The sequence below is a fragment of the Ambystoma mexicanum genome, chromosome 6p, assembly GCF_040938575.1.
Source record: "Ambystoma mexicanum isolate Mex_15411 chromosome 6p, UKY_AmexF1_1, whole genome shotgun sequence".
Lineage (NCBI taxonomy): Eukaryota > Metazoa > Chordata > Amphibia > Caudata > Ambystomatidae > Ambystoma > Ambystoma mexicanum.
Window position 1 is genome coordinate 1,137,549,692 of NC_090935.1, and position 288,358 is coordinate 1,137,838,049.

General features: G+C 46.6%; 1 long non-coding RNA gene across 1 annotated transcript; it reads left to right on the plus strand.

Annotated features, from left to right (window-relative positions):
- Positions 1–18,471: 18,471 nt before the first annotated feature.
- Positions 18,472–193,859, plus strand: LOC138510236 (uncharacterized). The gene is made up of 2 exons (XR_011280348.1): positions 18,472–18,581; positions 192,444–193,859. It is a non-coding gene; the product is annotated as an uncharacterized lncRNA (long non-coding RNA).
- Positions 193,860–288,358: the final 94,499 nt, after the last annotated feature.

The following is a 288,358-nucleotide window of genomic DNA, read 5'->3' on the forward strand; positions in this document are numbered from 1 at the left end:
CCGACCAGTCAAATAAATGGTACTCAGACATGAGTGCCACAGCAAAACAAGCCACGAATGAGAGCTGCTATGTCTGCTCACTCATACCGCATGCATCAGGGACACCCAAACTATTGGTGCCAAAAGAGGTACCCTTGTCAGAGGCTCAATGTTTAATTCATCTTGTGTTGTGTAGGATTCGGAGCACCTTTCAGACACACACAGTTACAATAGAGATGCTGCAGAAAGAGAGAACATGCACAAGCAGATGCCAAGGAGTAATTTGCATCAAAGAACCATTCTTCGTCATAAAAGAAACAAGATTTGCAGAAAACAAATGGCATGACGAAACAATCGAGTGCAAAGCTGAAGCACTCAGAGGACTCACTGAAGAGAACTTTCAATGGATAAAAGGAAACGTGTGCCCCCGTCTGGTCCCGGCACATTGCCAAACTCACTTGGGTCATTGCTCTAGAAAAGCCAATCAAGACGCAAAAAGGAATACCACATGAACTATGCTTTCACGGGGAAAGAAAAGTGCCCATGGGTGCCAACAAGACGATCATAATCCCAGACATGAAGAAAGGCACAGCAGCCCTCATGGATATGTATTGGATCTGTGGTAAACAAGCATACCTGCACATCCCGGCGTCATGGAAGGGCACTTGTGCCCTAGCCACCCTGCATTTGGCTCTGATGGTAATTCCGGAAAGCCATATACAAGGAGGAAAAGGAGAATCGGCTGGCATATCGGCAGCAGGAGAATCGGCTGGCATACCGGCAGCAGGGCAATCGGCTGACAAATCAACAGCGCCCCAACCAGTGGTAACAGAGCCCCCGGCATATGAACTGTTATCGGAAAATGACTTAAAAGACAGACTCTCTCGCAAGAGGAGATCATCCAATTACATCTCTTCTGAATCGTCTGCTCTTCTTGCTGAGATCCCGGTGAAATACAAGCTCTTTAACTCCGCAGAGACATTCTTTGCTTCGCTCCTAACGCCAGGGCTCCAGGCTCGTATTAACGCCAAGTGGTTACAAATAGTCCGCTGGGAGCTAATCCAACTCGCCAATGACACTGAAGAAGGGTTCAATGTCATAAAAGTGGAACTTCGTGCTTTGTGCCTAATGACAATGCAGAACCGGTATGTCCTAGATCTCCTCACAGCGATGGACGGCGGTGTTTGCCGAAAAATCGGGAGCACATGTTTCACATTTGTGCCCTCTGAAGATGCAGATAATGGAACCCTTTCCCATGTGATCTCAGCAGTGCATAGCCCGGGAGAAAGAATGTCGAAAGAAGGAGGAGTGGAACCAAGCACTTGGTTTGACAACATGTTTAGCTGGATACCGTCCTGGTTCAACACCATGATAAATATATTTGCTCCTGTCATCGTCTTCATAATGCCATTTTTCTGTGTGTGCCAGCTAGGTATCCGATGTTGTGCAAAATCTATGCCTAATTCAGCTATGATAATGATAACGATGGGCCGACAGGCAACGGTAACAACTATGATAGATGCACAAATGCAAACTGGGGAACCAAACCCACCAAAATATCGCATGGCAGCGGGGTACCGCCAGAATGGGGACAGGGTTGACAACTTATATCACACCATCATAAAAGAACATAGGGAGCTAAAATGGTACAATGGTACAATGAAGTATGGGTGGACCTGGATGGAGATGGAGGGATATCCATGACATGCACCCCTGACGAATATTCAAGAAAAGGGAACACTCTGAAAAGCATATGTAGGGCATGGATGCCCATAAAAGGTACACCAGCATGGGATGAAGCGATAGAAGAAGCTGAGTATTATTGAAGAGAGAACAAAAAGAACTAATAGTTTGTTACTTTAGATGTAACAAAAGGGGGGAATGTGTGGGAGTGAGGGGCCAGTAGGCCCCCCGTCCTTCCTTTTCCTTAGGACAAACTTGGACCATGTGCCTGCAATGGTGGGCTAGTGCCCCCGTCGTCCTTATGTAATACCAGCATCGGCTGGCATTTGCGTAGATGGGGCTGTTGTGCAGGATACGTGGCATCTATTTTGTGCCCCCTTTGACTCCATCTTAGTAACTATGCCTCACTGCGATAATACGAAAAGGCTTCTCTCCCCTTTGCAGCATCACACACACCGCGCACATGGCCCCCACCTTTTCTCTCACTGTGAAAACTCTGCAGCTCCATTCTCACACTCAAGCCGGAGGTAATTGGAACAAAGAACAAATGTAACATCTCACTCTTCCTCTGAGATCACTGCCCCGTGTGTGAACCAGCTTGACCCAGGCCCTGTAGCTCATCCATCTCTACAAATCTGTTCATGCCCTCTCACCCTCGCTACTGGAAAATTACTGCTAGTGTAACCCTGTGTCCCTGAAAGGTATTCTCTTGATGTACCAGATATGCAACCTCGCCATGGTGCCTACCTAGTGGGCCCCCAGCTAACATTAGACCTCTGTTGCAGTATGTTGTCTTTTACTACTAACAAACACCAACCTGCCTTAGATTCTTTACGAGTCTAGACCCTTGCTTCATTCAATGTTATCATATTGGTCAAAACCCTTAACCTGATGCCCCATATAAGCCTCAATAATTAATGATGTACATACATGAATGAAGTTTATAGGGTTACAATGATTTGTTCAAAAGAGTTGCAATGATCATTATTTAGTGCATGCTTCACTAAGATGTATTATGTTAGCTTAGTTAGTGGCCACCCCGCTTCTGGACTCTGACAGCCGGACCACGTGATGTCCACCCTCCCACCAAAGGGGCAACCAATCCGGATGAGACAGTGACTCCATGGACATACAGCCCTATAATGCCTACCCAATCCTGCATCGATTTAGTACCCTATGTTAATTACGTCATCTATGACGATTTTTCTCTTTATAATATCATGTAATTGAGATGTTTGCCAGAGCGCTCTCGGGCAACAGAGTTCTTTGGATTCCAAATCTATATAAAAGTTTGAACTCTCACAACCTGTTCTCTTGGCCTCATTCCCCGTCTGGTGTGTGTCTAGTTTATTCTTATTGCACGTAAAAGACGGGGAGGGCTCATACATTGCTGATACTCAAACTGGTAATGACATTCACACAACTCTTACTAAAGTTCCATTAATACAAAATGACAAAATCGATATAACCACTGATGTCCGATCTGACACTGATTCTCTAGTGCCACCATCCCTGCTTGAACCAATATTAACAATCTTAAAACAAAAAAAAAATCACAAAACTTCAAGAACCGAAAACCCCTCGAAAAATGTGAAATCATCCACGGCTGTGAATTGGTCAGGGTTTCGACAATTCATTCATTCTTTAGCTTTGCCAAATAAACATACCCAGACAATAAAAACAGCTTTTGCCAATAAATACGCACATTTGGCTTGTCTGAAAAAAGATAAGCAGAAAAATCAGAGCAGATAAGCAGTCCCAAAGGCCAGTCTAGCTTACTTACAGTATTAACTTTAACTGCATTCTGACTTCTCTGAAAATCATCTCTGTGACACCTAATAACTCCTCTCAAGATCCCCTGCTCTCTTCCAAGAACAACTTTCTTTTTTTTTTTAAACCTTTATTTTTTACTGACAGGTCAGAGAAGCATGCATGGTGGGACACACCCACGGTACAAAACATAGGTACATATAGGGCCTCATTACGAGTTTGGAGGCAGCCATGGTGCCAATAGCACCATGGCTGCCTCCAAAATCGTGTCCGGGTCCGTGGTCTGTGAATGAGGAATTACCGGGTCATTCCAATATTGGAGGACCCGGTAATTCCTCATTCACAATACCATTCCCCATTCCCTTTTGAGCCCCCATAGGGCTCAATGGGAATGGGGATGGAGCTAATAACGGGCACGTTAATAACGGGCCCGTTATTAGCTCCTTAGTCCCCTCGCGGGACCTGGAAAGGACGTCTGGTTTTACCAGACGTCTGTTCCGGGTCCCGCGAGGGAACCTCGTACTCGGGCGGAATGGGTTTACCGGCATCGGCACCATTACCGCAAGGGTCGTGATGAGGCCCATAGTGTCATAAAGAACAAGAACACACTGGAAGAACCATCAAACATGCTGGATCAAGATGCAAAATACTAGTTACACTGGGTAGCTGGAATATGTACTGGATATAAAAAAACGAAAAACAAAACATAGTTACATTCCCCATTTAAAACACTTTCATGTCACAGAGGTAAGTGCGGAAGCTAGTCCACGAGCCGTGTGCTCTCGCTCTAGAAGGGAGCGCGGATACATACATGGTTTCGCATTCTTGAGACCAGGTCAATGCATTTATCCATTCCCTCCTGTCTGGGGGCAGATTGTCCTTCCAGTGTAGTAGAATGGTCCTTTGTGACTACCATGCATGTACTATTGGCAAATGTTTGCTGGTCACAATTGAAACCTTCTTAGTGTGAGTGCATATTTGGGTCCATTGTTCATCTGAGATATCTAGGCCAAGTTCTCTGGACCAGCCCGATCTTGCTTTGGTTGTCAGGCTCGGGCCAATTTCTATTCCATCTTGTAGAGTGCAGACATGATGTGTCTGCAGTTTACAGAATTAGCGATGTAAGCAACGCATGGGGTTTCCGGAGGTTTATTTGGATACGTTGCCCATCTCGAAGATATGGTTGCCCGTAGTCTGTAAAATTGCAGCTGTTCCCCACTAGTATCCCGTGTCCGGGTTTCCGTGTGTCAGGGATGATGAATTTGCCCCCAGGGAAGAGATCAGTGAGGCATCGATAAACCAGGCTCTCCCATTTTATCTGTACTGCTTTATCCCAGTCGGCTTAAACTCTGGAAATTTCCAAAGCGGCAGCCATCGATAGTAAGGGTTAGTGATACTCGTGAGGGACAATCTCATCCTCCATGCTTGGTGCATGCAGATAACGGGGTCTGAATGGACAGTTGCCTCTACAGTGCCAGTTCAGTATCAGGGTTTTAAGGTCGGAATCGGCCAAGGCAAGGGCCTCTATTTTCGTAAGTGGAGTGGAGGGGGGAGTGGGGATATGGGGTACCAATAGGTTGCGTATTGGCCTTGCAAATCTATCCAATACAGTTTTAGATTTGGCGGTGCAATCCCACCGTCCTCACATGCATGTCATGTCCAGCCATTTTTTGCAGACAGCTCAAGCATGCCAGAGGAATTGGCCAACTGTCCATTTAGTTGGGAAAGGAAACCCCACTCCAAGAACAACTTTCTGATGGTAGAAGAAAGGTGATCCGAAATTGCAAAGTCAGTTGCTCTATTTGCGGCTCTGCCTCAGACTAGGCAAAATAATCCCATTGGACATGCTTCGAATGCCAACAAACCTATACAAAAACATGCTGTTGCAAATAACTGCCGGGCCCGCCACATTCAACAAATCCTATGAAATGGTCATAGCCTTTACCAAAAACTAGCCATGTCCCAACTCCTAAATTAAAGAACATCACTTGTATCTTTGATAGCTATCATCACCTAACTTTGCAATGCAGAGGCAGACCTTTTGCCAGCTATAATTTAAATAGAACCAGTATCTTGAATATCCTCTGCAATATTCCATCACTTGAAGACCTCTGCTGCTTTCACATAGCACAAGTCAAGTTCTTATATGAGAGTGACTTATCAGTAGTCATATTATGGATGCAGTTACTGCATCATTCTTAACAGCATATGGCTGACTCGAGAGGCTATTTTCTGTCTAGATTTTGGGACTGGGATAACATAGAGGCCCAGGCAGCAAAATGAGATTGGAACGCTAAAACAGCAGTTTATTCCCCTCATACAAAGGAACACGTCAAGGGTGCCCCCTTGCCACCTCTTTGCTTTATTCATGCACTGTAGGCTTTCTTAGAAGCAATAAGACAAGAAGACAATATAACTGGTATACATTGTGGTGGTATTCAGATTAAGGTAGACGCTTATGCAGATGATGTACTATTGCTTCTGAATATATCAGATACATGTTTACAAGATTTATTTAACATTATTGTACAATTCTCTCTTGCATCAGGGTACAAACTCAATACAGATAAGTCAGAAATCTTACCAATCAATTTGTTTTGTACTAAACATCACACTCAATGCTCTGGTATGAAATGGTGCCCCACAGTTATCAAATACTTAGGCATTCATATATCATCTTCCACCAAGGATATTATTAAGCATAATACTGCATCCATCCTCGCCAGAGTAGAGGAGCTTACCAATTCATGGTCTCCTCTTTATTTAACATGGTAAGGTAGGCTTGAATCTGTCAAAATGATGATCTCCCAATTGTACTTTATTTTCTATATATGCTCCCAATCCACTTCCCCCTTCTTTCTTTAAGTCACCAGATTCCTGTATTCTCAGATTCCTTTGTGGGAAAGAGAAAAGAAGAATTTCCCTATGTAAACTTAAAAAGACGCAAACTGATGGTGGAGTGGGCCTCCCAGATTTTAAAATGTATCATATGGCATTTGTGTTACGACAAGCACAACTGTGGTTTGTTCCTATTAACACAAATGTGCCTAACTGACTTCTTCTGGAGAGAGCAATGGTGTTCCCACATACACTGGCAGATTGCCCCAACATCAAAAGAAAAAACAAACTCAGTACTAATATCAGCATTAATCTATCTGTCCAATATCTTGGATCTTACTTATTTCCATCCATCACAAAAACATCCAAGTTTATTTCACAATATATTTGGATAAGCTCATTAATAAAAGTCAACAAAGGAATTATCTATTGGAAACCATGGCTCTCTTTAGGTATTAAGTGTGTTAAACAACTGTTCACTCAAGGTGCTCCACTCACCTTCAATGAGATTGTTACTAAATTCCATGTGCTGATGTCATTTATGCAACAATATTTGAGTTTGATTGATGCAATCATGGAAAATTATGATTTATTAATATGCACAGCTATCGTATCTCATGTTGAAAGAGTACAACATATGTCAAACTCAAGTTTTACGGCTTTCATGTTTTACAAGATTCTGTCATTGGTGTCTATTAATGAAGATGGTTGGAAATGTCTAGCAGCATGGAAGCAAAATTGCCCCTCAATGGATGCTCAAGTATCATGGTCCTCGGTGTGGAAAGACATCTCCAAGGCTATCACGTCAGCAAGCCTATTTCAAACCTTGTACTTCTTCCATCATAGAGCCTTCATTACCCCAATAATTCTGTTCAAGGGCGAAATCTCACAAAGTGATGACTAATAGAGTTGCCTTCACACTTGCGGCTCCTCTAAACACATTATTTCTGAATGTGCAGATGTTAAGGTATTTTGAAAAAATGTCTTGAAAACTCTCAAGCGTATTTTTAACCGTCAGCAAGAATTCTGCCTTAGCTTTCTGTTTCTTGGTAGCTCATTTATACAGTCAGTAATAGCTAAAAACAAATGCCATTTGTTTGACCTCTTAATTGTCTTAGCAATTGAAGCTATTACTTTTCATTGGAAAGATCTTAAGCGCCTACATTCTAAAATTTGGTGGAACTCTGTGTGTAATATTCATGGAATGGAAAAAATGTATGCAACAGCCCCATTTTTGAAACGCGGGTATGAATTGAAATGGCAGCTATTCTTAGAATTCTTAGAGAGTACAACTTCTAATTGATATATTTGACAATATTATGTTGATTCTGCTCATCTCAATATATACCCTACCCCCCCTCCCTTCCTTTTGTTCATGTGTGTACTTTTTGTCACCTGTCTGTTTAAAGCTCTGGTTATCCATGCATCGGATCGGCTGTACGAGACTGGGGGCAATTGTATCCTCACTCACCCTGCTTACAACAAGGTTTTATAAATGCCTTTCTCAATACCAACATTTGGAGGATAAGGATATATAACACAATTGCTCAAAGGAAAAAGAGGCAAACAGAACCATAAAATATTGAAACTCTATTTTAGAGTACCCTTAGATACTCTCCTGATGAGCCTTCTAAAACCATAGAGGTGAAACACGTGTTGAGAGTCAAAAATAGGAGTCCTTTTTGGAAATTATGAGTGTAAAAAATTAAAACTATGGAATAAACAACTATTGCAAACAAATAAAGTGTGTAAAACAATTATTTGGATCTCACCTTAGAGGCACCCTATTGAAAACCTGGCATAACTTAACAGGATAAGAAATTGGAAATAATCAAACAGTTGACGCAAAAAGGAGAATACCACCAACAAGAAAGCATCCTTTACTATTTACAGTCAAAATATACCTGTGCAGACAACTGAAACCACAATAAGGAGTTAGACTCGCCAATAGGTAGTTTTGTGACTGTACCCGTTGCAAAAAATCAGCTCTGTTTATGTGTTATATCACAAATATTAGTTTATATTAAACTGCATTTCTGTGCATCAGTTTACTTATGGTCTTTATTACCATATAAGGCTCTGATATTGTGTAACTCTTTGTTAGATAAGTTATTTGCTCTATTACTTGCATTTCTACTTTTGCTCCGTTATATGAATTGGAAGCCTTGTATGCCTTTTGACTTCAATACTATATTTTAAACCAAATAAAATGAACACAAACTTACATGTGTTTTTTGGAAATAACAAATATAGAGTTAGGATGTTTTTATATTTGTTACAAGGATTAAGTTGAAAATCACTGAAACTTGCATATGTGGAGCGCTTTTTGGGGGTTTATAAAACCTGCTATTTTAGGGTTAGGGTACAGTACTTTGATGATGGATAAGAAGGGATCATTAATCCTGTGCCATTTTAGATCTTCAAACATATAATTCCACTCTACTCTGTCTAAAGCTTTTTCAGCATCAAGAACTATAGCCACACTAGGGTACTTAGATTTTTTAATTGTGTCAAGAATTTCAATAAAAAGTGTGACATTGGCTGATGATAGTCTTACCTTAACATAACCCACCTGCTTGCTTTTAAGTAGATTGGGGAGAATAGGAAGCCGTCTATTAGCTAAAATCTTGGCATACATTTTGTAATCCGTATTAACTAGGGAAATGGTCTGTAATTTTGTGTCAGTTCTGGGTCTTTATTAGGCTTAGGGAATACGTTTAACATAGCTTCTGAAAAGTTGCCTATTGCTTTTTCATTTGCGATGAATAGGGTGAATAGTTCATTAAGTTTAGGAACTAAGAGATTGTTGAAGCAAAGAAATCAATGGGAAAGCCATCTATGCCACAAGCTTTACCTTTTTTGAGGTCTTTAATAGCTTTAAATATTTCATCAGGGGTGATAGGAGCATTTAACGTTCAGAGATCTATTTTCAAATATCAGTTATGGTGTACATGCCGCAGAAAGTCTTGATCATGGGTGTTGTTAGGTGAAGCTTCTCAAGTATATAATGTTTGTTAAAAACTTGAGAATGCTTGCATGATTTCTTTGTCTGTCTTTGATGGCTAAAATCTTGGCTTTTTCCTTTTTAAATTTAAGATAAGACGCTAGAAACTTGCTAGATTTATTAGAGAATTGATATATGTTTTATTTATATTTGAGAAGATTGGCACCAGATTACTGTGTGGCCATATTATTAAATTGAATTCTAAGTTTAGTATTTTTTTGAAAGATAGACAGAGTTTGTATGTATATATTCAGATTCTAGAGATTTAATTGTTTTAAGAATGTCATCCGCTTCTTGTTCAGGTTTTTTATTTTTAGTAGCAGTGTAAGCGATTATATGACCTCTGAGTACGGTTTTAAAGCAATCACAGTTATTAACAATGGAGGTGTCTACACTCAGATGTTCTGAGAAAAATGTGATATATTGTTGCTGGATGAATTTGTGTGTATTGTTCATCTTTCCAGAGAGCGGGGTTGAATCTCCATCTACTAGATTTATTTACATTTCATGGATCAGAGAGTTGAATGTGAACAGGAGCATGATCCGACAAGGTGATACATTCTATTTGGCATCTAACAAACGATTGGTCATGGAATTAGAAATAAAACCATAATCAATTCTTGAGGAGTTGTAAGGATTGGAGTAAAAAGTGTATTCCAAATCAGAGGGGTGGGTCATATGCCAAGTATCAGTTAAACCTAATTCAGAAACAAAGTTGCCAAATTGTGTGTGGAATTTAGTTTTCTTGAACCGTACATCGGATTTCCTATCAAGATAGGGGTCGATGACCTTGTTACAATCACCACAAACAATGAGGTTTGGAATTGAGGATATCATTTCTTAACTGAATTCAGAATGAGGAGACGGCATTGTTTGGGCCATAAACATTTAAAATAGAGTATTCCATGCAGTCAATAAGTAATTTGACAAGTAACCATCTTCCCACATCATTCGATTCAGTAGCAATTTCTTTACATTGAAAATGTTTATTAATAAGGGTGATGACGCAATTCTTTTTCCCATTCGCTGTACTAGAAAACACTTGACCTACCCATAAGCGTTTCAATTTAGCAGCTTCCGCTTGTGACAGGTGAGATTCTTGTATACATGCAATGGATGGTTTAGCTCGATTGAAATGTGAAAGAACGTTCCATGAGGTTACAATTGGGTGGATTTACACAAAAGTATGACCCTCCAGACAGAATATTTGATTCAGGAGCATGTAGCATCTTATAGTGGATAACAAAGCTAAGTGATAACCATTCAGAGACTAATGCTAAGTTGATCTGCAATCGCATTAATAGACTAGAGGGAGAGATACATAGGGGAAGGGGGTAAACAAACAAAAACAACATGAATTTCAATAACTTCCATGTAGAGGGGGGCGTGGCCAGGAACGCCAGCGATGCGGCTGCTTCCTTAATGGCCTCCGCCTGGAGCCCACAGCTTTCTGCAATAATTCGGTGATCGCTGATCGGATCACAATCACGGGTGCTTTAAATGCGTCCAGAAGACCCAGGGCTCCCGCTGTAGCCCTGCAAGGCCCCGTACACCCCTGCAATCAGCCCCGGGCTGCTGCGCTTCCCGCCCGCACTGAGAAGCCGACGCCTCCAAGATGGCGACCAGGGCCGGACCCACAAAGAGACGGGAAGCAGGAGGAAGAACATCTCCCCCCAGCCCCGGACCCTGAAGACAGCACCCTGCCTCCAGCGATCCCAAAGTAGATCCCATCCCCTTCGTTCCCTATAACGCTGAGGAGGGAGCACTCTGAGTAGCGCATGGTCCCCCCTCCGCTCCCCTCCCTCCCCCTCCGATCCTGGGAATCAATGCCGGTGAGGGAGGAGTGGGCTCTGAGCCCGCGGTGATGGTAGAGCGGGAGCTCCTGAGCCTGCACCCCTCCCGGCCCGTGAGGTAGACGGCGAAGCTCCCGCATCCAGAGACCTGACCCCTGGGACGGTGGGGGCTGCAGCTGGGGTCCCCGAACCCCCGAAGGTGAGAGCGCTGCAGCGGGGCCCTGGGGGTGCCAAATCCTCCGCTTTCATCTGGAGCGTGGATTCTGCTCAGCTCTTCGAGCCCTGCTCTGCTGAGCACCTCACCCCTTCTCCTCTGCTCCAACTTCCAGGGGCGCCCCGGCCCATTCTCCCCCTAAGCCAAACACATCAGCGATGGCACCCCCCAGGGATCCCCCTTCTCTCCCCAATTCTTCCAGCCCCCCTCCCCGCCATCTGGTGGATTCCTGGGGCGCCCCTGCCCATTGCTCCCCGCTGCCCCTGGATAGCTCTGGAATCATCATCTCCCGAGGGGCTTCACCGGAGGGCTGGCCCGCTCTCCTTCATCCTGCTGGAATCTTTCTGCCTGGCTCTCGCCAGTTCACCGCCAACGATCAGCTTAGGAGCTTCTATTAGTGTGAAGGTTCTCTACGGTCTATAGGCCCGGGCAACCCCGGCTCCACTTGCCCAGGAAGCTATCATTCACTCCCATTCAGAATGTCGAAGCTGCCTAAAGCCAGCAAATCCTCAGACATTTCCGTCATGTTACTAGCAGCAGATAAGTCAAAGAAGCCGGACCCCACCCCGAAGCTGACCCCACAGAAGTCCCTGGGGGCCCAGGGATCCCTAGCCACGAAAGAAGACATCCAGGCCTTCATGCAAGATATTAAAGCGGAGTTCTGATCATGCATGACGGAGCTGTCCACTCGACTGGATCAAACAGACCAAAGACTTAAGGAGGCGGAGCAGAGGTTGGGGGGGTGGAGGATCTAACCCAGAGCCACGACGCTGCACTATCGGAGCTGAGACGCGACCTCCAGGTCTTGCAGAACAGAAATGAGGTGCTCGAGTTTAAACAGGAGGACCTAGAAAATAGGGCCCGAAGAAATAATCTGCGTATTCGAGGGGTCCCAGTGTCGATCCAAGATAAAGAACTGCCAGAGTACGTAGGCAACTTCTTCCAAGCGCTCCTCCCACATATGGATAAAACCCAGCTCATTCTGGACCGAACGCACAGATTGTGCCCTAGAAGAGGAGTTGATACTGACGCCCCTCCAGATGTAATCACCAGAGTCCATTTTTATGCGACTAAAGAGGCCATCTCAGCGATAAGCCGCACTAAGGACAAGCTCTCGTTCATGAGCACCCAGCTTCAGATATATCAAGACCTCTCGCCGATGACCCTGCAGAAAAGAAGAGCCCTGAAGCCCTTAACCTTGTTCCTGCAGAACCAGCAGATACGTTATCGCTGGTTGTTCCCGTCTACCCTGCAATTCACATTCCAGGGAGTCCAGCGCAAAATAAGTCATCTCGAGGATGCAGAATTGATCCTGCGCACGAACTCCCCAGAGTCCCCAGCGGCCCAGAATCCCCTGCATCCTCCGAGAGATTCAGAGCAACTGCCTCAGAGACAGCAACAGCAACCCTGGTCCAGAGCACAGAGACGCCGGAAAGTAAAATGACCTCACCAATTATGACATCGCCGACCCTACAGCTACTAGAAATTCTCAATGAAGCCGCGGGCCCCGAGTGGCCCATGCTCCACTCCAAGGACTATAACATCAACCCACCCTTGGAGACTAACCCTGCTAACACTGTTAGTTCTGGCCCTAGCCCTGTTGGCTGGGGGTACGGTTATGGCCCCGTTGGCCTTGGGTGGGGTGGTGCTGGATATCCCGGCCTCCCACCTCACCGAAAAGTTACCCTCCCGTTGGAGGATGCATAAAATGCAACCACAGGAATTCCATGCTAATCTGAAGTCTCCAGATGATGGCTAAGCACGACCGCTCCCCCTACCTGGACCAGCCCCCTCTCACCAGAGGGCCGCGGGAAGCCCCGCCGCCGCACCAGAAACTGAAATTCCTAACAATGAATGTCAGAGGCCTCAACGCCCCACAGAAAAGGAAAGCGATCTTGAGGCTCCTGCAGAATCACAGGGCTTCCGTTGTCTTCCTCCAGGAGACCCATCTGCTTCCGACTGACTTCAAGAGGTTGCGCAACCAGCAATTCCCGCTGCAATTCCTCGCTTCAAATGGAACAAAGAAGGGCGGCTCGGCGGTTCTCTTTGCCAGGGGCCTCAGACCACAAATCCTAGATTCTAAGCTCTGACCAGAGGGCCGCTTTGTGGCAATCAAATGTCGAATCTTTGGCCAACTTTATACTCTGATCTCGGTGTATGCTCCTAATGAGGGGCAGGAGGAATTCTACTCAGGCTTAGAAGCCTCCCTCCTGCCTTTTGCAGAGGGCTACACCATTGTCGGGGGAGATTTTAACGGAGTCCCTGACTCATCGACAGACAAGTCACATCCCCGACTCGTAGAGACTTTGGCATTGCAACGGCGATCCTCAAACTATTCAGAACTCTGGAGGTGGTAGACGCCTGGAGAGTCCTCCATCCTGAGGAACGGGACTACTCATTTTATTCCGGCGTACATAGAACGTACTCACGCATCGACCTCCTCCTAACCTCTCCCCAGCTTTTAGCATTCACGGACAAAGTCTCCATAGGGCAGAGAATCCTCTCAGATCATGCCCCAATAGCCCTAACGCTCAGAGCCCACGATCCTGACACGGCTCCGCAACGCAGATGGACTCTTTACGACCCAATATTAGGTGATATGTCAACTAGAGACGTAGTGGCCAAAACTATAAAGGAATTCTTCGAAATGAACAGAAACGAAGATACCTCTCCAGCGAACACGTGGGATGCAATGAAGGCAGTGATGAGAGGGGTATTGATCTCCCGAGGAGCAGCCTACCATAAACGTAAGCTTCAACTCCGCCGTGACCTGGAGAGCGAGGTACAAAAAGCAGAGGCGGCATGTAAGGCTAAAAATTGGTCCCCTTGAGTCTATCGAGTCCTGCAGGCAGCCCAAAAGAAGCTGGAGGCTCACTATGCAGAGGACACCGCCCAGCTCCTGGCGCCAAAACAAAGCAAAGCTACTATGCTAGGGGGAATAAAGCTAACAGATTCTTGGTGGAGAAGCTGGCGAGGGTCAAGCGTAGGAACACAATCATAGGGCTCCGGGACCCTCAGAACTCGATACAGTTCACTGAACGGGATAAATTACGGATTGCAGAGTCCCACATTGCGGAGACACTGTCCGCGACACCGAGATCCAAGGAAGAATAGCGGGCCTACCTGCAGGGAGCATCCATTCCTCACGTCTCCACAGCAAGAAGAGAGGAGCTGGAAGCCCCGATCACCAGCGAGGAGGTCGACGAGGCTATTAAAAGCCTGAAAGCAAGGGCCCCGGGCCCATATGGGTTCTCACCGTGATTCTTTAAACTTTTCCGGCCCCAGCTATTGGCCCCCATGACGACTCTCTTTAATTCTTTCACAGCCTCGGGATCGGTTACAGCATCAATGCAAGAATCAATCACGATACTGGCTCTCAAGCCAGGAAAAGACCCTAGAGACATCACGGCTTATAGACCTATCTCGCTACTAAACCTAGATGCAAACATCTACTCGAAGGTCCTGGCGAACCGCCTGGCGAAGGTCCTCCCAGAGATCATTGATCCAGATCAGACAGACTTTGTGATGAATAGGGTGACCACAGATAACACCCGTAGGGTCCTTAACCTCGCCGAAATAGCCAAGCGAGACTCGGGAAAACTGGCCGTGCTGGCCCTGGACGCAACCAAGGCCTTTGATAAAGTGGACTGGGGGTTTCTCCGTTTCACCTTGGAATCCTTCGGACTTGGACCTCTCTTCTCAAAACTCGTCCTAGCGAATTACCAAGCTCCGAAGACCCGTCTCCGCGTGAATGGCCTGTTCTCCGGCTCGATCCCTCTAACATGCGGCACGAGGCAGGGGTGCCCCCTTTCCCCCCTGCTCTTTGCCCTGGTGATGGAGCCCCTGGCTCAGAGGATCCGCCGTGATTCTAGAATTAAAGGCCTCCAAGTAGGACTGACCCAACATAAAATCGCGCTCTACGCGGACGATGTAATGTTGACAATTGCGGATACTTCCCAGTCGTTGCGAGTCGCCTTGGCAGAAGTCCACAGGTTTGGCAGGGTCTCGGGGTTTGCTATAAACTTTACGAAATCGGCAGCCTTGGGAATAGGCTTGGCACGGGAGGACAGGGAATCCTTTGGAGCCCATTGCTCCATTCCATTGAGCGAGAAATCAATCCCCTACCTGGGTGTTCAGATCCCGGCCTGTCCCGAGGACACCTACCGGATAAACTTCCCGGCCCTGTTTAAGACCTTGTAGGATGATCTAGAACGCTGGCGCTCTCAGGAGATCTCGTTAATTGGTCGCATCGCGGCCTGTAAGATGAATCTCCTACCAAGGTTCCTCTATACCTGCTCTGCCCTTCCCACTATCATCCCCCGCCCCCCGCTGCTACGGCTACAGAGGAAGATCTTTAGCTTCATTTGGAGGGGGAAGAAATCACACATCCCGCGGAGAACCATGATGTGCGCTCCAGCCCAGGGAGGCCTTGGGGTCCCTGACCTACAAAGGTATCAGATTGCAGCCCAGATAGCTCATACTCGAGCTTGGACCATCTCGTCAGAGCGGCCCAACTGGACGGAGGCAGAACAATCTCGATTGCCCTTTCCCCTCCGTTTCTTGCTACACCTCCCTGCCCCATTGCGACGGACATGGCCATCTCTCCTGTCATCAACCAAACAAACGCTAAAGGCTTGGGATTGGGCGCGCAAATCTAGAGGTATCCCAAGAGACCTGAGCCCGCTCTCCCCAGTCTTCCATAACCCGGCTTTTTCGCCTGGGTCCTCTCCCTCGAACTTTAAAAACTGGATCACTGGAGGCCTTAGTACCCTAATTCAGCTATTCGAAAACTCTCAGCCGCTGACGTTTACCCAATGTAAGAGCACCTTTGGCTTGGCCGAGTCTGACAGATTCTCCTACATCCAAGTCAGACACTGGTGTTCGCAACCACAGACTAGCACGGCGGCCACTCGAGATTTGGATGCCCTCGAACTAACAGCCGTTGATCCCCCGAGCCGAGGGTCAATTTCCACGCTATGCAAACTAATGCAGCCGAATCTGCTCTCGACCAAAGCCACCTACATGTCGCAATGGGAAACAGAACTAGGACAGCCGATCCAAGACCAATCATGGTCCGACATCTGGGCACGTACCCAATCGTCTTCTTTCTGCGTGACCAACCGAGAATGCGCACATAAGCTACTGCTCAGGTGGTACTACCCTCCCCTGCGACTACACCGCTTTAATCAGTCTTTGAGCCCCCTATGCTGGCGCAGTTGTGGCATGGAGGGCTCCTATTTGCATATGTGGTGGTCATGCCCGGTGGTGGCGAACATTTGGACCCAGTGTATTGCCACCATTGCAGACATCACTCAGATTATCTTGCCGCTAGAGCCTGAACCAATCCTACTAGGGACCCCAATCCCAGACATATACCCGAGGTCGGGCAGGCGAGCAACCCTCATAACGCAACTGCTACTGGCAGCAAAGATCACGGTTGCCCGAACCTGGAAGTCCCTGGAGGGCCCCCTATTGATCCTATGGTGGCTTAAGCTTTGGGACACATTCATTGCGGAAAAAATAATGGCTGCAAATAAAGGACTCCTTCACCGCTTCACAAACATTTGGTCGCCAGTGATAGAGTATGACCAGCGTTTCCCAGCCCTAACATACAAACCTCGCCTAGTGTCGAACGCCCAGAGGGCTATGGACAGAGACCTGGCACAATCATTGAAGGGACAGGACCCGGAGGAGGGACGGAGTGAGGGGGAAGGGCTCGGAGACTGAGGGGAAGATTTAGAAGACTGGAAATATAGTGAGCTAGATATGATTGTAAAGTAATGTTTTCCTGTTCGTTGCCTGAAAAATAAACAAGTTTAAAAAAAAAAAACTTCCATGTAGAGCAGAAAGCCTTAAAAGGAGTAGTGGCTAACGAGAAACAGTCACTCCAATCCATGTTGGGGTTGGAACAATGAAGAGTAGTGGTGGAGAGCCAGAGCCAGAATGGCTCACTCACTCAGGGCCCCCTCCCGGCGAGATAGTTACATGTTATCATTGGCTTCATACTTCACACTTGTGTTTAAGTAGGTGACTTGGATATATCCATTTCCTTTTTTCTGTGGCTTTGGATGAGGTTTTGCAGGTCAATTGGATTTTGGAAAGTGAACATATGGTCATTAAGAGTAACCTTAAGAAGTGCTGGGTAAATCATTCCATATCTTGCATTTAATTGTCTTAGAGCAGGTCTAAAAGTCAGTAATTGTCTCCTTCTTGCAGCAGTGGCATGGGATATATCTTGAGATATAAGATTTTGGAGCCTTCCCACATGAGCTGCCTCCTTTGCTTTGCTTTGTCCAAGATGAGTAGAACATTAGTGTAATCCAGTAAGGCAAAGATTAGAGTTCTGGGAGCATTACACACTGAATCTGTGGGTCGTACCCTGTGAGCTCTCTGAATATTGAACTGTATGGACATCGGAAGCTCCAGTAGGGTAGGAAGCATATAGTATAGGAATTAAATGGGGCTATCCATTTCAATGTTTTCTGGAAGGCCCACAATCCATAAATGATTCCTCCTGTTCCTGTTTTCAAGATTTTCTGTTTGTTTTGGTAGAAACAGTATTTTCGAGTAAGGCCACTCTACCTGTTACGTCCTTAGCGTCGCTCACTCTTCTCTCTAGTTCATTTATTCTCGGTTCAATAGTGGACCATTTATCATCTATCATTTGCAATTTTGCAGTTGCGGCCTCCATCAAGGGCTCTTATCTCAGACAATATAGTTTGCATGACCGGGTCCTGCATGTCACCTTTATGGGTGGGAGAGTCACCTTTCTGCCTTTTAGGGGCATAGCTGGCCGAAATTAAGGGCACTTCCTTGGGCTGCACTTTTTTTGATGCCATACTGGGTTAAAATGGTGGCAGTAAATCCACACAATGATTTTGGCCAAAAGCTCAGTTAATAACTAAGAGATTCCATAAATGATGTGCCTTTTTATAGGAATATACACTTAATATATGCCAGCAGCCATATAGCAAATTATAATAAGCCAAACCTGCTTGTATTATCCATTTCCATTTAATAAAAAAGGCAACTGTGTGCCAAAAGTATGTAAAATGCACCTTTTTCTTGTTAAATATGCTAGATTCCTAGTAGCGTGACTTTGTTGTGGAAGCAATGTGCTTCTGTGCCGTAAGCAGTGCAAACTCTGTTGCGTCAGCTGACCAGCTGACAGGAAACGTTGGTCTCTTCAGTAGGCGACCCTGCTGCTGCAGGCCATGTCGCTGGTTACTTTCACTTTCTCACAGCTCCACTCACGAGATGGACGTTGCTTCTATGAGCCGGCGCCACCATTAATAAGAAGGTAGGAATTCAGGAACGCTATTTATAAGGCATATATGCGTTCTTTAGGAAGCTTTCATATTGAAACGTTTATTCGTCGGAGAGGGATCCCAGAGCTAAGCGGCCATTCAAGTCGGCACTTGGCCTCGCCCCCAGTTTTGTGTTCATTTAAATGGATATGTGTACCAATTTTACATACAAATGATGACACTAGAAAACGAACTGACCGTGCTGCATTTTAACTCAAATATGACAATGAGGCCCAGAAAAGGAAACAATACATTTCAAACAAGTAGTTGTGGAAATTCTTTGAGACAGCGTACACTGAGCAACATCATCACTCATTTTTTAGAAGGTAGAGCACTGAGATTAAATGGGTTGCCCAGTATTGCACACTTTAGTTAAGTTCTGAATCTGGGATTTGAGCTCTGTCTGCTATTTAGGCACTTGATCGCATTGTTTTGCAACCCGTGTTGCAAAACAGGACACAATTATTTGGGTTTCCCATCTCCTGGATCAAAGAAAAACATTTTTGGGGAACAGATTTTCCAATGTGGGCCTCCACTATCTGGAGTGATCTTCTTGGTATCTTCTGGCTATGAATCAGCCTTGCATAGAGGACCACACAAAACACCTCCTTCCAGACCCTTGCTATTTGTGTCTTTACAAAGGCAACCCTGTGCATAGTTCTACGTAAACACTATCATTCATTCAAGTCAGTTACTTTGTGTGGTCTATAATCTGTTAGCATTAACGCAGGGCTTTGCAGTCATGTGATTATGTCCTGTAGCCCAATAATATTAATCATTTAATGATATACAGTGACCATTTATTTAGCACATACCATACGTGTATTTGTCTGTCTGTGCTATGCATATCAAGTTCTGTAAGCTTAACTAACTGATGACTAACCTTATCTAAGCCAACCAGAATTCTCAGTTTTCAGTAAATAAGTACTGGTATTGACTGTATCCCAAACATTCTGACTTTAGAAGCATTTCCCTGCATTGAAGAATCTGCTATGCAATTACCAGCATGGTTTCACCCGCTCTGAGAATCTTTTTTTAACTGTACCTTCACCGTGAGACAATGTCCAATTTAGCACAGCAAAGTGAAAGCTAAAACATTTAAAACTGGTTTCACTTTTTAATTTACTCACAGATTTTGTCAGTTTACTTAGCTCACTATTAAACTGTACTTGACTTCACCAGCACAACTCAAAAGTATATTTTGTTATTATCACTATGTGCTAATAACCTCATAGAACCTGGGATGGGTCATTAGTGTTTGAGATAAGGACCATTCCCCAACACATGGGGCCTCATTCCGAGTACGGCGCTAACCAATGGCGCTATTAACGCCTTGGTTGACGCCGTACCCGGACCGGCAGCGCCTTGGTGGTTGGCGGAATTACCGCCCCATTCCAAGGTTGGCGGGGCGGTAATTCCCCAATCCCCATTTACCCTTCCCCATTCCCATTCTTGCCCCATAGGGCATAATGGGAGTGGGGAAGGCGTCAATTACGCCACCGTAAATTACGGTGGCGTAATTAACATCAAGGTCCCTTAGCGCCATGGTATTTAACGCCTGCTAAAAGCAGGTGTTAAAAGCACCATGGCGCTAAGGGAACTCGGAGTATGGCGGTAAGGGATTACCGCCACCGCTCTCGTTAGCGGTGGCCGCTATCCCTTACCGCCATACTCGGAATGAGGCCCATGATCTTTTGCTTTGCCTCATGATATAAGCTGGAGGCTCGGGGACATCATTGACCAATTAATTGGGCTAGGACAATTTTCCTAAAAGGAATACCTCCTTAACAAAAAAATGTCAATCACTCTAGAAGACCGCTGGGTACGTGTTGTGTCTGGGAGTGAACTCCCCACAAGAATGTTACCTACACTAAAGTAGACCTTATTGTGGAAGACTTCATTAAGTCCTTCATCTTTTTACAGTTGTATGGCAGGGCAAAAGTTACCATTTGACTAGAGGAACTAGGAAGTAGGTAAGCACACTGGCATACCTTTTTTTTTCCTGGGAGAAGTATCCAATATAAGAAGATTCAATTCAACACTACAGCTAAGTCAATGCCTAGTCTGGGATACTGAATGGAAACCCTTATTGATATATCTTTATGTCCAGTTCATGAGTTCTGGATGACTACCCCTATATAACACCCCTCTCTTAGAATCCCCCTGACCCCACTGAGCCAAGAAGTAGTTCTGTTTTGCAAGTTTAAAAGTTTTATTTGAGAAATAAGACAAAATATAGATACCACGCTTTTATAATAAATTAATAATCGATATCGCCCTTATAAATATAATGTTAATCAACAATGGGTAATCTGACACTAGCACACTTCTTTATAATCAATGAGGAGTTAGTATAGGATGGATCAAGTAGCAAAAATACTTTTATGATTTCAAGGGAAAAGCAATGAGGAATAAAAGGCAGTACAGAAATACTTGAGATGATTTTAGCAAAAGATAATATAATCACTTTTTCTCTGGCAATTCACCCCCCTCCCCTATGCAATGTAAGACATGGAAGTAGATGGAAAGAGGAGCACACAGTTCTCAGGAATGCAATCAAATACAATACGAAATTCAGTTCCCCCCCAGCAAGCTTAGAGAAAACCGGTATGAGTTTTTAAAACACAGGCCCAAGTGCTTTGAATGTGGTGGCAATGAAGTGAGAAATATGCTGAAAATGCTTTTAATTCCCTTTAGGAGGTTCAGGGTAAGTGAGAGATACTTGGGATGAGTTCAGGCTCACTTTAGCAATGATTCAGAGATGGTGATTAAGAGGCAAACAAATTTTTAGCAAGTAAAGAAATGACTGCTGATGGTTACACGTGGCTGGATTTTTAACCAAATCGCAAATTGCGGTAAAATTCGCGAGTGTGTGAATCGTGATTGCGGAAAAAGCATAAGGAGTAGGAACTCGGCTCTAGGCTTGTTGGAAATCTGAGATTCTAAGCTTTCAGAGGTAAGTTAAACCAAGTTCGTAGCCCAAACTGTTCCAGAGATATGAACGATTTTGTAAAGGTCGTTTTTCGGATTTAAAGTAAACTCAAAATGACAGGAGACAGCTTGCAGCTGCAGAATTGACAAGTGACAGTGGTGCAGCTTTACAAAATGACAAGTGACAACTTCTAGGAGGCAGTTCTGGTTAGGTTAAAATAGTTTGGACTAGATTATTTGAAACTAAGAGCTTATTTCTGTCACAATCTGACCTAAGTACTCACAATATATTTTGGAAGGACTGGACCTCGTCACGGATCTGGTCAGGTTTTGGACTGGACTCCGGTTCTGGTCTCGGCACTTCACAGTGATCTGGGTCAGCTCTCTGGTTCTGCTCACAGCGGTCTGGGTCATTCTGGATCTCTGGTCTGGTCTGTCCGGATACAGTGGTCTCTGCACGGCTCCTGGATCTCTGCACTGGCCCTGGCAAAAGTTCTTGGCAAGGGATTCAAGCAGCTCGCCCGGCTGTGAGTAGCTTGCAATGATTTGAGGCCTGCTGCAGAGAACTCAGCTTGTGGTTTTAGGCCTCTGATTTAGGTTCTAAAGTATAAGTTCTATGTTCTGGAGTATGTAGCTGGAGTCAGTCTGGAACTGGTATCTTCTGGATGTTGTGTGGTCCGGCAAAACGCTCCGCAGCAACTGGATTTGAATGTCTCTACCTGTCCCAGCAGTCTCTTTTTATGTGTTTTGAAAATGGGTGTGTGCCTGGGCCTAACTAAGCCTGCCCCTCTCTACTTGTCATTGGCCCAATTCTCCCCTCTCCCATGATTCGGGGAAGGAAATGTGAGTCAGAGTGATGCTGTAGGTTTTATGGGTCAGAGGATCCTCCCCTGGTCAGTTTACCCACAAATCTATATTTGCTTCAAATACATCCTTCCCAGATATACAATTTGTTGAAATTACATGTGCACATTATATATTCCTTATGGTCCATGCTTGTCCGCCTCTGATCTTCCTGGGGGCTTGCATTCAAAAATGACAACATTTTGCGCTTTTTAACTGGTTTTGCAATATCGGACATTTACCCAAATTTACACACATGTCGCAAGGAGTATGGACATGAATTGATGAAGTGTCAGATTTTTAACATGCAGACATTTGGAGTGAGACCCTATTTTCCGCTAGCAACCCCCAGAATACACCACAGGGTCCTAACGCATCTCAAAATGTTCACAGAAAAATCACAGAAATAATGATATTACTTATATGATTCTGACAAGTCCGCACTATGAGTTATCTACCTTTTTGAAATTATGCTCTGACCCAGATGGGTGTGGTTTAGGTTCCAAAGCACATGGGGGAAGCTTCTACCTGTCCCCGCCTCCAGCTCGGGTGGCTCCCAGAGGCACTTCTCCTCCCACTTCTCCCAAGAGGAAGCCACTTTTACGACGCCCCAATATAACATTTGCCTGTGTCCAGGACAGGCCTTTGTTCACCTCCCTGCAGTCCCCAGCTGCTCCACCCATAATCTAATCAGAGAGGTGACAACTCCTTTTGGCAAGGGGAAGAGTGGCTGAGCAGGTTTTAACTCCTGTGGGGGTAGATGTCAGGCAGAATTCAGTTTCATTAAGCCAGGTTCCAGCTAAAATGTCACTTTTTGTTCCCCAGTTTAAGTCAATACAATTTTTACATATGCAGCTAGAATGCTGATTCTAAGGTCAAAACTATGACATCTTAACAGTTACAAACTATGTGACACTCAAAAGTAGGTCACTCAGTTAATTTAAACATTTCGATTTTGGTGGTTTTAATCCAGTTTCAGTTAGGCTGCTGACATGCATAGCTCAGCCAGTTTTGTTATGAACATTGTTTTGGGCTCTTCATCTTCCCAGATTTTGTAGGCACACATACTTCATTCTGCCAGATGTCCGCTGGAGTTCAGTGAGATTTTTGGATGTGTTGCAATGTTTGAAAATAGGCATTTTGAGCTGGCATTCAGAGAAACCAAAGGTAATTTGAAAGCGTTTTTGAGCTAACAGGCGCTGCTGTTTTACCTTTTGCACCCATTCCACTCATGGCACCCTGGCCCATCATGCTCGCACTGGTGGGTGGCAAGTTAGCCAGCCATTTTGGTGTACGCACAAACTGCGTGGTTCTCCTGGATTCTGGCGCACATGTGGCCTTTTTGGCCATCTTGGATTTTCTAAGCCCACAGCACCAAATGTTGCAGCATGATAGCTCAAACGTGGGTCAGGACACCCAACAAGGCCCCCCCACGTGACTGTACTTTGAATTTGAGTCGATGGGGAGTCGGGTGCACAGAAGGTTTTGACCCACGCACTGGTATGTCCGCATAATCTTCTTCCAATTCTGCAAATGGCACAGTTCAGCATCTTTTCCTCCATCCGGTACTGATCGATCGGTTCTCCTCGCCGGTCCTGATGGGAATATTGGCCAATTGGGCCTTGGGTCTCTGCTCCCGGTCTCCGGATCATCCTCCTTGGCCAGTCTCCAGGTTTTCTTTCTCCTAGGACGACAAAGGAAAAGTGGCAATACCTATTCATGGACATTTCTCCCCCACCATTGATACAGTGGGGTGGCATATATATTTTAGAACTCAACAGATATGAACATGCACATTTTTTTTAAATTAAGCGACAGGAACACATAAACTTGAGAAACACAGAATTTGATAGGCTATATGTAGGATATTTTAGGGTTGGAATTGAATTACTCTGGAGCGGTACCCTCTGGGATTCCAGTGGATTCCTCCAGTTGTTGCAGAGTGTGCCTGGGATGGCAACACTTCAACTGGTTTATGTGGACCCACTTGTCTTCCCCCTCTGCCAAACCGCCTTTGGGGATGCCGATCTTATTGGCCCACAGGCGAGATCTTGTCTATAATCTCAAAGGGTCCCTTCCATGTAGGCAAAAATTTGCGCTGTCTTGCCTGGTTTCTTTGGAAGTTTTATAAATAGACCCGGTCCCCCACCTGATATTCCTTCCTGGAAGTTTTCAGGTCATAGTGGGTCTTCATACTCTTGGCTGATCTTTCTAGATTCCGCTGAGCATAGGCAAAAGCATGTTGAAGGTGTTTCCTTAAATTCTCCACATACTCATGAGTTGTGGAGGCATTTATCAACGTTTGCTCTTGGGTTCTGTAGAGCAAATGCTGAGGAAGCACCATCTTGCGTCCAGTCATCAACTCAAATGGTGACATTTTGGTTGCAGATGAAGGGGTAGATCTGATGGCCATTAGGACCAGAGGTAACCGGATATCCCAACTTGGCCCAGAATCTGCCACAAACTTCTTTAATATGCTCACAATGGTTCGGTTGTATCTCTCCACTGCTCCAGAAGAAGCTGGCCTGTAAGCAATGTGTAGCTTCCTTTTAACCCCCAGTATCTCCCACATCTGTGTCATTACTTCACTGGTGAAGTGGCTACCTCTGTCTGACTCAATCCTTTGAGGTAGACCAAAATGGGAAAAGATGTGGTTAATCATCAGGGCAGCTGCAGTTTCTGCCTTGCAATTTAGGGCTGGGAGACATTCCACCCACTTGGTAAACAAGCATGTAACAGTCAACATGTACTTGTTTCCTCTAGATAAGCAAATCACAGGGCCTACAAAGTCGATTTGCAAATCTGACCATGGCAGTGTCATCCCCCTCTTTTGGAGAGGCGCACAGTGTGTGAGGGATGATGGCTGAAATTGTGCACACACAAGACACCCCTTCAAGTATTGGTCGAGGTCCTGCCCCATGTGTGGCCAGTATGCAACCTCTCTTAAGATTTCCAGTGTTGTGTGAAACCCCCTATGACCGGCGGTGGCCGCATCATGGGCGTGACTTAACATCAGGCTTCGGAATGAGGTAGGAACCACCCACTGATCGTGGCCAGCTTTGGATTTCCTTACCAGCAAACTGTCTTGGATTCGGAACATTTTTGGACATTTCATCCACACTCTTAGGTCCTCTTTCCCAATGTAATCGGTATCCGTCAGGGGAAAGTTCTCAGGGTCCTCAAGGTGTTGGTAAAACTTACCAATAATTGCATCCCCCTTCTGAGCTGTAATCAAATCAGCATCAGGGGTCTCCTTGCTCCATTGGGCAGTTGAAAGATCAAAAGATCATTGTGAGCATTTGTCTGGGACCTAGTGATAGCAGTGACCTGGATTTCCCCCAACAGGGACTCTATTTCTATTAGATCCCCTTGGATGGCCCTGGTTTTGGCCAGCTGATCAGCTAAGTCATTTCCAGTTTTGTCTGGTCCCTCTACTTTGGAATGACCCTTGATCTTCTTCCAGTAGATGGTCATCCCATTCGAGGTGACCAGATCATCAATGTTTTGGATTAACTTCCCATGTTTCAGGGGTTTGTTATTAGCGCATAACATGCCTCTGGTTTTCCAGTTGACCAGGTGCTCCACGAACCCGTTCCGTACATAATCCAAATCTGTGATTATGACCAGTTCGTGGAGTTGATGCTGGACAGCAGTGAGGATGGCCTGATGCACAGCCATCAATTCTGCCACCTGACTACTTCGGGGACCAATTTTGTATCCAGCGGAGGGTTCTGGGAACTCCTTCACCCATGCATTCCCTACGCCAGCCACCAGTTCTTTCTCCCTGTTGTTGTCAACATGGTACGAGCATCCATCCACATAGACAGTGGGCATTCCCTCACACTTGTCTTCTTCAAAGACTTTGTGTGGGGAATTCAGGTATGCCTCCATGTTGTCCTTGATTTTTAGACTTTCGTCCTCGAGACAGCTTTCTCCGGCACAATCATGCAAGTCAGCCAGACCTTGCGCGAGGGGACTCTTCTTGTTTTGGCCATATCTGACCTCCACAGGAAAGCCTTGCATTGACAGAATCCAGGAAGTAATTCGGGAATTACTCACATTTCCGGCCCGGATTCTGTCACTTTGGAGATATTGCAGAGGCTGTTGTGGAGTCTCCACTATGATGTGTTCCCCCTGGATAAACGGGCGGTAATTCTTCAATGCCCACACCGTTGCCAGGAGTGCCTTCTCACAATCGTTGAATTTTTCCTCCACAGAGGATAAAGTTTTGCTCGATAGGAGATTACTTTATTGACCTTGTCATGCTTTTGGTATAATACTGCTGTCAAGCACGTATTAGAGAACCCCGTCTCCAGGAAGAACTCCTTGTTTCTGACAGGGTAAGCTAGGCAAGGCGCTTGTGAGAGGCTTCTTTTGAGTTGTCTTACCGCCTCGGATTGTTCTGGACCCCATTCCCATTTGACCCCCCCTTCAAGAGATGAATCAGGGGTCTAGTGATCTCTGCGTAGCCTTCAATGAACTTTCTGCTGTAATTAGTCAGTCCCAGGAGGCTCCTTAGTTCCCGCAGAGTTGTGGGGTCTTTCAGCTTTTGAAGTGCTTCCACTTTCTTTTCTTGGGGACAGAAGCCCTGAGGAGTAATCTCATGCCCCAAGAAATTAACACAGGTTCTACACCACTGTGCTTTCTGAAAGGACAGTTTTGCTCCGGCTGCCCTCAACTGTGTCAGAACATAACAGATCTCCGCTATGTGTTTCTCCACAGATGAACATTTGATGAGGACATCATCTACATAAGCCAGGTTATCCCTCGCACCCAGGTCGGGCATGGCCTTATGTAGGAAAATGTTGAATTAATTGCCGGAGTTGAGGTATCCGAAGGGAGTCCGGGTCCATGTGTACTGCTGGCCCCCAAAGGTAAAAGCCAGTTTGTATTGGTCCTCCCTACTGACAGGCACGGTCCAGTATCCATTGGTCAGGTCTATTGCTGTGAATACCTGTGACCCCTGAATCTGGGCCAGCCCTTGGTCAATGTAGGGCAGAGGCCATCGGGAAGTATGGACCCGTTTGTTGAGCTCCCTAAGGTCGGCGCAGAGTCTCCACTGGCCGTTTGGCTTCAATATTCCCAGCACCGGATTATTGAAGGTGCTGTGTACTGGATGTATTATTCCCGGGGACTCAAGGTTCTTAATTATTTCAGTAAGGGACTTCATGGAGACGAGAGGCAAACGATATTGCTTCACAAACACTGGAGTCATTACAGGGTCCCTGGGAATTGTTGTTGTGTGGATGTCGGTGCAGCCACAGTCATATGAGTCTACCGCAAAGAGATCTTGGAAATCCAAGAAAACTTGTTTCAACTGTGCTTTTGTTCCAGAGTCACACAGGCATCAGCTAGGTTGACTCTCTCTTCCACCATCTGCCTGAAGCCTGGAAAGACTTCTGGTTTGGCTATCTCAGCGGCCTCCTCCAGCTGGGTGGAGAAGTCCCTGGTCAGAGTGCTGATTTGGACTGGAGGCCTCAGGTGGGAAAGGCAACCCTCATGGACCTGGAAAATCATCTCATCCCTCCTGAAGTCACAAGTCACATCTTCCTTACCATAGGGGCAGGAAGTGTACACCAGGAAGTTCCCCCCATGCCGGGTAAAAATCCTGTCTGGTGTTATATTGTCATCACTGTCACTGTCAAAACAGTCCTTGGGGATTGGTCCTAACAGTTCATTTCCTAAATCGATGGAAAAATGTTGGTCATCAACCGCCATTCCAATAATGGTGCCTGCGGCTAGAGTAATACTCTTTAAGTCGCTGTTATCCACCTCTATTAGAATGGTGTCATGTTCTATGTTGACTAATGGAGTTGGGTTTACCCCCAACCCTTGCTGTTGGAGAGAAGCGTTTAGATGTATGTAAGCATCAGGGTTTTTCAAATGTTGTCCTCTTTTAACTTTCACTTCCAGGGAGAATTGTCGCGTCCTTTCTGGGATGGTGACTTCCTCTTTAATCTGAATTTCATCTGCATAAGATAGCAATTGAGCTGACCTAAATGCTTTTTCTGGATCATCAAAGCCCATGGGATTATCCGCTAATCGGGACCAAGTTTTGAAGTTTATTAGGTCCAAACTAATGGCAAAGCGATTGAGAATGTCACTGCCTAAGTAAAAGGCGGCAGTGACGTCTCGCACGACCCAACAATTATGGACTATGCTCTTGTTGCCAATGGAGATTTTGAGCATATACCTGCTTGGCAGGAGCTGTTTGGAATTAGGTGCTTCCAGGTCCATTTCCCATTTGTCTATCAGTTTGAATGTGGGAATGGCTGGATCTTTTGGGAGTTGGCGGAACATGGCTTCGCTGACGAAGCTCTTACCGTTGTTCACGCACACTCGAGCGAGAACAGAGTCCTTCCCATCATTTAACTGAACAGGGATGAACAACTGCTCTCCAATTTGCTGAATATCAGCCAGGCTCTGAGCTGATTTCACATCTTTCTGGACTATAGGAGTGGGAGTTTCTGATTGTGGATTAGTAAAGAATTTCAGGGTGTTTCCTTCCAGTGTGGAATACCACCTTAAACTGGAAGGAAGGTTGATTTTCATAAATAGAGAGGGCCCCCAATCACCAGTCTGTTGTCCTACTGCTATTACTGTCACGTCTGGAGTTTGGTTGTTCTGGAAGTGAAATTCTACTTGGCAGATTTTTGTTCAACCATGTGGCAGGTGCCGTTTAAACTAACATGGTTGACACTCTGTTTTAATTTTATTGGTCGGCTAGTCTGGGTCCAGAGGACCTTGTTTACACAATCTATTAGGGGTGACAACCTTCTCAGGAGGTCATTCCCTAGTAAACAAGGGGTGCCCTCTGGAGTCACTACTATGACCGGGTGTTTCACCTTGTGTCGCCCAATTTTAATGTCCAAGTCTGCAGTCCCCTCAACGGGAATCTCCTTCCCGTCAAAGTTCTGCAGTTGTCCAGGAAGGTGAGAGGAATACGGTAATTCTCCCCCCTTCCTGCATTTAGTTCCTCAAAGGCCCTTTTGGACAGAAGGGTAGGTTGGGATCCAGTGTCCACCAGTGCCGAAATTGTACCCTGCCCCTGTACTTGTACCGGGGCATAGTATCTTCCCTCCTTCTCCTCAAGGGGGCACAGATAATGCACATTTTTGGACAACTGGTGGGCTAATTTTCTGGTTTTGGACATTGCTAGCGAAGAGATTTGGGCAGAATTCTGTGGAGAGCCTTGGGAATCTGAAAGAAAAAGTTGGCAACTGGAGATCAGAGCCATTGTGGGTTCCCCTGGTTCCGGTTCTGGGCTGCCCCCCCTTTTTGGAGGCAGTCATCAGGATGGGTTTGAACCAGGGGATTTCGGTATTGTGGGTTCTGGGATGAGATGATGGGCGGCGGTAGCTCAGTCTCCATATCTCCCCAGTCTGAATTGGCATCCCTTGGGACCCATTTTTCCTTGGGAGGAGTTCCCCCATCTCTAAAGGAGAAGATCCTTTCCCCAGGATCCTCTGAGGATCCCTCTCCCTCAAATTGAAAGACCCGTACCTCCTCCACAAAGTGGGTCTGTTTGAGTCCTTTGTTTCTCCTACCCCCCTCTGCTCCTTGGGAGGCAGGCTTTCAGGGGTAGGAGATTTTGTTTTCGGTTCCTGGTTTTCCAGGGGCTGTTTACAAGTTGGGAAGGAAGCTTCCTCCAAGGCTTTACACCCCCCTTCCCCTTGTGCCTCCTCCCTGGGAACCGGTGTGTTATCGGGGTGCTGCCCCCGTCATTGTTCTGGAGCACCAGGTCCAGAGTTTGGGGCATTCTGCGGTGGCATGCTCATCTGAGGGTTCTGTTGAGCCCTCAGTATGTGACCCAGATCTCGTGCCATATTTTGGACCTGGCGCTCAAGTTGTGAAACCCGCTCAGGCTGATACGGGGTTCTATTTTCTCCCCTGGGCTGATCCCGGGAAGGGTAGCTATCCCTTCTCTGGTAGTACCCCTGGTTGGGAAGATTTTGGTACCCCTCCACCCTTGGCCTCCCCTCTCCCGGATTAGGTTGTCTGGGCTCAGGGAATTGGGGAAAGAAGGATGGATGATTTTGGGGCTGGAAATTGGGTGGATACCTGGGGAAAAAGTTCTGCCCAGGATTTAGAGAATTTCTGCCCTCCTGTGGGAAGTTCGGAGGGAAGTTCCCTGGGTTAGGTGCTTGGCTGGATCCCCCCCCCTTGGGCTGGAGGAGTCCACACATAACCCAGGATTGGTCGGTTTCCCTTGTAGCGGGGACTTACATAGTCAGGGGAGCGGGGGACCCCATTTGTGGGACTACCTCCTCGACTCCCTGTCTGTGACTGGCCCGAGGGCCTTCTGGGCTGTGAATTATTTGGTGCAGGCAGGTTTTTAGGCCCCCCATCTCCAAATTTAAAATGGGGGCAACCTTTACCTCTGCCACCTTGGCAGCAGCCGGGGTGCTGTTGGTTTTGGGGTTTTTCGGCGCGTTATTTTTATTTTCGATAGGCTTCTGCACCTCATAGATCCGGGTAGCCTGTTCAATGACCCAGTCTAAAGATCTTTTCTCATGAAAATCTCTCACGAGCTGGGTCATTATGTATTTGGGTAAGGCATGGAAAAACGTATTGATAAATTCTCTGCTATCCGTGCGCACCCTTCTGGTGGTCTGCGCAAAAGCACGTTTTAATTCTTGCACAAACTCTTGTGGGGCCTGGTCCTCCCCACATTGCAAATTGTAGGCTGCCTTGCGAGCCTCTTGAGGATTTCTGTGAACAGAAAAATGTTTCAAGATGGCCGCCTTATAGGTGGACCATCTTAAATGATTTTGGTCCTCCAGCCCCGCAAAGAAACTGGAGTATTCTGGGGAGAATGTCCATTTGACGTACTGGATGCAGCTACTGCTGTCCTTCAAATGGAAAGTCTCCATCATTTGCTCATAGAGCTCCAAACGGAATACTTGGCGTTCTTATGATAAGGCGTGATGACACTCCTTATTGCCTTAATTTGCTTCAATGGGTCCTTAAGCAAGGCCCTTTTTGCCTTATTGGCCTTTTTGGTTCGGGTAACCCTGGTCCATTCAACCTCTGACTCAGAGGCACTGCTCCCAGAGGTTCCTGTCTGATCTTCCAGGTTTTCCCGGATTCTGCGAGCCTGGGAATGGCTGGCAGAATGTGGGGACCTGGTCTCCTGTGTCCTGCGCCGTTCAGAGGAGTCTTCAGATTCCTCCTTGCTGCCAGGATTTGATGGGTACCCCCCCACTGACCTAACTGGGCAGACGTTTTCAGGATGCCCTTAATGGGCCTACTCTCCTGGGGTTCCCCACTAAATTGCACTGTGCTTGGGTGCCCATACACGGATGCCCGCCCATCCATTCCTGGGAGGTACTGGCCTATGAGCCCCATACTTCTAGCTGGATAGTAATCTGCCATCCCCGTGGCCCTGGGCCCTGGGCTCATGTGCGCGAGGGGACATGGGGGTGGCAGAGTCCAGGGACTGGGAGAGATGAAGGCCTCTTGTACTAGGGCTCCTGAGGTTATGCTCAGGAGTTTCTCTTTCCCAGCGAACCTCATCTCTATCCGCCCCTGCTTCCTGTTGCAATGCAAAGGGGAGTGTTCTATGTGGCTGACCCTCTGCTGGATTGTGGTGCAGTAACTCTACTACCTCTACCTTTTGAGAGGAGGAGCTTCGTGATAAAACCATCACCTCCACGCGGAGCGTAGCGGAGTGTTTGGGAGTGTTCTATGTGGCTGACCCTCTGCTCGATTGTGGTGCAGTAACTCTACTACCTCTACCTTTTGAGAGGAGGAGCTTCGTGATAAAACCATCACCTCCACGCGGAGCGTAGCGGAGTGTTTGGGAGTGTTCTATGTGGCTGACCCTCTGCTGGATTGTGGTGCAGTAACTCTACTACCTCTACCTTTTGAGAGGAGGAGCTTCGTGATAAAACCATCACCTCCACGCGGAGCGTAGCGGAGTGTTTGGGAGTGTTCTATGTGGCTGACCCTCTGCTGGATTGTGGTGCAGTAACTCTACTACCTCTACCTTTTGAGAGGAGGAGCTTCGTGATAAAACCATCACCTCCACGCGGAGCGTAGCGGAGTGTTTGGGAGTGTTCGGGAGTGTTCGGGAGAGTTCAGTGTATTCCGTACTCTTGAACTTTTGCAGTAATGGACTCGAAACACACACCCGGCATTAACCTCCGGACCCCCGTTTCCAGAGCACGGTTACGGAGGCTTCATTCCGCCCCCGCTCAATCAGACTGCCATACACTCAGTCGCGAAATATTATCTGCAGCAACGGATCAACGCGACGATGCGACGGATTCCGGAGACTCCATCGTTCAAACGGTACGTGAATATGCTGAAGGCGGGGATGGGGCAGCTCCTAGTTTAGAGGTCTTGATTAACACTAACATTCAAAATGTGTACGAATGTGTTAGCGATCTGTCTTCACCACGGAAAGTTGGCTCCTCGAAGGGGTATGATGACATTCAGCTTGGATCTTGCAGAGGATGTCATTTGTCCGTCTTGCACTCCCCTAAAGCGATTAATAAAGCACCCCTAATTTCCCCCCCCTTTCTCACTGTACCCTCGTCCGTGTCCCCTGTAAGGGCTGTTGCTTGCGAGCCGGCTGGTCCTACGCTTGCTCCGCCCACTGCTACGGCTCTAGTGCTATCGCTATTGTCGGCTAGCTGTCGTGCGCAGTCCTGGGGAGGACTCGGTGATCCCGGCAAGTGCCGATGCGCGTGTGCATCAGAAGAGCCACGAACCAGCATGACGATGTCGTCTGTTGGGAAAGTTGAAGGAGCGGGTGCGGACAGCCTACCGCAACACCCTGGTGAGGCCATGAACTCCCTGAACGACAAGCTAGATGACACCCACTATGAGCATTTATGGAACGTAAATACTGCAATCACTGCGCAAACGACTTTGTGCACACATCTCGCCCCTTCTGTCATCCTCGATCGGGCGATTGCCAGTAATGACATTAATTACCTATACAAGCTGCTGTCTAAGCCACTCACAGCTCCCCCTCCCTCACTCAGAGTGCTAGCCTGGAGAGTCATCCAGAAAAGCAACGAAGAAAAGAAAATCTTTAATCTAGAGATAAGCAAAAAGGCTAACCAATCTCTGCGAGATAATAGCCCAAGTCAAGTGAACCCGAATCAAGCTAGTGGTGTCTCTGATCCTTGCTCTGAAAATGCTGGCTTAACGAGCTTATCGAGGATCTTTCGAACTGAAAATCCCACATACAATAGCTGGAATCCTGAGCGCGATCCTCTTATAGTGGAACCAGATCATCTGTCCAAGGAGTCTGTGCTTATAGAGCATAACCCCCAAGGCGAAAAACGGCAAGAAAGGCGAAATTCGCTATTCCTGGCTGACAAGCTACTCAAAGACCTCAAAACTCTAAATGCAAAAATGACTCCTTCACCATCCATGAGGACTGAAAAACAAATAAATGGACACACCGAAAAAACAAAAAACTCTGTATGTCAGATAGACAGTGGCATTGTAAGTTGTGATAACCTAGAAGAGATAAGAGCAGTCCCTCGAAGCTTGCAACAAAATACTTATCGCCCTAATAAAAGGCAAAGAGTAATGTCAAGCGTAGCACCTATCCCGTGCTCACAGAAGCGATCAAAAGCAGGTGATTACACACAAAGGAAACAATGCTCCACACAAAGTAGAGTCATTCAGCACAAAACACAAGGAAACCTGAAACCGATCTTAACACCATCTGACTCAAGTGACTCAAGCGATGATTCCTCTTCCGACTCAGAGTATAAAAGCCCAATAAAAGGCCCTTATAAACGGAGATTCCCAACTCATAACAAAAATAGACTAAAGAGCCCAAATGAAAGAAGTGACCTACAAACTGAATGTTTTGATCTAGTCGAACAAGTGATAAATCAGCTGAGACCTAACATCATCTCTGCACTAACAATTACAGTTGCTCCACTAATAAAACTCTACGAGCATCTGAGTGAAAGTCTGAAAGATCAAATCTCGCTCCTGGGATCAGTAAACGCAAAATTAATAAATATGGATTTGGAGCAGAAACTAATGAAAAATCAAATAGTAAATAACACCAGTAACAACGAGGCCTTTGTTGAGCAAATAAAAGAGCAACTAAAAAATAGTGCTGATGATAAACGCCTCTTAGCGGAACTAGCAAGAGAGGCAATATTGATTCTAAAAAATCAACAAATGACAAACGAAGAAAATTGTGAGCTACGAGTCGTGGATGGACTCACTCCGTGTAACGTAAAAACAAGAAAGATCATTCAGCGCTCTCAAAACCATAAAACACAAATGAATCCAAGAGCGGAAATATCTCACGAAACTGATTCAATTCTAGTAGCAACAGTAAATACTGAACCATCACGTGTCGAAGCTGCAAACAGCTTGGATAATATTCTTGTAAACTCTATAGTGACGATATCAGAACTGAACGTTATTGATCTTGAAGCGATCGAGGAGCCGATGGACACGATTGTGTCTGGTGCAGTCGCAAGTCTCGAGCTTCAAATGGGAACGACAGCACCTGACGATAACAGCCATCAGCAAGAAATACAAAAACACACTGAGAAAAACGAAACATTTGCCATTTTCGACAAAACTAGAAGAGAAAGTTCACTCAAAGAAGGCACAATCAAAACAACTACTGTAAAACAGATCAATAAATCAAAAAACATGCCAAATAAAAGGAAAGCAAACAACAAAAACGTGAACAATTTTCTAAGAAATATTAAATCCTTGAATGTGACAATCCAAACTGATTCAAATAAATTACCATCAATGGATAAGATCCCTGAGCAGAGAATTCCGCTAACTCAATTAAGAGGAGCGGAGAAGAACGAAGAAAAACAAGTCTTGGCAATCGAATGTGACGATGAGGAGGACAAACGAATGATAGAAGAACTTGCCAATTTATCAACATATGAATCAACTGATGATGACCTGATACTTAATCAAGAAAGCGCAACTGATGAGAATCTGTTGACAGGGTCGCCTATTAGTAATGAAGATCAAAGCAATCTTCCAGAAAAAACAAAATCATCAAGAATATGTACAATTGAAGAGTCACCAGAAAAGAGGGAAAAATGTGCAATTCAATCTCAGACTTCCGATGACATAACACATATAACAAAAAGGCGTATGACCTTAGACGAAAGATCGGCCATAGGAAACTTACATTTCAATGAGAAATCGGCCGATGTCAAGAACAAACAACAAAATATAAAAACATTTACGCGAGAATCATGCCCTGAAAAAGAAGTGAATATCAAATCGATACTATTAACGAAGGAACGGGATCAAACCCGTCATGAAGAGGCACAAGACTCCTGGAGACATGACAAAAGAGTATCGTTCAAGAAACAAGAACTGCTGACGAAAAAAAAGCAGAATATAATGTCTAATTTTTGCATACTCTTGGAGAGAAAGCTCTCATCGAATGATGGCCTGATTTTGAACAGATATAACGTGCTTCAACTCTTGAACCATCTTCCTCGACTTCGTGCTGTAACAACTAACGACATTAAAACTGTCGAATTTATTCACGAAGACACTACTGACCGTGTGCTATTGCACATTTATTCTCGTGCAATTAGAGATATAATTGTTGAACACTCATTGGCCCTTGATGACCTGGGCTTTGCGATATCAGAGCCGTGGAGGGAGCAATCTTATTCCGAAGACACAATCATTAAACCAGAAACCAATAAAAAATCTGTAGAACTGAAGGACCAAAGATTTACCAAATCTTCTCAAACCTTGGAAAAATACTTAAATGCAAGGAAATTTGAAGAAAAATCAGATGTGTCCAGAGAGGACGGGGACCCCAGTCAATTCAAAAAACAAATTAAAATCACATTTGATTGTCTTGAGAATGAAAATTACTCACAAAGTTCGAATGTCAACAATACTGAACATAAAGTAGATGAAACCTGCTGGAATTGGATAGCCAAGTCCTTAAATTCCAAGGAGTACCAATAACGCCAGCAAGAAATTATATCCTCATCCTTACAGGTTGGCGTATGGAATACAAGAGGTTTCACGCACCTGTTTAACAATAGTTTAGGGTGCCTCAACCCTCTACATATCATCTGCCTGCAAGAAACATGGCTTCTGAATGAACCAGTTGTGGGAGGTTACGAAATCGCCTGGAATCCAGCAATTAGACAGCCAAAAGGAAGACCAATGGCAGGGCTCTTAACACTTGTAAAACAGAACCTAGGTCTCCGAATATTGACGAGCCTAAATGTGACCCCTTATATTCAACATGTGAACGTTACCACAAATTGGAATCTTACGACTAAGGAATCATTGCATATAATAAACCTATATTGGCAACATGAAGCCTCTGATGAATGGGAGTATCTTGATGCAATAGGGGACCTGGTAGACTCTATTTTGTCAAAGGAAGACAATGCTAGAATCATACTGTGCGGTGACCTCAACATGGAACTTCTCAAAATACCGAAATCAATAAGTCAAACAGCTATGCCATGGATGCGACCTAAACAAAAAAAAGCCAGTTTAATCCAAGCATGGGAAGAAGAGATGGAAGTAAGAAGCATGATAATGCTAAATGGCTGCACGAAAGATGATACACCTCCTAAGGCGACATGGAGAAATGCCAATTCGGAATCAATCCTCGATTACTTCTATGCCTCAGAAAATTTAATCGCTGATACCGAATCACTAAAGGTGATTAATATGCAAAACAGTGATCATGACCTGGTAAGAGTTACACTCCGATGCACTAAAAAGAACGCACAAGAAATATGGCGTCAAGACGTCACCAGTACTCCAGGCAGAAATCGACTAAAAATAAAAGAACATCAGATTACCTCTATGACAAGAACATTAACAAGGGATCCCACAACAGACCTGGATCAAATTGAATATCTAACCTTACTTCAGGCCTTTAGTGAAACCCCTGGTAACGGTAGATTAAATAATTTTAAGAGGCTACATGTTTATGATCAAGAAGTAGTGGCAAAGAAACGTGAATTGAGGCAAAAAATTAGAAGCCTGCAAAAATACTGTGATGTGAAATATCTCGACGATAAAAAGGAGTTGCATAAAAATTATAAAAATTGGCTACGAACACATAAGAATACGATGCTACAGAATGATGCCGAAGAAATGCTCCGAATACTGGGTAGCAAAAATGGACGGATGTTCTGGGATGTGATAAACAACTTGGCCACACCCCAACAAGCTATTCAGATTAATATGGTGAATGAAGCGACATGGTTTGAACATTTTACTAACCTATTCACCAAGAATACGGATAGCCGCTACGTAGATCCAAAGCAATCGGAAGCATGGGAGATTACAATTGAGAAAGAAGATATTCTCGATAACATTAAACGGCTAAGTTCATCTAGGGCCCCTGGCCCTGATGGCCTCACAAATTATTCTCTGAAACTACATCCTGATGCATGGGCTGAGTTCTGTTTCGTTTTATTTAAAAACATCATCGAAGAAAAAAGAATTCCCACATCGTGGAAAAGAGCTATTATTGTTCCCATTTTCAAGAAGGGATCGCGAACAGATCCGAAAAATTACAGGCCGATAGCCCTCATGGATGTTGTTGGAAAGATCTTTGCAACCCAACTACTAGTAAAATTGACCCAGTGGATAAAGGCTGTAGGTCTAGCCGACCCTCGCCAAACTGGCTTCTCTAAAGGAGTTGGCTGTGGGTTGAATATTATGATCATCAATCTGATGAAAATGGAGGCGATCAGAACAAAATCAAAAGTTTATATGGCCTTTGTGGACCTAGCACATGCCTTTGACGGAATTGATCGAGAGTTATTATGGTCCAAACTTAGCAAATGGGGTTGCCCCTGGAGTCTGCTCGCGGCAATTAAACAACTATACACTGACACTACCATTACAGTTAGGCTCGACGCACAAGGATCACTAACTGATCAAATTAAAACATCGCAAGGTGTAAAGCAGGGCTGCCCCCTTGGTGCAACCTTGTTTAATGCCTTTATCTCGGATATTGGAAATGCGTTCGAAACAACCAGATCCTTTGCACCAAAATTGAATAGAATAAAAATTGATTACATTTTATATGCTGATGACATTGTGCTCATGGACCTTACTCCGATTGGGCTACAGAGGAAACTACGAGCTCTTAAAGAGTATACTGATGCAAATGGTCTTGAGATAAATCCATCTAAATCCGAGGTACTTATATTGCAAAATCTAGTTGGAGCAACTAACAAAAGAAAATTCAACTGGAAATTGGAGAATAAACCGATAACACTTGTAAAGGAAATCCAATATCTCGGTGTAACCATAAATTCCAGTATACAAGATGCAAGCATGATTAAGAAAATTCGGCGGAAATGTAATTCATTAACAGCACAAGGAGTCGTACTTAACAAAAAGTACGGGAAATTCACCTTGAAACCGGTCATCGCATTTTATAACTTGAAGGTCATTCCGGCCTTGATCTTTGGTGTAGAAGCCATGTTTGGTTGTCCAGCTGAGACTTGGTCTTGGTGTGAGAACTTCTTCTGGGGAAAGGTACTATCATTGCCGAGGGGGACCCCAACAGCTTGTATTCGCTACGAACTTGGATTAACCTCAATCAATGCAAAGATAATGTGGAACATGTTGTCAATCTACAGGAAGGTTTTGGGAGCAGATGATCTACCACAATATAGAATCCTCCGAAGTGATGATGGTTCATCTAAAGTATCTGTTCTCCAAATGTGGAAACAATCTGGCAAGAACATCCTTACCAAGCTACAAACTGACCAAGATACACTTCTACAGAACCCAGTTGCCGTTAAAAAAAAACTGTGGGAGCAAGATTGGTGTGAAAATCAAGACAAAAGAGCAACACACAGATGCATGAAGGAAAATGCAACGGAAGAAAGGGCTTATAACACCTTGCCAAAATACCTACAATTATTTCCTTGCCATAAAAGAAGATCCTATTATCTTAAATTTCGGATGAACTTGTACAAAACTAAATCAATTCTAAAGATACAAAGCGAAAATAAAGACGCTGTTGAGGATTGCAGATTTTGTAAAAAAAAGAAAGAAACGCTCAAACACTTAGTCCTCTTTTGTGAAGATCTAAGAGGTCTAAGAACGGCCTTCTTAGGTCCTGAAATCCACAAGAGGCCGACCTTAGATGGTGAAGATTGGTGGAATGTGTTCTCAGTAGGCATAGACTTCAAACTTGTTATTCCTTTAACACTATTTCTAGAGAAATTGGAACTGCAAATGCTACAGTCACCTGTTACGTAGCACATATAGATATTAGAACAACTAGAAAGAAAACAGCCGATTTACCGCTCATTCTGTGTTATGGTTTTAACGTCGTTATGTTTCTCTTCTGTTTAGTTTTGTACTTTCTTTTGTCTTTTCTTCCTTTTCTCTCCTTTTACGCATTTTCTTTTTCTTTTTTTCTTTTACAATTTTGAAATCTAAGCGGAAGGTCTGAGTTTGAAATATATTTTAAAAAGTTCTTAGTTTTTAAAAGTTCATAATGAACTAAATAAAAAATAAAAAAAAAAAAAATATGCAAGAGCCTGCGCTTTCAGTTCCTCAGTTAAGGCCTTACTCGACTCTATCAGTCTCTCCTGCATCGCTACCTGTTGCTGGAGCCTATCATTGTACTGACAGAGAGACTCATTTTCTCTCTGTGCCTCCTGATTGGTCCTGGAGTACTGGGCCAGTCTCTGCTGCAGGAGGGTTACCTCCTGAGCTGTGTCCCTATTGGCCTGCTCCTTTCTTGCCAGAGCATCCTCCACCCTCCTGGTGTGCTCTAACAAGTTCTGGTGTTCTTTTTGGAGGTCACCCAGTCCCTGGAGGGCCAGGGGATTTTCTTCCATTTTCCTTTTTAAGTGGCAGACTTCCTGGCCTAAGGTGTCCCTTTCCTGACTAAGAGCCTGCATCTGTGCCGCCAGGTCGTCCCTTTGCCTTTGGAAGGCACCAGCTTTCTGGTGCTCCTGATCAAACTCTGCCTGGGTATCCAGGTCTTTCAGAATCAATTTATTGCTTTCCTCTTTCTCTCTGTCTAATCGAATTTGCAGGGTGGCTACCTGTTCTGTGCATGCCCTGTTGAAGTCCAGTTGTTGCTCCAGCTTTTTCTGGCTCTGCAGAAGGGAGTCCAAACCTTCTTGGTACTCCTTCTGCAAGGCCAGAAATCTGGTATCCTGGTCAGCCTTCTCCTGTTGCAGTCTATCCATGTCCTCTTTTATTTTAATGATATACTGCCTACTATCATTTTCTGACTCCTGGCTCCTCTGCAGCCTCTGCTCAGAAGAGACCAGTTCAGATTGGGCCTTTTCTAACGCCAGCGGTTGCCTATTTGCCAGATCTTGGCCTTCAGCACATTTGTCCTGCATGGCTCCCATATATAGATACAAATATGCTGCTATCCTGGCAATCTTATTATGTTCATCTTTGGCTTTAGGGGCCATATATAGTTCACTCAGGGCCACATGTAGGGGACCCTGATCTCCCCATATATCTGACCCTGTTTCAGTGACCTGTTGCGCGATTGCCTGCAACCAGACCGTTTGGTCCTGATGAGTCCACTCACCTCTCACAAATAGCTTATGTAAGAAGTGCTCTCTGGCTATTTTGATGTCTACCAGTGTCGTCATTCTGGAATTTGAGTTCCTTCCTGACTTACAGAAGTTTGTATTTTATTTTTGCAAAACAGACCGTTTCCTTAGAGCGTTCCTTTGAGGAGTGCTTTACAGCGTAACACAGCATGGTGATCCGACTGGATATGTGTATCTGGTCAGCTGGCACACTGTATTAATCTGCACAAATGGTAAATCTAACCCAGAATATCCCGGCTCGAGCCCCCACTTTGTAAGAAGATTCAATTCAACACTACAGCTAAGTCAATGCCTAGTCTGGGATACTGAATGGAAACCCTTATTGATATATCTTTATGTCCAGTTCATGAGTTCTGGATGACTACCCCTATATAACACCCCTCTCTTAGAATCCCCCTGACCCCACTGAGCCAAGAAGTAGTTCTGTTTTGCAAGTTTAAAAGTTTTATTTGAGAAATAAGACAAAATATAGATACCACGCTTTTATAATAAATTAATAATCGATATCGTCCTTATAAATATAATGTTAATCAACAATGGGTAATCTGACACTAGCACACTTCTTTATAATCAATGAGGAGTTAGTATAGGATGGATCAAGTAGCAAAAATACTTTTATGATTTCAAGGGAAAAGCAATGAGGAATAAAAGGCAGTACAGAAATACTTGAGATGATTTTAGCAAAAGATAATATAATCACTTTTTCTCTGGCAATTCACCCCCCTCCCCTATGCAATGTAAGACATGGAAGTGGATGGAAAGAGGAGCACACAGTTCTCAGGAATGCAATCAAATACAATACGAAATTTAGTTCCCCCCCAGCAAGCTTAGAGAAAACCGGTATGAGTTTTTAAAACACAGGCCCAAGTGCTTTGAATGTGGTGGCAATGAAGTGAGAAATATGCTGAAAATGCTTTTAATTCCCTTTAGGAGGTTCAGGGTGAGTGAGAGATACTTGGGATGAGTTCAGGCTCACTTTAGCAATGATTCAAAGATGGTGATTAAGAGGCAAACGAATTTTTAGCAAGGAAAGAAATGACTGCTGATGGTTACACGTGGCTGGATTTTTAACCAAATCGCAAATCGCGGTAAAATTCGCGAGTGCGTGAATCGTGATTGCGGAAAAAGTATAAGGAGTAGGAACTCGGTTCTAGGCTTGTTGGAAAGCTGAGATTCTAAGCTTTCAGAGGAAAGTTAAAGTTCGTAGCCCAAACGGTTTCAGAGATATGAACGATTTTGTAAAGCTTGTTTTTCGGATTTAAAGTAAACTCAAAATGACAGGAGACAGCTTGCAGCTGCAGAATTGACAAGTGACAGTGGTGCAGCTTTATAAAATGACAAGTGACAACTTCTAGGAGGCAGTTCTGGTTAGGTTAAAATAGTTTGGACTAGATTATTTTAAACTAAGAGCTTATTTCTGTCACAATCTGACCTAAGTACTCATAATATATTTTGGAAGGACTGGACCTCGTCACGGATCTGGTCAGGTTTTGGACTGGACTCCGGTTCTGGTCTCGGCACTTCACAGTGATCTGGGTCAGCTCTCTGGTTCTGCTCACAGCGGTCTGGGTCATTCTGGATCTCTGGTCTGGTCTGTCCGGATACAGCGGTCTCTGCACGGCTCCTCGATCTCTGCACTGGCCCTGGCAAAAGTTCTTGGCAAGGGATTCAAGCAGCTGTGAGTAGCTTGCAATGATTTGAGGCCTGCTGCAGAGAACTCAGCTTGTGGTTTTAGGCCTCTGATTTAGGTTCTAAAGTATAAGTTCTAGGTTCTGGAGTATGTAGCTGGAGTCAGTCTGGAACTGGTATCTTCTGGATGTTGTGTGGTCCGGCAAAACGCTCCGCAGCAACTGGATTTGAATGTCTCTACCTGTCCCAGCAGTCTCTTTTTATGTGTTTTGAAAATGGGTGTGTGCCTGGGCCTAACTAAGCCTGCCTCTCTCTACTTGTCATTGGCCCAATTCTCCCCTCTTCCATGATTGGGGGAAGGAAATGTGAGTCAGAGTGATGCTGTAGGTTTTATGGGTCAGAGGATCCTCCCCTGGTCAGTTTGCCCACAAATCCATATTTGATTCAAATACATCCTTCCCAGATATACAATTTGTTGAAATTACATGTGCACATTATATATTCCTTATGGTCCATGCTTGTCCGCCTCTGATCTTCCTGGGGGCTTGCATTCAAAAATGACAACATTTTGCGCTTTTTAACTGGTTTTGCAATATCGGACATTTACCCAAATTTACACACATGTGCGCAAGGAATATGGACATGAATTGATGAAGTGTCAGATTTTTAACATGCAGACATTTGGAGTGAGACCCTATTTTCCGCTAGCAACCCCCAGAATACACCACAGGGTCCTAACTCATCTCAAAATGTTCACAGAAAAATCACAAAAATAATGATATTACTTATATAATTCTGACAAGTCTGCACTATGAGTTATCTACCTTTTTGAAATTATGCTCTGACCCAGATGGGTGTGGTTTAGGTTCCAAAGCACATGGGGGAAGCTTCTGCCTGTCCCCGCCTCCAGCTCCGGTGGCTCCCAGAGGCACTTCTCCTCCCACTTCTCCCAAGAGGAAGCCACTTTTACGACGCCCCAATATAACATTTGCCTGAGTCCAGGACAGGCCTTTGTTCACCTCCCTGCAGTCCCCAGCTGCTCCACCCATAATCTAATCAGAGAGGTGACAACTCCTTTTGGCAAGGGGAAGAGTGGCTGAGCAGGTTTTAACTCCTGTGGGGGTAGATGTCAGGCAGAATTCAGTTTCATTAAGCCAGGTTTCAGCTAAAATGTCACTTTTTGTTCCCCAGTTTAAGTCAATACAATTTTTACATATGCAGCTAGAATGCTGATTCTAAGGTCAAAACTATGACATCTTAACAGTTACAAACTATGTGACACTCAAAAGTAGGTCACTCAGTTAATTTAAACATTTCGATTTTGGTGGTTTTAATCCAGTTTCAGTTAGGCTGCTGACATGCATAGCTCAGCCAGTTTTGTTATGAACATTGTTTTGGGCTCTTCATCTTCCCAGATTTTGTAGGCACACATACTTCATTCTGCCAGATGTCCGCTGGAGTTCAGTGAGATTTTTGGATGTGTTGCAATGTTTGAAAATAGGCATTTTGAGCTGGCATTCAGAGAAACCAAAGGTAATTTGAAAGCGTTTTTGAGCTAACAGGCGCTGCTGTTTTACCTTTTGCACCCATTCCACTCATGGCACCCTGGCCCATCATGCTCGCACTGGTGGGTGGCAAGTTAGCCAGCCATTTTGGTGTACGCACAAACTGCGTGGTTCTCCTGGATTCTGGCGCACATGTGGCCTTTTTGGCCATCTTGGATTTTCTAAGCCCACAGCACCAAATGTTGCAGCATGATAGCTCAAACGTGGGTCAGGACACCCAACACCATCCACCAGTCTCCAGCCCGGCACTGCCATTTGTTGGGTACTGCTCCTGCTGGGGCTGGGTCCATAACTCCACCAGTACCTGTGCCTATTTGCAAGCTTTTGGGAGGCATGAAGAGTGCTCCAGCTTAGAGAAGAATGTAGGAAGTTGTTATTTATTTATTTGTCTATGTATATAGCGCCTTAGGGCCATGGGCAAACGGGTGCCAATAGACAAACATATCGAACAACAAATAACATGAAACATATAAAAAACAAAAGAATAATAATAGCATTCACCAAAAAATGTGGGCATACTACACATGATAAAAAAGACGTGAGCTCCTGGCAAGGGTGGAAAGAAAACAGACTAATACAGTTAGTATCAGATGGGGTATAATTTAAAATTGTGGGTAGTAAGAAGCACATAAGTTTAGAGCTCACAAAGGTAAGTAAGTGATGGGAGAAAGTTCACATCTTAATAGGGTTTCAGGCCAGGGTGCTAGAATGTGTTGGGAAACAGACTGGCTAGATCGAATTTGGGGCCTCTTTCTGGAGTAAATCTGAATGTTTACATGCATTCCCCTTGCTAATTGTATATGTTTCACGATCCGAACTGGTTCTTCAGTGGTCCTGATTATGCAGGGTTTGTATTATTTTGTTTGAGCGAGCACACTTAACAATTAAAACACTTGCACACAGCATATAAATACGTGCAGTCTATAAGGAGCCACTGTCCCTGACAGCGAGAGCCAGGCAGATAATGTCCTCTACTGAGCCTGGGCATTCAGGCGCGAGTGCACTATCTAGGCAGAGCATTCCTTGAAAAGAAGGTCAAGTCTACCGTAAACAAGGCCAGTAAGTGATGTTTATGTGCAACGGGATCTTTCATTATTGTTAGAACACTATAGCAGTTGGCCTGGCTGGCATACCCGTAATGACATTGTTAAGACATATTGCCGGAGCTTTCTGTTAGGTCGGAGTACTTCAAAAAAAGAACGGAACGATTTCCTTGTACTACTTGAGTTTATTTAGAACAACTAACGAGCAAGTGACTGGACACTTTATGCCTCGCTGGGGTCACAGGTGAATAAATACATAGCAACTAATAAAGACCAAACACCATAGCATATGAACAGCTGAAATAAAACATATTCAGTCACCCCTTCCACGATCTTCTTCCAATATTGGCAGGATTCTCTGAATTGCAGATGGAATAGAACTATGAAATACCAATGTTTGATATGGCCGTACAAACGTTTTCAGAAAATTAGTTTCTTTGTGATGGGCTCGAACTAAAGCACTGCAAAACAGTACAGCGCACGATTCCCCTGAACAATTACAGCCGTTTGAGCATTTGTTTTGTTATTTTTCAACAATCTACAGCCCAACACATGTCTGCACGAAGACACATGCAGCAGAACTTGTCCTCTCACAAGAACACTGAAGACAGAGACACAATTCAGATTGCACTGCTGCCAGTGTCCATTCGTGTACACCATACGGCTGTCTTCAAGCTCATATGACCAAACACCCACAGATCCATCTTTTCTTACATTCTCGGAGGATATATCCGCACTCTGGCGCACACATGGAGGGGCCGCCATTCACTCAGTCGGTATGCTGTGAGTCTTGAGTTACTCCAGCAAAGGAAACAGGCACGTGTACCGTCTTCTCCAGGCAGCAGTATTGATTCTATCGAGTGCAATGATCGCTCAGAGCTTTCTCCCTCCAGTGAGTTGCAACAACCAATAGGCTTCCTGTCATTGCGTTCCAAGAAGCCTGTCTCTTCTCTGTGTATATCAATGGGCATGGGAGCAGACCTATAATAGTTAAACTTGTCATTTCTAACAGAGGCCTCACCAGCTGGTAAATGCAAGCTAGACACATTGCATTACATTCATTTTAGTGCAATGTGCAGCATGCAGTTTCTGCAAACCAAAATCGACCCACACATTTCCCAGAAAATCAGCCCACAATTGTTCTCATGCTGCTGTCATTCGGTCCAGGGCCGAATGCCCGATGGGCTCGTCCAACTCTGACAGTAGGGAGCTATGGTATCATTGGCAAGAGTATGCCATGGGTAAAAAATCGAGTGAAATGGCAAAAGGTGTTTTCACACAAGGAGGAAAACACAACCAGGAAAAGGATCACACACAGGGTGGAAGAAGGAATATAGTTTCAAAGGAAAGGGAGCCTTCGAATGACACCTTGGGCCTCATTCTGAGATCAGCAGTAACAAGTCCAAGCGGTGTGGGAAGTCAGGCGGCAGATTCGGTAACTCCCCATTCCTGTGGAGTTCGAGTGGGAAGATGCAAGCACTGCCACTTTTGCTAAAGGTGCCAGTGCTTCCATGAAAAGTCTGCTTGCAGGGACTGTTGCGCCTGGCAGGTCTGACCCTGCCAAGCGCAACAGCCCCTGCAGGCAGACTCGTAGTGCAGTGGTCCAGAAACAAGGGTGCTGGTAAAATTACCGGAACCCTTGTTTTTGGACCGCCACACTTGGAATGAGGCCCTATGGCTTCCAATGTCCCCCAGACATGGGAGGGAGGGTAGAGCCTGTGCTGCCTCTGCTTTGTTAGGGCAGCTTCTGCTGAGAAGACGTTTGCACTTCCCCACACTTAATGTCCTGTAAAACCTGGCCAGTCCCCTGAAAAGTAACATGATTCACAAGAAAATCGGGGGGAAATATGGAGGCTCGCCTACAGCGTGCTTGACAGAGGGCCGAACAATGCTGCAGCATACTTAGAAGGGTGTGGCGTCAGGGACCTTGGGGCTGCTGGCACGCACTGCAACTTCAGGGTTTGAGGGAAAACTAAATAGTGGACTAGAAAACATGGAAATTATGAAAACTCTGACGCAACCAGAAGTTCATCAATAATTGTCATGATTTGTGTTTTAATTTTCCTGGGGGGTGGGGGAGGGCCAGGAAACTTAAAACAAAAATCATGGAAATTATGAATATTCGCTTTGCGGCGGGGTATTCAGAAATGCCATGATTTTCGTTTTAAATTTCCTTAGCTGCCCAAATGAAATTTTATTATGTAAGTAAGGAGGAATTATATGGAGCGGCAGCACTAGCAGGGCATGGCCAACATCGAGAGATGAGAATCAGCTGCTGCCTCTTGGAGTCCGCACATCAGCACAGAAGGCATGCCTATGGAATATTTGGTCCCCGCCCTCTGTCATTTCCCTTCAAATGCTTGGGTGGGATCAGCAGCTCCTAACCCCACCCCAAACAATGATAGGCAAGGATAGAGGGCAGGGTCTATGGCTCCTCAGTGATTCAAGACCTCGCCCAGTGTTGATGGCGTCAACATGGTGTGAGGCCTTGAATCGCCCTGCTAAGATGTGATTTTGCACATCTTCTGCCCAGGGTCACCCAGCCATCTGATTCGTGCATATGGGTGTGGGGGTGGCTTTGGGGATGGGGTTGGCTGTTCAGAATAGCGCCCTTCCAACCCCACATGCACAAACACTCAGTCAGTCAAGCCTGGCTGGCTCTACCAATCTGTCTTGCAGACTGGCAGTGGCAGAGGCAGCGCCTGATTGTAATGGCATACGGGGGAGAGACAGCAGGGAAGAGAAGGAGGAGCTCTGCTCAAAATGCCCTCATTAATGAGCCACCACTATTCCTGTGCCTCCAGTGTTTCACCTTTGTGCTGCGTCTGGCTTCCCTGCAGACTTCTACCACCCTTCCCTATGCCTCTTGGATCCTGGCCATGCCACCCGCTGACCTGCCCTCCACCTTCAGAAGTGATATCATCCTGCCTGGGACAAAGCCCCAGGCAAGGTCCCAGCAAAGTCTATGCTGTCTGCAACTGTTCACAGCTGATAGTTGCTTTACTCTGTCTTTACTGTGATGTTCTTTTTACTTGTTTTTTCTATTGTGTCCCTACATCTGACAAACTTCATCCTCTCTCCACACCTTGCTCAAGTATCAATTGGAGCTTCTGGACTAGAAGTCAATCTCTGGCGAGTGGTTATTTACTTTACTAGGATTTATATCTCTGTTTCGGTTGTACCGTTCTCTTTTTCCATGCCTCCCCACTATTCCTTCCTCTATCCTAGGAAGGATTTACCGCCCTCATCTCATAATTTTGTTAACCTCATCAATCCTCCTACTACCAACCTGTCATGGACACTTAACATGTCAATTTGGAACTCCCGATCCCTTAATAACAAAGACCATACTGTATTTGATTTCTTTCTTTGACTTAATTTACATGTTCTCTGCATTACCGAAACCTGGTTATCCCCATCTAACAGAATTATTCCTACTGTATTGTCTTCTTTTCAAACATTTTTCTCTCACACCACTTGCCCATCTGGTCTGGTGGTTGTGTTGGCATTATTTCCTCTATGCTCCCTGCCCCTACTTCTCTTCCGGTAAATCCCCCTACTTTCTCATCTTTCAAATACCACTTTTTCTCCTTGTTTTGTCCCGCTCCTCTTGTCTCCATTATTATCTATCATCCCCAGGCCCCATTTCACCATGGTGTGATGACCTTGACCTTCTCTGCTCCACTTTTGTGCCTTCCCCTGTCCCGATCTGTCTCATAGGTGACTTTAATCTTCAGCTTGACTCCACTCACTGCTCTCTCCCCTTCCTTTTGATTCTTGATTCCTGCTCACTGTTACAATTTACCTGTCTGCCTTCTCCCAAATCTGGTTCTCCTCTGGATCTAATCTTTTTTATGATTCCAATCCCTGCTTTGGTTTCGGCTCTTCCTCTCTACTCCCCAGATAATTCACTTCTTTCTTTTTCCTTTTCTTTTCCTCCTTTCTCTTCCCCTCTCTCTCGCTTTGTTCTATCTTTTTCCATCGTGATCTTCAATCTTTTCGATATCTCCTCCTTCTCCTCTGCTACCACGTTTATTCTATACTCTGTCTCTACTTTTTCTGCTCTCTCGCCTGACTCTGCTTCTCTTCTTCTCTGTACGACTTTAACAGACTGGGCCTCATTACAAATGTGGCGGAAAGGCAACAATGGTGCCGTAGTGCTACCGGTGCCATTGTTACCTCTCTGCCACATTATGAGTTCTGCTTGCCGGTGCCGGACTGCATGTATGGTCTGACCAGGCGTGCAGACAGGCACCTGCGAGCAGAATTTGTGATTGCACCAGCACCGTTATGAACGTTGCCGGTGGAACCATGCTCCCGACCCCCATTCTGCCATATGGGGCAGAATGAGGATCGGGGGACCGGCCATACCGGCACCCGTGAATGGGCAATTTCCGGCCCATTCATCTCTGAATGGGCCGGTAATGGTTCATTCACGGGTGCCGGGGCCGGTAGCGAGTTTGGCGGTAGCTACCGCCAAACCCTTAATTAGGCCCACTGGCTTGATATTCTCTATCCTTCATTTCTTTTCTCGCCATCTCATAAGCCCTTTCAACCCTGGATGTCAATTAGCCTCTGTTCCATGAGCCACACTCTGTGTCAGGCTGAACGACGCTGGCATAAATCCGGGTAGTGACCAACTTAACTCGTCTCTCTGTTCTTCACTCTAGCTGTGACTGTATGCTTCTTTCTGCCAAGCAACACTATTTTAATTCTTTCATCCCCCCTCTTGCCTCACACCCTGTTGCTTTTTCAATATCTAAATCGTATTCTGTCTCATGCTTCACATGAAGCTGCTTCTTCATCCCTACTCACTGCTTCTTACTTTGATAATTGCTTCTATTTAAAAATCCCTCTTCTTCATGCATTTATTTTTCTACTTCAGCCCCTCCTTCACCTTCTCACATTGTTGCATGCCCCATAACAATGTCTCCATCTCTTCACTCTCTGATTTGGATGTTCCTTCTGCTCTGGCTAAAGCTCACCCCACGGCCTCTCCTGACGATCCTATTACTTCTTCTATAATTGTGTATTCTGCCCTTCTTGCTTATCTTACTGCTCTCTTTAATTGCTCTCTTTCCTCTGCCACTGTTCCATTTTCTTTCAAACACACATCCATTCCCCCTACCTTAAAAAAGCTTCACTTGATCCTTCCTTGTCCTCTTCATTATCATCATATCTCTCTTTTACCTTTTCTCCCCTAAACTTCTTGAGTAGATTGTGTATTCCCAAATCTCTTCTTTTGTTATTTTACACTCACTTCTTCCACCTTTTCAATCTGGATTTTGGGCCTGTCACTCTGCTGGAATTTCTCTTCTGATGGTCACCAATTTCCCCCTCAATTCACGCTATTCTAGACTCTCCTCTCTCCTGGCTCTGTTAGACTTGTTGGCTCCTTTCGACACAGTCGACCATTCTATTTCTCTCTCATCTCTTGCCGGACTTGGTTTTCAAGGATCGGTTATTAACTGGTTTCTATCTTACCTTTCTGGTCACACCTTCTCAGTTTCTTGTGCTGGGCACTCTTCATCTGGCCTGCCTCTAACTCACAGTTTCCCCCAATGCTCTGTCGTTGGCCCCCTCCTCTTTTTCCTCTACACTTCTCTTGGGTTGCTTATTTCTTCCTTTGGATTTTCCTATCATCTACATGCTGACGATTCTCAGATGTTTCTGTCTTTCATCTCCTTTACTAATTCTATGAATCTTTCTTTATCTGCCTGCCTTCTCGCTATACAAGCATGGATGTCTTCTCGCTCTTGACCCCTCAACCTCACTAAAACTGAGGCTCCTTTCTTTTCTGCCTATACTATTACTCCTCCACTTTAACCTCTCTATTTCATTTCCTCCATCTTCTTTGTCCATTTCCCCCACTTCACGTAATCCAGGCATTGTCTTTGATTCCTCATTTTCGTTCTTGACTAATTTTGCACGTTCATGCTGCTAACAACTGTATAACATCCTGAATGCCCATCGTTTCCCTCATCCCCACTTGTTCTGCTTCCAAGATTCTCATTTCCTCCCTTGTCACGCCTTTTCTTCTGTTCCTCTCTTGTTTTTGGTTTCCCGCTGCTCATCTTGCCCCCCTTTCCTCTGTCTGTCACTATTCTATTTGAATTCTATGCTCGCTGTCTCCTAGTGACTCTATTTCTTGTACTCTATAATCCCTTCAATGGCTATCCTTTGCATCTCGTCTGCTCTTTAATTTCCTCTGTATCTGCCTCTATGGCCTTGCTCCTCCTTATCTTTCCATGTTTTTCTCTTTCCTTTCCCCTACACACTCTTTCCATTCTAAATCCATTTTTCTTTTACATGCTCTTTTTCTTTGCTTGCCCCCAAGCCGCTGAATGTTCTTCCACTCTTCCTCCACTCTATTTCATAATTTTCTCTCTTCAAAGCTCATCTCGAAGCTTGTCTTCGTGCTAATTGACTTTGTGGTTTGATTTTCTAATTGAATTGCTCATACTATGTATAGTTGATTGTCTTTTGTAAAGCGCTTAACTATCAAGTAATCAAGAAATAAAATACAAATAAAAATACAAAACATGAGACATTTTTTAATGCAGGTAGGTAGTAAGATCAGCTGTGTTAGGGATAAAGTGCTTAAGTGGAGGACGAGGAAGTGATTGACAGAGGCAGGTTAGAGGCCAGGGAAAATGTTACCTAGAAAGCGAATGAGAGGTAAGTTAAGAGGGTAACCTGGAAGCAAGGAGGTAGGCTTTTAGTTTGGTTTTGAACAAATCAGTGTGGATTGTTTATTGGACGTCGATAGGAAGAGAATTCCATGCAAGTGGAAAAAGAAGATAGAAAGAGCAGAAGTGAGAGGAAACACAGGGAGGGTGAGGTGCCACAGGTGTAGTCGAGGGGGTAGAGCAGAGATTACAAGAAGGCTTGTAAAGTTGGATAGGGGAGGATATATATGGTGGTACCTTACCATGGATAGATTATGAACCAGGAGAAGAACATTATATCTGGCTCTGTTTTGTATCATCAGTCATCCAGTCTGGTGATGGTACGAGGAAGTAGTTGGGAAGTGAGGGAGTTCAAAGAGAATCCTGGGAGCCAAGTTAATGATCTTGTTGAGAGGACAGAAAGTATAGATGGGGAGACCAAAGTAGTCCAGTTTAGAGAAGACAACCGATGTTTGAGGGTGTTGAAAGGAAGGAGTTGCCTGATTTTCCTCATATTTGGAGGTTGAAGTGAGACACTGTTGCAGTTTTTGGAGATGAAAGTAGAGAAGGTGTGAGAAGGGTCATAGATGATGCCAGGGTTACTAGCAGAAGAAGAGTGGGAGAAAGTGTCAGGTGGGAAATGTATAGGCAAAGGGAGTATTTGGCAGGGAAGAAGAGCACCTCTGTTTTGATAGCATTTACCATCAGAGAGTGTGAAGCCAGATGAGGGTACAGGAAAAGAAAAGAAGATGTGGGTGTTCTCTGAAAATAGTTGGTATGGGAACCCAAAGGAGGAGATGAGTGCTCCAAGAGCAGGGGTGTAGAGTGTAAAGAGGAGAGGACCCATGACAGAGCCTTGTGGAACACCAAAAGTTAGATCAGTGAATTGGGAGGTGTTGTTTCTCCCGGAGACAGAGAATTGGTCAGGTTCCAGATAGGATTTATTCCAGGCAACAGCTTCTTGGGATCGTGAATCCCAAGAAGAAAGAGAGTTTCAAGGAGATCAGAGAGATGAAAGTGTCTAAGGCAGCAGACAGGTAAAGGTGAATTAGGATAGAGGATATGTTGGCATGCTTAGCAGAGGCGATGAAGTTGGAGACATTTATGAGCAGTTGCTGTTGAGTGACAGGAGCAGAAACCTGCTTGTAGTAAGTCTCGAATTTTGTGGATGTCTAAGAAATTTGAAGATGGTTGAACACAACTCGTTTGTGCACTTTAGTGTAGTGCAGAAGGAGAGATCCACGGCAAAGGTTAGTCAGTAGGTTGGGGTCAGCTCCTTGCTCCTTTAGCAGAGGGATGACCGTGGCCATTTTGAAAATAGAGGGAAACCAAAGCTTGAAGAGTACAGCAAGGTCAGAGGGCTTTAAAGGGCAGTAGCCATGACTAGCTGAGGAGCAAAAGGGTCTAATGGGGCACAAGAGGGGTTAGCCTTCATCAGCAGAGATAGGACGTCTTCAGTATTAGTGTGACTAAAGTTGGACACAGAGGCAGATGATGATGGTTGAGTGGGCTGAGTGTGGAAAGTAGGAGGAGGGAGTGTGGGGTGGGTTAGCAAGGGGGCTCTAATTTTGGAAATGTTTGCAGCAAATTATTCAGCTTTGTACTCTTGTGCAGATGAGATTGTTTAGCATTTCAGTACTGGACTGCTCTGGTGGGTGGGACCAAACCGATAAGCAAATGACTACTCTCCTCTGTGAAAGGTACCCTGAGTGAAGCATGATTGAGACTCTCCTATGTGGGGCATAGCCCTTAGATCAGGCTAGTAAGGATTTTGCTTGTTTTCGGTTGACAGTTTCTCAAATGTTATGTTTTTAAGTTTTCAAAGGAGACCAGCACCAGAGTGGTTACCAGAAATGTAGATTGGGTGTTATTCAAAAGGGAACGCTATCCCAATGCCATAATAACAGACAATGGTGTTCAGTTTATATTGTGGGAAATAGGATGATCTCAAGTCTAATAGGATTGTTCATAAATGCAGAGCTGTGTATCACCCACAGACCAATCAGATGGTTATATTATGCAACCGAGTGCTGAATGAATGCATACAGGGCTTTACACAGAAGGCAAACATGGAAATAGGCAGATGTTGCGAATGCTATTGAGCATCGGTTTACCCCACTCTCATCCACTGGATATGGCTATTTGACTTATATTTGACTTATTAAGAAGCAGTAGGCTCAATATTGTATTGTGCCCGGCCTGGTAACAACGACTGGTATATTTGAAATTGACTACGGCAAAGTGAAGGAAAAAATTTGATAGGGCTAGGAGAGGAATAAAAGGTAATTTGGTATCCCGGAACAATGTAAGGCACTGACTATGCCAGCATGGATATGGTATTAAGATTGCAGAAAAATTCCATGATGCCATTAAAACAGTGGATGGCAGAGTGTCGAATGGAGTTGAGTATTTCACTGGCAGAAGGGGAGTCTTCCAAGGAGGCTGATTGGCGGGTGTCCCAGAATGTCCCCTACTAATGATGTTCCTAATGGTGTACAGAGAGCACTCTGTCCGAAGTCCCAAGCTACTGTTACTCAAAATGTGACCAGTGCCTCGTGCAAGAAAAGGTTCAACTTGTTAAGAAGCAAAAATATGTAGAAAATTAAATGTAAGTAGCCTCCACCATCACGATGGCGTCACCATTGTTGGTTTTGTTTCACAAAATGTACATAGTCCTTTTGACAATATCTGTTATGTTTTTTGGTCTATGGGGTTTGGATGTGAAGAGAGAGGTGTGTGGGATGCACCCTAGATCAGCAATAGTTTATTATGTCATTAGTTCTTCATACTTTGGAATTTTCTGATTGAAATGGTCACATGGCTTTGTACGGCGCTTGTTCAGAAGATACTTGCATAAATACCTTCTAAAGTTGTTTGGTGTTGGACATCCTTGAAGTATTATAACAATGTGCACATGGATATATATTGTTTAAGTAATCCAATTGGTACTCAGCGAGGAAGGGCAAAGGTTTGGCCGTCAATGGAAACCTTTATAATTGCCTTCAAATATCGACCTCTGTGCCTCTTGTTAAAGGCATGGTCTAGTAAAATTTTTTATTGTCCCTACGGGTCGGCCATGTTTTTTTAAGCCTAAGTGGCTCGATTTTAGAAAACTTTCCTATGGACCTTACCCGAGTTTTCGTCCATTAAACGCACGCGAAAACAAGCACCAGGGAGCCGCCATTTTCTGATGATCCTATCTTTTCCCCGATCGCCCTGGCTGACCTGCTTTTGCGGCACTAAATCAATTCCCCCGCCCCTGAGCCTGACATTATCAAAACATTCATATTCCCCGCCTCTCCCCGTGACGTTACTGTGCTGCGTACGCAAACGCGCCCAGTCGTCTTCTGCGCGACTCCACACAGAACCCGGAAACCAACACAGATCAACTCACAACACAGCGCGCCACAATTCGGAGTATGAAACTGTACTTTAAAATGAAACAGCAACACGGTACATTTGGTAAAGTACATTTATTTGACATCAAGGGGGTAATTCATAGAATTCAGCGCACAAGTGGCGCACGCGGCTGGCGCACAGTGTGTGCGTGCGAATCCCTGCGCCAGCCGCGTGCGCTAAAATCCATTTCCGCGCACAGCGTATTCATGGATTCCAGCCACCAAAACCAGCCGTGGCGCACAGTGGCGCAGCGACCCTGCAGCAGCGCCAGTTACGCCCCCAAGAACGCCTCTCGCGCAGGGAAAAGCCATCAATATACCCAATCCAGCGCAAAGGGCTGCGCTAACCCTGTACCAGCACGGCAAGCGGGCTACGTGTATCACTGGGGTGCGCGGGAAATGCCACATGCGATTTCAGCAGGGTACGTGTATTTCAGGGGTGCGCGGGAATTTCCACACGCGATTGGGCCCGTGCGAGCAGGGTACGCGTATCTCAGGGGTGCGCGGGAAGTGCCACACGCGATTTCAGCAGGGTACGTGTATTTCAGGGGTGCGCGGGAATTCCCACAAGCGATTGGGGGTACGCGTATCTCAGGGGTGCGCGGGAAGCGCCACACGCGATTTCAGCAGGGTACGTGTATTTCAGGGGTGCGCGGGAATTTCCACACGCGATTGGGGGTACGCGTATCTCAGGGGTGCGCGGGAAGTGCCACACGCGATTTCAGCAGGGTACGTGTATTTCAGGGGTGCGCGGGAAATTCCACACGCGATTTCATCATGGTACGTGTATTTTGGAGTGCGGGGGAAGTTTCACACGCGACATCAGCAGGGCACGTGTATTTCAGGGGTGCGCAGGAAGTTCCACACGCGATCTCATCAGGGTACGTGTATTTCGTGGTGCGGGGGAAGTTTCACACGCGACATCAGCAGGGTACGTGTATTCCAGGGGTGCGCGGGAAGTTCCACACGCGATTCCATCAGGGTACGTGTATTCCAGGGGTGCGTGGGAAGTTCCACACGCGATTCCATCAGAGTACGTGTATTACAGGGGTGCGCGGGGAGCACCACACGTGAATTGCACGTGTGGGTCCTCCCAGGTGTTCCCTCTACACCCTCCACGGCCCCTGCAGGTGGCTCACACCACAGGGGCCTACCCTGCACATGTCCTGCAGGCACACCATCCACCATGGCCATGACCCCCAGCCAACCCACATGTCAACTTGCACTACTGCCCACCAACGCATGTCCCCCTGCACCCCCAGTCACCAGGGGCACCCTCCACCAGGCCGCCACCTATGTCTCCCAGCACCCCCACCCTCCAGCCACCAGGGGCAGCCTCCACCAGGCCCCCACCCATGTCTCCCACCACCCCCACCCCCCAGCACTGTGGGGCACCCACCACCAGGCCCCCACCCATGTCTCCCACCACCCCCACCCCCCAGCAGTGCGGGGGCAGCCTCCACCAGGCCCCCACCCATGTCTCCCACCACCCCCGCCCCCCAGCAGTGCAGGGGCAGCCTCCACCAGGCCCCCACCCATGTCTCCCACCACCCCCACCCCCCAGCACTGTGGGGCACCCACAACCAGGCCCCCACCCATGTCTCCCAGCACCCCACCCCCCAGCAGTGCAGGGGCAGCCTCCACCAGGCCCCCACCCATGTCTCCCACCACACCCACCCCCCAGCAGTGCAGGGGCAGCCTCCACCAGGCCCCCACCCATGTCTCCCACCAACCCCACCCCCCAGCAGTGCAGGGGCACCCACCACCAGCCCCCCACCCATGTCTCCCACCACCCCCACCCCCAGCAGTGCAGGGGAACCCACCACCAGGCCCCCACCCATGTCTCCCACCACCCCCACCGCCCCAGCAGTGCAGGGGCAGCCTCCACCAGGCCCCCACCCATGTCTCCCAGCACCCCCACCCCACAGCCACCAAGGGCAGCCTCCAACAGGCCCCCACCCAAGTCTCCCACCACCCCCACCCCCCCAGTCACCAGGGGCAGCCTCCACCAGGCCCCCACCCATGTCTCCCAGCACCCCCACCCCCCAACAACCAGGGGCAGCCTCCACCAGGCCCCCACCCATGTCTCCCACCACCCCCACCCCCCAGCCACCAGGGGCACCCTCCACCAGGCCCCCACCCATGTCTCCCACCACCCCCACCTCCCAGCCACCAGGGGAAGCCTCCACCAGGCCCCCACCCATGTCTCCCACCACCCCCACCCCCCAGCACTGTGGGGCACCCTCCACCAGGCCCCCACCCATGTCTCCCAGCACCCCCACCCCCCAGCAGTGCAGGGGCACCCACCACCAGGCCCCCACCCATGTCCAACTCATGTTCCCCAGCACTCCCACCCCCCAGCACTGTGGGGCAATTGCCAGCAGGCTCCCACCCATGTCCAACTCATGTTCCCCACCACCCCCACCCTCCAGCACTGTGGGGCACCTGCCAGCAGGCCCCCACCCATGTCCAACTCATGTTCCCCACCACCCCCACCCCCCAGCACTGTGGGGCACCTGCCAGCAGGCCCCCACCAATGTCCAACTCATGTTCCCCACCACCCCCACCCCCCAGCACTGTGGGGCACCCACCACCAGGCCCCCACCCATGTCTCCCATCACCCCCAACCCCCAGCAGTGCAGGGGCAGCCTCCACCAGGCCCCCACCCATGTCTCCCAGCACCCCCAACCCCAGCCACCAGGGGCAGCCTCCACCAGGCCCCCACCCATGTCTCCCAGCACCCCGACCCCCCAGCAGTGCAGGGGCAGCCTCCACCAGGCCCCCACCCATGTCTCCCAGCACCCCCACCCCCCAGCAGTGCAGGGGCAGCCTCCACCAGGCCCCCACCCATGTCTCCCAGCACCCCCACCCCCCAGCCACCAGGGGCAGCCTCCACCAGGCCCCCACCCATGTCTCCCACCACCCCCACCCCCCAGCAGTGCAGGGGCACCCACCACCAGGCCCCCACCCATGTCCAACTCATGTTCCCCACCACCCCCACCCCCTAGCACTGTGGGGCACCCACCACCAGGCCCCCACCCATGTCTCCCACCACCCCCACCCCCCAGCCACCAGGGGCAGCCTCCACCAGGCCCCCACCCATGTCTCCCACCACCCCCACCCCCCAGTCACAAGGGGCAGCCTCCACCAGGCCCCCACCCATGTCTCCCAGCACCCCCACCCCCCAGCAGTGCAGGGGCAGCCTCCACCAGGCCCCCACCCATGTCTCCCACCACCCCCACCCCCCAGCAGTGCAGGGGCACCCACCACCAGGCCCCCACCCATGTCTCCCACCACCCCCACCCCCCCAGCAGTGCAGGGGCAGCCTCCACCAGGCCCCCACCCATGTCTCCCAGCACCCCCAACCCCCAGCAGTGCAGGGGCAGCCTCCACCAGGCCCCCACCCATGTCTCCCAGCACCCCCACCCCCCAGCAGTGCAGGGGCAGCCTCCACCAGGCTCCCACCCATGTCTCCCAGCACCCCCACCCCCCAGCCACCAGGGGCAGCCTCCACCAGGCCCCCACCCATGCCTCCCAGCACCCCCACCCCCCAGCACTGTGGGGCACCCTCCACCAGGCCCCCACCCATGTCTCCCAGCACCCCCACCCCCCAGCAGTGCAGGGGCACCCACCACCAGGCCCCCACCCATGTCCAACTCATGTTCCCCAGCACCCCCACCCCCCAGCACTGTGGGGCACCTGCCAGCAGGCCCCCACCCATGTCCAACTCATGTTCCCCACCACCCCCACCCCCCAGCACTGTGGGGCACCCACCACCAGGCCCCCACCCATGTCTCCCACCACCCCCACCCCCCAGCCACCAGGGGCAGCCTCCACCAGGCCCCCACCCATGTCTCCCACCACCCCCACCCCCCCAGTCACCAGGGGCAGCCGCCACCAGGCCCCCACCCATGTCTCCCAGCACCCCCACCCCCCAGCAGTGCAGGGGCACCCACCACCAGGCCCCCATCCATGTCTCCCACCACCCCCACCCCCCCAGCAGTGCAAGGGCAGCCTCCACCAGGCCCCCACCCATGTCTCCCAGCCCCCCCACCCTCCAGCCACCAGGGGCAGCCTCCACCAGGCCCCACCCATGTCTCTCAGCACCCCCACCCCCCAGCAGTGCAGGGGCAGCCTCCACCAGGCCCCCAGCCATGTCTCCCAGCACCCCCACCCCCCAGCAGTGCAGAGGCAGCCTCCACCAGGCCCCCACCCATGTCTTGAACCACCCCCACCCCCCCAGTCACCAGGGGCAGCCTCCACCAGGCCCCCACCCATGTCTCCCGGCACCCCCACCCCTCAGCAGTGCAGGGGCAGCCTCCACCAGGCCCCCACCCATGTCTCCCAGCACCCCCACCCCCCCAGCCACCAGGGGCAGCCTCCACTAGACCCCCACCCATGTCTCCCACAACCCCCACCCCCCAGCAGTGCAGGGGCAGCCTCCACCAGGCCCCCACCCATGTCTCCCACCACCCCCACCCCCCAGCCACCAGGGGCAGCCTCCACCAGGCCCCCACCCATGTCTCCCAGCACCCCCACCCCCCAGCAGTGCAAGGGCAGCCTCCACCAGGCCCCCACCCATGTCTCCCAGCACCCCCACCCGCCAGCCACAAGGGGCAGCCTCCACCAGGCCCCCACCCGTGTCTCCCAGCACCCCCACCCCCCAGCCACCAGGGGCAGCCTCCATCAGGCCCCCACCCATGTCTCCCACCACCCCCACCCCCCCAGTCAACAGGGGCAGCCTCCACCAGGCCCCCACCCATGTCTCCCACCACCCCCACCCCCTCAGCAGTGCAGGGGCAGCCTCCACCAGGCCCCCACCTATGTCTCCCAGCACCCTCACCCCCCAGCCACCAGGGGCAGCCTCCACCAGGCCCCTACCCATGTCTCCCAGCACCCCCACCCCCCAGCAGTGCAGGGGTAGCCTCCACCAGGCCCCCACCCATGTCTCCCACCACCCCCACCCCCCAGCCACCAGGGGCAGCCTCCACCAGGCCCCCACCCATGTCTCCCAGCCCCCCCACCCCCCAGCAGTGCAGGGGCAGCCTCCACCAGGCCCCCACCCATGTCTCCCAGCACCCCCACCCCCCAGCACTGTGGGGCACCCTCCACCAGGCCCCCACCCATGTCTCCCAGCACCCCCACCCCCCAGCAGTGCAGGGGCACCCACCACCAGGCCCCCACCCATGTCCAACTCATGTTCCCCAGCACCCCCACCCCCCAGCACTGTGGGGCACCTGCCAGCAGGCCCCCACCCATGTCCATCTCATGTTCCCCACCACCCCCACCCCCCAGCACTGTGGGGCACCTGCCAGCAGGCCCCCACCCATGTCCAACTCATGTTCCCCACCACCCCCACCCCCCAGCACTGTGGGGCACCTGCCAGCAGGCCTCCACCCATGTCCAACTCATGTTCCCCACCACCCCCACCCCCCAGCACTGTGGGGCACCTGCCAGCAGGCCCCCACCCATGTGCAACTCATGTTCCCCAGCCAACATGTCATCACAATCTAGATCCCTGGTCCCTATGGTCAGCCTCCAAATGCAAAACACCCACTCGAGTATTGCATCCACCCACTCATAATTTGCAATTAAATCACAGAACACCAATTGCATGTTCCGAAACAAACACATTTCCCTCATATACACCCAATGGGTGTCAGTGAATCTCAAAACACATATCATGAAATGCATGAAACCAATGAGATACCACACATTGAAGTTCACCCAAAAAAATATGTATTAAAGGAAACATAAATAGAATAAAAAATGAAGAAACAGAAATGTGAATGTACAAAAATTAAAAGAAGCATGTCCGTGAAAAAAAGCTAAACCAAAAATAAAATTCCAAAGTAATGTTGTCCAAAGTCAATGTCCACAAAACAAAATCCAATGGGAAATAAAAAAGAAAGCCATTGCTCCATGGTTAAAAAGTGAAAAAAAAATACAATCCAACAGTGAACTATGTACATGGGAACAAGCCAGGGTCCATTATCCCAACAAAAGAAAGGAAACCTATCTAACTACACTAACTAATAAAATAAACTATATACAAAAATGTGGCCAATGTCCGAAAGGTCCAAATGAAATCAAAACAAAAATGAAACCTAACACTACCTACATAACTATGTACAAGGGCAGCGGGCTAGTTTCACGGCTCACTTGTGGATGTCCCGGGCCAGGGCATCATCGAACTCCTCCTCAATGTCCCGGAGGCGGTCCTCCTCCATGGCCCCGAGGGTCCGCAGGGCCGTCGATGTCTCCACCTCCAAACCCCTGCGGATTGCCTCGAGGCACTCGGCCCGCCTCAGGGCCCTCCGCATGGAGTTCTCCGCCCGGACCATTGTGAGCCATGCCTCTTCCGCCCGCTGCCGCTCCGCATCTATGGCGTGGCCCAACCGCTGCCACACGGAAGACACTCTCTGTCCTGGGTCCTCCTGCCTTCCGGCCGATGCCTGACCCTCCAATGTTGAAGGCCCCGAGCCTTCATGGCTCCCACCAGGTTGCTGCTGCTGCTGTGCCTCTGCCCGTGCACTGCCTCCTGCTGCCTGCACATCCTCCGCTGGCTGGGGTGCAGTCGTAGATGTGGCCACCCCTGCTGGACGTCCGACTCCCGACTGTGGCATGGATGCCTCCTCCACCAGCCTGGCCGCACCGTCAGAGGCACCTCCACAGGGCACCCAGTTGACTGATGGGTCGGAAGATGGCACAGAGGATGACTGGCACGTAGGGGGTCCAGTTGAGGAGGGGGTCGTAGCAAGCCCCATCAGACGGAGGAATCCGGCCTGGGTGACCTGTCCCAGCAGGCTGACGTGGTCAACGAGCCATTCGAGATAACGTGCAGTCTCTTCATGAAAAGACTGCAGGTCACCTCGCATGGCCCGTTGACGCAACGCCACACCAGCCAGGACAGGCTCAACCCTGACCTGGATAGCCACGGCCGCAGGCAGAGGAAGGCCAGTTGACGTGAGCTCATCCCCTGCCTGAAAACGGGTCTGGACGTAGGCATCCCTGCTGGTGCAAGATGATGCAGGGACAGGATCAGGGACAGGATTGCACACAGGCACCTCCGCGGCGGCCTGTGCTGCCTCCTGTCCCTGGTCCTGCACTGCACCACTAGCACCAGTGGGATCCCCACCTCCAGACCCCGTCTCTGGTGCTTGCACGGCCTCCTCCTCCACCAAACCCCCCACCAACCTGGATGACTCCGTGCCATCTTCCCCTGTTGGGCCCTGTGGGGTCCCAGCTGCCCCTTCTGCTGCCGAGGAGTCCAACTCCAACCTCCGCCTCTTGGACCTCCCCCCGGCAGCTGCGGCCTGGGACGCGGCACCGGACTCCTCGCTCCCCGACGAGATCACAACATGGGAGGGGAGCCGGGCCTTGCGTCTCCGGCTGGCAGTGGGATCCCCGCCGCTGTGCTCCACAGCACCTTCTCCGCCCTCTTCATCAGTTGACGCTGCAGACAGGGAGAAACAAAACACAGGCATCAGGGCACTGTACAATGGACACATACACACATGACAGTTGTACATGAGTGGCATTGGCAAACCTCAGACATGTCATCACAATCCCCAACACACATGTCATTACAACTCGCACACATGAGCCATACCACAGCCATATCGCAACTGCCACCACCATCCATACACATACAACAGCATGAGCAGCCAAAGGTGAGCCAGACATCACATGCAACACAGGAAGTGCACCACACATGTACACACACCACCACACTTGCATGCATGTGTACACCTCTGCAAAGTGTCGCATTGTTCGGACGGGCATCCATGTCACATCTGCCAATCAGGCTTCCACATACCGCTGTCACATGCATCCATGTTGCATCACTGTTGCACCCTTGTCAAATACACACACATGCACATGTACACAGTGCTGATACATGCAGCCAAAAACAACATACATGCGTGACATCACGGACATGTCTACTTACATACACATTCATCCAAACATGTGTGCCCACACAACTGCATTTGGCATGCAAGCCTACACACACAAGCACCATCCATGTCTCACACATTCCAGCCCTCGCATGTGTCAGCCCCACGGCCCTGTACACCCCCACCCATACTCGACCCCATACAAACAGATGTACAACCTGCACACTACTGAATAATCACCACACGCACTGCTCACAATCAGGATGCATGTACACTCACCGCTCGACTCCAGACGGGTCTGCCTCTCAAGGACCTGGACGTGGAGCGCTGGGGATATTCGTTCCAGGACCCTCATCTGTTCTTCCGACAAGTGGCCCCGGCGCCCCTTGGCATCCGCTGCCTTCAAGAGGCGCCAGGCCTTGTTCAGGATCCAGGACCTGAAGTCCTCCCAGCGCTTATTGACATGTTTTAAGTCGCGGACTGCCACCCCCTCCGCGTTGATGGCAGTCACAATGTCAGTCCAGATCTGAGTCCGTCCTTCCTTGTCGGCGCGGGAACTTCCGAAGAGGGCATCATACTGCCCCAGGACTTGCTCCACCAGGACACCAACTTCGGTGGCACTGAAGCTGGTGCCCCTCTGCCTCTCTGGCCGGGGGGGTTGTCAGTGGTCTCAGATGGTGTTTGCCCCGACATGACAACCCCAGAGGCAGGAGTGGGTGGGCAACTGGGTCCTGGGGCTGGGCTGTGGAGCGATGGAATCCCAGTCGGGAGTCTTCGGTTCCAGCAGGGGTGGTCACAGCAACAGCACCCCTGGCTGATGTGCAGGCAGCAAATGGCAGGGCACGTGGGCAGCAGGCAGTCAGGCAGCAGCAGATGGCAGGTGGGAGCGTGCTCGGGGCTCTGGGGGGCAGTAGTTCGGCCTTCTGGGCAGGAGCGTGGTCTTCCGTGTGCTTACGCGTGGCCAGCTTGATACGGAGTGATTTGGCACGTGAAAAATCTGCACGTCAGCGTGTAATTCGAGGAAAGGCCCTTAGCGCGTAAGCGCGTCTGCACGCATACGCATTTTCATTGGACAGAAGGCCCCTCAAGCGCAAGCGCCCCTGGGACATGACGCGTACAGACGTGCATGGGCATTTCAGCGTGCGTGAAAAACTGCACGTCCGCGTGTAATACGAGGAAAGGGCCCATGCGCGTAAGCGCGTTTGGAAAACTGCACGTCCGCGTGCAATACGAGGAAAGGGCCCATGCACGTAAGCGCGCGTGAGAAACTGCACGTCCACGTGTAATACAAGGAAAGGGCCCATGCGCGTAAGAGCGCGTGAAAAACTGCACGTCCGCGTGTAATACGAGGAAAGGGCCCATGCGCGTAAGTGACGAGACGCGCGCGTGCGTTTCCCTCAGCACGGGTTAAAGGTGAGCGGGCCCAGCAGTTCGCTGTACGTGCCTTTCGTGGAGACCGACGTGTGTTTCTGCTTCCTGTTGTTTCGTGCGCCATCACAACTTCACAGCTATCAAGGACGTATCTCATCTTTTGGCGGGGGTATTGGCTACGCGTGTTTTTCTGCATCGCGCTAGTCAGACATTGAGTCGCACACGCTCTTTTTCCCACTGCGGGTGCCCCTGTGTATCGCACCCATTTTTGATGTCATAGTAGCCTGCGTGTCCCACGCGTACGCGTTATTCGTGTTACTGGGTGCCGGGTTGCGTGCACGGTTTTACTGCAGTTTTGGGGTGCCTGAGCGTTGCGTGACCCGTCACCACATCACCGGGGTCACATACAGCCTTGCAGGTGCAGGGGGGCTGTTAACATCTTGCTTCCCACCCCCTTCACCCCAATTGCCCAGGTCAATTGTGGTGTACACCTCCCATTGGCACCACTCCATCTGTGCCAGCACTACTACATCTGTGCCATGGTTGGGAGGCCACCAAAGGTGAGGGGTGCCTCAGCTGGGCGTACTCCTCGTGGCGGGCGTGGTCAAGGACGTGGCCGTGGTGACCAGGGAGTAGGGGGACTCCAGGGTGTCCAGGGCAGCCACAGAGGGGGAAGAGGCAGGGGTGCGCCACTTGAGCACAATGTTGTGCCATGTGTCGGTGCAGCCATGCCACCACCCCCTGTGGTTCCGGGGAATGCAGCTCCTGCATCTGACACTGGCACCCATATGACCCGGCAGTCCGTTCCATCGACTGCCACGGGCCCAACGGTAGTGGTAGCTGCAGGTGCAGCTGTGGACACCGCCACCCAGGCTCAGGGTCTGCCAGCGCAGGCTGCGTTGGCACTTGAAGAGCCCTTGGTAGATCTCCAACAGGCCAGGGGGGAAACCATAGGGGCAGACCGGGCTGCTCAGACCAAGACACGTGTCCATGGGGCAGTCATGTCATCTGCTGCCCCGAACAGCCGGGTGTTGGCAAGTGCAGGGGCAGATGCACCCAACAGCACCCCGGTTGTGAGTTTGCCAACCAGGACCGTTGCGGTCAATGACCCTGCCACAGCTGATGTTGCTGCGCAGGGTCCATTAGTGGGCACCCAGCTGCCACTGACACAAGTCAGGCCTTTGGTCATCCCTCCACCTGCCACTCCCTTGGCTCAATCCACCGAACCCACTGGCCATACTGGTCAGGGCGGCATTAGCCAGCCAGGGTCTGCGCCACAGTCCAAGAGGAGGAAGGTTGCACCTGCAGCACAGGCTGGGACCCCACACACAGCCACGACCTCCTGCACGTCGAGGAAGAAGCCTTTCTGTAAGCAGGAACTGGACTTCCTCGTGGACTACGTGCGGGGCCACAGCCGTGACATGCTAGTGGGTGCCAATAGTCAGACTACGGCTGCCCAACGTGACACCCACTGGAAGCATGTTGCGTAACATGTCAGTTGATTCGGCCATGAGGTGCGCATGGCGCAGGAGTGCAAAAAGCGTTGGAATGACATCAAGCGCAGCACTAAGGCCAAGCGTGCCTCAAATTACAACTTGACTCTGGTGACTGGCGGTGGGCCTGCACCAGAGGAGGAAGAACTCACTCCGCATGAGGCTCTCGTTGCAGAGTTCATACCACCTGAATTGGTCGAAGGAGTGGGAGAGATGCTGGACTTTGATGCCCAGTCCAGTGAGTGTTGATGCGTGTTTGTTGAGGACGTGTGTGTTTCACTTGTGGGATGTGTTGTGCATGATTGCTGCTACATGTGACGTGTATATGATTCTGATGTGTAAGTAATGCAATGTTACCGTCATGCATGTCTCCTCTGTCTGCATGTGGGACTCCATGTGGGCATGCTCCCTTGCCCCTCCTCCGCCACTCTGCACTCCAGTTCCACCTTTGCACTGGTCTGCTCCAATCTTGCCAATGTGTAGTTTCTTGTTCATGTGTCCTGTGTAGATGCTAACTTCCAGCGTAGAAACTGCCAGACATATGCCGTGTGGTACAGCCTTAGTACTCGATGCAGGGTATCTCACTTGTACTGTGCATGGGTCAGATGTCCCGCAGGGACATGAGTGCCCATTCATGCTCCATGTGCATTGCACGCATGCCCCTATGTGTCCTTGACTGGATGATCACTGTAATATGAGTCCTTGGTTACATACATTGCCTGCCATCTCATCGGCCTCCCCATGTCAACTGTGGCTCACTCCTGCGTTGCACACATGTTTAGGCCCTGACAATCTGTGTGGCTCACAGGCCTCAGCCTGTTCAATGGCCAATGACTCTGTCCAACTCTTGTGTCTTCTTCACACGTGGGCGGCCTCCGGAGTTTTCATCATGTGTCCTGCCCACTGTCCCAGCATCATTTGCAGTGTTGTAATTTGAATCACATTAAGCTGTTGATGCCAGTCAACACTGCCTGTCAATACACAGGTGTATGGTCAGCCTTTTGATACCATCCTAGGCATCCCTGCTTTGGTACTGGGGTGGAGGGGTGCTTGGCTTCTAGACATGGTACACATTGAATGCACAATGCACGTGATGTCTGAATGTGACATTGCACTGCCTTCACATTTCCTGGCACACACCATGTAGTGCTTGTACATGTAGGTAGTGAGTGGCGTACACATTTTCTGCACTGCATAGACCCACTTCCATGGAAACTGCCACCTTTCAACAGGTCTGATCACAGAAGCTATTCAAAGTAGACCCAGCATGCATGCCAGGTCATATGTTGTGTGTCACATGTCTGCCGGATGCCTTTGCTGTCGGTGTGTGTGTGTGTCGTGTGCTTCTGACATGTGTATTGACCTTTTTCTCTCTATTTTTCAGGTGATGACGCAATGGAGGCGGAGGATGGTGTTGTCATGCCAGACACAGGGCCTCATTACGACCCAGGCGGTAAGTTACCGCCTGGGTCGTACCCTTACCACCATGACGTAAACTACATTTACGCCATGGTGGTTGGCGGATTTACCGCCCCATTCCAAGGTGAGTGGGGCGGTAAATCCCCATTTCCCATTTTACCCTTCCCCATTCCCATTTTTGCCCCATAGGGCATAATGGGAATGGGGAAAGGCGCTAATTACGCCACCGTAAATAACGGTGGCGTAATTAGCACCAAGGTCCCTTTGCGGCATGGGTTTTAACACCTGCAAAAAGCAGGCGTTAAAATCACCATCCCGCAAAGGGACCTTGGAATCAGGCGTTAAGGGTCGGCGCCGTTTACGGTGCCGTAAACCCCTTAACGCCTGGGTCCTAATGAGGGCCACAGGGTTGGTAACACCACATCACCCCGGCACTAGTGGGGGTTGTGGGGTGGTAGGCCACGAAAACTCCCAAGTGCTGCAGTCCATCTTGTCTCTGGCTGCCTATGAGTCCAGCCTTGATGACGACTCTGACGTCCATGTTGAGTTGGATGAGCATCAAGTCCATGTGTCAGGGGTGAGTGATTCTGATGTGGACACTCCTCTGTATGCGACACCTGCACTGAGGGATCAGACAGTCTTGGTTCCTCCGCCCGTGGTGGATCGGGACGCAGGGTCACCCTCCACACCAGTCACTGATGTGCCTGGGACATCACGTCGACGGGGGCATGTAGTCGTGCAGCCGCAGGTGGTGCCAACACAGCGAGGACCCCCGGTCCTTGGGTCCCGCAGGGGTCAAGCCCGGCAACGCGGTCGCCACGCGCAACCGCTGTATACTGAGTGGGAGCAAGACATGACTGCCAATTCCAAACGGCAGGGGGCAGCAATGGAGAACATCGCTGAGAGCATGGAGCGTGTGGCCCGATCTGTGCTCCCCCCGGCTAGGCAGGTGCTTCTCCAGCAGCAGGCGGCACGGTCCACGGCCCGCTCGCTCAGACTGGGCATGGCGGCCTCAGACAGGGCACGCCAGGCTGAAATGTCGTCTCTGTGTCAAGCAATTGCTGCTCACGCAGAGGCGCACATGGATGCCCTGAGGGAGGAGTATGCTTCCCTCAGATCCACTCTGGGTGTCCTTATGATGTCCCAGAGGCAGCAGGCAGAGGAGAGGTTTGCACAGCTTGAGCGTACCATCTCGGCTGAGCTACAGGCTTGCCGGGAGGTGCAGCGGTTGTCCAGCCAGGCCTTGCAGGAGGAACTCTGTGTTACACGTGCTACCTTGCAAGAGGAAGCACGTGTATCACGTGAGGTTCTGCATGCAGACCTACGTCACATCGCCACACAGAACCAGGCTCACCCGTCCGGCAGACTTGCTGCCGACGAGGGGCAAGCTGTGGCTAGGCGTGGCCAGGCTTCTGCGCCACGTCCTCCTTTCCAGGATGAGCCAGACTCGGACGACCATCTATCTCCCACATAGGTCGTGCTGTGCAGGCGTTGAGCCCATGGAGGATTTTTTTTTTGGCTCAGCATCATCGCATGTGGATGTTGAGCAGCACCGTGTAACTCCCCCCTCCTGGGTGCCTCCCCTCCCCCCGGGTCGGTTTGGCCATTTTTGATTTTTCTTTTAGTTTAGTTAGTTAAGTTTCTGTTTGATAGTTAGTTTAAATAGGTAATGTAGGTTTTCCATAGTTAGTGTAATTAGTTAATAGTTGAGTTAGTTTAAAATTGCTAGTCTATTGTGCTTTCATGTGACGGTGCGGTGCTTTGTGGCTTTTGAAGGCATCCACTGTCTGTTCCAGCTGGGCCCTTCATGGTTGTCTTGTGTATGTGTTTGCTGCTTGGGGTCCTTGACTCACATATGCCACTCCTGCCTCCCTTATCCATGGGCTCGCAAGGATGGTTCAGTGTTACAGCATACTACACAAGGGCTTTGGACTGTCATATCTGTGGCATGTCTGGTGCTGTGTGACTTGTGTTGACACCCCTAGTGGGGATGATTTAGGTGTCATTGTCCACTGTTCAGCTTTTGCTAGATGGGGTGTGTCATGATTAATGTGGACATTGATTGCTATGCATTGTGTAGTATGTTTCATATCTTTCCTGTACACGTGCTTGTTGCAATTCATGCTGTAGATAGTGTTCCACACTTTGGAGGTGAAAGACGGACTGATGGTGTGATTCGTGATGTGACTCTCTGACATGGTCAAGTAATGAGATGCCTGATGAGACACACACAGATGACTTTGAAGCATTAATCATGTGTTTCATGCCCTTTCTGCAGGGGGATGAGCCTCCAGAGCACCTTTGCCAGCAGACATGGCCCATTGGACGACGGAATTCTGGACCCGTTTGTTGGTGCCCACATGCACATGTGTGCACAAGCAGAGGCACAGTGATTGCAGACCCACATCCTAGAACTGCTGACATGTTCCAAGGAACTCCAGGCAAGGTGAGCATCACAGGGGGGCCACGACACAGCAAAGCTTGCACCAGGCGAGTTGCACATGCATGCTTAGTCACAGCACTGAGGGTGAGCTTAGACGAATATTGGTGTTGAAGCACACAATGCAGCTCAGATGTGTTTGTGGACTGATGGCTGTTGATAGTAGGGTTGTCCGGGACACATGCAGGGGCAGTGGCACATACCCTCCGGTACACCAAGGTCCATTGAGGCACTTGTATCAACCATGTAGCCTTCCGAGACATGGAAAAGGGCAGCTCACAGGGACATACAGCAAGGGACATACTCGGGTGCAGTGCATGTCTTTTCCACGTACTTCATGATAAATGCACTGCCAACTTTGTTTCAGTCATGGTGGTACGCAACTTGCTCTGTAGTCATGGCTTGCTATATGGGTCTGTCTGCTTACCCAGGGAACATTGCATGTTGTGTGAATTGTGACACATTGGTGTTCCATTTGCCACGCACCCACCAGCGGCTGACTTACTGCATTGACTGTGTATGACCCGTCACAGGGGTGATGTTATATATGGGTACGAAGCATCGAGCACAGATTGTCTGTTTGTAGAGTAGTTTGTTGCTATGGGGCATGTTTGGTGTTGTGTTTTTGTGTAATTGGCACGTACAGGTTGTTGACTGTGGCTCTCTTTGCAGCATTGCAGTGCTCCTGTAACCGGACCTGAGAGTGCGCAGGCAGGAGGCCAGCACTCAAAACCAGAGCTAAGTGTCTTGTTGTTTTTCTTACGAACTGCTCTGCATAGGCTTGCTGGGGAGTGTACTGATGCATGGATGTATGTGTGGTTCAATTTGGTATGTTTTTTCTCCCTAATCACCCGTGATCCTATGCAATTTTGAAACCTGTACCCTCTACCCGGTGTTCCTGCTTCCCGTGCCTATCCAAGCAACGTTCCCTGACCCTCTTTCCCCACTGGGGTTGCGGATGCCTGTGTAAGCCCCGAACTTGCAGGCGCCAAAACCCTAGAGGGGGTGGTTGGTTCGTACCACTCCTGAGCCTGGACTACAGAAGGCCATGACAATGATGTCCAAGTTTTTTTGGATTGTGTATGTGTTCATGCAGGTTGTACATTTTCGTGCATTCCCTAGTTTCATGTGTCATTCCTCCTCCCCTCTCCTGCCACTCATTCCAGTCATCCAGTGTGTCAACACCTGTCCCGACTGCATATCCCTGAACCTCCTTCCCCACCAGGGTCTCAGGGGCTTGTGTGAGTTTGACCTTGCAGGCACCCGGGACATAGTGGGGGTGGTTGTTTCGTGACACTCCCGTGCCTGTACAGGGGACCTGTGACAGTACACATCCATTGATGGTGCATCATCCTATGTCATGTACCACACATGTCTCACATCCTGTCGTGACATTGTTTTGCTGTGCTACCTTGGTTGTTGCATCATTGTGGTAGTACTTGGCCTTTGTGAGGTACTGCTACGTCAAGTCATCTACTGGAGGGTGTTCGGGTTCGTTTTTATGCCTTGGATTTTGTGATTTTGGAAATGAGTGTGGATTCTGAGGGTTCAGGCATCTTTTTACACACAAGGTGGGAGATGGTGACGAAGGGTAAAGGTGATCCTGTGGCCAGGTGGAATTGAGGTTTGGAGGCTCCATGACCCAGGTGCAGTTGTTCAGTGGGTCATGGTCATTTGTGAGGGAGGGGGGGGGGTTGTTGTTGATAGTTGCCTTGCCCTGCAGTGTGATGGGAACTCTGACATAGTAATGGTGGTATCCTATGTACATGTTGTGTTCTGCTGATCAATGCCAGTTCATGTGTTGTGTTTTCCTTTCAGGTGCGAGGGGATAGTTGTGGTTTGACATGCTGGGGTGTACACATGGTGGATGTTCACATGTGATGTGTAGGGAACACTGATGGTCACTTGAGTGCACATGCATATGTGGAGTGCATGTCCTTGCAGAACCACACACGTGCACTCTGATGCACTACATGTACTCCCACCCTTGCATGTCCACGTGTACACTGTTTGCCTTCTGGTGCCCACTGTGTCCCGGCAGCTCATGTTCTGTGACCGATTATGGATCCAGTACATGCCTAATTTGATGTTTGACGTGGTCTGTCACCTAGATGTGATGCTCAGGGTGTGCATCACACACAATGGCTGTTCACTGTGCTGTGCGCTGAGCAGTGTGATGCAGGAGTAGGACACTGCACACATGTGCTGCAGTGTTGATTTTGCAATGCATAATGTGCATGTAGACAGGCATTCATTGTGATGTTACGTCTACGACTGTTGTAATGCATTTGGAAATGACTTATTTTGGGTGGGAGATTTTGTTGGTCTGTCATTTCATCTGATTCTGGGTCAGGCAGCAGTGTCCGATGCCACTGTACATTTAGGACATGGCAATGTGTACCTTATCGTTATTGCGTTGGTATATGGGTATTGCTTGCCATGTCATGTTGGTGTTTGGGAGGGTTTGAGTGACATGACAGTGATGGCCATGGCCTGTTTTGCAGGTGTGTGTGATGCACACCTTGCATGTCCGGGTCATCCGCTTCTCAGAGCAACTAGCTGGGGGTAGATTTCTCTCCGCAGCAGGGCCCTCCCCCTGGAACAGACTTACGGCCTGACTTGAACTTGAGGGGAACCATCTCCAGTTCTGGAAGCACCTCAAGACCTTCCTCTTTGCTTCTGCTTACTCTCTGCCTCTCCCTTGCAGAATTCTTCACTGGAACTGCACAGGAGCTGCAACTGGGCCACTCTCACCGACCTCGGTCCCTGGCCCAGCCACTCTCCACTTGCACTGCCTCCCTGGCAACCCCTGCACTGCAGTACTGTCTCTCTATCCCTACAGCCCTCCCTTCCCAGCACTTGTCTGCACTTACCTTTGTAGTTGCCACCAGGCGACCTATGTATTATTTTTTTGGGCTACTTCCCCTGTACTGGACTCCCCCCCACCCTTCCCCTTGCACTTTTCCCATTCCCCCTACCCCTGCACTTGCACAATCTCAATGACACCTGGCCTAGTAGTACCGTTCTCTGTGTTCCCTTGTTCCCCCCTCCCTGCCTCATTGCGCCTTGGAATACTTGTGTATGGCCCATATCATGTCATATGTCATATGTGTGCCTTTTGGTCACACAGGATAGCTTGTGTTTAAGTAGCTAGGGATGCAGACGATGTGGCACTTCCATGGCAACTATCTCAGGGTGGTAGGGTTGTGACAGTTGACTGTCTCTTTGTCATCATCGATTGTCACCTGGTATGTGCCAGGCCTGTGTGCACTCCGTAGGGGTGGGAGTTTAGGTGAAAAATGTGGCCACAAGCTGGGTCCGGGCTTCCTCGCCACGTGCCCTGCCCCCTCCCATGGGCAGCGCCTGTGCCTGTGGTTGGGGATGTGGGGGCACCACCATGTCCACCGGGACGCCCTGCCGTGTTGCAACATTGTGCAGGACACATGCTGCCACAATGATCCTGCAGACTACTGGTGATGCATAGAGTAGTTGCCCACCAGAGCGGTCAAGGGAGCGGAAACGTGACTTGAGCACTCCGAATGTGCGCTCCACTATGCCCCTGGTTGCAATATGGGCGGCGTTGTATCTTACCTGGGGTGGTGTGGTGGGGTTCCGGATTGGCGTCATCATGTGGTTGCTCAGAGGGTAGGCACTGTCCCCTGGGGAGGTGATAATAGTTGAGATTATTAGGGTTTGGATATTTGTCTGTGTGTGACTTGCATGCATGTGCAAGGGCATTTGTACTGACCTATGAGCCATGTGTCGCCATGCTTCCCAGCTTCCAGGGCCCGGCTCAGGGCGGACATTCTGTATATGAAACTGTCATGGGTGGAGCCAGGGGAGTTTGCATAGACAGAGGTGATGATTCCCTTTGCATCGCATACCACCTGTACATTGATGGAATGCCAGTGCTTGCGGTTTCGGTAGATGTGCTCAATGGCCCTAGGTGGACGTAGGGCCACATGGGTGCAATCTATGGCACAGAGCACTTTGGGGAAGTGTGCCACCCTGAAAAAATCCAGGACAACGGCCTGCCTTTCTGCGGGTGTTCTGGGCATGTATATGTGCCTGCGGACTGAGGGGCGCGCTGTCATGATTGCCAGTACTTGGTGTAGGCAGCATGACTGCGTGGCCTGTGAGACCCCCCCCCACTATGGCAGTGGTCCGCTGAAATGACCCAGTGGCCAAAAAATGCAGGACATTGAGCAGCTTCTCCAAGGGGCTCAATGCTTGGGAGCAAAGGGTGGGGGATGTGAGGTCATCTTCCCACTCCCTGACCAGGTCTAGGATGATATGGGGTGGAAACCTATACCTGCCGTAGACCTGGTCGTCAGGCATCCCAAAAAGGCTTGTCCGTGGTGCGAAAATGCGTGCCCTGGCTATTCTCCTCCTCTTGCGGTGTCCCACGATCAGTGCAGCGACAAATGGGGCATTCATAGTAGCTGTATATACGCGTTTGTTGTTTGCGCGCACTTTTATGCTGTGCGCGGGGACGCCTCCGCCTGCCTTCGTGTGGGCGGACGCGTTGACGCCTGTGCACGTCTTTTGCCGTGCGCGGGTTTCCCGTATTCGGATACGTGTTAAGACTGTAGGTCTGAGTGTCATCGCGTGTGATCGGAGGGGAGTGAGCGTACACGCGATTGGCCTGCGTACGTGTGTTTCGGGGTGCGTGGGAAGTTCCACACGCGATTAGCCTGGGTACGTGTGTTCCGGGGTGCCGGGAACTTTCACACGTGATTGGTGGAAATCCACGTGTGTTCTGTCATCACGTGCAATGAGGGAAACACCTGCGCGCGTCACGTCACAGACGCGCTCACGCGCTAAGGGCCTTTGGTCTAATGAAATCACATATGCGTGCTGCCGTGCATACGCGCTAAGGGCCTTTCCTCGTATTACACGTGGACGTGCAGTTTTCCACACGCGCTTACGCGCATGGGCCCTTTCCTCGTATTACACGCGGACGTGCAGTTTTTCACGCGCGCTGAAATGCCCATGCACGTCTGTACGCGTCACAACACAGGGGCGCTTGCGCTTGAGGGGCCTTCTGTCCAATGAAAATGCGTATGCGTGCAGACGCGCTAAGGGCCTTTCCTCGAATTACACGCTGACGTGCAGATTTTTCACGTGCCAAATCACTCCGTATCAAGCTGGCCACGCGTAAGCACACGGAAGACCACGCTCCTGCCCAGAAGGCCGAACTACTGCCCCCCAGAGCCCCGAGCACGCTCCCACCTGCCATCTGCTGCTGCCTGACTGCCTGCTGCCCACGTGCCCTGCCATTTGCTGCCTGCACATCAGCCAGGGGTGCTATTGCTGTGACCACCCCTGCTGGAACCGAAGACTCCCGACTGGGATTCCATCGCTCCACAGCCCAGCCCCAGGACCCAGTTGCCCACCCACTCCTGCTTTTGGGGTTGTCATGTCGGGGCAAACACCATCTGGGACCACTGACAACCCCCGGCCAGAGAGGCAGAGGGGCACCAGCTTCAGTGCCACCGAAGTTGGTGCACTGGTGGAGCAAGTCCTGGGGCAGTATGATGCCCTCTTCGGAAGTTCCCGCGCCGACAAGGAAGGACGGACTCGGATCTGGACTGACATCGTGACTGCCATCAACGCGGAGGGGGTGGCAGTCCGCGACTTACAACATGTCAAGAAGCGCTGGGAGGACTTCAGGTCCAGGACCCTGAACAAGGCCCGGCGTCTCTTGAAGGCAGCGGATGCCAAGGGGCGCCAGGGCCACTTGTCGGAAGAACAGATGAGGGTCCTGGAACGCATATCCCCAGCGCTCCACGTCCAGGTCCTTGAGAGGCAGACCCGTCTGGAGTCGAGCGGTGAGTGTACATGCATCCTGATTGTGAGCAGTGCGTGTGGTGATTATTCAGTAGTGTGCAGGTTGCACATCTGTTTGTATGGGGTCGAGTATGGGTGGGGGTGTACAGAGCCGTGGGGCTGACACATGCGAGGGCTTGAATGTGTGAGACATGGATGGTGCTTGTGTGTGTAGGCTTGCATGCCAAATGCAGTTGTGTGGGCACACATGTTTGGATGAATGTGTATGTAAGTAGACATGTCCGTGATGTCACGCATGTATGTGTTTTTGGCTGCATGTATCAGCACTGTGTACATGTGCATGTGTGTGTATTTGACAAGGGTGCAACAGTGATGCAACATGGATGCATGTGACAGCGGTATGTGGAAGCCTGATTGGCAGATGTGACATGGATGCCCGTCTGAACACTGCAACACTTGGCAGAGGTGTACACATGCATGCAAGTGTGGTGGTGTGTGTACATGTGTGGTGCACTTCCTGTGTTGCATGTGATGTCTGGCTCACCTTTGGCTGCTCGTGCTGTTGTATGTGTATGGATGGTGGTGGCAGTTGCGATATGGCTGTGGTATGGCTCATGTGTGCGAGTTGTAATGACATGTGTGTTGGGGATTGTGATGACATGTCTGAGGTTTGCCAATGCCACTCATGTACAACTGTCATGTGTGTATGTGTCCATTGTACAGTGCCCTGATGCCTGTGTTTTGTTTCTCCCTGTCTGCAGCGTCAACTGATGAAGAGGGCGGAGAAGGTGCTGTGGAGCACAGCGGCGAGGATCCCACCGCCAGCCGGAGACACAAGGCCCGGCTCCCCTCCCATGTTGTGATCTCGTTGGGGAGTGAGGAGTCCGGTGCCGCGTCCCAGGCCGCAGCTGCCGGGGGGAGGTCCAAGAGGCGGAGGTTGGAGTTGGACTCCTCGGCAGCAGAAGGGGCAGCTGGGACCTCACAGGGCCCAACAGGGGAAGATGGCATGGAGTCATCCAGGTTGGTGGGGGGTTTGGTGGAGAAGGAGGCCGTGCAAGCAACAGAGACGGGGTCTGGAGGTGGGGTTTCCACTGGTGCTAGTGGTGCAGTGCAGGACCAGGGACAGGAGGCAGCACAGGCCGCCGCGGAGGTGCCTGTGTGCAATCCTGTCCCTGATCCTGTCCCTGCATCATCTTGCACCAGCAGGGATGCCTACGTCCAGACCCGTTTTCAGGCAGGGGATGAGCTCACGTCAACTGGCCTTCCTCTGCCTGCGGACGTGGCTATCCAGGTCCGGGTTGAGCCTGTCCTGGCTGGTGTGGCGTTGCGTCAACGGGCTATGCGAGGTGACCTGCAGTCTTTTCATGAAGAGACTGCACGTAATCTCGAATGACTCGTTGACCACGTCAGCCTGCTGGGACATAACCCAGGCCGGATTCCTCCGTCTGATGGGGCTTGCTACGACCCCCTCCTCAACTGGACCCCCTACGCGCCAGCCGTCCTCTGTGCCATCTTCCCACCCATCAGTCACCTGGGTGCCCTGTGGAGCTGCCTCTGACGGTGCGGCCAGGCTGGTGGAGGAGGCATCCCTGCCACAGTCGGGAGTCGGACGTCCAGCAGGGGTGGCCACATCTACGACTGCACCCCAGCCAGCGGAGGATGTGCAGGCAGCAGGAGGCAGTGCACGGGCAGAGGCACAGCAGCAGCAGCAACGTGGTGGGAGCCATGAAGGCTCGGGGCTTTCAACATCAGAGGGGCAGGCATCGGCCGGAGGGCAGGAGGACCCAGGACAGAGAGTGTCTTCCGTGTGGCAGCGGTTGGGCCACGCCATAGATGCGGAGCGGCAGCGGGCGGAAGAGGCACGGCTCACAATGGTCAGGGCGGAGAACTCCATGCGGAGGGCCCTGAGGCGGGCCGAGTGCCTCGAGGCAATCCGCAGGGGTTTGGAGGTGGAGACGTCGACGGCCCTGCGGACCCTCGGGGCCATGGAGGAGGACCGCCTCCGGGACATTGAGGAGGAGTTCGATGATGCCCTGGCCCGGGACATCCACAAGTGAGCCGTGAAACTAGCCCGCTGCCCTTGTACATAGTTATGTAGGTAGTGTTAGGTTTCATTTTTGTTTTGATTTTATTTGGACCTTTCGGACATTGGCCACATTTTTGTATATAGTTTATTTTATTAGTTAGTGTAGTTAGATTGGTTTCCTTTCTTTTGTTGGGATAATGGACCCTGGCTTGTTCCCATGTACATAGTTCACTGTTGGATTGTATTTTTTTTTCACTTTTTAACCATGGAGCAATGGCTTTCTTTTTTATTTCCCATTGGATTTTGTTTTGTGGACACTGACTTTGGACAACATTACTTTTGGTTTAGCTTTTTTTCACGGACATGCTTCTTTTAATTTTTGTACATTCACATTTCTGTTTCTTCATTTTTTATTCTATTTATGTTTCCTTTAATACATATTTTTTTTGGTGAACTTCAATGTGTGGTATCTTATTGGTTTCATGCATTTCATGATATGTGTTTTGAGATTCACTGACACCCATTGGGTGTATGTGAGGGAAATGTGTTTGTTTCGGAACTTGCAATTGGTGTTCTGTGATGTAATTGCAAATTATGAGTGGGTGGATGCAATACTCGGGTGGGTGTTTTGCATTTGGAGGCTGACCATAGGGACCAGGGATCTAGATTGTGATGACATGTTGGCTGGGGAACATGAGTTGCACATGGGTAGGGGCCTGCTGGCAGGTGCCCCTCAGTGCTGGGGGGTGGGGGTGGTGGGGAACATGAGTTGGACATGGGTGGGGGCCTGCTGTCAGGTGCCCCTGCACTGCTGGGGGGGTGGGGGTGGTGGGAGACATGGGTGGGGGCCTGGTGGTGGGTGTCCCTGGTGGCTGGGGGGTGGGGGTGCTGGGAGACATGGGTGGGGGTCTGGTGGAGGCTGCCCCTGGTGACTGGGGGAGTGGGGGTGGTGGGAGACATTGGTGGGGGCCTGGTAGAGGCTGCCCCTGCACTGCTGGGGGGTGGGGGTGCTGTGAGACATGGGTGGGGGCCTGGTGGTGGGTGCCCCTGCACTGCTGGGGGGTGGGGGTGGTGGGAGACATGGGTGGGGGCCTGGTGGAGGCTGCCCCTGCACCGCTGGGGGGTGGGGGTGCTGGGAGACATGGGTGGGGGCCTGGTGGTGGGTGCCCCTGCACTGCTGGGGGGTGGGGGTGGTGTGAGACATGGGTGGGGGCCTGGTGGAGGGTGCCCCACAGTGCTGGGGGGTGGGGGTGCTGGGAGACATGGGTGGGGGCCTGGTGGAGGCTGCCCCTGGTGACTGGGGGGATGGGGGTGGTGGGAGACATGGGTGGGGGCCTGGTGGAGGCTGCCCCTGGTGGCTGGGGGGTGTGGGTGCTGGGAGACATGGGTGGGGGCCTGGTGGAGGCTGCCCCTGGTGGCTGGGGGGTGGGGGTGCTGGGAGACATGGGTGGGGGCCTGGTGGAGGCTGCCCCTGGTGACTGGGGGAGTGGGGGTGGTGGGAGACATGGGTGGGGGCCTGGTGGTGGGTGCCCCTGGGGGGTGGGGGTGGTGGGAGACATGGGTGGGGGCCTGGTGGAGGGTGCCCCACAGTGCTGGGGGGTGGGGGTGGTGGGAGACATGGGTGGGGGCCTGGTGGAGGCTGCCCCTGGTGACTGGGGGGGTGGGGGTGGTGGGGAACATGAGTTGGACATGGGTGGGGGCCTGCTGTCAGGTGCCCCTGCACTGCTGGGGGGGTGGGGGTGGTGGGAGACATGGGTGGGGGCCTGGTGGAGGCTGCCCCTGGTGGCTGGGGGGTGTGGGTGCTGGGAGACATGGGTGGGGGCCTGGTGAGGCTGCCCCTGGTGGCTGGGGGGTGGGGGTGCTGGGAGACATGGGTTGGGGCCTGGTGGAGGCTGCCCCTGGTGACTGGGGGGGTGGGGGTGGTGGGGGACATGGGTGGGGGCCTGGTGGTGGGTGCCCCTGGGGGGTGGGGGTCCTGGGAGACATGGGTGGGGGCCTGGTGGTGGGTGCCCCTTCAGCGCTGGGGGGTGGGGGTGGTGGGGAACATGAGTTGGACATGGGTGGGGGCCTGCTGGCAGGTGCCCCACAGTGCTGGGGGGTGGGGGTGGTGGGGAACATGAGTTGGACATGGGTGGGGGCCTGCTGGCAGGTACCCCACAGTGCTGGGGGGTGGGGGTGGTGGGGAACATGAGATGGACATGGGTGGGGGCCTGCTGGCAGGTGCCCCACAGTGCTGGGGGGTGGGGGTGGTGGGAGACATGAGTTGGACATGGGTGGGGGCCTGTTGGAGGCTGTCCCTGCACTGCTGGGGGGTGGGGGTGCTGGGAGACATGGGTGGGGGCCTGGTGGTGGGTGCCCCACAGTGCTGGGAGGGTGGGGGTGGTGGGAGACATGGGTGGGGGCCTGGTGGAGGCTGCCCCTGGTGGCTGGGGGGTGGGGGTGCTGGGAGACATGGGTGGGGGCCTGGTGGAGGCTGCCGCTGGTGACTGGGGGGGTGGGGGTGATGGGAGACATGGGTGGGGGCCTAGTGGAGGCTGCCCCTGGTGGCTGGGGGGTGCGGGTGGTGGGAGACATGGGTGGGGGCCTGATGGAGGCTGCCCCTGCACTGCTAGGGGTTGGGGGTGGTGGGAGACATGGGTGGGGGCCTGCTGGCAGGTGCCCCACAGTGCTGGGGGGTGGGGGTGGTGGGAGACATGAGTTGGACATGGGTGGGGGCCTCTTGGAGGCTGCCCCTGCACTGCTGGGGGGTGGGGGTGCTGGGAGACATGGGTGGGGGCCTGGTGGTGGGTGCCCCTGGTGGCTGGGGGGTGGGGGTGCTGGGAGACATGGGTGGGGGCCTGGTGGTGGGTGCCCCTGCACTGCTGGGGGGTGGGGGTGCTGGGAGACATGGGTGGGGGCCTGGTGGAGGGTGCCCCTGGTGACTGGGGGTGCAGGGGGACATGCGTTGGTGGGCAGTAGTGCAAGTTGACATGTGGGTTGGCTGGGGGTCATGGCCATGGTGGATGGTGTGCCTGCAGGACATGTGCAGGGTAGGCCCCTGTGGTGTGAGCCACCTGCAGGGGCCATGGAGGGTGTAGAGGGAACACCTGGGAGGACCCACACGTGCAATTCATGTGTGGTGCTCCCCGCGCACCCCTGTAATACACATACCCTGATGGAATCGTGTGTGGAACTTCCCGCGCACCCCTGGAATACACGTACCCTGCTGATGTCGCGTGTGAAACTTCCCCCGCACCACGGAATACACGTACCCTGATGAGATCGCGTGTGGAACTTTCCGCGCACCCCTGAAATACACGTGCCCTGCTGATGTCGCGTGTGAAACTTCTCCCGCACCCCAAAATACACGTACCATGATGAAATTGCGTGTGGAATTTCCCGCGCACCCCTGAAATACACGTACCCTGCTGAAATCGCGTGTGGCACTTCCCGCGCACCCCTGAGATACGCATACCCCCAATCGCGTGTGGAAATTCCCGCGCACCCCTGAAATACACGTACCCTGCTGAAATCACGTGTGGCACTTCCCGCGCACCCCTGAGATACGCGTACCCTGCTCGCACGGGCCCAATCGCGTGTGGAAATTCCCGCGCACCCCTGAAATACACGTACCCTGCTGAAATTGCGTGTGTAACTTCCTGCGCACCCCCGAAATACACGTACCCCGCTCAATCGCGTGTGTAACTTCCCGCGCGCCCCCGAAATACACGTACCTCGCTCAATCGCGTGTGTAACTTCCCGCGCACCCCCGAAATACACGTACCCCGCTCAATCGCATGTGTAACTTTCCGCGCGCCCCCGAAATACACGTACCCCGCTCGCACAGGCCCAATTGCTGTATGTTGCCACTTTTGTGATGTGCTGGGACTCTACCGCCTGCCTTCGTGTGGCGGACGTGTTTCAGCTTGTGCGTGTCTTTGGCTGTGCGTGGCTTTGCCCTATTCGATTCCATGAATACGTGTGGTTCGAGTGCGTGTGGGCGTTCCGTCTGCTTCCCTGCAGTACATCCCCAGTTACGCCCTTATTTTCGCGCGTTGTTCCCCATTCCGCGCGTTACGCCCCGTGTCCCGCCCACTTTCTGGTGTATGCGCCGAGGTTGTGCGCTTTCACTGTGCGCGTCGCGCACGCCTTTCGGGATGTTGCAGTGACTTGTGCGCCATGCACGGGTTTGGCGCACATCCCGAGGTGTACACGCGCAGGGACTTCCATGAATCGCACGCGTGCGCCTGTTTTTTTCCACTTGCGCCTGCTTGCGCCTGCTTGCGCCTGCTTGCGCGAAGATTTTCGGCGCACGTTTGTTCCATTATTCGGCCCCCAAATGTTTAGAGAATATTCAGCAATTGCCATATGAACTCCGGAAGCCATTTATTTTCTTTTATCTGTATTCGCAATAACTGTTCCGTTTCATCTTGAGTCACGCGCTGTTCCTTTATGGTACACAGGGTGTTCATTTTCGTAAAAAGAATCACTTTGGAAGCACGGTGAACCGCAAGGCTGTTCCATCAACTAGGCACTAGTCCAGCCTAAAGGTTGTTATGTTGCTTCTAGCCACTAGTACAGCGTAAGGGCATGTGGGCCCTTGGCGATCGTCCCATAATATGTTGATCGTGCTCCAGTTGTTGACACGAAGCTGCAGGTGTCTGCTGAAGAATCCATCCGCCGGTGTCTCAAACAGATGGCAGTGGCAGAATGGGATCAAATACCTGTTATGAAAACAAAAAAATGATAATTAGTCTCGCTAGCCGAACTTCATTAATATTACTCATTTTATTTATTACGGCCGATCAGAAACTATTTGCTTGCAAGGATAGTTCAATGGAGTATGTTCGTCTGTAAAATCAATGCTAAAAGTAACGAGATAAATCGAGACCAACACACAATGATAAACGACAGTTAGTCTACATGCGTGAGGAATGAGATGATATATGATATGGCATTTGTAACGCGCCTATACTCAAGTGTTTCTAGGCGTGACGAGGCAGGTGGGGAACAAGGGCAGACAGACAACGATCCTACTAGGCCAGGTGTCTTTCTGATCGCGCATGGGGAAGGGCTGTACATGGTTAGTTGAATACAAATTAAATAATAGGGCCAGCTGGTGGCAAGTGCAAGGTAAATGCCGGGAGAAGGGGCTGAAGGATACAGAGACAGTCCCGTAGTGCAGGTAGGCAGTGCAGGGAAAAGTGGCTGGGCCAAGGACCGAGATCGGTGAGACCAGTGGACCTGCATGCCCATGTGCCCACTACGAACAGTTTTACTTGCTTTTCCTAGCTCTTCATTCATTCATTTATTCATGCATCCATTCATTAAATCTTCATTCCGGTATAAAAGCGTGTAAAGATTTACTTACATTATATTTGAAATTTCCATTGTGTCTCTTCGTAATGCAGTCTGTAAAACGGACCGTGCTCTTGACAACGATTTTTCGTATACTGACCTAAAATGAAACTCGGTCTAGTTTCTGAATTTTCTGCCTTATCGTCTCTTACGTTATTGCGCATTCCCTTCAAATGTAGTTCTTTCCGGCATGGTCCCTGACTCAAGGTCAAAAAACAATAGACCCTTATACTTCCAGTGCGACTTGTGGGCCTCATCTGGGCGCTGTCCTTCGCATTCTTTATTTGCAACATCACGCAGTATAGGCATCTGTGAGAACTTGAAGTTTAGAATCCGTCTATGTAGTGCGCCTCAATGTGCAAGTGCGAACTGGCTTCTCTCCCAAATGCCACGGCCCGCTTGGCTGGCGCGTTCTAAGTGCCCCAATTTTGTCCCTGTTGTCTGCGAGCTTTGCAGCCCAAATTGAGACATTTAATTTTTGGCAGAAGGTCAGGGAAAGTATAAAGTACCACAGGAGTTGAGTTAAAAGTGAGATTTATTGTTTGTTTGTTTGTTTTATTATTTGCAATACGCAAGCCTCCCCTCCGTTAACAGTGCACAGCATTTACATTTACATGAGATGAGACATGAGAAAAATATATACATACACATATGTGAGGTGAATAGAGAGAATTCAAAGATGACACCCAGCTTGTTCGCCACCCATGATGGTGAAGGTAGGGGTTAGGTTTACAGGTACACTACAATAACATTTATTTACAAAAAGACAATCGTATTGCAATTATTTAAACCGGGATTTGTACTTCACAATCAGCTGTGCTTCGGGTGGGCATGGCACAGTCGCAATGTTCGGTGGCAATGGATCACTGCTCTGCACAGAAAGGTCCAAAATTCCATATCTGTGCTTCTCTAACAAAGCAACAATAAGGCCTTTCACAAAGTCGAACTGCATTTCATCATAGACTGGTTTGATCACCCATTACTTACTTCGTTTTGAAAACACCTTAGTGTAACGAGGCATCCTTACTTTACCCCTAGTCCTAGATTGTTCATGTCCGACATTGCTTTTATGGGCCAAGACCGCTAGTAGAGTGCGATGTTTCATGCCCCGAAAGCTCAAATGCAAGCGCTTTGGCCTGTACTTTAGGCACATATTGTGGAACACCTCCAAATCTCCTGTTTGGCAGAATTCTGTCAGTCCTCTCAAATCTCTTGATAGAGTTTAGTCGAAAACAATCTTCTCAATGACTTTGTGTGTCGGTGAAGATGGAATCAACCACTTCTTCTTCCGTGCCTCCTCTGGGGACAAAGGGCCATGTTCACATTGGTGGAAATGTTCATTTGCTGTCCAGCAGTGAACGTTGGTAGAGTGGTGCATCAGTGACCGCCATTTTTCAATTAGTATTTCCACTGACCCCTCACAAGTTTTTGAGCTCCACCAAAGATGGTTGGTGATAGAATGTGACCACTGCAAAATACTTTCAAAACCTTTTTTTTTCCCTGCAGCCGAGATTTTCTTATTGATTGATTTAGCAAGATGCCATACGTCAAATTGATGTTTAATATGTGGGAACTGCTCTCTCATTGTCTTGGCAATTGAAACGTGTCTATCCGTGGCTATGAGGTCGATGTGCATTCCCCTCGATTGTAGATATTCCACTGATTTTATAAAACCTAGTTTCTCCATGGCCACTGAGGATGTACATTGTGTTACCTGCACGACCACCAAACTTTCTTACTATCCATGTCCTGAAAGTGGTAGGTGCAGTACTTGGCAGAAAATCCAGGGCTGTCACTCTGTCCATCGCCGGCTAGCCTGAATCGTTTGCCTTCGAATGTACTTGCTAGAGACAATTGTTCAATTTTCCAAGCATCACTAATGGCTGGAAACAGAAAATCACGTTGGTATATGTAGTACAGCGCTTTAGAAATTAAATGGAGTCCCACAAACTGAAAGAAAGCCTCTAACTTTCTAAAACTGGAGCCACTAAAAAGTGATGCAGCTGCACACAGTAGATTGCCTGCTGGCAGTTTCCCCAGCATCGGTTGTGCAGACCATGAGAACCTATGATTTAATCTACAGGCGGCATTTATTTTGACGTTACTGCCTTTTATTTGACGAGTCACATTAATCAATGGCTTCCCACATACATTCCCTCTAATGGAATGCACACATTTCAGCATACTTATCATTTCCATCAAACAACTGTCGAATACAATGTATTTGCTCTCTTTCATTAGACTGTCATCCTGCGTCAATGTTGTTTCGGCCTTTGACGTTGTGGAGATTTCAACACATTGGAAAGTAATATCACTGATATCAAGTTCTGATGCGTCTATGGACGCTGCGGCTGGTTCATTCTCTGTCATTTCAACATCCATTACTTCAACATTGATGGGAGAACACAACAATGTCGACAGGTTTTTTGGTGGCAAATTTTGGCGGGTGTAGATTGTGTAAATTGATCTGCAACTACTTCAGAGCTATCTTCAATACATTCAATAACATCTTCTTGTGGTGGTGTGGTCGCACTGTAGCTATGGTCCAATGCAACTTTGCTGTAGTCTCCAAACACAGTTAATTCATGTTCTGGCCATTGGACATGAGCATCTCGAGCCTGAACACGCCTCGCCTCAATTAATAGTTCCTCCATAGTGTACACGGTCTGGCAAGCCACATCTCTCATTCGCTTCACTGTCTGTGTGTGTATAGTTCTGACACCCACGGGTAACTGGAGGAGAGATTGGAAAAGGGATGTTCAGTTTAAACACAAGATGGAGTGTAGTAGAATTGACTGGAAAAAAACATAAAATAGTCCCCAGCACAAAATATTTTTTAAAGTTATGAACTGTTTGTAACTAACCTTTTTTTGTTTTTTTTCTTTGCAACTTTTTTGACTCGACCTTCAACATCTGCACGCTGTAGCTCCGATTCGTTTCTGCATGTCCTACCTTCCTCTTGCACTGCAACGACTATATTTTCTGTATCCGCATAGACAGCACGGAATGAGACTCCATCGTCTCCCTGAAACATCATACTTTCATTACTATGGGCCTCATTACGACCCAGGCGGATTTCGCGGTGCTAAATGCACCGCGAAGCATGGCGGAAAGCCGCCGATAGCGCCATGGGGGTTGGCGGATTCACCGCCCCATTCCGACCTTGGCGGAGCGGTGAATCCCCATTCCCCATTTTACCCTTCCCCATTCCCATTTTTGCCCCATAGGGTATAATGGGAGTGGGGAAGGAGTTAATTACGCCACCGTAAAATACGGTGGCGTAATTAACAACGAGGTCCCGTAGCGCCATGGTTTTCTCCGCCTGGTAAAACCAGCCGGAAAAGGCCGCCATGGCGCTACGGGAACTCGTAGTATGGCGGAGAGGTACGCCATGCACTACGCTGGCGTAAAACCCTCTCCGCCAGGGTCCTAATGAGGCCCTATGTATCAAAATATTGTTAGCATAAAACACACGTGAGGACAAACACACAGGTACATCTCAATAGCCAAACACGATTTTAACATTGTGTGCAACAATCAAACGACAAGTATTCGACCAGTGATTATCTATTTCGATGGAACTGTCAGTATCCATACCTCTGGCTCTGCATGGACTGCCATGAATGGTTGTATTGGAGAGGAGGCATCCGCATCTCCCTGAAACACAGTACTTGCATTAGTATGTTTTTCAATATTGGAAACACAACACACACTTGGGGTCGACGGCACAGGTACATATAAAGAGATAACCACAAATGATGCATTGTCCAAAAGAATCAAGGAAAATCCAAATATGATCACATTTCATCGACTTATTTCAACGATTCCTTTACATCTGCATCATCTAAATGAGATGTTGTGATTGTGGTGGAAGCTCAGTCGTCTCCCTGAAACACAGTACTTGGATTAGTATGGTTTTCAATATTGGAAACATAACACACACTTGGGGTCGAACGCACAGGTACATATAAAGAGATAACCGCAAATGATGCATTGTCCAAAAGAATCAAGAAAATCTAAATATGATCACATTTCATCGACTTTTTTCAACAAGTTATTTACATCTGCATCATCTAAATGAGATGTTGTGATTGTGGTGGAAGCTCCGTCGTCTCCCTGAAACACAGTACTTGGATTAGTATGGTTTTCAATATTGGAAACATAACACACACTTGGGGTCGAACGCACAGGTACATATAAAGAGATAACCGCAAATGATGCATTGTCCAAAAGAATCAAGGAAAATCTAAATATGATCACATTTCATCGACTTTTTTCAACAAATTATTTACATCTGCATCATCTAAATTGGATGTTGTGATTGTAGTGGAAGCTTCGTCGTCTCCCTGAAACACAGCACTTGCGTTAATAGGGAAAAAAGTATAGCAAATGGAATCACGTTATATGATCACGCATGATGGAGCTGTCATTATCCATACCTCGTGCTGCTGAAGAATATCTATGGATGTTGCAAATGTAGTGCGCACTTCCGAAAGCTGTTGCGCCGATTCGTATACTTGAATGTCAGGCTCTGCATCAAGTGCAGGGGTTGACGCTCCATCAACTGCCTGAAACATAGTACTTGCATTAGTGAGGATTACAATTGTGAAAACATAACACACACCTGGGGTCGACAGCACAGGTACATATCAACGGCTAACCACGAATGAAACATTGTGTAGAACAATCAAACGACAAGAATTCCAGTTCTGATGATGACGCTCGATGGAGCTGTCAGTATCCATACCTCCTGCTGTTGAAGAACATCTAGAAATGTTGTAGATGTGGCGGATGCTTCAGCATCTCCCTGAAAGACAGTACTTGCATTAGTATGGATAACACTAATTATAACTGAAAACAAACACCAGTGGATGATAACTAAGGTGTATATCAATTGGAAAGCAGTAACCAAACATTCGGTAAAATAATTACACAATAGAATAAAACTATTACTTGACATGCATAAAACAAGTATGTAGCGGTTTAGCCTAGTAAGATTACCTGATACGCGCTAGAAGTGGTTGATAACTGCGACCACGTCAAGGATGTAGAATGTTCTTGCTTCAGATTCAAGGGATAGTCAAGAAGTTGTAAAGGTCAATTAATGATTGATAATGAAATGCCAATATTAAAAATAGCCATGTAAGGCGACGGAATACTTGAAAAATGCTCAATACAGCACAGTTCCCTGTCCCCATATATATATACATTGCGTTTGTGGGTTATGAAATCGAAAAAGAATATATTGATAAATGTCATTATTCAAAAAACTATACACTCATATCAATATCGAAATTATTACAAGGGATAGAACACCTACAATATCAATTAATCCATTCGGCAACCTACACACTACCGCAAGGCCTAAAGCTAAATCCGGACACTTGACTCACCGGTGGCGGAATGTGGACGAATAGAGTGGGAATAGCGTTTTCGCGCAATATCCGTGTCGTTCGCCGTTTATTCTTCTTTGTTACCCAAGATGTTGTGTACATGTCCAAGGAAAAGTGCCGGCTGCAGATGCGGTATCGATCACCCCTCTTGTCCTGTAAGACTTGTTGGACTCTACTTTCCAGCGCATCCAGTGGATATCCGCAATGTCTGACCCATTCTCTTATTCAATCAACAGTTTTCGGGAATACATGCATTGTAGTGCCTTCAGATTTAGCATGGGTCTTCGAAGGGCAACCGCTCATCGAACAGGCAGGCATTGTTGATAAATCTGAAAAGTAAATATCGACATTATTATACAATCTTCAAGAATAAAGATTTGATACAAAAGTAAATGAATTATACAATGATCAATGCAAGGTTTGTTTTGGTCGCAGGAACTATACCAGTTCATTATGTGCGGCTTAGTATTTGCATAAGTTGCAGAAATGTATAAATGATGTGACTAAAAACTGAACATGTGACTCATCCCTTGGATGTTCTGCATTGCACGAGAAGGAAACATGCTTACATTATAGACTGGACCCCCGAAGGGTGCAATTCGATGACAATAGACATAGATGAAAATAAATAGATCTATTGATAGCATAGCAATGGAAACTCAAGTCAATAGCAATGAGACCAATGAACCTAGCACTATTGTGTACTCAACTCGTAAATAGATAGAAATTTAAAAATCTGCGAAATATGACTAGGATACATGGCCTTACCTTGACCAACAAACAGTTGGATTCAGCAAGCAGAGCAGTATGTTGCAGGAGAATAGGTGGGTGGCCACGGGTAGCACACTGATGGGTTTTCTCTAAGCGGTCACAGAAGTTCACGGATAGCACGACGACAAGCAGATTAGCGTAGATCTCAGTGGTTGCCAGGTAACACATTCAGGAGTTGACTTGCAAAGCACAAAGATGTTCTCATGAGACATATCAAGTGGTTTATAAAGTATTAGAAACAGGGGTGTGTTTGTGAATGAATGACGTATGTATGTCGTGGTCTTAGGGGGGCGGCCTGCTTCAAGGGGAGGCCTGGCTGGAGACATGGGGTCTGAGGAGGCCATGTGACCGATGGCCCCTGGGCGTGGGACACCTTTTGAAGTGCACATGTAGTTTGGCACCTTGGCCGTTTGCGCCCCTGACAGCACCCCATTCCAGCGGGCATCCACCGGCGCGAACCGCCTTTGATACAGGGGGGTGGGATGGATGGGCCTGGGGCGTGCAGATAAGGCACAGGAAGACTGCTGAATGGAGACACACTTATGTGGATTGCAGGGGGGCGGCCTGCCTCAGGGGAGGCCTGCCTGGAGACACAGGGTCTGAGGAGTCCATGTGAACAATGGCCCCTTGGCGTGGGACACCTTTTGAAGTGTACATGTAGTTTGGCACCTTGGCCTTTCGCGCCCCTGACAGCCCCCCATGCCAGCGCGCATTCACCGGCGTGAACCGCCTTTGATACAGTGGGGTGGGATGGATGGGCCTGGGGCGTGCAGATAAGGCACAGGAAGACTGCTGAATGGAGACAAACTTCTGTGGATTGCAGGGGGGCGGCCTGCCTCAGGGGAGGCCTGCCTGGAGACACGGGGTCTGAGGAGACCATGTGAACAATGGCCCCTTGGCGTGGGACACCTTTTGAAGTGTACATGTAGTTTGGCACCTTGGCCTTTCGCGCCCCTGACAGCCCCCCATGCCAGCGCGCATCCACCGGCGTGAACCGCCTTTGATACAGGGGGGTGGGATGGATGGGCCTGGGGCGTGCAGATAAGGCACAGGAAGACTGCTGAATGGAGACACACTTATGTGGATTGCAGGGGGCGGCCTGCCTCAGGGGAGGCCTGCCTGGAGACACGGGGTCTGAGGAGACCATGTGAACAATGGCCCCTTGGCGTGGGACACCTTTTGAAGTGTCCATGTAGTTTGGCACCTTGGCCTTTCGCGCCCCTGACAGCCCCCCATGCCAGCGCGCATCCACCGGCGCGAACCGCCTTTATATCAATATATAGTATATCGCCTTCAGATCAATGATAGTATATCATTGCTTATCAATAACAAATGCCACATACCGGAGATTCTTGTGAGCACAGACCCACACTTCAACCGGTGTATTATAGTGGTCAAGACCCTAAGGCCTGTATAATCCAATGGTAATTGTTAGTATAGATATATGTGTGACTTTTATAGAGACATAACCTACTGAAAGACTTTGAACAAGTGTTATTTAGTGCATGCATTATCGAGAATATGTTATGTTAGCTTAGATAGATAGTGACCACCCTGCTTCATAGCGACCACACCTTCACCCATTCGGAGCACAGATGTCTGACGTCCATCCTTGGATGGAGACACACTTGATTCATTTAAAAAATTGAAACAAACGTTGTTAAAATATATGTGGTGTTTTATTTTTTATCTTATTTTCATGACACAAAAATACAAGACTTTAAAGATTATACAGGTCAGGTTGCAGCACAGCGAGAGAAAATCCCCTGTACTGACCGCTGTCACTCGGGAACGTTTCTCTAATGGCACGAACGGCACAGGCGGGTATCACTCTTCGAACGCGGTGTCCAAGCCTCCCGTGGAGCCACCATGTAAAGGAACGATAGGCCACCAGCCTGTACCACCTGTGAAAAGGAATGAAACAAACTGTTTTTAAATGACCAAGATAAGTTTAATAAACGTTTGTTGTCAATCACAATTCTTGTAACTAATGGCATTCTGGCCGGACAAATGCTATCTAGACAATGCACACTATTCAACGACTTACATGCGTTACAATGATATGTAGATGTAATTTTGGATACAGTAGAAGATCATGAAATAGGAGTGGCATGACAAGCAGAGTATACTTACTCGTTACTCGGATTACGAGGACGAACAGTTGCGCAAAGTTCGTGCATAAGCACCATCATTATTCTCAACACAGCCCGTGTGAGGCAGGCTGCCCTGAAGTCTGGCAGCTCGGTGATGCATTGCGGTCGTGGCCCGCCTTCCGAAATGTAGGCCAGGCATCCCGAGTTTTCTCGGCAGCAGCAGTTCTCGTCCTCAGTTGGCATTAGCTCACACCGATTGCATGTGCACCAGGTGGAGACGCCGTCCATTCGACTAGGCCCAGGCTCTTCATTTGTTGATTCGTCCTGCCAACTGCCGCCCGAATCCCCATCGTTTTCGCATGCTTCCCTTTCCAGTAGTTCCTCCTCGGTATACTCGAACTCGTACATGTAGGGCATTATTGTAGCCATTGTGTGTTAAACTAAAATAATTTATAGCGGTGGTACTGGTATCTGTTCACACGGGCTACAAGCAGCCAAGGTAGCTGACCAGAGCACTGAAACGAGTCACAGAATACTCAAAGTAACACAGAGAGAGGAATGGAATCGAAAATCTGCTGCTGTGTGTTGTGAAACGGTCTGTTTATACTTATTGAGGAAAGAGGCGTCTTGCCATTTCCATGGCGACACGTCATTAGCTGAGCGCAGCGAATGTTGACACGAGACGTGCTTTGGCGTTGGGAAATGGGCGGTACGAGTCTGCTGATGACAGGCTCAGGGGCGGGGGAATTGATTTAGTGCCGCAAAAGCAGGTCAGCCAGGGCGATCGGGGAAAAGATAGGATTATCAGAAAATGGCGGCTCCCTGGTGCTTGTTTTTGCGTGCGTTTAATGGACGAAAACTCGGGTAAAGTCCATAGGAAAGTTTTCTAAAATCGAGCCACTTAGGCTTAAAAAAACATGGCCGACCCGTAGGGACAATAAAAAAATTTACTAGACCATGCCTTTAAGGGCGGCGCATTAGTGCCATTTGAAGGGGGTCAGTTTTAATGGTAGAGCCGAGATGGAGGAGGGCTGTGAAGTACAGGGGGTTGTTATTTTCAGTGTGCATTCACTGCAACCCAGAGCAGAGAAGCATTACAGCGCATATCACTCCTCACTGATGCTAGCTACAGTGGGGGGGCAGGGAGTATGATGGCAAGTCCTGCCATTTATGGGTGTCTGGCCAAATGGTCGAAATACCTGGCAATGATATGAGTGTGTGGGCAGATGATGGCAATAGTTGGCAATGGATGGCAACATGATGTGGGTATCGGAAAATATGAGAATCCCTGGCAGGCAAAGTATGGTAATTCATGGGCATATTATGTCAATTGCTGAAAATGGTGTGAGTACCTGATTATATGATGCCAATAGTACCTGTGAATATGAGGGCAATACTTGATAACATGCAAACCTTTTCACTACACAATAGCGTTATATAGTGAGGACCTATGTCTGCTTCCTGCAGTGCTTCTGGTGCCTCCCCCTTAGTGCTGGGCATCTATGAACATACACAGCAGCACACCTTCCACTAACTTGTTCACATGCCTTCACATATTTCAGGCAAGTTCTCCACTTCGGAGTGACAATGAGCTCTTACTCCAATGGACGCAGGGCCTGATTTTGATTGCGTCCTATCCCTGCCTGGGTAGGAATGCGGTGGCAGTGGGCCAGTGGGAGCAATGCATCTGCCCCTGAGGATTCTGTAACAACAATTTCATGCCTGCCATCGCAGCCCTCCAGGTGCAGTGGTGGGAAGAGAAAAAGTTATTTCTGTGGCAGGTGCAAGAGGCAATGGTTCCTCTGTACTAGACTTTTGCTTAAAACTGATTATTGAAATGGTACTGGGTTGTCCCCACCCTGCCTCACTAATAGGTGCCCAGGGCCATCTGCTGGAATAAGGGGGCGTTCTCTGTTGAGGGTAGGGACAGCCGCAGCCAAGCACCATTTCAATAATATGTTTTAAGCAGGATCCTAGAGCAGATGAACCATTTCTTCTGTACCATGGCTGTTTACAAGCAAATAGCCCGTGATCTGGGGTGTCAAGGGCAGACTTGCATTAGTGACAGGAAAAGTATGCATCCTATTTATTTATTTTTTATGTGTAAAGCACCTAAGTCCGAGGGCATTAGGGCGTTGTTGCGAAGCCAGTTACATACGCCCCCAACACACCCACACACAAAACATAAACAGCCATAACAGGTACCTTTGCGCGCTCTCCCCAATACGAATACCTGCACCCTTCAAACAGTGCGTGGGGTCCCCCGCAAGCAGCCCTGCATCTCGCGAACCCTCTGTGGGGTACCCCGTAACTGTTGCCAGCACCCTGACAACATGCGTATGAGAAAAAGTAACTCAGTCTGAACTCGGAAAATCTGCCTGCGAACCCCCATAAACCGTTCCTGCATCCTGCTACACTGCATACACGCATCACTAAGTTAGATCGGAACCCTGGTTGCATACACACACTCCTAAATACGACATGCAAACTCACCTACGTACTGCGAATCCCAAGCGCAAGTGTACTTGCGTCTGCCTTCGGGTGGCGTAAAGATCAAGGGATTTGCGTGGCCATTCCTATGCCGAGAGGCTGCGCAAGTGTTTCCATGAATACGTGTTGTTTGGTACAAATGTGGGCATGCAGGGGACTGCCTGTGCACTTTCCCTCGTAATGCCCACTTTTACGCATGTTCTTCCCCATTTTCTAAGTTCCGCTCCCTTCCCAGCCCTCTACAAAAGCCACACCCATGCCCTGCGTGGTGTCTCACGCAAGGTGCTCGAGGGCTTGCCCAGACATTCTGGGCCTGCGCAAACTCCATGCAAGTCCCAAGAAAGTCCTGCCCATGAATCACCGAATGAGGATTTGCACACAGTTTGGTGCGCAAGTCCCCTATTTCTCATGCAAATACCTCCATGCATCACCTTAGTCTTTATACTATTAGGCGAAAAGCAATGTTTATAATGCCTTTCGGAATTACCAGTAAGAGTCTTCAGGGGTTTTATTGGGGTCAATAAAAACATATATTCCTTGAAGAACAGTGAGTTGAAAAAATAGCGCAGCTGGGCTTTTCATTTCACACTTCACAGAGAGTTTTCCAATGGGGTTTGCCATTATAAAACACTTCTGTGAATTAGGCCCAGATCTTTCTCTAATACTGTATGATGGGGGCAGGAGGCACCAGAGCATGGTTTCATGATGCATCCGGACATACCTTAGCTAAAGTAAACATTGCGCACGTCGTTCTGCGCATCACCTTCACTCTCCTTCAAAAAGAAGGATGAGTAGAAATGTGACGCACTGAACGGCTGCGCAGATTTGACACCACTCAGGCCTACATTTCATCAAACCCACAGCGGGCAAGTGGGAAGCTTTTCATGTGGCTTTGCAGGAATCGTTTTCAGAAGCTCCAATGCTGGCTCAGTGATGAGGCTTCTTGTCTCGTGCTTTCTCACATCACTCAATCACAGGCCTCGGAGTCAAGAAGGGAGGAGGAGGTGATCGTTTTAAGACAACCTGGGACATATATTGCTGGAGTGAATATCTGGCCCACAGACAATGGACATCTGGATATAAGCAGTTTCTGCACCTACCTGTAAATCAGGTAAAAAGGTAGATGTGTGACGTCAGACCACACACCTGAGAGTGAGCCTGCATCCATATCAGCAAGCACTGCAAGGGTTGCACCAGCCGTGCTGTCACGCTACTTCTTCCTACCGTGTAAATCGAACAGTAAAACAAGCATTGACAACGCCAATAGTTTTGGTGTTTAATGATGTTCTTTGCATCATGCATTTATAGGCGCCAGCCTGCAAGGAGGAGAGTGCAAAGTTTTAAAAGAGGAATGCGAAAAGGGGCACAGGTGTGCTGGGGAATGAGAAGGAAGGCGAATAGTGCAAGGGAGGAATGAATACGAGCGGTGACTGAAGTGTACCAAAAAGGTAGAGGTGAACTGTGACTCTGGCAGGGGACACAGTAGGAAGCAAGAGAGCAACGTGCAGCACATTTTTCCAGAGTTGCAGTTATGCTGGTGGACATCCAATTGAGTTGAAACAGATTTGAGATTAGCTGCAACTGATATCCGTGATACAATGGAGACGTGTGATTTAACTTCACAAAGAATAGTTCTAGAATGGTGAAAATGGTTACAAAAAGTAGTGGAGCTGTTAACAGTAAAAAATGAAAGCAGTGGAACACCGCTCCCGACCGTTCCCCCTCACTTAGAACACTGATAAAAGAGGATTCCATCGATGATGAGCAAGGGGATATATGAGTGAGAAAGGTTGAGAGGATAAGAAATAAAACAAGTGGGAGAATGGGGTAGAGGAATAGTGGGGGTAGGGTGGGGGCAGAGAGAGAGTGGGGCAAAGGGGAACGGAGAGTGATGGTAGGGTGGGTGGAGGTAGAGCGAGTAGTGGTAAGGTGGGTGGGCATAGAGAGAGTGGTGGTTGGGTGGGTTGGAGTAGAGAGTTTCGTGGTTGGGTGGGTGGGGGTCGGGAGAGTGGTGGTAGAATGGATGGGGTAGAGAGAATGGTGGTAGGCTCAGGTAGAGAGAGTGGTGGTAGTGTGGGTGGGGGTAGAGGGCGTGGTGGTGGGGTGGGTGGGGGTATTGAGAGTGGTGGTAGGGTGGTGGTAGGGTGGGTGGGTGGTGGTAGAGAGAGTGGTGGTTGGGTGGATAGGATTTTGGGTTAGAGAGAGTGGTGGTAGGGTGGGTGGGTGGGTGTGGGGAGAGTGGTGGTTGAGTGGGTGGGATGTACAGAGAGTGGGGATGGGGTGAGTGGGGGTAGAGAGAGTGGTGGTAGGGTGGGTGGGTATTTTAGAGAGAGTGGTGGTTTGCTAGATAGAGTAGTGGTAGGGTGGGTTAGAGAGAGTGGTGATATTGGTAGAGAGAGTGGTGGTAAGGTGGGGGAGGGTAGAGGAGTGGTGGTGGGGTGGGGTGGGTGAAATAGAGAGAGTGGTAGAGAGAGTGTTTGTAGAGAGAGTGGCAGTAGGTTGGGTAGGTGTAGAGAGAGTGTTGGTAGGGTGGGGTAGGGAGAGTGGTGGTAGGGTGGGTGGGAATAGAGAGAGTGGTGGTAGGATGGGTGGGAATAGAGAGAGTGGTGGTAGGATAGGTAGGGGTAGAGAGAGTGGTGGTAGGGTTGGCGGGTTGGTGCAGGTAGAGAGAGTGGTGGTAGGGTGGGTGGGGATAGATAGAGTGGGGGTAGGGTGGGTGGGTGTGTGGGTGTAAAGACTGTTTGGGGCATTGGAAAGAAAGGACTGTGAGAACCCCCTGTGGCAACCAGCACTGAGAGAACACGGGCTTCAAAATAGGATCTCGCTGTATGCCTGCCAGCCAGAGAGACATCCTCCTCACCCCTCCCCGGCAAGACTAAAGCAAACCCAAAGATGCTCTGCGGCACAGGGGGCGTTGGTGCGCACGTAATGCCGGCTGCCTGGCGTTGATAGAAACAGGGGAAATGGCCCAGGAATATGCACAAGAAGCAGCTCAGTTAAGACAGCACAGTCACGACAAAACGAGCACATCTCAGACTTCCATAAACCTAATGTGCACGTTGTGATGCTCGGCAGCAGAGCTAGGCTGCAAATGGCTGCAGCTTTGGCTCAAAACCACATCACTCCGCCTTAAACATAGTGCACAGGAGTTTAAGGCAAAATAGTATTTGGGGCATAGAAATAATAAGAAAATAAACGGCATATTGTAAAGTGCAGTAATTTTGCTCCCACTTCGGAGCTACACAGCTTCCACAACAACAGCAGCAGGTCGCCAGACGTCAGCGAGAGAGTAAAGCGCGAAGGGCGAAATGGTGCTTAGGCGATATCTCGCCAAGCGTTGCCAAGTTGCCATGGCAAAGCCATACACTGCTCCCTAACTCCCCTCTCTCCCTTTTTTACATTTCTATTACAATGTTTTAGCGATTGGGTAGCTTACGCCACCAAAGACCCAAAACCAACAAATACATTAGAGGCATAATCCAACTTTGCTCCATATTTCTGCTACTCTGTTGAGGTGAGCGAACATTTGTTTTAACAACACTTCTCCTAGGGCTCTGCTGTTCCCATTACAGATCCAGGTTTAACATTGGGCTGTTATGTATGCTGAATTCTTATCAGACAAGTGTTTCTGGTCCGAACCTCATTCCTTTTTGGTGTGTACACTACATACACAGGGTGCATGAATGATTAACATGGTGGTTTGATTTTAATTTCTGCCTATGCCCTTGCCAATTTACCTCATTTGTTTGACTTCGAAAAGTAGACCTACAGCTTTCTTGTTCCAATTCAATCCCATTTTTGGATCCTTCATCTAAGGGCTGGGTTTGGAAGAACTAAATGTCAAACCAGGCTGATGTGCATAGTGTATACAAGCCCACCAACTAAAGGGGTCCACGGGAGAAGAGAATATTTGCAAAAACATGGCAAAGTGGTTCATTTTACAACCCGTTTCTTTTCCACGTAAGGATTTGAATGTCAGATCTTTCCAATCGCAGTTCACGCTCGAGGCGCTGTGATCTCCAGTGGCAGTGGGAATCCGAATGACTGCTGTTGATTTCTAGATATCATGCTTACGGATGTAGATATTCAGTGCTGGCATTGGGCCTGATCTTCCGGGATCTGGAATCCGACAAGAAATGTCTCCCCAGATCTCAGATCGGGCTCCCCAATCCTGTGGAATCCATGTGAACTCCTGCATGCACTCAAAATTGATTTTACGTTGCCTCTGTGCCTGGGCTGGGATTTGAATCGACACTAGGCTGAGAAGCAAAACGCTTCCCCCCAAGACCACTGGAGGGTCTCAGCAGCATTGCTCTGAAATCGCATGTCATTGTTGGACTGTAATGTAATGTAGGGAATGTTGATGTGCCTTTTTTGGGGTATTAAAAGGTGTGCACATTTTGTACTTTGCTGACATTATACGAAATGTGGCTATTTTCCAAGTGTTCACGATTCCTCTTCTGAAGGGCTGACAGGCAAATGTTTATGGGCGGTGACTACAATAATACCCTCTGCCCTGTGCTCGACCCCCTCCTGTCTCCTTAGCCCCATGCTAGATAGGATCCCCCAGTTAAAAAAAAGAAAAAAGTCAATTTCCACCACTGTAGATATCAGAATCTATCAAATATGTTTGTAGTCCCCTTTCTCTGCTATGCATTTTGATTGGTATTTCAGCTTAGTGGCCATGTAGGTGTTTTTATTCTGCCTTACAAGAGTTTATTTTTGTAATATGCCACCCTGATTGGTATTCTATGTGATTTCCACGACTAGTCAAGGTTTAATGCTTGAATGCTGTTTTTTCGTTTGATTGCTTTCACCAAATGAGCTGTCTGGATATCTTATTGCATAGTTGCATAGAATTAGGTTTATGTCATGCAGGGCGTTTAAGATGATGACTTGAATGATTTTGGCAGCCATTGTCAATGCAGTTGAGACATCATTTTGATTCAAGTAAAACACTGTTGATGCATGTCTTAATTTTATGTAACATCTAATAACAGCTATATGTCAATATGACTACATTATAACAAACATTAACAGGAGAACCATTTATTTATACAGAAACAGGCATAATGCAGATGTATTTTATTTACAATCGTTGATGTGTTGCTATGTGCCTTTTCATCAAATGTCTGTCTGAACCTGTGGTTCCTCTCGTGCTGAGCAGGATTACTGTGACAACAACACATCATCAGTAGGGTAAAACTAACTGGTTTCAGGCGGTCTAATCACAGCTCACATTCCCTATTAGTGGGTGAACAATCGAACGCTTGGTGAATTCTGCTTCACAATGATAGGAAGAGCTGAGATTCTGATTTAGAGGCATTCAATCATAATCACACAGATGGTAGCTTTTCCCCAAATGTGGAAACCTGCATGCCTTTTCAGTCATAAGACTTTTATTGAAGACTTATCACATTGTGCTTGCATTAGTTATGTTTATCTGATATTGAATTGCTGGAAGTGTATGTTATTTTCCATATCTTGTTTGGTGTGAAAGATTGACAGACCTACACATGTGTTTGTGTTTGAGGTTGCCAGCAGTTAAGTTAAAATGGCTAATCATTTGCCCATAGTTTACCTCGTACCTAAAAAGAACCTCAGTTTACGGCTGTTCTTAGAAGTCGGCATAACGGCCTGCATCATAAATGTTTGTTTATGGTGACAAAGCTCTCAGGCGAGAGTCAAACACATCTAGGGTACAGTTCCTTATATAATATATCATGAAAATAGAGGAAATAGGATTTTGGTTAATCTTTGGTTCAATATTTTGGATTAGGCGTGTACAGTCTCTCTAGCACTTCTGGGTGTGCTTACTTGGTCAGTAAAGACAGCCTTGCTTAGTCATGCCTAGGGTGGATGGATGAGGCAGCCAGTGCATCACTCACTTAGGATTTATCAATTCTCCTTGTCTATGTTTATCATCTCTTATGCAAACGGGAGGGAGTAAAAGAAAGGAGCTCCAATCCGGATGAAGGATTTAGGTGGATAAGAGTAGGATAGTGCAGTAAATTATAGAAGTGAAGCAGAGTGCAATGGATTGGAAACTGGAAGTGGGGTGTATGCACATGGTGAAGGAGTAACAGATAGCTCATTATTGGAGCAGGAGGGTGAGAAGGAGCTGAGCAATGAAAAGGGAGGAAGAGAAAAAGGGAACAATCTCAGGATCTAAGAGGGAGGAGGAGAGAGTGTGAGAATGAAGGTATTTTTAGAAGCAATGATACAAAAAATATTCTTCAGAGACAATGTCACAGTGACCAGTAGCTAATCACAGATACACATTTGTAATGTTTTAATTGTAAAAAACGTTTATTTCATTTTAAAGGCCATGAACAAAAACGAATTAGCTGTAATCGTTACTGTTTAATGTAACGAGGGCCATTAGCAACAATACATTTCCATGAAGAAATTATTCAAGTTTAGAGAATGGTTCATAATTCCAGTTGTTTGCAGATATGCTTTATTTTCAGAATGTTGCATAGGTTCACAATCAAGTTTCTACAGCTAACACATATATTTTAAGAAGGTGAAGTGTCAGATTAATTAGGTGGTCACTCACAACTCAGGGAGTTCATTTCCCCCCAAGCAAGGTGGCGCGGACCTAAGGCGCTTATACAGATTCAACTTTAGTGAGGCCTCCAACCTATTTCACACCACCCCAGCAAATACCCTCTGTACCACCAATGAGCTAGTAACCAGGCTATTCTATAGTAAGAATATATATCTGTTTAAGTTTTTGCAAAGACTCATCGGCAAGCACAAACAAATTAACCACCATCTCTGTGGCAGTACGCAATATCACAAATTCTAATTTCTTGCACCAATTGACTAACATAGGTTTAAAGGACTATCAGTTGCTATAAGACACAGGAAAAAGTTTGAAGTTTGCAGTCACAATTTACATCAGATTTCTTGTAAATTAACCAATAGGAAAAATACAAAACACACAGTGATTGCTTAGTTTGGCACAATACTCCTTTCTCCCAGCAACCCCCACCGTCCAGACACCAATTAGATATGACCCCTCTGATCTGAAGGCAAGGTACAGGAGTGGGAACACAACGGAAAATCGTTTTGGCCTATTTATTTAGGTAAAATGCAATGTTTTGGAATTCTGATTTCGGATGCTAGAGAATAAATGGGGAATTTCGTTTTGCACCTCTCCTACAGTGAAAACGCAAGGATTTAGGATTCTGGTTTGGACTGAAAGGGAACATTTGCTTTGCACACTTTATTTTCAAAGGGAATGCAAGGTGCTCGGATTTTCGTTTGGAGGGACACTAGCACATTTGATTGAACAGCAGTATTACCCAATTACATTACACACTAGAGTCATTCACAGTGCACTGGGATTATCCTTTGTCCATTTTGAATTTTGACAAAACATCACCTGTGATAAATGACACTATGGGAATTAATTAAATTATATTTTTAGTTAATTGTGCTAAGGGTATACACGCCTTCACCCCCACCCCCATCCCACTAATGGAGAACACACACCAATGCAAAGATAAGGGTTAAACAGACAGATTCCAACACAATTCAATGTAACTGGACAGGGTGTTTTTTTTATAGAGGATTCATTGAGCTAACTTTTTAGTTCAATATGGACAGGGTCTACCCAGTTTTGTCCTCCCGCCTTCCCCCACTAAGGGAAAGGTATTAAGGCAGGTAGCTCCCCACACAATTGATAGCTTTGGGATATATCTACTTACATGGGATAACTCTATTCTTAGCTCAAGAGGCCCGCCAGATCCTAGGAGCCTCTTTCAGGTAGGCAGCTCACACCTCAAGCCTCTATCCACCAACCAGGTCTCTCCAGCCACAGGCCGCTCTCAGATAGGGCTCCCAGATTTCGAAGCAAAGTCCATGAGTCTCCTTTTTCTCCCTCCTTCTAGGTAGGTCTTGGTTTATCTTTTTTACCCTGGCAAGGTGGTGCCCCGATGGATTAGGCAGCTCTGCTGATCTCTCTCTCCCTAGTTGTTTTCTTGCAATTCCCCTTTTTGATTGGAACTTGACAGGATATAGTGCTGATGACACTCCATGATTATCAAAACTCTCACGCTACGGATTGACCAGCTCTCTCCCTTTCACTGCCCCCAATACACCCACTGCCTGCTAATAGGACAAAGAGTTAGAGGGTGTGAATGATGGAGACCGAGCAAGGAGAAAGATTCATCATCCAAAAATGACAAGTGGGTTTAACTTCTTCAGTGTCGTTAAAATCGAACAACATGGTAGCTACCCTTATTCTTCAGATAATTGCCAGCACATAAATATTTTTGAATTATATATTTTATGGTGAGTCAGAAAATTCTAATCATATCTCAGCAGACCCTTCTTGGAAGGAGTTACCGATTTTATCGATTTACATCTGAGCCGAAATAGTCACATATCTTCCCCTTCCTGATTCAAACCTTACTTCCATAACCTATCCTCCAACCAACTTTCTATTCCCTCAGAATTATGGGAAGGCCAGAATCCTAATTGTGTTCATAACTGAAGTTGTATCCATTACATGGTACCGACAGGCTTTTAGCCCCTTGAATATGAGACCGGGATGAGCTCGCTGGGATGTACAATGCACTTTTTATTCAAGAAATGTATTACATTTTAGTCAATAGCAAGGCATCCCATGTGTCCCTCGGTTTCACATCAGCCCCCACCAATTCTTAGGTTGCATTTCTCCATCGTCACCTGACCCGAACATCTGCTTATCAGTAATCTGTTTGATGCACAATGTTTGATCATCCATTAGTGGTTTTGAAGCCATTTTCTGAGGTTCAGTTAGCCCTGAAAATGTCTTTTCTCTTGACCACTAATGCAAAGTTAATGGTGAGGCCTAACCTTAAAGGTCATTTCTACTAGCTGAGTTATCTGCTCCTCCTGCCGTGACACACCTGGCGCCGGCTCCAACTCCCTGAGCCTCCACACTGGGCCCTTTTTACCAGCCCCCACGCCTCACGTTGCCCTGGAGCCCCTTCTTCACAGTGCGGGCCCGTGCGAGTTTGCAGCCAATTGCAGAGCCTGAATCGGGACCTCGAGACCTCCTCTCGCCCCCTGGAGCCTTCTCTTCACCGGCCGGAGCCTGGGTGAGTTGGTTTCGGTCGGAGGCAGTGTCCGGGTGATCCCTCCTGAGACCCCCTCTCTCCACGCTGCCCCCGGAGGCCCTACTGCTTCACACGGGGTCCAGGTGAAGCAGCAGCCACCTCTCTGCTACTCGCTGCCCCCGGAGCCCCTCCTGCAGCACACGGGGTTCGGGTGAAGCAGCAGCCGCCTCTCCACTTCTCTCTGCCCCCGTAGCCCCTCCTGCAACACATGGGGTCCGGCTGAAGCGGCAGCTGCCTTTCCACTCCTTGCTGCCCCCGGAGCCCCTCCTGCAGCACACGGGGTCCGGGTGAAGCAGCAGCCAACTCTCTGCTACTTGCTGCCCCCAGAGCCCCTCCTGCAGCGCACATGGTCCGGGTGAAGCGGCAGCCACCTCTCCGCTCCTCGCTGCCCCCGGAGCCCCTCCTGCTGCACACGGGGTCCGGGTGAAGCGGCAGCCACCTCTCCTCTCCTCGCTGCCCCCGGAGCCCCTCCGGCATCACACCTAGTGCAGGTGAAGCGGCAGCCACATCTTCACTCCTCGCTGCCCCCGGTGCCCCTCCTGCATCACACGGGGCCCGCATGAAGCGGCAGCCACCTCTCAGCTCCTCGCTGCCCCCGGAGCCCCTCCTGCTTCACACAGAGTCCGACTGAAGCGGCAGCCGTCTCTCCACTTCACACTGCCCCCGGAGTCCCTCCTGCTTCACACGGGGTCCGGGCGAGCGGCAGCCGCCTTTCCACTCCACACTGCCCCGGAGCCCCGGAGCCATCACGCGGGGTCCGGGTGACACGGCTACCGCCTCTCTACCCCACGCTGCCCCCGGAGCCCCTCCTGCTTCACACGGGGTCTGGGTGATTCCGCAGCAGCCTCTTTACTCCACGCTGTCCCTGAGCCCCTCCCGCAACACACAGGGTCCGGGTGAAATGGCAGCCGCCTCTCTCCACTCTACGCTGTCCTCTGAGTCCCTTCTGCCGCACACGGGGTCCGGGTGTATCCGCAGCCCCCTCTTCACTCCTCGCTGACATTGGGACCTCCGGAGACCGACATCTGCCTCTCACCCTTCTTGTATCCAGACTGAAACGAAGAGGCTATGTGTGCCCCTGCTTCGGTATTGGCCCCCTCCTTCAACATACGGGGTCCTGCTTGGGCTACCTTATCAACTTGTGAACCTGCAGCCTCTGTGGGTCTACACCTACTTCGGTCCGGCCCGCCGGAAGCGTGTTTGTTCAACAATGCGCTTGGTCTCCTCCAACCATATCTGCTAGTATGTACTCCCTCTGTCTCCAGAGGTTCCTGCAAGTCATCTCTCAACTCTGGTCCCGTGATCACCTGGCAGCTGTCCATAATTACCACCTCATTTTCCTGCCCCAAGCACCTGGTCTTCTCCCCTCCTCTCCATCCTCGACTCCTCTCCCTCCTTCCCTCACCCTCTACTCATTACACTGGGTCAACTCTTGACCTTATCTTCAATTCCTCCTATCCCTCCTCCCCTGTCTCTTCTCTTCCTGTTTATCTCTCAGACCATGCTTTACTCTCATTCTCACTATCTCCTCTCTCGCACTCCACTACTGCTAATCCCTCCCTCCAATCTACTCGCGTCGTGACCTTCGTAATTTCGACACTACCCTCTTTTCTGACACTTGTTCAGCTTCTCTTCCATCTCCACATTACTTTGCTCTACTCTCTGCGGACGATGCTCTCTCTTCTCTTTCCTCTTCTATCTCCACTGCCCTAGATCAACTTTACCCTCTTTCTCTCTTTCGTCCTACTCGGAAGCCTTCTCAACTCTGGCTTACCTCCCATCTCTGTTCTATGCGGCGCCTTCTCTGGCGGTTAGAGAGACTCTGGCTCAAAACTCCCTCACTTTCTAATCAAACTTCTTACTTTTCTTACCACGCACTTTACAACTCTTGTCTTGCAGCAGCTAAATCCTCCTACTACTCTAACCTTCTCCAGTCTCAAGCCTCCCACCCTCGTCAGATTTTTCAAACTCTCTCCCGTCTTCTCTCTCCTCCAACTCCTGATCCCTCGACCAACTCCACACTCTCTCCTTCTGACTTTGCCAATTTTTTATCCTCCAAAATCCTCACACTCTGGCAAAAAATGAACTCCCTCTCTGACTCCCCCTCTCCTCCTCCCCCTCTCCTCCCTCTTCTACTATGTCCACCTGCTCACCAGTTTCCCCTTCTGAAGTCTCCTCCCTTCTATCCAAAGCCCACCCCACGTCCGCCCCCTCTGACCCTCTCCCCTCCGTTCTCATCCCCAAGATCTACCCTCTTCTTATCCCTTACGTTACCACCTTCTTCAACTCCTGCCTCTCCTCATCAACCTTTCCCTCTAAGTTCAAACACGCAACGATTATTCCTATTCTAAAAAAAACCTCCGCCGATCCACTTCTCACTGCTAATTACAGACCATCTCTCTTCTACCTTTCCTTTCTAAGCTTCTTGAGCGCATTGCCTACTCTCAACTCTCATCCTTTGTTACTTCTTCCTCTCTCCTTCCTCCCTTCCAATCTGGCTTCCGTCCCAAATATTCCACTGAAACTGCTCTCACCTCTATCCTTAACTCACTCCTCTCTGCTCGTCATGCTAAGCAAACCTATATCCTTAGTCTACTTGATCTCTCTGCAGCTTTTGACACTGTCGACCATCCACTCCTACTCCATACTCTTTCCTACTTCGGATTTAAAGGCCTGTTCTAAAATGGCTATCCTCCTACCTCTCCTCCCGTTCCTTTGCTGTTTCGTGGGGAGGCCAGTCCTCTCCTTAATTTCCTCTTATCTACGGTGTTCCTCAAGGCTCTGTAGTTGGTCCTTTCCTTTTCTCTCTTTACACCTCTCTCATTGCCCCTGTCATCTCCTCGTTTGGCATTTCCCATCACTTCTATGCTGATGATACTCAACTCTTTCTTTCTTTCTCCTCCTTCACACCTGACCTCCACCTTAAACTCTCCTCCTGCCTCACTGCTATCAAGAACTGGATGTCCTCCCACTTTCTCTCTCTTAACACCGATAAAACCGAAGTCCTTTTCTTCCCCTCTAATTCTCTTCCCCCTCCCTCCCCTCCTCCTTTCATTCACTTTCCTCCCTCTAATCTCCCGATCTCCCCGCAGGCTCGTAATCTAGGTGTTCTTTTTGATTCCTCTCTCACCTTCTCACAACACATTTCACTCACCTCCCGCACCTACCGATACCACTTCTACAATATACGCAAAATCCGTTCCTCCCTCACATTCCACCCCACCAAACTCCTAATTTCCTCTCTCATCTTCTCCCGCCTCTTCTACTGCTCTTCTCTAATCTTTGGACTTCCTGCGTCTCAGCTTGCCCCTCTTAAATCCATATACCACTCTGCTGTTTGTACCCTCTGCCTCCTTACCTCCCGTGACTCCATCTCTTCCTCACTCTCTTACCTTGGCTGGCTACCTTTCCACTCACAGCTTAAATTCTCACTTTCAAATCCCTCTATGGTCTTGCTCCTCCTTATCTCTTCTCCCTTCTCTCCTTCTACTCCCCATCCCGCCCCCTTCGCTCCGCTGACCATTTCCTCCTCACTGTTCCTCCTTCCCCCTGCGCTTCCTCCCTTTTCCGCTCATTCCAACTCCTTGCACCTCTGCACTGGAACTCACTCCCTCTTACAACCCGCTCTACTACGACCTTCGTCTCATTTCACACTTTCCTTAAATCCCTCCTCCTCCATTCTCCCCCTTGAAAACTTCCCCTCTCACCTGATTCCTCTCTCCCCTTTCCTACTCCTCTCTCTTCCTCTTCCATTTTCCCTCACCCTGTCCAACTCCCACTCCTCCCCCACCTCTTCCCTCTCTACGCCCCTCAGTTAATTGCTCTTTGCACTGTTTTGTTGAATGTTTCAAGATGTAAATTTTGCTCCCATTGTTAAGTGTTGTTGGTTTTTTGTATTCTGTTGTTCCATTGTACAGCGCCTTGGTGTAAAGCGCTCTATAAATCAATCAATCAATCAATCAATCAATCAATCTGCAAATCCCACAATTTTGATCTAATTCTCTGTATATTCTTTGTATTCATAACTCAAAACCAGACCTTCTCCCGGAGGACCTCATCCAAAGGTCTTGAGTTGAAATTTTCAAAGGCTCAGACCTTTCAGTTCAGTGGAGAAAATCCCAGCTGCATCCATACTTCAGAATATACAGCTTTAAATCGACAAGATGTGCTTACATGTAACATTTTAGCATTCTATCTGGGCATGTGTTTGAAAATACAATCTTTCTTTTCTACTATATTAAACCAAAGGTAGATTCATTATTAATCTTATGCACATAGATAGTCAGCAGTTAACATAGGAAACCAGTGTTCACTTTGCCAAAACCGAAAAAGCCCTTTCTCTTTATAGGCTGTCATTTTTTATGATGAAAATTAAGTCTCTTTATTCCTGATAAACGCAATCTGTCACTCAACGTTATTTCTTAAATGTCAGGCATCATTCCTCCTTGGTATTTCTCACATTCCTATCCTCTCAAAGTATATTTTCACATGTGTAATGCTGCAGTTTTGAATCTGTCAAATTGTACATTTCCCAGTTTACACAAAGTCAGCATCTGCTGCACAACAGGTTATTACCCATTCATTGGGCATATCCATCAGTTTAAGCTTTCAGGTAGATTTTCCTTCACTTGCGCACCTGCCTGTTTTAGTGGAGTTGGCTAGGCCCATTTCTTTCCATTTCACTAGGCCTTACGTCGAAATCACTGTTTTGTACTGGCTTTTATATTTCAATGGAGCTCCACATTAGCCAGCTTCACTCTCACAACAGGGGCCTACCATGGCTTCTCCATCTCTTTCACTCTTGGGCTATCTTCTAACCCCACAGAAGTAAAAACTAAGTTAAAACATGCCATCAGGAGAGAACGAATAAAAGGAAGTCATGATACAGCCATCTTTTGGTCATATTAAAGCCAGACAATTAGTTGGGTGGCAGACGAAGAGCATCACTACATATATACAGGGGAAACAATTGGGTCTCACTGTTGTGATACCAGCATTCAAGTAGATAAATAAAGCACGCTTTGCCAGCGTTTGTTTAGTATAAGGTGGCTTCAGAACTTCAGCTGAGCATATATGCTCCATTAAGTATTCTTCAAAGTTAGTATGAAGTGCATGTGGGAGGGGATTCTAGTTTGTAGGTTCTAACCTGTCATTTCAGCCACTTAGCATTTCATTTTCAACTTCATTTTTGATGAACATTTGTTATTTAAGAACAATGTAAAATCCTCCAAGTTTATCTGAAGCGCGGACAGAATCTCTTATAGTCACTGTTTTTAATAAGGAAAAGAGAGCAGATCCCACAAACCTTTCGATGTATAGCCCAATTTGTCATTTCCAACACTATTTTTTCATCCTTACTCTTAAAGGTCCTGACAGAGTGGGCAACAAGGTGCAACATATTACCTATTTTTCACACAGGCTTTAGACAAGCAATGTCAATGTTACATAAGCCTTTACTCTTTAAGACCTGTCAATCCACCTCTATACCTGGTATTGTTAGCTTCTGCATCTTTTGACTAAAGCCTACAAACAAACATTCTCCCTGTGATACTGCATGACTCTTGGGTAAAACTAGAAATGTGCAAAGAATACTTTGGTGGTCTCAAAAGATTCCTGTGGCAACCATCTTTATGTTTTCCTAAAGGAACCCCTTTCTGCCTGGGTTGACTTCTTTCGATACCTCATTAAAGCTCAAGATATTTTACCTATATTTGAAGATGAAACAGTCATCAGCTAATATGCTTTCATTCTTGTGAGAAGCAGTAACATTGGAAATCAGTTGGGATTTAAATATTACTGTCTCAGAACGAAAGGTTTCTGAATGATATTGATGTCAATGTAGATTGGTCGCTGCCGAGGAACGTAATTATGAAAAAGTAAAGTGCCAAGCATTTTTCCACCATCGGCACACAATATCCTAAGCACATGGGAATTTAAATGTTGGCTTCCCAGTATTCTAAAGTTATCCGCTATTTATAGAAATGCAATGAGATACTTGTCATTCCCAAGACAGAGACAAAAGATGAATGTTTTGTGTTTCCGCTTCAACCGCTTATCCATTTGGGAGGTCACGGTTTGTACGCAAGAAATTGTCAGAGCAAATTGAATCTGTAGACTTTATAATCATTCGTTGGGAAGAAAAACATTCACTCATGTAATAGTTGATTGGGATAAGACAGCGGAGTTGCGATCGAAGATACTGCCTATATGTGTGCAAGCAGATCATGTTTTAAAAACAAAACATTTTGGCAAATAATCATGAACGGAAATCCAACGTGCTAATTGTAACAGTTTTATAACTGTACATTTGAATTATTTCAAAAGGGGGCTATTAGAATTGATTTAGAAGTGAAAAGTTAAGTCTTACAGTTACGATTGACGAATGTTCTTAATACTGGATGTTTTTAAATACGTACGTTATTATGTCATTGTATGTTATCATTTCTACATCATGTGAAGGTTTGATGTAAATTAAGAAACATTTAAATAAGTTAAAGAAGATAAATATTGAGGAAAGTCAATAGTTGATCAACCCTGGAAGGATGATATGCCAATCTTCACTGGGACTCGCCCTGTGGTCTGGCTGGGTGAACGCTGATCTCGGGCGAGTGTTAAACTAGCTCACCTCTCTTGCTGTCTGCTTCACTAGTGGCTAATCAGTACTGCGCCTTCAAGCATCCAAAATGGCAGAACTAATGAAAAGAGGACTGTGCACTCTCCTCAGCACATCCACCAGCTCTGATCTATTTGGGCAGCGCCAGTCCAATCCTTTTATTTCATTGCTTCTTAGGACTTAGCTCGCAAATCTAGGACTACTACAAATACCAGAATGCAAAGAAGGCACACATCACAAATAGACAAGCACTTCAAAATGCATGTATGATATCCAATCAATATAAATTAAGAATGAGTGCTCTGTTTTGCCAAAGGGGCTAGTCACACAATTCTGACTAATCACAAATCCCAGCCATGTACATAATGAATTATTTATGTAGCACTTTCGCCAAAGTGCTTTACAGTGAACATATATACATACAATATCACACAACCGAAGGTGGTTCTCATTTATCGACCACGGAAATATGAAAGGCTAAGTTGGCATTTCCGGGATTCGAACCTGCAACCCACATATCACACACAGATCACAGCAAGCACTCAAGACGCTGAGCTATCTCAGTATTTGAGACTGGGTGTTGAAAGCACAGATAGTCCGGAATTATTCAATCACAAGCGGCCCATATTTAAACATGGAGATGTTTCACATTGCTGTGTGCACCCCAGGCGCATGCTGCCCCATGAAAACCCTCAACGCGTCATGCGTCTCGACCCCACCGTGCCCCACCTCCATGCAGACATTTTGCCCTTCATGGTTCCCTTCTCTGACTGACATCCTGAAGTCGCAAACCTTCGATAATCTATTGCTTTTTCCTTAAATGCCTCACCAGCAACCAGTCTGTAGAGATACGGTCCCTATAGGGTGTGCAGTGGCAGGTTTTCAGACATGTTCGAGTCTTATTCCAGCGTACCTCCAGCCCACTGCCCAGAAGTGACAAAAGTAGCTTTTTACCAGCTACCCCGAGGTTCCCCAGCAAGCAGGAATATGATATCTCCAGCTATTTAACCACCTGGGTCCGTACCCAGCATGAGAGTCATGAGGGACATGTCAACCAAGGGAGACAGCCAAGAGAGGAATGCTTGCAAGAGAGAGAGAGAGATTATAGAGAGAGAGATTATAATTGACATGTCTAATCTCGGGCGATACGTGATGTGGCCTTTGCTGTCATGGGATAACCTGCCTCTAGACAAGCCACATCTCACACCTTTACTTCTTTTTTCCCTCATCATTACTATGCCTAAAGAACTGCGCTCCTCCAGCCCCTCCATCTGTAAGGGCTTGATGGAAAGTGCACTGCCCAGGTGTGAAGCATAGCCATACTCACCTCTTGCATTAGCTACTGTCCCACAGTGCCGGCACGGAGCTCCATACCGAAGATGCACCCTGGTGCTTAGGGATCCAGTGTGCTGTGTGTAAGCTTGCACACATTCACAACACCTTTGCCTCCAGAGCATTGGTGGTGTAGAGGAATGGGTGGGGATTTTGAAAAAGTGATCCGCCTTCTGAGCTTGTTAGATACCCTAAACCGGTGTCCTATCTTTTTTTTAAAACATGTTTTAAATGTGATGTTTTGTGACCAAAAGTCGGCCATTTTTAAAACACACTGATTGATTCAAATATGTTTCGGTGTTGTTAATCAGATGGGCAGAGTTGTACCAAATAATGGAAGAGAGCATGGGTCTGAATTAGTGAAAGGGATCCGCTTCGAGAGCTGGGTTCGAACCTCTCAGTCAGTGGTCTTCCTTTTTTATTTTACATACATTTTGGTGTGGGTGAAGTAAAAAGGTCTTACTCTAATGATTTTCAAGAATCCACTTTTGACCCGGGGATACTGTCATTCTACTACTGGGTTGAAACTTCTCTGTGAGTGTTCAACTGTTATTGGCGGATGTGATATATATGCGCAGGGTTGAGTGGTCTTCAAGTGATGTCTTTCTCACCTGCGGTTGCAGTGCTGACTGGGGGGCCCCACTGATATGAAATCATGTATTACCCCATAGTTAATTACAGAGGTTGTGAGACCCCAGCCTCTAGCCTCTTGCAAGTCTGCATTAGCATCTGACAGATGGGCTATTTCTGTTACCCGATGCAAAATAGAGGTGGCCCTGATTATTGGGCCCCCATGCCTTGATTGCTGTGATCAAGCCGGAGCTCAATTAAACTATTACACTTCACACTTAAGCATGCCTTGTGTTCCCCACCAGGACTTTAAGCTACCCTTTTCAGGAGTACTTACTTTCTTTGTGCCTTAAACTCATGAGCTGCGTAACTGGAGCCCACTCCAATTTTTTAGAACTGCACAATCATTAAAACAATGAAAGGCAAAGTGAAGAGTATTTGGGCAGTGTGTCCACCATTGGCGATATCCACCAATTCCTTGTAACACTCAGAATATCCTTGAAATGATCTGATATCTATGAGCACATTGGGGAAAGCACGCCCAAAGAAGAAGGTCCGTAGGAATCAAGTTGGGTAAAGACTGGATGGTGTTCCAGAGATTGTATATGAGACATCCTGTGTCTTGCATGTTTCTGAACAATAACTGTGCCACTCACTTTGCTTGCTTTACTGAACTCTGAACGCTTTTAAACACGTATCCATTGATTCCCTTCTGCCAAGACATGATGTAAAGGAGTATCACAGTGAAAAGCTCTGCTGTCTTTAATTCAGTGTTGAAGTCACAAATGGAGTGATATGCAGTCCTCTTAAAGCGCTCTCTTGGAAACGTTCACTGTGACAGAAGGTGTCCTTGGCAGTGGCTTGGTGAACAGATGATGATGTTATGCAGTACTAGGCAACAGTTCACTTTTCTTTATGCGCTTAGGATATTCTCCGCAAAAGAGAACAATAACGTAATGCACCGTATTAGAGGTGCCTTATGGAGAATAGGCTATTGAATAATGGCAAATGGCACAGAGAAGAGGACGATGTATGCAAAATAATGGCGTGAGATGAGCAAGGATGTCACAGACAGCCACATCACTGATAAAACATCCATCACGCCAAAGTCTTTCAAGTAGGATGGTTTTTGGATGTGACATTCTGGGAGGCTTTCCTTTTGACTTGGACATGTATAGGTCTGCATTTATTTATTTATTTATTTATTTATTTATTTATTTATGTATTTAATGTAAAGCGCACCTAACCCAGGGGTATCTGGGGTTTATTCTCATCACAGGTATTGTCAAACAAAAGTTAATGAATAAAACATTATGGTGAGTCTTCAATAATGCCCGAGACATTTGTTTTAAGTGGTCACTAAACCACTCACCCCCTAGCCTCCCCCCACCCCCCACATACTGAAAATAACCTCCTCTGGAAGGCTACTTTTGGTGAGATACAAAGAGTGGTATATACAAATGTCCCTCTCAAGTAGAGTTTCTGCTTCTCTCTCTCCTGGCTAACTACCATCAGTGTTGGGGTAGAGGGCCCATGTTTAGTCGCTGGGCACAATTGATGCACACGTATCCAGTGCAAAAGGCTCCCCCACTACCTGATGCTGTTCCTAAAACAGATACTAAATCATTTGAATTCATTCTGTGGGGTCTTTGGGAGACCATGTAACTGTGTTCACAGTGTGGTGCCGCAATGCTAGGATGTTGACATACTGCACGCCTGCTGTGAGTAAACCAACAGCAGCACTGCCACCTATGGCTCTGCCACATACAGCACTGGATGGCTGTATGTATGGATGACAGGTCTCGCGACGATAGCTCAGGGGCAACGCGCTCGCCTTGGAAGCAAGACGATGCAGAGCGACACAGGTTCGATCCCCGGGTCCGCGCGCGCTATAAATAACCAATAATAATTATGACATCCATTGTCGGAAGGCTACTTTGCAACAGCGCATTAGTATACCTGTCTAGTGCAGGTACTAAATAAAAAAATGCACGATGGCCTCGTTGGTTGACTGCACTGTCATATTCTAATAAAAGTGTGTTGTGTTGTGTTCTGGATGCGCACTTGCAGCTGCTATTTAGTAGTGGACGGTTCTGACTGATGCTGTCACTGTTGCTATCATATTCTGGCTTCTTCGGACCATGCTGCTGCAAGTGGTCCACCAGGCTGCTGAGAGCTGTACACTATGCTACAGGGCAAATATACTCTGCCGTCTGTTGCAAATTGCCCATGTGAAAGTTATAGAGCGCTCTCATACTGAATACTAATGTAGCTCTGGGCTTTTTCAGACAAGCCCTGCTATTCTGCCTACCAGGTGGCCCTCCATGTTTGACAATGGCAGGAATCGCTCCTTGTTTACTTAAACACCCGTCAATCAGACACAATGTTCATCCTTGTTTCCTTGGATGGACAGACACTGATCCGCCCACTTGCTTTACACATGATGTTGAGTGACAGTGTACTCCTGCTTTGAAAAGACAGCGCTTAGGCAGCAGCGGTGCAGTCTTTGTGTTCATGGTGGTTTTGCAGGGAGGGCAGCGGTGGTGGGGGCACTGCAGAGCAACAGGATTCTGGGAAAGAGGCATCCATGCACTGTGTTTCTCTATGTGCTGAGAATGATTCAGGGGTATGTAACTCTGACCTGGGTGGAACTGACCAGTCTTTTGGATAGTCAAACCTAATGTGAAGTCAAGCGACAGTACCTTTTCTTTTATTGACAGATCGGACTCTAAGCTTTCACGGTTAAAGAGAGAGACTGCGCTTTACTGTTTTTTTAAAAAAGAAATGTATATAAAAAATGACATTAAATTGCCACTACAGTACTATCAGAGGCAGAGTTTGAATTTAAGGGCTTTTTAGTCCTGGGAATGCAGTGTGGCAGTCATGTCGTGGAGAGGCGTAGAGGTTTGGAGGTGTGGCAAAGCCCTCTGCCTGACTCTTGGGAACATCCAGTGGCATGACCAATTCATCCTCGATGGTGGATGTTGAGCCTGCGGTTGGCACCGGCGGATCGCCTGGTCCCTTCCACCAAGTCCCCCACCTCGGGGCAGCAGACAGCAGTGTGGGAGCCTATGGGGGAATGGTCCAGTGTGACAGACCACTTTGACCCCTGTGGAACATGAACAGTATGAAGCCAGTGGTCTTCCAGCCCCTTATCGGCCAGAGAAAAGCGTTAGGTGTGTGACTCAGGCAGAGGTACATATTGACACGATCCCTTCAAGTGGTCAGCGTGATGCAATCAAAGGAGCTGATCAATGAAGACATTATAACTCTTTTGCTGCTTTCCACGTTCCTCCATTCGAACATCAGAAGCACCATGTATTTTTTTGCCGCACTCCCTTGTAGATGTCCACTACATTCCAGAATGGCCAATGAGCCTTGAGCTTGTCCATGCAACACATTCTCATCCCACGCTTGTTTGCTTGCTCTGCAGGGCTTGGATGCTCAGCTTGCTCCTAACAGGGGCTTTGATCATGGGATTCAGCCTGCGATCCCAGCAACCTGATTGGTCGCTTCCCCCTCCCTGCGTGCTCATTTCTATTGTAACCACATTATTGTGCCCTATTTCTGGATGCCGTGTTTTACCTCACTCCGTTTACTCACTGCTAGGTTTCGCGCTACATGAAACCCATCTCATACATACATACATTACAACTTACACCTTGCAATCACGTAAGGTCCCAATGCCAGCTGGAGATGTTTCTCCAGAAACAAATAGTGCCCGCGATGGAAGGCCACAGAAAGCAAAGAAACATCCTGGCCAATCACTTCCTGAAAAAGAATTGTGGCACACTGAAAAAGCAAGCAGCTGCTGATATTGCACACATCATTATTATAATGAATGCTGTCGAGAGTGACATGAATTGCATGCGATCACTAGGGGGGAGGATTGAACCCACAGCAGAAGAGCTGTCGCACCTTTGGTCAATGATGGATGCATATGAGCTGCTTTCAGGCCAAGGCAAGCACTGTGCACATTGTATTGTTGGAATAGGATGCGTGCACAGCAGGTAAGATAACCCCTGCGAAATGGAAAGAAAACGACCGGCAGATGCCCCCGGGTTGGGTGTGCTTTATAAATGTCTAAATAAATAAGCAAACACAGCTGTGTAGGACACAAGTCGGGCCTACCTTGGGAGGAATTGTCAATGTCTTCGTGCAACTGCCATTTCAGTTAAGAAAAAAAAGGGTGCTGCGTCGCTCTCGAGTACAGACTGCAGAACCCTTGATTAAGGTGACTATTTTTTATAGCTATTCTTTTTTTGCCAGGTTGCCTGTCTTGGGGTGCACATATGCCTCGCTAGTAAGAACTGAGGTAGTAAAGATGGGTGAGGAGTAATACATCTATCTTAACGATCCTTAGTTTTCCAGTGCAATCGTTTTTAATTTCTGCAGCCATCACGATGAGCAGCACATCATCCACTCATAGCATCGGGACCCCTCATTGGTCCCATCTTGTGAACATCTAGTGCAGTCTTCACCAAACAACGGTGGGGTGCTACTAACAAATAGGTTAAAGACAGCAGAGCTTGGGCAGACCAGTGCCTCACGCCTTCGCCGACAGAGAAGTGTGCAGTAAACACACAATGGCTGTGTTGTTAGTGTGTAGTAATTCAAGAGCATGTACAACTACCATCCACGGGACGGGGCCAGCCAATCAGGAGACTTAGAATGCAGGCTATATGTGCTAGGATAAGCCCGAGTTCTATCCCTTTGTCCTGTGATATTCCCCTGATCGTCCATCTATCCCCAGCCATTGCCCTAGCTGGGCCATGCATTCCCTGTCCCTGCTACCCTCCCTGCTCTTTTACCACTTGCCTTGACCCACTCCCACCCCACTCAGTCTCCCCTTGCCCCCTAACACACAAAACTGACCTCTGGTGTAATTGTCTACTTTCTAGCTGTGCCCCCTCGTGAGAGAAAGAGAACGTTTTCGTTTTCCTTCTTCTATGCTGGCCATTTGGTTCTATAGGGTTTTCTAAGGAAATTGGGCACGTATGATCTGCATGTCCTTTGACAAAAAATAATTTGAGCCCCCGAAAAGGTCCCTGCGCCGCTCATAGTGATAATGCACTAAGGCACAGGCTGTCCCACCCGGTAACTGCCTGTGACACCTTCACTTGGGTTGTTATTGTTACCTCAGGAAGGCAGGCCCCTCCCGGGTGGGATGGCCCTCCTGGAATGCCACTATGGCCTCGTTATGTTTTTGTTAAACCCTGGAAAGGTTGGAAACCTTGGAAACCTACCTTGAAATGGACTGAACTTGCACTCACTCTCAGCTGCCATGTTCAGTTACAGAGGCCTTGGCTCACATCAACCAATCGGAATGAATGACTCCAGAGAGGCTGTGCTATAATTGCCTGCTTACAGTATTTTCAGGCCTTAGTGCTACATTGCTCGAGAGGAGCCAGGGGTGCGGATAGGCAGAAACCCCCACAAGCACGCGGATTCCAGTGAAGGGTGGCCAGTCATGACTTCCCATACCTTTCTCGGCCTTCTGCTAATTAACAGATATACTGTAGTGCAACTAAGGGCAAGGCCGCCATGTTGTGAGTACAGGGGGAAACGAGCCAGTATACGCTTTGTAAGTCCGTACAGACGTTAGAGCATGAGAACAAGTATTTCACTATTGCAGTTTCTGACTAATCTGGGCGCAGGTCAGTTAGGTGTTGCTTCAGCAAATGCCGTCAGTGGCCGGCAAGACGCAGTGTATCACTTTAGCGTGTGTCACCGATACGCCCAAAGGCGTCGTCTACCAGTGCCGACCTTTTAATTTAGCCATGGTGGGGTATCGGTAACCAAACCTGAAGTGAAAACACAGGATTACACGCTCACACCCTCTCTTCCAGTCTCACTTCAGTTAGGGGCTTAAAAGGGAAAACAAAACTCAAACTCTCTCCTTTTCCCCCCGATAATCTGCTGTCAAGGGGCCGTCCGTCACTCTCTGCCTCAATGAAAACCTCACCAACCTTTTCCTTTCAGTGTTGACCTGGAAAGCAATACAGATCAGATGCACTGCTTCATGTTCACCTTCGCGCTGGACTCAGCATGCCCGAGCTGGCGGGTCAGTCATGTTAGGAGCGAGGTGGTAGGGGGGCGGGGAGGTTGTGTGCAGAGGTGGGGGGGGGTGGGTCACACGTGTGTGTACAGTTTCACCAACCGTATTACAAAATCCGTGGGTACCCCATTAATGTGAGATGATAAAGCCTCTCCTAAACAGGACATTATTCCATGTGGGCAAACAACCGTTCATATGGACTAGTTCCAACCAGTGGTCCTATGGGATTATCGTTATACGCACCCCAATTGTATTTTGTGGGCACACAGCCGCTAACATGTGTGCGCTTTACTTTCAGTGGGACACACACTCGACGGGGGCGGGGGGGGGTCCTCTAAAGGGGTTGTGGAGAAATGGTGCTAGGCGTGGCCTAAAGGAGAGGCAGGAGACTTGTCTGTAGATGTGGGTGTAATCTGGTTTATACTGGGGCTTGCTGCCGTGGGTTTTGCCATCACAGGGTCTGTACACAATAAATAGTGCTTTTACACGTGCATAAGGAAAACCCATACACCAGTATGGGTTCACAAGCACACAAACATAAAGATCTGCACACATAAATATATGTGCGCGGACAATTTTATAGACATTCACCAGACATATTGAACAACACACATAATTTAGCGTTTAAAAAAAAATGCTTTGTAGTAGGTTTCTCCCGCTATTAAAGGGATAGTGTGCTCAACAATTGTATTGTCATAAAAGATGGGCAATAATCAAAAACATATATTAAACAACTTTTTAAAGAAAGTTTCTATGTACATTTTTTAGCAAATAAGGCTCAAACACAACAATTTAAAGCACTAGGATTTTGTGAAATGGATGAGCCTCCTATGCTTGAATTAATCTCTGCCCTCGCGGCACTAATGAAGCAAAAGCCACCTGCTGGTAGATTTTATTACAACGGCCTTTGCTTCATTAGTGCCAGAGAACAGAGAGTGCAGGCAGGAAGGCTGCTGCCGGTAAGTGCTTTTATAAATACAATGTTGTTGAATTTATGATTGCTGCGGTTAGATAACCACAGAAATCATAAATACAACACTGTTGTATTTATGTTTGTTTGCAGTTGCTTTCGCCTTGAGTCTCCGGGCTCAAAACCCATGAAATTCAGTTAAAAAACTTTTTTAAAGGGACTTTATGGTTACAAGTAAAACCGAAAAACTCTTCAAATTCACCAGTAATGGTACGCTAAGCAACCATAACTAAGAATTTCAAGGGTTTTCGGTTTTACTTGTAACCATAATGTCCCTTTAACTTTGTTTCACTGAATTTCATGGGTTTTTGTTAGTGCAATTTAACCATAACGTCCCTTTTCAGTGATGTATGTATAGACATCCATATATATGTATTTGTATATTATAGTGCGGCGGTCGCCACAATATAGTTAAGTTGAGTATCAAGTCTGCAGGAAACCCAATAATTGAACTGCTAATAACCTTTGGCTCAAGTGATTAATTTGGCTGATATTTTGCAAACCAAAGGTCTGTCAGTTCCCCTCCCCCTAAACCCCCACAGCTCCATCCCTCCCCCAGAGGAAATTGTGAGAAAGATTTATTAAGAAATGTAAAGTTTCTGTGGAAAAAACACTGGATGGAATTGTACAAGGTACAAAACAACTTGGGCACAAACCATTAACCCGATTTCTGGGAGGGGTCCAATAGTTAAAATATTTGTAGGGGAAGTGCGTGCCCACTTCTTCCAAAATAACAGCTATATTTGTCTCCCACAATGCATCACAGAGGAATTTACAGTACAATCCAAGTCCACATTTAATCCCCCCATTATTGGTGGGAGTCTTGCGGCTTTCCAAGATCTGGTGGTAGCAGATCTGAAGAAGCTATGACATACAAAGACTCCAAAGTTACATATTTGAACCACCAAAAAAGAGCCGAATTGCAACATCTTTTGTAAGTTGTCAAGGGAGGATAGCTCAGGGGCAACACGCTCACCTTGGAAGCAAGAGAACGCGAAGCAACACAGGTTCCATCCCTGGGTCCATGCTTAGAAACCTCTGGGTACTAAGCACAATATAAATAACCAATTATAAATCACTATTATAAGTAGTAATCAGACGTTCAGATAAGGGTTGCAATCTGGTCCTTCTGAATCACATTGATTATCTAGCTGAAGCCAACAGGCAATGGCGGACCCCTTTCCAGCCATCACTGGTGATCTTTCTGATTTACTTCAGAAATTGGCAGATACAGGTATTTTAGATCGAGACACTGCCACATTTCTGTTGCCTTCAGCACTGGTAACTCCCACGATCCATTTATTTTTACTGAAGATGCATAAGTCTATGACTAAGCCTCCTGCTAGGTAAATTGTTACTTTGTGTGGTTCTTTGTTGAAGAATGTGGCCAACTTGGTCTAGATGCATATACAGTATTTTTGGACACCAGCTCTCGCAACTATTTGTGTCATACATCCATGATTTTGGAAATTATTTCTTTTTGTTTGACACATAATTATTTTTTGTTGAATGATTCCTTCTACTACCAGGTGAGGGACATTGGTATCGGAGCAACTTTTGCCCCCTGCTATGTGAACCTCACCATGGGTTGGTGGGAGCAGAATGTTGGGTGTCACCTCAGAATGATTGTTTTACAACTAAGGTGGTCTGCTGGTTACGTTTTATCGAAGACTTGTTCATCATTTGGAAGGGGACAGAGTGTGAATTGCTTGATTTTGTGAAGGTATTAAATTGTAACAACTTGAATTTGAGCTTCACAGAGACACACTCTAAGACAGAAGAAGTCTATCTGGATGTCTGTGTAAGAATAACCAAAGAAGTTATTAATACATCAGTACGTAGCCTCAAGTAACCATCCTTCCACATGCTTTAACAGCATTCCCTATGGCAAGTTTAATCGCCTAAGACGCAACTGCTCTGATCTTATTAAATTTGAGGAAGAGTGCTCCATTGCTGCCTCAATTTTTATTTCAAGAGGCTAGTCAAAAAAAGTGATTAAATGGGTATTTAATAAAGCTAGGTATCTGAATCGCCATACTTTCTTAAATAATCCAAGAAGAACAGATAATTCTGAGGATAATCAGGTCATCAGACACATCTTAACATATTCTCCTGATTCACGTTATGTGCAGGACATTAGTTTCAGACATTGGCATGTCCTCAAAATTGATAAGGATTTGTCTAAATTATTAACAACACGTCCCAGTATTAGGTATAGGAGATCCCTTTCTTTAAAAGATAAACTTGTGTCAAGTTATCTTTCCTCAGTAGCGGCAATGAAACTAAATTGGTTATCCAGAAGCCGTGAGGGTTTTTTTAAATGTCAAAAATTTAAGGTGTGCCAATATGCAGCCCCACAATTGAAATGTGTACATCCTGTGATACACACCACTTATACAATTTGTTTTAACATCACATATGATACTGAATTCGTAGCATATGTTTTGAGTTGTCTGTGTAAAAAGTGGTATGTGGGCAGAACAACTTGCAGGTTAAAAATCAGGATCTTGTAACACATGCGTGCCATCACGCATGCTGACTTTTCTTACCCCATAGCTGAGCATTGTCATGAGCAACATGGTGTTAGATGGCTTTTCTTTTTTCTGAGTGAATCATGTGCCTAAAAACCCGAGAGGAGGGGGCAGAGTGATGAAATTGCATTAAGAAGAAACTAAACTGATTAGTGATTTTTAAATTAAAGCCCCACGAGAACACAACATTGATGAGGAACTCTTTACTTTTATTGGTGTCTGTGTTCCAATGGCTATTTGACTGTGACTGTGATATGATATGATATGGCATTTATAACGTGCCTATACACAAGTGTTTCAAGGCGCGACAAGGCGAGGGAGGGGGACAGAGGGAGGACAGAGACAACGATCCTACTAGGCGAAGTGTCATTCAGATCGCACAAGTGCAGGGGAAAGGGGAAAAGGAAAAGTGCAGAGTGGGTGGGGTTGGGGACAGTGCAGTACATGGGAAACATTGAATAAATAAACAATATGCGAAGTAGGGCCAGCTGGTGGCAAGTGAAAGGGTAAGTGCATACATCAGGTGTCAAATGCTGGTGGGGGTCTGTAGGGATACAGAAAACAGTCCCCAAGTGCGGGGGTTGCCAGGGAGGCACTGCAGGTGTGCAACTGGTGGGTGAGGGGACCTGGGCCCGAGATCAGCGGGTGGCCAGGTAACCAGTACAGTTCAACCAGGAATTCAGCAGGGGAGAGGAGGAGAGAAAGCAGAAGCAAAGAGGAAGGTTTTGAGGTGCTTCCGGAACCAGAGATGGTTCTCCTCAAGTTTCAGGGAGGCAGAGAGGCTGTTCCACAGTGAAGCCCTAGCTGAGGAAAGAGATCTACCACCAACTCGTTGCTTCGAGAAGCAACTGACCCAGAGGGAGTTGGAGGTGGATGAGTGAAGAGTTTGAGAAGGAAGATATTTAGGAAGAGAGAGTTGAAGGTATGAGGCCCCAGGCCCCAGAAGGCATTGTGGACAATGCAGAGGGTTAACTTAATCCTTGCAGCCACTGGGAGCCAGTGAAGAGATTTCAGTCCTGGAAAGATACGATCCCTGGGCTTGAGGCCAAGGATAAGTCTCGCAGTCCTGTTCTGAGTGAGTTGTAGAGGGCGGAGAGTAGAAGCAGGCAGATTTAGAAAGAGGCTGTTGCAGTTGTCCAGCCTAGAGAGAACCAGAGCCCTGGAACCAACAAGCTCCTCAACTACCCCTCAGCAAGTAGGCAGTAACCCCATACAACACACACACTAGCAGGATTCAACCACATCACTGTGAAGAGGAAGAGCGCTCCAATTCGAGTACCACATATCCCAACACTGAAACCCACAGAAATCCTAATGAGCCAAATGATAGATCAGATTCTGTGATAAGACCTGTCAAACCCCTGCCACACCCTACAATTAACAGGAAATATGCGATAAGGATTCTGAGGGTGTCCCACTCAAGAAGACCAAGAGATCAAAGCATACCACACCCAAACATGCTAAAACCACCCCCAAGACAACCAAATTCCTGTAACACATGCCCTTCTCAGCTCAGCAATACCACTTTCAAGACGCAACCACGAGAACCAAGAAACATTCATACGGACTTTGCATGACCACATTTTATTTTCAGCAAACGCATCTCTAAATATAACAAAGAGATCCACCCAGCAGATCGGGCACAAAGGAAGGTCATTCATGCATCCCCAGGACCGAGACGTAACTCCCTCAATCCTGTAAGAAAATTAATACAGCGTTCAACACCCATCCACTGTACAGTAAGCAAGGAGGAGACAACATGGGCAGCGCGAGTGAACTACCCATAACATTTCAACATTTATCATTTCGGTGCCTCTGGCCCCACCACCCTGGATCCACAGTTTGCTAGGCCTTTGGCCCAGCAGAAGTTAGCGAAATCCGTCCCGGAACATCTAAACACACAATGCAGTCCCACTTACTCAAGGCAGTAGAGAGGTTCAGTCGAACAGAGGTAAATGTAAATAAAGATTTAATAAGGTCCCGAGTACAGTAGCCAACATCAACCTGGAGGTCACAACCTGTGGTAGAAAAACATTATACAAGCAAGACAAGAACATGACAATTTAAACAACCTGACACACACACATACACACACACACACACACACACACACACACTCACACACCAAATGGACATCTGGAGCCACACATAAAGAACTTTTTTTAAAAACAAAGTTATTGGTCCTCATTACGAGAATAGAGGTAGCCATGGAGCTATTAGCTCTATGGCTGCCTCCGTTCCGGGCTCAATTACCTGGTTCCTGCAATGGGGACTTACCGGGTTACTCCGACATAGGAGGTCCCAGTAATTCCTGCTTCCAGGAACCCATCCCCATTCCCATTTGAGCCCCCATAGGGCTCAATGGGAATGGGGAGGGAGGTAATAACGGGCAGATTACATCTGGCATGTTATTGCCTCCCTCTGCCCCTCGCGGGACCCCGGAAAGCACTCCTGATTTTACCAGACGTGAGATCCGGGTCCCGTGATGGGAAGCTCGTAATTGGCACTCCCAGGATGAAGGGGGCCGGTCCCGTACCGGCCCCCTTCATTCCGGGAGCACCACCCTTATGATGAGGCCCATCGTCTTTTTGAGTATAGGGGTTACATTTTTACTGAATTGCTTGTAATTGAATGTATTAGTATGAACAATGTCATTTTGTCCATGTTTATTTGCACTTTGCACTATACTGCATAATAATTCATTTTTCATTAAGCACATAGCTCTTTAGTGGTATATATAATGACCAGCCATGAAACAATTCTCTAGATGTTTATGAAACAGTTTAGGGACCTCATACTTTAAAGGACAATCAGTGTATTATCTAATTTCTGCTATTACTTGAATGGGAGAACCCCCTTTTTCTGCATAATAATTTGTGTAATACTGTGAGGCACTATGCACTTTATTTTATGCACTGTTGCACGATTGCAGATTTGCACAGATTGAGGCACTGTGCACTTTAATCTATGCATTATTGTACTTTTTTTTAATTTACGAGTTTTAATCACCGAAGTGATTTTTACAAGTTAGTCATACGATCAAACCGTACTTTTGCAGATTTGCACAGACTTTCTTCATTATTGTTTTATAACTAGGTATCATACATATTTATGGCTCATGGGTTTTTACCGCAATAGTAGTTAGAACAATGTGTATTGATTTTATAGTGTTATGCTTACACTTTGTAATAATGCTCTTAGTCTGTGATTATGCGTTGTGCACTTTATCTCATGTGTTTAAGCATTTGTGCTGATTAGTAGTGACTCCATTATGTATTTAGACTTGCTTTGCACACTTTATTTTATATTGGTGAGCTTTTGTGCAAGTTCAGGCTCATAACACAGTGAGAAGGTGTTTTCCTAATATCGATAAATATGTAAATACGTTTTCTGTTATCTCAATATATTGTGCAATTCAAGTAACCCTCTCTCGGAAACAAGTGTCGAATAATTCTGGCCATTTTCTATTGACTGTGCTTCGTACGGTTTTGACATTTCTGCCCTCTCACCTTCACCCAGCTGTGGTTGCTGCTATAGTCACCAGCTGGCTGGACTACTGCAATGCCCTTTTTCTAGCCCAACCGAGTGGGTTGATTCATGGCTTCCAGTTGCAGCAGAACCTGGCGGCTCAGGTGGTACTGCCACTCGCTATTGCTCACATATTAGCCCAGTTTTGAGGGCTCTACATTGGCTTACAGTGGACAAACGGGTCATCTTTAAATCCTTGTGCCTGGTTCATCGGGCCTACTACAAGGTGGGTGCCAACTTTCTTCAGGAGAAATGTGGGACCTATGTTCCGGCCAGGCCGCTTCGATCAGATAACGGCTGTTTGGTGGTAGTCCCCAAGTTATGATGGAGCAGAGTGGGGGGACAGGCCTTTTTGGTAGTAGCTAGCAAGCTCTGGAATAGCCTTCCTGTTAGCCTGAGAGGTGTTAAAAATCATCTGCACATCCGTCGCCAATTTAAGACCTTGTTATTAAAGGTTCTGGCTGTTTAATGCTTATTGTGTATAAATCCTCACGTCAAGATGCCTCTCGGTGGACGTTCGCGTTAGAGATGCTCCTAACAACATAATACTATACAAAGATATTTTCTCTCAATGCATATTCTTGAAGCCTCGAGTATATGAAATGTGAAGGATAGGCACATTCAATGCTTTACTAGGTGTAGAAATACTAGGCAAAGACGGCCGCCAGATTCTATTAGCCATAGAGTGGTAAGTGAAGGTTGTGTTGGGCATTTATATATGCACTCAAAGTTTATTCAGTGTGAATAAGCGCCCAGCATGGCGTGAAATGTGTTAAATGTTTTTCTCTCCTTTCTTGTTGCAAGGACTTTTAAAAAGGTTTTTAAAAAAAGCTTCGATTTTCTTATTTGAAATTTTGGAGTACGTTGCTGTGCATTATTTTTGGTTTTTCATATATGTAAGTATGTGTATATTATAGAGTTGCCACACTATAGTTAAGTTAAGTATCAAGTTCCATAGGAAACCCGAAAATGTCATTGCTAATAACTTTTGACTCGCATAACGGATTTGGCTGATATTTTCCAAACAAGGGTTTGTCACGCCCCCCTCAACCATCTGCCCCCTTCCGTCCAACTGAAAATTGTGGGAAAGTTTTGGTGCAAAACTTTCAGCACAGCGCACAGCAAAAAAAAGCTTGGGCATGAAGCGTTGGGGGGGATTCCGTCCAGCAGTTGTTAAAATATTTGATGGGTAAGTGGGTGCCACTTCCTCCCAAAATTATAGCGATATATCTGTCCCACAATGCATCACCGATGCTTTTTAGAAATGAAAACGCTGCCATTAATTTTTTGTTTGATGCAAGAGATAACCAGGGGTATTTCCGAAATATCTGGGATTAGCTAAAAACAAAAAGTGGAAAAGATGTCATTTAGAGGAGGAAAATGGATGAAATGGCATCAGGCCAGAGGTGGAGATGGCAGAAAGAGGACAGCATGTGAAATTGGTGGTACATGGTAGGGTTACCAAGATCAGAGCTGGAACGTTTTATCATAACCAGGGTTATTTTCGAATAACCGGGGTTATAGTAGAAAACGGGATCGGGAATGAATGTACGTCACATGAATAACCAGGGTTATTTTAAAAATAACCAAGGTTATTTTATGAATAATCAGGGTTATTTGTAGTACATTGTTATTTTCGGGGTTATGCTAACTGCGGTTATGGGAAAACGTTTTTTTTAAAAGAGTGTTAGAAAAGTGTGATTAATACAAAATAAAAAGTAGAGTGTTACAGCTACAGTGAGGTTGGGGGTAATGGGTGTGGCCGAAGACTATTGCTACTGGGTTACTTTGAGGAACCGAATGGTGCAATATGGAAAGTGGACACGCTGAAGGCCATGGCTAATGGGCCCCAGCGAAACCTATTGGGGCAACATGTCAAGGGACCACGGCGAAAGACCATGGCTAGTGTGCCCAAAAGAAACCTAGTGGTGTGGCCACAGCCGACGGCCAGTGCCACTGGTCATGGCCAATGGCCATGTCTAGTGGGCCTACTTAGGAATCCTATTGGAGCAATTTGTAGAGTGGACATGGCCAAAGACCATGGCTTGTGGGACTGGAACAAAGCTATAGGGGCAACATGTAAAGGGACCCCAGCCAAAGGCTGTGGCAAATGGTCATGAGCGAAGGCTACGGCTAGGGAGCAGGAAAGAATGATAGCGTTTTAAAAGATGCAGTGGGCATGGCCGATGGCTATGCTCACAGGCCAGGGCCATGTCCAAAGGCTGTAGCTAGTCAGCCCGAAGGTCACCTAGTGGGCCCAAAAGAAACATATTGGGGGGACATGCATAGTGGACATGGCCAAAGGCCATGGCTTGTGGCCTGTAAAAAACGATGGTATAATAAATCCTTTGAAATTCACTGAAAAACCTTAGTGAAGGTGCAGTGTGTTCCCATTGCAAAGACATTGAGTGCCTACATATTACAAAAGAAGGGATTCACGATGACATACAAAATGGCAATTTGGGGACTGGTCATGACATCGCACATCCTCTTAATTTCATGGTTTATGTTGCATAAATCTGCACAACTTAACTGCATTTTAACTAAGTTTTTTCAGTGAAAATATTTATAAATGTGAGCTACATAGTAATTCAGGCAATGAGAACTTTCGCCATTTGAGTTCGTGAGGAATTGTGCTAATACTCCATGAGGCGGCTCACTGTTCAAAGGAGAAGCTGAGGCCCACTGCTTCTTGAGCTCTCCAACGGGTGGCCTGGGAGCAAGTTGGACATGGTGGGAAGAGTGAAAGCTGATAGCTTAATTTTGAATGGTGAGGGCAAGTGCAATATTTTCAGGGGAAATACTGCCTGTAAAGCAGAACATACAATCCCATAGAAAGAGATGGATGTGGAGGAAGGGTAAGAGAGCTAAGCTCATGAAAGAGATGGATGTGGAGGAAGGGTAAGAGAGCTAAGCTCATGAAAGAGATGGATGTGGAGGAAGGGTAAGAGAGCTAAGCTCATGGATATATATTTAAGCTGCACAAAAGCAAATCCTAACTAAACTTGCTTTATTAATCAACATTTATGTGTTCACAATGAAATAACACATGATTTCAGACTTCTCTAAGGATATGCACTTCTAATATTTTTCAGAGTAAGCCAGCTATATTTAGCAGCTGCACAATCTTATAGTTAAGGGGGGGCTCCTTAAACATGTAAAAAGCGTGTTCAGAAATTGACTCCATGCCTCTCGGTGTATTAATGCACCCTAGACAATGGATCAAAAGTATGTTATATTAAAAGTTTTATGAAAGTACATTTTCCTTGAAAACACTCAAGGCTTTTTCAGATGTACGGAAATGCAGTAATCCCAATTAAGCACATTCTTGATGCGTGAAGCCCATACTGCCTTAAGGCATTCTCTATAATGAGCCAACAAGGTTATGCAATTGCCTCTGATCCTCAATAGAAAGGCATAACGAGTTCAAATTTCTGTACAAAGCCAAACTGGAAATTATAACCGTGTCATTCCAACTACTTGGAGTTTTCGTGTGAGAGGGGAGTGACATGGCCTCATTCAGTAGGTTTTGACAACTGTAATGGTAGAACACGTTCAGGGATTACTAGATTATCTGGGCGTCATTACAACCTTGCCAGTATCCTGGCGGTAAACCCGCCAGGATACCGGAAAAGGCTGTTACTGTTCTCGGCACTGGGTCCAGTGGCATTGCTGCCGGATTCCGAGTGCCGGAGGCACTGAGTAAATACCTATTCATGGAGTCCCAATGCCGGTGCCAGTAATGAGGGCTTTGTTTGCCGGTAGGGTGCTTGCCTTACTTACCTCCATCTTTTATCTAGGTAAGCTAAGGTGCCCCACCAGCAAACCCATATTTGGGCGGTCCGGTAAATTGGCCATATCCACGAATACAGGCACTTTTTTACCGTCCCGCCGACTTGGAATGAGGCCCTCTGTCCGGGCATTCCACCGAACACATTTGTTCCCACGACATAGTGTGCCTGATAGGGGAATGTCTGTGCTGGCCCTCAATCGCATATTTCTTTAAGATTTTGGCAACATCAATGACCCACAATGAGGATGAATAATTGCTGTGTGAGCCTTGTGAGCACAAAGGAAAGGACACTAGGAAGCAAAGGTGAAAGTGCGCGTCACAAGAAAAGCAGCATAGATGTCCATTGTACACAAGGGCCTAGGATGTTTCTTCATCACTACCTTCCATATGCGACTCCAGATAACCACAGTGTTCTTCAGGGCTCTCACCATGTAGTTCGCATGGAATGGCCTTTAGAGCAGGTATACAGCACTCCACCAATCAAGAACTGCAACATCAAGGAATGGGCCTGTAGGGTCCTGAAAGAACGGATTTGCTAAATGCCGCACATGTGATATGACGCAGAGAGATCATGCTGCACCAGGAGAAGGAAAAGGGTGATGGTGATGATGGTCATGTGCCCATGTGACAGCAGGAATGCCTAATTACACAGATAACATTGTGACAATGTAAAAGTCATCTGAAATTTTTCTGTATAAATATCTTTTTTTAATAACAAAATATGTGTTTTGTTACATTTAGGAGTTCCCTCCCTAAATCTTTCAATCCCATGAAAAGGTTCCTGTCACAAACCTCCCCTTTTTTAACCTGAGCAATTTCAATGGAACACTCTCTAGCATATTCTAGCACATCCTTAATACCAAAAACCCCTAAGAGGCATTCCCTAGACCTTGTTACCTCTTCTTTAACCTCAACCAATCATTGCTACCCCATTCTCAAACCTTGGCTAGGCAGGAAAAAGCCACTGCTGATGGAGCGGTTCAGGCATGTGGTTGAAGTCTTCAGAGGCAGAGAAGGAAGGGGCGGCATAGACACGCGAGAGAGGGGTGGCTCCTGCCACTCCTGTCATGGCGGTCTGTGACAGTCCATGCTCGGCATTTACATGGATCACTCTGTGAAAAGAGTTAGAGGTTGCAGACACCACACCTCTATAGGACCTTTTTGTGGGCCATGCAGGGATCCTTCGAGGGCTGCTGCTGGGCATTGAACGCCTTAGCTATGGCTACAGCTCCCCCATTCCCGGTCACTGGAACCTTCACCCATGCTCCTGGAGGCTTCTCTTGTCCCTCAGCGGCCTCCTCCAGCACTGTCTCCCTCAAGGTATTGATTCACTGCAGGCCCTTCTGTATCTTCTCCAATGCCTTGGTGACGGTAGTAATGGCAACCACAAGGTCCCGTCCATTTTGAGCAAGCTTTTCCAGGCCAGCGATGACCCCGGCCAGGAGAAAAGTCAATGATTGGACACTGTGTGTCCTGAAATGTGGGCCTGGGAGGGAATCGGGTCCTGCTCTTTCCAAGGTGTCTCCAGCCCCTCTGGCTGTGAAATTTGTCCCTTCTTGCGATTCCAGGCAGCCGACTGTGGTGTGATGTTCTCGTCCACCTTTGAAAATTGCCACATCACATTTCCTGGCTTCACACTCTGTAGTGCGTATTGGTCCATGGTTTTAAGGATGGTTCAAGTCTCTAATAAGAGTGGGTTCTCGATGCTGCAGGTTGGGGCTTGGGTGTTGGGAGGCCAGTTCCTCATGCACAGGTGGAATTGTATCAAATTCAGCCCCATCACCACTCGACTAAGCATTGCTCTATTGTGCTGCGTCACACACCACACCACCCGTAAGAGGGAGAAGGGTGTCAGTATGCCTCCATTAGTATGTGCTTTGTTCGTATGTGGTGCTGAGGGCCTCCTGAAATGTTCAGCGACCTTCCTGCAGGTGCTCCTATTCCGATCATGCCAACATTTCTCCATTTCATCATAGCTGCAATCCTGCAGACAGTCCATGGCCCCAGTCAGATGGCCTGCAACTGTCTTCTCCTGTTGTGCTGTCGGGTCTTGGTCTCCAAAGATGAAAGAGAATTCAATGTCCCTCACAAGCCTTTCATTAGAGATAATCTGACATTCTTTTGGGACATAATCTGGAGGGATTCCTAACATGTGGCAGAAAGGTAGTGCAGAAGCCAAGCCAGGGGGCAGCATATCTTGAGAGTGTAGGTGGGAGAGGCAGCCCAGGGCAATCTGGGACCGCGTAAGGCTTGACAAAATGATGACTGCTCAGAGGATTTGTCCCATTTAAATACGGTGTGGGAGGCTCAAGAGAGACCAATAATTGTGATAATTTATACAGGCAGCGCATTTGAATTGTGTCTTCTCATTTGATTGCATGTGTTGTTATTGCCCAACTGACAGCTACCAACTTTCTCACCAGCTGAAGGCTGAGTGGGCCCTGGCTTTATGATGCCTGCTTATGCCAGCGCCATGCCTTGAACTTGCTGGCTTTTCTTTTCAGCATACACACTAGGTAGATAATTTAAAGCTGCTCTGGTAATTCTTTGGTGCTATGCACGTGAGAATGAAATATTCTATTAGCCTGAACATTCCAGTGATTCAATACCAGATATAGATGACGTGGTATGGTAATCCCCTGTAATTCAGGTTAATCTCTCTGTGCCATGATTTGTTTCATTTGTGTGCAGATAAACGTGTTAAATCTTCAAAATGGTCTATGTTAGTTCTGTTTTGAAATCTCTGCCGTGGACTCCCCGGCATGCAAAAGCATTTTCAACATAATTGAACATTCTTATGTTTTAATATCTTTGCAACGGGCAACCTGTTTTAAGGAGCATGTGGATGCTCTTCTTGTATTGTTTAGCTTTATTTTAAGACATACCATTTTCGTGAAAGCTTTTTAAGACATAGCATCATTTTAAATTATGCATAAAATGAAGAAAAAAACACTGTTTAATTTAAACTTAGAATACAACTCTCATAGCAATCATACATGCCTGATCTATTCTTGAGCTACACAACATTGGGTTTCTCAAGTATCTTTTTTTCTGTCTACTATATAAGAATGGATTACTAATGGTGTACTGTGACAAGGAAGAGCAAGGTGTGGTTATTGGGAGACTCTAATGAGAAAGACTAAAGTTATGTAATTGTAATTGTTTATTTATACAGAGCTTATACGCAGATGGAGTGCTTCAAAGTGCTTCAAGGCGGGAAGTGAACAAGGGAATACAGTAATCATTCTTAGGCCTTGAAGTTTCCGAATTATCTAAACAGAAAAACTAGCATACCAGGCCTGACGATATTTCTACTAGTGCAAGTGCATGAAGTGTTACAGTTTTGACCAGCTAGGGAGGGGGGACAGAAAAAGGTGTGGAGGTCGGGACAGGACAGATGAACTTACTAGTCCTAGTACATTTAGTTAATGTATGCATACAGACAGAGGTGCGAGGAAGAGGGGGTGGGGGAAAACAAATGCATCCAGTCCGACAGGGCCCTGGGTTAAGTGCAGAGAGGTTGCCTTGATCATAGAGCGTAAGCAGAAAGTACAGTAGTGCTGAGCATAGCGCAGTGGCCAAGAGGCAAGTGCAAAGACTGGAAGGGGGGCGTGGGACCTGTAAGGCTCTGGAGGTAAACCAGGCAACCAGTCAACAAAAACTGAGCAGTGCTATAGCGGAGAAAGAGGAAGGAGGGTGGGGTAAAAAAAGAACGGAGGTTAGCAGGGTAGTGGTAGAGAGAAGGAGGAAGAGAAGAGGAAGGTCTTGAGGAGTTTCTGGAACTTAAGGTGCTCAGCCTCAAGACGGAGAGAAGTTGGGAGGCTGTTTCAGAGGGGGGCACCTGCAGAGGATAAAGATCTACCCTCAAATCTCTGTTTGTGGATGCGGCTCACCCACAGAGAGTTGGAGGACGATGAATGGAGGACTCTAGAGAGGGAGTATTTAGGAAGAGAGCGGTGTAGATAGTGCAGGCCCGGCCCCAGAAAGCCTTTTGTACTATGCAGAGGGTCTTGAACTTGATCCTTGCAGCCACAGGGAGCCAGTGGAAGGATTTCAGTGCCAGAGAGATTCAGTCCCTGGCCTTGAGGCCAAGGATACATCTTGTGGTTCTGTTCTGGGTGAGTTGCAGAGAACGGAGAGTAGAAGCAGGAAAGTTGAGAAAGAGGCTGTTGCAATTGTCCAGCCTAGAGAGAACCAGAGCTCTCGAGCTGGGGAGTCTCTGGGGGAAAGTGAGAAAAGGTTGAATACCTCTGAGGAGGTGCATTTGGTAGTGGGACATTTTGGAGATGTCTGAGATGTGTGAAGAGAAGGAGAGAGTGGAGTCGTAGATGACTCCAATATATTTTGCGTCATTGGTAGGTGAGGGCGCAGGGTCAAGGGAGGACGGCCAGTGTGAAAGTGGGAAAGCGGGAGCAGGGGTCCCAATGAGGACAATCTCTGTCTTACTGGCATTCAGGCAGAGATCATTAGCAACACACCAGGACTGAATTGCGGGACAAAGAACTGTGAGGTGGGTAGTTAGGAACTTTGACAAGGAAGAGTGAGTTGCTGTACTTGGGGACTGTCACAAGGAATAGTTGTTAGAGGAGGTTTCCTGAAGTCCATTTGAGGTAAGACTTCATAAAATGATCCCAATGGTATACAGGCCCCCAACTCTTAGTATCAGTCTGTACTACTCATGCAACCTTGGTCGAGTGGCAGACCAGTCAGGCTTATCATAAGAGGAAGATGTGAGCTGTAGGTAAGTACACTGAACCCAGTCAGTACAGTAGTTCAAAGAAACACACAAATACATTTATATTAAAATATATACTTATTATTTACACAAAGAATGTCTTAAAATACTTATATCACTTAACCAACACACATAGGATTAATTATAAACATTTTTCAAAGGCCACTTGTAACGCTCACGTGGTGTCCATGGGGGTGTTGGGGCACGGTTGGAGCCCTCCCTTGATCTGGTTCCTCAGAATCACCTTCTCCCTCCGAGAGTGGTTGGACCTGCGGCTCAGGAGATGGATGTTGCCCCTGTGTGAAGAGGAGAGGCAATGAGAATGAAGTGGGGTCCCCAAGACTTCCCCCAGCCCTTTCATGCCACAATATGGTGGGCAAGCACTTTCCCATAGACTCTCACCTGTAGTTTTGTAATGTTGAGCTATCCGTCCTGCCTTTCCTAGCAGGGGCACGTAGAATGGGCCGAGTTAACTTCACTGGCCCGTGGGAAGGTTGATCCAAACCAGCTGCGACCAATCCAAGTATGAGGTAAGTCTTTAGTATGATTATAGTTCGGTCGGAATGACTGTATTCCGTCTAGTGGTAATTCTTGCAATGTCTCATGTATATATGCGGCCGTGTGAGCGCATATACGTTTTAACCTGTTTGTTCTTTTCTCTCTTAGGTGCAGGCCGATGATGAAGAATGGTGTCCGGGCCTTCGATGAAGATTTGTGGTTGCAGGAGGGTGTCTCTGGCTCCGATCGTAGTGGAATGTTGGCTCGGAAGAAGACTCGACTCAGGCCGTAATGGAATGGAGGTAAGAAGAAGAGTCCGGCACAGGCCACAACGAGTTGCAGGTAAGAGGCGCACTCAACGATGCAGCAGCTGGAGCGCTAGCGATGTAGAGGCTGGCAACAGGTAAGGTGTGCGCTCAGCGATGTAGCGGCTGGTGACAGGTAAGATGCGTGCTCAGCGATGTAGCGGCTGGCGACAGGTGACATGCGTGCTCAGCGATGTAGTGGCTGGCGACAGGTAAGAGGCTCACTCAGCGATGTGGAGGCTGGTAGCAGGTAAAATGCGCGCTCAGTGATGTGGAGGCTGGTAACAGATGGAGCGACTGGCAGCAGGTAAAACGCATTTGCAGCGATGGAGTAGCTGGAGAGAAGACGCTTGCGGAGTTGAGGCGGAAGTCTGCTGGTAAGAAGCGCTCCCAGGATATCTCGAAGATGAGGCTGTAATCCAGCGAGGCACGGTAGGTACAGCGGAGAGAGTTACACTGCTTGGAAGCAGAATAACGCGAAGCGAGGACACATGGATGGGCCTTCCAGATCTGTTCTTTGGGCCACGCCTGGCCCAGTTGCACACGCCCTAGGCCTAGAGTGTGCAGAGCACACTTTAACATGAGCCTGGTGCCAGAGGCACCAGGACTGGGTCCAATGGGACCCTGGAGATGAGGAAGGACTAGCCCCATGACCAGTGGCCATGACAGCACTCCCCCGCAAGGCCCCTCTCATGGGCGACTTCCTCCCTTGCCCAGGCTTGGTGGGGTTATTGCGATTAAATCACCTGATTAGTCGAGGCGCATGGATAAACTCCACAGGTTTCCAGGTGCGATCTTGGGGCCCATAACCCTTCCAGTTGACCAAGTAGTACAGCTTTAATCGCACTACCTTGGAGTCCAAAATGCCCTTAACCTCATATTCAGGTTCTCCGTCAATGATTTCGGGTTCCGGTGGTTGTGTAATTCTTGTCTCATGCTTCACTGGTTTTAAAAGAGAAACATGAAATACGGGATGGATTCGCAAATTGTCTGGTAGTTCTAGCTTTACAGCGGCGGGGTTGATGATAGCCTTGATGGGATAGGGCCCAAGATATCTGGAGCAGAAGACCCGAGGTCCTTTTAGCTGGATGTTTCTGGCCGCTAAACACACTTTATCTCTGATTTGGTAGCGTGGAGCTTCCTTTCTATACCAGTCAGCAAACTTCTTTTGTTGTTCTTCGGCTTTAGTTAAGTTCTTGGTTGCTTCCTTGAGGGTTTGAGTAATAGTTTTATGTAGAGAGGTAATTGCAGGCATTTCCAGTTCATCAAGTGGGTCAAAGGAAGATGTCCGAGGGTGCCGACCGTTCATGATGAAGAATGGGGTTTGTCCCGTGCTAGTGTGGATAGAGTTATTGTAAGAAAACTCTGTTAGCCACAAAACATCTTTCAGGATCCCTCTGTCTGTTGCAGCATACACCTCAGATACTGCTCCAGTGTCTGGTTAGTCCTTTCATTTTGACCATCGGTCTGGGGATGGTGACGGGTAGAAATGTAGAGAACAATCTGCGCTATTTTGCATCAATTCCTCCAAAAGGCTAAGACAAATTGCATTCTGCGATCAGAGATCAATGCAGAGGGGAAGCCATGCAACTTGACTATTTGCTCCAGGAACACGGTGGCCAGGATTCCAGCCGTAGGGAGTCCTTTTAGTGGAATAAAGTGTGCCATTTTAGAGAATAAGTACACCACTACTAAGATGGTGTTGAAGCCATCACAAGGAGGTAAGTCTGTAATGAAGTCCATGGACAAAGTATGCCAAGGCACCGGTGGTACACTTAGAGGATGTAATAATCCTGCAGGATTGGTCTTTTGAGATTTTTGTTGTGCGCACACCCCACAAGTTGCAATGAATTGGGCCAAATCCTTTCTCCAGGTGGGCCACCAATAGCTTTTCCTGATCTTGGCCCGTGTCTTGGTAATCCTGGGGCTTCCTTCTACTAGTGAGTCGTGGTAGTTAGCGATGATCTTGTTTTGTATCTCTCTGTCCTTGATGTATAGCCTTCCCTGAAAATAGGGTAAGTTGTTCATGACAGAATACTGATCTCCCTTACTCAACCATTCTTTTTGGGCGTTTGGATCCATTTGTGAATGGAGGTCAGTCTTTAATTCTTCCCAACAGGCGGTTACTGCAATCTGGCTCTGAATTCGTTCTTCCGGGAATAATGGGTACAGGTTCTGATGGGATGAATGCGTCCTGGTTATCACCCAATTACGACAGGGCGTCAGCTTTTCCGTTCCGTACACCTGGCCGGTAGGTGATTACGAAATCATACTCCACGAAGAAGAGAGCCCAACGGAGCTGACGAGATGATTGGGCCTTGGCTGTCTTTAAATATTGCAAGTTGTGATGGTCTGTGATAATGGTGACAGTATGGCTAGCCCCTAGGAGGTAATGCCTCCAGTTTTTAAAGGCTCCTTTGATTGCCAATAGTTCTTTGTCAGTTACAGCATAATTCTTCTAAGGTGCTGTGAACTTGTGGGACCAGAATGCTATAGGATGCAACTGTCAAGTGTCAGGGTCTCTCTGTGATAAGACTGATCTCATGGCCACATTGGAGGCGTCGGTCTCAACCACATAAGGTAGATCGGGTTGAGGGTGTCGGAGGATAGGGGCTGAAGTGAAGACTGATTTCAATTCTTGAAATGCTTTTTCAGCATCGGCGGTCCAAGAGAACTTTTTATTCTTTTTTGGCAAAGAGGTGATAGGATGGACGATTTGCGAGAATCCTGGAATAAACCGCCAATAGAAATTGGCAAACCAGAGTACACTCTGCACTCCTTTGATTGATGTTGTAGATGGACAATGAAGGATTGCTTCCACTTTATGAGTTTCCATGTGTACTCCCTGAGGAGTAAGCATGAAGCACAAGAGCTCGACTTCTGCAATGTGGAAAAACCATTTTTCCATTTTGGCGAATAATTGGTTCTTACTGAGCTTTTCCAACACTGCTCTCACATGGCCCACATGTTCTTCCTTGTATGCCGAATAAATGAGGATATCATCGATATAAACAAGGACACAGACGTCTAGCAGTTCGTGGAGTACGTCGTACATAAAGAATTGGAATGCAGCTGGTGCATTGCATAGCCAAAAGGGCATAACCTGATACTCGAAGAGCCCGTATTTGGTTCGGAATGCTGTCTTCCATTTGTCACCTTTTTTCACTCTGACCAAATGGTAAGTCCCTCGCAGATCCAACTTCGTATAGATTTGGCCATTCTTCAGCTGGTCGAGTAGTTCGGGAATGAGTGGCAGAGCATACCTATTTTTGACGGTAATCTGGTTTAACGCCTTATAATCTATGCAGGTCCTGAGGTCCCCTTCTTTCTGCGGTACGAAGAAGAGAGCTGAGGAGGCCGGGAACTTGGATGGATGGATGAATCCATTAGCTGGATACTGATCGAGATATGTTCATAGGTGCTGATTTTCCTGCTCTGTCAGAGCGTAGATTCTGCTGCAGGGGACCTGTGCTCCCGGGACCAGATCGATTTGGCAATCGTATGTTCTGTGTGGTGGTGGGGTATTGGCTTGTTCCTTTTGGAACACATCTGAAAAGTCTTGATATTTGGAGGGCAATGAGCCCGACACTCCCAAGATGGGTTTCCCCTGGTGTTGTGATCTCCTCACATCCTTAAAATAGCAACTCTTGGCGCATTCACGAGGGAAGGTCAGCCTTCTGGTGCGCCAGTCGATCCTTGGGTTATGGGTTTCCAGCCATGGCATTCCTAGAATCATTTGGAACTCGGGGCCACAATGAGGTCAAACGAAATGCTTTCCTGGTGACCATCTTGGCATGACAGCAGTACTGTCATGCACCCCGATCCAGCCTCGCCCACACTCACCTCGTGGTGGTGGTGCGCGGGTAGCCCGGCCCGACGTCGGCAGGGATTGCAGCTACCTTCAGGGGTCACCTCGCCTGGCCGTGGGCCGCTGTTGTCCTCGGCGGTTCGGCGCCGTAATGTCCCTCCGGCATTACAGCATTTGTGGTGCTGGTATGGAAGGGGGCGGCCATGGCGCTTGTGGTCCCGTTGGACCTCCCTTCCTCACGGTCGCTCATGTGACCACGCACGTAGTATTTAAAAACTGCGTTCACGCGTTGGTCACGTGATGCGAGCCCGAACCCATCACATGCCTTAAGCCCAGCAATCATGGGCAAGCCCAGATAGGTCACATGACCAGGAAGTACGCCATAAAAGAAACTCACAGTTACATTCAAACGCTTCTCAGCTGTTCTAACGGCGCATGGCCATTTTTTGTACTTTGCCTGCTTTTCTTGAATTCTGGAACTCTGAAACCTGCTTTTTGACCTTGGCGTGCCTTGGACTACCCTTATTGGATTTGGTAACCTAGAATTGTTTACTTACACGGCTATTACCCTCTGGACTTTCGACTGCTTTTGCTTTGCCCTCTTTGGATTTGGTGAATTCGGAACTGCTTGCCTGGATTATTACAAACTTCAGGATCAACTCTACAGATTGTGTTTTTTTGTTTTTGCATCTGCACCCGAGAATCACAAACCAAGAAGTGTACTCTTCAGTTGGGCCCAGGTACTCCCATCTCTTTACACTCCCAGGGGGGAACATCTAGGTGTAGAGCAAACATCGGTCTTCCTACTGGTAGGTGTCTTGTCTTTCCTAACATACATTGTCAGTAGTCAATGCACTTTACTTGTCTAATCCAGTGCTTTTCTTGCAGCTACCCAGGATCTGGTGTTCCCTGTTCCTGCCACCTGTGGTCTCAATAACCGGTCAGCGAGTTATTTTGTATCTCTCTGACTGGTGCTTGGGAACTGAGGTATACCAAACTTCGTGGACCTCAGATCTTGACAAGTACCTTATCGGTATGTTGAGTTACAGGCCCCGAAGACAGCTGAGAGCCATCCACGGCTGTGACATTTTCCGAGTGTGTATTTTGCTGAAGTGGAAGGCCTATCCGTGCAGCCAATCCCTGATCGATATAATTAGACACAGCACCACTATCAATGTAGGCGTCTAGAGCATGCACTTTCGATGGTTGTTGGGGGTGCGTGATTATTACTGGAATAACCAGGTGTGAGGTTGTTACAACTCTCTTGACTCCGCTCGACAAGTGGACCTCTACACCTGCTGGGCGTCCGAGTTTTCCAACTCCTGTTCCTTGTTTTGACTATCATTGTCCATAGCACCTTCCACCTTCTTGGTGGGTTTTGTAGGGCAATCCAGTAGGAAATGTCCAGCATTTCTGCAATATAAACAAAGCCGCTGTTCTCTTCTTTTGTCTCTTTCGGCCTTGGAAATGGGCGCTTGTAGTACCCCTCTTTGCATAGGTTCAGGGGTTTCATGGCCCTTGGTCTGAGTGTCCCTAGGCCTCACATACATTGATCTTCCTTCAGCTCTTGTGCGGTCCATTTCTCAGTCTTGTAACCGGTGGTCTAACTGCACAGTTAGGTTAATATACTCTGCACAGCATTCGGGGGGGTTAACTACTTGAGCTAGTACGTCCTTTAACTCACCACGAAGCCCCCGGTAAAACAGCATGGTCCTCTTATCCTCTGCCCAGTTGGTCTGTGCTACGAGGCGGTTGAAGGTGGAAATGTAAGTCAATAAGTAATGATTTCCTTGTCTCAAGAGACAGTAGTTCGTTGTCCAATGCTTGCACTTGAGTGTGTCTGGCGAACAGTTTTTCTAGCTCCCGTTGAAATTCTGCAGTTCCGAAGTATTGGATCATCCTGAGCCACTAGCGGTACAGACCAATCATCTGCGCAGCATCCCAAATATGAAAGCACAAATGCCACCCTAGCACTATCATTTGGGAAGGCTCCAGGTCATCACAAAAAGTGGAGGCGGCACTGATTCATGAACACCGCATATTTGTTTGGGTTGGCAAAAAAAGTGTTCGGGTAAAGCAAGTGGAACAGCCCATGGGAGTACCACCTGTACCGGTGGTGAGGACTGAGGCGCCATTATTGGTGTAATTTCAGGCAACGGGACTTGTCCTGCATGTGCCTGAAGCATTTGTCTTGCCAAGTCATCTGTTCAATCTCGGGCTACAATAAGTTCTCTCCTAGGGAATTAGTCTCTTGTCTGGAGGCATGCACCGCGGCCCGTAGCTCTCCCAAGAGCTGGGCTAACCGGTTGGTTTCAGAAGTTTCCATAACGCCCAGGTGGAAGTTTGGGATGGCTTCGCGTTCTCTAAGGCTCACCTGGTTTCCGCAGGGGCATTAGGGCACGGTTGGAGCCCTCCCTTGATCTGGTTCCTCAGAATCACCTTCCCCCTTCGAGAGTGGTTGGACCTGCGGCTAAGGAGATGGATGTTGCCTCTGTGTGAAGAGGAGAGGCTATGAGAACAGAGTGGGGACCCAGAGACTTCCCCCAGCCCTTTCGTACCAGAATATGGTGGGCAAGCACTTTCCCATAGACGCTCACCTGTAGTTTTGTAATGTTGAGCTACCTGTCCTGCCTTTCCTAGCAGGGGCGCGTAGAATGGGCTGAGTTAACTTCACTGGCCCGTGGGAAGGTTGATCCAGACCAGCTGCGACCAATCCAAGTATGAGGTAAGTCTTTAGTATGATTATAGTTCGGTCGGAAATACTGTATTCTGTCTAGTGCTAAAACATTTTGGCGCTGTGAGCAGGGTCTTTGTGCTGATATGAATGCCAAAGGATCCTGCTAATAAATTGAAATGAAAGTTTTGGACTCGGAACGGCAAAGAAAAAAAAACAGATTTTTTTTCTCTCTCTCTCTTTTCTTTTTTATTTCTGAAGGGAAAAGACAGAAAACCTTGTTGTATAGGTGCATGTTTGTTGTGATATTGATGTTATGGAAATGAAACATCCATTCAAATACAATGACTTCCCTGTTTAGGAACAAAAAGTGGCTCCGCTGGCGGAGTTTGTCCAGAGGTAACTATCTTGGGGTGGTCAAAGAGCCTGTATTATAAAATTGCACAAACTTGGGCATTAGGTGCAGGATTGAGTGAGACCGGGGATACTAGTATAGGAGGTAAGTACAGACAAATTGATTAAATGTTTACAACAAGTTCCAATAGAAAATGGGAAGGAGTGTTCAGATCTCGGGAGAAGAGGCTGGATTTTGTTGCATGCTTTTCGAAAGAAGCATCAAATTAACATAGAATTACAAAATAATGTTCAAAGATTGGAAAAGGAACCGGCTGCTGAAAAGCAAATTGCGTTAATGCAGCAACTTCAAATGAAATTATATCATGATAAAGCAGATAGATATCAAGCTGTGGCTGAACGGGCTGCGGAAAGAGTTGCTTGCTATAAATATCGGAAGAGAAGAGGAAGGGTTAATTCTCATAAGGTCGCAAATGTGATTGCCTCTGCAGGTTTAGATTGGGATCCTGATCAATGGCATGGTGACGTTTTTGACAGTACTACCACTAGCAGTGATTCTGAACCAGACCCTATAACAAAGTCTGAACCGGCATGTAAAGAAGTAACAGTTAATCCCGTAATACGCAGACAATTTTGTCGTCACCCATTGAATCTTGAGGCGGAGTAGGAGACATGACTGCTCTTGAAGATTCTTCGTAACAAGAAGTTGTGGCAATAGTCAACAGGTTAAAACAGAGAGCGGGCACATCTTTGCTGGCTTGGATGGTCAGAATGTTTGATGGAGGGGTTGCGGGTCTTCTAGTTGATACAACAGATTCTGCTAGATTTTTGCCCTTGTCGAATGATGTTCAAATACAGGAGACCCTGCGTGCAGGTCCTCCAATTGATGGTAACGGTGATGATGGGCAATTGTCTCCATTGCAACTAGCTGCGCAAGGGTGTAACCGCAAATATCCTATCATGTCAGATTGTCCAACTTACGACAAGAAATGCTACACATTGAGGGAAGCTATTCAGAGAATTAGGGAACTTGCTATGAAGGAGGCTATTCACCTAGAAACCCCGGAGCATATAGGGTTGGTGAATTTATCTGTTTCTGCTAGAAACACGTTAGTTCGGATAGCCCCCCGCATATAATAAACATCATAATGACCTTATTAGTAGGTATGACGGGGAAAGTTACTGATGAAGTGGTCGATGCGACTAGACAGCTCGCTGATTCGGGTGAATGGGAAAAGCCAAAAGAGCGATCCCGGGAGAGGGAGGGGCGAAATGAAAAACGCACTCCTGGCAGGAGTTTTGACAGTTGAGATTCCTATGTATCTAGGAAAGATATGTTCCTGGATGTGCTGAAAGATGGTGTACCATGAGAAGATACTGATGGGTTTCAAACACGTGATATGTATTTATTGTATAAGAAATGAGGTTTGGATGGGAAAGAGCGCCACAAACAAGTAAAACGGCAAGATGTCTGTAAAACAAGAAAGGAGGTGGATCCTTTTGGATCATCCCCCGGGGGGGTGATGATTAGTCCTCTACTAAATCGATACCCTCCCAACCAACTTATGCTGATTTGAGGGAAATGATTAGTGCCATGGTAGCGAGGGAATCTAAAGGTTCACACTCTAAAGATGAATAGGATAGGGTTTAAACTCTGGTAGCAACATCTGTTAAGGTCGACAGACGACCTCATGTTACAGTGAAATTGTTTTGGCATTCGGGTAATACACAGGAGGTTCGAGCCATAATTGATACCGGGGCGGAGGCCTCTTTAATACATGGGAACCGTTCCAGATTTAAAGGAAAACATTTTATGATTACAGGATTGGGGGGTAAGGAAACCTCAGCAGTGAAAACAGAAATTGACATGAAAATAGGGAATTAAAAAGAGACACTTATCAGGTGTTAATTGCTCCCTTGGCTGAATACATTATTGGATTCGATATTCTAGAAGGATTAACCCTTGGGTTAGGAGGTAAAATCTACCAATTTGGTGTACGTGCATTCACTTGCACACCTGTAGTGGTTGGTCAGTTGAAGATGCCCCCTGTGCAGGTTCTGATAGCAACTAAAAGAGTATCCATGAAACAATATCGGATTCCCGGTGGACAGAAAGAAATTTCAGAAACAATCAAAGGATATGTTGAGGCAGGCTATTACGTTCTGTTACCACGGCTTGGAACAATCCCATCTGGCCTGTCAAAAAACCAGACGGTAGTGTAAGAGGATTCAATTCAACACTACATCTAAGTCAATGCCTAGTCTGGGATACTGAATGGAAACCCTTTTTGATATATCTTTATGTCCAGTTCATGAGTTCTGGATGACTACCCCTATATAACACCCCTCTCTTGGAATCCCCCTGACCCCACTGAGCCAAGAAGTAGTTCTGTTTTGCAAGTTAAAAGGTTTATTTGAGAATTTAAACAATATATATATATCACACTTTATAATAAATTAATAATTGAATATCACACCTAATCTGAGCAGTAATCAATAATGGATAGTCTGGCACTAGCACACTTCTTTATAATCAATGATGAGTGGTTATAGGATGGATAAGATAGCAACAATACTTTTATGGTTTCAAATGGATGCAAGGTGGAATGAAAATGCAGTACAGAAAAAAAACTTGATAGGGTTTCAGCAAAAGACAATGTAATCACTTTCTTGGACAATTCACCCCCCCTTTTATGCAATGTAAGGAGATGAAGATGACACAGTTCTTAGGAATGCAATCAAATAGAATTCAGTTCAATTCCCCCCCAGCAGCTTATACAACAGATAGGAGTTTTGAAACACAGGCAAAATGCTTTGGATATGGTGACAATGCAGTGAGAAATATGCTGAAAATGCTTTTAATTCCCTTCAGGAGGTTCAGGGTGAGTGGTATCTAGTTAATATGAGTTCAGGCTCACTCTAGCAATGATTCAGGGATGGTTCTTAAGAGGCAAACGAAATTTAGCAGTTCAGGCAAAAGCAGCTATCTTTTTACAAGTAAAGAAATCGGGCCAAATCGCAAATCGCAGCAAAATTCGCGAATGCGTGAATCGTGATTGCGGAGAAAGTATAAGGAGTAGGAAGTCGGTTCTAGGCTTGTTGGAAAGGTAGGATTCTAAGCTTTCAGAGCCCAAACGGTTACGAAGTTATGAACGATTTTGTGAAGGTTGTTTTTTTAGACTTGAAATTTTAAAAGTTCAAAGCGACAGGTTACAACTTGCAGCTAGAAAATGACAGGTGACAGCTTTGCAAATGACAGGTGACAGTTAGGAGGCAGTTCTGGTTAGATTAAAATAGATTGAATTATATTATTTTAACTAAGAGATTGGTTCTGCACAGTTCTGCTAGGTACTCACAATATATTTTGAAATAGGCCTCCCCACGGATCTGGTCAGGTTTTGGACTGGACTCCAGTTCTGGTCTCGGCACTTCACAGTGATCTGGGTCAGCTCTCTGGTTCTGCTAACAGCGGTCTGGGTCACTCTGGATCTCTGGTTCTGGATACTGCTCTGCTTTCTCTGGGTACAGCACTGCTTCTGGATCTTTCTGCACAGCTTTCTCTGGACCCAGCGCTGATCTGCACGGCTCCTGGATGCTGCTACCGCTGTTAGGTTTGCTGGATGCTGAGGCCTACTGAGAAGAGTTCTCAGTTTGTGGGTTTAGGCCCTTGCTTTGAGTTCTGAATCAAGTTCTTTGGAGTTTTAAAGTCTAAGTGTTGAATCTGGTATCTTCTGGATGTTGTATGGTCCGGCAGAGCGCGTTGCAGCAACTGGATTTGACTGTCCTCTCTAGCTTCCAGTGGCTCTTTTTATGTCTTTTGAAAGTGGGTGTGTGTACAGCATCACTAGGCAGCCCCTCTTTCAACTGCCTATTGGTCAAGCTTTCCGCACTGCTTTGATTGGGGGAAGGAAATGTGTGTCATGGTGATGCTGTAGGTTTTATGGGTCAGAGGATCCTCCCCTGGTCAGTTTGCCCACACATCTATATTTGACCTAAAGACATATTTCATAGATACACAGTGGTTTGAAATTACATGCACCCAGCACGTATCACATGAGGTATACTCTGTTCAAACTCTGATGTTTCTAAGAGCTTGCATTCAGAAACCGCAACATTTTGCATTTTTTAACTGGTTTTGCAATATTGGTTTTTCATTAAAAATTATACACATATACACGGCCTGTCCATACATACTCCAGTAAATTCCCATGTCTCTAGCTTAAACACAGAGTCTGTAGTATACATAAATAGCAGGGTTTTGCCCCAGAACATCACACAAATTGGAGTTTGGGCTTGAATCGAAGGTACATTTTTTTTAAATGAAGGCTCTCAAAGTTATACATTCCTGTCATTTGATTACAAAGAGTTATCAGTGTTTCTGTAAAATATATATTTTACTTTCAATTCAGTTCTCAGAGTGTTGGAGTCCACCTCCAAGACTTGGGTGGGTCAGTGATCACATGTGTCTTCTGGCAGGCAGGCCTTTGTTGTCAGGAAACAGTCAAAATCAACATATTCTATTCAAGTGCAAGAGCCTATTGTGTGGTCTCCAGGAGGCTCCCATTCAGTCTGCCTTCTATCAATCAAGAGGTCATGTGAGATTCTAACTCCTGGTGTGAATCTCTGGAGGTGAGAGGTTTCCCAGCCTTTGGCCTGTTAATTAAATCAGATTGTCTTCTGGGAACAGCATGTGGTTAAGATTTTAATTAACTCCCAGCCTTTGATGTAAAGGCCTCTCCTGCAACTCCTGACATGCAGTTTCCCTGTCAGAGTTTAGACCGCTAGCGCTGCCCTCAGTCAAAAGCGGGTACTGCATGCAATTTTTTTTGGATCAGCCTTGAATTCAAGCATTTCAAACAAGAGATATTACATGGAAGTATATTGTCCAGGTTCAACAAATGGCATTGGTGTAGTTCTGCAGTAAAATAATTTTGTGCCCATAAATTAGCCATGTTTGACCTGAAGAAAACGAATTCCCACCAGTTATGGGTTGCTTTTGGCAATCAGCATTGCCCCTTTGACAATGGTTTTAGGCTCAGTGCCCTTCTGTGCTCACAACATAGGCAAAAATGGGTGGCAGCCTATTCTTCATGCATTTCCCTGTGCATTTTCTGGGAAGTTCTGGCCATCATGATGTTTTCCATCCCAGTACTGCACAGTTTTTGTGGTAGGGCTCGGATGCATGGGTAAAAACATCCCACAGTAGCTTCAGAATGATGAATGATTATCGCTAGTTGAATAAACATGCTCCTCCACTGGTGCCGGTGGTACCTGATGCCATAACGTTGGTTGAAGACATACAGAAATGTGAGGGCACTTGGTACGCAGTGTTAGATTTGGCCATGCCTTCTTCACCATAACGATTGCGGTTGATTGCCAAGAACAGTTTGCATTTTCGTGGAATGGGAGGCAATATACTATTAATCGCTTGCCTATGGGCTATATGCATAGTCCAACGATTTGTTACCGGCTGGTGGCTGAACACTTAGAAAAGATTCCATGTAAACCAAACCAGATGTGCAAATTGTGCATTATATTGACGACATATTGATTCAAGGTAAGGATGAACAGAGTGTGCGGTTACATTTGGATCTCATTAGAGAAGGTTTACGCAAAGAGGGATGGGAAATATATGATGCTAAGACACAAGGGCCCAAGGTCCGGCAGAGACCGTTATATTTCTAGGAATACAATGGCATAATGGACATCGATAGATGGTGCCGAAGGCAAAACAAAAGATTCTTGAATTTCCGACTCCAAGGACCAAAAAGCAAGCACAACAGTTTATTGGGTTGTTCAGAGTTTTTGGAGGCAACACATCCCACATATGGGGCAAATTTTAGCACCCCTTCACAAGATTACACATACATAATTTGAGTTGGTATGGAGTGAGGAACAGGAAATATAATTTCTATTAGCGAAAGATAACATTCAAAAGGTACTTGATTTATGGCCATTGAGGGATGGTGAGGTGGAATTGAATGTGTCCACGCAAGATTCCTATGCAAATTGGAGCTTATGGCAAAAGCAGGATAGAAAACGGGTGCCTTTGGGATTCTGGAGTAGAAAATTACCAGATGCGGGTGATAGATATACCCCCTTTGAAAAACAATTGTTAACGTGCTACTGGGCACTTATAGACACTGAACAAATGACAGTTGGTCATAATATTATAATCCGACTGGAAATACCTATTATGGAGTGGGTACTTAGTTACCCAAAGACACACAGAATTGATCAGGCACAAGAAGCTAGTGTTATTAAATGGAAATGGTACATTCAAGATTGTGCAAAGCCCGGTAAAAGCGGCGTAGCTAAACTACATGAACAGGTAGCAGGTGGTCCGCTAACAGATTCCAAACTGGAGGGTGAGAGGATTATTGAGAAATCTCCAGTTACGTGGGGGATCCCATATGGAGAATTATCTATTGAACAAGTTGAACATGCATGGTTTACTGATGGCGCAGCCAAATATGTGGGAATTGAACGATATTGGAAAGTGGTAGCATACAATCCCAAGATGAAGAAGGTGATTACCACCTCAGGAAAGGGGAAGAGTAGCCAATTTGCAGAACTGTATGCTGTATATCAAGCACTGAAACAAGAAACGCCTGGCAGTTGTCATATTTATACTGATTCATGGTCTGTTGCTAATGGTTTGGTAGTTTTGCTACCGACTTGGAAAAAGAATGGATGGAAAATTCATGCAAAGGAAGTGTGAGGAAAGGAAATATGTTGAGATATTGCTGACATGCTGATGCATACTACTGTGACGGTATATCACGTGGAGGCACATTGCGCAACAGATTCATTAGAAAGTTGGTTAAATTCTGTTGCAGATGAACATGCAAAGATTAAAGTCATGGACTCAAGGGCTGAGGAGGATGATTTGGAGGCGATTGCCAAATCTGCCCACCAGAAAAGTGGACATCTCGGAGAGAAAGCTACTATTGGGTCGGCACAAGATAGGGGAATTAACATCCTGTTAGAAATTGTAAAGACTGTAATTTTACAATGCCATATATGTCAACATCAGAAACAACAATCTATTCCACACATAACTCATGGTACATTGAAACTTGGTAAATTGCCCGGACAAATTTGGCAAATCGATCATATTGTTCCTATGCCCACGAGTAAGGGTTCTCAATATGCATGTACTATTGTAGACACATAATCTGGCTACCTAATGGTTTTGCCGTGCAGGAGAGCTATCCAATGGAACATGATTAAATTATTGGACCAGGTAGCTGTATAATATGGTGTCCCTTTGCAAATTCAAAGTGATAATGGATCCCATTTTAAAAGTAAAATGGTCATTAATTACTGTCAAGATAAGGGTATAGAAATGATTTTTCATGTCCCTTATCACCCGGAAGCATCTGGTTTGATTGAAAGAATGAATGGTTTATTGAAACAACAACTTTGCAAGTTTGGAGATAGTACTTTGCGAAGTTGGCGAGAACACATATTTGAAGCTGTTCAGATTTTGAATAACTGTCCGATAGCAAATGGTGAAACTCCATTAATGCGCATGTTGACGCCAGCCTTCTAAATTAAACCAAATTGTGCCAGTGAGACCTTAATGTATTGGGAAATATCCCCTGGTGCGTTGGCTCCTTATCATGCCACTCCGAAGTCTGCTGGGGTGGATTTGCATTTGAGGGAGGACATTTGGCTTGAGCCAAAGGGCATTGCTGTATTTGACAAGGGAATTGGAGTACAAATCCCGTCTTCACATATTGGATTGATTGCCCCAAGATCTGGCCTAGCCCTAAAAGGAATTCAAGTGTTGGGTGGAATTATAGACTCTGACTATCAAGGCGTCATTAAAGTTATTATTTTAAACAGCGGTGAAAATGAACTATCAATACATAAAGGTGACAGAGTTGCACAATTGATATTAGTACTTCTCAAACTATCCATGGTAAAGAAGGGTGAGCCTCCCACAGTATTGACAATTCGTGGAGACAGAGGTTTTGATTCATCAGATAGAATGGTCCCTGGTGCAAAGATATGGGTTGAAAAACCTACTGGTCCGCCCTAAGCAGCTGGGGAAGAACAATTAGTACTTGTGATGGAACCTTGGAAAAATAAATGGATGCATATCCCGGCTGACAAAGGTTATTTACATGAGTGATATACCCCACTGATATTTTATTTTTCTGAAATTTTGCTTTAGATTGTGAGTGTGTTGAGTGCCTATGTGTGACACATTGGAGTCCATTCGGGAGGGTCCGGGTTCATGTCCCGACTGTAAGACTGATGACTGTAATTTTGAGAGAAACCTCTCATTTGGATTCTTTGAATAATCATCAGATCACATGGATTTTGAGAGGGGCAATGGGGGCAAAGAAGTTAATTCTGCGAAACTGGAAAATCTGCTGATTATCTGTCAGTCAACAGTTGGCTGGAGGAGATGTTTCATATTTGTAAAATTGAAAATGTCATCTACTTAGTGCAAAAGAAGAGGCCTACTTTTGATAAGATATGGGGGGCCTTCTTGGATGCAGATCTGGACTAAGTAGTAATCTGGTGCCGTACAGATCTATGTGGATAAGTAGTCATTTTTATCTTGTTTGATTTATATTGTATTGCATTGTGCTTCATTTGTTATGTAATTTTGTGTGCTCAATGATGTGTTGCTTGCATGAATCACCTGTTCCTCTTTGTATATCTCATATGCCATTATGTAATTTTTTGAATGTTTTTTTTCTTCTTTCTTTCTTTCTTCCTTTCTCCTTTCGATAATTACCAATTAGTGATTCATGTTATTTGGTATGCTGCAAGTATACTGGGATATCTATTTGTAATTTGTTAATTCTTAATGAAATAGTTAAAAAAAAAAATCAAGGTGCCATTGATTTCAACAGGATCACTGGTCACACCTTGGTCACCTCTAATGGCAACTATTGACCTGTTTGCTTCCCTCAACCTTAATCTGTGAGCTAATAACCTACTACATTTTTCCCCTCCTTCGTAATATCTACATTTGGACCTAAATATTGTAAACTCAGCCTTTTCGCTTAAAATCTTGTTCAGATCATATTTCATTTTCATTAGCTTAACAGATTTCTCTGCCTCATAATTACACATTAGGTCCTTTTCCAGATATTTGATAGAGGCCTCTAAATCCTTAGTCCGCTCATCTAACTTCTTTTTTGTTATGCCAGACATTCTCATGGACACACCACGCATTACACACTTGAAGGCTTCCCAAGCAGTGTCCAATCCAACTTCCCCATTCAAATTAGATTCAACATATCCCACTGCCTCGTCAACCATCAAATCCCTAAGATCATCCTCTTTCAAGAACATGGTGTTAAATCTCCAAACCCTAGATCTATTACTCGAGGTACTGAGAGAAAGGTCCAATGAAATGAGTGCATGGTCAGAAATAATGATGGAGCCTATTTCACAACTAACCACGTTCTGAGTAACCAGACCTGATGTTACCATGCTATCTATACGTGAGTAAATGTTATGAGCACCAGAATGAAAGGTATATTCCCTCCCAGTAGTATGTTGCAACCTCCACACATCAGAAAGGTCAAAATCGTTCATCAGCAGATGTAGAGCTTCCCTGTCTCTCTTCCTGCCATCCCTGCTCATGCGTCCGCTTCTGTCAAGAGCAGGATCAACCACCATGTTAAAATCTCCACTCACTATCAGATCTTTCATCTTTGTATCCAACAGATGTCTGCCCAAACCATTTAAAAAGACCCCACTGTTTATATTTGGTGCATAGGTGTTACAAATGGTGAATCTGTATATTGGTTATCAACCAGCGACCATCCTTGTCTGATTTAGAGCTGACAACTTTCCCTTGGAAATTTTTCTTAAATAAGTTCGACACTCCTCTTGAGCTCGAACTGAAAACTGAATGGAACATCTGTTCCGTCCAACATTTCTCAAACCTAGTGGCCTCGTCCATTGACAGATGAGTCTCCTGTAGGAGTATAATGTCAGCCTTAAGATGCCTCAAGAGTGCTGAAATTGTCTTTCTTTTAATGGGGTTATTCAGCCCATTAATGCTCCAAGATACCACTCATATAAAGTCCTTAGAAGATCTACTTTGATTTGCCATTATAGACCAATGGGAACTAAGCCCATACGACTCAATAGGAAAAAGGAAAAGAAAAGGGAAAAAATGAAAATAGAAAAAAAGATTTAAAAAAGGCCAAACATGTAACTTAATAAATAAAAAATAATAAAAAAAGAAAAGAAAAGAAACAGCAGAGTATTCAAAACTAAAGCTAAAGAAACCACTACACGGAGCTGTACTGAGATTAGAAACCACTAAGTAAACAAGTAAAAGAACTGTGTTTCCCTCCCCAGCAAAGAGCAAAGACTCCCTATAATCCAAAACCAATGAAACAAACCGATAACGTTATAATTCCTTTTCTTGAAACCATAATCACCAGCTAGTATCCTTAAAAGCAAGGAATAAAGCGCCATGCATTAATCCCAAAACTAACAAACCCGATAAATAGTTGCGCTAGCCGTAATGCCCTTCACAATGAAACACTAACCAGCGAGCTTCTAGTAATGAAAAAACAATTAAGAGCAAGTTGTGTGGACTCCATGAACCTTCACGAAAAAACACAACATCATACATATTCAATCCTTGGAAATAGAAGCACCCCAAACAAGATCTATCACCCCTGACACCCTAAATGCTGTGTAAAATAACTATGTTAATAACAAGAGAGTCGTGAGAAAGTGATGATAACAACCTATCTGCAAAAACGACAAATCCCCAGAGTGACACCTCTAAGCTTGGCATCATAATGTCTCCCCTCAATGTGTAAAGGTTGCAAAGAACCCACTCCCCCATATCATGTGCCAGGTAATAGCACCAGAAATAAGCAATTCAGCGTGTATTCGGTATTTACCTGAGGAGAAGGCATTGTCCATGCATAACTACCCCAAGATCATACCAGGCAACTCATCTAAATCAATGAAAATAAGGAACCAGGGCAATCCCGGATGTCATAAGCCAAGCCAATACAAAGTTGTCCACAACATCACCTAATCCAATAAATCTCCCTGTGGTGCACATCAAGCACAAAAGAGATTAATGGAACGGGTATACGAAACAAAGCTTGCAAGATACAATCTATAAGGCCCTCCCATAGTATGTGTGATCATCTGAGATTCAGAAAAAGGTTATTAAAGTATAATTCCACCATAACTGTCCAGTAGAACCAAAACGCAACCATGAAATCAATCCATATGTAATCGTTCACTATATACTAGGTAGCGTACTTTCCACCAGTGAGCCATAAGTAAAACAAGAATACAAAGTAGATTAAAAAAAAAAACTGAAAAAAGAACCCCAGGTAACTTGGCAGTATCAACATTGTCTGTAGGTTAATGACTTGCCATACCCCCTTTTTGTGTAAAGCGCTAATAATAATGCCAATGAAAGTAATACAAATAATAATGATAATGCCAGAGATTAACCTTCTGTGTACAGCTCCATTCCGAGCCACATATCTAGCTCCGTGGCTCTCCACAGCCCACGCACCCAGGGAAAGGACTGCACCCGAACAGGAACGGGATGGTCCGCATGCATGCCCCACAGCATCCACTCACCCAGTCCCCGCCGTGGGCGCCACTGGTACACTACACCAATCCCCCAGGTGAACATGGCCAAAGGGTGGAGTGTAATGCTTGTGCGAAAATGAGAGCCAGAATAACATGGCGTCAACGCGCAGCCATTTTGGACACTCGTCTCCCATTGCAGCTTTATGCAAATGACGCACACATCTGATTCTAAGCATTTTGTCACACTTAAGAAGCATTGAATTGAATGACAGTTAGCAACTTAATTCCCAAATCAGAGATCTTACTGAATGGCATTGCAGAAACAAGTCGACTACTACTCATCTGGACAGATGTTATGCACCCCACCAAAGCTGCTGCAATATGCCCAAAAAATGTAGTGGTCATCTTGGACACAAATCTCTCATTCAGTCAACAGGTCAATACAGTAACTAGATTGGCTAAACACTTCCTACACTTCCTGCTTAGTCTTTGGCCTTAGGAGGCAGGATTACACCATGCCACACATAAGTCCATCCATTAGTTACGTATCAAGCAGAGACTCACTTTTATGGTTCATGAGTCACCTTTGAAGTCACCCCAAATACATTGTTGAGCTGATCAAATGGTGCATCAGTTCCAACGACTCTAGGCTTCACGTGCAGGCCTTTGGTATTCCTAGACTGAGGAAATAATCAATTGATGTCTCACGTGGCCCCATGTTAGGAAATGCCATTTCAGGGATCCTAAGACTCCACAAATCATTGACTTTTGACGAAAGCTTGTAAGGCTTACTTGTTAAAATAGGCCTTTCCTAATGGACGAGTTTTAATTGGTCCGTATTAATGTCTCCCATTCTGCAAGTTTGGCAAGCGCAGATCTTCCTTATCATTGGCGCAGTTCTTTCTCATTCTGAACATCCCTGGGGCAGAATTTATTGGCATGTAATCCCTGTATTTGTTGGCATAATACTTTGCATATAGAAATTACACTTGCAGCTTAAGACAAATGCATCAACATATTTCTAATGTTAGCTTCATAAATGTGACCGTCGGGCAATTTTGTCAAAGTGCCCAGCACTGTTTGCACCATCCTACTCCTACACAATCCTATTCTGGTTCGCTCGCTTCCGCCTTCCTCTTACATCCCTTCTTTTCCTCACAATAAAAAACACCAACATTAAAAAATAAAAATAATATAAGTGTGAAGAAACCCAAACCCAGTTTATTGGCTCTTGCAGAGATTGAACGCCACCAGATGGGTTTCAGTGGAAGATGCACCTCTTCCCTTTTCTTTTAACTCTTCTGGAATCTTCTGCGTCATCTAATGCCCCCTAGCCACACTTGTGGAAGCCCTGCTATTCCATGTTTCAGAAAAGAAGAGGTGATGATTCAAAAAGATATATTTTTAGTAATAGATTGAACTGCATTTCATTAGTCTCGTATCATTTCGTTGCTGAAATTGGCATTCTCGTTGAAGACCAGTCCCAGGTTTTTCACTGTCTTGACTAATGGTGAGCATCATGTCTTTAGGGCAAGAGGCCGATATAAAGAAAGCCGTTGAATATTTATTGGAAACCACATAGTCTAATCCATCCAAAATAAAGGTTTGTTTTGCTTTTAGCTGTATTTCGAGGTAGTTCTGTGGGCAAGCAAGGAAAACCTTTTTTATACAGTGATCATTAACAATAAATAATGGGGCTGATTCATGGAATTATTTGCGCTGAAAAATGGGGATTTGTGCGCCATTCTGCCCACAAATCCCCATTTGTTAAACAGGGATTTGTGGGCAGAATGGCGCACAAATCCCTGTTTTTCGGCACAAATCATTACATGAATCAGCCCCAATATCTATCCACATATATCGAATACGAGAAAAACTTTTTCAAAGTGAAGTCTGAAATCCGGAGTGAAAGTTATCACTATTATCTACAAAATTATAGTATTAAGTTATCCTTTTTGGGGCGCTGTATTTACGGATGCATAGTTGATTGCATTTAATCCTTGTCAATTCAACCCATCAGACCATTGTGATCGGGTATCTTTTGCTATAGTGTGCTTCTGAGTCCGTGGACATTGGGACCCTCTCGCACGATCGCTCGCAGCAGATGCTCATCATTGTATTCTCTACTATAACTAAGTGACTAGCGCAGCAAGTTCATGTCTAGTTGCCCAAGAGCTGTGTCATAGTTTATTGGACTGTCACTCTCAACTCAGGGAGTTCCTATCCCCCCCTATCAAGGTGTCGCACAACAAAGTGCTTTGCAATTTGCAGATTGAAATTTGGTTAGGCCTCCAACCTGTATAACACCATTCAGCAGATACCCTCTGTATCACCAAAAGCTAGAAATCAGGCCGGTGTATAGAAATAACTGTATATTTATTTACATTTTTTCACTGAATAACACACAACACAAGAGCACCAGCCACCAACTCCATGGCACAACACAATAATCCCAAATGCAAATTACTGGCATCAATTGACTGACATGTATTTCTTAATAGACTTTCAGTTACTACTACAAACACAGGATGAATATGAAGACTTTAAATAAAAACACACATAGGATTTCTTTGCACATTAACAAGTAGGACATTTTAAACAACCCCCAGTGATGGCTTGGGTTATAACAGTGCTCTTCTGTCCTAGCCAGCCCCAATTAGAAACTCTAAAACATGTTATGTTAGAATGTAAAAAAACTTTGTGACCTTCGACATGAACATTTTGAAAACTTTTTCAAAGATTATAAGATTATTGATGTAGATACAATTTGGGTCATGATGTGTGATGCTGGAAAAATGCCTTTGAATCTTGCTATGATTCGCTCTTTGACAAAAATAGGTATTTTAGAGGAGAAAAAGGGATAATGCAATTGATTGACCTTTGGCAATAAGCCTAATCGGATGATCGAATATATGATTGGTGTAATGTTGACAATCTGTACCACATATTTAATTTTTATTTTACTTATAATAATTGAAATGTGTAATTGTGTAAATATTTGTTATTTTTAAATGTGTGAAAAATGTATGTAGCATGACCTTTTTCAAAATATATTTGTAAAGTTGTATAACAACTACATCAAATAAAAAAGAAAAAAGTAATCTGTTTCAACTCAATTGGCTGTCAGCCAGCATGACATGACTGCAGCCCTTGAAAAATGTGTTGCACGTTGCTTCTTTCCTGCCTACTCTGTGCCCCTTCTGGAGTCACAGTTCCACTACTTTTCTGGTACACGTCTATCACTGGTTTTTACCTCAAAATGTCTGCAAAATGCAGCCAATACAGCAATACTAGGTACTGTGTATTGTTTCTAAAACGAGGTTTCTTCTTGTCATTGATCTGGGATTGATATGCGTGCACTTGCATCCCTGTACACAATGAGCACGGGCATCCTGGGCTGAACGTCGTCCATATGCGTTCACACATGGATTTAGATCATCGGTGAACCAGAGTGAAGAACACTGACCTGAGAAATATGCTGGTGCAAGATCTGTGTATTTGATTCTCAGCAACAATTAATAATCCTCTACCCATTATGAATTATAAAAAGAAATGTGTGCAATGTAATCAGTCATTTGTGTTTTCAATACGCACCAATTATTTTTCGGGAGAAAAGTGCAAGGATTGCCCATTGCATTCAGTGACGTGTAGTGCAGCATTTACAATGGGCAATAACATGCTGTTTCTGCAAAATGGAATGATTAATATTTATTGATAGTTTATTTATACAGCGCCTATACACAATGTGTTTCAAAGCGCTTCAAGGTAAGGGAGGGAACAGGGGAAAAAACAGTGACCTTGATACATTCAGAATGTCAAATTAACTATCATAATAGGCCTGGCGACATTTCAGATAGTGCAAGAGCTTTGACAATGATAAGGAGGGGAGGGAGGGTGGGAAGGAGATGAGGACAGCCAAGCGGCTAACATACTAGGCCTGACGACATTTCTGATAGTGCCGGAAGGTAGACAAGAGGTGAGGGGGTGAGGAGGAGAGGAAGAAAACAAGCAACAATCGTACTAGGCCTTATGACATTTTAGATGGTGCTGGAGGGGGGGCGGAAGGAACAAGTGAGGGGGGGGAACAAACAAGCTGCTATCATACTGGGTCAGGCGACATTTCTGATTGAGAAAGTGCATAGGATATAGTGAGGGGAGGGGGATCGGAGAGAGGAGGGGACGACAGAAGAAGGATACAAATAGACAGACATAACAGGCAAACAACAGGGGTCAGGGGATATACAATAGTCTGGCATACAGACAACCAATGCATACAACAGGGGGGGTATACAATAGGTAGGCAGAAAGACGACCAATGCATACAACAGGGGGGAATATACAATAGGCAGGCATACAGACAACCAGTGCATGCAATATGGGGTGGGGAGATATACAATGGACAGACATACAGACAACCAATGCATACAACAGGGGGGAATATACAATAGACAGGTATACAGACAACCAATGCATACAACGGGGGGGTATACAATAGGCAGGCAAACAGACAACCAATGCATATAACAGGGGGGATATACAATAGGCAGGCATACAGACAATTTGTGCATACCTGCATACAAAGGGGTGGGTCTGCAGACGAGCATACAGGCCCCAAGGGGGGCGAGAAAAGGGAGAGAAAGAAAGAATGAGAGAGAGGTGGAAAGGAAATGAGGATGAGGATGGTGTGAAGAGGTAGGGCAAGTGATAAACAAATGACCCGGAGCATATATACATGAATGAAAAGAATTAGCATGAGAGAACATTTGTTTATAGCTTTGACATTTAATGAGACATGGAAAAAGTTTCAATTAAGAATGACTAATGCCCCTTTGCTTTTATTTTACAGTGGTACTGGCTATTGTTGTAAAGATAAATCCCCCCACAGCCATCGAAAAGGAGGTGCTTCTGACTACATTGCTGTCTAACAGCATTTCACTAAAAGTCTTTGCTCAGCCTGAGGTCATCCCCCCAACCCAATATAACAGAGACACTGTTCATCTTTGAAACCAGCACAACAGGGGAACGGTTCCAGCTCACATCCCTTTGTCTTCAAGGATTCTGGTTAATAATTTTCATTGTCAGTTGTGACGAATCATGGGATCACGTCACTTCTCCCCATGGGAGAACCCTTCTCTGTGAGGCTAGGGAGGTGAGGCCACTACCCGATATCCCCCTAGGAGTGGTAAAAAGAAGGAGGACCCTTAGGGAGGGATTTCCCTAAAGAGGATACTGACTACCGTTCCATGATAAAATAAACTCCCTAATCAGTTTGCCCTTGAGGCTTTAAGATCTCCACAAACCCTAGATAACCAACCTGAGCCTACTACTGTCATGTATTGTAATTCTCCCTCCTGTACTCATTTAGGGACTACCCAAAATATGACCAGGAAATGAAAAGGGTATTGCATACCTTTTCATTAAGTACGGAGAAGAAGAAGATCGAAGGAGTGATGCTGATTACACCCTTGTCAAAGATAGATAGTACTGAGTAGAGGAGGCCCGAGGAGACATGAAAATCACCCCATGGAAACCAGAGAAATACCTTCACAGTCTGATGGGGAGGGGTCTGCTTCAGAATATAAAGAGACAGAAAGGACTACGAAGGGAGAGAAGCCAGCATGGATGCTGGAAACCCCAGGAAGTTCAAACGTGGGAGTGGAGAGATAAGCTGCAGAGGTCGGTCTTCGATTGAGAGAGGACCCTGAGTCCAGTGTGCAGGGCTACTCCGAGAAGGCAGGAGTGTCGAGTCCACCAGCACCTGGAAGAAGGTCATCAGTGGCGTGACTTCACTGAGGTGTACCGTTCGGTCCGACAATGTCACCGGAACCGAAAGACCAAGTAGCCTGCAGGACCAGTGTGGAGCGGCAGGGAACAGAGAAGAAGGAACGGCCAAACAGAGCATGCAAATCAAAGACCCCAGGAAGAACCGGTTATGTGGTTGCTCCAAGAAGAAGGTAACAGGGCCACAGGAGACCTGGTAGGGGATGGGGAGGATTAAAGGGTGCATTGGGAGTAATCTCCCTCATCTCAGTAGCCACCCTAAAACTACTGACCCTGAAGAGTGCATCGGGAGTAGTCTCCATCGTCACAGTAGTCAACCTTATGCTACTGACCCTGAAGAGCGCATCAGGAGTGATCTCCCTCATTTCAGTGGTTGCCGGAAAAGCAAGACCGACTGATACAACTGTGGAAAGCCTTTGGAGCAATCTCCCTGGCTCTACTGATTTTAAACTTTGTAATCTCAGTACTTGGAGGACAGCTTAGAAGGAGTTGGAGGAACTTTTAGGAAAAGTCACAAGAACTGTGTAAACCAATGATGATAACAGAAGAAGGGAACCATTCTCCTGGATGGTAAATCAGACACTATTTCATCAGATTAACGAGTTAAGGCTGGATAGAACCGATTATTATTTGGAATCTTCAATATTGGTGTAAGTTGTGATATCTGGATAAGGGGATTAATTCTCCTGATTCAATCACAAGACTGTAACTAAACTGAGGAAAGGCCATTCTTATCTGGAACTGTCAACACTGCTGAATGCTGGAGACATCAGGAGAAGGGAGTTATTTTCCTGGTCCAGTTTGAACTGACTCTTTTGGGTCATAAAAACTGTGATTGATCCCTATAAAGAAGCAGGAGGAGAGAGCCACCCTCCTGGATAACTTTAGTTGGTCATGTTTTATTAGAAGGGCTAGAGTAGAGGAGAATTTGGGACAGAGGATAGTTATTTTGTGTTGGACAATGATACTGACGATGAGCACCCAGCTTTCCTTAATTAGGTAGGGAACACTATTTTAGAATATGGAGAGTTATGTTTTCTTTCCTTATTATTTAATAAAGGTTTGTAGCCGAAATTCTACCTCTTTGTCTGACTTCTTCCTCCAGCGTACCACACAATGCTCTGGCTATGAAGCTTGAATAAGTGCGCATAAGCTTAAAGAAAGCCCAGCACATCAGCAAATGACAGACACTTACATTCCGTTCATGAAAGGCCTTTTATTAATTTTTCATAAAGTATCCACACTTTACCTAATTTTTGAGTAAATAAGACAAATCATAAAGACCTTTTAAGTGGTTGAGAGAATTGTGGCTACGTACTAAAATGTTGTTTAGTTCAACTCAGTTAATTGCAGCCACTATTCTAAACAGTATTGTGTTCATATTATCATTCATATTATTATGTTTTGTCAGGAATAGGTGTATAGTTAGCTGAGGGTTCTGGCAGGTTCAAAGCAAGTGTTATTTGAAGAGTAAGCTATTAAGCTGTTTTCTGAAGGCCCTGTGTGTCTTCTTCCAGAGTTTAGTTCACACAAAGGAGAAGGAAGATTCCCCCATGCCATTTCTGGTTAGAACTGGCACCTTTACTAATGCATCAATGCTGGAATGAAGCGCTCTTGTTGTTTGATATTGGGTAAATATCACGATGGATTCAGAGCCCCAGCTGTATAAGGCATGGTGGGCAATACACGAGTCGGGCGGTAGCCCTTAAATGTGGCTGTAACGCTATTACCGCTGCAATTAAGGGTTGGCCCAATCACAAGTTTCAAAGTGATGTAATTTGAATCCACCCTTAAGTGACATCACAGTAAGCGATGGAACACAACCTTTCAGCCCTTGACAAAACAGGAAGTGGCATTACATAGCATTGTTCCTAAGTACACAATGAAAAATATGGTTAAAATATCACTGTAATGTGATATACATTTCATACAATAATGGATCACCATATGTATTGTTAATATCAGTGTGTATAGGCCCATATGACCAAATTACTGTTAATGCAAGCAGACGTCCAAGGCCAAATGTAAGTTGTTATAAAACACTTACACTTAAGCGCTTTATATAGAACAAATATACATACAATATCGCCCAACCTGTGTTGGCACTCATTTATCAACATCAGAAAGACGAAAGGCTGAGCTGGCCTTGCCGGGATTTTTACCTGCAGATCACACACACATTGCAGCGGCGAGCGCTCAACCCACTGAGCTATCTTACAGGCTATAGCTATGTTACTGGCTGTACTAAAATGACCAATAACATGTCTGAATGTTTTCAAAGACAGAAAGCAAATAACACTCTGTAGTGGATACCATTAATCTGGTAACTGAGATTTAACAAGGGGCCAGTTCCTCTGCAGCTCTGGTGCAAAGTTGGCCACATGCAAAGCCTCTGTGGATCTATTTTACAGCTTCAGAGGTTGGCAAAATACATACCATTGGGTGGGTTCATAAATGTGTATTAAAAAATGTAGAGTGGTGCAGGGAAAGCAGCGCACTCATACGGCATCCGTACTCTGGGCACTCGTTACCTCATGCATGCAAACAAACATCCTGAACAGCATGCCATGGAGATAGGAAAGATAGACACATTACAACAAAGCATTAATTGTGGCACAATGAAATCAAGGGCCACTTTATGTGCTATGGTAAAACATTTCTACACTCTACACAAGTTTTTAGGCACAAGGATTTGTCAAGTGACCGAGGACACTGAGATGGAATGTCTTGTGATGATCGTAACGGAGACAACGGCAGAAAAAACAAGCTATAACTGCAACTTGCGAAAAGAAAAATACATAGTCCGAATGGATGCTTATTACACTATAAATTCTTTTTGTATGTTTTTTGTCTGCAAGACTAAGTCAGTGACTCACCCCCTGAAGTGTGCCTGAAATAACCCTTTAATGAGTCTAGCAATTAATGTATAGAATTCCAGAAAAAACAAATTATTTGTTATTCCTATTCTTTCTTTTTATGGTCACTGCTCAAAGTGTTACACTTGTGGAACCCCCTGAACAAAAAAGCCAGCCTCTCCATAAACAACGAGCCACATGGTGCTGGCCACAGGACATGAGCTTCAATTTAAAGCTTTAAAAAAGAATATATATATTTTGTTAGGGGTAGCAAGGGAGACCACAGAGGTAGCAAGGGAGACCACAGGGGTCGCAGGTGCAACCCCTGGTGACACCAAAATGACGTCCCTGGCCATCAGTTCAGATCCCGAGATTGCTGGGACATCTTGTGATGCTAATCAGCCAAATACACAGAAGAGAAAATAGGTTAGCAAAGTTCTGGGAAAGAGTTTGATAAATTGAAACAGCATTCAAGAAAATGCAGTGGCAGAAATATACTTGTGTTTATGGATGTGCATTGCAATTTTTTTTACCATAGGGTGTTTTCAAATCTTTTGAAGATGGTAGAAAATAAATGTTCCTATCTTGCTCAGTTGAAAGTGTAATAGAGAAATCCTTTGCGTTGAAGAGAAAGGTGTTTATATTGATTCTCAATCGCATTAAAAGATTGAGAAAAGTCATAGATGATCTTTCAAAGAGGTTTCAATGTAAGAGAATGATTACTAGAAATAATTTCTGTGAAGTGTATGGATGTACGTGGTTGCACCCATCTAACACTGAGCATCATTTTAACGCAGAAAGTTACTACCAAAATTGTACGGTAACTTTGGCATTTACTAAGCTTCATCAAGGTTATGAGTTTCAAGACGGTATTTTTGGTGAATAAGAAACTCAGAAGCAGCATGTGCATAGACATGAAAAGTCCTAGTGGTGTCTTGTCAAAATAAAATGGGCTGTACTAATAAACCTATTCCAATCCTTACTTTTAAATACAAATAGTGTGGGAAACAATGTTATGCATAAGAAAAGGGTTCAAGAAATGAAATGTCAGGATATTCAAGCCATTGGCTTCCATTCCCCACCTTTTCATCACGGGACAAGGCGGCACACACAAGCTTAGCACAGTCTCTGGCTTCTCTAGCATGAAGATACAGTTCAAATCTCAGTATCAGGGCCTTCTGTACCAAAGTCTCTTTGCCATTCATAGTCTCTTACTTCAGAGGGCCTGATATGACAGACTAACATTCAAAAGTTCCTTTCTCCTCAGGATTCTCATGTCCAACTTCTTGGGTGATTTTCAATTCACCCCGCGTCCCCTTCTGCTGGGCTCAGACCCCCTTCTTTTTACAAAAACCTTCTTAGTTGATTCACTGTTCACCCCAGGATCCCCCTCTGCCTGCCTCAGACCCACTTTAACACAAAATCCTCAATTGGTCTCCCTCTGCCGGGCTCGGACCAGGTTTGTGTGTTTTTCAAACTTTATCTATTTCATGAAAATGAAAGACATGACTGTGCACAGGATTTTGTTTGACCCGTCGCAGGACCACTTCAATTCACATTTATTCATTCACTTTCAAATGATCTCCCTCGGCCAGGCTCGGATAAAATGTATCTACTTTCCTTACTCCTCAGCTGGATACCTTACAGAGACCTTCGATTGAGCACCCATGTGGTGCCAGTCCACTCTGTCAAAGGTATTGTTGCTTGATTTAAAGTTCAATCACTCTTCAACTGTTTTAACTTCACTCACTTCTCTTATCACACGTTTTAACAATGCGTATTCCAGTGCTCGCCATACAATGTTGCTGCTTGCAACCTAGGCTTCAACACAGACCAGTCTAGTAACGGTCTCCCCAACTCACCAGCTATGTTGTGTACACTGAGGCGTCTTTGTTCTTGGAGCCAAGGACAGTACCACAGTGGCTGGTGATCCTCCCTACCTTGACTATTGATGCAGGAGGGCCTACGTTATCTACGACACACAAAGCAGGATTCTTCAGCCTGTTGCCCTGGTCTTATTCTTTCCAATCTCGAGGACTCATGAAAGCAACAGTTCCTTGTTGAAAATTTCAAGGGTACTTCCTTACTCATGAGCCCCTTCTGTTTCGCTGTCTGTCTTTCTCTTCTCGTTAAACTGCCATCTTCGAACTGCTGTTTCCTCGTGTGGTTTGCCTCACTCAGAGTGTGCTTTCATGCTCCGCCTTTTATCTGTGTAGGGAAGTGTAATGGAAGTCAGTTGTGAGTGATTGTCGATAATTGCCTGACCTTGCCTGACCGTAGTATTGGGACATGTCAGTTACACGGCTAGGGTGTTAGTCTGTTTTCCCTTAGAGCAGGCTGTCAGTTATTGTTATTGTTGTTATTGTTATTTTGCATTTATATAGTGCCTTATATACCATTGGTATGGTCTGAAGGCGCTGGTAGGTTGAACGCCCTTGGGAACCGAAGTTCGGGTCAGTGGAGAGATTACAGAGAGTCCAAAGGTGCGTGTGCGTGCAGCTAGTGCGGAATTCATGTGGTAGCTGCTTCTTAGTGGTAGGTGTGGTGGTTGAGAGATCAGGGGTATGTGTTCGGTCTGGCTGGAATTATCCAGACCGAGTGTGGCGCGTTAGGCCTGAGGAGAAACGCCTGGCTGGGGGTGTGAGACCAGCCATGTTTAGTTAGAGTAATGGGGGTTGAGCGGCAGATGTTGATATGAGAACAGTTATACCGAATGGTGTCATAGTATCTCTGTGTTCTAGTTGAATGGTGGTGTAAGGAGAGAGTAAGCGTGGGGTGTGATATGCAGTATGCTCTTTCAAAGGTTCCTTGCATTCCAAAACAAAATATGCACGTTACGCAATTCTGAGCGGTCAGGTCCGTTCTATGTGTTTTGTTTCTCATCCGCTCTATGCACTATTCACCCATACACTCATTTGTTCCATGCGTTCATCCGCTCCACACGCTCGTTCGCTCCATACACTCGTTCGCTCTCCACACACTCGTTCACTCTCCACACTCATCAACACTCATCTATATTCATTCGGTCTCCTATTCAGCTATCTCATCCTCCGCACTCATCCGCCCTCCTCATTCATCTGTTCTCGACACTCATCCGCTCTCGACACTCATCCGCTCTCGACACTCATCCACTCTCCATACTCATCCGCTCTCTACACTCTTCCGCTTTCTACACTCATCCGCTCTCCACATTCATCCGTTCCCCCCACTCAGTCGCTCCCCCACTTAGTCGCTCTCCCAACCGCTCTGCACACTCAACCGCTCTCCCCACTCAGTCGCTCTCCCCACTCAGTCGCTCTCCCCACTCAGTCACTCCCCCTACTCAGTCGTTCCCCCCATTCAGTCGCTCTCATGCTTCTCTGCTCTCCACGCGCCTCTGCTCTCTACGATCCTCCACTCTGCACGTTCCTCCGCTCTGCACGCTCTTCCGTTCTCCACATGCCTCCGCTTTCTGCACACAACCGCTCTCCACACTCGACTGCTCTCTACACTCGACTGCTCTCCGCACTCTTCCGTCCTCCACATTCATTTGCTCTTCATATTCATCTGCTCTCCACACTCATCCGCCAATAGCATTCATCCTCCAACACTCATCCACGCTCATCTATACTTATCCACACTCATCCTTACTCATTCGCTCTCCCCACTCATCCGCTCACATCCTCCACACTCATCCGCTCTCCACAGTCAACCGCTCTCCACGCTCGTCGGGTCTCCACGCTCGTCGGGTCTCCACGCTCATCCACTCTCCACGCTCATCCGCTCTCCACGCTCATCCGCTCTCCACGCTCCTCCGCTCTCTACACTCAACCGCTCTCTACACTCATGTGCTCTCCACATTCATCCGTCTTCCACATTCATTTGCTCTTCAAATTCGTCCGCTCTTTACACTCAACCGACCTACACACTCAACTGCCCTCCACACTCATCCGCCATCAGCGTTCATCCTCCACGCTCATCCACACTCATCTATACTCATCTATACTCATTCGGTCTCCCCATTCAGCCCTCTCACCCTCCACACTCATCCGTCCTCCTCATTCGTCCGCTCTCGACACTCATCCGCTCTCGACACTCATCCGCTCTCGACACTCATCCGCTCTCCACACTCAGTCGCTCCCCCCACTCAGTCGCTCCCTCCATTCAGACGTTCCCCCCACTTAGTTGCTCCCCCCACTCAGTCGCTCCCATGCTTCTCCGCTCTCTACGGGCCTCCGCTCTCCACGCTCTTCCACTCTCAACGCTCTTCACGCTCTTCCGCTCTGCACGCTCTTCCACTCTGCACTCTCTTCCGCTCTTCCACTCTGCAGGCTCTTCCGCTGTCAACACTCGACCGCTCCCTACACTCAACTGCTCTCCACATTCTTCCGTTCTCCACATTCACTTGCTCTTCATATTCATCCGCTCTCCACACTCAACTGTTCTCCACATTCATCCGCCAACAGTATTCATCCTCCACACTCATCCACACTCATCTATACTCATCACACTCATCCTTACTCATTCGTACTCCCCACTTGTCCAATCACGCCCTCCACACTCTTCCACTCTCCACGCTCGTCCGGTCTCCACGTTCATCCGCTCTCTGGGCTTTCTACATTCCCAGTGATTTATTCCTATTATTCACTTCACTGTTTTAGATCTACATTACTCGTTTTAGTTCTGTTTGTCATTGTAGGTTACAGTCTGGTTAGTTTAGCTGTACTTTATTTATTTATTTATTTTGTGGTTTGCTGGGTCGGTGTTATTGTGATGATTGATGTTGCTGGTTTGGAACCGGTTGGTTTTAGGGAAAGAGCCAGGTTTTTAGTAGTTTGCGGAATGCCGTTAAGTCCTCAGTTAGGCGGATGTGGGGAGGGAGCGAGTTCCATAGGGTTGGGGCCAGGGCTGAGAATGATGCTCCGCCTAACCTGACTGAGTTTGTCTTGGGAATTACTAGGAGGCCGGCTGAGCTTGATCTAAGGGTGCGAGTGGGGTGATAAGGTATTAACTTTTCTTGAAGATATTGCGGTCCAGTTTTATGTGGTGCTCGATGGGTGAGGCATAAGGTTTTGAAGGCCACCCTACGGGCTACTGGAAGCCAGTGCAGTGTCTTGAGGGCTGGGGATACGTGGTCTCTTGGACCGAGCGCAATTAGCACTTTGGCCGCCGCGTTTTGTGCTCTTTGGAGTTTATTCAGTTGGTAGGCATGAATTCCGAGGTATAAGGGGTTTCCGTAGTCCAGTCTTGATATGACGATTGATTGGACCGCGGAAACTCTGTTGGGAAATGAGAGATATGGAAAGATGCGCCTAAGGTTTTTGAGGTGGTAGTGGCAGGACTTTGAGACATTGTTGACTTGGCGCGAGAGTGTTAAGTCGGAGTCAAGGGTGCATCCAAGATTTTTCACTGTGTTGGAGGGTGTCGGTGAGTTGCCCATGGCGGGTGGCCAAGGTAGTGGGTGCGGAAGAAGATCGGAGTTGCCGCAAACCATGATTTCTGTTTTGGATGGGTTTAACAAGAGGTGGCTTTGGGTCATCCAGTGTTCTATGTTAAGGAAGCAGGATGCCAGATCAGGTCGGGAGTTGGGTTTCGCGTTCAAGATTTTTAGAATTAGTTGAGTGTCGTCGGCATAATTGTAACACAGGATGTTGTGTGAACGAATTATTGGTGGGAGGGTGATCAGGTAGAGATTGAACAGGAGGGCGGATAGACATGCTCCTTGTGGGACTCCTGTGTCGACTGGTTGGGCTTGGGAGGTAAAGTCGTAGAGTGTCGTTATTTGGTGCCTGTCTTTGAGGAACGAAGCTATCCATTTAAGGGCGGTTCCACGTATTCCTAGGGAGTGTAGGCGGTCCAGGAGGATTGAGTGATTGATCGTGTCAAAGGCGGCCGATAGGTCGAGAAGGATTAGTGCGGCGCATTCCGCGGAGTCAGCAGTCATTTTAAGGTCATCCCAGATCGAGGTTAGGGTGGTTTCAGTTCCATGACGGGTTCTGAATCCTGATTGGGCGGGGTCCAGGAGATTGTTGGCTTCAACAAAGGCATTTAGTTGGGAGTAGGCGGTTCGGTCAATGAGTTTGAGATGGGGCGGTAGTTTTTGGGCTCGAGAGGGTTGTGGCTGGGCAGGGGTCCAATGGTGATCCAGATGGTTTGCGGGCGGATAGGAGTTTGAGAAATTGTTCTGGTGATATTGGACTGAAGGATTCGAACGTTGGTTGCGTAGAGGTCGCAGCTGATGGGCTGGCCGGTACGGGTGGAGGATTGCCTGGTGGCTGTAAGAGAGCCAGTTTGGTGGTTAGAGTTTTTGTCCTTTCGATAGCCGTGGAGTAAAAGTGGAGGAAGAGAGAGTCACACAGTGATTGTGACGCGGTCGGGATGGTTGTGTTACAAGCCGGATTGGTGAATTCGGAGATAATTTTGTGAAGTTCTTTGCTTGGGTTTTTGCAGTTTAGGATTCGGGAGTTGTGGTGGGCTTTTTTTGCTTTCCGGATTTCGGCTTTGTACCGATACAGGTGTCGGGCTAAGGAGGTCTTGCTCTCATGGGTTTTCTCTTTCTGCCATTTGCGTTCTAGGTATTTGTATTGTCGTTTAGTGGTCTTCAGCTCAGGGGTGAACCATCTGGGGAAAAGGCCACGGCGGGTTGATGGTTTGCACGAGGGGGTGAGCCGCATCAGAGATGTGTTGAGCCATGAATCAAAGGCCTCAGGGGTTAGTTGATTGTTGAGATGGCAGGTAGGTGGTGGAGACTGGAGGAGTGCTTCGGCTAGGCCCGGGATGATTATTAGTTTCTTCCAGCATTTGCGTATGTTTGGAGGTTCAGATACGAGTACGGGACGGGGTTCGGGTGAGTGGATGGCGAACGAGAGAATGAAGTGATCGGACCAGATGATAGGGGTGGGCGGCATTAGATGAGTCAGGGTGTTGGAGATAAAGATGGCATCAAGAGTGTGTCCTTTATAGTGATTCGGGCCGTTTATGTGGGATTGGAGATTAATTGCATCTAAACCGTCAGCCAGGGAGTATGTCATAGGGTTGGTGGGGATGTCGAGCCATATGTTGAAGTCTCCAAGAAGGGTGAGGTTGGGATGGTTTAGTTGGAGGGTGGCAATAGAATCGCAAAGGTTGTTTGCGAAGTGTCTATCGTAGCCAGGGGGCCTGTAGATTATTAGGAAGCTGTGTGAGAGCGAAGGGGAGAGGGATAGTTTAACGAAGAGAGATTCGCAGGATGGAATGGAGGGTTGGTTGTCGATGATTGAGGCGCGGAAGAGAGATTTGAAGACAAATGCTATCCCCCCTCCCCTGGACGGACGGTTTAGTGGGATGTGGGAGTAGTCAGGCGGAAAGGCTTCATTAGCGATTGGGCCGAAGTCATCAGAGAATCAGGTTTCAGTGATGAAAACTAGGTCTGGTTTGACTGAGGCGAGGAGGTCAAAGATGCAATGTCTGTTTTTTGCCATAGATCGGGCGTTAAATAGGATGCAGTTCATATCGGCAGCCAAGGATGGTCTCGGTGCTGGAGCGGATTGGGGCGGTGGAGGAGAGGGTGGAGGGAGGGGGTAGGGTGGGTGATGATAGATGTGAATAGTGGGCGAGCAGAGAGATTGGCAGGCTTCGGGTGGGGTTGGGAGGCTGCGTGTGATATGATGATCGGGTTTGGGTTGGGGGATTTGAAGGAGGGGTGTTGGCGGTTAGGAGTTTCAGTTGCAGGTGATGTGAAATCGAGGGAGAGGGGTTTCAGGCAGGGAGAAGCCACGGGGGAAGGAGGAGATTGCGGGATAGAGGTGATGGGTCGAGACAAGGGAGGTGAGGAGTGCTGAGAGATTGAAGGGGACCAGGAACGTTTCCTCTTTAGTTTCTTTGCTGCGACTGGTGTGTGAGAGAGAGTAGGGGGGTCGGAGGGGGAGAGGGATGCAGCTTCGGTTCTCGCTAGGGCTAGGCGTGCAGTTTTTAGGGAGGGGAAAGGGTGTGGTCGGGGGGGAGGGTGGCAGGGGTATGAGAGGAGGGTGGGAGGTGGGAGATTGCAGGGTAGGGTGTGCCAGGAATTATAGTGAGGGGAGCGGGTATGGGTAATGCTGGTGGGTCGGGGGTGGGGTTCAGGGGATGAGTGGTCTTAGGGTGAGTGGCTCGCCATCGTGCCCCCCTGGCTTGGTGTTTGGAGAGGGGACTGGCAGGGAGTGCGAAGGAGGGTGGGGAGATTTGGGAGGGGGGGGCGGGAGGGAAGGCACATCGGATAGTGGGGGTGGTCCACGGGGTTCGTTTCTGACTGACTCTGGAGGAGTGGGTGCACTCATGATTGGTGCAAGCTTTTAGGTTGATTTAGGTGGGCTTTCTGATTGTAGTTCTGAGGCGCGGTGGTGGTGACACGCTTTTAGGCACACCTCAAGGTTCAATTGCTCGAAGATGATACTAGACTATTTGTGCTTTTCTAGATAGAATTGTAGACAGAGGTGATTTTAGTTTATTGGGTACACTTCTAAGTTCACCTGTACACAGAGAAGATATTCGGTCAGCCTCTAGATTCAATTTGCTTAGAGGGGGTATTAGATTATTAGTCACAGTTTTAAATTCTATATTACACAGATATACTGTCAGTTATACTATTGGGATTGAATAGGGCACGGTAGTGGTGGACTTCTTTCAATTCACCTTTATACAAGGAGGGTATTAGGCATGGATCTAAATCAACTTTGTAGTTAGATTATTAGTCACTGTTTTAGATTCTACATTACATAGCTATGCTGTTAGTTATTTCTAAATCAGAGTTTCACAGAGAGGTTGTTGAGCACAGATTTAGATTCTATATTACACAACTATGTTGTTAGTTATACTAATAGGATTGAATAGGGCACGGTAGTGGTGGACTTCTTTCAATTCACCTTTATGCAGGGAGGGTATTAGGCATGGATATAAATCAACTTTTTAGATTATTAGTCACCGATTTAGATTCTACATTACACAGCTATACTGTTGGTTATTTCTAAATCTGAGTTTCACAGAGAGGTTGTTGAGCACACTTATAAATTCAACTATCAGCGATAGTCAGTTGGGTCCACTTATAAATTTATAGACAGGCTATTGGGCACACTTCTAAATGTAACTTTCACAGAGAGGCTATTGGGCACATTTCTAAATTCAAAGAGGCTATTGGGCGTATTTCTAATGCAACTTTCCACAGACTGGCTGTTGGGCACACTTCTAAATTCACAATTAGCCTATTGGGTACACTTTTACTTTTGACTTTCCACAGAGAGTCTATTGCGCACACTTCTAAATGCAACTTCTAAATGCACTTCTTAATTCAACTTTTTACAGATAGGCACTTGGGCACACTTCTAAAAGCACTTTTAAATTCAACTTTTCATAGAGAGGCAATTGGGCACACTTCTAAGTTCACAGCGAGGCTATTGGGAAGAATTCTAAATGCACTTCTGAATTCAACTTTTCACAGAGAGGCTATTGGGCACACTTCTAAATGTAACTTTCACAGAGAGGCTATTGGGCACACTTCTAAGTTCACAGCAAGGCTGTTGGGAAGACTTCTAAATGCACTTCTAAATTCAACTTTTCACAGAGAGGCAATTGGGCACACTTCTAAATTTACAGTGAGAAAGTGATTGCATTGTAAAAGGGGGTGTAGAGTTCCTAAATATCCTACTGGGTAGGATGGGGTAAAGGTGTTAAAAGGAAGAGGATACCGCGTCTCACCATCCAGTGTCAGCCCTCACCCAGGTGATCCTCCCGCACTGGTCTACCCCCAGGAACTGGATCCAAAATCGATGGCCGTGTCCTGGCCACCTGAATGACATATCCCTGTGGACTAGTGGGTGTGATGCTGGAAATGCATCGAAGGGACAGGGCCTCTGTATCCTTGTCCTTTACTGCCTTTATCGTGTGTTCTGTCGTGTTTTCCGTGCAGGAGTTCATGTGGGACTCCTGGCAGTGCAGTGCTCTCTTTTGGTTTGGTGTACAGACCCATGGGATACCCTTATGGCACCCATGGGTGGGGGTACAACCCTGTGCCCCTAGTGTATGCTTTGGGCACCTGTATGTGGCCCACAGAGCAGGGTATGGGCTGGTGGCAGCTCCATGCTGAATTTGACAGGTGCTCTGAGTATCCTCCATTTTGGGATACCCTGGCCCTGCCATTGGAATCAGTTGATTCCTGATAGGAAACAAGATGGCACCTGTGGCCTCTTGCTTTCTATTGCCTGTTATCTTGTTTTCCCAAAGTCCTGGTAAACCCTGACTCTGTCCCTTCCCCCTGACTGGCTGTTGGGTGGAAGTTCCATATATGGTGTTGTTGTGAAGTCCAGGCCAGACTGGCTGGAGCCTTCCCAGTGACTCCATGTTGTGGGTACACCCTGTGGGTGGGACCTGGGTGAATGGAGTGTGTGACGAATATGCATTCTGTGTTGTGGATGTCTAGTATCTGGTGTAAGACACAATGACTGAGACAGCCCTGCCCGAAACTGATATGAATGCAGTGTGGAGTGTTGAATGGCTGGGTACTTGTCCCAATACACATAACCTGTTGAGAGTGTCTGGAGAGAAGTGAATGGCCTGAATGCTCTATGCACCTGATTGTCTGCCTGCCTGCATGAATGCCCTGCTGACCGATTGGTTGCATGAGTGTGACCCAGCAGCATAAATGGGAGATCAACTAGTATATCTGGGGGCTTCTCACTGCTAGAATTCATGTTCAGAAGCTGAAGAGAAACTGGAGTTGAAACTGAAGCTTAACCTTGAAGCCCTTCTGGAAGAGAAGTCTTGATGCTGCTCTCCTTCATCAATCTGAAAGCTGCTGTGTCTCCAACGACTGACCCAGAGAGGACCTGGTAAGGTGCCCTCTTCCTGAGCTATGAGGGACCATCGTGCACCAGCTGATCTTTGCCAAAGCTCCCTGGTAGACAGACCTACGACAGGCTGCCGACCGGGACCACCACAGAATCACAAGGAGAAGCGCCCGGACACTGTTGTCCATCATCGTCGACGACCGCTGTCACCAACCGGAGCCTCCGTGCTCCCTTTGCCTAAGTAACATTCGATCCAAGGACACTCTCACTTGCACCGTTGACCGATTTGTCCCGCCGGAGAAAGTCGAGACTGCCGACGTGCTGAGGAGCATCCTGACGACCGTAGAGACGCTGGACGACTCGATGCCCTTGCTGGGCCACAGTTCTTCACAATCTCTTTGTGGTCCTGAACTATCGTCATCGAGGTGCCCCGCACGCCTCTTCCTTGCAGGACGCCAACACTCCGTCATCGCCGAGCACCGCTAGGAACGAAGCTGCCGCCTCACCATCATTTTTCACCCCTTTTTCCTCGTGGGATCTCGACGATCCGTGGCTCCTGCCTTAAAGGGAGCCGCTCAAGAAGGATCCGTCGATGACCTGACGACAAACTCTGCTATTCCAGGTACATTGGGGTTGTAGAACTATTTTAGAAGGAAATAAGACTCTTTTGAACAATATATGGACTGGGCTTGTACGATATATCTTTATTTACAGGTTGCCCAGGTGGGGGGATCTCCACACAGAATTGTGCCTAGTTGGTAGGGGTCAATCTTCTGCCAATTGTTCTAACCAACTGATTTCCCCCTATATCTATTGTTGGTTACTTTTATTCCTTGATATGTGTGACATTTGACCACAGTATAGTTGATGCACTTTAATGAGATCTGATAATAAATGTGGTACCACTTTAGCACTGTATATGTTTGCCATTGTACATTTTCTGAGCACAAAGTGAGTTATTGTGATAGTGTACTTAACCTTGAATATTCATTATATAAAGACTGTGTTTTAACTAATACAGTGTGTGGACATTCCTTTGTGGGGGCTTGGGACTACACTGTACTTAAGAACTAGCCTGCATCACCTCCTGAGAAGCTAGGCCTTCATTGCTCATCCATTGCTACCTTATAGAGCATCTTGGCTGGGGTCCTCTGTGCCTCTCCTCTACCATATAGAGAGCAGAAGTACAGACCCCCCTCCAGTCTTTACAGTGGGTGAGACACCTTCTGGTTTCTCACACCACACATTCCTCTTTTCCTCAGAAACATGTGACCTGAACATCAGCTTGGTTCATGTTATTCCACCCTGTCATTAAGTGTCTTCAAAAGTGTCTCTTTGAAGTTAATCACAGTTAATGGGGATGCCTGACCTTATAGGTCATTTCTACTGCCCGTCTTATCTATAACCTCCACAATTTTGATCTAATTGTTTATATTTCTTTGTATTTTAAACTGAAAACTAGGCCTGTTTTTCCGGGTGGACCCAGCCTAATGATCTTGAGGTCAAAGTTTCAGAGGCACAGATCTTTCAGTTCAATGGGGAAAACAAGCTACATACAGAATTCTAACAGAATAGCATTTTAAATTGAAACGATGTGTTCAACATGACATGTTGTATCGCATCTGGTCCTGCTGTTTATAACTACAATACAATATTTAAATAGATATAAGTTCACTTTTGGTATTATTCACTGATAGGCCACAGTTAACATAGGAAACCATTGTTCACTTCTCCAACAAGTAGGCCTTTCCATTTAAATATCAGTTTATTTGTGGAAATTAAGTGCCTTTCTCTGAAATATGTCACTTGTCTTCACTTTTTAAATGTAAGGCACCTTTGTATTTTTCAAAAACACAGCATTTCAATATCTCTTTTCCCATGTGTACTGCTGCAGTTTTGATTGTGTCAAAATGTGCCTTTTCCCAGTTTTACACGAAGTAAGCATCTTTAGCATCACTTTCCTTCAGCTGAGTGCCTTTCCAATTTGACAAAGTAGAGGGAGGCCCATTTTTGTTCCTTCTCTAGGCCTTATGTTGGAAGTCAAAGTTTTGAACTGGCCTGCATCTTCCAATAGGTATCACCTTCACCCGGGTTCATTCTGATAATAGGGCCTTGCATGGCCTCTCAATCTCTGTCACTCTGGGGCTGTATTTTCACCACAAAGCTGGTTAACACTAATATTAAGTTAAGACAGACAGTTCATGATTTCTAATACAGTAACCAGCCTGGGTCTTGACTGGCAAAATATCATCACACATCATGGCCATTTTCTATGTTTTTTCAAAATTCTTTGACAAGTGGCTCCGTGATTGAAGTACACAGTAGTAGGATGACATAACATGTGCCCCTACCTGTTTTAGTTGTCCATATAAAAACCCAGCATAACATGTTCCCCTAACCGTTTTAGTTGTCCATATAAAAACCCAGAATCGTAGACACTTGCTTCAGTTTAAAGACAATTATTTGGAACATATTTAAGAATGATAGGGTTAACCTTAATCTTCTTTACAGCCAATGGCCCTCATTACAAGTCAGGTTTTAAGGGTTTAACGGCGCTGTCGGCGCCGTTAAACCCTTAACGCCTGATTCACACTTTAACGCCTGCTTTTTGCAGGCGTTAAAGTCCAAGGCGCTAAGCGACCTTGGTGCTAATTACGGCACCGTAATTTACGGTGCCGTAATTAGCGCCTTCCCCATCCCCATTATGCCCTATGGGGCAAAAATGGGAATGGGGAAGGGCAAATGGTGAATGGGGAATTACCGCCCCACTCACCTTGGAATGGGGCGGTAATTCCACCATCCACCATGGCGGAATCCGGCATGGACCATGGTGCTAATAGCACCATGGTCCACCGCCTGACTTGTAATGAGGGCCAATGTAGTGGAATGCTAGTGAGCAGTCCAACAACATCCTCAGGAACAGACAAGGGGTTGTACAATGGCAGGTTTTCTAAACCTGCATAGCGGGATGTCCTCAAAGATATATATATTGCAAAAACCACTCCTGTGGTGGGCTCTCACTAAGAAATATTCCTCAGGATCCTGGTTGTACTAGAGTGGGGGTGGTTTGCACTGAAATCCTGACGAAAGGCATAATCAACCTCAGCTAGTCTGTACATTTTCCATCATTGAGGCAGTATTATTTTTTCTCATGTTAGCTTTGTCCATAATGTCATTACAAAATGCAATGCCACAGTAGAAAAATATGTACATGCTGCCTGTACAAATAACCCACCCCCAACATAAGAACACTCATCATCATGTTGTCTTTACCTGTAACACCAGTAAAATTGCTATGCCCAGTGCAAGAAAACAAGTGCACACTTCCGTAATGATTCCTCCACCACATAAGAACAATCACCATCATGTTGGCTTTTCCCATAATACCTGCAAAAGTACTATGCCCACTGTAAGAAAACATAGGTATGCTGCCTGCACCAATTAACCACTTCCACACAAGAACATTCATTACCATGTTGGCTTTGCCCAAAATACTAGTAAACATGCTATGCCAACTGTAAGGAAACATTTACATGCTTGCTCTACCAATGAAATGCCACACACACAAGCACATGCATCATGTTGGCTTTGCTTATAATATGTGAGGAGCCAGGAATGAAACTCAGACACAAGGGATTCATGGTTTCGGTCAAATACTTTTATGAAAATAAAAGGTGTTGGGGAAATGCCTCTCTGCCCCTGCACTAGAGATGTTTCCCTACATAAAACCTAGACTAACAGTCTGGTGATGTCAGAATGTCCAAAACTAAATTGTCCCATGTCCAAAGTGCTATTCCGGCCCTCACATTCTAACAAAATAAACTCTACAGTGAAAAGGGTAATGTCTGTGTCCTTGAGTGGTTTATAAAAAAGGAAAAATGCATAACTCTAACACAAAAGTTCCGGGAATATAGAGTTCCTTGTTCCAGAGGGTGGATCCCTTCCCCTGTATTTCTCTTCCCTCTGTTGTATATTCACAGATATCAGTTCCTTAAGTTTCTCTTCATCCATAACACAACTGATACACAAAACAACTTGCCTCTTTATTTCTATCTTGTTAGGATACCTGGTGTACTCCGCTGCCAGGTTTTTACTCCTCGCCTCTTTGGATTCACGCAGCCTTTGACTAGTCCTGACATATCCCTTTCAGGACCCCTTTTGGAGATGTATGTCTTATGCACTGCTCAGTTTTCCTTGCCTGGTGTGTTTCCCTACCAGGGTTTTCTTTTCTGAACAAACTTGCACTTGCCTGGTATATCTCTCCTGCCAGCGCTTTCTTAATCACAATTGCAATTGCCTGGTATGCTCTCCACCCAGGGCTTTCATAAACTCAATTTCAATTGCCTGGTATGCTCTCTTTCCAGGTCTTTCTTAAAAATAATAGTAACTGTCTTGTATATTATCCTGCCAGGACCTTTCTTCACGTGGGCTCTGCACCCCCTTTCAAACATAATATCTTCTTCTGTCTGCTTTATATAATGCTGTGTCTGCCTGGTACACTGTCTTGCCACAGATTTTCTTAAATGTGTTCTGTGTACACTGACATTTCTGAAAGTTTCTTACTTTTCGTATGTTTTCTCTTTCACTTAAATGTTTACAGGTTCCTTCTCTTTCAAATGTCTTAATTGCTTTCTTTACAATGATTCGCCGTTGACATATCTGCCAATATGCCCTGGCGTCCCTGCTTTCCTTCCGGGGATTCACCGGTTCTTGCTGGCATGCTTCATTTCTTTTGCGGTAAGCTGGTGGCAGTCGTTCTGCATTTCTCCCCATCTTGCTGTCTTGGTTCCTCACCTTCTCGACCACCCGCTGTTCCTGCTGTGCCCTCCTGCTTCGTGTCAGGCTCTGGTAAGGAAAAGACTGCCACTACACACCTGCAGAATCCCAGGAGCCCTGTGTTGGCTTCTGGCGTTCTCGCAGCGTGCGTGTCTTCTCTCATGATCAGATTTCCTCTACTTCATCTCAGAGCCGCACGGCTCCACAGAACTTCTCATAGCCCCATGGTCTCCCGATCCTCACCGAGAGAAGCAGCTTTCTCTTTCCGACACTGCGCTCCAGTCAGCTGTTGCTGCTGTTTAAATCTCCAGGCTATAAGTGCAGCTTGTGCTCTTAATCTTTTCTGCTCTGCATCACTGGGCTCATGTTCCTTGTCGCAGTATTCTTGTGGTTATGGGAATGGATGGCCATTCTTGAGGTTTTACATGGAAATTCTGGGTAAGTGCTTACAGAAGTCTTTAAGTACAAGTTAGCCCTAAATAACTTGCAGACAGAGTCTGAGGAGATATCATCATGGGTTTTGGAGGGTAAATCACATCTTGATGGTTCACATACAGATCTTGTTAGAAGGTCCTTAGTAACTTTCCTAGCAGGATGAGGGGAGGTTTAACAATATGCCACTAAGGCATTGGGTATGGATGGGGTATCATGAACAGAAGAAGGGAAAAACCGGGTGTTGTCCGACAGTGCCTTGCTACTCGTATGGAGGTTGTCTCCCCCCATGTGATTATCTATCATGTAGCCACCCCGAGGGTCAGGATCAGGTAGTGGCTGCCGTCCCCTTGCCACATGGGGAGAGGTCACCGCTGGTTAAAGGAGTGATGACACCATCGGATTCATCACAAATTCCAGTAGAAAATGCCATGCCCCTGTCAGAAGAAATGTCCACCCAGGCTGCATCAATGTATGCCAGTATGGCCATGTAATAAAACTCAGCATTTTGGCTTTGTCCATAATGGCAGCAAATATGGCATGCCGTAAAAATAATTAGATGTTACCAATCCACACAAAATCAGAGGTCAGCACCTGGCCGACCCACACACACACACACACACACACACACACGCATACACACTGCTTCATACATGCATATATACAACATACACATTATCTCATAAACACATGCACTCATACAGAAACACGCAAGCACATTCACATGCACACCAATACAAATGACATGACCAAAACAGACAAAACATACAAACCATCATATACATAAATGCATGCATGCAGGCATACATACAGAATTTGTTTTTCTTACCTGCATCTCAGGTTCTTAGTCCAGACATCCCCTCAGCAACACACTGATTCCCAGGGGGAGCTTCCTGGTTCCCAGAAAAGTGCCATGGAGGTACATGAGTACCGCTTGGCACATTTGGCTCTGCAGTTCTGTATACTGCTCCCCCAAGGGGGAATGCAAGGGTGGGGAAGCAAAATTCTCCTTTGTAGAGTGGGCCATTAGGCATGCACGCTAGGCAACTGCTGTAAAAGGGAACCTATGTACATAAAACCCAGTAAAGGAGCACATTCTCAGCTGCAGCAGGCAGCTAAGGATGTGCTCAGTGTTTTCACTGAGCTGGCATTGCTCCTCCATAATGGGTGGTGGATCATCCCACCCCTGTTGGCACTATCTGACTCCTATACACCCTATTCTTGCTCTCTAGCTTCCACCTGCCTCTTCCTCTTATGATATGACATGATAATTCATTTAAAATGCGCCTGTACACAAGTGTTTCTAGGCATGACAAGACAAGAAAGGGGGGGGGGCAAGGGGAACAAAACAAACAATCTTACTAGGCCTTGTGTCATTCAGATCGTGCAAGGGGAAGAAAGAGAAGAAGTGCCAGGGTGAGTGAAAGGGAGAGTGAAATAGCAAAGCTCAGGTAAGTGCCGCCGGGATGGCCAGTTCTAAGTAAGAGCAAGGAGGCAGGGGACTGTAGGGATTCAGATTCAGTACATAATGCACAGAAGGCCCAGAGGCAGTTCATGGGGATAATGGTCATGAAGGAGCTTTGTCCCCATAAGGTTCAGAGCGAGGCCAGGTAACCAGTTAGTGCAGCAGACAAGAACATCAGCAGGGGAGACAGAGAAAGCAGAGTCGAAAAGTAAGGTCTTGAGTTGCTTCCGGAACCAGAGGTGGTCCTGCTCAAGTTTGAGAGAGGCAGGGACGCTGTTCCAGAGGGAGGCACCATCCGAGGAGAGAGATCTACCCCGCACTCTCAGCCTGGAGAGTGTCTGACCCTCAGAGAGTTGGATGTGGATGAGCGGATGGCTCGAGAAGGGCAGTGCTTAGGAAGAGAAAGTTGGATGGAGTGTGGTCTCTGGTCCAAGAAAACCTTGTGGACTACGCAGAGGGTCTTGAACTTGATCCTTGCAGTCACCGGGAGCCAGTGGAGAGATTTCCAGCTGGAGAGATACGATCCCTGGGCTTGAGGCCAAGGACAAGTCTTGCAGTCCTGTTCTAGATTAGTTGCAGAGGGTGAATAGTAAATGAAGGCAGATTTAGAAAGAGGCTGGCACAGTATTCCAGCCTAGAGAGAACCAGGGCTCTGGAGACAGTGAGCTGCTGGTAGAAAGTGAGAAAAGGAAGAATACCTCTGAGAAGGTGCAGCTGGTAGTCGGATTTCTTAGAGACGTCCGTGATGTAAGGAGAGGGTGGCATCAAAGATGACACCAAGGTTTTTTTGCCTCGCAGGAAGGTATGGGTAGAGGGCCAAAGGAGGGCGACCAGAGTGAAAGAGGGAACGCAGGAGCAGGGGTCCCAATGAGAAGGATCTGGATTGTGAGCTGCACTGGCAATACCCTCAGAAGTAACACAATCACCCCTGCAGATCCACAATTATCTAGATGATATACATGAATTCTCCTCAAACTCTGACCTTCAGCCCCAGTTCTACAAAGTGTCAGAGCATGTTGGCCAACACTGGTATTAATTGCACAACCACATCAATCAATGCCATCTCCAGAGCCACCCTCAGCAGTCACAGGTCAAGAAAACCAGCACCAACACTGGTGCTTTTGTCAGAAACTCTACCTGAGCCATGCCAGCACCGCTCTATGTTCCGCAAAGAAACATTATCAAGCGCTTGCCCTTAATGCGCTTTCACTTTGGTGCCACGCATTACTCTCATTCTGACTGGAGCAGGTTGAGCCTGATGCGGTGGTCTCGGTCTCGATGTCATAGTTATTCTTTTTCTTCTGCAGTTCATAAAGGCCATCTATCTATTTACATCAGCTGCTGGGACATGAATTGTAAGAAGAGAAGCATATTTATAATCTAGGGCTACTGCTGTTAGTGCTAGTCAGTAACACAGGAACTTTCAAGAAGTGTATTGTTGGTACAGATACCAGCAGAAGCCACAACCATTGCCATAGATTATGATACAGCCGTTTATCCTCATTACTAAAGAGACATACCTGACATTGAGGGTAGTCAGCCCTCACAAAAACAAGGGGGAATCTCGAATGGCAAGATGATCCTGTTTTAGCAAGAAGTGAAGAACAGTAAATAGATGAAGAGAGGCTTGCTGCATAGGCTTCAGTACTCAGACCAACTCAGCTGGTATAGGTGGTGGAAGCAGCAACACACCTGTCTGCTTCTGATTTTGTTTTAGACTGTACCAGTGGCAGCAAGCCTTGCTAGCCTGAGCATCACTGCCTTGTCGGTCTTGTAGCAATTCATTTTGGCAACTGGTGTGTTGTTTTGCATTCAGAAAACATGGTGGAATTAAAGCACACAATTGCCAGGAATTAGAAGCCAAAAATCCACAAGGTTACACATATTTTACTTAATTGTGTAATTTAGCTGAAGAAAGCAAAGCTGTGTAGAGGTGCAGTCTGGCAGCTCAGAATCCCTCCCAGTGAACAGACCTCAGTCTTTTCATGTTGTTTTTGATTTTGAAGCCAGACCCTTCATATACCCTTACCTGGCTGCGGAGCAGCCGTAGAGCGGCTGCGGAGCTGCGTAGAGGTGTAGGTGCAGTCTGACAGTCAGTCAATCTGGCTGAGATGGTGGAGACGGCCAACAAGCGGCAATGGTGGAGACGGTGAAGACGGTGCCAATAGCAGAAGATAGAGGGAGACATCGCCGGAGCGGTCGGTATACAATCAAAGACCATCCAGATTGCTGAGACCAAACTCAACACGAAAGTCCTCCATGGCTTACCTCCACCCGCCCTCTTCAGATACATCTTCAATCAGCCCGAGAAGGATCCTGTCACTTGACGCCGACATCAACCACCCACCCTCTGCAGTCAAGTTCTCTCCTCCCATCCCCCCTCTCCGATCTCCCCACAAAATACTCACTGGCGGCTCCCCTGATTCCTTTCCCAAACGTTCCTACCAGCTGGGGGACGACGAGACACGCTGGAGGGTGTTCGAACACTCAGGTCCAATGAGGGACCAGCCGGATGGCAGGCGAGATGGTGGAGGAGGAGCCGGAGCGGGAGGAGGGAGGCATAGTGAGCGGCTCGAGCGGCTTGAGCAAGCAGAACCAGTCGCCGCAGGAACAACCCAGAACCGCTCCAGAAGGGCAGCAAACCAACGGAGGGAGGAACGGACAATTATTGACGAATCTCTCTCTGAACGCCCATACAAAAGAAAGTAGTATGAACGCCAACGAGCAGAACAACAACACCGTGACCAAGCCCTACCCTTCTCCACCGACTGGGGAAACGAGCATTGGTACCACCAACCAGTTACAATCAGCACCACTCAGAACAAGTGTTGAAAGTAAGGTCCACCCAGTTACAGCAAAGGGAGACCTGCCTAGTCCGCATCTAGACTTAACAGATCTCAAAGAAAGCTACCTAACCAATACAACTACAGGCAGCACAGACAATCCTGACATGGACGAGTTAAACGTGTTAAGAGAACATAATGGGGATAAAGAGCTGAACTCATCAGCAAGGGAGAACCTAGAAGGCGACATCCCCTCAAGATCCCCCAAAGTCAGAAAACCCCCATACCTTTTGGGTCTGAAACTGGACTGGTTACCACAGTGATAGAAAACCATAAAACCTGCAAAGAACTACGTTTGAAACTACACAAAGTGACTAAAATCAACACAACTTCACCAATAATATTTCAACACCCTACAACAACGAAAAACCTAAACAAAAAAGACTGCCTCACAACAATAACCCAATCGGAAAATATTTTAACAAAGTGGGCAAAACATCTTCCATCAACTCATGTGAATTATCTGACGCTGAAATACTTGAGCGGTCAGTCTCCAAACCCCGATAGATAACAATCAGGAAACTTTAAAACGGTGTCACACCCGCGTGCATGTTAACCTCGACTCCAATATGATGGCATTTTGGACAACGCAAGACTCCAGACACCAACAGCCTCAAAAACCACTCACTAGAACCGGTTGCACCTTCAGAACAGAAGGGGCACACCCAGGAAACCATGCTTAAAGTTTTGAACCAAAACCTTGTCACTTACGAAAACAAAATCCTGACTGAAAGTCAGGCACCAGAGAAACAAGAGAATACCCTTAAGGACCAAACTCTCCTGGTGGTAGGTGCCGAAAGAAGAAAGACTGGTTGAAGACACACAAACAAATAAAGATGCCAAAACCATCAAGACGAAGGAGGTGAAACATTAACTCAAATTAACGTTCCAGAACCACAGCGACGCTTCGCCAGTGAACATACCTCAACCTTTGCCCTTCACCCCAACAAAGGGGAAAACAGAAAGAGATACGTCCAAGATAACGGAAATAAATTCTCCAAGTAAAAAACTGGACATTTTTGCCACAATGTCAGCAGTAACCATAGTCCTGGCTCCCTTCGGGAAACTATACAAGTCAATGAACAAGACACTTAAGGATCACACGTCAATGACAGTGCTCATGCACACTAAGTTGATACACCTGGAAGGTTACATCATGGCGGCTGAAGCCTGGAAGGCTAACACAAGAGACCAGGGAACAATGACTCAAAACACACAAGACCTTGACAATGCACTTGATCGACCTAAACAAGCAACATTCCAGTAAAAAAAAACGACCAATAAGTACCGGAACTCAAACCAATTATGGAAACAATACAGAAAGAAACCACTTGAACGAGTATGAACAACTACATCAAATTGACGAAAAATGAGGAGACATTCGAAAACAGTAACCCAGGGCTACCACAAGTGATAAACAGTAACAACACAATGAGAACCTCTATGAGGAGCATTAAACACACAAAAACTATGATGGACGAGGACACACCTCAATGTAGCCACTCAAAGCCACAGCATACAAAGAGACACAATGCCACCTCAAAATTAGACAAACAGAGAGGACATAATGGCCTCGATCCTAAGCAGAACAAAACCATACCAGAGTCTCTGAGTCTAGGAGAAACAAACAAAGAGGGACAACCAACCAACTTTGAGAATAACAAAACTCCACCTTACCCCCAGTGCATAAGAAAGGAAAACTGATACACAGCAAATATCAAATGGGGAATGAGGCCAAACCGCTTGAGAACTCAACAAAATGGGCCACAATTTTTGACAAAAGGACCCCAGCGCAAGCTCAATCACCAAACCTAAGAAGTGATATAAACAGGACACAAGAAGAATTGGGATACAACACAATTGACTTGTCAAACATCAGTGTATACTCAATAGAAAACTCAGAATCAGAACTCCCCATACCGGCAGGGCAAAAAAGAAAAGTATCCTTCGCCTTGCCTTGCCTTCCCCAAACAAATCAATTAGAGGCCACAAAAGCATTGACAACAGTGACCAGCAAGAAAGGTAATGACAAAAATAGGGAGAGAAACTGGAAAAGTCGAGGAACGGGAAGAACTTCCCGACCAGTGAGCCCAAAAACCCAAAAAACCTTGTCTAGTGGGGAAAGAACATACAGAGACAAGACTTCTTCAATACATAAAAGCAAAGAGAAATCAGGAGACTCCCCAAAGCGGATAAGAACTGACAACGTCAACAGGGTCCATAGATACATGACAAAATCCTACGAAAACACAGGAAGACATGTTGCAAAAAACTCTAAAACCAATCCGCAGTCAGCCTCCAACCATATAAGAGCATCGGCACTTTTTACACACAAGAGTCGATCTACAAGGACCTTGAAGTTAGAAAGACTATCAGACATAGAAGAAAAGCTAATCCTCAACAGAAGAACCAACTTTGGACTGCTGGGTAGAATCTTGACCGACCACTCAATTCGAAGCAAGATATAAAATCATAGAATTTGCTCACAGAAGGCACACAGACAGTATCTTCCTACATATCACACCGTCAACGGTCAAGAAAATACTCCTCCACATTGCTGGTAAACTCCACAAGATGGGCTTCCACCTCTGGGAAACAACCTCTGAAGAGAGAGGACTCGAGCTTCACTCCACGAGGCGAGAAAAATCGATCAGAACACCCCAAGAGCCTAAATCGGGAAGAAAGAAGTAAGTCGGTACTGGCCCAGAGAGACTACCCACGCCAATCATGATCAAGTCACTTGACATTCCGCGACGGACATCTACACAATGTGTCCAGAGCATCAATTACAAATAACACAATGGGGCTCATTAGAGCATGGCTGCCTCCAAATTCGGGTCCGGGTCCGTGGTCCCTGAATGGCGAAATACCAGGCCATTCTGACTTTGGAGGGCCTGGTATTTCCCCATTCAGGGAACCCAGACCCGACCATCCCCATTCCCATTGAGCCCCCATAGGGCTCAATGGGAATGGGGAGCGTGCTAAAAATGGGCCCGTTAACGACGGGCCTGTGTTGTTTGCATGCTGGTCCCATCGCGGGACCCGCAAAGGACGTCTGGTCTGATCAGACGTCCAGAGTGGGTCCCTCAAGGGGACCTTGTAATAGGGCGGAATGGGTTTAACGGTGCCGGCACCTTTACCGGCGCCGTTAAACCCATTCCACCAGGGTCGTAATGAGGCCCAATGTCTCAATCTGCGATAGAAATAAAAAGATACCTGCTCAGTCGACATCTTCGACCGATTTTCCAAACACAGACAAAGACTCAAACCGTAAACCAAAAGGCCTGAGACCTTCACCAAATGGAATCAAAGAAGCTGGGAGCAAGACAAACGCAGCTACCTTAAAAGCACTGCAACAAAAGCACGCTGACAAAGACTCGAACAGATGGGCTTGGATTCCAGTGGCCCTAGCGCGATACACCAGGAAATAGCAATCATTAAAGACTCCTAATAGTCATGACATAGGAGTCAGCAAAGAAAAGGCCACATAGCAAAGACTAACAATAGGATCATGCAACACCAGAGACCATACACACCTAACGAAGGCCGGAGATATAAACATTGCCCAATTTCACCTATTAAGCCTGCAAGAAACCTGGCTATTATCATCACCAAGTATAGACGGCTACGAGACCTTATTATCCCCAGCACTCAAGGGACACAAAGGCCATCAAACATCTGGTCTCCTAATCGCGGTCCGCTCAGGAGGGGCCCTGAGAATAGAACAAAGTCTTGTCTCCTTCACCTTCATTCAGGCGGAGCTCCAGGCATGGAACCATAACAAGAGGTCAACAACAGACAAAAAGGTAGAACTAATTCTGCTGATCAACATCTATTGGAACCCCACAGCACAAACAACAAAAAGCTTCCTAAATTCCATCGACTTAATCATAACAGAAGCTATGATAGCTAACACCATAGCCCACATGTTGATATGCAGAGATTTAAACACCACCTGCCCAGAAACAGGATGAGAAAACATCGAACCCACGACAAGAAACTACTACAGAGAACACAAAAGAGGCACTGCATGGGCTGAGCTCATGGATTCTCGAGACCTGTACAACTTAAACCAACTTGACAAAACCACACCGCTTGAGCTGACTTGGGAGAGAGAAGGACACAAAAGCACCATCAACCACATCTACACTTCAAAAGAACTGTACGCAATCATCGATTCATTCAAAGTGATCAAAACCACCCACAGCAATCACAACATGCAAGTAGCATCATGGCCAGCATTCAAAGAAACACACCAAATGACAGTTCAGGTAGAAGCTGGCACTCAAGGGACACCATAAAAGCTAACGAAAGAAGCAATCAGCCAGATCACGAAAAAGCTACAAGGGAGAGTATGCCTCAAATGATGGAGTCCTGACAACACCTGAGCTGGACTATCGCCCACTCCTCATCCCATACTCATTTCAAAGGAAAACAAAAAGTGGTCCAGCAAAACAACATTTACATAGATACAATGAAGAACTGTGGGAAAGGAGATCGTGCATGAGGAAAGCCAATAGACGTGCCTAAACAAATCCGTCAAAACAGAACGTCTCCCTCTCAACAAAATCAAGAAATAGATACAAAACCTGGCTATTAACATTTTGGAGAAGATTATACCAACACGACTCAGAGACGATACTACGAGCCATCTGCAGTCGACACTCCAAAGACTTCTGGTCACTGGTCAAAGACAAAACATCGACTATGGAAAAAGCGATACAAAACTGCGTCAGCGAGAAAGCATGGTCATCATACTTCAACGACTTGTTCCAGCATTCCACAACTGTATTGTCCACCGACGAAAAAAAACTTCCAATTGCGAGTGGGACTTTGTCCATGGCAAAACATCAATCCTGAAAAAGATAAAAACTTTGAAAAATTCAAGGGCCCCGGGTCCAGATGGAATTTCCAACATCCAACAAAAAGCGGACCCCGGATGAATGGGCAATCTTCATCTCAGAGATCATTAACAGATGCCTGGCCACAAGAAACATACCTGCATCATGGAAAACTGCTAACATCGCCTCAATTTACAAGATAGGACCCAAAAGCGAGCCCAAAAACTATCAACCAATAGCTTTGCTAGACGTGATAGGCAATCTATTTGGGTCCCTACTCCTGGACAACTTCCATGACTGGCAGAAAGAGACAAACACTGAGGATCCATACCAATCAGGTTTTGTCAAAAATCTCGGCACAACTGCAGACATTATCCTGATTAGCACTCTTAAGGCTAGTGTGATGGAAGGACACCCCAGAATATTCATAGCTTCCATATACCTGGTCCAGGCATTTGACTGCATGAACAGACCAAAGCTATGGCTAAAACTAAAGAAAGCAAAGTGCCCAGATGCCACCTTAGAACTAATCAAAGCACTCTGCTCAGACACCTCGATGAGAGTGTGTTTAAATGCAGCGGGCCACCTGTCAGAACCCATAGAGACCAACAGAGGGGTAAAACAAGGTTGCCCCTTGGCACCAGCATTATATAATGCATACATGGCTGACATCGTCGACATCGAAAACGATACCCGCTCCTTTCCTCCTACAATAGGAGAGTCAAAGATCACGAGGCTCCTTTACGCGAACGACATCATTCTCCTGGACCAGACAGCCATCGGACTACAGCAGCGTCAGCTAAACAGCCTCTCAGCATATTTAAAAAAAAAACGACCTGGACATTAACACAAACCAAACTAAGGTCATGATCATTGAGAAAACAACAAAAAAAGCAAAAAAACTACATTGGTCGATGGACTCAGATAGACTGGAAATAGTGACCAGCTTTACCTATCTGGGAGTTAAAGTCACTCAAAGCAGAATGGAAATGACAATGCAGGAGTTTCTTTATGCAAAAACAACTACACTAGCAGCTCAAGCATCGATCCTTGATAAAAAGTTGGGCAAGTTCTCATTACTGTCAGTGATCAACTTTTACAAAGCCAAAGTTACACCAGCGATCACCTATGGTGCAGAGGCAATGTCACAACTCCCAAATACACTATGGACAAAACTGGAAGGTCTATTCTGGTGCAAGCTTCTGAAACTACCACTCTCGACTCCAGTGGCAGCAATCAGAAGGGAACTCAGCTTGTCCACACTGAAATCTGTTGCAGACGGAAACAGCCTGCTCTTTCTTGGGAAAATCTTAAGAAAGCCCCGGCCAAAAATCCTTGAAATCATCTACAATGAAATGACGAGCGGGAAAAGCTTGATGCTGAAAGACAGGTCAAAAAGGAACCTGGACCTTCTCGAGGAAATCGGAAGTTCTCAAGAGGAACCCGAATGTATACCAGACAAAGCCAAAGCAAAACTGAAAACCTGGGACTGGATCGAGGCACTGGATAAATCAAATGAGTACAAATCAACCGCCCACTTACCAATGAACATGCAAAAAGTGGACGAGGTCCGAAACTACTTTAAAAAAGTTCCCTTACAAGGTATTAGGCACAATATATTTAAGGGCGCAATTGAACGTCCTGAAAGCAAATGAGGTGCTAGCATTCAGAAATCAATCCTCTAACAACACGTGTCGCTACTGCAAGGACGCAAACGAAATCAAGACCGTGCGACACCTCCTTTTGTCATGCCCAGGGACAGCGAACTTGAGAGCCAAACACATGCAACACCATAGGCACAAACAACTCATACTAGAGGAAGAGTCTTGGTGGAACTGGATGATGAGTGGAGACAACACATCCCTGACCACCGCAACAGCAAAGCTACTACAGAGTCTGGATTTAGAGGGACAAGCACAAACAGAAAGTCCAGAATCCGAAAACTGGACAGAAGAAAACCATTTAGAAACTACAGAAACATGAAGTAAATCACCAAAACAAACAACGACGCAGGATTGGACACTAGGAACCAAACCCTACACTTCACACTCACTATGAGCCTACGTTGCACCACTTTTGTAAAAATTGTCAAAGTCACAATTATACACATATTTTGTGTAATGTATAATGTGTAATTATATGTGTATAATATATATATATATATATATATATATATATATATATATATATATATATATATATATATATATATATATATATATATATATAATGCCCATCACACTTTCAGGGTGGTAGAAGGTTGTGCTGGTGAACCTCTTAACAACAGACTCTGAATCTGATAAATTAGGGAGTAAATGTTTTCCTGAAATATACCTGATTAATTACCAGCTGTGCCATCAGCCTCCTTACTCAAAGGGCAATATGGTGGTGAGCATGCTGTTCATAAGGTGTCTTCCACAAACACCGCCAGGGCCTGCATGCATCCTGGCGTGCTTTCAAAGCCCTAAACCACATGATGCTGATGTAAAATTCATGACTGTGTCCATGTGACATGCTGCAACAAATGCCAGGGGACAGACCCTCACATTCCTCCAAACCTATTGCATAGCACTCTGGAGGGTGAGTAGAACAGCAACACTCTGCTAGGCATTGGTGAAGGATATATAAGGCCCATTCCGTTGACATCTCGAGCAACAAAACCAGGAGAAAGCATGGTTAATTAACACAGCATTCAAATAAGAAAAGCCCCTGAAAAAGATGTGAAATCTAACCACACAAATTTGATTAAGTGTGACTTGCGTCTCCACACCATAAACTGTCAGCTAATCTACTCCTCATAAACCTAAACCCCAAATAAAACTTTCTTAGGCTAATTGGTGGCTGTGCACCCTCCCCATAGCTGCTGCCCACATGCCATAAGGTTGAGTTCACCAACAGGTAAGGCACACAACAAAGGAACTACCAAACTAGCCATGTTGCCACTTCTACAACCCATTACAACTGGGCCCAACAGCATATGTTTCCCAAGAAGCAACTATTGAGAGCTGCTAGAGAGGATCCAATGAAATCTTCCATATAAGACAAATGGTTACTTGTTTAAAATGCATATTGTGACCTCCTCAAGTAGGAAGTACCCTATTCTGTTTGGATATAGAATTGTTGCAATCAAAATAATGAAACTACATGTTAAAAGAAAAAGCGCAGCGTGAACAGAATAATTCCCACCCATCTATGATCCCAACCACACTGATGTCTCTCACCAGAGGCATGCTCTTATTCAGCAGCAGCCCTAACAGGTCATTTCTGGTTCTATGTGATTTTACCAAAATCATTTTCAGAGAGGTATTTTATAACGAAACATTAATAATGAAAAAAACATTGATTTTTTAAATTAATTATTATTGTTTTGGGACACCCCATTTCCCTATGCTTTTTGCCCCACCACAGTCCCCTCCACACTCATTTTATCCCCTTACCCCACACAACATATATAAAACATGTTTTACATTACAATTGTTTCTTTAAAAAATCATTCTCTGAAATGTTTTCGTTAAAATCACTGGATTCCGTAATTTCTCCAAGTACTCTTAAGTGAAATCTCATAAAACAGCATCATGAACTCAGAGAGAGTTAGGTCTCATCTCACCAACATCCCTACCTTCTGCCATAAATCTGTCTGCCCATATATAGAGAATGGTCAAGAAAGATGCCCATTATAATCAATGTGACTTCCCATAAGCACTCAACACAAATGAAACTTCTGATTCATTCAAAATATCTCGAACCTGCAATAAGACAAAAAAATGTTGTTTAAAAAATGTAATTGAATTTCACTTATAAAAAAAATATCTTTTGTGTTTTCTACAGAATATAGTTACAAAGAATTCATGTGCTTTTAAAAAAAAACTTGGAACAATTTTTCATACAATTAATAAACCTTGGGCCCGATTCATGGAATTATCTGTGTGGAAAATTGTGACATTGCATGCAAAATCCTGTTTGTCGTTCATGGAATCCACTGTGCAGCACTTTTTTGTACTTTGTGGGGACGTCACGCAGGATTGGCACACCTCTGCGACAGGCCGAGTGCCTTGCGCGAGACACCACGCGGAGCATGGGCATGGCTTGCGCAGAGGGCAGGGTAGGAGGTGGAACGCGGAAAAAGAGGAAGAAAAAGGCAAAATGTGGGCGTTACAAGGGGCGGCCCACAAGCAGTCCATCGCACGCTCACTATTGCATGGAACGATACGTATTCAAGGATCTCAGTGGGAAAATGGGCCCTCATACTATCCGTTGCCTGAAGACACTTGCACATAGGATTCACAGTGCAAGATCGGGGGTCGGATTCTGGTGTGCGTGTATGCAGCCGTGGATCCGATCTGGCTTAGCGGTGAGCGTACGCAGTGTAGCGGGATGCACGAATGGTTTACGGGGTTCGCACGCACCTTTTCTGAGTTTTATCCGAGTTACGATAACTGTTTGTATGTTGTCGGGGTGCCGGTAACAGTTACAGGGGGACCCTGTGCACTGTTTGAAGGGTGCATGTATTTTTGCCCGGTAGCTGTTCTGGCTGTTTTTGCTTTGTGTGGGGGCATGTCAGGGACATTCTGGTCGCAACTTGCGTATAACGTTACTTTACACAAACAATTCCATGAATACGCAGAGCACACAGAATTAATTCTGCGTGCAGGCTCCCCCAATGACGTTCGCTGCACAGGGCCTTTGCGGGATGGATGCACACTTTTCCATGAAACGAGCCCTTAATCTCAACATATGGTAACATAGAATTTTTAATAGAAGCTTCTCAATATTATGAGAGATTTTCTTTTATGCTCTTTTCTGACACGTTTCGGATATATCTCATATCCTTCTTCAGAGGGTCTATAAACAATGCCTTCCTACAAAATGGCTCTATTGACAGCTGTTGTCACTGCCCATTTGGCCTGTGGAGTTCGGAAGTTCATCAAATTATCCCTGCTTTTATGGCTCTACATTGGTTGATGCTAGAACTGTTTTGAAATATTTGGGTATTGTGCATAAAATATTATACTTGACATCTCCAACTTACCTAACATAATAATTAAAGAAATATGGGGGCTCCAGAGGCCTTCATAGTCACGATTCTCTCCGTAAGGAGGTTTTTCAAGTTCAGGAACACCGACACGCCGAAAAGATCTTTTTCCAGTGCTGCTGTTAGTCACTGAAACTCATTTCTGGTCCATATACGAAAATGTCTCTTTACCTGAGATTTAGAAACGCACTTAAAGCCTGGCTTTGGAATGTTGCTTTTTGATATGTATCTGACATTGTTATACTTTTGTCTTGTTATTATGCTTTTCAACCTGAAACTTTGTATCTATTGTTGATTATATTGTATGTGGTTTTAATCAAATCTGTATTAAGTAGAGTGCTCTGATGCTTTGGCATCGATTGTGCTTCATAACATTTTTTAAATAATGTAATATCAGATTCTCTGCCAAAATCTTTTTGGAAAACAGCTCTAGTTTATTTTTTATTTATTTTATTTCAATATTATATATCGCGCAAACCTCACCCAAAGGCATACAAGGGTAGAATACAAGAGTACAAGAGTCAACAGAAAATGAAAAAAACATATTTTTTCTTGAACATATCTTAGTTAGTAAACATAAAGCTTTTGAGCCCTTCGCAGAAAGGGAGCAGTAATTCTGCCGGCGGTAATCCTGCCGGAATGGCAAGAGGGCGAGTGCCTTGTGTGAGAAACCACGCAGAGCGTGGGCGTGGCTTGTGCAGAGGGCAGGGTAGGGGGCGGAATGTGGAAAATGAGGAAGAACAAGGGAAAATGTGGGTGTTATGAGAGGTGGCCCACAGGCAATCCATCGCACGCCCACTTTTGCATGGGATGTTGCGTATTCATGGATCCAACCGCGCAACCTCTCACCGTGGAAATGGCCACACAAAGCCCTCATATTATCTGCCACCTGAAGGCAGGAATACAGGCACTTACGCATAGGATTCACTGTGCAGAGGTAAGATCGGATGTCGAATTTAGGGCAGCGTGTATGCAGCCGAGGTTCCAATCTAACTTAAAGATGAATATTGTTGGTAACTGAAGGTAAGGGAATGGTGTGGCTGAATATATATGGTAAAATACAAACATTCCAAAACCTCACACAAAAAGATCAATATTAAGAGTGTGTGATATTGTTTGTTTTAGTTCATGGTGGGACAGTGTGGTGCCTTTCCTGGGAGGAGGCTATCAATGTATAAACAAATATATCTATCTATTTTGAAAAAAGTATAGCTTGTCATTTTGCTCTCATTAGTCCTTTAATATTAGTGTATAGACTAGTCATTACATGTCGTTATAATGTGTTTGCCAATTAGCCACATCCAGCCAAGGTACTATTAGTTATTTTGCAACACTTGACTGTGTCTCCTCTGAAGCTTAAAATGAGAGTCTCTGGCGGACTACGTGTCTAACTGTATTTTCCTGTTTCTTCTGTTAAAGCTAGGCCAACCCCTCACTTCTCACTGCATACTGTTCTTTTTCTGCTCTTCAGCTACAAGTGTCAAGGTCTTAAACTCTTGTAGAAAAGGAGCCAACTACCCCCACCTCAACCACTTCGCCATTTTGCCTATATGTTGGGAACCAGAGTGTGAGGCACATGCGGTACCAGTTAAAATACCGATACCACAGAGAATCCGGGAAGCAAGGTTCCCATTGAGAAAACCATACCTGCATACGAGAAAGTATGAGAGCCATTTCAATGAAATCCCGGAAAAAGCAGAGCAAGTGAATAGCCAAGATGAATGGTGACGTCGTACAGAGCCAAGTTGACGTACATAGAAGAGATGCAGAGACAAGATAATGCAAATATTCTATAAGGCATCAAGAAAGTATCAAGGATAAGTGACATCTTGGGACCAAGGTGAAGAAGCTTATGCCACAGAACTGATGAAGATATCAAGCCAGTTTACATGTGTACAAATGCAGAGAAATACAAGCAGACAAAGTATTCTTGTGGCTAGCTTTATAGTGAATAAATTGCGGCATGCACTAACATACACATATATGCATAAGTGAGTAAAGATTGGATGTTTCCACTACGAACTATGGCAGAGCTGGGTTGGAAACGGAAGGCCTCATTCCCAGTGTGTTGCAGTAAGAAAACAAATGAATTACCAAGTGAATCTCAGAAAGGCGAGGCTGGATGATCCATGAAGCTAAGCCAAGAAGCCAAGGTCTTATCAGGCTGGCGTGAGCAGATATTGGATACAAATCGTGTGAAAGAAAAAAACTCCTGTTCAGAAGGCATGAACCAAACAAGAAAGACGTCAGAGGTCTATTAGAAAATAGAATTTTTAATACACGAGAGGCTCGATTTTGTGGTCTTCAGTCACGTGGAAGGATGAAGTTGGACGGACGAGATGGTCACACCTACGCATGAGGGCAGAGCGTGCCTTCACTTCCTGAATTCTCGTGAGCTAAAAACACTCCCAAGGACAAGTTCAAAGCCCTAATTGTCAGCAGACCACTAAGGTGATGATAGATGCATATGCTAATTGGTGGGAAGCTATGGTCAAGACGAGCTCACCAGCACCTGGGAGCCCAGCCTGTGTGTTGCTATCGTAGGTGGAAACGTACTGACGAAGGTTAGAGTGCCAACCAATTGTAGGGGATCACGTAATCAAGGGTCATATAGTTTGTGTAGCCAATAGGACGTTGTGTATTTAGTGACGTTCATAGTGACCTGTTTAAGGGGAGGGCTTAGTTGCCCCACCTGATGTTAAGGAACCAATCACCTTCTTTCACTCTCTTAGACTAGTATAGAACGTATATTTAGACAGTCCCTTAGACACAATCACTTTCTCCAATAGGTTTTTGTAGTTTGCCATGTTGGATGACATTAGTAATATGTGGGTTAACGTCACCTATGATGATTTTTTGCTATAAAATAATGCTTTTTTCTAAGATGCATTGAGAGAATTTGTGCTGAGACGTCCGTTGATGTCCGTTGTACTCCCTGTTTTAGATAATTGATGTTAAAACAGTTATCCTTTTTGCCAACTACCTGAGTCGTTTTGATTATTGATGTATGAATAAAGTCTGCATCCCCATTCATCTCAAGGGTATTGCTACTCATCTTCAAGGGCCGGAAGTCACCCAGTTCACTCTATTTGTTGCCTTCCCCCTGCACAGTCAGGGCTTCCTTCTGCAGAGGACCTCCAGACCTCTGAACCCTCTATCATTGATGTGCCCCTAACACTCCCAAACATCACAACAGCTCTTGGCAGGCACCAATCTCTCTCCAATGAAGCCTCTCCTATAACATCAACATAGCACTCTAGAATTAGAGGTTGAAATCTGGTGCCTAGGCTTAGCCATGCTTGACAGGGGGAGTGCCAAAGCCTTTCGATTAGCACTGCAATGACGACGGCCTCCCTCAAACGCTGTTATCAGTACTGTTCCAGAAGCCGAATCAACTTGGGCAAATTAAGGCAAAAAGGGGTGCAGTTGCTAGAGCCCCCAGCTCTACGTCCCTATAACTCAGTATCCAAGATAAATGGATCCATTTTGGATACACTAGGAAGACTCTGTCTGCCAACACTTAGTGGGAAGAGGGTGAGAACTGACTGCATTCTTCGGGCCTCTCTTTCCTAGTATCCTTTTCAATCTGCTCCCTAATGAACCCTTAACTCACGGTTAGACCCTGTTCTTTTCACTTGCTTCGTGTTGATTTCTCCTCCAAGACTACCTCGCCCTCACCCTCTCCTTTTCTCCTATGTCCTCTATTTCCCCTACCTTAATTTAGTCCCTTTCATTTCTGTGAATTAAGAGTTGTACATGTAACCTACATCCACACATACATACATTTATGGTATAGTTGTTCTAGGAATGTTTGGATTTTAAATAACATTGATGGAGGTTGCCAAACATACCGCAATGCTTCTATCACAAGGATGTCAGTCTAATCCACAGTGATGATCCCTAATAAGGTTGAAACGTGTATATGTTTGTCGACATCCTTGTGCGCTGCCTATCTTTGTTTGAGAAATCTGTGTGTTGAATAGCACTGCCCTACAGAACAAAGAACATTTTCTGGAGTACCAAATGCATCCTTTCTGGATAACTTGCATACCCACAGTTCATTGCTCAGTGACTCAGAAGCGGAGGTTAATTTCCAGGGATGTCTGCAACGTGGTGCTATGGCATGCATGACTTGGTAGCGGAAATGGCCTATTTTACTCTAATATACCAAAAAATAATTACTTCATCAAATGTTTTTATTTTTCATTTGGGGGTCCCACCATGCCCTCCCTTACCCTTCATTGCTGCCTCTACCCCAAACACCTCCAATCACCACAAAGCAAATACTGTTGACAACACAACAGGATACCCTACCCTCAATTAGTAAGATTATAAGATCTTTTAAAAATTAAATTAAAGCAAGCAATGACAGCAAAGATATTGGCAAAGGAAAAGTTAAAGAAGTCCAGGGTGAAGTGCAAAAATTCACAGAGCGTTTTCCAGTGGGGTTTTGCCATTATAAAACGTTTCTGTGAATTAGGCCCTTAGTGTGTATGAAGGAGGGGAAAAGCAATAAAACATAACTAAACACACTATGGTTACTAAAAAGGGCCATTACTTTTGAAGAAGACAAGCTGGAGAGAGTGGGGGCTGCAATAGCTGGGCAATGGGCAGAGTATGTAGACCTGATTACCCTTTTCTGACTCCCTATGTCTGTATGTACGCAGGGGTGGACTGGCCTATAGGGAACTCTGGAGATTTCCCGGTGGGCCTCTGCACCCTGGCCCTCTTTGGTGTAGTATTTCCACATTTTCTCATAGGAAAAGCATTGGGCTTGCTAAAAAAAATGTGGCCATATGGGGCCCCTTTGCACATTATTTCCAGGGCCTCTTTTGGTCCCCAGTAAATATTTCCAGGGCCTCTTTTAGTTCCCAGTCCAATGTACTACGTATGGGATTCACTGTGACACTCTTCCCATGGGGGAAGAGTTCTAATAAATCAGAGGCAGCGCTGCTCAACATCTCCTCTTTCAGAAGCCCTGCTCCTAGCCACGCCCTGCCATTCTCCCATGACTGCGCACCTGGGACCAGCCAGCTGGGGAACAAGAACATGCGAGCGCTAGGACCCAACGTTCCACGCTCATCCATGAAGGGTGGACGGCAGTTTAGACAAAATGTATTAAGAGGTTCGTTCAGCTTTACTCTCACTTATTGTTTAATGAGTTATTAAGTGCGTAGCCAAGTAAAACAAATGGTTATTACTTTGAATTGCTTTAGTTAAATACATTTTCTGCCGAAGCCTCTCTGGAAAGCACACACTGTATCAATGTCCTGACTTTGTCTACACAATTGTTATTTAGAGTGTAAATACAGTTTATCCTGCGGTAGACGTAGTTTTATGCAAGAGTTGCCTCAGCCCCTATTTACTTTGTATGGAGAGTTTAGTTCTTGCTGGGAAACCGTGTCTTACTTTCCTCGGCCACTTACTTGGGCTAGCTGCAATAATCCCAGTCTTTACACTTACACTGTAACTGTGCACACACAATGTAAGAAGAACTCAAGGAGCAATACGTTTTTTTTTTTCTGTTTACTTTGATCTTAACGGTTGCACCGTTCGCAAGCATTCACTGGTAAAAGGTTTAAGAACATGACCAAATAGGATTTCAAAATCTCCCACACTTCAACGAAACGCTGGACTAAACATTTCTGAAAGTTACTACATGAGCAACACACACGTCAAGGTTAAAGGTATTTACGACAAGCTAGCAGCACCTGCTGGACTGGTAAGATTCAGAAAGGCACTTTACAGAGCACTCTTTTGGGTGGGACTCGTGTTTGAACTGCGTCACTGTCACCTGATGCAGCTCTCACCAGCACCACAATTCACAGCATAGGAAGAGATGCAATGTGTATGCAGGGGAAGCTACCTGCTCACTTTGGAAATTGCCCCAACTCAGTTTTCGAAATAGGTTTGACAACCCATTTCAATATTGAACCTGTAAAACGAATGCACCACGCACATAGAGCTAAAATTCAGTGCACTCTCCTAAATGCGTAATGTGCTGGCGTCTCTACTTCATGTTAATGACTGTTCTCTAATGTGTCCACTTCACCGTTATTGAAGTCGCTGTAGAGGAGAGTATTCACTTCATTTGGGGGTCAACAGGGGGTAGCGATGTCTCCCTTTCTACCCTGAAATCTCCCTTGCTAGCCCTGCAGTCTCCCTTAAAACCCCTACAAAAATGAAAAAAAAACATTGTTTTATTATTTTTATCTCTTTAAATGTAAACTCCTGGCTGTGGCCAGCGCCATGTGACTCTTTATTTTTGAAGTGGCTGGCTTTCTTGATCAGGCCTCTTAAATAAAATAAAAAAAACAGAGGGTTCCACAAGTGTAACACTTTGATCAGTGATCCTAGAAAAGAAAGAATAGGAATAACAAATAATTTGTCATTCTGGAATTCTATACAATAATTGCTAGACTCTGCCTTTCATCCATCTGAGCTTCTGAGGGCGATAAATGAGTACCAGCACAGGTTGGGTGATATTGTATATATATATTTGTTCTATATAAATTGCTTAAGCGTAAGTGCTACATAATACATCATTACGCATTTGGCCTTGGACCTCTGCTTGCATTCAGTAATTTGGTAATATGGGCCTATACACACTGATATATATGGTGATCCATTCTTGTATGAAATGTATCACATTGTAGTGACATTGCAACCATATTTTTCGTAGTGTACTTGCTATGTGATGCCACTTCCTGTTTTGTCAAGGGGTTAAAGGTTGTGTTCCATCGCTTCCTGTGATGTCCTTTTGTGGTGGGTGTGAAATGACATCATTTCCGCTGATGTCATCAGAGGTCAAATGTTGTGTGTGGTCACCTCCGCTACCCCAGGCATTTTGGTGAAATGACGTCCCTGTTGTACAGCAGTCACTAGGATTCTGGGACCAAATCCCTGGGGGAGGGAGAATATGGACCTAAAGAAAAATCTACCGCTGGTTTACCAGGACATTTTACCGACCGTGTGAAGCTCTGGGATCAATTCCTAATGACTTTCAGACAGTTCTAAACTTACACTCAGTCATCTCCTCTGCCATGGCATCTTTCTTCACCAATTAAGCAACCACACAACAGGTAGTTAAAGAGGGTTGGTATGATGGGGAGTGCAGGGATATGAAAGCAAAGCTAGTGAGGGCCTCCAATGTTAATAACAACAAAGAGAATGCCACGCGGAACAGAATCAGAGAGGAATATAGGGCAATGATTGTTGGAAAAAGAGACAAAGATCCCTTAAGAACTGCGAAGCCCCGGTAAAGGCTAGTAATGAAAAGGACACCAACACCGTTTGGAAAATAGTTGTAAATGGCATGAAATCTGATTGGAACAGCTTTCCTGTGACTATTTGTGAAAGCCAATGGCTCACTCACTTTATTTCTATCTTCAAGGAGAGCAGATCTGGTTTCAAAATGCAGCCTGAAGGAAGCTTTAGATCCATTGGCTGCATTTCTGACCCAAAACCCCTACAATGTACCCGACTTGAAGTTCTTACAGCTATCAAACAGCAAGGTAGGGGAAAAGCTACAGGCCAAGACCACATCCCGGTGGACCCTTGATTGAGAGAACCTGTGATAATGGATCCTTATATACTTCAATTTTTTTAATGCCATCCTTAAAATTGGAATGAAGCCAGTAACATGGCACAGAGCAGAGATTGTGCCCATTTTTTAAAAGGGGGGACCCTGGTATCCCAGGGAATTATTGCCAGTCTCACTGCTAGATGCCAGTTGAAAGATATTTGGAAAAATATTGATAAGACAATTGGAAAATTGGGTTACTGATTCAAGTGCATTAGGTCATCTGCAAGCTGGTTTCCATAAAGGGGTGAGCACCATTGACCAGGTGCACAGATTAGTACTAATCCTCAATAAATATGTCACCCTTAAAGGAGGCCAAATTTGCATGCCTTTCACAGACCTCAAGGCTGTCTTTGAGAGCATGCCAAGATTCGAACTTTGGCATGCCTTGATTAAAAAGGAGGTCCCTTTTTCGTTGCTCGAGGCTATTAATAACTGGACAGCGCCGGTTAGAGGGGCCCGGGTGGAGAGAGCACTAAACCCGTCTCCATTGGGAAAGGTGTAAGTTAGGGCTGTATTTTGGCCGCTACCCTTTTTAACTTATTTTTTGATGGGGTGGAAACTGATCTACAGGTAAACATCTCTGATGCACCATCATTAGGAGGGGAAAAGATTGGCATCCCAATGTTTGCCAATGACGTGGCCCTTATTTCTAGAACCCTGTCAGGCTTCCTGAAGTTTACAGAGCAGGTCGCCAAATTCTGTGAACAGCGGGGCCTTGAAATTAATAAAGGCAGGCCGCAGGGACCACCCATAAGTATTAACTTTACAAGAGATGGGACAAACATTGAGGAAGTCTCATACTTTGACGACCTAGGGGTCAGGATCTTGTGGGATGGGAAATGGTTTAGATACACGGATAAAGCCAATCACTCCTTTGGGAGGAAGTTTAATGGTATCATGCGATTTTCAAAAACATTTGGAAATGATATCTGAACACCTGCACTAGAAATATATAGAGCACAGGCGATAGAGACTGCTACTTATGGGGCTGCGATCTGGGGCCATTGTAAGATCCATGCTATGACGACTACGGAGAACAACTTTTTTAAAAGTGTATTGTGGCTCCCAAAAAGCACATCTAACGTCATTTTACATCCGAAACGTGACCTTATTCCCATACTTGGCCAAGTCACCCTGAAACCACTGCTTGTTTGGATACGTATCTGGTCTGGTGATACCTACTCTAACTATAGGATAGCGCCAAGAGATATTTTAACTTACCAGAATGGTCTAACTTTCCTGTGGTTTAAACAAATGAAAGTTTTACTGGGTCTGCTAAATTTGGAACATTTATGGGCTTACCCAGACTGTATCTCCAAAAATAATAGGCAGGATTGTCTGGATGCTTACCTAGACTGTAGTACAAGACAATGGGCCTCATTATATGTTTGGCGGTAGCCTTGCTGGTAAAACCGGCAGGCTGCCGCCAAACATGCAATTTTTTCCGGCACCCACAAATGACCAATTACCGGGTCATTACAGCCCTGCCGGACCCAGTAATTGCCCATTTGTGGGCACCGGAAAAAAGATGCTCCCCATTCCCATTTGGCCCCATAGGTCTGAATGGGAATGGGGAGGTTGGATGCCCCGCCACCGTTTGTAACGGTCTCAGCGTTTTTCAGTCTCAGCGTGCTTTATCAAGGCTTTATCAAGGCACAGGTGTATAAACAGAAATTATTTGTTCCTGATAGTTCACTGATTTGTATAGTACATAGCATGTGATGATGGCATTCTGTTGGATGCTTGGGTTGGCAAAGTACCCAGAACTTTGGGGAAGCATCTCTTCCTTGAAATAATTGGTAGCTTCCTGACTACCAGTGTTGACCCTTTGAATTTTGGTTAATAGCACCTCCATATACTGTTTAGGATTCAGCCTACACATCGAAAAAGGATATGGCGGTGCTACGAGCTAAACGATTAGGGGTAACAGCATTGATCCTTGTCACACTATTTTTTAAATTGGGATCTTGTGACATATTAGCTATGGCGAAACCCTTGTTCACGCGTTTGGGACTGCATTTCCCAAAATGCAAAGAAAAAAACACAGGACAGAATGAGCTACTCACCCTTCACCTAGAATCATGAGCGCTCGGGCAAGGCCTGACACTAATCAGCCCCATCAGGGCCATGATCATTTTATGACAAATCTTTGGGCCTCAGGAAGAGAGACCATTTTCTCAGAATCCCTAGTGTTCACCAGAAAGTGATTGGCGTGGTGCGTTTGGCTTATCTTTACAGCTTTGTACGCCTGCTACAAAGAAGTGCACGCGAACCACATGAGTGAATATGCCAGGTAAATAGCGATAGAATGCATCTTTTGTGGTGCCCAATATTTATTAACTAACAACACTTGCAGACAAATCCTCCAGCCATGGTAATTCGCATGCCCTCCGATGACCCCCCTCCACCCCAACCCCACACACCCTCAATTTAAATGCATAGACTCTACAAATTAAGGTCGTGGCAGACCTGCTCGAAATCTGCTCCTGTCTGCTCATAAAGTTCATCAAAGAGTTGTATTATTTCGTGACAGAAGAGTCAGCATGAGATAGCATCGGAATAGGACGCAACGCAAGGTCAGAACCCTTAATATTTGTATGGCCCTATTTGGCTCGTCAGTCACACTTGACCCGGAACTGGACCAGACCCAAACTCAAGTCTAGTTTAACTTGCCCACCTGGGCTGGATGAAGGCTTTAAATGTGAGAGTAGGGCATCGCGTAGCTACGCGGACTTCGACGTGGCACAAGGAAACAATGATGATAGTCCCCGGATACAGGATTCTGTGAGAGAAAAACGTTTCATTTTATTTTAATGCTCATCTTGTTCGTATCGGGATAAATTGCCGTCACTTTGCAGCCAGTGGATGCCCGTCTTACACGAAACGACCAAAAACAAAACGCACACGAGACACTGTCATCACACTTTGCCCAAAATGTGCATTTGTAAGGGATTTGATGAAGAGGCAGCAAGTTGGCGTGCAAGCTTTTCTGGAAGCAGCTGTTTAATGTCAATCTTTGTGCACCGTGTTGATGTGCCAATCACACACTCATCTTATCACTGCGAAACCCGAAGCAATTCACGTTTTAACCCGAAGCAATTCACGTTTGTTGACAAAATATGGCTTTGCCTGGTCAGAACCAACAAGGGCGCTTCTCCGACTGGTTTGCCCGCTCACTTCAGCTCGAATGCCCTCTGTTGCCCACGCCTGTAAATATTTGCAGCACTTCCTGCCACCTTTTTTAACGTCTCTGACATGAGTTGCGTCTTTTAACCGGTTCATAATGACAAAACAAAGAGCCGGTTCCGATAACGTTTTTGAAGGACATGCACACAGCCCTGGCAGGTTTCGGGTTGGGCCTATGGTTGGTCCTATGTCTGCAAGGTTACAGCGAAGAGATCTGTGCAGTGTGAGAAGCAGTGAAGCACATGTGACTGGAACTGCACGAGGTGTTCCTGGAGTAAATCAAGACAGAATCATGTCAGGCTGCCTGATCCCAACATGGGCGTGGCAGCCATTATCCAACTCGTATTCTGAAGTGCACTTATGACATACATGTGCGTGTAACACTTAGAGTAGAAGTATACAGAAAACTGGACTTTGCCTGGAACTCATTCTGAATATATTAGACATTTATGAAAATCAAGTTTTATAGAAAGGTTTAAGAGGCAGTTTAAAACATTTTCCTAATGACCCGTCTTCACCTCTCCTCGCCCGACTGCATGAATGCAATTTTACCAAAGCGCCTTAAAATGTGTTATAACCTAACGCCAATTACACAATGAATTGCCTCTTGACGCATATTACTAGGTGCAACTATATTACCTCTGCATGGCACTCTGTCCTCGGTCTCAGAAGGAGGAGAGACTTATTCAGCAATGACAGAATGGTAATCTGTGGCCGGCGGATCTCGAAAGATGCGTCATTTAACCCATTGTGTGACTTACTGATTTGTAGACAGGGCTTGATCACTAAATTAGAATAGTCACTGAATTTCATGGGGATACTGATTCCCCGTTGATCATGCGCAGGCATGGTTCAGGTATGGGCAATCTCACGAGAGTCAATGGACGTGAAGCTCTGCTGTTTTATGACCTGCGGCTAATGTGGTAGTGTATGCCGAAGCAGTGTTTACGCATGCACAAACACACCATAAAACCACCCCATGTGTTTACCACTATGCAGAGGCAGTATAGAGCAAAAATTGCCCTGTTCAAAAACATATTCTTTCAATGCATTTTTGCATCAGGGAAATGTTTGCCCATAGTCATAGCTCTACGCTCCGGTACAAAAATACATTTATTGAATATGTTATTTGCTCTTCAGCATTTTTTGCTATAGTGATAATTGCACTTGCACAGGGAACATATTCTGTAACATCAAAGGTTTATGATTAGATGATTAGCTATGTTGTTGCTGAATATTATTGGACCACCTTGCTATATGTGTATATCAAAACATAGCAAAAGCTTATCAAGTACTATTGTGGCATTGAGCCCCCATTCCAAGGGCTGGAACTGGGGTAATAGCCCGGCAGCACAAGTTAATGGCCTGAGCAAAGTATTTGCTTATAGTTGGTATGGTTACTTAGTTCCATACAGTAATAAAGCTGGAATCTCTGGTTCTTTTTCTGTGAAAAAAAAACAAGTATAATTTGTTAAGCAGAATAGTTTAAAAGCTTTGTTTAAAAGCTTTAATTGCATACAATTTTACATATACATTAACTTTTTTGGACCCTCGAGGAATGAAGTGGGCAGAATTCCTCCTGGTTAGTGAGAATATGATTCACTGTGGAGGAATTTCATTACAGTTTGCAATGAAGGATACATTTGGAAAGTTGATGGAACTGTTTCTACATTCAAACATTTGTTTTTCTCTCAAATAGCTCAGAGACAAATGTGGATGCATTAAAAATGTATTTTGTCCACAAATTGAGAACGCAAGGCGCAATGTGAACAAATTTGTATGTGCTTTTTTGCAAGATGTTGGCATGACATCTTTTCATAATGAAAATATTAACTTTGATATTGTCAACAATGTTCTAAGAGATGGACTGCAACTGACTGATGTAGCCAACCAGAATTTCCTTTTAAAACGTTCGAAATGCATTGAAGCAATTTCTGTGAACACATAAAATATGGATTCAAGTATTCTTTAGTAGTTGAAGTAAATAAAAAGGAAAATCAGAAAAAAATAACAAGCACTTTTTGTGAAAGTTAGAAAGAAGTTTAGTAGAACATGTGTTAGTTTAGTACATGAAATCAAATAATCTAAAAAAATATAAAAGCCAAAAAGAGAAAAAACGGTTGTTTTAAGAGTCACCATTTTTGAATGAAAAACAATTAAAACAAATGTGATTCCCCCACCCCATGCCTAGAATTTTCGAGGTGTCTGCGGACTACCACACTGTCTGCGGACTATGCAGGCTGCAAAGGGTCCTGTGATTTTTTCAGTTCTATTTTTTAACTGTGGAAGATGGCTCCTAAAGGAACAGTTTTATCTTTATTTTGTGGTTTTGTATTTTATTTTGGCTTTTTTTGTTTTTTATAGGAGAGGCAAGGTAAGGTACGGGAGGGAAGGGAGTAAAGGGGCACCAACCACAGAGACGGAGGGGCATGTAGACAGTGGAAGATGTTGGGCTGGCCTTAAATTTAGGGTAGGTGGCAGTGTTTCTCATGCTCCTTGACCGTGGCCTCGAAAGCACTATGAAACTGCTCCCCCTTCAGGTTGGTGCATCGCATTACAAACACAGTACTGTGACCCTTGAAAGGTAAGGGGCAACAGCATTCTGTATGGACTGAAAGGCAGCCACTTGGATCCTCTGCCCCATAGGTGTTGTCTGTCTGGTGACAGCGATTGAGGAAGATGGGGTAGAGGCCATCAACCTGCTTCTCCCTTAAAAAGGAACAACCTTTCTCAGACAACCTGAGTGGTTGGATCTGGTGTGGCAGCACATAAAGTTGGTCCCGTAGGAGTACAGACCAGGATTTCAGCAACTGAGTACGACCCCACATTCAGTGCATCTCACCTGGCTGGCCAAGCCTTTGATACACCCCCAACAGAAATAAAAAACCAGCACACCCAGGACTCACTTCGGGAAATGGAGGTAGGCACTTCCTCTACCTCATATTGCTCTTCCTCCTCATCCTCTTCTGCTTCTCTGCGCCTTTCCCCTGTCCAGGCCCTCCACATGGTGATGGTGGTGGTGGTGGTTTAGGTGGTGGCTGGGGAGGAGGAATGGCCATGACATATGCAATTGTAGATAATAATAAGGATGATTTTCAGCAGGTGTCTCTCCTAGTGCCCTCTCCTGGATAGCCAGATTGAGAATAACTAAAAGTAATAGGGGGGTCACTACAGAGGAACCGTCTATGGACACAAAGTCAAGCCGCACATTTGGGGACGTCTGCGGCGCTGATTTGTGTCTCAGAATGAGCGTGCTGTCCGCAGACTAACTAAAGGTGTGTCATGCAAAAACTGATATGTCTGGACACGGCGCAGTGTCCGCGTATGCCCCCTTTGGAAAACAAACACCCCAAACAATTGTATAGTCCGTGGATCATTAATTGGGCTTTTCCCCAAAAAACGATTAAGAATTATATACAAAGGACTGCACAAAGGACAGTTTGCAGCAGAGTGTAGCTGTTTTTGGGATCTGATATTTCTATGACTGGCCCTTTAACTTCTAACTGCTTTAAAAGGACGTCAGTGGCACGAAGTGCCAGCATGAAGGACGGCACAAACGACAGTCTGCAGCAGAGCGTGGCTGTGTTTCTGGGCTGTAATATTTCTGTGGCTGGCCCTTTAACTTCTAACTGCTTTAAAAGAACATCAGTGGTGCAAAGCACCGGTGCAAAACACAGCACAAAGGACAGTCTGTAGCAATCTGCTGCAGGCCCGGGGACCAGAGTATCTGCATGTCTTCATCGGAGTGGGATACTGTGAAGTCTGTGCTCGCCCGCACTAGCAACGAAGATCGCCATCTATTTCATGTGCACAGTCGAGAAGCGGTAAGTGTCCTGGAGATGTAAGCTCTAACTGCGGCAAAGAGTGAGGAGCCCCATCCGCCTCTCCTTAACAGTTCCAAACCCTGGGTCAGTTACAGTCTAACCGTTCTACTGATTGTTCTGATTTGGGCCTCCTTGCGAGACGATACTGACTAGTTATCTTGCCAACTTTTGCTGTTAATTGAAGTAGTGTGAAGCGAGCTACCAGTCCATCAGTCTACTTAATTGCTGGTTTTAGACAATCAACTTTTTGATGATCATTTCCAAGCTTTGAAGTGGCAGGAATCCTGACGGCAGTCTCAGTACTTTGATTGTGACCATTGGCCCGGCAGGGGCATCTGAACTTATGACTGGTATGGCGGATCCCCTGACAGTCCTTTTGCCTGTACTAAGGAGGTGGTACCTAATTCCACACTGAATACATTGGGTACATTGAGCTCCACTATCAATGTGCATACTCCTAACTATCCCCACGGCCAGCACTGTGCTCATTTGGACATAACCTCAATCGAGTTAGACAATGAGGGTGGTAGGTGGGTCAATATTGGAGGGAAGGGAGCAATGTGTAATCAAAAGGCTGGGATATTTGGCAACTTGAGATTTGGGGTGGCCGACTACAGCCTCTTCACTACTTCTGGCATCCATGGCAGGGAATTGCTGAATGAACTATGCAGTGAACCCACAGATTGTATGCAAAAAACCGTGATGAGGACATAATTACGGTTTTATATAAACTAGACATTCTTAATGAACTATTTGAAGATTCAATGATGTTAGATGAATCCTTTGTTCATCTTTGCCGAAACATGGGAGATGCCGGCAACTCAGGGGAGTCCAGCCATCCAAGGGCGATGCCAACTGGGCCCACTATCAACAAGTATGCACAGTGGGGAAAACCAGAGTTTGTTGGATCAACCGTTATGCCAGGGGCCACAGTCGGAAGCTTTTTTCAAGCCAATCTTGAAACCAACCTGTACTTCTGATGACCAGACTCTAAAAAATGCTCCAAGCTGGGGAAACTTTAATACCCTCCGGACCATTGACTCTCTGGGTCCTAGGTGCATTTTCACTCTTCACTTGGGTCTGCAGTCTATCCTGCATCTGTATGACAATATCAAAGATAGTGTTCAGGACAACGCAGAACAACTTTCTTTTATATGTGGGAATCTGAGCCCTCTAAAAGACCCTGTTGCCAACCTCCAAGAGGAAATCCGAAATCAGGCCAGACCACAGATACGTATGGCCAAGGAACCTATGTAGCTATCTGAGGAGCTTTTCTTAGGTGAGGCCTAGGGGGTACCAAACAAGCATTTTCTGGATGAACAGACACCGGATAGCTCATCAGCTTTACTGGCTTGGGTACAATCTCCTAAAAACCCTCTTGCCTCCCTGGACTTTAACAAAGTACTTATTGAAAACCTACCTGCGACAACACCTGAGAACCAGGGTTTTGAGTCTCCACTGAATCCAGTTGCTGCTGAGGACTCAAGTCCACAGCAGCGGTGGGAGGTGTACCGAGGAATAAAAAGGAAGGGTCGCCGGGCTAAACAGTCCAAGAAGACAAAGAATCAACCAGCGACTAACAAAAACAGGTCTCGATCATCAAGAGAATTCTTGAACGAGATATCTGACGTGGATGAAATCATGGACTTGACTAAAGGGGCTACTCCACCTAGACAGGATGGGGGTCGAGGTGCAAAGAGGTGAAATGGGCCTTGGTTGGGGCCCAGTGTCACGTCAGAGCCAACTTAAGTCTTGCAAAGTGGTACTAATTCAAAGAAAAGTACCCAGCGAAAAATTACCACATTTCCTACTACCAGCTACAGATGTGTCAGATGTGTCGGAGGTCATGGTTTTGCAAATGCAAGAAGAAGCAGATATTGTCAAGGGGGCTCAATGGTGAGGGTGTTCCATTGTCCCAATTACCCATGGTGCAGTCTTTAGAAGTCTGCTTTTTGCTGATCGATGCCAATGGCCAAGTGTTGTTTAGCCTCTGCTACCCCTAACTACTCCCACGTTAGCAGCATCTAAGCCTCTCGTTCCCTCTGTCGCGCCACTGAGCTGGGTGTCCATACCAAACATCTGTGGAGACTCTGTCCTGAATAGGGGGAAACTTTTGAGGATCTTCTCCCTGTTTCTGACTCTTCGCTTGCTACACACAGGGGACATGGACCATGTGGTCTTACCAGACCTTGGTGCAGACGGTCTGATCAGCCACTTCCAATCTAAACTGGTTTCCCATTTGGTCTGGGCTGAGAGGGAGGCTCTGCATTCACTGGGCTATGATCTTTATAAACTAGTTGGTCCAGCAGAGGTGGAGGTCTTCCTATCTGTTCCCAAGACCAATAGTGTGGGGACCACTCGAGAACTGACAACGCAAACGGGGGGGAACCTCTGGTCTAACAGGTGCGCCTTCTATTGCCCTGGACCAGGATTGATCATGGTTTGTGGTGGCCACCATGTTCAGTAAAGCTAGAGAGGCCTCAAAGAGTCTTTAACTCAATTAACCAGTTGCACATTTTCTCTTGGAATGTGTGTCGTTTCAACAACATACATAGGGCAATAAACACTGAAACTCCATTCCCAAACACCCATATCTTAATGCTGCAGGAAACTATGGTGACCGGACATTCAGACATTGATGGGTTTGACACCTACTCTAAGTTGGCTAAAAAGGGTAAAAGAGGTAGACCCAGCGGTGGACTGCTTATTGCGGTAGACATGAGTCCAAATGTTATATGTCCAGAGATGATCACTGCATCTGACTGCAACCAGGCCATCCAAGTGACTATGGGGTCTGGTGGAAGAACTTTCTTATTCATCAATGTGTACTGGAACCCTGCCATGACCAAAAGATCTACAATTTTGGTGGAAATGAGTACTGTGATAGGCAATTGGCTAGAGGCAGGGCTCCCCTACAACATCATAGTTGGGGGTGAAGTTTACTCGGACTGTCAGTTGGGGCCAAGTTTGGGAAAAGGTTTGGTGTTTAAGGATCCTGTGGGGTCATATACACGGGCTTCTGGTTATGCGTGGCACTCCTTCCTGAGTCAATGGGGGCTGTCCTTATGTGTTCCAATGGGTTCAAGGGAGGATGCAACTCTATGCAGTTGGCGTAGGGGGTGCCCATTCATGGATCATCATCTATGTTTCCCATGAATTTAAGACCTTTTGTTCGGCACTGACTTTCCTTTGTTTTCATGTAATATATATAAATACAAATATATATGGTACCGCAGGTCCTGTTACATATAAAAATATATGTAACAGGACCTGCGGTAGCGGCCCTGTAGTTATGTTTAAGTTGCTCAACCCATTGCAAGAGCACTTTTTGGGTGGCTTATAACATCGCCCCCCTGGATGAATCCTCATAAAGATTTGCACAAAAAGTGCATGGCCGCATCAGATTGATCCTGCAAAGTTTGGTGAGATTTTGTGTGGGCGAGGGGGGGCAAAGATATAGGGAGTCCCAAAATGTGTGATTTTTCCCATAGATGCAATGGAAAGAAAAATGTGTTCACACCTACAGCCCAAACCCCTGGACAGGTTTTCACCAAATTTGCAGCAGGAGCAGAGACTTGGATCCAGAAAGCGTGCTTTTGTAAATTATGGTGTAAATCCGTCCAGTAGTTTTTTTTAAAAAAGGCCAAAAAGTAGGTAAAAAAAAAAGTGTGATATCTGGGTTCGGTCCGCGGACTCATTTCCCTGATCAGTCAGTGAACAGGCATCCAATTGGTCTAGATGGTGACGTGATGTCCGCGGACAAAAAATGCACCAGCTGATTGGTCAATAAAAAATGTGAGGTTCGTCAGATATTTGGAAATGCCGCCACGTTGGATTCGCAGACAGCGGTGGGTGTCCGCGAACCCTGCAGCAGAAACATAATAAAAAAAACAACGTTGCACTTGTCAAACTAATGAAACAATCTCTGAGGAGGTGAGAGGTGATGAGGATGGGATGGGACATGGCCTTAAAAAGCCAATGGAAACTGTGGTTTTTCAACTTCGATGCCCGCAAACAGTCCTGATGTTGGCGAGCACCTGGGCTGATCAGGGGCATCTATGCCTATTTCTGCATTGCAGGGTTGGTAAAAGCAGTTTTTGGATAGCTTATAACTTTGGCGCCACTCAATGAAACTGCATGCCTTGTCTCTGAATGGTTCTGCAAAGTGTGGTACTGTTTTGCCATGCGGGAACAAAATTAGAGGCAGGGTTCTTAAAATATTTTAAAGGCTTATAAATGTTGTGCCATTTGACAAATCTGGACAAAAGTTTGCAAAACGGGGTTACACCTAGATATGCATGTGTTTGTAAAGTTTGCTAGGATTTTATCAAGAGGGGAAAAATTAGAGAGGGGGCTCAACATGTTTAGATGGCTTATTACTTTGCTGCGTTTGACCAATTTGCAGAAAAGTTTTCAGAAATATTATAGACCCAATCTTGAATATGTGTGCAAAGTCTGAGTGGGGGCTAAGTTATATAACTATTTTATGTACGTGCATTTTGACACTTTTAAAAAAAATAACACATGGGCGGATTTGCAGCAAACTCTTGCAAGGAACACTGGCAAGGACATGAAAGCATGGTTTTACAAATGTGTCAGTGTCATATGTAGGTACAAAAAAAAGTGATATACCTTTGGTGGCCAATAGGGGTGTCACGGTATTAGTTTTATGACGGTACAATAACCTTCTTGCCAAATGACATTATATCATGGTTATCGCGGTATAGCAGGTGGAGTTAACTAATCTTAACAAATATTTTCTAAAAGGTCATAAATTGTCAGATTTATCATCACAAACACAACCAGGCACCTAGGGCCAGAATTGGGCTTTTCAACATACTTTCCACTGAAATGCCACCCCTTGCTTCCACCAAACACAAACGCACGTGTGGAGAGGAGAGGCGGAGGGGAGCCCTGCTGCAACTGGCAAAGCAAACTGAATAGCTTTTCTTAAGTGGTCATTTTGGCATTTAGCCCCCCCACTGGCTACTGGTGAAGATGAACATGTTGCTATCTTGATAACCTGCATGCCACAGATCAATGGAGTCTGATGGTAGTATACGCTTGGGCGCATACACACACACGCACACACGCACTCTCTCTTTACATTACAGCCTTCATTTTACTTGCGGGCCAAAATTTGTTCAGTAATCACGGATATGTTACACTTTGGCATGGCAGCAGAGAATACCCACAGCCATGAGTACATTTCGCACTGTGACGTATTATATGTAAATTCAATGATGGAACCAGGGAAATCCCCCATTGTCATATGTTTAGAAAACATTATACATTATAAATATATAAACCCCAAACCACCAACCCAAAGTAAACACTTTTCCTTCTTGGCACTGTATTTATTCTTCCTATTGCTAACATATTGATTTTGTGTCAGGCTCGTGTGGTTTATGGAATGGCATTAAAAACTGCTCCAACTGAAACTACTTGGCAGACGGCACATCCAACAGTGCAAGACCAAGACTGCGCAGCACTTGCTTACTGCAGCCTTTCCAAATCAGATTGAAAAGCACACTTAACGGTATGAACGGTATACCGGTATAAACAATGTGACGGTTATTATTGTTCAATTAAGTGGTTCACGGTATCTTTAACGGTATACCATAATACCGTTACATCCCTAGTGGCCATGACATGGACAATCTGGCTGTAGGCTACGACCCAGAGGGACTAGCAATGGGGTTAAAGTGGACATGGCCACCAGGGACCGACTATGTGCTAAAGTTATTTCGAAATTGGGATATGTTTGCATGGGAAAAAAGAATTCTGCTTGTGGGTATAAGTTGAAATGCTGAATGGGATTGCAGCAAATATGCACAAGTAGGGTCAGCAAGGACTACAAAGCATGGTTTTGCAAATATGTCCTGTATTTTATTTTTTTGAAAGTGTGAAAATGTAAGCACACAAAACAGTGATATAACATTGGTGTCTGGGCAATGGGCCTGGCCGTCAGCAAGAAGAAATGTGTACTGTAATTTGCTTATTGGGGCATGCGGTAGGTTTGAATGGGAAAAAATATTCTGCTTGCGGTTACAGTCTGCAGTGGTAGACTAGATTACAACAAACTTGCGCAACAAGCATTACCAAGGACCTAAAAGTATGTTTTTGGAAATATGTCCTGCATTTTATTTTTCCAAAGTGTAAGAATGTAAGTAGAACAACTAATGATATACATTTGGTGTCTGGGTAGTGGGCCTTGCCCTCGGCAAACCATATCTGTACTCTGATTTGCTTATTGGGGAATGCAGCATGCCCCATGGATTTGGAGACTGCCCATGACTGCAAGCCATTACCACTAGCCATTGGTTCCATTATTAGGGTATAGTGGACACTGAGCTAGGATGCAGGGTAGGTGCAGTGAACAATAGGGGCTATTTGGTTGGGCTGTGGTTATGGTTGAGCCTTAGGCTGTAGGCAATTGAACGATGATTTGCATCCCCAGCACCTCTTGGCATTTTTGATGTCATCTTTTATGTCCTGGGTGTTAGTCTTAGCTGTGCACGGTGGTGGCGCGAGTTAGGTTTGCTTAGCTACCACAACTGGTGAATTTCTGAGGTTTTTCAGTTTTACTTGTAACTGTAACCTCCCTATAACAAAGTTTTTTCATTGAATTTCTGAGGTTTGTATTAGTGCAACTTAAACATAACGTCCCTTTAACAATGTTTTTTCAGTGAATACATATTACACGGCCTGCGGTAGCGCGCTTTTAGTTATAGTTAAGTTGCTCAACTCATAGGAAGAGCACTTTTGGGCGGCTTATAACTTCACTCCCCATGGACGAATCCTTACCAAACTTTCCAAAAAGAAGTATATGTTCTGCTCTGAATTCCTTTGGCAAGTTTGGTGAGGTTTTGCCAAGGCGGGGCAAAGTTACAGGGGGAGTCCCAAAGACCCATAGAAATAATGGAAAAAAGAATGTGCTCACGCCTACAGCCTGAACCGCTGGATAGATTTTCACCAAATTTGCACCATAAGCGGTGGCTTAGTCCCAAAAGCATGCTTTTGTAAATTTGGTGTAAATCCGTCCAGTGGTTTTATTTTAAAATGACCAAAAAGTAGGTCCAAAAAAATAAATGAGTGATACCTGGCTCCGCTTCGTGGACCCATTTCACTATTCGGTCCGCGGACCAGCATCCAATTAGCCTAGAGGGTTCCGTGATGTCAGTGGACATCAGGTGTGCCCACTGATTGGATGGTGAAAAGCGTGCAGTGCGTCAGATTTTTGGAAATGCCCATCATGTTGGATTCGTGGACATGCGCCTGCGTCCGCGGACAACGCAGTAGAAAGATATAAAAAAACACAACATTGCACTTGTCAAACATATCAAACAATCTCTGGGGAGGTGAGGGGTGATGTGGATGGGATGGGGGCAGTCCTGTGATGTTCGGGGACAATTCAGATGTTCGGGGAGATCTGTGCCTATTTCTGTATTACAGGGTTGGTGAAAAGCAGTTCTTGGATGGCTTATAACTTTAGCGCCACTCAATGAAACTGCATGAAATTCTGGGATTTCATTCTAGACTTGATTCTGAATAGTTTTGGAAAGTGTGGCGCTGTTTTGTCAAGAGGAAACACATTTAGAGTGGGGAGGGTCCCTAAATATTGTAAAGGCTTATAAATGTGGTGCCATTTGATGAAAAGTTTGCAACCTGTAAAGGATCCCAATCGGGAGTCACACACCGCACCAGGACTCTTGCCTTTCGCCTATGATGTAGCGCTCAATTAGAATACTTTTTCTTTCTACAAATGTGGATTGAGCTGGCACCCAACCCATCTCACATCCCCTTTTACAGATACCCTGGGTTATAATGAGATATGAACCAGGCCGGTAGGTTGGAATACAATATTTATTTATTTCAAAATTCAAATGAGATCACACAATTTTAATATTGGGCAGCAATCACCAATGGGGTGATAATTACAGAATAAGTGATGAAATGCACTTAGTTTGACCTTCTCTTATAACATATCCGAAGCACAGATGAATAGGATCAATTCTACAATTTGGGTAGATAGCACCTGAGTTAAGCTCTTCCCCTGCAATGCTCCCTCAAACCCCTATTAATCGAATTCTGAGTGGATAGAAAGGAGCAGCAAGGTGTCAGGGATACAGAAATGAATAGGAGAATGTTACTACTGCTTGGAGATCAAGGACAGGAGGCACAGAGAATTCTGATAGTTTTAAACAAGTTACCAGGGTATGGATAGGATTACTTAGAAAGTAGGACAAAGACAAAGTATCAAGATAGGGTAGGCTATGTGTTGCTATGGGATGGGGAAATACTCACAATCTGCACTTGAGTTTGGGATTTGGGACAGCCAACCAAGGTATCTGGACTCAAAGGCTCTGGTCACAGCACGGCAGGCTCTCCTAACAGCAAAGAGCTGGTCCTGTCTGGTCACTGGATAGCAAGGGTACAGCTGGCATGCAGGTGGTGGTACAAAAAGCTGGTCTTGTCACTGGATACTCCTAAAGGGGTCCACGGCTTTTCCTTCTGGTTATTGGGATTTTTAGCTGGGTTTCTGGATCAATGGTCCTGCCTAGATAGGGTTGGCTATGCTCTGGCCTGGCATTAGAATCTGGAATCTTGCAGAGTGATTGTGGAATATCTGGATACACAAGTGCTGGAAAATTCAGAAGAGAGTCTATCTCTGTGAGCTTCCCCTTTTTATAAAGTGGGTGACCTCACAGGATTTATTGTTGCGCAGAACTAAGCTAGACCTACCCCTAAGAACCGGATAGGTCAGCCTATGTTGGTCGCCTTCTCAAGGGTTATGTTTTATGAGGTACAAAGCCATCCCACAGTCTTTTTTTCCAAAAATCAATCTTAACATAAATCACACATTTATACAGTTGTGGCACTTTTGCAAAGTACATAGGCAAATTACATATTTCACACAGAGCAGGCAGTCCAACTCCCAGGTTTGTAGGACTTTGTTTTGGTCCGTCTAATAATTTTTCATCAGTTTCAGTGAGAAATATTTTACCAAAAATTCTATAACTTTATACATGGGTACATATTATCATAAGGCATGTTAGTATTGAATTTCAAAGTGGCACCATATACACTTTCCTCAGAATATCCAATTCCCTGCCATTTCTGTCCCCAATATGCCAGTGAAGGCTACCACATCTTAATTTAAAGCCACCAAAATTGCATATAAACTGTGAAACTTTCGCATGACTGCATTGTCCAATTGCAGAGAAAAAAGTCTTAAAGTTTTATTAATAAAATAGTCTTTTGAGCCAGGTGGCCAGCATTGTCTTCCAAATAAGGGCATAGCTTACAAGGCTGCTCTGGAGTTGGCTTTGAAGCTTCTCAGTTTGAGTGGATGGTAGGTGTCACTTCCAAAAGTAACACATAGGTATCCCAGAATCTATTGTGTCAACCTGGAGCCCAGACAGAAGTCTGAAGAGCGTGTTACTTATTTATTTATTTACTTTTTATTTGCATTTTTAAAGCGCAGCAGCTGCCCTCGGCCATCGTGGTGCTGTTACAAGAGAATTTACTTAACATGGTGAACTTGGTTAGAGGAATGGCTGTGGTTCCAAGGTTACATGGGAACTGAGAACATGGTAAAGGTGTAGTTTACAGACATTGTTGCATGCAATAGAATTATAGGTGGGATTCACTTAAATAGGGTGGTTTTCAGAGCTTTTCTGAAAGCTATGAGGGATGTTTCGGCTCTTAGTTTGGGCGGTAAGGAGTTCCAGGCTTCTGGAGCTAGGACTTCGAAACTCGAGCCGCCAGCTTTGACTCTAATGAAGTTTGGGATTGCGAGTTGGTTGGCATATAGGTCCCTTTTGGGTCTGAGTGATTGGACTGGATGTATCCGTTCATTGAGGTAGCTAGGGGCAGATTGGGATATGCATCTATGTGTAATGGTGAGAGTCTTGAACTGGATGCGCTCTTTGACTGGGAGCCAGTGTGCATTTTGTCTTGCTAAGGAGATGTGTTCCCTCTTTGGAATATTGAGGGCTGCTCTCAAAGCGTTGTTTTGTGCAATCTGGAGTCTATTAATGTTTTTGGCGGAGGTACCTAGTAGGAGGACGTTACAGTAGTCCAGTTTTGCGCCTATGGTGGCTCTGGCGATGTTGAGGAGGTTTGTAGTGGACAGGTGAGGCTTTACTGCATTGATTATTTTGGTTGTAAGAGCTGCTGAGGAGGAGATGTTACTGACATGTCTGTCCATGGACAGGGTGGAGTCGAGGTATACCCCCAATGTTTTTACAGCAGGGCAGACGGAGATTACTGAGTTCTCAATTAGGAAGGTAGTGTATTTGCTGTCTAACTTGTTGAGGGATTCTTTGGGGCCCACTAGTAGGATCTCTGTCTTGTCTCCATTGAGACAGAGGCCGTTGGCTGCCATCCATGCTTGGATGATGGCATACGTGTTTTGTAAGGTTTTTAGGTCTTGCTCGTAATCACCAGTTAGTTGGAGAAGAATTTGAGTGTCGTCGGCATAGTTGGTGAACGTTATGCCGGATTCTTCTAGGTCATTGAATAGTGGGAGTGTGAATAGGTTGTATAGAGTAGGGGAGGTTGTAGTCCACAATTGATAGGGGAGAGGGTGGCTGACGCTTGGACCGAGTAGACCCTCATAGCTCTGCCCTCCAAGAAGGATGAGATCCAAGTTGTAGCTTTAACCGAGAAGTGGGCTGTGTTGGTGAGATGTGTCCTCAGTATTTTGTGGTCGACTAAATCGAACGCGGCCGACAGGTCAAGGAGTAGGAGGATGGCGCATTTGCCTTTATCCATATTTTTTAGGAGTTGGTTCTTTAGGTCGAGTAGTGCTGATTCGGTACCATGGCGTGGGCGGAAACCAGACTGTCTTTTGCCTAAAATGTTGTGATATTCAAGGTAGGCTTGTATCTGTAGATAGGCAGCCTTGTCGAGGATTTTCAGCAGGAATGGCACTGTTGTAATGGGCCTGTAGTTGTTGGGTGAGTCTGGGTCTAGCGTAGGTTTTTTTAGTAGTGGGCGAACCCAAGCTTCCTTAAGGGAGGAGAGTACTGAGCCAGTGGCGAATGAAGCATTAATAAAGGTAGCAATTAAGTGGGCTAGGGGTTCAGCGCAGTCTTTGATTATGTTTGCTGGACAAATGTCTCCCTTGCAGAGTGAAGGTTTTATTTGTTTCATGATGCGTAGGACCTCAGGGGCGCTTACCTTTCTGAAGGTGAAAGGTGGTGGAGGATTGTTAAGTTTGCTTTGGGGAGGGTGCTTAGGGCTAGGGGCAGTCCGCGTTTTGTGTGGAGATTTGGGTAGATTGTCCAGGTTGGCTTTGATTTTCTTTTGGAGTAGTCTATTTTGTCGAGCATAGCCTTCTGGATGTCGCTACACCAATTCTCATCTTTGATTATTTGATGTTTTGATGAGGGCGGTATGACTAGTTCGTTAAAGATAGCGAATCATTCTTTTGAGTGTGATTGGGCATTGTCAATTCTGGCTTTGGCGTTTTTTTATTGTTTGACAATAGTTAGATATGAATCGCGTAGAGGGGTGGAGGGGTGTGATTGCCATTTTTTAAGAGCTTGTCTTTTGAGTGTTTTTAGGTCACGTAGATCTTAGTTGAACCATGAGTTTACGTGGAAGAGTTTTTTTTGCTTTTTTTGTCTCTAGTGGAGCAATAGTGTCGATGATCTCTTTGATAGTGGTCTCGTAAAGTATGACTAGTTCTTCATGGTTGTTGGAGGTGGGTGATGCTAATGCTGAGACTTCTAGGAGTGGACACATCCTTTCTTTGGAGAGTAGCTTTTTTGATCTGGCTAGGGCAGCTGGCATAGGAAGGTTGTGATTGATAGCTGTCTTTGTTGGGATGTAGAAATGGATGAGGTGGTGGTCGGTCCATGGTTGCGGCGTGTTTGAGCTGATGTCTACACTGCAGTTGTGGTCGGCTAGCCAGTCTAGTATATGGCCTTTGGTGTGAGTTGTAGAGACAACTCTCTGGGTGAATTGTAGGTCTAGAAGGGCTTTAGCCAGGGTTTTGCTGTGTTTGTCTTTTGTGTGTTGAGACCAAGGTTTAGGTTAGGAGTATGGCTTTAGTGTTAGGTTTGAGGTTGTTCCCTAAGAGGTGTAGGATGTCGGCTTGGAAGTTCGAGAGTGGGCCTGGCGGTCGGTAGATAAGGTGCATTGTCATGGTGTCATTAGGAGAGAGGGAGATTTTTACTGATAGGGCATCGAAGTTGTTGTCGGATGTGATGGGTTTAATTTGTCTAGCCTTCAGTGTTTCTTTGACTATTAGGGCCACACCTCCGCCTTTGTTTATTGGTCTATATTGCCTGAGGAGGATGTACCCATGGGGGAGGGCCTGGCATATGGCAGGTCCAGAGGCTTCATGTAGCCAAGTTTCTGTGATGGCTAGAGCATCTAGTTCGAGGTCAGAGATTAGATCGTGTATTTCTTTGACATGCGCTTGTAGAGATCTAGCGTTGATGAGGGCTAGCTGGATTTGGGAGGGTTTGTCTATGCTCAGTTTGACAGAGTTGGGGTTGTGTTTGGTGGTGTTGGTGTGGAGTTTAGTGGTGGGGTGTTGGGGTGTAGAAAAAGGAGTGATAGTAGAGGGAGTGGAGTGTGGCTGCAGTATGAGTCTGTGAGTATTGGTGTGAGCTGTGGAGGTGCGGGCTCCTAGTCTGACGTTTCTTATGTGCACTGGTAACGTGTGGATGTGCTTTTGGCCATGGATTTAGGGTTGGGGATAGAGTTAGTGGATGGGGATTGGTGGGTGTGGCGCTCATGTGAGTGTAGAGCTGGTAGGAACGGAGTAGGTCGGATAGAATCAGAGCATGGAAGCTTATCGGGTTGGGCGGAGGCCATGTTAGGTATAGTGGGTGTTGCCTTGGTCTGGGTGTATACAAGGTGGGCAGAATCCACTTTAGGCTAAGAATAAAAGAATTTGCAGATTCGACTTTAGGCTAAGAACAAAAGAATATGCAGATTCGACTTTAGGCTAAGAACATAAAAATATGCAGATTCGACTTTACGCTAAGAACATAAAAATATGCAGATTTGACTTTAGGCTAAGAACAAAAGAATATGCACATTTGACCTTAGGCTAAGAACAAGAGAATATGCAGATTCGACTTTAGGCTAAGAACATAAAAATATGCAGATTCGACTTTGGGCTAGGTGTGCATGCTAGTAGGTACACGTTGATGTGGAGCTCAGTGGCTGTGCACAGTTTTGTGGCAGATGTGGGCAGTGCACATGGGTGGTGGGCAGTGTGCACACGCGTATTGGGACTGGCTATCATGTAGTAAACTCACAATTGGATGGGAAAGTTATGGGAACGGGGAGGGCAGGGTACAATGTAAGAGGCATAGCGAAGGGTAGCAGAAGTGGTCAATGTCAGTGTTCAATTGACAGCTAGTAATTAGCGGTGCATGGAGTGCTTACTGGTGGCTGAGGACGGCGGCAGGTCCTGGCATGGCCTTGTGTCTCATTCCCTGCATTGCGCTGGTACAGGCGGTGTAGATGGCCTTATGGAACACCAGGTGGGGGCTAGTCCGCGTGCATTTGAGAGGTGAATGGTCTCAACAATAGAGGTGGCGACGGGCAGTGGTTGGCGCCTCGCGGCTCGTGCAGCGAGACAGGCAGAGACAGGCAGAGACAGGCTCCAGCCTTGTCGTGGCGGGCCTTGAGGTGGGCGGGCCGGCTCTCGCCTTCCGGTGCTGCTGACTGGGTGAAATGGGCATGCAGAGCCAATCAGGAGCGCTCCGCTCGGGGATCAGCTGGCGAGGTTGCTCAGCAACCAAGGACGCCAAATGTAGCAGCGGCCATTTTAGAAGCGCACACTCGCTTGTTGCTCCTATGGATTTTCGATGCTTTCTTTACAAAAGTGGATGTGGCGCTGCTTGGCCACTTTCTTGGAGCAAAGGTGGAGGCAATGCTGGGCAGAGGCAGGGGTGCAGTTGCACAGCCTAGTACCTTTGGTGGAGTGTCGTTATCGAGGTGAATAGCAGATGATGCGGGCAGGGCTCCAGCCCTCCCTATGCCGTCACTGAGAGTGGGGTAAAGAGGGCAGGGACAGGCTCCAGCCTTGTTGTGGCGGGCCTTGAGGTGGGCGGGCCGGCTCTCGCCTTCCGGTGCTGCTGGCTGGGTGAGAGAACTAAATTACATTCTCCCCCTTGATCCATTCAGGACTTCTAGGGGCAAAAAGTAACACGTAGGTTTCCCAGAAGTCCATTGTGGCTCCTTTTGGGGGAAGGCCACTCCTGCTGGCAGCACACAAGTGTCCTTTGAAGCCAAGCTGGAAACCTGTTTGTCTGGTTCCCCAGTACAGCCAATGCATTTATTTATTTTTTAATTTATTTAGTTTTTCTGAGCCCAAAAGGCAAGGCTGTTGAAATAAAACATTATAGCTTTTTTAACCCAACCCCCCTTTCATTTCTAGACAAGGACAGGACCTTATTCAACATTAAACTTTTAAAACAGATATTTTTCTTGTTTGCAAAAGCACATTTTGACACATATTGAATTCTGCTGGGATGTCCCTTTCAAATTCGGTTTCCCCTCCCATCTGGATTCCAAACATTTCTTGCAGCCCTAATCAGCTTCTCTCACACAGCAGTATGTTCAAGACCAAGGTCCACTGAAATTGACATGTGCACAGAGAGCTAGGGTTTCTTTTGAAGGGTTTATTTTTGTAGCAAAAGTCAAGTGTTTTTCCACACGGCTGGGACTAAAGTTTCTGGTGATTTCCCAGATCATGCCTGACAAAGCCTGTCATTCAGTGATAATGCTTTCTTTTACTGTAGCACAATCTGAATGTGGATGGGCACAGCTGGATCTCCCTGGATCAGAACTGTGTAAAATTTGAAATGAACAGATGTGAAAGAGCATCAGGGCACCATCACTTTAAACGCCAAATATTTCCTTTTTCAAAGTGGAAATGTGGAGCTAGCATCAAAGAAGCGCTGCTTTTTGATTTTCTTCTTGGTGCATGTAAGAAAACACACTGGCAGCCTTTCTCAGTGTGCCCCCTGTCCCATCTTGCCCACTAGGTGCTTGGCAAGACAGTGCAACCATCATTTTGTAGCATCAAACGCAGTGTTGATGCAAGGAAATGGTGCTCAAAGGAGCCAGTGCAGCCATTCTGCTCTGCTGGTAACTGCTGGAGTGCAGCTTGGAGATGGAAGGGAATTCTGCTGAGTGGGTAAATGTATCCCACAAAAACAACCTTCAATGTTTGTGAAAAGACTGAATTGATTTTGTCAAGTGGTGGCTAAGTTATATGACTATTGTATGTACATACATTTTGACACTTTTGAAAAAATAAAACATGGACGGATTTCAAGCAAACTTGTGTAAGGAGCATTGGCAAGGACCTTAATGCATGGTTCTGAAAATGTGCCTGTGTTTTCTTTTTTGACAAGTGTCAAAATCTAGGTACAAAAAATAGTGATATACCTTTGGTGACTGAGGTATAGCCTTTGGCTATGGGCAGTGGCCAGATTGTCTGGACCATGGTATAAGGTCATGACCCGGACAATCTGGCTACTGGCCATGGCCGCGAGGGACAAAAAATTGTGTTAAAGTGGGCATGTCCACCTGGGACCGGCTATGTGGTAAAGTTATTTGAAAGTAGGATAGGGTTGAAAGGGAAAAATATTTGCTTGTGATAATATGGTCATAGGGTTCCGACCTCGCTAAATGTTGTTAGATGCTCCTTTAACAACGTATTTTCATTGAATATATATATTCAATAAAACATTTTGTTAATGGGACATTATGGTTACAAATAAAACCGAAAACCCGCAGAAATTTGACAGTTATGGTAAGCTAAGCAACCATAACTCGTGCCACCAGCGTGTACTGCTAACACTAACACCGCTGCACCTGATACTGCAGATTTGGCCCCTTTGTGCTTTTTTTGTGCCTTTCGTACATGGGGAAACTGCATGGCACACACAGAATGGCCGTCGCCTTGGGCTGTTGACACTGGTTACCTAGAAACCATCTGAGATCCATATTGAAGGACCTGTGCTATATTTTCAGCACGGCCCAGCCAGAAGATGAGAGCCGGCACCTTTCCTGCAAGGCACCTGATATAAGGCACATTGCCTGTGTGTCACTGTCCGTGGCTGCCGTACCGCCATCGCCTAGTCATTCTGACACTTCAGTACCACTTCGGACACCTGTGAGTACCTACCCCCCGACCCTTTACAATGAACTCCCACCTCAGTATTTTCACCTATGACATTTACTCGTGCTTATGATCTAGACCTTATATAATTGGACTTTTCGCCCTGCATTCACTGGATATTGCTTTATCCAAATGCTTTTCTGTACACATATGTTATTCATGCCTCAGCTCTTTCCTGAACCTGTTTACCTTGCTTACCTCTCACACTTCACACATACTCTGCACTGCCTGCCTATTCAACAATTGATGATGTAGTGTGCTGCTGCACATGCAAAACTTTCAATTAGCCTATCTTCTTTACCTGAATGCCCACGGGACACACATTGCACTATCTAGTCGATTCTTATAGTGCACATATATCATGTCTGCGCCCCATGTGACACACTGAATCAGCCTTGTCCCACTGCGCTCATTGCACATACCGTGCTACATATTGCTTTTCTGACCAATGCCTTCATAGCCTGGTTATGTCCTTGTGAAATGTCTAATTATCATATTTAGCCGGGTCAATCCATTGTGAAATTTCGAATTAGCCTATCCTGTTTTACCGTGCCAATTTCACACACAATTGCCTTGTACTGTTTATTTTGACCACTACCTATTTAGCCGGGTCAAGCCACTGTGAAATTTCTAATTAGCCTATCCTGTTTTACCGTGCGAATTGCACACACAATTGCCTTGTACTGTTTATTTTGACCACTACCTATTTAGCCGGGTCAAGCCATTGTGAAATTTCTAATTAGCCTATCCTGTTTTGCAGTGCCAATTGCACACACCTTGCTTTGAGTTGTTCATTTTACTACGGCCTACACACAATGGTTAGCACACTCTGCCTTCTCCCACTGCTACTCCACATTACCTGGCTCATGATCTGCTCACTGAACACCGTCCTGATGGAGCTTCCACAGGAAATTAACTAAAGTACTATCTCTACCTCCACCTCCACGATCATGGCCACCCCCTACCTACCTTCACTGAGTACTCTTAATCGGGACCTAAGAATTAGGCCTACACCTTTCCTTCCTACCCTACACATGGCCTCATCCTGGAATAATAATGATACCCCCATCCTTACCAACGATAATACCACATCTAACCTATCTACAGGTTTAACCACTTTCTACCCTGATACTATTGACAGAAATAATAGACTTAGAGCTAGGCTCCTTACGGGCTGCAGCCGACCCACCTATCACAATCCCAAGACTACCAGTAAACCTCCCTCAGAGCACATTGATCTAAAATTGCACCGAAAACAACATCACTGCAAGCCTGAAGAGGCCCTGACCTATAAGAACCCACACCTTATCCAGCAGTACCCTTTAAAAGGGGCAGTATTTAATGCCCAGTCCCTTGTGGCCCATGTGACTGAGATAGCAGACACCATTTTGTCCTACAATCTGGACTTCCTCACAGTAAAGGAAACCTGGCTGCATGATGCAGCTGGCCCCTCTATTGCCCTAGTAGTCCATGAAAACCACTCTATTTTCAGAGCTGATAGACCGAACGCCAGAGGAGGAGGCACAGCTATCATCTTTAGATCTACACTAGATATGAGAATAGCCACTATTCCTTTGGTCGCCTCATGCAAACTGCTATCAGTCAAATTCCAAACCTCACCTAAAAGTACTATCACAATCCAAATTATATACAGGCCCCCCGGTCCTTTAGGATCATTTGAAGAAGACATCTCTGCTATAGTAGCGGACAATTCCAAACATACAGCGCAAAAAATTATCTTAGGTGACTTTAACCTCAGCTACAATGATCCTAATGACCTACCTGCCATATCTGTAGCTAATACCCTGTCAGAACATGGCTTCCAACAAAAAATCACCCAACCTACCCACAAGAAAGGCAGGACACTTGACTGAGTAGCGGACCTAAACTGCAATATTACAATAAAGGAGTCTTCACCCCTATTATGGACAGACCACCACGTCATCTCCTTTGAGCTCCACATTAACAACCTTGAGAGGATAAAAAGCCCTGTCGCACCACCTTGTCTCATGAGAAACAAACGTAATATCACAGCAGAGGCCATCATACCTCTAGTAATTGTGAAGGGTTTTGACCCATGCTGAATCAATAGACTGGGTAGATGTGGGGATGAGCTGCCACCGCCCATCATTCCATCCCAGAGTCCAGGAGAACCGCGCAGTTGTGCGCATACCAAAAGTGCCAGGGGTGAAAGGTGGTGTCAAAGGAAAAATAGCAGCACCTGTCAGAGCAAAAGCGCTTTTAAATCACCTCTGTTTCTTTGAGGGCAAGCTCCAAATGTCAAGTTCAAATATTGCAAGATAGCTAATACCGGAGACCTTTGTTCAAAATCCGTTTTACTGATGTCAAAAAGTTGCTGAACTCATGGGCACAAGACCACTCTAAAGATTCAACCTTCTTGTGGGGGGGTTCCACATAACCACTCTAATGTAAGGATGCCTATCAAAACAATAGCAAAAATCTCCTGTCAAATTCAAGACAACTCCTAAATGGATGCAGTACCGACAAATTCCACAAGGCGGCGTAGCGGTCTAAACTCTGACAGGAGAACTGGCTGACAAAGGGACCTGAGTCAACTGGACTTCAAAGCCTGTTGGTTAATTAAAAAAATCTTAGCCACCTGCTGTTCCCAGAGACCGAGAGGCTGGGAAACATTCTCACCTCAGAGATTCCCTCACCAGCAGGCAGGATATCACATGGCCCTTCTGAGTGAGAAGGAGGGGTTTTCATTCAGCTTGCTGGAGCTCACACAAAAGACTCTTTCCCTTGAATGTGGTATGTTCATTTTGAGTGTTTCCTGTCAACAGCCCTCTGCCAGCAAGGAGAGACATGTGATCACTGACCCACCCAGACTTCTGGAGGCGGACCCAAACACTTTGGGGAGTTGAATTGAAGGCAAATATATGTTTCATAAAAACACTGATAACTCTTTGTAACCAGATGACAGACATGTGAAATTTGGGGATCCTTAAAATGAAAACTGTGCCCACAATTCAAGACCAAACTCCAATTTGTGTGATGTTCTGGGGCAAAACCCCGCTAATTATGAATATTGTAGACACTGTATTTAAGCTAGAGACCTGGAAATGTACTGGGATATTTGGAGAAGGGGGGCGTACCTTTGTATAATTTTTGATGAAAAACCAATGTTGCAAAACCCACTAAAATCGAAAATAAGTTGCCATTTTTGAATGCAAGCTCCTAGAAGCGCCAGAGTCGGAACTGATACTACCTTAAGTAATGTGTAATATGTACATGTAATGTCAACCACTTGTGTACCTGGGAAATATGTATTTGGATCAGAAATAGATTTGTGTGCACATTGACTAGGGGAGTGTCATTTCTGCAGGTCATAAAAATGACATCACTCTGACACACTATCCCTTCCCAAATCAGGGACCAAAGAATCTATTGACCTATCAAATTAAGAGAGGGGCAGGCTTAGTGAAGCTAGCCTCTCCACCCACTTTCTAAACACATAAAAGCAGACAGTGCAGGACAGGTAGGGAGATTCAATTCCATTTTCTGCGGGACGCTCTGCTGGGAGACTCCAGACTTCACATCCATCAATCTCCAGAGACCAGAACTTTACTTCAGAACTTAAAGCAAGGGCCTAAACCCACAAACTGAGAACTCTTCTCAGCAGGCCTCAGCATCCTTAAAATAATTTTCAAACTATTCCACAGCCGGGCGAGCTGTCTGAATACTTTGCCAAGAACTTTTGCCAGTACCCAGAAAGCAGTGTTACATCCAGAATCCACTTGATCCGGACCGGAAAGCAGAGCAGTATCCAGAACCAGAGGCCACTGTATCCAGAGAGGCTAGACCAGGAGAGCAGAGCTGACCCAGACGCTGTGAGCAGAACCGCCCGAAGTCCAGTCCAGTTGACCAGATCCGTGACGAGGCCCATTCATTTCAAAATTAGGAGTGAGTATCCGCCAGAACTGTGCAAAACCCAATCTCTTAGTTAAAATATTCTAATCCAAACTATTTTAACCTAAGTAGAACTGCCTCCTAGAAATCGTGTCATCTGTCATTCTACAGCTGCGAGCTGTCATCTGTCATTCTAAAGCGGCAAGCTGTCACCTGTCATTCTAAGTTTTACTTTAAATTCAAAAAACTACCTGTACTAAATTGTCCGTATCTTCGGAACCGTTTGTCCTAGGAACGTGGTTTAACTTTCATTTTAAAGCTGAGATTCTAGGCTTTCCAACGAACTGACTTGCTACTCCTTATACTTCCTCCGTAATCACGATTCACGCACTCGCGAAATTTTACCGCGATTTGCGATTTGGCCTGATTTCTTCACCTGTAAAAGTCAGCAGCTCCTTGCTTTCCTTGGCTAAAATCCGTTTAACCTGCTAGTTACTCATAGAGCATTGCTAAAGTGAGCCTGAACTAATATTAAGTATCTCTCCCTCACCCTGAACCTCCTGCAGGGAATTAAAATCAATTTTAGCATCTTTTCACTTCATTGCCACCACATTTCAAAGTAATTCGCCTGTGTTTAAAACTCATACCTGTTTTCTCTAAGCTTGTATTGCATTATAAAGTGTGATTTGTTGGGATTCTTGAAGACTGTGTGCTCTCCTTTCCATCTCCTTACATTGTATAAAGGGGGGGAGTGAGTTGCCAGAGAAAGGTGATTACATTGTTGTTGGTTGAAATCATATCAAGTTTATTTGCTGTACTGCAATTTATTCCACCTTGCATTTCCTTGAAACCATCAAGCATTTTCAGCTACCTCATCCTCTATACTACTCCTAAGTAATCAAGTGTACCACTGTAACATTACCCATTGTGGATCCACATCATATGTCTAAGTGTACTATCAGATATTAGTTTGTTATAAAAGTGTGATATATATATATATATATATATATATATATATATATATATATATATATATATATATATATTGTTCAATTTTTCAAATAAAACCTTTTAAATTTGCAAAACACACCTACTTCTTGGCTCAGTGGGGTCAGGGGGATTCTCAGAGAGGGGTGTTATACAAGGGTTCATCATCCAGATTATAACTTTCCATAAAAATATATGAATAAGGGCTTCCCTTGGGCATCCCAGACAAGGCACTGACTTAGTGGGATTGCTTGATTGGAGTCACTTACAGAGTGGGGGCTCGTAGCCGGGATCTTCTGGGTTAGATTTAGCACTTGTGCAGCTTAATACAGTGTGCTAACTGACGGGATACATACATCCGGTCGGATCACCACGCTGTGGTACGCTGTAAAGCACTCCTCAAAGGAACGCTCTAAGGAAACGGTCTGTTTTGCAAAATAAAATACAAACTTCTGTAAGTCAGGAAGGAACTCAAATTCCAGAATGACGACCTTGGTAGATATGAAGATAGCTAGGGAGCATCTCTTACATAAACTGTTTGCGAGAGGTGAATGGTCTGAGCAGGACCAAAATGTATGGTTGCAGGCGATCACACAACAGGTCACTACAACTGGGTCAGATATGTGGAGAGATCAGGGTCCCTTACATGTGGCCCTGAGTGAACTATATATGGCTTCTAAGGCCAAAGATGAACACAATAAGATTACCAGGATAGCGGCATATTTGTATCTATATATGGGAGCCATGCGGGACAAATGTGCTGAAGGCCAAGGTCTGGCAAATAGGCAACAGATGGCGTTAGAAAAGGCCCAATCTGACCTGGACTCTTCTGAGCAGAGGTTGCACAGGAGCCATGAGTCAGAAAATGATAGTAGACAGTACATCATTAAAATAAAGAAGGATATGGATATCCTGCAACAGGAAAAGGCTGACCAGGATACCAGAATTCTGGCCTTGCAGAAGGAGCACCAAGACAGTTTGGACTCCCTACTGCAGAGCCAGAAAAAGCTGGAGCAACAATTAGATTTCAATAGGGCATGTGCTGAGCAGGTAGTCACCCTGCAAAGCCACCTAGATAGGGAAAAGGCAGAGAGCAATAAACTGATCCTGAAAGACCTGGATGCCCAGGCAGAGTTTGATCAAGAGCGCCAGAAAGCTGGTGCCCTTCAAAGGCAAGGGGACGACCTGGCGGCACAGATGCAGACTCTTAGTCAGGAAAGGGACACCTTAGGCCAGGAAGTATGCCAATTAAAAGAAAAAATGAAGAAAATCACCTGGCCCTCCAGGGGCTGGGTGACCTCCAAAAAGAGCATCACGACTTGCTAGAGCACACCAGGAGGGTGGAGGAGGCTCTGGCAAGAAAGGAGCAGGCCAGTAGGGAAGGGACTCAGGAGGTAACCCTCCTGCAGCAGAGACTGGCCCAATACTCCAGGACCAATCAGGAGGCACAGAGAGAAAATGAGGCTCTCTGTCAGCACAATGATAGGCTCCAGCAACAGGTAACCATGCAGGAGAGGCTGATAGAGTCTAGTAAGGCCTTAACTGAGAAACTGAAAGCACAAACTCTTGCATTGCAACAGGGAGCAGGGGCTGACAGAGATGAGGTTCGCTGGGAAAGGGAAACGCCTGAGCATAACCTCAGGAGCCCTGGTACCAGAGGCCTTCATCTCTCCCAGTCATTGGACTCTGCCACCCCCATGTCCCCTGGCGCGCATGAGCACAGGGCCACAGGAATGGCAGATTACTATCCAGCCAAAAGTATGGGGCTCATAGGCCAGTACCACCCAGGAATGGAGGGACAGGCATCCGGGTATGGGTACCCAAGCACAGTGCAATTTAGTGGGGAACCCCAGGAGAGTAGGCCCATTAAGGGCATCCTGAAAACCTCTGCCCAGTTAGGTCAGTGGGGGGGTACACATCAAATCCTGGCAGCAAGGAGGGATCTGAAGACTCCTCTGAGCGTTAAAGGACACAGGAGACCAGGTCCCCACATTCTGCCAGCCATTCCCAGGCTTGCAGAATCCGGGAAAACCTGGAAGATCAGACGGGCACTTCTGGGAGCAGTGCTTCGGAGTCAGAGGATGAATGGACCAGGGTGACCCGAACCAAAAAGGCCAATAAGGCAAAAAGGGCCTTGCTTAAGGACCCATTGAAACAAATAAAGGCAATAAGGAGTGTCATCACGCCTTATCATAAGAACGCCAAGTATTCTGTTTGGGAACACTTGGAGCTCTATGAGCAAATGATGGAGACTTTCCATTTGAAGGACAGCAGTAGCTGCATCCAGTACGTCAAATGGTCATTCTCCCCAGAATACTCCAGTTTCTTTGCAGGGCTGGAGGACCAAAACCATTCAAGATGGTCCGCATATAGGGCGGCCATCTTGAAACATTTTTCTGTTCATAGAAATCCTCAAGAGGCTCGCAAGGCAGACTACAATTTGCAATGTGGGGAGGATCAGGCCCCACAAGAATTCGTACAAGAATTGAAGCGTGCCTTTGTGCAGACCACCAGAAGGGTGCGCACGGACAGCAGAGAATTTGTCAATACTTTTTTCCATGCCTTGCCCAAATACATCATGACCCAGGTAGTGAGAAATTTTCACGAGAAGAGGTCACTAGACTGGGTCATTGAACAGGCTACCCGGATCTATGAGGTGCAGAAGCCCATAGAAAATAAAAGTAATGCGCAGAAAAACCCCAAAACCAACAGCACCCCTGCTGCTGCTAAGGTGGCAGAGGTAAATGTTGCCTCCGTTTTAGATTAGGAGATGGGGGGGCCTAAAAACCTGCCTGCACCAAATAATTCACAGCCCAGAAGGCCCTTGCGCCAGTCACAGAGAGGGAGTCGAGGAGGTAGTCCCACAAATGGGGTCCCTCGCTCTCCTGATTATGTAAGTCACCGCTACAAGGGAAACCGACCCATCCTGGGTTATGTGTGGACTCCTCCAGCCCAAGGAGGGGATCCAGCCAAGCACCTGACCCAGGGAACTTCCCTCCTAACGTCCCCCAGGAGGGCAGAAATTCACCAAATCCTGGGCAGAACTTTTTCCCCAGGTATCCACCCAATTTTCAGCCCCAAAATCATCCATCCTTCTTTCCCCAATTCCCTGAGCCCAGACAACCTAATCCGGGAGAGGGGAGGCCAAGGGTGGAGGGGTACCCGAATCTTCCCAACCCAGGGTATTACCAGAGAAGGGATCGCTACCCTTCCCGGGATCAGCCCAGGGGAGGAAATAGAGCCCCGTATCAGCCTGAGCGGCTTTCCCAGTTAGAGCGCCAGGTCCAAAATATGGCACGGGATCTGGGTCACATACTGAGGGCTCAACAGAACCCTCAGATGAGCATGCCACTGCAGAATGCCCCAAACTCTGGACCTGGTGCTCCAGAACAATGACGGGGGCAGCACCCCGATAACCCACCGGTTCCCAGGGAGGAGGCACAAGGGGAAGGGGGGTGTAAAGCCTTGGAGGAAGCTTCCTTCCCAACTTGTAAACAGCCCCTGGAAAACCAGGAACCGGAAACAAAATCTCCTGCCCGTGAAAGCCTGCCTTCCAAGGAGCAGAGGGGGGGTAAGAGAAACAAAGGACCCAAACAGACCCACTTTGTGGAGGAGGTACAGGTCTTCCAATTTGAGGGAGAGGGATCCTCAGAAGATCCTGGGAAAAGGATCTTCTCCTTCAGAGATGGGGGAACTCCTCCCAAGGAAAAATGGGTCCCAAGGGATGCCAATTCAGACTAGGGAGATGTGGTGTTATGCACGATAGGTCAGTCACACACCCACACAACACCCTGCATGACACTCCGATACAAAATACTGTCAGGCTCCCCGGTTCACCGCCCAACCCTCCTCATGTCCCATCACCTAGGGTGCAGGGGAGTCGCCATCACCGATGGTTGCGGATCACACGAAGAGGACAGTGTGGTCTGTTTCCTCGTCTCCAATGGCAACTGCCATGGAGATTGCGATCGGGCTGGAACAGCCGATCGCGATCGCTTCCTGGTTGCACATCAACTTCCCGATCACGTGCACGGAGCTCCACCCACGTGATCGGGAGGCGGCTCGCATAAAAGCCGGGAGCTTTGAAACACTCGCCGCTTCACAGCTGTTCTCCAACACTGTTCGGCGTTCTTGACTCTCGTTTTTGACCTCATCGGATTTCGACCTCAGGCTTACTCTCACGGATTTGATTAACTCTTGCTCCTTGGATACGGTTGCCGATACTCTGCACGGATACTGGTACTTTGGACCCTTTTACGCTTAACGGACTGCTTTGGATTTTCCCTGTCTGTTCTCTTGCTACAACCTGGATTTCGACCCTGTGAAGGTTCAAGACCTTCCTTCTGTGCAGTCTTGGAAACCATTACGGATTACTGGTGGTCAGCTCGTACCCACCTCCAGGTACTTGCCGGTTTGAATCATCGGCGCTCCCTTGCACCAATTCCTCAGGTTCCCTTCCATTGAACATAGGTAAGAAAGTATCCTTTCTTTCCTCTTTACTAAAGCACTGTTTTTGCCTGTATTAACCCCGACTTCCTTCCAACAGCCTCTGGAGTCCTCGGCGCCACCTGATTCTACAACCAACAAACCACCTGTGGCCTCAAAGCTCGCACAGGGAGTGTTTATCTCTCTCTCCCTGTGGGTGATTTGTGGACAGAGGCTCAATACACTTCACTACGCGGCAAGTCTCGACAGACTGTGAAGCCACGCGTTGTGTTGAGTATGGAGCCTGTAGCCGAGGACCCCGTGGCTGCATTGATACAGGCACTCACAGTTTTGAGGGCAGACATGACAGCCGCCAACGCGGCTATACATCAGAGGTTAGATTTAATCCAAAGTGTACAACACCCATTACCCGCTGATGTAGAGTTTGGGGAAGCTGCTGCCCAACCCCCGGTTGTCCAACCTATTACTCCCCCTGTAGCGGCACAAATTCCTGTACTCATGCCTACGCCTTTTCCCTTGGCAGCTCCAGAAAGATTCCACGGAGACCCCAGAAAGTTCCGCACTTTTGTGAATCAATGCAAGCTACATTTTCTTTGTAGACCTCAGGCCTTTCCCAACTCCACCACAAAGGCAGCCTTCACCTTGTCCCATCTGGCCGGCACTGCGGCAGCATGGGCCAATCCCCTACTGGAAAACAATAGCCCTGTCCTATATGATTTCGAGTTATTGGTCACAGAAATGTCTCATGTATTCGACACCCGTCACAAAGCCCAATCCCGGGATCTTGAATTGTTGGATCTAACTCAAGGAAAGGGGTCACTCATAGAGTACATTGCCCGATTTAACCAATTGGCTGCTGAAACATCTTGGCCTGAACCCAAAAGGGCAGTTGTGTTTTACCGGGGGCTTAATAGTACCATGAAGGATGCTATGTCCGTTGTTCCTTCTTTGCCCACATCTCATACTGACTTAGTGGATCTCGCCCTACAGATCGATGCGAGGCGTTCCGAACGCAGGTTCGAAACAGGGTTCCCTACTCCTAGTTTATCCTCCCCCTCCTCTGATACCGGTGGTGAACCTATGCAAATAGGCGGTATTCGTAGCCCGATCACACAACTAGAAAGGGACCGCAGAAGAACCGACCATGCCTGCTTCTATTGTGGCCTGAGTGGGCATTTCATAAAGTCCTGTCCCAGACGCCCCAAGTTAAAAAATCCGGTTTTTCGGAATGCTCGACCCTAGATCCGGGGGCCGGATCGAGCATTCCTTCAACTCCCTCGGACAGGTTCCCCACATTTGGCAGGATCAGGCCGGTGATGGTAAAGGCTACGTTAAAACCCACACCCGACATCGTTCATGTTGTATCGATCTATATCGATTCTGGTGCCACTGGCAATTATGTCGATATAAACCTGGCCGGATCATTGAATCTGCCCCTGATTACCAAACAACGTCCGGAACCAGTACAGGCGGTGGATGGCACAGCACTGATTTCTGGCCCAATTCGACAACAAACTGCCCCGATCTCCCTAACTATACAGAAAATACATCAGGAAGTCATATCCTTTGATTTGATTACGATGCCCCAATTCGGGATTATACTAGGGCTCCCATGGTTACATCAACACAACCCTTTAATCGACTGGAAGTCTGGGCAGGTTCACTTTGAATCGGAAATCTGCCAGAATTTTTGCCTCACCGCACCTGACGACACCGAATCTCCTTCACGTGCCTTGGGGGCCGTCGCACAACTTACCCTACACGAGGAAGTGTCCACGTCCTTGGAGTCTCACGTAGTGGGGGTGGTGGCGACAAATATCCCTATGGAATATAAGGACTTTCATGAGGTCTTTGACAAGGGTTCTTCGGAGGTACTACCACCACACCGTTCTTACGATTGCCCTATTGATTTCATCCCTGATTCCAGCATTCCCTCAGGACGTATTTACTCCCTGTCCCCCTCAGAGGAACAGGCATTGAAAGAATACATTCAAGTGGCTCTAAAGGTTGGCCATATACGTCCTTCCACCTCTCCGGCAGCTAGCCCTATTTTTTTTGTCCCCAAGAAGGAGGGCGACTTACGTCCTTGTGTGGACTACCGACGCTTGAATGCTATCACCATAAAGAACCGGTATCCTATTCCCCTGATTACACCATTGTTGGACAGATTGAGTCACGCCAACATCTTCACGAAACTCGATCTCCGCGGAGCCTATAATTTAATCAGAATTCGCCCCGGAGACGAGTGGAAAACGGCTTTTTGCACTCGTTACGGACTGTTTGAGTACGTAGTCATGCCCTTCGGGCTTTGTAACGCCCCTGCCACGTTTCAGCGTTTCATGAATGAGATTTTTCATGATTTGTTGGACATCTGTGTAGCGGTATATCTCGACGACATCCTAATATTTTCACAGGACCTGAAAGAACACGTACTACATGTCCGCGAGGTATTATCTCGGCTTCGCCATTTTTCACTCTATGCAAAACCAGAAAAATGTCAGTTCCATACTGGAAGTGTGGAGTTCTTGGGATTCCACATTACCCCTGGGGGTTTAGCAATGAATCAATCCAAGGTTCGTGCAGTTTTGGACTGGCCAAAACCCTGTAACGTTAAGGCATTACAATCATTCCTTGGGTTTTCGAATTTTTACAGGCGCTTTATCCAGGATTTCTCGTCTCTTGTATCGCCTCTTACTGCCTTGACCAGCCCCAAGTTGCCTTTTATCTGGTTGGAACAACACCAAAAGGCTTTTGATGCGCTAAAAGCTGCATTTACTACCGCTCCTGTACTGAAGCATCCCGACCCGGAACTCCCCTTCATTGTAGAGGCGGATGCATCCTCCTTTGCTCTTGGAGCGGTATTATCCCAACATTGTCCTTGTTCCGGTCGGCTACACCCGGTGGCGTTTCACTCTCGAAAGTTTACCCCTACAGAAACGCACTATACGGTCACGGAGAAGGAATTGTTGGCCATCAAGGATGCCTTTCAGGTCTGGCGGCATCACCTGTTGGGAGCAAGACATGCGGTCACGGTATACACGGACCATCGTAACCTTCAAGATTTAGCCTCACTCAAGTGTGTCAATAGTCGGCAGGTGCGGTGGCATTTATTCTTTGCAGCCTTTGACTTCCAGATTAAACACCGGTCGGGTCTGTCCCACGGGAAGGCGGACGCTCTATCGCGTTCTCCTGGTGGGGTATCCTTGCCTGTTTTTCCTGAAAAACTATTAGATCAGCATGTCATTTGCCTCTGTACTCCTCCTTTACCGCTTCTAGAGTCCATTCGCGCATGGGTTTCGTTACATCCCGAACAGACCTCTGAGTGGGATCCGGTGTTACATGATGGGCTGCCGTTCATACAAAACAAATTATGGTTACCGACATCCGACACTCGTAATCTTGCACTAGAATGGTCCCACGACAGTGCCATTAATGGTCATCCTGGACAGAAGCGCACGCTGGACCTCCTCAGGCGATGGTGTTGGTGGCCCTCCATGAAGCGCGATGTTGAAGGGTATGTCAAAACGTGCGCCGTGTGTGCCCAATGTAAACATCGCCGGGGACGTCCGGTGGGGCTCTTACTTCCCTTGCCTATACCTCCTAGGCCCTGGCACACAGTGTCGATGGATTTTGTGACAGACCTACCTCGAACCAAGGGCTTCGACACCATTTGGGTAGTGGTCGATTCTTTCTCTAAAATGGCCCGTTTTGTTCCCTGTTCTGGCATCCCATCAGCACCGGCTCTGGCCGACCTTTTCTTTAGATCAATCTTCTGTCTTTTCGGGTTACCCACTATCATAATCTCGGACAGGGGACCCCAGTTCACTTCTCGGTTCTGGCGGGCGCTCACAGGCCTCTTGGGCATTGATTCCCGTTTTTCCTCCGCATATCACCCAGAGACAGACGGCCAGACGGAGAGGGTGAACCAGGCCATGGAGCAATATTTACGTTGCCTCATTCTACAGCACCAACAGTCCTGGCTGAGTGTACTTCATCTCGCCGAATTCTCGTATAATAATGCTCTGCATTCTTCTACTGGCTTTTCTCCCTTTTTTGTCTTATATGGCCAACACCCCCGCACCTTACCTGTTCCAGACCTTACACATTCCATTAACCCTGCTGCTGTTTCCTGTGCACGTGACCTATCGGCCGTTCATGCCCGGACTCTCGCTCACCTTCGTGAGTCCCAAGCCTCTGCTAAATCTGCGGCTGACCGGCGGAGGGCCGTTGCACCTTCCTATGTTGTGGGGGACAGGGTGTGGCTTTCCTCTCGTCACCTCCGGCTGCCCGGTTGTCGCAAGTTGCTACCCCGTTTTGTGGGTCCGTACAGGATATCTGCTGTGATCAACCCGGTGGCTTATCGCCTTTCAGTTCCCGCCTCCTGGCGCCTTCACCCTGTATTCCATACATCTCTGCTAAAGCCTTGTCCTGCTCCTACTCGCCTTAGGTCTACACCTGGCCCTGTGTCTGTGGGTGACTCTGTGGAATATGAGGTGTCGGGTGTACTGGGTTCTCGTATGGTTCGTGGTTGTCTCCAGTATTTGGTGGACTGGGTGGGTTATGGTCCGGAGGAGCGGTGTTGGGTCCCCGCGAGTGACGTCCATGCTCCGAGGCTTGTCTCCCGTTTTCATTTGGACCATCCCACCTGCCCACGCGGTCGTGGGCCGTTGAGGGGGGGCTCTGTTATGCACGATAGGTCAGTCACACACCCACACAACACCCTGCATGACACTCCGATACAAAATACTGTCAGGCTCCCCGGTTCACCGCCCAACCCTCCTCATGTCCCATCACCTAGGGTGCAGGGGAGTCGCCATCACCGATGGTTGCGGATCACACGAAGAGGACAGTGTGGTCTGTTTCCTCGTCTCCAATGGCAACTGCCATGGAGATTGCGATCGGGCTGGAACAGCCGATCGCGATCGCTTCCTGGTTGCACATCAACTTCCCGATCACGTGCACGGAGCTCCACCCACGTGATCGGGAGGCGGCTCGCATAAAAGCCGGGAGCTTTGAAACACTCGCCGCTTCACAGCTGTTCTCCAACACTGTTCGGCGTTCTTGACTCTCGTTTTTGACCTCATCGGATTTCGACCTCAGGCTTACTCTCACGGATTTGATTAACTCTTGCTCCTTGGATACGGTTGCCGATACTCTGCACGGATACTGGTACTTTGGACCCTTTTACGCTTAACGGACTGCTTTGGATTTTCCCTGTCTGTTCTCTTGCTACAACCTGGATTTCGACCCTGTGAAGGTTCAAGACCTTCCTTCTGTGCAGTCTTGGAAACCATTACGGATTACTGGTGGTCAGCTCGTACCCACCTCCAGGTACTTGCCGGTTTGAATCATCGGCGCTCCCTTGCACCAATTCCTCAGGTTCCCTTCCATTGAACATAGGTAAGAAAGTATCCTTTCTTTCCTCTTTACTAAAGCACTGTTTTTGCCTGTATTAACCCCGACTTCCTTCCAACAGCCTCTGGAGTCCTCGGCGCCACCTGATTCTACAACCAACAAACCACCTGTGGCCTCAAAGCTCGCACAGGGAGTGTTTATCTCTCTCTCCCTGTGGGTGATTTGTGGACAGAGGCTCAATACACTTCACTACGCGGCAAGTCTCGACATGTGGAGACTGAGCTACCGCCGCCCATCATCTCATCCCAAAACCGACAATACCAAAATCCCATGGGTCAAACCCATCCTGATGACTGCCGCCAAAAAGGGGGGTCGGCCCAGAACCCGAAACCATTTCCAGTTGCCAACTTTTTCTTTCAGAATCCCCAGGCTCTCCACAGAATTCTGCCCAAATCTCTTCGCTAGCAATGTCCAAAACCAGAAAATTAGCCCACCAGTTGTCCAAAAATGTACATTATCTGTGCCCCCTTGAGGGGAAGGAGGGAAGATACTATGCACCGGTACAAGTACAGGGGCAGGGTACAATTTTGGCACTGGTGGACACTGGATCCCAAGCTACCCTTCTGTCCAAAAGGGCCTTTGATGAACTAAACGCAGGAAGGGGGGAGAATTACCGTATTCCTCTCACCTCTCTTCCTGGACAACTGCAGAACTTTGAGGGGAAGGAAATTCCTGTCGAGGGGACTGCAGATTTGGACATCAAAATTGGGCGACACAAGATGAAACACCCGGTCATAGTAGTGACTCCAGAGGGCACCCCTTGTTTACTAGGGAATGACCTCCTGAGAAGGTTGTCACCCCTAATAGATTATGTAAACAAGGTCCTCTGGACCCAGACTAGCCGACCAATAAAATTAAAACAGAGTGTCAACCATGTTAGTTTAAATGGCACCTGCCACATGGTTGAACAAAAATCTGACCAAGTAGAATTTCACTTCCAGAACAACCAAATTCCAGACGTGACAGTAATAGCAGTAGGACAACAGACTGGTGGTGGGGGCTCCTCTCTATTTCTGAAAATCAACCTTCCTTCCAGTTTAAGGTGGTATTCCACACTGGAAGGAAACACTCTGAAGTTCTTTACCAATCCACAATCAGACACTCCCACTCCTATAGTCCACAAAGATGTGAAATCAGCTGAGAGCCTGGCTGATATTCGGCAAATTTGAAAATCAGTTGTTCATCCCTGTTCAGATAAATGATGGGAAGGACTCTGTTCTCGCCCGAGTGTGTGTGAACAACGGTAAGGGCTTCATCAGCGAAGCCATGTTCCGCCAACTCTCAAAAGATCCAGCCAATCCCACATTCAAACTGATAGACAAATGGGAAATGGACCTGGAAGCACCTAATTCCAAACATCTCCTGCCAAGCAGGTGTATGCTCAAAATCTCCATTGGCAACAAGAGCATAGTCCATAATTGTTGGGTCGTGCGAGACGTCACTGCTGCCTTTTACTTAGGCAGTGACATTCTCAATCGCTTTGCCATTAGTTTGGACCTAATAAACTTCAAAGCTTGGTCCCGATTAGCGGATAATCCCATGGGCTTTGATGATCCAGAAAAAGCATTTAGGTCAACTCAATTGCTACCTTATGCAGTTGAAATTCAGCTTAAGGAGGAAGTCACCATCCCAGAAAGGACCCGACAATTCTCCCTGGAAGTGAAAGTTAAAAGAGGACAAAAATTGAAAAACCCTGATGCTTTTATTCATCTAAATGCTTCTCTCCAACAGCAAGGGTTAGGGGTAAACCCAACACCATTAGTCAACATAGAACATGACACCAGTCCAATAGAGGTGGATAACAGCGACTTAAAGAGTATTACTCTAGCCGCAGGCACCATTATTGGAATGGCGGTTGATGACCGACATTTCTCCATTGACTTAGGAAATGAACTGTTAGGACCAATCCCCAAGGACTGTTTTGACAATGACAGTGAGGACAATACAACTCCAGACCGGATTTTCACCCGGCATGGGGGGAACTTCCTGGTGTACACTTCTTGCCCTTATGGTAAGGAAGATGTGACTTGTGACTTCAAGAGGGATGAGGTGATTTTCCAGGTCCATGAGGGCTGCCCTTCCCACCTGAAGCCTCCAGTCCAAATCAGCACTCTGACCAGGGACTTCTCCACCCAACTGGAGGAGGCGCAGAGATAGCCAAACCAGAGGTCTTTCCGGGCTTCAGGCAGATGGTGGAAGAGAGAGTCAACCTAGCTGATGCCTGTGTGACTCTGGAAAAGAAGCAAAAGTTGAAACAAGTTTTCTTGGATTTCCAAGATCTCTTTGCGGTAGACTCATATGACTGTGGTCGCACCGACATCCACACAACAACAATTCCCACGGACCCTGGAATGACTCCAGTGTTTGTGAAGCAATATCGTTTGCCTCTCGCATCCATGGAGTCCCTTACTGAAATAATTAAGAACCTTGAGTCCCGGGGAATAATACGTCCAGTACACAGCAGCTTCAATAATACGGTGCTGGGAATATTGAAGCCAAACGGCCAGTGGAGACTCTGTGCCGACCTTAGGGAGCTCAACAAACGGGTCCATGCTTCCCGATGGCCTCTGCCCTACATTGACCAAGGGCTGGCCCAGATTCAGGGGTCACAATTATTCACAGCAATAGACCTGACCAATGGATACTGGACCGTGCCTGTCAGTAGGGAGGACCAATACAAACTGGCTTTTACCTTTGGGGGCCAGCAGTACACATGGACCCGGACTCCCTTTGGATACCTCAACTCCGGCAATGAATTCAACATTTTCCTACATAAGGCCATGCCCGACCAGGGTGCGAGGGGTAACCTGGCTTATGTAGAGAATGTCCTCATCAAAAGTTCATCTGTGGAGGAACACATAGCAGAGATCCGTTATGTTCTGACACAGTTGAGGGCCGCCGGAGCAAAACTTTCCTTTCAGAAAGCACAGTGGTGTCGAACCCATGTTAATTTCTTGGGGCATGAGATTACTCCTCAGGGTCTCTGTCCCCAAGAAAAGAAAATGGAAGCACTTCAGAAACTGAAAGACCCCACCACTCTGCGGGAACTAAGGAGCCTCCTTGGACTGACTAATTACAGCAGAAAGTTCATTGAGGGCTACGCAGAGATCACCAGACCCCTGATTCATCTCTTGAAGGGGGGGGTCAAGTGGGAATGGGGTCCAGAACAATCCGAGGCAGTAAGACAACTCAAAAGAAGCCTCTCACAAGCGCCTTGCCTAGCTTACCCTATCAGAAACAAGGAGTTCTTCCTGGAGACAGGGTTCTCTAATACGTGCTTGACGGCAGTATTATACCAAAAGCATGATAAGGTCAATAAAGTAATCTCCTATGCGAGCAAAACTTTATCCTCTGTGGAGGAAAAATTCAACGATTGTGAGAAGGCACTCTTGGCAACGGTGTGGGCATTGAAGAATTACCGCCCGTTTATCCAGGGGGAACACATCATAGTGGAGACTCCACACCAGCCTCTGCAATATCTCCAAAGTGACAGAATCCGGCCCGGAAATGTGAGTAATTCCCAAATTACTTCCTGGATTCTGTCAATGCAAGGCTTTCCTGTAGAAGTCAGATATGGCCAAAACAAGAAGAGTCCCCTCGCGCAAGGTCTGGCTGACTTGCATGATTGTGCCAGAGAAAACTGTCTCAAGGACGAAAGTCTAAAAATCAAGGACAATATGGAGGCATACCTTAATTCCCCACACAAAGTCTTTGAAGAAGACAAGTGTGAGGGAATGCCCACTGTCTATGTGGATGGATGCTCGTACCATGTTGACAACAACGGGGAGAAAGAACTGGTGGCCGGCGTAGGGAATGCATGGGTGAATGAGTCCCCAGAACCCTCCGCTGGATACAAAATTGGTCCCCGAAGTAGTCAGGTGGCAGAATTGATGGCTGTGCATCAGTCCATCCTCACTGCTGTCCAACATCAACTGCACAAACTGGTCATAATCACAGATTCGGATTATGTACGGAACGGGTTCGTGGAGCACCTGGTTAATTGGAAAACCAGAGGCATGTCATGTGCTAATAACAAACCCCTGAAACATGGGAAGCTAATCCAAAATATTGATGATCTGGTCGCATCGAATGGAATGACCATCTACTGGAAAAAGATCAAGGGTCATTCCAAAGTAGAGGGACCAGACAAAACTGGAAATGACTTAGCTGATCAGCTGGCCAAAACCGGGGCCATCCAAGGGGATCTAATTGAAATAGAGTCCCTGTTGGGGGAAATCCAGGTCACTGCTATCACTAGGTCCCAGACAAATGCTCACAATGATCTTTCAACTGCCCAATGGAGTAAGGAGACCCCTGATGCTGATTTAATTACAGCTCAGAAGGGGGATCCAATCATTGGTAAGTTTTACCAACACCTTGAGGACCCTGAGAACTTTCCCCTGACGGATACCGATTACATTGGGAAAGAGGACCTAAGAGTGTTGATGAAATGTCTAAAAATGTTCCAAATCCAAGACGGTTTGTTGGTAAGGAAATCCCAAGCTGGCCATGATCAGTGGGTGGTTCCTACCTCATTCCGAAGCCTGATGTTAAGTCACGCCCATGATGCGGCCACCGCCGGTCATAGGGGGTTTCATACAACACTGGAAATCTTAAGAGAGGTTGCATACTGGCCACACATGGGGCAGGACCTCGACCAATACTTGAAGGGGTGTCTTGTGTGTGCGCAATTTCAGCCAGCATCCCTCACACACCGTGAGCCTCTCCAAAAGACACTGCCATGGTCAGATTTGCAAATCGACTTTGTAGGCCCTGTAATTCGCTCGTCTAGAGGAAACAAGTACATGTTGACCGTTACATCCTTGTTTACCAAGTGGGTGGAATGTCTCCCGGCCCCAAACTGCAAGGCAGAAACAGCAGCTGCCCTGATGATTAACCACATCTTTTCCCGTTTTGGTCTACCTCAAAGGATTGAGTCAGACAGGGGTAGCCACTTCACCAGTGAAGTAATGACAAAGATGTGGGAGATACTTGGGGTTAAAAGGAAGCTACATATTGCTTACCGGCCAGCTTCTTCTGGAGCAGTAGAGAGATACAACCAAACAATTGTGAGCATATTAAAAAAGTTTGTGGCAGATTCTGGGCCAAGTTGGGATATCCGATTACCTCTGGTCCTAATGGCCATCAGATCTACCCTTTCATCTGCAACTAAAATGTCACCATTTGAGTTGTTGACCGGACGCAAGATGGTGCTTCCCCAGCTTCTGCTCTACAGGACCCAAGAGCAGACACTGATAAATGCCTCCACAACTCATGAGTATGTGGAGAATTTAAGGAAACACCTTCAGCATGCTTTTGCCTCTGCCCAGCGGAATCTAGAAAGATCAGCTGATAGCATGAAAACCCACTACGACCTGAAGACCACCAGGAAGGAATATACTGTGGGGGACCGAGTCTATCTATACAATTTCCAAAGGAACCAGGCTAAACAGCGAAAATGTTTGCCTACATGGAATGGACCATTTGAAATTATAGACAAGATCTCCCCTGTAGCGTATAAGATCCGCATCCCCAAAGGTAGTCTGGCGGAAGGGGAAGACAAGTGGGTACATATAAATCAGCTAAAGTGTTGCCATCCCAGGCACACTCTGCAGCAACTGGAGGAGTCCTCTGCAATACCAGAGGGGACCGCTACAGATTCATTCAGTTCCAACTCTGAAATATCCCACATATAGTCTCTAAAATATTATGATGCTTGTAAGCCACTGTCTCTGAATTATATCTTGTTTTTCAAAATTGGAATGATATGTCTATTAAAGTATAAAATGTATATGTCGCCCCACTATATCAATAGTGGGGGAGAAATGTCTATGAATAGGTATTGCCGCTTTCATTTGTCGTCCTAGGAGAAAGAAAACCTGGAGACTGGCCAAGGAGGACGCCCAGGGACTGGGAGCAAAGATCCGAGGGGCCCGGGGTACCGCCCAATATTCCCATCAGGACCGGCGAGGAGGACCGATCGATCCAACTGGGTGGAGGAAAAGATGCTGAACTGTGCCATCTACAGAATTGGAAGAAGATAATGTGGACATACCAGCGCAAGGGCTCAAAACCTCCTTTGCACCCGACTTCCCCTCGACTTGAATCAAAGCGTAGTCGGGCGGGGGGTTTGTGAAGGGTTTTGACCCATGCTGAATCAATAGACTGGGTAGATGTGGGGATGAGCTGCCGCCGCCCATCATTCCATCCCAGAGTCCAGGAGAACCGCGCATTTGTGCGCATACCAAAAGTGCCAGGGGTGAAAGGTGGTGCCAAAGGAAAAATAGCAGTACCTGTCAGAGCAAAAGCACGTTTAAATCACCTCTGTTTCTTTGAGGGCAAGCTCCAAATGTCAAGTTCAAACATTGCAAGATAGCTAATACCGGAGACCTTTGTTCAAAAATCCGTTTTACTGATGTCAAAAAGTTGCTGAAATCATGGGCACAAGACCACTCTAAAGATTCAACCTTCTTGTGGGGGGGATCCACATAACCACTCTAATGTAAGGATGCCTATCAAAACAATAGCAGAAATCTCCTGTCAAATTCAAGACAACTCCTAAATGGATGCAGTACCGAGAAGGCGGCGTAGCGGTCTAAACTCTGACAGGAGAACTGGCTGACAAAGGGACCTGAGTCAACTGGACTTCAAAGCCTGTTGGTTAATTAAAAAAATCTTAGCCACCTGCTGTTCCCAGAGACCAAGAGGCTGGGAAACATTCTAACCTCAGAGATTCCCACACCAGGAGGCAGGATATCACATGGCCCTTCTGAGTGAGAAGAAGGGGTTTTCCTTCAGCTTGCTGGAGCTCACACAAAAGACTCTTTCCCTTGAATGGGGTATGTTCATTTTGAGTGTTTCCTGTCAACAGCCCTCTGCCAGCAAGGAGAGACATGTGATCACTGACCCACCCAGACATCTGGAGGCGGACCCTAACACTTTGGGGAGTTGAATTGAAGGCAAATATATGTTTCATAAAAACACTGATAACTCTTTGTAACCAGATGACAGAAATGTGAAATTTGGGGATCCTTAAAATGAAAACTGTGCCCACAATTCAAGACCAAACTCCAATTTGTGTGATGTTCTGGGGCGAAACCCCGCTAATTATGAATATTGTAGACACTGTATTTAAGCTAGAGACCTGGAAATTTACTGGGATATTTGGAGAAGGGGGGGTGTACCTTTGTATAATTTTTGATGAAAAACCAATGTTGCAAAACCCACTAAAATCGAAAATAAGTTGCCATTTTTGAATGCAAGCTCCTAGAAACGCCAGAGTCGGAACAGAGACTACCTTAAGCAATGTGTAATATGTACATGTAATGTCAACCACTTGTGTACCTGGGAAATATGTATTTGGAACAGAAATAGATTTGTGTGCACATTGACCAGGGGGTGTCATTTCTGCAGGTCATAAAAATGACATCACTCTGACACACTATCCCTGCTCAAATCAGGGACCAAAGAATCTATTGACCTATCAAATTAAGAGAGGGGCAGGGTTAGTGAAGCTAGCCTCTCCACCCACTTTCTAAACACATAAAAGCAGACAGTGCAGGACAGATAGGGAGATTCAATTCCATTTTCTGCGGGACGCTCTGCCGGGAGACTCCAGACTTCACATCCATCAATCTCCAGAGACCAGAACTTTACTTCAGAACTTAAAGCAAGGGCCTAAACCCACAAACTGAGAATTCTTCTCAGCAGGCCTCAGCATCCTTAAAATCATTTGCAAACTATTCCACAGCCGGGCGAGCTGTCTGAATTCTTTGCCAAGAACTTTTACCAGTACCCAGAAAGCAGTGTTTTATCCAGAATCCACTTGATCCGGACCGGAAAGCAGAGCAGTATCCAGAACCAGAGGCCGCTGTATCCAGAGAGGCTAGACCACCAGAGCAGAGCTGACCCAGACGCTGTGAGCAGAACCGCCCGAAATCCAGTCCAGTTGACCAGATCCGTGACGAGGCCCATTCATTTCAAAATTAGGAGTGAGTATCTGCCAGAACTGTGCAGAACCCAATCTCTTAGTTAAAATAATCTAATCCAAACTATTTTAACCTAAGTAGAACTGCCTCCTAGAAATCGTGTCATCTGTCATTCTACAGCTGCGAGCTGTCATCTGTCATTCTAAAGCGGCAAGCTGTCACCTGTCATTCTGGGTTTTACTTTAAATCCGAAAAACTACCTTTACTAAATTGTCCGTATCTTCGGAACCGTTTGTCCTAGGAATATGGTTTAACTTTCGTTTTAAAGCTGAGATTCTAGGCTTTCCAACCTAGAACCGACTTGCTACTCCTTATACTTCCTCCATAATCACGATTCACGCACTCGCTAAATTTTACCGCGATTTGTGATTTGGCCTGATTTCTTCACCTGTAAAAGTCAGCATCTCCTTGTTTTCCTTGGCTAAAATCCGTTTAACCTGCTAGTTACTCATAGAGCATTGCTAAAGTGAGCCTGAACTAATATAAAGTCTCTCTCCTCACCCTGAACCTCCTGCAGGGAATTAAAATCAATTTTAGCATCTTTTCACTTCATTGCCACCACATTTCAAAGTAATTTGCCTGTGTTTAAAACTCATACCTGTTTTCTCTAAGCTTGCTGGGGGAACTGGAACTGTGTATTGCATTATAAAGTGTGATTTGTTGGGATTCTTGAAGACTGTGTGCTCTCCTTTCCATCTCCTTACATTGTATAAAGGGGGGGAGTGAATTGCCAGAGAAAGGAGATTACATTGTTGTTGGTTGAAATCATATCAAGTTTATTTGCTGTACAGCAATTTATTCCACCTTGCATTTCCTTGAAACCATCAAGCATTTTCAGCTACCTCATCCGCTATACTACTCCTAAGTAATCAAGTGTACCACTGTAACATTACCCATTGTGGATCCACATCATATGTCTAAGTGTACTATCAGATATTAGTTTGTTATAAAAGTGTGATATATTACATGGCCACGGTAGTGGCCATGTAGTTATGGTTAAGTTGGTGTTTCCATAGGAAGAGCACTTTTTGGGCGGCTTATAACTTCGCTCTCCCTGGACGGATCCTCACCAAACTTTGTAAAAAAAAAGTATTTGGGTCACTCTGAATATTTTCGCAAAGTTTGGTGAGGATTCGTCCAGGGGGGGGCAAAGTTATAGGGGGGGTCCTAAAACTTTTTTTTTTCCCATAGACTGAATGGGAACATTTTTTTCCTCGTGTCTACAGCCCAAACCGCTGGACGGATTTTCACCAAATTTGGACCAGCAGCAGCAGCTTGGTCCCGAAAGCGTGCTTTTGCAAATTTGGTGAAAATCCGTCCAGTAGTTTTTTAAAAAATGACCAAAAAGTAGGTAAAAAAAAATTAGTGATATCTGTGTTCGGTCCGCGGACGGACTTCCCTGTTCGCTCCGCGGACAGTGTCCCGATTGGCCAATCGGCTTGCGTGATGTTCGCGGACATGCAACGTGTTCGCTGATTGGACGGCGTGGAGCGTGAAGCATGTCATATTTTCGGTAGCGCCCGCCATCTTGGATTCGCGGTCATCCGCGGACAGCGCAGTGAAACTTTGTTCAAAATTATTTGTATTTAGTAGAGTGTGTTGGTGTGTAGGAGTGTTAGGGGAGGGTGGGAGTGTATGAGATAGGATGAAAGTTTCGTTTTTTATGTGTTAGACGTTCTTTTTGTGTTCGATTTGTCTGCGGACATCACGGGTGTTCTGAAATGTTCTAAATAAACTGAATGGGGGGTGTTCTGAGGACTCAATATGTGTCCGTTTTGTTCACAACCAAACTGAAACTGTTCTAAGAACACTGCCAGTGTCCTGAAATGTTCGCAAATAAACAAAATGGGGGTGTCCTGAGGACGCTGTCCTTATTGTTCGTTGTCAAGTTGAATATGTTCTAAGAACACCCGCGGTGTCCTGAATTGTTCGCAAATACACAAAATGGGGGTGTTCTGAAGACGTTGTCGAACACTCGCTGTGTCCTCAAATGTTCGCAAATATGAATGGGGTTGTGGCTGACAAGTTGAATGTGTTCTAAGAACACTCGCGGTGTCCTGAAATGTTCGCAAATAAACAAAATGGGGGTGTCCTGAGGACGCTGTCCGTATTGTTCTCTGTCAAGTTGAATGTGTTCTAAGAACACTCGCAGTGTCCTGAAATGTTCACAAATAAACAAAATGGGGGTGTCCTGATGACGCTGTCCGTATTGTTCTCTGTCAAGTTGAATGTGTTCTTAGAACACTCGCGGTGTCCTGAAATGTTCGCAAATAAACAAGATGGTGGTGTTCTGAAGACGCTTCTAAGAACACTCACGGTGTCCGGGGAATGTTCGTAGGGGGTGTCCTGAGGACACTGTCCGTATTGTTCTCTGTCAAGTTGAATGTGTTGTAAGATCACTCGAGGTGTCCTGAAATGTTCGCAAATAAACAAAATGGAGGTGTTCTGAAGATGTTTCTAAGAACACTCCCGGTATCCTGGAATGTTCGTAGGGGGTATCCTGAAGGCGTAGTCCGTATTGTTCTCTGTCAAGTTGAATGTGTTCTTAGAACACTCATGGTGTCCTGAAATGTTCGCAAGTAAACGAAATGGGGGTGTTCTGAGGACACTGTCCGTATTGTTCGTTGTCAAGTTGAATGTGTTCTAAGAACACTCGCGGTGTCCTGAAATGTTCGCAAATAAACAAGATGGTGGTGTTCTGAAGACGCTTCTAAGAACACTCGCGGTGTCCGGGGAATGTTCGTAGGGGGTGTCCTGAGGACGCTGTCCGTATTGTTCTCTGTCAAGTTGAATGTGTTCTATGAACACTCCCGGTGTCCTGAAATGTTTGCAAATAAACAAAATGGAGGTGTTCTGAAGACGTTTCTAAGAACACTCCCGGTGTCCTGGAATGTTCGTAGGGGGTGTCCTGAAGGCGTAGTCCGTATTGTTCGCTGGCAAGTTGAATGTGTTCTAAGAACACTCGCAGTGTCCTGAAATGTTCGCAAATAAACAAAATGGGGGTGTCCTGAGGACGCTGTCCGTATTGTTCTCTGTCAAGTTGAATGTGTTCTTAGAACACTCATGGTGTCCTGAAATGTTCGCAAGTAAACGAAATGGGGGTGTTCTGAGGACACTGTCTGTATTGTTCGTTGTCAAGTTGAATATGTTCTAAGAACACTTGCGGTGTTCTGAAATGTTCGCAAATAAACAAGTTGGTGGTGTTCTGAAGACGCTTCTAAGAACACTTGCAGTGTCCAGGGAATGTTCGTAGGGGGTGTCCTGAGGACGCTGTCCGTATTGTTCTCTGTCAAGTTGAATGTGTTCTAAGAACACTCGCGGTGTCCTGAAATGTTCGCAAATAAACAAAATGGAGGTGTTCTGAAGACGTTTCTAAGAACACTCCCGGTGACCTGGAATGTTCGTAGAGGGTGTCCTGAACGCGTAGTCCGTATTGTTCGCTGGCAAGTTGAATGTGTTCTAAGAACACTCGCAGTGTCCTGAAATGTTCGCAAATAAACAAACTGGGGGTGTCCTGAGGACGCTGTCCGTATTGTTCTCTGCCAAGTTGAATGTGTTCTTAGAACACTCATGGTGTCCTGAAATGTTCGCAAATAAACGAAATGGGGGTGTTCTGAGGACACTGTCCGTATTGTTCGTTGTCAAGTTGAATGTGTTCTAAGAACACTCGCAGTGTCCTGAAATGTTCGCAAATAAACAAAATGGGGGTGTTCTGAAGATGTTTCTAAGAACACTCGCGGTGTCCTGGAATGTTCGTAGGGGGTGTCCTGAAGGCGTAGTCCGTATTGTTCGCTGGCAAGTTGAATGTGTTCTAAGAACACTTGCAGTGTCCTGAAATGTTTGCAAATAAACAAAATGGGGGTGTCCTGAGGACACTGTCCGTATTGTTCGTTGTCAAGTTGAAAGTGTTCTAAGAACTATCACGTTGTTCTGAAATGTTCGTAGGGGGTGTCCTGAAAACGCTGTCCGTATTGTTTGCTGGCAAGTTGAAAGTGTTCTAAGAACACTCATAATGTCCACGGACATTAAAATTTTCCATAGACCATAGTTGAAATGTTTGACTCTATGGATGTGATATGCTGCAATGGTTGTTGCCAGGGCATAGAGTCTTGGGTGCATGGCTATGTTGCCAAGACTATATGCCCTGGCAACAACCACTGCAGCATATCACATTCATATTTGCTTATAACTTTGGGTGAAAAACAAATGTATAAGGAACAAAGGTATTAGATACTATGGATGTGATATGCTGCTATGGTTCTCCTTATTATTGTATACTTACTGTTTGGTCTAGTAACGGGAGTCCATGTTTTTCTTGTTAATTTATTTGATAAAAGAAAATAGCATGTTAGTATTAGTATTTTGTAATGACTTATTACATTGTATAATCAATATACTTATTTTTTTTTTGGACCCTCATATTTAGTTGATTACAAATCAGAGTACTGTGCAATTTGCTCAGTTTCTGTATTTGTTGCTAAAATCATTGGGTCTGTGGGAGAAAAAAAATCCATGTTGGATTTAAAAAAAACCCTTTTCTGTTATGCTACAGTTTATTTGTTTGTTTGTTTTCAGTGTTCACTTGTTGTTTCTGGCTAATGCTTAATACTTTGGCTTGTTGTATTTTATTGGAGCATTAACATATTATTTATTTATTTCGATATTATAAAATTTTGGAGCAGTTAGATACCAAGTGGCGTATTCTAACTGTCTATTTTTTTGACATATTTTAGTGGTATTGATTTATCTATTTGGATATTGTTAAATTTTGGGACAGTTAGATACCAATTGGCGTATTCTAACTGTACATTTTTGGTCTAATTTAGTGGTATTCATTTATCTGATTAGTTGTTGTAGAATCTTTGAGCAGTTAGATCGTTTTTGGAGTATTCTAACAGTTTATATTTTTTTAACACAAGTTTACTTAGGGTTTAAATACAGTTTAGTTATCAAATTCTGGTTTTAAGAACATCAAATAAGCGTTTGTAAGATTTCCTGGTAATCTCTGCTTTAGAGTAATGGTACTATCATTACATTCAAACCATCCACATTTCTTTTTTATATATGCAGTGTAGTGCCCTGAATTGGTTGTGGCTCCTGCGTGGTAGATTATACCTATTGTTGTGAAGGTTTTCTTACCAAGTGATATTTGACCATGTGTGAATCCAGTCATCTTGCAGTTGTTTTTGGTACCATCTGCATTGTAACGTAGAAGCATTAGTGTTATGTATTTACTATGTGTTTGTATTACTAACGTGGAGCGATTATCTGAATTGCAGGTAGAGCATAATCTACCATGGTTTGCATTTTGTACAAGTTGCTGAAATGGAATGAATTCACAATTTGCTATTGATATATATATATGAAGCGTTCATTGGGGATTTCTTCTTGTGTCACATTGTTGCAGAGAGTGCATGTATGTTTCCACATGTATGAAATCTGAAAGATTTCATTTATAGGTATGTTTTTGTTTTCCAGTACTTGTAGTAAGTACATTAGAAATTCTTGTGGATCTTCCTGTGAATTTATAGTGAATTTCACCATTCCAGCACAGTAGTCCAATTGTTGTCTTATTCCAAAAACAATATACGTGTTGTCAGGATTGTTTGCTGCATTTCTGTGATGTACTAACATTTGCAAACACAATGGGTCTGTACTGTGTAAGTAAATGTTGTCAACAATTGGTGGTAATTGAAATAGAATATTCATTGCTACATTTGCGTAGCACCTTACACCAACTATATTTGAGAATTTAAATGGTCCAGGTAGTTCTGTATCTAACTGCTTTTTTTGGAGTTTGTCTTCCTTCTTTAAAGAAGTACTTGGTTTACTTTCCCTAATTGATTCTTTTTTGCTTGTGGTACTTGATGAAGTATTAGTTTCTTTTACTCTCTTCAGAAGATTTGCAGTGACATCCTGTTGCATTTCTGTTTGATTTATTTTTCTTTTTATAACGTTTTACTTTTTGTGGAACAGAATATGTGTTTAGGAGGGGGGTGTGTAGTGAGCGAAGTCTATTGTATTCTAAAACGCAAGGAATATCAGCGTTTATTTTACTTGCATCAAAGTTGATTAGAAATAGACCGTCAAGTGTACGTAAGCGTGATAGTGCTACATAGCTCATGCCTTCTTTAAAGACTGTGTTACCAATATCTATCATTGCTTTGTCTAGGGTAAGACCTTGTGATTTATGAATCGTGACTGCGTATGCAAGAGTTAGAGAAAATTGTTCTCTGTGTACATACATATCTTTGAAGAGAAGGAATCTAGCTGTTGAGCATCCTATCCTTTTTACTTCTGAAAGTTTGTCAAAGAGTATATTGACAAACTGAATTTTGTTGTCGCGTGGGTATGTTTGAAAGCCAACAACTGTACCCAGTGCTCCATTAACTAGTCCTTGGTCCACGTCAAGGTTACGTTTAAGCATTACTCTGCAATTTAAGATATAATTTTCATATCTTTTCTAAGCCTGCTGTGTTTGAGATTGATTTTTCTAAACTATTTAGTCTTGCTGTGGCTTGGTCACACATGGGTAGTGTCATACCATGTACATCTAGTTTGTCTGTGGCGCTAATTTCCATGATTGGTTGCATTTCTTTACTTAGCATGATTTCATTGAATTTGAAACAGCTTGCAAGAGTTGGCATTAAGGCCATACAATTGACATTTTTGTGGGCTAACTGTTCCATAACATCTGTAGCACATGCATTATCGCCATAAAGTGCATTAATGTGCCGGGTTTTCAATATTCCTTCTGCTTCTTTAGAAAGTATACCAACTCTGATACTTTTTAAAATGTTGGCATAAGTGAGATCTGCAGATTGCCACATGTTTTCTGTTAATTCTCTGTATTGGAAATGTTGCCAAAGGTTGACATTTCCAATGCTGCCAACAGTTTTACGGCAGAGTTTGTGTCCTAATGTTTTAAAAATAGGCTCACCTTTTACTGGTGTTAATTGAAGCAGATCTCCAAAAACAATAATGTGTTTTCCTGCAAAGAGCTCTTCATAGTCTGTTTTGAGTACTTCTAGTAATCTGAGGTGAATCAAAGCTAACTTCAGGTTGGAGACCATGCTCACTTCATCTATTAGTAGCATTTTCATTTGTTTCAATACTCTGCGTAATTCCATTGCAGCTTCTGTTGAAAGTTTGTAATAGTCTAATTTGTTCTGGTGTTCCACTGGTAATAGTAGTAATTGGTTTAATGTAACACCACCTATGTTGTAGGCAGCTAAACCTGTGGGAGCAGTGCCAACAGCTGACAGTTTGTTGTTTGTCAATTGTTGAAGGAACTTACTAATGATTTTGATTAGGAATGTTTTGCCAGAACCAGCTTCACCACTGACGTACAGTAGTATAGGTTTATAATTATGGCAGGAACATTCTTTATTTTCATGTTTTAAACCATGTGCAATTTGTTTTGTTACTTCTTGAAAAATGCTACTTTGCTCATTGTTTAGTTTTGATTGTAGTATAGTTAAGTCTTCCTTATCTTCATACTGACACATGGTGTTTTCTACTTCTATCATAGCTAATTCTGCCTCATTTATTATTAGTGGTTCTCCCAGTGGTTCTTGGCTTCCTGTTACAGAAGGTTGACTACTGTCAGGAGAGTCCTTATCTAGTTGGGCTTGGAGTTCTTCTTCGTATTGCTGTTCATTGTGCAACATTGTTTTGTACTGTGTAAAGTTTACATCAGTTATAGTGCTTTCATTTGCTTTGAAAGCATCCTCATATTAGTCATAGTTATCTAGTAATTGTTCTTCTTTTCTCCATGGTTTGAAGAGTTGTAGCAGGGACATGTAATATACTTCTTTATGTTGAGGAGTCTTTGATGACAATTTGATATGATTAATTAAATTTGGTTTAGTGAGTTTAACTAAGCTGCCTTCACAGTTTGTCACTCTATATTTACCTTTTTTTCATCAGGTTTCATATTATTTTTGTATGTGTAGTTTTGGGCTATGTGGTAGACACATGTTTTCCAAAGTATTACTTCTGTTTGGGTAGTATGTGTCCAATAAATTGTTTTTTAAAATGTCTTGGCTGTTGGGATCATGTTTGGCTATTGGTTCTATATCTTCATATGATTTTAGAACTCTTTTTCTAGATTTAGCTGGACCAAGACTTAGCATTACTATATTTTCAGATTTACCATACAATGCAGTACCAGTTAAACGATCAGCTGCTTCATATGATCCACATTCTCTATGGGTGAGCATTTTTATGCCCAAACTGTATAATTTCTGAGATACTGTTTTATCTGATGACAAGTCATTCCAGAGGTCTTGGAGCTCTGTCTTTTCTGCTTTAGTTACGTATGCTGTGACATATCGTGCAACTGCAGTAGAATTGTCTGCAATGTACTGCACATTTATGTTTGCATTCCATAAGTGGGCAATGATTGCATTATAATCATTGATATATTTTTCTTCTTCTTTTCTTTTTATGTAATATGTATTTTTAGGTGACTTACCTTTAACACTATGTCTAACTGAAGACATGAGATTGTTCACTTGACCTGCATTTGTAACTGGTCTAGGGAAACCAAATCGGCATTTGGTGTAGTATTTCCCTTTGTTTTTGTATTTGCGACGACAATATTTTCCACATTTGTGTCTTTGAAATTGTAAAATTTGTGCATGAAGATCACTATTTGTGGCTTCTGATGGAATTTCACAAGTGACATATTTTTCAATAAACTGTAAAACAGTGGCATCACTGTCTTGACCAAATTTAGGAGCATCTTTAATCCATAAAAGCATGTGGATATGTGGTGCTCCTCTGGCTTGGTATTCTTTTCTCCAAAAGAAGTGTTGCACTTCTCCAAGGGGAGGAACAGTTTTATTACAAATAAAATAAATGTAGCATAGCAATGGAGCGATGGTGAAAATATCTTGAAACATTAACAGGATCCAAAGAACAAAGTTCTCCAGGTATTAGTATATCTATGTTTGTTTTGTTTTTATTTGATATGCGTAGGAAATCATGTAAATCTTCCCATGCATATTCTGCACAACTTAATGTAACAAACCAAGTGGGTGGGCCAAGGTTTCTGATCATACAACATACATCTCCATGACGTTGAAACCAGTACTCTTTAGTACCACGCATATTTGCTAATAGATTTGTAATATTTGATTGTAAAACCTCATCCTCTTGTTGCACTTTTTCTAATAATTGTGTAGCTGTCATATTTTGAAAGTGTGATCCTGATTTTAATATGTGTGCAACTCCGTAACATAAAGTTGCTAGTTCACTTTGAAAGAGTAGGTGGAATATGTATTCCACATTTTGTCTAAATCTGGGATCTTCAGAATACATCCGTAATGAGCGGTATTCTGAAGCTGATATTTGAATAGGTCTATCATCATCCCTTCCTCCTTTGCCAGTAGGAAAGAGTAGAGGAAAAGCACGTGCTTCTATACTTTTTTCCCATATGCTGATTGGCAATCCTTTTGTTTGATGCATTTGGTAAGTTTCCAGTGCATCTTCTACGGTGTCATTACAGTCCAAAGGATGAATTGTATAATGGTCTAAAGTATTTGATATTGTAGCAGGATCTAGTAGCTCAAATTGACCAGCTTCTTGTGTTTCTTGAATTATTTCAGTTGTATCTTTCAAGTTTTCTTCAATATTAATGTCTTTGTAATATTCATTATTCTCTTTAAGATATTGGAAGGCTTGTCTAACTTTATATAAATCTACCAGCTGTTGCCATATTTTTTTGTCTTTTGTAGGTACTCCACTTACTAAGATAATTAAAGATTGCTGCATTGGACGTTGCACTCCTAGAGTATGCACATTTTCTTTTAGATCTAATGATAAATAAACAACTTTTCCACAAATGCCTTTTACCAATTCAGAAGGAGGTAATTTTGCTGTTTTTGGTTGAAGGCGTATTATTGCTTGAAATGGGTGTACTGTTTGAATTATGATGCTCTCATATAAATTAAGTTGTTGTAGGGGTTTTGGTACTGGGTATAATTCCAAATTATTTGTGATAACACGTGAAGGAGTTTGGTTGTTGTCAAGTTTTGTAGTGCAGTAACTGCAAAGTATTAAGGGCTCAGTTATTTCGTATTTGTTTTCTGCTACAAGGTAGAGAGCTAATTCAAACCATTTAGAATCTTCATTGTCTTCTATTTTGTATGATAGGTCTACAGTTTTTGTGTTACTTTTATAAAAAGTTCTACGGCAACATACACATACATGGTTTGGTACTTCAGCTGATGTACTTTTAAATTTTAGTATTTCTTTTTTGTATGTGTTTAGCAAAAAGTTGCCATGTGTAGAATTGTTGCTTAATTGGTTTAAAGCTATTTTATTCTGTAAATGGCTTTCACTTCCAAAATATTTTTTCTGGATATAGTGAATTTCTTCAAGTAGGTCTTTTGCTGTACCATGTAGAAGGATGTTATTTAACTTTGCTAATGCTAAAGCAGGACTTTTAGCATAGTACAGTTATAGACTAGATTTCTTATAGTTGAATGTGTTGATATCCTTTTGATATCATGGAAAGTGGTTTTACAAGTAGGTCCTGTAATGCAGGCCAATGAATGTCCTTGTAGTCCTGTGTACTTGCGCACTGGACAGGTATCCAAATTTTGCAGTAATTTAATTTTGATTTTGTCTTTGCTTTTTACATATTTATTGAGGAATTGGCGTAAAGATCTGAAACATTGTTTGGGAATGTTACACATTGACGTGCATGGCCATTTGTACACTAGACGTTCTGATTCAGTTGAATGGAGGGGTAACTCTAAGTTTTCAGGGCATATTTTTGTAAGGAGTACTTCTTGTTCCATTATGGTACTATTCACTTTTTCATAACCTCGACCACTGCTATGTATGTGTTTGCTTTTGTTTGTACGCTTCTTCATTAAAATATGGTTCTGTGCTCGTAGTGTGATTCCATTCACCTCCGCAGATACTTAAGAAGTTCTTTCTGTTGACATTTCGCTTATTGAGAAGTCTTTTTTGTAATTTAGTTATTAGTTTTGTTAGTGGTTTAATTTTGTTGAACAGTAAAATAAATAACTTTCTTTTCAGAAGAATTGCACTGTCCATCAACGCTTCTAAGATTAATTTCCTACCATAGGTTTTAATCATTGAACCTGATTTCTCTCCTGTTTTTATAAGATTTTGAAGGACTTTGTGACGGTACATTTTGGCTAAAATACTTTTCTTGGTATGCTTACTTTGCACTATATTAAAATTTGAAGAAGTAGTTTTATTGGTAGTGATAGCTGATTTTCTGTTAATTGTTTTTTCGTTTGTTTTAAATTTTGATAGAGGAGGCACATTTTTTGTACTTGAAACTTCTTGTGTTTCACTAAATGACTGTATTAGCTGTTTTGTTTCAACTTTTTTTTACAAATTCTGCTAGAGATGGATGCTTATGTTGGACACTTTTATTTTCATTTGCTCTACTTTTGCGTTGCTTTCTACGGACTTGACTTTTGGTAGGCATTCTTTAGGGTCTGTTGAAAAAATAAAGAAGATATGGGTTGGGGTGTTCTGGAATGTATGTGTGCTGTGTGCATGAGTGTTTGAGTAAGATGATAAAGATGTATGTAATGGTGTGTGATTGTGCATTGGGAACTACAACTAGTAGGGATAGGTATTCTTGAATTTAAGTGTTACTAAACTGGGGTTCAGATGACAAAAAAAAAGTAAACTACTGGTGTGGAAAAGTACAAATAGTAAATCTAATGTATACAATTAAAACAGATGTTTGTTCTATAATATGAAAATTGTAGTGGTTCAGTTGGGTAATTTGTGTGTCCAAAAATAGGAATTTGTGGGCCATTCTGGCTGTAAATCACTGTTTAAGACATGGAGATTTTTGGACAAAATGGTACACAATCTCTATTTTTAGGCACCAAAATAGCTGTATTAATGTTATAGTATGTTTGATTAATAATACAAATATCATGATGATATTCTACTTACTTTTTTTCTTAAATTAACAGGTAGCTTCTTAGTTCTTCTTTGTTCTTTGAATTCGGCTGCTTCTTTTCAGTAGACTGGTCTTCACTGCAATTGTAAAAGCTTCAAATTAGTAACTTTGTTTGTATATAGCGCTGTTTTTAAATTAGATATTGATTTTTTTAATTGAAATCCTCAGTGCCTTCTTTAAAACCATTAAACTAATTTATTTACATAAGATACATTGCATCAGTTCACTACATATGATATGTTCTTAATGAACAAATTGTATTGAATGACTAACTGTAGCAAAAAAAAAATCTTTACTGTTTTGTGAAATTTATAATATACCAGTGAATACTACTATTTCTGTAAGTAAGCTGTTCTAGGTAATAGCGCCTCAATGTCATGTCTAAATTAAGGTAATTAAGTAAATAAATAAATAAAAACAAAAAAATATGAAATTGTATAAGTATTTTTTTAAAGATTTAACCATAGAGTGTGCTTGCATGCAATTTTGTTTGAATATATGTAGTATATATATTTAATTTAAAAAATGTTAGTTTAACATGATTTCAGTGTGTGTGTATAACAAAAGTAAATGGTATAAAGGTTTATAAGTGATAGTTGATTTTAGGATATTGAAAAAAATACAGTAAATTCATTTTACAGATTACACAAGCTAAAAGTCTGTTTGAAAATGTGTTCATCTACTGTACAGAAAATATGCATACCTGAAGTTTGTGTTCATGCATATGGATATGCATGGAGCTGCAAGCAGAAATCTTGGAGACTTGTACAGTATTTCTGGTAGATGGTGCTTGCCGATGATATGACACTTGTACTCAGAGAGATTCACAGTACATTTGCAGTGCTGATCTATGATGATGTAGTTAGATCTAGAGGTCTTGAATGTGATTGGTGAATGGTCATGTGATTTTTTAGCTACATCCAATGAGGGAAAGGCAGAGAGAGTGAAGTGGAAATGGTAGTAGGGCTGTTCATGTTACGATATGTCCGCGGACATGGCGGTAGTTCGCGGACATCAGGAGTTACATCCGGGGATTTTTGGGTTCAGAAGTCATGCAAATGAGAATAAGCACTGAAAGGGATTGGACAGGAAAGTTTAGTGGGTGTGTTGTGCCAGGAGAGAGTTTCTCAGATACTCTTTCTGCTGAGAGAACAAAAGATAGCTATGGCTGTGTGTTTCAGAAAACAAATTGTTTGGATTTTGGGAGTTTCGGGGATACATTGGTTGAAGGTGCATGCAGAAAGCTGTGGAATAGCTGTAGATCTTGGATTCCCACATGTGGAAGTACACTGGCATGGAGTACGTGGATTGAAGTGGTTGGACTTGCTACCTCTCTGTGCTACTTTGGAGACAGAGCAACATCCAGACATAATTGTAATTCATTGTGGAGGGAACAGTTTAGGTCATGTGACTGGAATTTTTTTGCAATTTGCTATGAAAGAAGGACTTGGGAAGGTTATGGACATGTTTCCTAATTCTCAAGTGATATTTTCACGGATTGCGCAGAGACAAATGTGGCTTTGTTCTTCTTCATTTGGTCCACAAATGGAAAAAGCAAGGCGCAATGTTAATAAGGCTGTTTGTGCCTTTCTAAGAGATTTTGGCATGTCCTCTTTTCACAATGAAAATATTATGTTTCGCAGTACATACATTTTTCGCAGAGATGGAGTCCATCTTACTTATGCTGGCAATCAGATTTTTCTGAGAAATGTACAAAATGCATTGCGACCTTTTTTGGAATTACAACAACCATTTTGAAGTAGGTGTTAAGCATTTATAATTTTTGACTTACAAACACCACCCAAAGGCTCTTTTCAGAGCCACCACTTCTTCCCAGAGAAAATTGCAATGTTTGTGATGGGGTAGCAACCCAATTTTTTAAATGTTCGCGAACTGTCCGCGGACTTCTAAAAATACAAAGGGCCCTGCTTCATTTATTTTCACTTCTATTTTTTAACTGTGAAAGGCGGCTCTGAAAAGAGCCTTATTTTTTTTTTATTTTTGATATTTTGTATTTTTTTGGTTTTTTATACACGACACACTAAGAGAGGAGGGGAAGGAAGGTAAAGGGGGGGACACCAACCACAGGGATAAGAAAGGGCGAGCTGAGAGAGGAAGATGTAGAGTGGGGTTTATTTGGGTAGTGAGCAGATCTTCTCGTGCTCTGAGACGATAGTCTCAAAAGCACTACGAAGTCGCTCCCCCCTGCAGAGTACTGTGTCACAGTTCATACCTACAACTGTGACCCTCGAAAGGTAAGGGTCATCAGCATTCTGTATGGCCTGTGAGGCAGCTTGAGGAAGACGCTGTCCCACAGAGGTGGTCCTTGTGGTGACAGGATCAGAAACAGAGGATGAAGTAGAGGAAATCAACCTGCTACTTTCTTTGCAAGGTACAACCCTGCAAATAGCCCCAGAGTGAAATTGTATTGTATTGTATTGTATTTTATTTTATATAGCGCCGGTAGCCCGTGGGCATCAGGGCGCTTGCACTTACAAAACAGCAACAACAAGACAGACATAAAGTGACAAACACTGCGGTCTATTAAGGACCCCGAAACATTGCTTTCCCCAGGCTCTTCATCTGAAGAGGTATGTCTTCAGGTGCTTCCTGAAGGTAAGGTGGTTTGCCTCTGATCTCAGCACTTCTGGCAGGCTGTTCCATAATTTGGGGGCCATCACCACGAAAGATCTGCCCAAGCCAGATTTCAACTTAAAGTTGGGGACTGACAGCAGACATTTACCCTCCGAGCGTAGACTTCTCCTCGGTATGTAGGGCACTAGGCTCTTTTTCAAATATACCGGCGCTGAGCCGTAGAAGCACTTGTGCACCAAGCAGAGGGCCTTAAACTTGATACGCTCTTCAACCCTGAGCCAGTGTAATGATAGTCTATCTGCTGTGGTGTGATCTTTCTTCTTTAAGTTCTTGACAAGCCTGACCGCATTATTCTGGATCACTTGGCAGCTAGATAAGTCCTTAGAAGAAGCCCCCAGCAACAGAGCGTTACCATAATCAAGCCGTGATAGAATAATGGCTCTCGCTATCGTGGCCATATTACCTTCATTAAGAAACGGCTTAATAGCTTTCATTAATCTCAGGTAATACGCTGTGTTCTTTTGTAGGTAGCTGGTCTGGGCATGGGAGTCAACCGCAGAGTTTACCATCATACCCAGAGTTTTCACTGTAGGAGCCACCTGAATGGTGGCATTTTTGATTAGAAAAGAATTGTACTCAGGCCCCAAATTTGCCAGCTGGCGGCTGGAACCGAACATCATCAATTCGGTTTTTGAGTCATTTAGGCACATCCAGTTTGCCTGCATCCAGTCATCTATTGTCATGTAAATCCTGGCGATCAGTTCACTGTCCATAGCGTGGTGTCTGCCCCCCAATTCCAATATGAGTTGGGTGTCGTCCGCGTAATTCGTGAACGACACACCTGCTTCCCCCAATAAGCTACACAAAGTGAGCATGTATATGTTAAATAGCATGGGAGATAAACTAGCACCTTGGGGAACTCCAAAAAGGATGTCACAGGGATCAGAAAAACTGTTACCCCAGTGGACTCTAGCTTGGCGGTTAGATAGAAATGACAAAAGCCAGTCCAGGGCTCCTTCAGAGCACCCCACGTTTTCTCTAAGTGCCTTGATGAGTAGATGATGGTCCACTAGATCGAAAGCGGCGCTTAGATCAAGGAGCATTAACAACCCTAACTTGTTCTTATCGAGCAAACTCAGCATCCGAGTCTGCAGGTCCAGCATGGCTGTCTCAGTACTATGAGACGCCCTGAAGCCTGACTGTTGCTGGTGCAGGACTTCCTGGATTTCTACAAAATGTTGGAGTTGCTGTGTTGCGACCTTGTCTAGGAGTTTAAGTATGAAGTTCGAGTTAGTTATTGGACGAAGGTTAGCTGGGTCCTTGGGATCCAAGCCAGCTTTCTTTACAAGCGGTGTGATAGTAACTTTTTTCAGATCTCTGGGGACTGTGCCCTCTTGGAAAGATGCATTTACTATTCTCCGAAGGACCGGGGCAAAAATGTCTTTGTGTTGGAGGATGATACTAGGAGGTAGGATGTTTTCTGCACAAGTAGTAGGATTCATGTTAATCAGCAGCTCGAGCATGTCTGCCTCCGAAATGGGGTCAAATTTGAAAAGCTGTTCTCTGATAATTGCCCTCATTTGTGTTGGTGGCAAATCCAGTTTAGCAGAGGATCTAGCCTTGATAATATTGTGTCTGGCTTTGTCCGTTTTGGCTTGAAAAGCATTAAGGACCGTATTGCAATCTGCCTCTGTGGGCATAAAAGGAGGAGTGATAGACGCAGGTTTCTCAATACTCTTCAGAATATTGAAGAGTTTGCTGGTCTTGTTGTCTGCATGCTCTATTTCAGAGTTGAAAAATTCCGCCTTAGCTATCTTAATTTTGTCCCTATATTCCTTATCTTTGCTTTTCCATTCATTTTTGCTAACCTCAGATTTATCTATGGACCATTTTCTTTCCAAGGACCGTTTTTCCTTCTTCAGTGAGTGGAGCTCTGGTGTAAACCATGTTTGGCTGTTGTTGTTTTTCCTGACAAACCTTGTAGTGAGGGGTGCTTCAGACTCCACCAACTCTAGAAGATGCTTGTTATATTTGTCTAGAAGAGTATCACATGTGTCGTGAGCCTGAAAGGAACTCAGTATTTTATCAATGCATGTCTTTAACTGTGGTTTATTTAGCTTTTTGAAATTTCTAGTAGCTGTTTTAATATGTGGGTTATACTTATGTGCGAAAGAAGGCAATTTTAAATGAGCCGATATCAGAGAATGATCACTCCAGATACATGGTGTGGTTCTGCAGTCTTGCAGGGATATGTTATATCCACACAGCCAATCTAACTGGTTACCCTGAGGGGTAGTGGGATCCTTGTTAAGTACATTAAAATCTAGGTTGTTCAGTGCTTTTTCCAGAGCAATGGCTCCTTTGTCCTTCTTATTCCCTCGCCATAGATTCAGGTCTCCCATGATGACCGTCGATACGTTAACAGATCTTAGCGTGTTTAAATAAGAGCAGAGTTCCAGTGAGAAGTCTGAGACCAGTGCCGGTGGTCTATATATAGCTATTAGATTGAGGCAGTTGTTAGGTGAAAACACCAGTTTCAGGTGCAAAGCTTCGCATCCACTGAATCCCAGTTTCACTTTAAAAAGTTTGAGGCTATTTTTTGCAATAATTGCCACCCCACCTCCCCTGCCCTGCAGTCTGTTATCAAAGTAAATAGTATAGTCATCTGGTATGGCCTGCTCGCAGGCAGGCCCCACTGGGTCTTTAAGCCAAGTTTCTGTTACACAGAAAATGTCAAAATTGTTGGATATAATCATGTCTTTAATGTCTGTCGCGTGTTTGGTTAAGGAGCGTGTATTGAGTAGGCCAATATTAATGTCCAGGAACTTCCCTGAACCCCCCTGTGTTGGTTCAATGTTAGATTTCCCTTCCATCTCGTTATTTATGGCCCCCCCCTTCCTGCAATTTTATTTGCATATGCAGGTAGAAACCTTCCTTAACTTGCGGAGGATTTGTGGTGAGCCAATAACAGCACTTTGCCTGTGTTGCTCCCGCAATTATGTAACAGGTATATACAGGTATATATATATCTCAGGTAGGATTCCCCTATGGACCCTGTCTGCAAGGCGAAAAAGCCGCCCAGAAGTGACACAGTGAAATGACCTCAGGTGTCGCTTCATAGTAGTGGTCCCAAAGCTGTACTTACCGTGCTTCCCGCGACTGAGTATCATTTTGCACTCATTGCAGGTAACACGGTTCGCACGAGCCTTAGGAACATTACCATGAATGGTAAATAACCGCCACACCCAAGACTCACGCCTAGTGCGGGTAGTAGGTTTTTCCTCTACCTCATTCTCATCATCCTCTTCTTCCTCCTCCGCATCCTCACTCCTGTTCCCCTCTTCAGGCCCTTGGGGTGGTGGTGGTGGTGGAGGGGGTGGGGGTGGTGCTGAAGCAGGTGCAGCACCAGGTGGCAGTTCAGCAGCCAGGGATGCCATCAAAGATGCGATGGAAATCTGCAGTTGGCAGCAAAAATCGCTGTGTTTCGAAGAATAGCCAGAAACACAATGAGAATAAGCTCTAGGGCGTGGTCTTTTATAGGGGTGCTTGTGTGCGGTCCGCGGACATGCGCGCTGTCCGCGGACAGATCGAACACAAAAAAAAGTTTGAAAAGTTTCAAAAGGTAGGTAGAAACTCAGGATTACTATGTGGGACTTGTGCCATGGTGAGATTTCATTGAAAAATATTATGGATTAATTGAAAATGTACTTTTAATTTGTTCGGGGACCCGAACAGTGTCCGCATTCAGAACACGCGATCAGCGTGGGCGCGGTCATATGATCCGTTCGCGAACAAGTCCACGAAGGAAGCGCATATCCGCAGGACACCAAATGCACGGAGATTGGCTAGCGCATGCGCGTTGATGTTCTACGGACACTGTTCGGGTCCTGAACTAATTTAAATTGCGTCACACGTGAAACGAATATTTCAGGACACTGCGTGTGTTCTTAGAACAGTTTAAATTTGCTAGCGAACAGTAAGGACAGATATACTGTTCTTCAGGACACGTTCAATTTCGTTTATGTACGAACATTTCAGGACACCAATTGTGTTCTTAGAACATTTTCAAGTTGCTAGCGAACAGTACGGACAGGTATAGTGTTCTTTAAGACACCTCCATTTTTGTTTAATTACGAACAATTCAGGAAACCGCGTGTGCTCTTAGAACAGTTTGAACTTCCTATCGAACACTACGGACAGATATAGTGTTCTTTAGGACACTTTAATTTTTTTTTTTACGAACATTTCAGGACACCGGGTGTGTTCTTAGAATAGTTTCATCTTGCTAGCGAACAGTACGAACAGGTATAGTGTTCTTCAGGACACCTCCATTTTCGTTTATTTACGAACATTTTAGAACACCTTCACTGTCCGCGGACACCTACATTGTTTTTTAAAAAAAAACAAAACTATTTACAACACAATATAAAAGTTAAACTTTATTTAACATATATTAATAATTTATGACAGAGAAGGTGAGGCAGAAACAGAAACAAAAATGGAGAATTAGGGGTTTCATCATGATTGTTATTAGGTGAAGAAGGGATGGAAGTCTCATCAAAACGTTTTGGGTTATGGAGAGGGTTTGGGGATAATTGACTCGGATATGGTGAGGGGGGACAAGTACACGTGGGGCAATGGTATGACGTTTTTGTTTTAAAATGATCTTCAACAAAAGTTTTCAAATTTGGTCAACAATAAATCAAATTTTTATTTTATGTTGTCAAGCGTGTTTTCCATAACAGCTTCTTCAGAGGTAGTTTCTATTTTGTTATGCTCTGTACAAAAACAAATATATGTATGTTAAATGTATACAAAATAATAATATTTAAATGGTTTATATTATAAAGTGTTTACCATTCGTTTCACTATCTTGTGACATTTCTTCATGTGGCAAATGTTCCTCTCCAGAATACTAGACATTTCTGTGAGAGAAAAAAAAAAAGCTAATATGTTTTTTTATCTAATACAGAAAGTTTATAAATATATGAATAAAATTAAGTACACTTACTATTTCAGGTAAGATATGTCCTATGTACTCTGTGCGTCTGCTCTTGTTCTCAGTTCTGTTGTGTCTGTGAGGTAATTATGTTGGAAGCCAATTTATTTTCTTGTGGTATATTCCATTTTAGAACATAGTGCATTTAAATGAATGGTTAGTGTGTTGTATATATGGGTTACATTTATTATGTATTAGTACATATAGGGATCGATTCATGGAATTAATGTGCGCCGAAAATTCCCGCGCAGAGGTGCCAAAACGTGCGATTCGCAGTAAAAGTGCGAAAATCGCAGTGCAAGTGCGAAAATCGCAGGGAAACCAGCGCACATCGATTCATGGAAGTCCGTGCGCGAGAAAAACATTGGATGTCCGCTGAAGAAGTGCGCCGCGCACGCCGGCGAACAGGTCATCCAACAGCGTGCGCCACGGCCACTGCGAAATCGCACATAGCGCGGCGCACATCAGAAAAGTAGGCGGAACACGGGGCGTAACACTCGGAATGGGGAACAATGCGTGAAAATATGGGCGTAACGGGGGAAGTACAGGAGGCAAGTGTGCGGAACGCCCACACGCTCGCCTACAACCCGTATTCATGGAATCGAATAGGGCAAACCAGCGCACGGTGAAAGACGCGCACAGGGCCAAACAAGTACGCCACAAGAAAGCAGGCGGTAGCGTCCCTGCGCCTGAAATAAATGTGCGCCAAAATGTGCGCTAACAAAAGGCACCCATATACAGCCATGATGAATGGTCCAAACAGTGGCCCTCTAGGACAAATGAGGTGCAAAGGGGTACTGACAAACACAGACACCCGCTGTGTGAAAAATAGTGTGTGCGTGTGTTTCTGGGTGCGCGGGAAGTTCCACACGCGATTGGCCTGGGTACGTGTACTTCGGGGTGCGCGGGAAGTTCCAAACGCGATTAGCCTGGGTACATGTACTTCGGGGTGCGCGTGAAGTTCCACACGTGATTAGCCTGGGTACGTGTGTTTCGGGGTGCGTGGGAAGATCCACACGCGATTGGACTGGGTATGTGTACTTCAGGGTGCACGGGAAGTTCCACACGCGATTAGCCTGGGTATGTGTACTTCGGGGTGCGCGGGAAGTTCCACACGCGATTAGCCTGGGTACGTGTCTTTCGGGGTGCGCGGGAAGTTCCACACGCGATTGGCCTGTGTACGTGTACTTCGGGATGCGTGGGAAGTTCCACACGCAATTGGCCTGGGTATGTGTACTTCGGGTGCGTGGGAAGTTCCACACGCGATTGGCCTGGGTATGTGTGTTTAGGGATGCGTGGGAAGTTCCACACGCGATTGGCCTGGGTACGTGTACTTCTGGGTGCTCGGGAAGTCCCACACGCGATTTCAGCAGGGTACGTGTATTCCGAGGTGCGCATGAAGATTCACACGCAATTTCAGCAGGGTACGTGTATTTCGGTGGTGCCGGGGAATGCTACACATGATTTGGCCGTGTGGGTCCTCCCAGGTGTTCCCTCTACACCCTCCACGGCCCCTGCAGGCAGCCCACACCACAGGGGACTACCCTGCACCCCTGCTCATGTCCCACAGGCAACCCATCCACCATGGCCATGTCCCCCAGCCAACCCACATGTCACCTTGCACTACTGATCACCAACACATGTCTCCCAGCACCCCCACCCCCTAGCACTGCAGGGCACCCTCCACCAGGCCCCCACTCATGTCTCCCATCACCCCCACCCCACAGCAGTGCAGGGCACCCTCCACCAGCCCCCCACTCATGTCCAACTCATGTGTCCCATCACCCCCATCCACCAGCATCCAGGGGCACCCTCCACCAGGCCCCCACTCATGTCTCCCATCACCCCCACCCCCCAGCAGTGCAGGGCACCCTCCACCAGGCCCCCACTCATGTCCAACTCATGTACCCCTGCACCCCCACCCCCCAGCATCCAGGAGCACCCTCCACCAGGCCCCCACTCATGTCTCCCATCACCCCCACGCCCCAGCAGTGCAGGGCACCCTCCACCAGCCCCCCACTCATGTCCAACTCATGTGTCCCATCACCCCGACCCACCAGCATCCGGGGGCACCCTCCACCAGGCCCTCACACATGTCTCCCAGCACCCCCACCCCCCAGCAGTGCAGGGCACCCTCCACCAGGCCCCCACTCATGTCCAACTCATGTCCCCCTGCTCCCACACCCCCCAGAATCCAAGGGCTCCCTCCACCAGGCCCCCACTCATGTCCCCCTGCATCCCCACCCTGCAGCAGTGCAGGGCACCCTCCACCAGGCCCCCACACATGTCTCCCATCACCCCCACCCCCCAGCAGTGCAGGGCACCCTCCACCAGGCCCCCACTCATGTCCTCCTGCGCCCCCACCCCCCAGCATCCAGGGGCACCCTCCACCAGGCCCCCACTCATGTCCCCCTGCATCCCCACCCTGCAGCAGTGCAGGGCACCCTCCACCAGGCCCCCACACATGTCTCTCAGCACCCCCACCCCCCAGCAGTGCAGGGCACCCTCCACCAGGCCCCCACTCATGTCCAACTCATGTGTCCCATCACCCCCACCCACCAGCATCCCGGGGCACCCTCCACCAGGCCCCCACTCGTGTCTCCCATCACCCCCACCCCCCAGCAGTGCAGGGCACCCTCCACCAGGCCCCCACACATGTCCCCCTGCACCCCCACCCCCCAGCAGTGCAGGGCACCCTCCACCAGGCCTCCACACATGTCTCCCAGCACCCCCAACCCCCAGCCGTGCGATTTGCCTCGGTACGTGTATTCCTGGGGTGCGCGGGTAGTCTCCCATGCGATACCATCAGGGTACGTGTATTATGGGTCCGCGTGAACTTCCACACGCGATACCAGCAGGTTACGTGTATTACGGGGTTCGCGGGAACTTCCACACGCGATTGCGCTGGGTACGTGTATTTCGGGGTGCGTGTGAAGTTTGACACGTGATTTTGCAGGGTACGTGTATTTCGGTGTGCGCGTGAAATTCCACACGCGACTGGGCCTGTGAGAGTGGGGTACGTGTATTCCAGGGGTGGGAGGGAATATTTACTCGCGACTGGGCCTGGGCGAGCGTGATATGTGTATTCCTGGGGTGGGCGGGAAGATTCACACGGTGGCTGCTTGGTGAGTATTAATGCCACTGCACATGCATGCATGTCAGATGCAGAGTTATGTCACTACCCCACTAATGATACCCATCACCTCCTCACCAGGGGACAGTGCCTACCCTCTGAGCACCCACATGATGACGCCAATTCGGAACCCCATCACGCCTCCCGAGGTAAGATACAACACAGCCCATATTGCAACCCGGGGCATAGTGGAGCGCACATTCGGAGTGCTCAAGTCACGCTTTCACTCCCTTGACTGTTCTGGCGGGCAGCTGTTATATGCGCCCCCAGTAGTGTGCAGGATCATAGTGGCAGCATGTGTCCTGCACAATGTTGCAACATGCTGGGGCCTGGCTGTGGACATGGTGATGCCCCCACATCCCCAACCACATGCACGCCCGCTGCGCATGGGAGGGGAAAGGGCACGGGGTGAGGCAGCCCGTACGCAGCTGGCGGCTAATTACTTCACATAGAAATCACACCCCTGTGGAGTGCACACAGCCCTGGCACATACCATCTGATAAGCAATGATGACTCGACCTGACAATTATGACGAACAAAGGGACAGTCAACTGTCAGAACCATAGCAGCCTGAGATTTTTCATGTGGAAGTGTCACAATGTGTGCATCCCTACCTACACAAACACCACCAATGCAGTGTCATCAAAAGACACACTTCCATGCTGCAGAAATGAATACCCACTTGCAAAATACTACATGAGAACAGTGCCATGTCACCCAACCCCTCCCCGGCACGGCCACACAACACACCATGACATGTCATGCAATGTGAGAGCAAACAAATTAATCCCCACAACATGCCCCAAGTGTCACCAACTACAGAAACATGGCCACACATGAAATGCTCACAGTAATGCAGGACCTACAACACACATTACCAAATACTTACCAAGAATACCAATCACCTACACAACCTCCAACCTACCTTAAACATGACATTACAGACTTAAGAAATTGGTAGCCTCACTACCTGATAATGCCAGCACTTCGAACACTTCCAAGTATACAGTATTAGCGCCACGCAAGAGTGTAGGTGCTCTGCTTATAACATGGACTCCAGTTCCAAGGTAGACCGCCTTGTGAAGACATGAGAAATGGACCTGCAAATTAGGAGGATGAGATGGATGCAGAGGCACATATCAATACACCATGCAGTGTACAATACAACAACAATATGCACTATGAATGTATACACAGTATTGACAACAGACTGCCCACACATCAAATGGGAGTCCAACGTCACCATGTACGTCAATATCACTTGGGCACACCCTTTGCAAGCCCATGGAAACGGGAAGCAGGAGGGGTGTGTGTCACACAAACCCAAGCATCTGAACCAAATTCATGACAAGCCTGCATGTGCCCAGCCACAATCCAGCGTATGCCCACGGGAGCCACACAAGGCAACACACTGTCCAAAAAACAAAAAAATAAAATAAATAAAAAAATAAATTAAAAAAATCAAAAATGGCCATTAATGGGCCCAGGGGGTGGGGGAGGCCACCCAGGAGGTCCGAGGACAGGGTGCACACCAAAACCCACCTGTGTGGATCTTGTGAAAAAAAAACACCTCCATGGGCTCATGGCCTGCACGGTTGCCCTATTGTGAGGGAATCACTGCTGTCGCTCTCCTCACCCTCTGCAGCTACATCAGGAGGTGGTGGCACTATGGGAAGCAGCCCACGCAAAGCCCTAGTCTGGTCCTCCATGGCAGCAAGCATGCGGGTGTGGAAGGTCTCGTTCTGGAGGATAATTGTGCGTAGGTCCCCATGCAACAACTCACGGGATGCCCGGACCTCCGCCCTAGTTGCCTGCATCTCAGCTGAGAGCGTATGTGTGAGACGCTCCAGCTGCTGTTCTGTCCTCTTTCTGCTGAGAGAACAAAAGATAGCTATGGCTGTGTGTTTCAGAAAACAGATTGTTTGGATTTTGGGAGTTTCGGGGATACATTGGTTGAAGGTGCATGCAGAAAGCTGTGGAATAGCTGTAGATCTTGGATTCCCACATGTGGAAGTACACTGGCATGGAGTACGTGGATTGAAGTGGTTGGACTTGCTACCTCTCTGTGCTACTTTGGAGACAGAGCAACATCCAGACATAATTGTAATTCATTGTGGAGGGAACAGTTTAGGACATGTGACTGGAATTTTTTTGCAATTTGCTATGAAAGAAGGACTTGGGAAGGTTATGGACATATTTCCTAATTCTCAAGTGATATTTTCACGGATTGCGCAGAGACAAATGTGGCTTTGTTCTTCTTCATTTGGTCCACAAATGGAAAAAGCAAGGCGCAATGTTAATAAGGCTGTTTGTGCCTTTCTAAGAGATTTTGGCATGTCCTCTTTTCACAATGAAAATATTATGTTTCGTAGTACATACATTTTTCGCAGAGATGGAGTCCATCTTACTTATGCTGGCAATCAGATTTTTCTGAGAAATGTACAAAATGCATTGCGACCTTTTTTGGAATTACAACAACCATTTTGAAGTAGGTGTTAAGCATTTATAATTTTGGACTTACAAACACCACCCAAAGGCTCTTTTCAGAGCCACCACTTCTTCCCAGAGAAAATTGCAATGTTTGTGATGGGGTAGCAACCCAATTTTTTAAATGTTCGCGAACTGTCCGCGGACTTCTAAAAATACAAAGGGCCCTGCTTCATTTATTTTCCCTTCTGTTTTTTAACTGTGAAAGGCGGCTCTGAAAAGAGCCTTATTTTTTTTTATTTTTGATATTTTGTATTTTTTTGGTTTTTTATACACGACACACTAAGAGAGGAGGGGAAAGGAAGATAAAGGGGGGGACACCAACCACAGGGATAAGAAAGGGCGAGCTGAGAGAGGAAGATGTAGAGTGGGGTTTATTTGGGTAGTGAGCAGATCTTCTCGTGCTCTGAGACGATAGTCTCAAAAGCACTACGAAGTCGCTCCCCCCTGAAGAGTACTGTGTCACAGTACATACCTACAACTGTGACCCTCGAAAGGTAAGGGTCATCAGCATTCTGTATGGCCTGTGAGGCAGCTTGAGGAAGATGCTGTCCCACAGAGGTGGTCCTTGTGGTGACAGGATCAGAAACAGTGGATGAAGTAGAGGAAATCAACCTGCTACTTTCTTCGCAAGGTACAACCCTGCAAATAGCCCCAGAGTGAAATGACCTCAGGTGTCGCTTCGTAGTAGTGGTCCCAAAGCTGTACTTACCGTGCTTCCCGCGACTGAGTATCATTTAGCACTCATTGCAGGTAACACGGTTCGCACGAGCCTTAGGAACATTACCATGAATGGTAAATAACCGCCACACCCAAGACTCACGCCTAGTGCGGGTAGTAGGTTTTTCCTCTACCTCATTCTCATCATCCTCTTCTTCCTCCTCCACATCCTCACTCCTGTTCCCCTCTTCAGGCCCTTGGGGAGGTGGTGGTGGTGGAGGTGGTGGGGGTGGTGCTGAAGCAGGTGCAGCACCAGGTGGCAGTTCAGCAGCCAGGGATGCCATCAAAGATGCGATGGAAATCTGCAGTTGGCAGCAAAAATCGCTGTGTTTCGAAGAATAGCCAGAAACACAATGAGAATAAGCTCTAGGGCGTGGTCTTTTATAGGGGTGCTTGTGCGCGGTCCGCGGACATGCGCGCTGTCCGCGGACAGATCGAACACAAAAAAAAGTTTGAAAAGTTTCAAAAGGTAGGTAGAAACTCAGGATTACTATGTGGGACTTGTGCCATGGTGAGATTTCATTGAAAAATATTATGGATTAATTGAAAATGTACTTTTAATTTGTTCGGGGACCCGAACAGTGTCCGCATTCAGAACACGCGATCAGCGTGGGCGCGGTCATATGATCCGTTCGCGAACAAGTCCACGAAGGAAGCGCATATCCGCAGGACACCAAATGCACAGAGATTGGCTAGCGCATGCGCGTTGATGTTCTACGGACACTGTTCGGGTCCTGAACTAATTAAAATTGCGTCACACGTGAAACGAACATTTCAGGACACTGCGTGTGTTCTTAGAACAGTTTAAATTTGCTAGCGAACAGTAAGGACAGATATACTGTTCTTCAGGACACGTTCAATTTCGTTTATGTACGAACATTTCAGGACACCAATTGTGTTCTTAGAACATTTTCAAGTTGCTAGCGAACAGTACGGACAGGTATAGTGTTCTTTAAGACACCTCCATTTTTGTTTAATTACGAACAATTCAGGACACCGCGTGTGCTCTTAGAACAGTTTGAACTTCCTATCGAACACTACGGACAGATATAGTGTTCTTTAGGACACTTTAATTTTTTTTTTTACGAACATTTCAGGACACCGGGTGTGTTCTTAGAATAGTTTCATCTTGCTAGCGAACAGTACGAACAGGTATAGTGTTCTTCAGGACACCTCCATTTTCGTTTATTTACGAACATTTTAGAACACCTGCACTTTCCGCGGACACCTACATTGTTTTTTAAAAAAAAACAAAACTATTTACAACACAATATAAAAGTTAAACTTTATTTAACATATATTAATAATTTATGACAGAGAAGGTGAGGCAGAAACAGAAACAAAAATGGAGAATTAGGGGTTTCATCATGATTGTTATTAGGTGAAGAAGGGATGGAAGTCTCATCAAAACGTTTTGGGTTATGGAGAGGGTTTGGGGATAATTGACTGGGATATGGTGAGGGGGGACAAGTACACGTGGGGCAATGGTATGACGTTTTTGTTTTAAAATGATCTTCAACAAAAGTTTTCAAATTTGGTCAACAATAAATCAAATTTTTATTTTATGTTGTCAAGCGTGTTTTCCATAACAGCTTCTTCAGAGGTAGTTTCTATTTTGTTATGCTCTGTACAAAAACAAATATATGTATGTTAAATGTATACAAAATAATAATATTTAAATGGTTTATATTATAAAGTGTTTACCATTCGTTTCACTATCTTGTGACATTTCTTCATGTGGCAAATGTTCCTCTCCAGAATACTAGACATTTCTGTGAGAGAAAAAAAAAAAGCTAATATGTTTTTTTATCTAATACAGAAAGTTTATAAATATATGAATAAAATTAAGTACACTTACTATTTCAGGTAAGATATGTCCTATGTACTCTGTGCGTCTGCTCTTGTTCTCAGTTCTGTTGTGTCTGTGAGGTAATTATGTTGGAAGCCAATTTATTTTCTTGTGGTATATTCCATTTTAGAACATAGTGCATTTAAATGAATGGTTAGTGTGTTGTATATATGGGTTACATTTATTATGTATTAGTACATATAGGGATCGATTCATGGAATTAATGTGCGCTGAAAATTCCCGCGCAGAGGGGCCAAAACGTGCGATTCGCAGTAAAAGTGCGAAAATCGCAGTGCAAGTGCGAAAATCGCAGGGAAACCAGCGCACATCGATTTATGGAAGTCCGTGCGCGAGAAAAACATTGGATGTCCGCTGAAGAAGTGCGCCGCGCACGCCGGCGCACAGGTCATCCAACAGCGTGCGCCACGGCCACTGCGAAATCGCACATAGCGCGGCGCACATCAGAAAAGTAGGCGGAACACGGGGCGTAACACTCGGAATGGGGAACAACGCGTGAAAATATGGGCGTAACGGGGGAAGTACAGGAGGCAAGTGCGCGGAACACCCACACGCTCGCCTACAACCCGTATTCATGGAATCGAATAGGGCAAACCAGCGCACGGTGAAAGACGCGCACAGGGCCAAACAAGTACGCCACAAGAAAGCAGGCGGTAGCGTCCCTGCGCCTGAAATAAATGTGCGCCAAAATGTGCGCTAACAAAAGGCACCCATATACAGCCATGATGAATGGTCCAAACAGTGGCCCTCTAGGACAAATGAGGTGCAAAGGGGTACTGACAAACACAGACACCCGCTGTGTGAAAAATAGTGTGTGCGTGTGTTTCTGGGTGCGCGGGAAGTTCCACACGCGATTGGCCTGGGTACGTGTACTTCGGGGTGCGCAGGAAGTTCCAAACGCGATTAGCCTGGGTACGTGTACTTCGGGGTGCGCGTGAAGTTCCACACGCGATTAGCCTGGGTACGTGTGTTTCGGGGTGCGTGGGAAGATCCACACGCGATTGGACTGGGTATGTGTACTTCAGGGTGCACGGGAAGTTCCACACGCGATTAGCCTGGGTATGTGTACTTCGGGGTGCGCGGGAAGTTCCACACGCGATTAGCCTGGGTACGTGTGTTTCGGGGTGCGCGGGAAGTTCCACACGCGATTGGCCTGTGTACGTGTACTTCGGGATGCGTGGGAAGTTCCACACGCGATTGGCCTGGGTATGTGTACTTCGGGTGCAAGGGAAGTTCCACACGCGATTGGCCTGGGTACGTGTGTTTAGGGATGCGTGGGAAGTTCCACACGCGATTGGCCTGGGTACGTGTACTTCTGGGTGCTCGGGAAGTCCCACACGCGATTTCAGCAGGGTACGTGTATTCCGAGGTGCGCATGAAGATTCACACGCAATTTCAGCAGGGTACGTGTATTTCGGTGGTGCCGGGGAATGCTACACATGATTTGGCCGTGTGGGTCCTCCCAGGTGTTCCCTCTACACCCTCCACGGCCCCTGCAGGCAGCCCACACCACAGGGGACTACCCTGCACCCCTGCTCATGTCCCACAGGCAACCCATCCACCATGGCCATGCCCCCCAGCCAACCCACATGTCACCTTGCACTACTGATCACCAACACATGTCTCCCAGCACCCCCACCCCCTAGCACTGCAGGGCACCCTCCACCAGGCCCCCACTCATGTCTCCCATCACCCCCACCCCCCAGCAGTGCAGGGCACCCTCCACCAGGCCCCCACTCATGTCCAACTCATGTCCCCCTGCACCCCCACCCCCCAGCATCCAGGAGCACCCTCCACCAGGCCCCCACTCATGTCTCCCATCACCCCCACCCCCCAGCAGTGCAGGGCACCCTCCACCAGCCCCCCACTCATGTCCAACTCATGTGTCCCATCACCCCCACCCACCAGCATCCGGGGGCACCCTCCACCAGGCCCCCACACATGTCTCCCAGCACCCCCACCACCCAGCAGTGCAGGGCACCCTCCACCAGGCCCCCACTCATGTCCAACTCATGTCCCCCTGCTCCCACACCCCCCAGCATCCAAGGGCTCCCTCCACCAGGCCCCCACTCATGTCTCCCATTACCCCCAACCCCAGCAATGCAGGGCACCCTCCACCAGGCCCCCATTCATGTCCCCCTGCACCCCCACCCCCCAGCATCCAGGGGCACCCTCCACCAGGCCCCCACTCATGTCCCCCTGCACCCCCTCCCCGCAGCAGTGCAGGGCACCCTCCACCAGGCCCCCACACATGTCTCCCAGCACCCCCACCCCCCAGCAGTGCAGGGCGCCCTCCACCAGGCCCCCACTCATGTCTCCCATCACCCCCACCCCCCAGCAGTGCAGGGGCACCCTCCACCAGGCCCCCATTCATGTCCCCCTGCACCCCCACCCACCAGCATCCAGGGGCACCCTCCACCAGGCCCCCACTCATGTCTCCCACCACCCCCACCCCCCGGCAGTGCTGGGGCACCCTCCACCAGGCCCCCACTCATGTCCCCCTGCACCCCCACCACCCAGCATCCAGGGGCACTCTCCACCAGGCCCCCACTCATGTCCAACTCATGTCCCCCTGCACCCCCACCCCCCAGCATCCAGGGGCACCCTCCACCAGGCCCCCACTCATGTCTCCCATCACCCCCAGCCCCCAGCAGTGCAGGGCACCCTCCACCAGGCCCCCACTCATGTCCCCCTGCGCCCCCACCCCCCAGCATCCAGGGGCACCCTCCACCAGGCCCCCACTCATGTCCCCCTGCATCCCCACCCTGCAGCAGTGCAGGGCACCCTCCACCAGGCCCCCACACATGTCTCTCAGCACCCCCACCCCCCAGCAGTGCAGGGCACCCTCCACCAGGCCCCCACTCATGTCCAACTCATGTGTCCCATCACCCCCACCCACCAGCATCCCGGGGCACCCTCCACCAGGCCCCCACTCGTGTCTCCCATCACCCCCACCCCCCAGCAGTGCAGGGCACCCTCCACCAGGCCCCCACACATGTCCCCCTGCACCCTCACCCCCCAGCAGTGCAGGGCACCCTCCACCAGGCCCCCACACATGTCTCCCAGCACCCCCACCCCCCAGCCGTGCGATTTGCCTCTGTACGTGTATTCCTGGGGTGCGCGGGTAGTCTCCCATGCGATACCATCAGGGTACGTGTATTATGGGTCCGCGTGAACTTCCACACGCGATACCAGCAGGTTACGTGTATTACGGGGTTCGCAGGAACTTCCACACGCGATTGCGCTGGGTACGTGTATTTCGGGGTGCGTGTGAAGTTTGACACGTGATTTTGCAGGGTACGTGTATTTCGGTGTGCGCGTGAAATTCCACACGCGACTGGGCCTGTGAGAGTGGGGTACGTGTATTCCAGGGGTGGGAGGGAATATTTACTCGCGAATGGGCCTGGGAGAGCGTGATATGTGTATTCCTGGGGTGGGCGGGAAGATTCACACGGTGGCTGCTTGGTGAGTATTAATGCCACTGCACATGCATGCATGTCAGATGCAGAGTTATGTCACTACCCCACTAATGATACCCATCACCTCCTCACCAGGGGACAGTGCCTACCCTCTGAGCACCCACATGATGACGCCAATTCGGAACCCCATCACGCCTCCCGAGGTAAGATACAACACAGCCCATATTGCAACCCGGGGCATAGTGGAGCGCACATTCGGAGTGCTCAAGTCACGCTTTCACTCCCTTGACTGTTCTGGCGGGCAGCTGTTATATGCGCCCCCAGTAGTGTGCAGGATCATAGTGGCAGCATGTGTCCTGCACAATGTTGCAACATGCTGGGGCCTGGCTGTGGACATGGTGGTGCCCCCACATCCCCAACCACATGCAGGCCTGCTGTGCATGGGAGGGGAAAGGGCACGGGGTGAGGCAGCCCGTACGCAGCTGGCGGCTAATTACTTCACATAGAAATCACACCCCTGTGGAGTGCACACAGCCCTGGCACATACCATCTGATAAGCAATGATGACTCGACCTGACAATTATGACGAACAAAGGGACAGTCAACTGTCAGAACCATAGCAGCCTGAGATTTTTCATGTGGAAGTGTCACAATGTGTGCATCCCTACCTACACAAACACCACCAATGCAGTGTCATCAAAAGACACACTTCCATGCTGCATAAATGAATACCCACTTGCAAAATACTACATGAGAACAGTGCCATGTCACCCAACCCCTCCCCGGCACGGCCACACAACACACCATGACATGTCATGCAATGTGAGAGCAAACAAATTAATCCCCACAACATGCCCCAAGTGTCACCAACTACAGAAACATGGCCACACATGAAATGCTCACAGTAATGCAGGACCAACAACACACATTACCAAATACTTACCAAGAATACCAATCACCTACACAACCTCCAACCTACCTTAAACATGACATTACAGACTTAAGAAATTGGTAGCCTCACTACCTGATAATGCCAGCACTTCGAACACTTCCAAGTATACAGTATTAGCGCCACGCAAGAGTGTAGGTGCTCTGCTTACAACATGGACTCCAGTTCCAAGGTAGACCGCCTTGTGAAGACATGAGAAATGGACCTGCAAATTAGGAGGATGAGATGGATGCAGAGGCACATATCAATACACCATGCAGTGTACAATACAACAACAATATGCACTATGAATGTATACACAGTATTGACAACAGACTGCCCACACATCAAATGGGAGTCCAACGTCACCATGTACGTCAATATCACTTGGGCACACCCTTTGCAAGCCCATGGAAACGGGAAGCAGGAGGGGTGTGTGTCACACAAACCCAAGCATCTGAACCAAATTCATGACAAGCCTGCATGTGCCCAGCCACAATCCAGCGTATGCCCACGGGAGCCACACAAGGCAACACACTGTCCAAAAAACAAAAAAATAAAATAAAAAAAATAAATTAAAAAAATCTAAAATGGCCATTAATGGGCCCAGGGGGTGGGGGAGGCCACCCAGGAGGTCCGAGGACAGGGTGCACACCAAAACCCACCTGTGTGGATCTTGTGAAAAAAAAGCACCTCCATGGGCTCATGGCCTGCACGGCTGCCCTATTGTGAGGGAATCACTGCTGTCGCTCTCCTCACCCTCTGCAGCTACATCAGGAGGTGGTGGCACTATGGGAGGCAGCCCACGCAAAGCCCTAGTCTGGTCCTCCATGGCAGCAAGCATGCGGGTGTGGAAGGTCTCGTTCTGGAGGATAATTGTGCGTAGGTCCCCATGCAACAACTCACGGGATGCCCGGACCTCCGCCCTAGTTGCCTGCATCTCAGCTGAGAGCGTATGTGTGAGACGCTCCAGCTGCTGTTCTGTCCTCTTTCTGCTGAGAGAACAAAAGATAGCTATGCCTGTGTGTTTCAGAAAACAGATTGTTTGGATTTTGGGAGTTTCGGGGATACATTGGTTGAAGGTGCATGCAGAAAGCTGTGGAATAGCTGTAGATCTTGGATTCCCACATGTGGAAGTACACTGGCATGGAGTACGTGGATTGAAGTGGTTGGACTTGCTACCTCTCTGTGCTACTTTGGAGACAGAGCAACATCCAGACATAATTGTAATTCATTGTGGAGGGAACAGTTTAGGACATGTGACTGGAGTTTTTTTGCAATTTGCTATGAAAGAAGGACTTGGGAAGGTTATGGACATATTTCCTAATTCTCAAGTGATATTTTCACGGATTGCGCAGAGACAAATGTGGCTTTGTTCTTCTTCATTTGGTCCACAAATGGAAAAAGCAAGGCGCAATGTTAATAAGGCTGTTTGTGCCTTTCTAAAAGATTTTGGCATGTCCTCTTTTCACAATGAAAATATTATGTTTCGTAGTACATACATTTTTCGCAGAGATGGAGTCCATCTTACTTATGCTGGCAATCAGATTTTTCTGAGAAATGTACAAAATGCATTGCGACCTTTTTTGGAATTACAACAACCATTTTGATAAATCTTTTTTTATTGGTTTATTGAACAAAGAACAAGAGAAAAAAGAGACGGTAGCACATTCAACGTGAGTACACAAAAGACATTAGGAGATCCAACATTGGGGTCATAGTAGATAGCAGTGCATAACATAACTCTAGTCACCACTCTGTGTGGTACCGCAGGGAGGGTGGGGTGGGGGTCGAGAATCTGCACCGCCCGCCCAGTGGCCACGTGAGGCGTCGCCGCTGGCCCTTGTTATGGCCTTAACTTTTATGTTCCCCATTTTCCCCATATTTTCTGAAATTTACGGGGGGAACCCCTTGCATTGTAAATTCGCCTCTCCAGGGAGGCGCATCTGTCCATTTCATTGGACCATCTGTCAATGGTTATCCTGTCCCCCGAGCCCCATGTGGCTGCCGTGAGTCTCTTTCCCGCACCAAGTGCCACTCCTAGAAATATTCTTTCGTGTTTATTGAGGTCCGTTTCGCCTCCTATACCTAGCAGGATAAGTTTAGGGTCTCTCGGGATTGTGGTGCCCAGTATTCCGGAGAGGCGGAGTAAACACGTGGTCCAGAACTCCTGTAGCACCCCGCATTCCCACAACATGTGGTAGAAGGTACCCTCTGTTCTTTTGCATCGGGTACATTCTGCGTTGTCGTCCCTCCCCCAAGTGGCCATTTGCGTTCTGGAATAGTAAGACCTGTGTAGGATTCGGAGCTGAATCAGCCGGAGTTTGGCGTTGATCCCAATTTCCCGTGGGGACATCAGGGCTTCCACCCACTCTTCTGTCTCCAGTCGCCCTAGGTCCTGTTCCCATTTATCCCTGAGGTTGACGAGCTCCCCGGATCCAAAGGAGTTAATTGCCTGATAGAGGGTAGAGGTTACCTTGTGTGGGATACTTTGTGGGAGTATGTTTGTTTCCAAGGGAGAGCAGGCAGGTATATCGGCCAGGTTCGGGAATTGGGTATTTATGGCATGCGTAAGTTAGAGGTATCTAAAGCGGTCCATGGGTAACAGCCCGTGTCTCGTCTGTAGGGTTTCAAAGTCGATCAGTCGCCCCTCCTGGACAATATCCGCCAGTGTGGAGATTCCTTTCCTCTCCCAGGATTCAAAATGGCCCATTTTTTGTATTTCGGGGAGATGTGCATTACGCCAGAGGGGTTGGATCAGGGTTGGTCTGTCTTCCCAGCCTAAGTATCTATGTATCTCCCTCCAGACTCGCTTTATGTGACGGGACCCGGTCGGTGCCTCTTTTAGGTTCCTAGGGCTATCGTATAGGATATGCAGAGGGGAGGGAGGGCCGGTGTCTCGTGTCTCTAATCGGATGTGTGGTAGCAGCGGGTCTCCGTGTAGCCATTCATTCGCCACCCCCGCTTGTGCCGCCCAGTAGTATGTGCGGATGTTGGGCAGTCCTATACCCCCTTCCCACACAGAGCGGTAGAGCGTTTTTAGGGCAATGCGTGGCTGTTTCCCTCCCCAGAGAAGTGTGCGGAGGGTCCGGTTGATATCTGCGAATATTGTGGCCGGGATGGGGAGCGGAGCGTTTTGGAGGATGTACAGAAATCTCGGGAGTGCCAGCATCTTGAAAAGTGCTGCCCTCCCGAGTAATGAAAGTGGGAGGGAGTGCCAGTGGGCGACATCGTTCTCTAGTTTTTCCATTATCGGGTGCAGGTTCAGTTTGGGGAAGTCCTCCTGTGTCCTACTAATTCTTATGCCTAGGTAGGTGAAGCCCAGAATGGAAACGGAGTAAGGACAGGGATCTGGGATCGCGTCCTCTCCTCCCTGTACCGGGAAGTAGATTGTTTTCTGTGTGTTGACCCGGAGCCCCATGAAGTGCTGGTATTCCTCCAGGGTTCTGGTCACTATCGGGCAGGAGATTATTGGGTTACTCAAATATATCAAAAGGTCATCCGCATATAGCGAGACCCGTTCCTCCCCGCCCCGTGGCCAGGCGAACCCTGTCCAATGTGTATCGTTTCTCAGCCGGATTGCCAAAGGCTCAATGGCGAGGATAAACAGCAGGGGGGAGAAGGGGCATCCCTGCCTGGTCCCCCTACTCAGCGGGAATGTGGCGGATGATTTCCCATTGACTCTTACAGAGGCCTCGGGAAGGGAGTAAAGGAGCTTAACCCAGGACATAAAGTATTGTCCAAAGCCCATGCGTTCCATTATGGCCCATAGGGCTTCCCATCCTACCGTGTCGAAAGCCTTCTCAAAGTCCACCGCCAGGAGGGCCAGTGGGGACGGGATCTCGTCCGCCCGATCAAGAGCAATCTGGACCCTGCGGAGATTCATTCGTGTGGACTTACCGGGCATAAATCCACACTGGTCCGGGTGGATTAGAGACCCCATCACCCCCAGCAGTCTGCCGGCGAGGACTCTGGCTAGTATTTTGGCCTCCCCATTTATTAAAGAGATAGGCCTGTAGGAGGCGCAGTGCTCCGGAGGTTTTCCTGCTTTGGGGATCACCACTATTGTCGTTTTTCGGAGGTCGGGGGGGAGGGTGCCCTGTTCTCTACTCTGGAGGAACATGGTGTGCATATGTTTCGTTGTGGTTACACTCAGCTTTTTCCACAGTTCTACCGGGAACCCGTTGGGGCCGGGGGTCTTCCCGGTTTGTAGTTGAGAGAGGGCTTCCCCTACCTCGTCTTCGGTGATGGCTGTGTCTAACTGTTCTATCTGGGATTCAGAGAGGCGGGGGATCGTGATCGCGTCCAGAAAGTTTGGGATGTTTAATGGGGGTTCTCGTATTTGCGGGGAGTATAGTTCTCTGTAGTAGTTTGCAAATTCCCCGGCAATCTCCGCATCCCCCATTAGTAAGTCCCCGTCCGGGGTTTGGATGGCCCGTACTTGTCCTTTACTCTGCTCTCTACGCTCCAGCCAGGCTAATGTTTTGGTGGCTTTGTCTCCCCTCTCGTATATCTGGCTCCGGACCAACCAGTGGGCGGTTCGGGCGTTGTCTAAGGCCCTGTCCTTCAGGATTGTTTGGGCTGTCACCAACGCCTCATGTGCCTCCTGGGTTCCCTCTTCGAGGAGTTGCTCCTCTCGCCTAGTTACCTGGGCCTCCGCTTCGGATATTGCCTCAGTGTGCTGTTTGCGGTGAGCTGCCACCAAGGAAATTGCTTCCCCCCTTAGGACGGTCTTGTATGCTTCCCACCTTATTATTGGGCAGTCCACCGCCTCCTCATTCAGGTCGAAGTATTCCGATGTTTTATTTGCAAGCCCCTCTAGTATTTCGGGTATCCCTAAATAGTAGGTGTTCAGGCGCCAGGTGGGTTCCTGTTTTGTTGTCAGGCCCTTGAGCTTCACCAACAGAGGAGAGTGGTCAGAGATCCCTCTCACCAGGAGTTCTGCAGATAATAGTCGGTGGGCCATGTTCATGGGGGTGAGGATATAATCGAGTCTGGATAGGGTAAGTGTGCGTTGGAATAGAACGAGTAGCCCCGATCCGTGGGGTGGGCTGCCCTCCATGTGTCAGATAGCCCCATAGCTTCTGCAAAGGTGCGGAGTTTGGTCGGGGTTTCTACTGCTCTGCTGCCCACGTGTGTTCTGTCCCAGGCTGTCTCCATGACCTCATTGAAATCTCCCCCTATTGCCCATGAGTCCGCCCGCTCTTCTAGTATCATATCTTGGAGCTCAGCAAGGAGTTCCGCTGTAAGCGTGGGAGGTGCATACACTGCCACGAGGCCCCACGTCTCCCCCCGTAGTTCCCCCAGTACCATCACAAACCTGCCCCGAGGGTCTGCTTTGACTTTCTTTGTGATAAACGGGAATCTTTTATGTATGAGGATCATGACTCCCCTAGAACCTCTGGAAAACCCGGCGAGGTATGTGTGTGGGTAGTTTGTTTTTCTAAAGAGCCCACTGTTGGTACCGATCAGGTGGGTTTCTGTTATGAATGCAATGTCTGGGGAATGGCGGTTAAGGTATTGAAGTACCAGTCTACGCTTTATGCCCGACCCCAAGCCGTTCACGTTCCAGGTCAACAGAGATATTTGTCTCTTATGTGTTATATCAGCGTGGGTCTTGGTTCGGGGTTATATGGAAGGATGCAGTGCGTTTCCTGTGTTTCTATTTTGTCGGCCGTTTTGAGGCATGACTGACATCCGAGCCCTCCTTCCGTTCTCATTTGATGATCAATTTTGTGTACTACATGTGCAAATTCTGAAACCCTAACCAGTGAATCGTAGGCCATGTCCGTGTAGATGGGTGTATGCTGGTCAGTGGGGGGGACGTTTCGGTCCCTCTCATATCTTATGCAAGGATTTCTCTGAGTTTCTGTTTTGCTGACCATTACTGCTGGTATTTGTGACAAGAGGCCTTTCCCTTCCTTCACCAAGAAAACCCCCAAACTCCCCCCACCCTGCACTTCCCCCCAACCAGAAGTACCTGTTCCCCTAACCATTCAAACTGCTAAGGGGGCAAGGGCTCCAACTCGGCGGCGGGGGGAGGGGTCAGAAGGACCCTACCCCGCAACTCGTGTGATTCAAGGTGACCACTGAACGTAACGTAGAACTAACAGTGAAGAGTCCCCCGCGGGGGGCGTAGAGGTGTTAGTTGTCCACTTCCCCCACAGCCCTTCCAGGGCCGCCGGCTGTGGGGCTCTCATTCCGCTTCCTTAGTCCTGCCAGTGAGTAGTTGCACAATTTCAGGTGTGTCCCATGTTGATCGGAGATCCGGGTTTTCCGGCTACTTCATGTGGTGGGGTGATCTGTCCAGCGGGGTGGTCGTTGTCACCGTCGTGCCTGCGGGGTGTGCCTCCACCCGGTCTATTCGGGCTTGGTGTGGAGAGGACCTGTGTTTCTAACCACTCCCAGGCCTCACGGGGGGTGCAGAACACATGAACCTTGCCGTTGTGGTATACCTTGAATGTTGCCGGAAAGAAGAGTGCGTATTTAATGCCCAGGGGTGACAGTTTCTTTTTGACGGAGTCGTAGGATTGTCGCGACTTCTGGACCTCTCTCGTGTAGTCGGGGAAGAACCCGATTCGGTTACCATTGTAAGTGATGGGGTCGGTCGCCCTTGCCATGTGCAGCAGTGTGTCTCGGTCCCTGTAGTTCATGAGTTTTGCGATTATCGTTCGTGGGGGGGCCCCCGGGACTGGTCTGCCCGTCGGAACTCTGTGTGCTCTTTCTATTGAGAAAAATTTAGAGAGTTGCTTGGGGGCCATCAAGTCTGCCAGCCAGTCTTCCAGAAAGAGCTCCATAGAGGGCCCCTCCTCTTTCTCGGGAAGGCCGAGTATGCGGAGATTATTCCGGCGGGACCTGCCTTCGCTGTCTTCAGCTCTATTTTCTAGCGTGGTAATTTTCCGTTCCATTTGTTCGAGGCGGTCTCCCAGGTTTTTAACTGTGTCTTCGGTGTCGGATATTCGTTGTTCTGCTTCCCCGACCCTAGTGGTTAGGTTCCTTAAGTCTTGCCTCACAAAGGACACCTCGGAGGCCAAGCCATCTATTTTGGTCTCTACCGAGGCTCTGGAGTCGTTGATTGCTGCCATGATGTCGGTGAGAGACAGCGTTTGGGCCGCGTCCCCCTTCGTAGACTCGTTATCCGCCCTACTAGGTGGGTCCTGGAGGGCCGCCGGGGTGTTCGTCGTGTATTTATCTATTCTGTTTTGGGTCGCTCCCCTACGGGGCTGATCCTTCCCCATTCTGATCCTATGGGGGTGGCACTGGATGCGGTCCCGTTGGATCGGAGGTTCCCACCTGGGGGGTCCTTAGGCCTTCGATCCGGTTTTGTGGCCTCCGGTGGATGGTCGACTAGTGGCCTTATCCCTGGTTCCCAGCGTGTTGCTTTGCCCCGTATCGGGCCTTGGCCTGCGCGGTCTGGCCTTATGTCCAATATGACCCACCCCTGGGTTTGTTTTATCGTGTAGTTCAGGGGTGATTATGCAGGCGGTGAGGGTGGCACCAGCCGGATGTGTCGGCGTGCTTACTCCGGCCGAGGTGGCAAGTTTGGGTCCAGGCGTCCGGAGGCGAGTCCTTGGCCTCTCACCCAGTGCGTGGCAGGTGCTTTTTCCCCCTGGTATTTGGGGTGGGCCCCTCCACTCTTCCAGTTATGCTGCACTTCCTCTTAGGAGGGAACCCCTAGTTACGGTGCCAGGAGTCAGGAGCAGTCCCCCAACGGGTCCGTTCCGACCCGCTGGTGTTCAGTCTTCATCGCCGGCCACCCCCTCTTCCAGCCGCCGCGGGTACCTCCCTCGATGTTTCTTCTCCACAGCCGGCCCCCAACCAAGGCGACCGGCCCGTGGCGGGGCCGGGGAGGGAGAGCACAGGGGGGGGGGAGGCAAGGAGGAGGCGGCCCCGGGTCCAGTCGGGCGCCCCTCCGAGATCTGGATCAGGCGGTGGCTGTGGCGGCAGCGGCTGGAGTGGAGGCCCGGGGGGGGGTAGGGCAAGTCCTCACCTCTCAGCCCGCTGGGCGGCGACACCGGTTCTGCGGCAGCTGTCTCGGAAGCCTCGGGGGATCGATTGGCGAGCGCGGCGTAGTTCCGGCGGGGCTCCGATGGGCGCTGCCGATGACGGCGCTTCCTTCCCGCCGACTCTGTCACCGGCGGGACTTTCACACGGTGTAGGAGGCTCAGGCGGGCCCGATTTTCGCTGGGATTTTTCGGAGGGGATGCTGGTATATTCCCCTGCAGTAGTATGCAGTGCAAGTCGGCAGAAGGACCGAGGAAGCGGCAGGATTTTTAAGGATTTAGCTACAACAACCATTTTGAAGTAGGTGTTAAGCATTTATAATTTTTGACTTACAAACACCACCCAAAGGCTCTTTTCAGAGCCACCACTTCTTCCCAGAGAAAATTGCAATGTTTGTGATGGGGTAGCAACCCAATTTTTTAAATGTTCGCGAACTGTCCGCGGACTTCTAAAAATACAAAGGGCCCTGCTTCATTTATTTTCACTTCTATTTTTTAACTGTGAAAGGCGGCTCTGAAAAGAGCCTTATTTTTTTTTATTTTTGATATTTTGTATTTTTTTGGTTTTTTATACACGACACACTAAGAGAGGAGGGGAAAGGAAGATAAAGGGGGGGATACCAACCACAGGGATAAGAAAGGGTGAGCTGAGAGAGGAAGATGTAGAGTGGGGTTTATTTGGGTAGTGAGCAGATCTTCTCGTGCTCTGAGACGATAGCCTCAAAAGCACTACGAAGTCGCTCCCCCCTGCAGAGTACTGTGTCACAGTACATACCTACAACTGTGACACTCGAAAGGTAAGGGTCATCAGCATTCTGTATGGCCTGTGAGGCAGCTTGAGGAAGACGCTGTCCCACAGAGGTGGTCCTTGTGGTGACAGGATCAGAAACAGAGGATGAAGTAGAGGAAATCAACCTGCTACTTTCTTCGCAAGGTACAACCCTGCAAATAGCCCCAGAGTGAAATGACCTCAGGTGTCGCTTAATAGTAGTGGTCCCAAAGCTGTACTTACTGTGCTTCCCGCGACTGAGTATCATTTTGCACTCATTGCAGGTAACACGGTTCGCACGAGCCTTAGGAACATTACCATGAATGGTAAATAACCGCCACACCCAAGACTCACACCTAGTGCGGGTAGTAGGTTTTTCCTCTACCTCATTCTCATCATCCTCTTCTTCCTCCTCCGCATCCTCACTCCTGTTCCCCTCTTCAGGCCCTTGGGGAGGTGGTGGTGGTGGAGGGGGTGGGGGTGGTGCTGAAGCAGGTGCAGCACCAGGTGGCAGTTCAGCAGCCAGGGATGCCATCAAAGATGCGATGGAAATCTGCAGTTGGCAGCAAAAATCGCTGTGTTTCGAAGAATAGCCAGAAACACAATGAGAATAAGCTCTAGGGCGTGGTCTTTTATAGGGGTGCTTGTGCGCGGTCCGCGGACATGCGCGCTGTCCGCGGACAGATCGAACACAAAAAAAAGTTTGAAAAGTTTCAAAAGGTAGGTAGAAACTCAGGATTACTATGTGGGACTTGTGCCATGGTGAGATTTCATTGAAAAATATTATGGATTAATTGAAAATGTACTTTTAATTTGTTCGGGGACCCGAACAGTGTCCGCATTCAGAACACGCGATCAGCGTGGGCGCGGTCATATGATCCGTTCGCGAACAAGTCCACGAAGGAAGCGCATATCCGCAGGACACCAAATGCACGGAGATTGGCTAGCGCATGCGCGTTGATGTTCTACGGACACTGTTCGGGTCCTGAACTAATTAAAATTGCGTCACACGTGAAATGAACATTTCAGGACACTGCGTGTGTTCTTAGAACAGTTTAAATTTGCTAGCGAACAGTAAGGACAGATATACTGTTCTTCAGGACACGTTCAATTTCGTTTATGTACGAACATTTCAGGACGCCAATTGTGTTCTTAGAACATTTTCAAGTTGCTAGCGAACAGTACGGACAGGTATAGTGTGCTTTAAGACACCTCCATTTTTGTTTAATTACGAACAATTCAGGACACCGCGTGTGCTCTTAGAACAGTTTGAACTTCCTATCGAACACTACGGACAGATATGGGCCTCATCACGACCCTGGCGCTAAGTGAAAAACGATGGCGGTAAATGGTTACCGCCATCTTTTTCCGCCAGGTCCGATCATGACATGTGACCGTTAACTACGATGCCATTAGCGGCATCGTAGTCAACGCTGCCGCTAACTGCGACAAGGGTCCGCGCCCGCGCCCGCCCACACCGTACTTAGCGCCATGGCGGAAAGTTACGCAAATCCCGACCCAAGCGGACATGCACCTAACGCCATCACCCAGCCCGTTAAGTACCTTACCACCATGGTGCTAACAACGCCATCGCGAACCAACCGTAAAGGGCCATGTTAAGTGAATGCAGCTGCCACAGGTGCACTGAAACAGCACAGGTGAAGGCAATACAGACTCAGGTAGTACAAAAAGAGCCCACCCCACCCCTTCCCACACCCAGACACACTCCACAATGATACCAATTCGAATGGCAATGTTGGGGCTGGAGGACCTGATAGCAATGCATGTGCTACAACAGCAACAACAACAACAACAACTACTACAACAGCAACAACACCAGGCAGCACAGAGGAGACGCAGGAGGAGAAGGAGGGCAAGGCAGGCCCAGCAAGCCCCACCTGCACAGCCAGTGCCACCACGCAGGCAGCCCCCAATCCCACGCATCAGAGCCAATCCATTCAACCTCACTGCTGAGCAGATCCACTCCCTGTACCGTTTGGACCGGGACACCATCACCGCCATCGTAGACATGACACACAACGACATCGTCAGCATGATAGAAAGTCCAACCGCCATCCCCCCCCTACTGAAGGTAGTGGCTGTACTCCACTTCCTGGCCACAGGCAGCTACCAGCACACAGTGGGGCACCTGCATGGCATTTCACAACCATTATTCTCGCAAACACTCATCCAAGTGCTCGATGCCCTCCTCAAGCACACAGACAACCACATCTCATTACCACGGACTGCACAGGAGATAGCTAACACCAAAGTGGGTTTCCATGCACTAGCCGGCATACCCGGTTGCATTGGTGCCATCGACTGCACCCATGTGGAATTGGTGGTTCCACGTGCCGTGGAGGTACCGTACCGCAACCGGAAACAGTTCCACTCAATCAACGTGCAAATGGTCTGTGACTCCAACAAGATCATCACACATTGTTGTGCCCGATTCCCCGGATCAACCCATGATTCCATGGTCCTGAGGAACTCCACAATACCACGCTACATGGAGCAACATGCAGGCCCAAGATCCTGGCTACTCGGTGAGTCCAATGTAATGGAAGTGGGCAGGTGAATGACGTACCGATGCATACTCCACCTGGCAGAAAGGGGGGGGGGAATGCATACTCCACCTGGCTGAAAGGGGGGGGGGGATGCATACTCCACCTGGCTGAAAGGGTGGGGGGATGCATACTCCACCTGGCTGAAAGGGGGGGGGGGATGCATACTCCACCTGGCTGAAAGGGGGGGGGGATGCATACTCCACCTGGCTGAAAGGGTGGGGGGATGCATACTCCACCTGGCTGAAAGGGGGGGGGATGCATACTCCACCTGGCTGAAAGGGGGGGGGGATGCATACTCCACCTGGCTGAAAGGGGGGGGGATGCATACTCCACCTGGCTGAAAGGGGGGGGGATGCATACTACACCTGTCTGTGAGTAACACGGAGATCGGAGACAGAGGATGGGCACTTACAATGCACACAACCCCTCTGCATACATTGGGTGATGGCATGCAAAACAGGCCATGGAAGC